This window comes from Ictidomys tridecemlineatus, chromosome 3 (genome assembly GCF_052094955.1).
Source record: "Ictidomys tridecemlineatus isolate mIctTri1 chromosome 3, mIctTri1.hap1, whole genome shotgun sequence".
In the NCBI taxonomy this organism is placed as follows: Eukaryota; Metazoa; Chordata; class Mammalia; order Rodentia; family Sciuridae; genus Ictidomys; species Ictidomys tridecemlineatus.
The window spans coordinates 19723441-20002635 of NC_135479.1; the positions used below are offsets into that span (position 1 = coordinate 19723441).

At 44.2% G+C, this 279195-nt stretch overlaps 14 protein-coding genes, 2 long non-coding RNA genes and 1 pseudogene across 53 annotated transcripts; 8 read left to right on the plus strand and 9 right to left on the minus strand.

Moving 5' to 3' along the window:
• The first annotated feature begins 356 nt into the window (after positions 1–356).
• On the plus strand, positions 357–41008 carry Ezh1 (enhancer of zeste 1 polycomb repressive complex 2 subunit). Of its 8 annotated transcripts, none has more exons than XM_040268755.2 (22): positions 5116–5188; positions 6873–7006; positions 15347–15438; positions 16123–16250; positions 16577–16705; positions 18302–18421; positions 19961–20081; positions 22077–22253; positions 23555–23657; positions 24286–24449; positions 24809–24900; positions 29730–29910; positions 30749–30945; positions 32281–32372; positions 33292–33332; positions 33914–34039; positions 35386–35564; positions 36150–36245; positions 36663–36744; positions 37661–37741; positions 38439–38523; positions 38753–41008. In XM_040268755.2, exons 4-22 carry the CDS (start codon positions 16134–16136, stop codon positions 38811–38813), a joined length of 2244 nt encoding a protein of 747 aa, XP_040124689.1. In that variant the 5' UTR covers positions 5116–5188; positions 6873–7006; positions 15347–15438; positions 16123–16133; the 3' UTR covers positions 38814–41008. The 8 variants fall into 8 exon arrangements, with proteins under 8 accessions (XP_077897147.1, XP_077897149.1, XP_013212540.1 ...); XM_040268756.2 differs by having other exon boundaries at positions 15347–15434; XM_078041021.1 differs by lacking the exons at positions 5116–5188; positions 6873–7006 and adding an exon at positions 357–515.
• Positions 27171–27279, minus strand: LOC120884705 (U5 spliceosomal RNA; annotated as a pseudogene).
• Positions 41009–41267: 259 nt separating the features above from the next.
• On the minus strand, positions 41268–60863 carry Cntnap1 (contactin associated protein 1). 4 transcript variants are annotated; one of them, XM_078041002.1, is made up of 24 exons: positions 60723–60863; positions 57434–57535; positions 57151–57344; positions 56560–56707; positions 56271–56474; positions 55592–55776; positions 54895–55038; positions 53931–54192; positions 53335–53484; positions 52899–53070; positions 52308–52414; positions 51975–52094; positions 51423–51626; positions 51077–51233; positions 50867–50994; positions 50383–50568; positions 49476–49697; positions 48884–49123; positions 47496–47849; positions 47214–47341; positions 44201–44294; positions 43777–44022; positions 43641–43688; positions 41268–42642 (listed from the first exon to the last, which is right to left on the minus strand). In XM_078041002.1, the coding sequence occupies exons 3-24, from the start codon at positions 57283–57285 to the stop codon at positions 42350–42352; spliced, it is 3927 nt and encodes a 1308-aa protein (XP_077897128.1). In that variant the 5' UTR covers positions 57286–57344; positions 57434–57535; positions 60723–60863; the 3' UTR covers positions 41268–42349. The 4 variants fall into 4 exon arrangements, with proteins under 4 accessions (XP_077897128.1, XP_077897127.1, XP_077897126.1 ...); XM_078041001.1 differs by lacking the exon at positions 60723–60863 and adding an exon at positions 60430–60571; XM_078041000.1 differs by lacking the exon at positions 60723–60863 and adding an exon at positions 58442–58677.
• Ccr10 (C-C motif chemokine receptor 10) lies at positions 58936–63449 on the plus strand. Its single transcript, XM_078040992.1, has 2 exons — positions 58936–58983; positions 60224–63449. Exons 1-2 carry the CDS (start codon positions 58936–58938, stop codon positions 61286–61288), a joined length of 1113 nt encoding a protein of 370 aa, XP_077897118.1. The 3' UTR covers positions 61289–63449.
• Positions 63450–63492: 43 nt separating this feature from the next.
• Positions 63493–72426, plus strand: Plekhh3 (pleckstrin homology, MyTH4 and FERM domain containing H3). 4 transcript variants are annotated; one of them, XR_257729.3, is made up of 13 exons: positions 63493–64131; positions 66105–66160; positions 66645–66724; positions 66816–67007; positions 67093–67250; positions 67356–67476; positions 68462–68768; positions 69316–69523; positions 69706–69842; positions 70122–70254; positions 70451–70887; positions 71187–71378; positions 72040–72180. XR_257729.3 is itself a non-coding variant. In XM_005321888.3 (13 exons), the coding sequence occupies exons 1-13, from the start codon at positions 63970–63972 to the stop codon at positions 72214–72216; spliced, it is 2385 nt and encodes a 794-aa protein (XP_005321945.2). In that variant the 5' UTR covers positions 63493–63969; the 3' UTR covers positions 72217–72426. The 4 variants fall into 4 exon arrangements, 3 of the variants coding, with proteins under 3 accessions (XP_005321945.2, XP_005321946.2, XP_040124692.2); XM_005321888.3 differs by having other exon boundaries at positions 70451–70912; positions 72040–72426; XM_005321889.5 differs by having other exon boundaries at positions 69706–69833; positions 70451–70912; positions 72040–72426.
• Positions 72427–73344: 918 nt separating this feature from the next.
• On the minus strand, positions 73345–78751 carry Tubg2 (tubulin gamma 2). The gene is made up of 11 exons (XM_005321887.4): positions 78466–78751; positions 78086–78198; positions 77723–77890; positions 77357–77425; positions 76867–76946; positions 76356–76482; positions 75078–75164; positions 74817–74966; positions 74255–74407; positions 74011–74172; positions 73345–73726 (listed from the first exon to the last, which is right to left on the minus strand). The coding sequence occupies exons 1-11, from the start codon at positions 78512–78514 to the stop codon at positions 73529–73531; spliced, it is 1356 nt and encodes a 451-aa protein (XP_005321944.1). The 5' UTR covers positions 78515–78751; the 3' UTR covers positions 73345–73528.
• Positions 78752–108352: 29601 nt separating this feature from the next.
• LOC101969275 (tubulin gamma-1 chain) lies at positions 108353–113627 on the minus strand. The gene is made up of 11 exons (XM_005321886.4): positions 113467–113627; positions 113033–113145; positions 112668–112835; positions 111348–111416; positions 110853–110932; positions 110323–110449; positions 109988–110074; positions 109727–109876; positions 109166–109318; positions 108922–109083; positions 108353–108747 (listed from the first exon to the last, which is right to left on the minus strand). The coding sequence occupies exons 1-11, from the start codon at positions 113513–113515 to the stop codon at positions 108550–108552; spliced, it is 1356 nt and encodes a 451-aa protein (XP_005321943.1). The 5' UTR covers positions 113516–113627; the 3' UTR covers positions 108353–108549.
• Positions 113628–113800: 173 nt separating this feature from the next.
• Positions 113801–136870, plus strand: Retreg3 (reticulophagy regulator family member 3). Of its 4 annotated transcripts, XM_078041996.1 has the most exons (10): positions 114002–114119; positions 124894–124989; positions 125823–125929; positions 129320–129350; positions 130286–130412; positions 131161–131245; positions 132359–132496; positions 133530–133612; positions 134248–134380; positions 134830–136870. In XM_078041996.1, exons 3-10 carry the CDS (start codon positions 125875–125877, stop codon positions 135285–135287), a joined length of 1110 nt encoding a protein of 369 aa, XP_077898122.1. In that variant the 5' UTR covers positions 114002–114119; positions 124894–124989; positions 125823–125874; the 3' UTR covers positions 135288–136870. The 4 variants fall into 4 exon arrangements, with proteins under 4 accessions (XP_005321942.1, XP_077898122.1, XP_077898123.1 ...); XM_005321885.5 differs by lacking the exon at positions 124894–124989 and having other exon boundaries at positions 113801–114119; XM_078041997.1 differs by lacking the exons at positions 114002–114119; positions 124894–124989; positions 129320–129350.
• A 697-nt stretch (positions 136871–137567) lies between these two features.
• Positions 137568–143193, plus strand: Psmc3ip (PSMC3 interacting protein). 4 transcript variants are annotated; one of them, XM_078042000.1, is made up of 8 exons: positions 137581–138277; positions 138364–138464; positions 138619–138708; positions 140899–141010; positions 141721–141866; positions 141971–142024; positions 142364–142423; positions 142504–143193. In XM_078042000.1, the coding sequence occupies exons 1-8, from the start codon at positions 138244–138246 to the stop codon at positions 142558–142560; spliced, it is 654 nt and encodes a 217-aa protein (XP_077898126.1). In that variant the 5' UTR covers positions 137581–138243; the 3' UTR covers positions 142561–143193. The 4 variants fall into 4 exon arrangements, with proteins under 4 accessions (XP_077898127.1, XP_077898126.1, XP_040124700.1 ...); XM_078042001.1 differs by lacking the exon at positions 142364–142423 and having other exon boundaries at positions 137568–138277; positions 142457–143193; XM_040268766.2 differs by lacking the exon at positions 137581–138277 and having other exon boundaries at positions 138365–138502.
• On the minus strand, positions 142812–148150 carry Mlx (MAX dimerization protein MLX). Of its 2 annotated transcripts, XM_005321883.5 has the most exons (8): positions 147362–148150; positions 146966–147002; positions 146414–146503; positions 146030–146136; positions 145659–145758; positions 145382–145481; positions 144804–145005; positions 142812–143894 (listed from the first exon to the last, which is right to left on the minus strand). In XM_005321883.5, exons 1-8 carry the CDS (start codon positions 147401–147403, stop codon positions 143838–143840), a joined length of 735 nt encoding a protein of 244 aa, XP_005321940.1. In that variant the 5' UTR covers positions 147404–148150; the 3' UTR covers positions 142812–143837. The 2 variants fall into 2 exon arrangements, with proteins under 2 accessions (XP_005321940.1, XP_005321941.1); XM_005321884.5 differs by lacking the exon at positions 146414–146503.
• A 154-nt stretch (positions 148151–148304) lies between these two features.
• Coasy (Coenzyme A synthase) lies at positions 148305–152474 on the minus strand. 4 transcript variants are annotated; one of them, XM_013357116.4, is made up of 10 exons: positions 152318–152474; positions 151608–151988; positions 150363–150577; positions 149998–150129; positions 149675–149864; positions 149526–149590; positions 149289–149373; positions 149019–149116; positions 148766–148912; positions 148305–148668 (listed from the first exon to the last, which is right to left on the minus strand). In XM_013357116.4, exons 1-10 carry the CDS (start codon positions 152406–152408, stop codon positions 148606–148608), a joined length of 1467 nt encoding a protein of 488 aa, XP_013212570.1. In that variant the 5' UTR covers positions 152409–152474; the 3' UTR covers positions 148305–148605. The 4 variants fall into 4 exon arrangements, with proteins under 4 accessions (XP_013212570.1, XP_005321937.1, XP_040124693.1 ...); XM_005321880.5 differs by having other exon boundaries at positions 151278–151988; XM_040268759.2 differs by lacking the exons at positions 148305–148668; positions 149019–149116 and having other exon boundaries at positions 148761–148956; positions 151278–151988.
• Positions 152475–152542: 68 nt separating this feature from the next.
• LOC110597802 (uncharacterized) lies at positions 152543–155201 on the plus strand. The gene is made up of 2 exons (XR_002483576.3): positions 152543–152684; positions 153329–155201. It is a non-coding gene; the product is annotated as an uncharacterized LOC110597802 (long non-coding RNA).
• A 1761-nt stretch (positions 155202–156962) lies between these two features.
• Positions 156963–159079, minus strand: Hsd17b1 (hydroxysteroid 17-beta dehydrogenase 1). Of its 3 annotated transcripts, none has more exons than XM_078041999.1 (6): positions 158634–159079; positions 158385–158552; positions 158062–158205; positions 157877–157970; positions 157286–157460; positions 156963–157201 (listed from the first exon to the last, which is right to left on the minus strand). In XM_078041999.1, exons 1-6 carry the CDS (start codon positions 158728–158730, stop codon positions 156983–156985), a joined length of 897 nt encoding a protein of 298 aa, XP_077898125.1. In that variant the 5' UTR covers positions 158731–159079; the 3' UTR covers positions 156963–156982. The 3 variants fall into 3 exon arrangements, with proteins under 3 accessions (XP_077898125.1, XP_005322048.1, XP_021579927.1); XM_005321991.5 differs by having other exon boundaries at positions 158062–158241; XM_021724252.3 differs by lacking the exon at positions 158634–159079 and having other exon boundaries at positions 158090–158523.
• Positions 159080–159216: 137 nt separating this feature from the next.
• On the minus strand, positions 159217–166036 carry Naglu (N-acetyl-alpha-glucosaminidase). Of its 3 annotated transcripts, XM_078041995.1 has the most exons (7): positions 165610–165747; positions 165199–165268; positions 164628–164775; positions 163880–164026; positions 163505–163590; positions 162265–162521; positions 159217–160732 (listed from the first exon to the last, which is right to left on the minus strand). In XM_078041995.1, exons 3-7 carry the CDS (start codon positions 164688–164690, stop codon positions 159447–159449), a joined length of 1839 nt encoding a protein of 612 aa, XP_077898121.1. In that variant the 5' UTR covers positions 164691–164775; positions 165199–165268; positions 165610–165747; the 3' UTR covers positions 159217–159446. The 3 variants fall into 3 exon arrangements, with proteins under 3 accessions (XP_077898121.1, XP_077898119.1, XP_005321936.1); XM_078041993.1 differs by lacking the exon at positions 165199–165268 and having other exon boundaries at positions 165610–166036; XM_005321879.5 differs by lacking the exon at positions 165199–165268 and having other exon boundaries at positions 159217–160657; positions 165610–166034.
• A 63-nt stretch (positions 166037–166099) lies between these two features.
• LOC120884085 (uncharacterized) lies at positions 166100–180640 on the plus strand. 3 transcript variants are annotated; one of them, XR_013436022.1, is made up of 3 exons: positions 166100–166241; positions 172365–172505; positions 180226–180640. It is a non-coding gene; the product is annotated as an uncharacterized LOC120884085 (long non-coding RNA). The 3 variants fall into 3 exon arrangements; XR_005726289.2 differs by lacking the exon at positions 180226–180640 and having other exon boundaries at positions 172365–172551; XR_013436020.1 differs by lacking the exons at positions 172365–172505; positions 180226–180640 and adding an exon at positions 166588–166716 and having other exon boundaries at positions 166120–166241.
• Atp6v0a1 (ATPase H+ transporting V0 subunit a1) lies at positions 174778–235017 on the minus strand. 9 transcript variants are annotated; one of them, XM_021724247.3, is made up of 23 exons: positions 234913–235017; positions 232644–232804; positions 222189–222267; positions 220333–220430; positions 219512–219640; positions 212926–213008; positions 212213–212339; positions 209826–209908; positions 208423–208516; positions 205525–205737; positions 204439–204589; positions 202355–202494; positions 201580–201737; positions 200908–200998; positions 197821–197939; positions 196304–196520; positions 195825–195932; positions 194815–194889; positions 190522–190629; positions 189352–189369; positions 183994–184111; positions 183458–183629; positions 174778–176378 (listed from the first exon to the last, which is right to left on the minus strand). In XM_021724247.3, exons 2-23 carry the CDS (start codon positions 232758–232760, stop codon positions 176285–176287), a joined length of 2592 nt encoding a protein of 863 aa, XP_021579922.2. In that variant the 5' UTR covers positions 232761–232804; positions 234913–235017; the 3' UTR covers positions 174778–176284. The 9 variants fall into 9 exon arrangements, with proteins under 9 accessions (XP_021579922.2, XP_021579920.2, XP_021579924.2 ...); XM_021724245.3 differs by having other exon boundaries at positions 212926–213029; XM_021724249.3 differs by lacking the exon at positions 194815–194889.
• A 22869-nt stretch (positions 235018–257886) lies between these two features.
• On the plus strand, positions 257887–273072 carry Cavin1 (caveolae associated protein 1). Its single transcript, XM_078042004.1, has 2 exons — positions 257887–258545; positions 270630–273072. Exons 1-2 carry the CDS (start codon positions 258072–258074, stop codon positions 271329–271331), a joined length of 1176 nt encoding a protein of 391 aa, XP_077898130.1. The 5' UTR covers positions 257887–258071; the 3' UTR covers positions 271332–273072.
• Positions 273073–279195: the final 6123 nt, after the last annotated feature.

Consider the following 279195-nt stretch of genomic DNA (forward strand, 5'->3'; position numbering starts at 1 on the left):
AGAATGGGCAGCACCACCCTTGCTGAGGGCTTGGAGCTTTTACAATATGTACCAAAAAAGGCATGAATCCCACCCAAGTAATCCCCAAAAGAGAAAGTTCCTTCCTGCTGGAATTATTTATTTTGTATTTAACAAAGGCTAAGGGAGCCCCACATAGTATTTTGGCTTGGAGGCTCAGAGTTTAAACTTATAACAAGCCCCGGACAAGGGTTTATTGTGGGCCTGTTCTTACTTCCTGAATTGAATTCATTATTATGATCCCTAAGCAACTAGGGGTCAGGAGCTAAGTACCTAAGGCAGAAAACGTGTTTTCTGAGATCAGAGGACAAAGTGTCCGGAATGGAAAGGTTTCAAAAATCGAGCTATGTTTCCAGGCTCCGTAATGTCCAGACCTCAACTTGCTTTGGAGTTGCCTTTGCCTCTAAGTATTCAGGGAGGGGTCTGGCACTTCAGCTAGCCCCACCAAGTCCTGGGCAGCAGCCCCAGTTTCTGGCGACCTTCGTGCAGACATTTAGGTTTGTGCTTTGCTTTGTTTTCTTGTTTGGTTCTTCACTGCAGGGTGGCCTTTCCCTGCTTCTGGGTGGGAACTGGGGGGAGGGAGGATGGTTTGCTCCCATCTCCACAGCTGTGTTTACACTTCTCTGTCAGGGACCAGTGTGGGGCCCAATCTTCCCTCAGTCCTCTGTGTCCCCTCTAAGAATTACTATTTAATATCTCTGTGGGCTTTACAAAGGAGGGGCAGAATGGGCCAAGGGGGCACCATTCAAAGGAGCTCAGGTTGTCAGGTTGGAAGGAAGGAATAGTGTAGAAAGCCCTGAGTCTGGGAAACATCTTCTCCATATATATATATATATATAAGTTGTAATTAGACACAATACTTTTATTTCACTTATTTTTGTTTATGTGGTGCTGAGGATCGAACCCAGGGTCTCACAAGTGCGAGGAGGCGAGCACTCTACCACTGAGCCACTACCCCAGCCCTTCTCCTTCCCTTTCTACCAGTGGCCTGAGGACCAGCAGAGGATGAAAGTACACTTAGAACTCGGACATCCCAGAAGGATTAGAACATGTGATATCTCATTTCTAATCACTAGGTTGAACAAAATCTTGCTTTGAGATGAGGATATGAGCACACAGAGATGGGAGTCTTCCCTCCAGCTTCATTATGGCCCATGGTCAGAGATAACAACATGTTAAAGCCAGTCAGAGTATGCTAAAACACAGCAAATTAAAAAGGATTTAAGAAAACAATCCAGTAAATAATGCTCTTCTCCAGGGAACAAGTTGAGCTGGTATTAATCAGTATACTAATGTTGCCGGACTCTCAGCCAAGCCCAAGAGAAGGGCTGCCAAGGCAAATCAGGCATTAGGTTTCAGAAATTAAACACATAATTTTATTTTTCCGCAATAGAGGACTTTCAAAAAAGGAACCAGCCCTATTAGACTACTCAGCACACTTTGTCCAGTTTCTTGCAGCCCCAGAGGCCTCCAATTTAAGAGCGAGATGAGCAAGGAGAAGCCAAGAGTGACACAGTTATTCCTTTCTTCCATTAACTGCCTGGGGGTGGAGCTGGGAGGAGTGGGGCAGAGGTGATGGTACTGTTTTTTAGAGGTCCTGTTGCTGACCACTTGCCAACAGCTTTTTCTACGAATTTATAGGACAAAGACCTGAAGGATTGGAAAGAAAAAGAGATGCAGAGCAAAAGCTTGCCAAACAAACGTTGGCTGATAGTGCCTCATGGAACAGAGTCAGCTGAGAAAGAGCCTGGTCTCCCTGCAAAATGAGAGGAAATTAACTGGCAAACAAAACTTCCCTCAAAAACCCCATACCTAGCCAGGCTTAGTGGCATGGGCCTGTAGTCCTAGCATTCGAGAGGCTGAGGCAGGACGATCTCTTGAATGCAAGAGTTTGAGGCCAACCTAGATAACATAGTGAGACCTGTTTCAGAAACAAAAACAAAAACAAAACCCACACTCACTGTGATGTAAAAGTTGTTTTTATAATTCTTCAGTGAATGAGGATTACTGAATTCTGTTTAATCCTATGCCACATATTATGGTGGATATGAAATAGGTAGAATGCGTGGCAGTAAGCATAAAGTAGAACTGGAGTTAAAGCCTTAGGAAGGACCATGAGGGCAAGACTGCTGGACCAGCAGGTGGGACTTGAGGTAGGCTACATCCTTGACTTTGGTCAAAATCCCTTCAGTTTCCATCTCAAAATATTTCTGTAACTGGGCTGCAGTTGTGGCTTAGTGGTAGAGCACTAGCCTAGCACATGTGAGGCACTAGGTTCTATCCTAGCACCATAAAAAATAAACAAATAAAATAAAGGTATTGTGTCCACTTAAAAAAAATTCTGTAACCATACTTTCTTTGTTATCTTAAAAGTTCTCTGTACCTCTGCTCTCTTTTCTTGGCACAGTCTCCCAAAGTAATAGAGTACTCCTGTGGTTTCAGTTACTATTAATATATTGATGGTACTCAAATCTCTCACTAATCTCTCTCCTGACTTTCAGATTTTCTAGACTCTCCTTAGAAAACCCACATTCTTCTAACAATTATTAATGCAGTGAAACAGTATCAAACTTGGCTACATGCTATAATCACTTGGAATGTTTATGTAATTCTTGAAACCTAGGCAATACCCGGGATCAAATAATAATTAATCAGACTTTCTGGATATGGGAAGCAGGCCTCGGTAGTTATTAGAGCTCTGTAGGTGATTTCAATGTGATCCTAGTTTGAGAATCACTTATCTAGGCAGTGGAAATGGAAAGGAACATCATTGCAAATTACAAGTACAATATAAAGGAGTAATTGTTTTGACTGGTAGTTAAATAAATAGATGCAAGGAGGATAGTAGCAAAATCAAAGATTTGGATATACTGACAAGGATAGTATATCTGGAATCCAGAGATTTGAGTATAAGACCTGACAGGGCAATTTTTTCAACTGTGTAAGGCACATCATTTAACTCCCTTTTTGCCCACATAGCCTGCTATGTAAAACTGAAATTTGCCCTACCTACTTCTTAAAATTTTCATAAAAATTATTTGAAAAAAAAAGAAAATCATAAATTTTTATAATTATACACTTTGGAACAAAATCAAGGTAGTTTTGTTTTGTATTTATTTATTTATTTATTTTCAGTATTTAGGTCTGAACACAGGGATGCTCTGTCACTAAACTACACCCTCAGTTCTTTTTCTTGTCTTTTTTTTTTTTTTTTTTTTTTTTTTTTTGGTACCAGGAATTGAACTCATGGGCACTTGACCACTGAGCCACATCCCAGCCGTATTTTGTATTTTATTTAGAAACAGGCTCTCATTGAGTTGCTTAGTGCCTTGCTTTTGCTAAGGCTGGCTTTGAACTTGGATCCTCCTGCTTCAGTCTTCTGAGCTCCTCAGTTCCTTTTACTTTTTTTTAATATTTATTTTTTAGTTTTAGGTAGACACAATATCTTTATTTTATTTTTATGTGGTGCTGAGAATCAAATCCAGTCCCTCACGCATGCTAGGCAAGCACGCTACCACTTGAGCCACATCTCCAACCCTCCTTTTACTTTTTTGAGACAGGGCCCCTCTGAGTTGCTGAGGCTAACCTCAAACTTGGGATCCTCCTGTCTCAGCCTTCTGAGTCGCTGGGAACACAGGCATGTACCACTGTGCCCAGATTAATTTCAAAATTTAACTTCATATATACACATGTATGCATATATGTGTGTGTGTGTGTGTATATATATATATATAAAATGTATAAATACATATTTTTTGTGTGTGTGTTTGTGTGTGGTGTTCTGCCACTGAGCTACATCCCCAGCTTTTTTTATTTTTTATCTTGAGAAATAAAAATAAGTTTCACTAAGTTGCCCAGGCTGGCCTCAAACTTGTTATCCTCCTGTCTCAGTCTCCCTAGGAGCTGGGATTACAAGAATGTGCTACGGAACCGAGCTTAATATTATTTTTTGAAATAATTTTCACATTTACAAAATAATTAGAAAAAAGGGACAGTAATCCTGTATATTTTTCACCTAACTTCCTTACATAAATGATCCAAATGAGGAATTAAAACTGATTTTAAAAACCCTATTAATCTAGAGGCCTAATTCTAACTTCATCAAACTATCCCTCTCATGTCCTTTTTTTTTTTTCCTTTTCCTGTAGTTGTAAATGGACAGCATGCCTTTATTTACTTATTTTTGTATGCAATGCTAAGGTTGGAACCCAGTGCCTCACACATGCTAGGCAAGTGCTCTACCACTGATCCACAACCCCAGCCCAATCTTGGTACTTTCGAAGACACTGGTCAATTATTTTGTAGATTGTTTCTCATTTTGAATTTGTCTGATGTTTCTGCGTTAAACTCAGCTCTCACTTTTTATTTGCTTATTTTTTTGTTTGTGGCCCTAAGGATCGAACCCAGTACCTCACGCATGCTAGGCAAGTGCTCTGCCTCAGCCCCTCCGCTTTTACATTTTTGTCAAGAATACCGTGGGATGATTTTGTACTTTCCTCATTGCACTGTATTGAGAATCTGCTAAGAAATTTCCCATCACCTGTGATATTAACTTTGATCACTTGGTCAAAGTAGTGTCTGACAGATTTCTGTAAAGTTATAAAATTTCCCTTAGTAACTAGTAAGTATCTTGCGAGGAAATACTTTGATACAGGGCTATACTTTTGATTTTAAGTGACTGGGAGAACTATTGGCAGAAACAGGGAAATAAAGCGTAAATAGAGCAAGAACTTAGAGCACATAAGTTTGCAGAATTGGTAGGTGTGTGGCATCTGTTTGAGGGGCTTCTAGCTTGCCTTCAAACGTCGAAGTTAGATGCGGCTAGTCCCCAGCAGGGCTGGATGAGATCTTCGAGAGATGTTATTAGTGGCTGTGGAAAGCTGACACAAAGCCCTTCCTCTCCACTGACAGCGCCACCTTAGAAATCGTCAGGTTTGGGCTGCACCACCAGGCCCTCCTGAGCCCTAGCAACCTGAGACCAAATAGAAGTTTTCCTTCTCCGGATCTCTCAGCTTAAGATCAAAGGAGGAGGACCAGGTGGGCCTCCGGAGCTGCACTGGCGGCTCCACGCGCTTGCGCCTAAGAGGGCGCGGGGCGGGGCCGCGGCGCGGAGGCGGGGCCGCGGCGCGCAGGCGTCTTAGCGGCGGGTCCCTGTGGCTCGGGATGGAGGGTGAGTGAGTAAACAAGCCCGGGCCGGGTGGTGGGGCCCGGCCTCCGCACACCGCCGTCGCCGGGTCAGGAGGGAGGGAAAGGCGAAGTGATCTGGGAATCGGGAGGAACCCGAGGGATACACTACCTGCCTGGCCGCGGGTAGCAGGGCGCCCCTTCCCGTACCGTGGTCTAGGGGACCGGGGGCGACAGAGTGAGAGAGCCCCCGGCGTGGACTGCGTCTGAGACTGGATGGGCTGTGTGTCCCGAAGGGGGAGCGGCGGGGGCGGGCCCTGAGACTGGCAATCCCGTTGGAAGGAGGGGTGGGCCGGTGGGCGGGAGCCCCAGCGCTGAGTGGGCCCGGGTGGGTGGTGGCACCTGCGGGGTCCCTTAGCGAGGTGGACTCCTGGGGATCTGGGGCTGTGCACCGGAAAGCCCAGAGACCTGGGCTGATCTTGCGATGGCTTTGGGGGATGTTGAGGAAGGGATGGCAGTAAAAACAGGGCCGGAACTACAGCGAGGTGAGTGAGGCTAAAGAGCAAAGTGTAAGGGGGCAGTGACTCTCAGCATACTGCAAGTGCAGAGAGAACCCTTCCTTACATTTTGCCTTCCAGGAGCTTCTCTGGCCTCATCTGCCTTATTCCAAACCCAGCCCTGAATAAGCTTCCTAACCTCCAGACTTAGGCTGGCACCAATTGCGACCACCCATAGGCTTCTCCCGAGGATCAAATGATATAAGTGAAAGTGCCTTGGAGCAGAGTAAAGCTGTCATATTTGGGACAAGCCCGTTAGAAAATGTAGGCCAAACTTTTATTTCCATAAAAAGTGACTACTGAGAAATTGTTTGGGGGACCGGGAGGAGAAGTGGTGTGAAAGGATGACGCCATTGGAATATGGAGAGTGGACCTTTGATGTGTAAAATACAAGATTATAAGCAGAGTAGCCTAGATCTGAAGCCTAGGGCTTGGCGGGGAAAGATGAGAGAAAAGGGTCATGGACAGGAACAACTCGGTGGGCGCAAGGATGGAGTTGAAAGTGTGAGTCTTTCTCTACGTTTTCTACTCTGAATAGAAAAATGCTCCACTCAGTGATCTTAAGATAAGGAAACCAGTATTGAATTAAGTTTCCAGCCTGAGAAAACTCTAATTCTAAGGTTTCTGTAAGAGCTTGTCTTTTTTTTAAAAAGCCCTGCGATTCTGTGTGGCATTCAGGAAAGAGATGACAGACTTACATAGAAGAGAGTGTGAGTAAGGAAATAAGTACTTAAAAACAAATAAAGACAGAATAAGGGGCTGTGGGAAGCCATTCTTGCACGTGATTGGGCGCCTCCCTGATTGGGTGTGAGGCATTCTGGCTAAACTGTGTGGGAACTAATCCCCACCCTTTCCAGGTGCCAGAGCCCATTGTATGGGGGTGTGACTGACCATTGACCCTGAGACCAATCACTGACCCTGACCTTGGAATGCTGTCCCCCTCGACCTTCATTGGATGGAATTTTCCCCTGAATTTCTTGTTCCCCAATAGAAGGCCAGGGATGCTCTCTCTCTCTCTCCTGCTAGTCTATGTAAACCTTGCTGCCCCACCTGGTGGCTGGAGGCAGGAGCCAGAGGGGAGAGCCCTCTCAGACCTGGTCAAAGAAAAAGGTAAATTGAGTTTGTGTGTTTATTTTGATCTCACTAGTTAACTTCTATGCTTCGAACTTCTAGTATGAAGCCAGCTTGCTGGTCCCAGTGGTGGAAGGGGCCATCCATAATACTATTATGGGCAAGATTCATGTGTGGCCAGGTGCAGGAGGGAGGCTGAGGCAGGAGGATCCCGTTCAAAGCCAGCCTCAGCAAAGGTGAGGCGCTAAACAACTCAGTGAGACCCTGTCTCTAATAAAATACAGGGACTGGGGTTGTAGCTCAGTGGTTGAGCTCTTGCCTGGCAAGGGTGGAGTACTGGGTTTGATCCTCAGCACCACATTAAAAAAATAAAATAAAATAAAGATATTGTGTCTATCTACAACTTAAAAAATATTTAAATAAAATAAAATACAAAATAGGGCTGGGGATGTGGTCCAGTGCCTCTGAGTTTAATCTGTGCCCCCCCCCCCCAAAAAAAAGAAGATTCATGAATGGTGTATCACAGTGTGAATCAGTTCTGCAAAAAGCAAGAATGTTTGACTGTTTTATTCATTGATGTACACCCAACCACCTAAATAGTGCCTGGTGTGTAGTTAATAAGTGCTTAGTATATATTTGTGGAATAAATAATAGTAATAACATTTTTGGGACTGGAACTCAAGAGATAATGGATCCTAGTTCTGCCACGAACAGAGTATATGTGGCCATTCCTGGAAGTTGATGCTAAAGCACAGCTTAAAAATTCTGAAGTGTAAACCTGGTGCAATGGCACTTGCCTACTTGGGAGGTTGAGGCAGGAGGATTGTAAATTGAAGGACAACCTCTGCAACTTAGTAAGACCCTGTCTCAAAAAAATGAAATGCGGGGCTGGGGATGTGGCTCAAGCGGTAGCGCGCTCGCCTGGCATGCGTGCGGCCCAGGTTCGATCCTCAGCACCACATACCAACAAAGATGTTGTGTCCGCCGAGAACTAAAAAATAAATATTAAAAAAATATTAAAAAAAACTAATCAAAAAAAAAAAAATGAAATGCGCTGGGGATGTAGCTCAGTGGTTAAGCTCAGTGGTAGAGTGTTCCTAAGTTCAATCTTCAATACAAAACAACAACAAACTGTGAGGCAGGGGATGGACATATGGAGAAATGTGAAGATAATTATACCTGATAAGTGAAAAAGGAAGAACTGTGCTCTTAGGGAATACCTCCATACAGGAACATTCCAGCTTATTTTGTTTGTGTTCTTTCGTCCACACTGTGTTCTGGGTTCTTTCCTACCTTTATAGCCCATCAGTGACCATCATTTGGGACTTCAGTGCTCCAAATCCTAAAGTCAAAAGTTACTTAGTAAGTAGTTGGCTTTTAGTGCTTATAATGTTATATTCCCTGACTCATTTATCCTAATAATTTGATTCAAATTGACTGAAGAGTCTTGATTTTATTTATTTTATTTTATTTTTTAGAGAGAACTTTTTAATATTTATTTTTTAATTTTCAGTGGACACAACATCTTTATTTTTTATTTGTATATGGTGCTGAGGATCGAACCCAGTGCCCCGCACATGCCAGGGGAGTGTGCTACCCCTTGAGCCACATCCCCAGCCCTTGCTTTTATTTTTTAATGTTTATTTTTTATTTACTTCTTTGATAACACTAGGGATTAAACAAAAGGCCTTGCAGTTGCTAGGCAAGCACTATGCCACTGAGGTACATCCCCAGCCCCACTCTGTTTTTATTGAATGAAAATGAACAGTCACTAAATATTAAGCTTTGTGTGCTGGTGTAGTACAGCCAAGGTAGGGCTCTCACATGAGATTGCTTTAACTTCTCTAAATCAGCACTGTACACCCCAAGAGCTAACATTTTCCTCTGGGTCTCCAAAAACTAATCTTACTTTGAGTTTTCTCATCACTATCTCCAGTGCAAATGACCTGATTCTCCTAATGAAACAACTCTAGGGAATATTAATGTTATTATTTGATTTTAAGTTAGAATTCAGGGTCACAGTTTCCTATTAGTAAGGTTCTTTATGTGTGTATAGTGCCCAGAAGCTCAAACTAATGACAAATGTAAATATCTTGCAGAATTGGGAGAGTATAAATTTAAAAAATGCTTAATAGCTCCTAATTGAGGGACCTATCCAGCTGTGTACCTTGTTGCCATTATTTAATAGGAATGTTGATGAAATTGATGATCATCATAATGACACAGTTATGTCACTAGAGCTCTTTGCCGAGGTACCACTGAGCTATATCCCTAACCCAGTATATAGCTTATGGATGATTTTTTTTGTTCCCCTGAGAATAGTACTTTTGAGATGTGTTGTGCATGTAATAGGAATTGTTTATCCTTTTTAATTGCTGAGTAGTATTTCACTCTGTGTGTGTGTGTGTGTGTGTGTGTACATATATATTCCATCTTGTATCCATTAGCCAATGTATTCATCTTTGTGTTTACCTACTTTTGGCTATTTTAAATAAAGAGGCTTGAACATTTGAGTATAGATCTTTGCAAGGATGTATACTTTCATTTCTCTCAGATAATTGGAAATGTTATATTTAATCTTATATTTAGCTTTACTTTATTATTTTTTTGTGAAACTAGGGATTGAACCCAGGGGCATTCTACCACTGAGCCCTACATCCTAGCCCTTTTTATTTTTTGTTTTGAGATGGTCTTGCTAACTTGCTGAAGCAGGTCTCAAACTTGAAATCCTGCTGCCTCAACCTCCCACTGTGTCCAGCTTTAATTTTATTTTAGAAATAAAAACTGGGAGACCGTTTTGCATAATGGCTATGCCATTTTGCTTTTCCACCAGCAATGTATGAGGATTCCACTTGCTCCAGCATTTTTGCTGTTGTGACTAAAGGACCCAGCCAGCACAATTATAGAGGAGAAAAGGTTTATTTGAGGGCTCACCGTTTCAGAGGTCTTAGTCCATAGAAGGCTGGCTTTATTTCTCGGGGCTCCAGGTGAGGCTGAACGTCATGGCGGGAGAGTGTGGCAGAGGAAAGCAGCTCACATCATCAAGAAGCAGAACAAGAATTCCACTTGCCAGATACAAATATATACCCCAAAGCCTAATTCCCACCTTCTCCAGCCACACCCTTCCACTTCAGTTACCACTCAGTAAATCCCTATCAGGGGATTAATTCACTGAGTGGGTTAAGACTCTCACAATCGAGTAATTTCTCCCCTGAACTTTCTTGCATTGAGTTTTTGGGTGACACCTTACATACAAACCATAACAATGTTCCCACCCACAACTGGTATTATCAGTCTTTTCTATTTTTGCAAATTTAATTTGCTTTTCTCTAATGGCTAATGATGTTGAACATCTTTTTGTGTTCTTATTTGCCATTTCTGTCTTTTTTTTGTTGTTGTTTTAATTTTTTGTACTTGTACTGGGTTTTGGACTCAGAGGCACTTTACCATGAGCCACATCCCCAGCCCTTTTTATTTTATTTTATTTTTTAGTTGTAGATGGACATAATATCTTTTTATTTAATTTTATGTGGTGCGGTGCTGAGGGTCAAACCCATTGCCTCACACATGCTAGGCAAGCACTCTACCACCGAGCCACAACCCAGGCCCTATTTTTTATTTATTTATTTAATTTTTAAATTTTTTTAAAGATGGACACAATATCTTTATTTATTTAATGAATTTATTTTTTTATGTGGTGCTAAGGATGAAATGCAGTGCCTCACATGTGCGAAGGCAAGTGCTCTACCGTGAGCCACAGCCCCAGCCCCCCTGAGCCCTTTTTATTTTTTATTTTGAGACAGGGTCTTGCTAAGTTGCTGAGGCAGGCCTTGAATTTATGATCCTCCTGCATCAGCCTCCCAAGTCACTGCAATTGCCTCTGCACTTGGCATTCCTAATTTTTTTTGGAAAAGTATCTGTTCAATGTTTCCCTGTTGGGGATTGGGGATGTGGCTCAAGTGGTAGAGCACTCACCTGGCATGTGTGAGGCACTGGGTTTGATCCTTGGCACCACATAAAAATAAAATAAGGATATTGTGTCCACCTAAAACTAAAAAATAAATATTAAAAAAAAAGATCAACAATGTTTCCCTGTTGGGCTATTTATCTTACTCTTGTTATTAGAATTGGTAATATAAAGATTCATGGGGGGGGCTGGGGTTGTGGCTCAGCAGTAGAGCACTCGCCTAGCATGTGCAGGGCTCTGGGTTCGATCCTCAGCACCACATAAAAATAAATAAATACATAAAATAGAGGTATTGTGTACAAAGCAAAAAAAAAAAAAAAAAAAGACTCATGCCCCAAACAGCATGTTTTGGTGTTTTGTCTTCAATGTACAAATGAATATAATGAAAGGCTCATCAGTACTTAACTGGAATATAAGTGCTGTTTTGCATGTTTAAATAACTAAAAACTAGTTCTAATAGAAATATGAAGTGTTTTTATGTGTGTTCTATTCCCTTTGCCCAAGATGGATGACCCCATTTGTCTCCGGAGTGTTCTAGTGAATGTTGATTTTTTTTATTTGCCTTTTTTTTTTTTTACTTTGATATGATAGTTGTTGGTTAGGATCCAGCTGCTGTGACATCTTATGGCTGTGTTTATTTTAATCATATCCATCTGTTCCCTACAGTATATTTCATCTTCCTCAAACACCCTGTGGGGACTGACCAACTGCCAAATAAACTTTTAGAGACATTGAAGACTCATTAAAAAGCCAAGTGAAATAAATATTGACTCATGGACACAAAACATTCAAATATTGCTTTAATTGTAAAAGGAGGAAGTATGGCTTATTTTACAATGTGACTGGTTAAAACTTAATGGCATTTTAGTGTATGTATATATTCCTCTGGCCAAATAAAACACTTGAGAGAAATTAGAATTGGTTGCATTTAATTGTTGGACTATTATGATGTATTTGCTGTCATCTATATTGTAGGAGATCACATTTCAGTTATAACTCCTTTCTTTAATAAAAGTATTGATATTTTCCTTTGGCCATTTCCTTTATTTATTTATTTATTTATTTATTTATTTTTTTTAAAGAGAGAGTGAGAGAGGAGAGAGAGAACTTTTAATATTTATTTTTTAGTTCTCGGCAGACACAACATCTTTGTTGGTATGTGGTGCTGGGGATTGAACCCGGGCCGCACGCATGCCAGGCGAGCCCGCTACCGCTTGAGCCACATCCCCAGCCCTTTGGCTATTTCCTTTAAGAAATCTACACATACACCCAGCAGCTATGGATAGAATAAGTTCATTTCTTACTTGATCTCCAGTTTTAAATGGATGGAGCACTCTGCTCTAAGTTTGCTGTTTTAAAAAGAGAAATCAGTCCAAAAGGACTGACTGAGAGAGGGATTGTAGTTCAAAATAATTTTTGTGTTTTTCTGGGTGGGGGAACCCAGGATTGAACTCAAGGACACTTGACCACTGAGTCACATTCTCAGCCCTATTTTTTGTATTTTATTTAGAGACAGGATATCAGTGAGTTGTTTAGCTCCTCACTTTTGCTGAGGCTGGTTTTGAACTTATGATCCTCCTGATTACAGACGTGCACCATCCAGTCTGGCTCTCAAAACCATTTCTTAAAGGAGGTTGTGTTGTTTCTGTGAGTTATAATTTATAACAATTGGGTCATTTGGGTCTTAGGTAAAGTAATACAAGACTTCTTTCTTTTCTTTTTTCCCCTCACAGTAATGGGGATTGCTACTGAGCTACATCCCCAATTCTTTTTATTTTTTAATTTTGAGACAGAGTCTGGATAAACTGCTAAGGCTAGCCTCAAATTTATGAATCTCCTGCCTCAGCCTCCAAATTGCTGAGATTATAGGCCTGCAGCTATAATCTGTTATCCAGTTAGCCTAAGATTTCTGAGACAGCTAGTTTTATCCTTAATTTGAAACATATTTCATTTCCTGTATCAGACTACTAGTAAGTTTTTGAGGGCAGAAGTTATGTGAACAATCACTTAATATTACCTGTGATTTTGAGGTATGGCCTTTTCCTGTGTGTATTGGCACCAAGGATTGAATTTGAGCCTTGTACATGCTAGCCAAGGGCTCCAGCACTGAGTACCATCCCTGGACCCTATTTATTTATTTATTTATTTGGTACTGGGTATTAAAACTAGAGGTGCTTAACCAGTGAGCGACATCCCCAGCCCTTTTTTCATATTTTTATTTAGAGACAGGGTCTTGCTAAGTTAGGTTAGGGCCTTGCTAAATTGCTGAGGCTGGCTTTGAACTTTAATCCTCCTGCCTTAACCTCCCAAGCTGCTGGGATGACAGGGTGTTGCTGTGTTATCACCCAGGGTGGTCAGGAACTTCTGAGCTCAAGTGATCCCTCTGCCTCAGCCTCCTCAGTAGCTGGGAATACAGGCATGCACCAATGACTACACTGGCAGGGATTCAAATTCTTAGATTTTGTTGTTATTTCATTCCCTTCCCCAGAAAGATAATATTTAACTCAGGGGAATTCTGTTTTTTGTTTTTTTGTTTTTCTTTTTTGTGGTATTGGGGAATGAGCCCAGGGGTGCTCTACCACTGAGATATATCACCCACCCTTTTTATTTTGAGATAGGGTTCTGCTGTGTTGCCCAGGCTGGCCACAGACTTGGCAATCCTCCTGCCTCAGGCTGCTTAGTTGCTGTTATTATAGACCTATGTCTCCATACCTGACTGGACTGTTTTAAATCACTTGGTTTGAGTTAGTAGGAAACAGAAAATCTCTCTGCTTCTTTACTATTCTTTCTTCTTTTTCCTTTACATTAATTAATTAATTTCAATATTGGAGGTTGAACCCAGGGTCACTTTACCACTGAGCTACATCCCAACCCCTTTTATTTTTATTTTTTTAATATTTATTTTTTTAGTTATAGGTGAACACACAATATCTTTATTTTATTTTATTTTTTTATGTGGTGCTGAGGATCAAATCCAGTGGTAGGTGAGCGCTGTACCTCTGAGCCACAACCCCAGCCCCACAACCCCTTGTTTATTTATTTATTTGTTTGTTTGTTTGTTTATTTTGTGTGGTGCTGGGGATTGAACCCAGGGCTTTGTGCATTCAAGGCAAGCATTCTACCAACTGAGCTATATCTCCAGCCCCCTTTTATTTTTTATTTTGAGAAGAGTGGTCTCTAACTTGTGATCCTCCTGCCTTAGCCTCCTGAGTAGCTGGGATTATAGGAGTAGGCTGCAAGGCCTTGGGTTTGTCCCACTACTACAAAACAAAACAAAAAAACCTGGATGTGGTGGCATTTGCCTCTTTGCCTAAAGTCCCAGTTACTAAAGATGCTGAGGCAGGAGAATTGCTTATGTCAACAAGTTTGAGGCCAGACTGGGCAACATAGTAAGACCCCATCTCAAAAAACAAACAGGGGCTAGGGCTGTAGCTCAGTGGCAGAGTGCTTGCCTAGCACATGTGAAGCACTGGGTTTGATCCTCCATGCTAGGTAAAAGTAAATAAAATAAAGGCATGCTGTCCATCTACAACTACAAAAAAATAAAAAATAAAAACAAACAAAATCCAAAAACAACTATCAGTTTCCTCTAATATTGAATTAGGTGACTTCATTTGTTTTCAAATAAAACATTCGGATATACTCTTAAAATCCACCTGCATGGGGCTGGGGGCATAGCTCAGTAGTAGCACAAGGATCTAGCATGTAGAAGGCCTGGGTTTTATCCCCAGCAACACACACACACACACACACACACACACACACACACACAAATGTAACAAAAACATTTTTTTTTAAAAATCTATGTACAGAAATATTATAATCATGATCTGATTGTGACATATGTGTGGTGGTAGATTAACTTTTATTGTTTGTGCTAATCATTTCTTATAGGCAGTGTAACAGGTAATTTTTAAATGTTTCTTTAGAAGAAATTTAAGAATATACTCTGAAGAAAAAAAGTATCTTCTAGGAAATTTTTAAAAACACAGTCTGGGGGCTGGGAATGTGGCTCAGGCGGTAGCGCCGCTCGCCTGGCATGCGGGTGGCCTGGGTTCGATCCTCAACACCACATACCAACAAAGATGTGTCCGCCGAGAACTAAGAAATAAATATTAAAAATTCTCTCTCTCTCTCCTCTCTCACACTCTTTAAAAAAAAAAAACACAGTCTGAAACTTTAGTTTCTATTTCAAATTTTGGCTCCTCATAATTCCTCTTAATATTTTTGGGGAATTTAAAATGTTAGGTGAAATGGATAAACTAGTTCTCTAAGAAACTTAACTAGTGAATATAGAGTTATAACATTATCTTGTACATCTTATTGAATTTTTACATGTGTTTAATGTTTGTTGGGCCTGCTGGCTAAGCCTAGAAATGGGTCCAGGAAAGCATTTATGAACTTTATAATTGTGAGAATATACTTATACATGTGAATGGAAGGATAAAATAACATCAAGTATTATTGAGACCTGACTTGCATCTAAAAGCAATGGTAGTAGATACCTTCAAGACTTCCTAGTTTGGGGGAAACATCCTACTTAAGGGCATCAGGGTCTAAATCCACTACAGTGATTTAATAAAATCACTATCTGTTTTCTTTTGCAAAGCTGAATGCTTGTTTTGCCTTTTTGTCTGGCCATTCCTTTGAAGAACAGAGACACATAAAATCCAGAAGTTCTCCTGGTATTCTACAAAGTAGGTAAAGTATGTTACAGTATGTCCTTTAAAATTTTGAACCTTAATTTCAGTATTTAAAAATGTGACTTTCAGTGTTATCAATTTCTATATGTCTTGCTGCTGATGGGAGATAAGATTATGTTGTTGTCATAATCTACTTTTATTACTAGACAAACATGGAGTAGATTTAGGTAATTTAATAGGTAACAGTTTTGTAGTGGGTGGGTCTTTCTGTAAAGCTCTTGGATATGAACTTTGCTCTGTTAGTCAAAGCAGTGAATAGTTTTCCCTATGTCCAAGAAATCTAACTTCCTAATATCTCCAGGAGAACTCTGTGTGTGTGTGTGTGTGTGTGTGTATGTGTGTGTGTGTGGTCTTAGGGATCCAACCCAGGGACTCACATGTGCTAAGCGCAGAGTTCTTGCCACTGAGCTATTCTCCAGCTTGAAAGCTTAATTTAAAATGAGTCACACACAGGACAGAAACTAAGCATTTTGACAATTGGACAGGGAATTGCTGATTTGAAAATTGATACTTTTATTAGACTAGTGTATTTAAGTTCTTTAAATGTTATGTTTTAATGAATAAGTTTAGTGGGAATGAAAGCATAATTTGCTATATTTATGCAAATTTGAGGAATGCTTCATTTCAGGGCATAAAATGCTATTTTTTTTTAATAAAATGCTATTCTTATCTCTCTCTTTAGAGTATAGCAAAATGGATATACCAAATCCTCCAACTTCCAAATGTATCACTTACTGGAAAAGAAAAGTGAAATCTGAATATATGCGACTTCGACAACTTAAACGACTTCAGGCAAATATGGGTGCAAAGGTAAAAAACCATTCTCAAGTGGGTGTGGTGGCAACATGCCTATAATCTGGGATACTCAGGAGGCTGAGACAGGAAGTTGGAAAGATTGAGGCCAGCCTGGGCAATTTAGGGAGACCCTGGCTCAAAAGGAAAGGTAGTGAGCTGACAGACTGAGGATTTGCAAGACCCTAGTAGGTTCAATCCCCAGTATTAATAAATAAATAAATACATAAATAAATAGCTTCCAAGTGAAAGATTGCAGATTTCATTGTGTTTCTTCAGTGTTGAGGATTTGAAATTTTTTCACTTGTGCTTTGATATCTTAATCTTTTTCTTGGCTTTGCTAGGCTCTATATGTGGCAAATTTTGCAAAGGTTCAAGAAAAAACCCAAATTCTCAATGAAGAGTGGAAGAAGCTTCGTGTCCAACCTGTTCAGTCAATGAAGCCTGTGAGTGGGCATCCTTTTCTCAAAAAGGTACTACAGGGGTCAAAACCTGGTCTTTCCCTCTTTCTTGGGCATAAAGTTTTTTTTTCTGTTAGAAAATAAATAAACAAAATAGACACAGCTATTATAGTCAACCTTGAGCAATTAGGAGAGTAAATCAGTAAAGAGTAATTTTGTCACCTTTTTTCTCTTCAATTGATAATCATGGGGGCTGGGGTTGTAGCTCAATGGTAGAGTGCTTGCCTAGCAAGTGTGAGGCCCTGGGTTCAATCCTCAGTACCACATAAAAAATAAATAAATGTATTGTGTCCATTTACAACTAAAACTATTTTTTAAAATAATAATAATTGTGATTTTTTTTTAGTTAAAAAACAAAGATATTTAAGGGCTGGGATTGTGGCTCAGTGGTAGAGCATTTGCCTAGCACATAAGGTACTGGGTTTGATCCTTAGCACCACATAAAAATAGATAAGTAAAATAAAGATATTGTGTCCATCTATAACTAAAAATTAAAATATTTTAAAAAAAGACATTTATTGTCTGCTTCCCTGGACTCTGTATCCAAGCTCTAAATCAACTCTATGACTTGATCAACTCCTAAAGTACTTTTATATTGGGAAATGAATGCTCTGGGTAATGGACAGGAGTATATTGATACCTTATTGTAAATTTATTTATTAGATTGAATTATCATCATAAAAATAATTCTAGTTTCTCTAGATTTGTGTGTATTTGGGGGGGGGTATAGAACTCAGGGCCTTTTGCATGCGAGGCAAGCACTCTACCAACTGAGCTACATCCCCAGCCCAATGTTTTTTATAAATAAATGAATTTTATTTGTTTGTTTATTTTAATTTGTTGTTGCTGTTGTAGATAGACACAATACCTTCACTTTATTTATTATTTTTATGTGGTGCTGAGAATTGAACCTAGTGCCTCCCTCACATGTGCTAGGCCAGCGCTCTATCACTGAGCCACAACCCTAGTCCTATAATTTCAGTATCACTTTGTTTTCCTGGGTACTGTCCCTATCAGCTAGGTCTTAAAGTTTATGTCCTTAGGAAAACTTCCTCATCTTCATCTCATCCTTTAGAACTTTCAGAGGCCATTTACTATTGTGTACACTCCAAGGAGACCAACAGTTTTAATTGAAATCAACATCAGTGGAGTATGGCAATCACTGGGATGGACTCTGTAGAGTATGCAAATATAAATAAGAGACAGTTCCTGCTCTCCACAGGAGCAATGCTAAAAAAAAACACTCAATATATTAATTTGTAAGAATTATAAGAACATGACCAGGTGTAATGACCAGGCACATACCTGTAATTCCAGTTACACAGGAGGCTGAGGCAGGAGGATCACAAGTTCAAGGCTAGCCTGGGTAACTTAGGGAGACTCTGTTTCAAAGCAATATAAAAAGTGCTGGGGATGTAGCTCAGTGGGAGAGTGCTTGCCTATACTCTGAGTTCAACCCAGCAACACACACGCACACACAAATAAATAAAAAATAAAAAAGAATGAGAATAGTATAAGAACACTGGGGACTTTTGGAAGGAAACTACATAATTCTCTCTTGGGTTTTGTTCCTGCCTTTCTCTGTCTATGTCATTTCTCGTTCTTTAGTGTACAATAGAGAGCATTTTCCCAGGATTTGCAAGCCAACATATGTTAATGAGGTCTCTGAACACTGTTGCATTGGTTCCCATCATGTATTCCTGGTCCCCTCTTCAGCAGAACTTTATGGTATGTATTAAAAGCAGTTGTTTAATCTGTATGATTTACTTATATTGATATGTGGAAGCTCCTCTTAGGAGAATACTTACCAAAGCTTGAATATACAGCATGGTACATTTTTGTAATTTACTTACTCTAAAAAATAGTAAGTTTTTCTAATGTGTTAGATTTTAGTGCTTTCTAAAATATACTTCTGAATTGATTTTTTTTTCCTTTAAATGAATGAGGTTGGGCAAAGCTCCAATTTTCTCTTTCTACTTGGATCCAATTTTGTAACATTATATGCAGTCTAAATCAGATACTTGAGGCTTAAAAGCAGGTTGTCAACCCCCTGCTGATGGAGTAATTCTGTCTGAATCCTCTAAAGGCAAGATAATATGAAAGCAACTGAGATAACAGAGGTGCACATGGTTACACAGTCCTTTCATCCAGGGCTTTATGCTGACTCTTGCTAGGATTATTTATTGTTCTGATGATCAGTCCTCTTTAAATACTGCTATTGCTTATCATCTGTCTGGTGACAGGTAGCCATACTGCTGATCAGAACAGGATATAGGGCTATAGAAAAGAGTAATCTCTTTAAGTAAAACCTCAGAGTAATTATTCTTGGAACTTGGGGATTTAAGAATGACTATGTTGGGGCTGGAATTGCAGTTCAGTGGTAGAGTGTGCTTGCTGTGTAAAGCCTAGGGTTCACTCTCCAGCACCTCCCAACCAAAAAAAAAAAAAAAGAATAGCTATGTGTTCTGTATTCTCAGATGAATATCTTGCCCCACTCTACTCCTCCTTGAGTATTATTTCCTTGATTTTTTTTTTTTTTAATGGTGCTAGGAATTGAACTCAAGGCCTTGTGTGTACAAAGCAAGCACTCTACCAACTGAGCTATATCCCCGGGCCTCCTTGAGTATTATTTATCTCCAGAAGATATCCATAGCCTATTCTGCGATTGCCTTTAGGTTCAGATTGAGTATGATAGGCATGAGTTATCATAATTTTTTATTATTGCAGAGTAATTTTGCTTCATAGCATATCCCAAAATTTTATGATTGCTCTGGTGCTTGTGTAGTTCTATTGTAAATCATACCTGTGGAGGCCTTCCTTTTTATTTATCTATTTACTCATGAAAGCCACTAGAATAAAAATATAATAAAGAAAAAAGAAAAAGAAAACCATTGGAATTGGAGACTTTTGACTGTTTTTTAGGTGACATTCATAACTATATCACAAAGAAGTGTAGTGGATACAAGGAGAAAATAGATGGAAGTACTGTGAAAAATAAATGGGCTGTCAAATTCTAGGTGTTGGCGGAAATACCATAGTCAATATCAACCAGACTGACTTTTATCTCTCTAAGAGTAGCATCACCCTTTCTTTGTGAGATTTTAATTGACTAGTCTTTAAAGTGCAGAAAACTCTATGATTAAAGGAATTTTCAGGAGACTCAGAAACAAACAAACAAACAAAAAAAACTAAGCAAAGATTCCACTAAATAGAAAAGAGGAGATGCATAGTGCCTCGTGGAATGAATTATATCTGGTTTAATTTCAGGTAGAAGATGAGACAGTTTTGTGCAATATCCCCTACATGGGAGATGAAGTGAAAGAAGAAGATGAAACTTTCATTGAAGAGCTGATCAATAACTATGATGGGAAAGTCCATGGTGAAGAAGGTAGTGGTGCTGAGTTCTTTAGGAGAAAACTATTTTTAGAATAGTGCCTTTTCTACTAGGTGCAGTGGTACATGCCTGTAATTCCAGTGACTCAGGAGTCTGAGGCACAATGATCACAGGTTTGAGGCCAGCCTCAGCAACTCAGCCAGGCCCTAAGCAATTTAGTAAAACCCTGTCTCAACATAAAAAGGACCTGGGATGTGGCTCAATGGTAAGTAAGATGCCCCTGTGTTTAAGCACCAGGACCAAAAAAAAAAAAAAAAAAAAAAAAAAATCACAGTTAAATTTTAAAAGGAGATGAGACACAAAAGAATTATTAGTAATCAGTGGCTAGAAATAAAGTTCATTATACAGATTTCTTAGAAGTCCATCCAAGGCCATTTTGTGCTTCATTTTCCATTCTTTCAGAATGGCAATGAACAGCCGGATGTGGGGGCGCATGCCTGTAATCCCAGCGGTGCAGGAGTTTGAGGCAGGAGGATTATGAGTTCAAAGCCAGCCTCAGCAAAAGTGAGGCACTAAGCAACTCAGTGTGACCCTGTTTCTAAATAAAATACAAAATAGGGCTGGGGATGTGGCTCAGTGGTCAAGTGCCCCTGAGAATTTAATCCCTGATAACCCCCCCACACACATACACACACACACAAAAGAATGGCAATAAGCATAACTTCTGTTCATACTACTTTGATCCATGTATCCTCTGAATTTCTACAAAATTGGCTTAAATGTCTTTGGTTTTCTAAAAATAATCGTTTGGACTTGTTTGTAATTCTAGAAAAGGTTGTCAGTATATAAGGTAATAAGAGGCAGAGAGACTTCCTAGGTGTTTGCCAACCAGTAGCCCCACATACTCTTTTGACAGTTGTGGGTACTGTTATAATGCTTTTCAAATACATTGTTTATCCACAGCACCCCCTAGTGTTCAAGGACTTTCTTCCAAGTTGAAGTATAACCCCATAAAGTATGATTTTAGGAAAAAATGCTGTCTTTTGATTTAGAGAAGTTCCTATCCATCTATCTGCAGAAAAACCAAGAGAATTTTCATTTGATTATCTTTTCTCTGTGCTGTGTGTGACTATTGGTATACTCTTTTGAGATTTTGAACCATAAATATTGAATTGACCTTTGACTAAGGAAGTAAAATATCCCAATAAAAATGAAACCTGGAGGGCTGGGATTGTGACTCAGTGGCAGAGTGCTTGCCTAGCATGTATGAGGCACTAGGTTCAATTCTCAGCACTACATATAAATAAATAAAATAAAGGCCCATTGACAACTAAAAAAATTTTAAAAAAAGAAAAAAGAATGAATCCTGGGGGGCTGGGGTTGTGGCTCAGCTTCAGAGCACTTACCTAGCACGTGTGAGGTCCTGGGTTCATGGGTTCGGTACTCAGCATCACATAAAAATCAATAAATAAAAACAAAGGTATTATGTGCAATTATAACTAAAAAATAATTTAAAAAAAAAAAGAATGAAACCTGGGTAGAGGATGTAGCTTAGTGGTCGAGTACTTGCCCACCATGTATAAAGCCCTAGGTTTGATCCCTAGCACTGAAAAGAAAAAAAAAAGAAAGAAAGAAAGAAAAATAAAAGAAAGAAGCTTATAGATGTTTTCATGCTCACGAAGCTAAACTGTTGCAATTAAGAGTCAGTCAGATGAGCTGGGCACGGTGGCGCCCACCTGTAATCCCAGCGGCTCAGGAGGCTGAGGCAGGAGGATCATGAGTTGAAAGCTAACCTCAGCAACAGCAAAGCTCTAAGCAACTCAGTGAGACTCTGTCTCTAAATAAATTACAAAATGGGGCTGAGAATGTGACTCAGTGGTCCAGTGCCCCTGATTTCAATCCCTGGTACCCCCCCCCAAAAAATGATTGCAGTACCCTGATTGTTCATATGAAACATATGAGCCTTAGGAGTGAGTACAAAAAACCTGCCCAGGAGGACGAATGGAATGTGAAACAACCACTGCTTATCCTTCCAATCTTGTGTTTTAGAGATGATTCCTGGATCTGTCTTGATTAGTGATGCTGTTTTCCTGGAGTTGGTAGATGCCCTGAATCAATATTCAGATGAGGAGGAGGAAGGACACAATGACACCTCAGATGGAAAGCAAGAAGATAGCAAAGAAGATCTGCCAGTAACAAGAAAGAGAAAACGACACTCCATTGAAGGTACATAGCATTGCTTCCACATTCCATTTTGAAAATGACAGAGATACAGAAGAAGGGAAACCTGAAACGGTATATTGCTTATTAAAGATGGTTGGTGCTTCTCTTGATCCATTTAGAAGTTAAATATGGCAGGCTGTTGTGGCATATGCCTATAATCCTAACAACTCAGGAGGCTGAGGCAGGAGGAGTGCAAGTTCGAGGCCAACCTCAGCAATTTAGCAAGGCCCTAAGCAACTTAGCAAGACCTTTTCCCAAAAAAATAAAAGGGACTGAAGAGGTCTGGGGTTGTAGCTCAGTGGTAGAGCGCTTGCCTTGCATGTGTGAGGCCCTGGGTTTAATCCTCAGCACCACATAAAAATAAATAAATAAAAAGATATTGTATCCATCTACAACTTAAAACTTTTTTAAAAAGGTGGGGGGACTGAAGATGTGGCTCAGTGATTAAGCATCCCTGGGTTCAATTCCTAGTACTCCCCCCAAAAAAGCTAAACGTGATCATTAACTAATAGCTTAAGTTGGCTATAGCCTAGCTGAAGAAGAAAGTAGAATTTACGAATAATCATCATTCATTTCTAAATATGTGAGTAATGTGATTGTAAAACTTAGACAATATAAAGAAGAAAACAAAATGACACTATAATCCTGCTTTGTAGAAATAACCAGATTAATATTTCCTTCTAAACTTAAAAAATGTATTCATGTAGGGCTGGGGTTAATGCTCAGAGGTAGAGTGCTCACCTAGTATGCATAAGGTGCTGGGTTCCATCCTCAGCACAACATATATTGTGTCCACCTACAACTAAAAAATGAATATTTTCTTAAAAAAATGTATTCATGTAAATCAACATGTTTATATTATGCCAAATTTGAATGAACTCTGTATAAAATTTTAACTTTTTTGTTTAATTGATTATATCAGCATTTTTCCATGTCACTAATATTTATTTAATCAATCCAATATTTAATCACTTAATTATACTGTATGTTACTTAATTATACTGTATATCTAGGGACATAGTATCTCTCTGCTATAAAATAGTTATAGTATCCATCTTGTTTTTAAGCATTAACATTATTATCATAATTCAGATTCTTCTATTTTCAGGTCTCTTCATGGAGACTCCTTTTTACCTCCAGATTCTAACAGGGACTGTGGATTTTGTTATCCATATGTAGTCTGTGGTTAAGGTCAACAAACCAGCACTTATCAAAATGCTAAGACAAAGAGGGAAAAGGTCAAACAGCTTTGTTAGCATGCTTTGATAAAAGCACTCAGGAGTTTTTTGTCATTTCAAATTCAGGCAACAAAAAGAGTTCCAAGAAACAGTTCCCAAATGACATGATCTTCAGTGCCATTGCCTCGATGTTCCCTGAGAATGGCGTCCCAGATGACATGAAGGAGAGGTAGGGAAAGCTGTTTGGCTTAGGCCATACACAGAATATGGCCATACACAGACAAAATATTTATTCAAGTCTATTTTTTGGTTAATAAAAAGCTTGTTTATGGTAAGTGTATTAAAGTTGCCTGCACTTGATGATTTCTTGCTTCCTTCTTTTTTTAAAAATACATTTTTAGTTGTTGATAAGCCTTTTATTTTATTTATTTATTTATATGTGGTGCTGAGAATCAAACCCAGTGCCTCACACTTTCTAAGCAAGTGCTCTCCCACTGAGCCACAACCCCAACCCTCTTGCTTACTTAAATGCCCTCTTGATATATTAAAAATCACTATGCGAGCTTTTGAGTGAATCTGGGCAAGGAACTTTTACTCTGCCATTTTGGGGAGAGTTACTCCAGCACTATGCTGATCAAATCCTTCTCTCCTCTTACTTTTAGACATATGTCTGGCCCTGTGTAATTACAGTGGTGTACCCACTTAGTTATTCACCATCCCCTCATCCACGAGACCCATAAAACACACAGCCTCCCTCGACAGACCAGAACCGAGTGACTGTTGATACCCAATCCACATTTTCTCGGTGGAGACATTCCCTTGGAGGAACTCAGAGTTCTCTCTTTTTTCTTAAATAGATATCGCGAACTAACAGAGATGTCAGACCCCAATGCACTTCCTCCTCAGTGCACACCCAACATCGATGGCCCCAATGCCAAGTCTGTGCAGCGGGAGCAATCTCTGCACTCCTTCCACACACTTTTTTGCCGACGCTGCTTTAAATACGACTGCTTCCTTCACCGTGAGTGCGGCTACTGTTTTACATCCTCTCCTCTTTCCCATCCCTGCCACCATTCCCTTCTTTCCGTTTGTTCTGGATTTGTCATATGTATAAGTTCCTAGCCTCTGATCTGATGAAGGTTTCACAAAAGGACAGTTGTTTTCACTTGTTCAGTTTCGTCTGTCTGATAGAGATAGACAAATCAGCAACCTAATTTTCCCTCAACACCTCTTAACTTGGGAAGAATTGTGTTGATATAGAAAATGGCTAAATTTTGTGTACCTTGATGGGTACTGTTTATATCAAATTCCAACTCCCACAATAGCTCCCTAACTCAGTTTTGTTAGACCACTGGAAACATTATGGTTTTTCTTTTCCAGCTTTTCATGCCACTCCTAATGTATATAAACGCAAGAACAAAGAAATCAAGATTGAACCAGAACCATGTGGCGCAGACTGCTTCCTTTTGCTGGTAGGCTCTTAAGCTGTTCTGGCATTGTTGAGTCTGTTTAAAATCAGGCAGGAAATGGTCCTTGGGCTTTCTGTCTCTGGGAACACAAGCCAAGTGAGGCAGTACGCAGCGTTCCCAGGATCATAAAACATGGCTTCTGCTCTTAAGGAGCTCTCTAGAAACAGTTGTTCTGATAGAGTGAAATTTGAAAAACATTAAAGGCTTACTTGCTCTAAATATCTACTTAGATTTCAGAGTCTAAAATTTATTGTTAGAATTGAAACAAAGAAGTCTGGGTGTGAGGTCAGTATTAGAGCACTTGCCTAGGATAATCAAGGTACTGGGTTTGATCCCCAGCACCACAAATAAAACAGAACAAAAGAGTTAGAGCAAAGAGTAGGGAATGGTTGTAATCACTTTATTTTCTTTTCTGTCTTCCTTTATTTATTTTTAAAATATTTTTAGACACAATACCTTTATTTATTTATTTATTTTTATGTGGTGCTGAGGATTGAACCGAGTACCTCACATGTGCAAGGCAAGTACTCTATCTCTGAGTCACAACCCCAGCCCTTGGCCACATTTCTTGATGGGAGATGCAAGGTCTCCTTGGAGAGGGCATGTGAGGTGGGAGGTATTGTTACAGCCATCTGTGGAAAGCACAGTTTACCTAGCATGATTGTTTATAGTCTGTCTGTCCTCTCCCTGGATCCCACTAGAATACAGGAGGAATTCATAAGGGCAGATATCTCTGTCCTGCCCATTGATCTATCCCAAACTTCTAACATTAGTATCTGGCATGTAAGAGCTGCTCAACAAATATTTATTGAGTGAATTAATAAATGAAGAGAAACAGAAATGAATGGAACCTGACTATACATTTGATCCTCCTGACTCAGCCTCCCAAGTAGCTGGGATTACAGGTGTGTCCCACTGTGCCCAGCTTGGAATATTTTTATTTATTTAATTTTATTTTGTATTTTTGGAATTTTTAAAAATATAACACAAAGGAAAGAAAGTCTAGCTCTGTGGTTTGTGGGGTATGTGGAATCTGCACTGGTGGGTTGACCTAGGACTGCTCTCTCCATCTATAATCCCAGCAGTTCAGGAGGGGTCTGGATGTCGGACAGAGGGGACTGTTACACTATCTTTCTACTTTTTTTTTTTTTTTTCAGTTGTAGATAGATACAATACCTTTGTTTTATTTATTTATTTTTATGTGGCATTGAGGATCGAACCCAGTGCCTCACACGTGCTAGGCAAGCGCTCCTCTACTGCACTATACCACTGTGCTTCAACCCCAGCCCCTTCTGTCTTCCTTTAAATGCATGTAACCGTAGAGGGAAGAACACATGAAGGCACTGATGTCTTACTGCATCAATCAGATGGACCCTCTGTGATAGACAGACCTTATGTGACTGTGTAAATTGTCCTGCTTATCTAGGGGAAGGCAGTATACTGAAAACCAGAAGAAAATAGATCAGTTGAATTTTCTTAAGTTTTTGGCTTTCTACACAATAGGTTGAACTAGGTACTATTTGTTATTTATCAGAAAAATACACCATACATGTAATATCAAAAGAATAAATCAACTTTATCTTATTTATTTTTTCCCTAGTATGTATTGACTCCTTTCTATGTGCAAAGTACCATGTTAAGCCCCTAACATACATTGTCTTACTTTTAACCTTACAACAGTTCTCTGAGGTGGAAGGGACTATGGATTATAGAAGTTACATATTATGCCCAGAGTTTGTTAGTAAGTCAGTCATGTGGCAGCAATGAGACTCAAGCCCTGGTCTGACTCACACTCCATCCTTTTTAAATTACTCCATGCTTTTTTTTCTTATTTATTTTTTTATAGTTGTAGATGGACATAATGCCTTTATTTTATTTATTTTTATGTGATGGTAAGGATCAAACCCAGTGCCTCACACGTGCTAGGCAAGTGCTCGACCACTGAGCTACAGCCTCAGCCCCACTCCATGCTTTTTTTATTATACTATGTTACATGAACTTGCCAACATTTATGTAACCTGAAAGGGCATTGTCCTTCTCTCAGTTGTCACTCTGGAAACCTGTACATGTATTATAAAGATGTTACCAGTAGCCAGAGTGTATGTACGTGCGTGTGTGTGTTATGTGTATAACTTACAGATATACATAATATGCACATCTTTTCTTTTATTACTTTTTAGATATGAGTACATATTTAATTATAGTGCAGGACTAGTTTTCCTCAGCTTGTGTTTTTTCTGAAGGATAATGTCTTTAATTACAACAAGATGACTAGCCATGCCAGAGCAATGCCTCCAAAAATTAGCTAGAAACTGAGTTGTTCCTCTCCACAGAAATCTTTAGTAAAAAGCAAAGATTTATTCAGTGAAGAGAAACCAGAGAATTTCCCAACTTTTATAGCACTTTCTTTTAATTAAATAACTTAATTATTCTAATTTGTTATACAAGGTGGCAGAATGCAATTAATTTCATATTACACATACAGAGCCCAATTTTCAAGGCACTGATTGTACACAAAGTATTTTCACACCATTCATGTCTTATACATGTACTTAGGATAATGATGTCTAACTCATTCCACCATCATTCCTACCCCCTTGTCCCCCCCTTTCCCTCCCTCCCCTTTGCCCTATGTAAAGTTCCTCCATTTCTCCCATGCTCCCCGCCCCATCACCATTATGAGTCAGCATCCTCATATCAAAGAAAACATTCGGCCTTTGGTTTTTTTGATTGGCTTACTTCACTTAGCATTATATTCTCCAACTCCATCCATTTACCTGCAAATGCCATGATTTTATTCTCTTTTAATGCTGAGTAGTGTTCCATTGTGTATATACACCAGTTTCCCCATCCATTCATCTACTGAAGGACATCTGGGTTGGTTCCACAATTTAGCTGTTGTGAATTGGGCTGCTATAAACATTGATATGGCTGTGTCCCTCTAATATGCTGTTTTTAAGTCCTTTGGGTATAAGACACGCAGTGGAATAATTGGGTCAAATGGTGGTTCCATTCCCAGGCATCTTTTCCTAGGCATCTCCATACTGCTTTCCAGATTGGCTGCACCAATTTGTAGTCTCACCAGCAATAGCATTTTCAATAGTACAAAGAAGTCGAAAGATGTCTTCTTCCTGGATTTGAGATATGTTTTCCATATTTACCTTATTTATATATTTGGGGTTTTATTTTGTTTTGTTTTTGTTTGGAGGTGGTGATACTGGGGGGAACCCAGGGCCTTGTACATGGTTGGCATGTGCTCTGCCACTGAGCTACACCCTCAGCCCCATCCATTTATTTGTATTTGTGTACTTTTGCTGAATCATTTGAAAACAATATTGTGATGTTTCTTTGTTAAATATTTCCAAATGCATCTCCTAAAAATAAAGACATTCTCTTACATAATCATGCTATTACAGTTAAGATTAGTAAGAATTTTATAATATCAACTATTATGCAGTCTATTTTCATTTTTTCAACTATTGCTGTTTGGGTTTTTATTTTCAAACTAGAACATCACATATAGTTATTATGTATTTCTAGTGTTGTTTTTTGTTATTGTTTTTTTTTTTTTTTTTTTTTTGATACCAGGGATTGAACCCAGGGACGCTTAACCACTGAGTAACATCCCCAGGCCTTTTTATTTTTTTATTTTGAGACAGGGTCTCGCTAAGTTGCTGAGGCTGGCCTCAAACTTGTGATCCTCCTGCCTCAGCCTCCTGAGTTGCTGGGATTACAGGTATGTGCCACCCTGCCCGGCTGTATTTTTGTTCTTGATCTCAAATAATTCCACTACTTTTTTTTTTTTTCTTTTTGAAAGTTTCAGGTTGATTGTCTTGTAGGATGACTCACATTCTAGATTTGTCTGTTATTTTCTCAGAGTGTGACTTAACTGTTCCTCTGAAGGCTTGATTTTATTTGTTTAACCATTTTGATAAAAAATACTTTATAAATGGGGGCTGGGGATGTAACTCATATGTGAGGCCCTGGGTTCAATCCCCAGTGCCATAAAAATAATAATAATAATAATAATAATTCTGAGGATTTCAAATTGTAGCATAGATATGTGCTATCTGATTCAACCAATCTCAAAATATCTTTCTTTGAATTTCCTTTAGGACCTACATATATTATTCCAAATATCCTTTGTGATGATTAACCTTTATCCTTTACAACTGTATTTAGTTTTTAGAAACAACTAGAAGTCTTTGGAAAACAAACCTAATTAGAAATGATCAAGCTGAATTATTTGATCTAAAAAAAGCATAATGAAGAGGAGTGGAACAGTATTATGAATTTCAATGCAGCTTAGGGGCTTTCAAAATTAAGTAGTAATAGTGTACAGCTTGAAGGATTACACATTTATTATTGAAACAGAAGCAGCAGTGTGTAGATTGTAAATAGCAGTGGCATGGTACCTACTCTGACTCTTGTACCTACTTTGGAGCAATAATCTGTATATTTTCAAGCAGGTATCTTTTCCTCTCTGAACCTCATTTCCTCATCAGGAGAATGTGATCTCAAATTCCAAACATGTGAATTAATTTCAGATATCTTTCTGGAAAGTTGAAGATGCATAGATATATAGGTTACATCTTTTTTTAAGATTATAGGACAACCCTTTTGTGAAAAGGCATAAGTTTGTAAGTCTTAAAATGTTTGTGAAGCCGCTAGCTGTCCCATTATAATATGGTCACACTTATATGGTACAGATGAAGAAAAAGACAGTAACATTGCGTAGATGTTGATGGAGATAAAGGTTTATATAATGGATGGCATCAATATAGTGAATCTGAGCCTGTTCCTATTTCATACCTGTAATGCATCCGCTACAGGAAGGAGCAAAAGAGTATGCGATGCTCCATAATCCTCGCTCCAAGTGCTCTGGGCGTCGGCGGCGAAGGCACCATGTGGTCAGTGCTTCCTGCTCCAACACTTCAGCCTCAGCTGTGGCTGAGACTAAAGAAGGGGACAGTGACAGGGACACAGGCAATGACTGGGCCTCCAGTTCATCAGGTACAGTGAAAAAAAATGAAGATTATTTTCTTTACATTGCAATGACTCTGGTAAACCCAGGATTACTACCTGAATTTTTTTTTTTTTTTTTGGAGGGAGATTGGCACTAGTGATTGAACCCAAGGAATGAACCACATCCCCAATCTGTTTTTTGTTTTTGTTTTAGTTTTAGTTTTAGGGTTTTTTTTTTCTTTTTTCTTTTCTTTTTAATAATTATTTTTTATTTGTAGTTGGACACAATACCTTTATTTTATTCATTTTTATATGGTCCTGAGGATCGAACCCAGGGTCTCACACATGCTAGGTGATCACTCTACCATTGAGCCACAAGCCCAGCCCAGCCCCAACCTGTTTTATATTTTTATTTTTGAGACAGGGTCTCACTAAGTTGCCAAGGCTGGCAACTTAGACTCAAAAAAGAGACTCTTCAGCCCCAGTCCACTCCACAGGCTCTGAGGCTGGCTTTGAATTTGTGGTACTCATGCCTCAGCCTCTGGAATGGCTAGAATTACACATACATGTCATCATACCTGGCCACTGCCTTCCTCTTAAAACTTCTTTGAGGTTTTGTGTTTTGGTTTGTATTTGGTGCTGGGAATCAAAGCTGGGGTCTGGCATGTGCCAGGCAAGCACTTCACCACTGAGCTATGTCCCAACCCTGACTCTAAATCTCTAATTGTTAATTATCTCCATAGTATACCAGAAAGCAGTGGAGATGGGGAATATTTTCATCCTTAACATTTCTGCCTTTTAAAGTACAACAAAGTACTTCTGAGTGTGTGACAAGTTTCTAATGACAACTGCATTCCACTTCTGTTTCTCTTTCTTCCTTGCTTAGAGGCTAACTCTCGCTGTCAGACCCCCACAAAACAGAAGGCCAGTCCAGCCCCACCTCAGCTCTGTGTAGTGGAAGCCCCTTCGGAGCCTGTGGAGTGGACTGGGGCTGAAGAGTCTCTTTTTCGAGTCTTCCATGGCACCTACTTCAACAACTTCTGTTCAATAGCCAGGCTTCTGGGGACAAAGACATGCAAGCAGGTACCGCCTGAGAGTAGCAGAACAAACGTGGGTCCTCCTTTCATCCATTGCTTTGTTATTTTTTTGCTACCTGATGTCACGTGTCTGGAGAGAAATTGTCTTAGGTTCAGTCTCTTGTGAGCCAATGCTTCTGGGTCATGAAGTAGGTTCCCAAATTTGGGTCCTTCTGTAAATACCAGGCCTCACAATGCTTAGGGATCTATTCTCCTCTTTGCCAAATTCTTTTCTATGTCTAGCCACTATGTAAATCTTTTGGGTGGTCCGACTTCCTTTAAGCTGCTTTTAGTGATTCCCAACCACCTTTCTAAACATGTACCCCATATCTAGAGGGAACTTCTGGTCTTCTGTGTGTATTCTTAGCAGCACACTCTGGCTGCTGCCACTGCCACTCCCTCCCTCCCCTCATCCTTTATTCTCCAGATTTTTAAATTACCAGCTCCAATAACTGGGCCTAGAACTCAGCCTTTTCACTCACGCCATCATTGGAAAGGCAGTTGATACAGCCACTAATGCACTGAAAGCAGGAAAAGACTGTGGTGAGAAGACAGTGAAGAATAGAGACGGGAGTCAGGTGTTTAGACCAGTCTTTCAAGCAGTGCTGGATCTCTGTTCACATGGCTCCCTAACTTCTGGAGGTGTCTTGTGGTCTCTTCTTCACACCTCTTTTAGTTAGAACAGTTAATATAATCATAGGTTTAAGTACCCTGTTGTTTTCATTTTGGAGCTCATCCCTATTTCCTTCAGGCAAAAAAATTTTGTGTATTTTCTGGACAATATTTACAGTTTCGCAGAATCCCATGTAGCCAAGAAAAAGAAGAAGGAAAAAAGCTAAAAATGAGTGATATCAGGGAGAAAGGTTAAAGGAGAACCATCCTTCCTCAGACACTGCCCTGCTGAAATAGTCAAGGCTCTGGCATCTTTCTGCCAACAGAGGGAGCTAGTGTTAAGCCCAGTCCAAGGGCTCCCATCAGGCCTTACACTCAGTTACACAATGCACACAGGCAGCTGTCCTTCCTTTCCTAAAAGAGGTAGACACGCATGGTAAGGAGCATGGTGGCTTGGTGGAAAGAGTGGGGATGAAAGCTGTTGCTCATGGAAGGCATTACTGTGTTCAGTATATCTATCTCCCTTCCTGAGTTAGGGTGAGTGATATAGTTAACTTCAGAGCCAGGACCCCACATCCAATGGGACTCTTGTCTATCCCTGACTGAAAAGATGCCTAATCATCTGTCTGTAAATTCTCGAGAACTCTCAGAAGCCCAACATGTTACTGAACATTTACCTGACCACCTAGCTCCAAAAGGTGTAACGAGCCCTGCCGGATTTCTCTTTCAGGTCTTTCAGTTTGCAGTGAAAGAATCACTTATCCTGAAGCTTCCAACAGATGAGCTCATGAACCCCTCACAGAAGAAGAAAAGAAAGCACAGGCAAGGGTTGGACGAAGAACCTTTTATGGGAAGGCTGTTCTCTGTGCTCTGACCTCCCATTGGGCTTCCCACCTGCCTCCCTCTAGGCCACTGAACAGGGCTGAGTGAGCCCATCTGCTCACCATCACATGGCTGAGGGCCAGAATTCTCACTGCCACCTGAGTGCCTGTGCCTGGGACCGGTCCTGTCCCCTGCCCCTACATGCTGCAGACTGGACCTGAGATAGCTCTCTGGTTTTCCATTTAAACTTCTGGCCAATAGGCCCATGGCTTTACCCTGAGGCCATTTCTCCTTGTTGGGACATTAGTTACCACCTTCCTTATTTCTCAATTCTGATCAGAGTTTATTCCTTTTCTTTGTTTTTAGCACATGTTGTTTATCTAATAATACTGTCATGCAGACAATCTTTATTTAGGGGTAGAAATTTGTTTTTGTTTTATTCAGCATTCTACCTAGCTCAGTAACCTAACAACTATCACTGAAGGAAGGAGCTGATGCCAGTTCTAGATACTGAAGCCCCTGTGACTCCTCCCTTTCCATTCCTTCACTCAAGAGAAGATTCCTAAAAGGCTTTTTCACCTCTTGTCTTAGAACTCCCCTACATCTCGTCTTCCACAAAGCAAGGGAAAGAGAAAGTGGAGAGAGAGGAACAGTAACATTATAATAGATATATACACTTGAGTTTTTGTTTTTTTCTTTTATAAGTTTATTTGGGAGAGATTTAAATCTTACAGCATAGTCCAGCTGGATTTAAGATGGGTCCTAGCTTCTGTGTACCAAAATAGAGGGCCTCCTGTTAAGGGATTTTGAAAGGATATTCCACAATTATCAGAGTCCTTTAGAGCAGGTCACTAGGTCATTTGCCTGCAACAGCAGAGCTCCCAAAATCTGTGACCCAGAACCATCTCTTCTCTTTCAGATTATGGGCTGCACACTGCAGGAAAATTCAGCTGAAGAAAGGTAAGTTCCAGGCTGGAGGCATAGCTCAATGGTAGATAGAACAACATGCTTGGTAGCGTGGAGAAGCCCTGGGTTCCATCCCCAGCATTGGGGGAGGGGGTGAGAAATGTTAGTTCCCCCTGGGCGGTCTTCAGCAGTTCAGCCTGTGGCCATCACTCTGCCCCACCTACAGCTGCACTTGTTGACCCTGGCTGCTTCCGCAGATTGCAGATTTCTGTGCAGAGCTAAGAACAGCTGAGCTTCTTACTGCAGCTAAGCAGACCTTTTATGAAGTATAGTTAAAGGCCTTGTGGTCTCTGAGTTTCCTAGAGTGACATTTGCCAAGTTCCAGTTCTTTTTTAATGTTCAGAGTAGCTACCCTGCTATCTTAGACCATCTCCACACCCTGCCCACAAAACAGGTCACCCCGCTATAGCTCGGTGCACTATGGTCATCTGTTTTATCTTTCTACTCCAGGTGCTGTGTGTGTGTGTGCAAGGTGATGGTTGAAACAAGCCTGCTTTGACTCAGGGCAGTGGGAGGGGAGGGCAGCAAGGGAACCGAGTCACAGGAGAGTCCTGTTTGATTCTTCTCTTTTCTAGATAACTCTTCCACACAAGTATACAACTATCAGCCCTGCGACCACCCAGATCGTCCCTGTGACAGCACTTGCCCCTGCATCATGACTCAGAATTTCTGTGAGAAGTTCTGCCAGTGCAACCCAGACTGTAAGAGCACTGTGCTTTCCGTTAGAGTCCACCAGAATGGCCAGCTTCAGAGTGCCCAGGATCCCTTCCTCTTCCACCCCCTTTGCTGCCTTCTGGAATTCCCTTTGCTGTGCCTTAGACATTCTAGAGGGAAAGTAAGATGCTAGAGATATGGAAAAGGATTTTTTTTTTAAGAGATAGGGACTTGGGGCTAGGAATATAGCTTAGTGATATAGTACTTGCCTGGCACTTGCAAAGCCCTGGGTTTCATCCCTAGCACCCACCTCTTTAAAAAGAGAGACAGGTTTCGTTATATTGTTCAGGCTGGTGAAGAACTCCAAGAGTCAAGCAACCCTCCTGCCTCAGCTTCCCAAGTAGTTGGGACTACAGGCCATACCATTGTTCCTACCTGAGAAGGCTATTTTGAAAAGCTCTTAGGATCTTGATTCCAAAAGCAGCAAATAGGAAGAGGAATGCCTTCCCAACTTTCCCTTCCAAGAGAGAAGTAAAAAAGGAATCTTTTTCCTCAAGGTTCAGCAACAGTCTCTTTTTAAAAATATTGTCTTTAAAATGTTTAGTCCAGGGGCTGTGGTACATGCTTATAATCCCAGCATTTGGGAAGCTGAGACAGAAGGATCTCTTGAGCCCAGGAGTTCGAGGTCTGCCTAGACAAATAGCAAGACCTTGTCTGAAAAAAAAATTTTTTATTAAAAAATTTATAGGTCACAATTCTATCTATGTCTGTTTTCATTTACTAGCTGGAGTTTTAATATCACGTAGGAGATACAGGCCTGGACATCAGCAAAGGCTAAAAGTGGTTCTTTCACGTCTTATCCTGCCATGCCCTTGCTTAGGTGGGGCTGAGCAGTTGGTAGCAGCCCCCAACTTGCAGAAGGGCTTGCCCCCAGGCAGTTGTGCTATAACTATTTCCTAACAAAGAGAAGATACTGATCTAGCCACAGCAGAAAGATGTTGATGCTGGGGAGGGCTGTGGGTGGAGGAGGATGGTGTAGAACGGATGCATTCTGTTCTCAAAATGATGCTTGTTTTGATGATGAGAATTTACCAGTGAAAAGAACTGATTTCATTTTCTCTGGGTTCTCTTCACCTTCCTTCTAAATTCTGCCTTCAGGGATGGGGGTAGGGATAGGGTAGGGACGACTGTTGGGAATTACTTCTCAGTGGTTACACCTGCTTTTTTTGACTCTCAGGCTTTAGTGTTGGGAGGCACTTTGTTTTCTAAGGAAAATACTCCATTGTATGATCACAGGGAAGGAACCTTCTGTCCTGTTTCACCAAACACTCTTGAACACATGCTGTCCCTGAGTTCAACCAATGCTCCAACATTGACCTGCTCTTCTCTCTAGGTCAGAATCGTTTCCCAGGCTGTCGCTGTAAGACCCAGTGCAATACCAAGCAGTGTCCTTGTTATCTGGCAGTGCGAGAGTGTGATCCTGACCTGTGCCTCACCTGTGGGGCCTCAGAGCACTGGGACTGCAAGGTGGTCTCCTGTAAGAACTGCAGCATCCAGCGTGGCCTCAAGAAGGTGAGGCCTTTTTGCAGATCGAGATAATTGAGTAGGAGAGACACAATAGTCTTAGACTTTCTCTTTCCCTAACTCCTTAGAGAGTGCTTGATAAGTCCTAATGGACACACATTGCCAAATTAATGAAGTTTCTATTCTAATGAAGAGTCAGAAAAGTGACCCCTCAAACAAAGGCAAATGTGTCATTAATGTTGTCCTTTTTTTTTTTTTTTCTTTTTTCCTTTTGTGGTACTGGGGATCAAACCCAGGACCCTGCACATGCTAGGCAAATGGTCTAATGCTAAGCTATGTCCCTAGCCCTCATGTTATCCATTTTGACTTCCCATGAAGCAGTGAATACCCTTGGACTCAAGCCCAGGAGATCCCCAGGGGAGAGGAAGATGAGTCCTGTTTCCTTTCACCACCTCTCCTCCTTACTTCTCCCCCACCAGAACAGAATAGCTTGGACCATTTTTCTGTTCTCAGATCCTCTTCACAGTTGCTAAGTTCTTTCCACTGGCCCTCATAACACACGTGCACATTCAGCATGCTCATCTACTTGCTCACACATGCCCTGTCATCTGAGTTTTGACTCCCTCTCCTCAGCATCTGCTGCTGGCCCCCTCTGATGTGGCCGGATGGGGCACCTTCATTAAGGAGTCTGTGCAGAAGAACGAATTCATTTCTGAATATTGCGGTGAGGTGAGTGCTATGGGTTTGGCCCACGTCCTTGCTGGGGAGATGCTGATGAGAAACTCTGATTTTCTGTGGGCCAGCCTTCTGTGAATTCATCTCTAAATAACTCAGCCGAGTTCTCATGTGGCCTCTCGGGGGATCCCACAGAACTGTTTGCAGTCCTGAAACAAACCACTGTTCTTCAGTTTTTTGTCATCTCAGGCCACATGGGGGAGTGGGGGCAGAGAGGGGCTCTCTTTGGCCTGAATGCTGTTCAGCCTGAGTGGCAGTGGGAACAACATGGCCTGGGTACCCTGTCCTACAATTCTCATGATCCTCGGCACCTATAGGTGACACTGCCTTTTCTCAGCCCTTTCTGAGGGCAGGGTTCCATGCCTGAGCAGACAGCCTGACACCCTATTTGTTCCTTTTCTGTTTGTCCAGCTTATCTCTCAGGATGAGGCTGATCGACGAGGGAAAGTCTATGACAAATACATGTCCAGCTTCCTCTTCAACCTCAACAATGGTATACTACTTGGTGTCTTTTTTGTCCTCCCAAGGTGGTTTTATGCAGGTCTTTCTTTTGGAGGAGGGCATTAGGTATTGAACCCAGAGGTGCTTTACCACTGAGCTGCATCCCCAGACCTTTTTATTTTTTATTTTAAGACAGGGTCTCACTAATTTGCTAGGTTGCTGAGGCTGGCCTCAACCTTGCAATCCTTCTGTCTCAGCCTTCTGAACCACTGGGATTACAGGTGTGTTCCATTATGCCTGGCTTCTGCAAGTCTTCCTACCAAGTTGTGCTGTAGTTCAAGTTCAGATCACCTCCAACAGATGCAATAGAGCCTGGTCAAACTCAAGAGACCCTGCAGGCTATGGTTCACTTGATTTGGGAGGATCTCCATTTTGGGTTTTTTTGGAATAGGAACATTGAGCACTCACATCTCCGAAACCTCCCTACCCATCATGGCACTATGGCATATACCTGTAATCCCAGCTACATAGGAGGCTGAGGCAGGAGGATCACAAGTTGAGGCTAGCCTGGGCAACTTAGTAAGGTCTGTCTCAAAATTTAAAAAGAGCTGGGGATATAGTTCAGTGATTGCCTAGCGTGTACAAGGCCCTGGGTTTAATCCCAGTACCAAAAGACCAAAAACAAAACAACAATAACAACAACAAAAAAAAACTTCCCTACCAAATAGATGGATGGGAAGACATTAGTAATTCAAACCAAGATGGGGAACCTAAAGAGAGAGTGCCCACATGAAGCAGAATTTTCAGATTTTGGTGCTTTACACATATCCTATTATCACATCAGGCTTCAAATTTCTGTTGCACTAAATTGTTTCTGTTACCAGTTAGTTAACTGATTTTAAATTCAGGCTAAAGAAGTGTGGAGTTTCCTGGTGCCCTCAAGGTCTTCTTTGATTTATATCATACAGATTTTGTAGTGGATGCAACCCGGAAAGGAAACAAAATTCGATTTGCAAACCATTCGGTGAACCCCAACTGCTATGCCAAAGGTGAGTCCTCAGTGACCTTGGAGGTGGGGTCAGGGTGGACACTTTGTTTACTATGATTTATATTTATGTTCAGTAGTCATAGCTACTTTTTGATCTAAAGATAATCATGATTAATATCTGGTATCATTTTAGGCCCCCTTCTCTCTCCTCTTTCTTCCTCCCTTCCTCTGCCTTATCTTCTCCCTCCCTCTGCCCCATCTTCTCCCTTTCTGTATTATAATTTTTTTACACTGACTATAAAAAACACTTCCCACAAACGTGATTTATAGGTAATTCTTATGAAGGCCTGGTTCATCCCCAGAGCTTAAAAAAAAAAAAAAAAAAAAAGGCTGAGTACAGTGGTACACATCTGTAATCCCAGCCACTTGGGAGGCCAAGGCAGGAGGATCACAAGTTCAAAGCCAGCCTCAGCAAGTTAGTGAGACCCTGTCATTAAATAAAAAATAAAAAGGATTGGGATGTGGCTCAGTAGTTGAGAACTGGGTTCAATCTCTGGAACTAAAAACAAAGGTAATTCTTTCCATGTATCACTAGCCAGAATAATAGCTCCAAAAGCATAGAGAATGAACTACTTTCATTGACTACTTGTTAATTCCATCTGATTCCACTGAGAATGTAGAGAAAGTTAGCCCAGAATCCTCCTGAATATTTACTTGCATTGATTAGAAACCTAGCCTTGGGTTTCTCCTATTTGCAGTGGTCATGGTGAATGGAGATCATCGGATTGGGATCTTTGCCAAGAGGGCAATTCAGGCTGGTGAAGAGCTCTTCTTTGATTATAGGTAAGAAGGTCAGCAGTGATCCTTGGGAGATGGCCCTGGAGGCAGAAGAGGTGGCTGTGGGAATTGATTTGGGGGGCTTTCTATGGGTACAACAGATGAAGGAGAGGGTCTGAACACCTCAGAAAAATATTGTTGAAAACTGCTATTAGGAAGCAGGAGGGGAAGTGAAACGGGAGGGGACCCCATCTTGTAAATAATTTTTTCTTTTCTCCTTTCTACTCTGGGACAGGTACAGTCAAGCGGATGCCCTCAAGTACGTGGGGATAGAGAGGGAGACCGACGTCCTTTAGCCTTGCTGGCGCTGTCATAGCAGCACTGTCTTTGCTTTCATGCACACACCACTGCTGCTTGAGTTCCTGCACTGTGTGTCTTCCACGCCGAGAACCCCACCCACTCCCTCTGTAGCGAGGCCTCAGCTGTGTCCCACAGGCACAAAACCATCTCAGTGAGAGGGGAGCCAGGCAGCTAGGGTTTGGTCTCCTAGGAGAGAGTTGCAGAAGTGGGAGGCTGTTTCTCAGGCCTCAAAGGAGGGCACGGGCCAGGGCAAATGACTGCTTGATTTTTCCTCAGCTTCCCAAGCTGCAGGCCTCAGGAATCAACTTAGGCAGTTCTGAACAGGCTCTGTCTTTTAGCTTTCCCAGCCAATGGTCCTTATGAAATTGGGTGCCAGGCATAGCTGAGTGAAATCTGGTCTCTGGAGCCTACAAGTGCTCTGGGTTAGAGGTGAGCCTGGCAGGCAGCACACACTGAATTCAGAGGGAGATGGGTCACTTTCCTACCTCTTTCCTCTGGCAGGGTCCAAACCAAAAGGGTGTGGGTTCTAAGCACAGGGATTCAAGGCTAGAAGAGGGAAAGCTAAGTGCCACCCTCCCATGGTCAAGGGGAGAGCCAGCTTGATGACAGCAGTTAAATTGCCAAGCGTGGTCCAACAGATTTTGAGAAAGCCTTCCTTGTATACTCTGGAGGTGAATGGGTAACTGTTTTCAGATTCCTGGGAGCAGGTGCCAGTATTCCTTCCAGAATTCTAGCTCAGCAACTGCAGGCAGGCATTGTGCTGCTACTGACCAAACGTGGGAGGCATGTCTGGCAAGAGAGAGCACTCTGGTCTGCTGGATCTGCAGTTCTTTTTAGGCCTCTGTGTTCAGAGAGGCCAGAGTTGCTTATCTCCTCAGGGTAGAGGGGCCCAAGTAGATAGACTAGAGGGAAAGGTTGTTGGTGTGATTTACTTCCTGTCTGTGGCACCTGCTGTTTAGAAAAGTGGGCTGGCAGTATGTGTTTGCGGGTGGGTGAGGGGCACAATTGCACATGTAGGATGGCAGCACAGAGCAGGGCAGACTGGCAGAGGGTATTGCAGTGTTGAGAAGAAGCAGGCAGACCACCTGTCCCAGTCTATGGTGTCATTCTCTCTGGGATTCATGCAGAGCAAAGCACTTTATTTCTTTAGAAGTTCTGTAGATTGGGGTTGAGTTTAAGCCAAGGCCTCTGGGGTCCATGCCCAAATCCAACTTCTCAAGAGAGGGGAAGAAAGGGGTAGAAGAATCTCCAGTCTGTCTTATTTTCTAGGGGAGGCAGGAGGAGCTGGCGTGGCACAGAAAATTTATTAAACTGGAGCTAGCAAGAACTGCCCCATGTCTGTGGCTGGCGTGCTGAGCTGGCTGAGCTTTGTGCTGGGTAGAAAGGACTCAGGTGGGCAGGTACAGACTGGCCTAGGGAGTGTTAGGATGGGGAGCGGGCATCCCCTCTTCTTCCTGGGGAATCCAAGCCACTCTTCCCTGTCTGTGCTGCCCACTCCCTTACTCCCACCCCAGTAGTTGTCCCGTGGAAGAAGTGAGGCTGTCTCTGGCCAAGTTGCCTCTTAGGGATTTGTGTAGAATGTGCATACACACACACACACACACACTCACTCACACTCACATAATCTCACCACAGTAGTGGGCACTGCACTCAGCACACACCCAGCCAGCTCCCAACGGCAGCCTCTCCCGCCTGGTTGGGGCAGCCCTCACCATGATTCCGAAGTGTACACCTGCTAGTGGTTTGTTGTAGTCATTGTATTGGGGATACCCTCAAGCTGAATTACTCATTATTGGGGAAAACCAGAGACATATAAAGAAGGAGTCAGGTCTATTTGAAATGTCAGGGGCTGGTGGTAAGGAATAGATGACAAAAATTTATTTCCAGATTTTGAGTTAGACTGACCCCCACCTTTCCTTCAGCAAGCAGAATCACTGGTCAATCCCCTTCTTCCCCAGCTGCAGACCACTAATACTTATATTCCTCCAGCATTCCCATCCTTTGTCCCTGCTGTCCCCTACCTTTAATGACGGGTCTCAGCTTCTCCCCCCCCCACACCTAAGAATTGACTGTGCAAGGTGATGGGACTTGGGGGAAGGCTGGTGTACATGTGGCTTTATTGCCAGTGAATTTCACGCACTTTAAAGTCCTGTGGCTTGTGACCTCTTATCTAATAAAGTGTTAGAATCCATGTTGGCAAGTTGTGTAGTGTGTGCTTTGGGACTTGGAAGGACCCAGGGATGGTGGGCTTCAGCATTCTGATCCCCAGTATCCACAGAGATCAAAGGGGGAAAGTGGGTGGTCATCATGTAAGAGCCAGTCAGGCCCCTGGCAGGTGGTGCAAAGATTCTGAGAACTCTGCCTAAAAATTCCTGAGCCCTCAGATTAGTTCCTTACAATCACCCCATTTATCCCCTAACCACGACGACAGCCACCACACACACACACACTGGGGCTCTGCCACTCTGCTTTATTGGACTGGCACGTAGTCAAGGGCACAGCTGGCTCCGCCCTGCTTCAGAGTGGAGGCCAGAGAGCGGCCTGTGAGTGACCAGCCGCACTCATGAGACATCTGACACAGGAGACGCTCACTACGAACTGTGGGCACAGCACAGCACAGGACAGGACAGCCGACTGAATTTTTCTTTTATATATAAACAGATAATTTTAAAAAATTAGAATAATATAGAGTTCCTCTAGAGAGAGACTTTGCAACAAAAAATATATATAAAGAATATGACCTCCTGGGCAAACAAAGAAGCATCTTTGAGCGAAGGAAAGAGGGCTCCTCATGCATTGGAGAGGGGGCCGAGCCGTGGACAGGCACCAAGGCTATTGCATATCTTGGAAAAGGATAGAAAAGCAGAGAACTGGGTAGGCAGGGTGTCTGCATTATTTTCTCTACATTGACTGCAAGGGTTTTTATGGCTTTGGCTAAAGCATGTGAAGCAGCGGAGGTACTAAGGTGCTAAACTGAGGCCTCTTGGTCTCTGTGTAAAAACAAAAAGAGGGGTGGAGGACGGCAGTGAAGCCCTCCTCACCCCCAGCTGAGAGGAAGCAGATGGAAGACTTTCTGCAGGGCAGGGGGCAGGCTGGGGGATGTTGTAGCAGCCTCCTTCCCCCCCCCTCGTGCCCTGTACAGCCCTGTGATTCTACACATCTGTCCCTGCTGATAATGTACATGGATGGGAGGCCGCTAATCTCCCCTACACTCTGTTGTTAATCCCTGGCAAGGGCTGGGACAGAAATGGCAGGAAGGGCCTATCTCAACCCCATGAGGCTTCTCTTTTGGAGCAAGCAAACACCAGGGACCTGGGGAAACAAATGAGCAGGGCATTGGTTTAGGCAGTGAGGCTTGGCCACTCCCTTTGGTCCCATATGTAGCTCTGCCCACCAAACTTGGCAGGAGGGGTATCCTCTGGATGAGCAGAGCCAGCTAAGAGGAGCCAAATGTCCCTGATAGGGTGGGGGAGAGACAGGAATTGGGGAATCCAGAGGAGTTGGACTTGGCCCCTGAAGCCCTTCTCCTGATTCATTCAGATCTGGATTCTTCCAAGATCTGGGGTAGGTTCTGGTCCCGGGGGCCTGGACCAGAGGCAGGGGCAGGGGCAGGGGCAGGGGCAGGGGCTGGAACTTGGGTGGGAGCTGGTGTGGGGGTGGGAGCCTGGGCAGGGCCCGAAGTAGGGAGGGGAGGTTTGCTGCCAGAATGGTAATCATGGGTGGCCTTGGGCTCATTGGTGTGATAGGAGCCCTTGTAGCGATGATTTTGCAGATAGAAGAGCACCAACATTCCCACCAGCCCCAGCAGCAGGAAAGCCACCAAAACTGAATGAAAGAAAAGAAACATGGGGAAAGACCTTTGGGGTTCAGCTGTACATCACATACAGACACATACTTTTAGCCAAAAGCATTCATGTAAGACTATACAACCACAATAAGCTGTTAGATAGGTTGAGTTCTTGGTTTATCCTCTGCCAACTTCTATTTCTGATATTCTCTTTTCACATCCCTGGTATTACCCCAATTTCTAATCTCTCTAGATGTATACCCCTATTTATTTCCTCAACCTTTAGCTATGGCTGCATTTTAATATTTCAATTAAAATTCTATGGTGGGCTGGTTGCGGTGGTACATTCCTGTAATCCTAGCAGCTCAGGAGGCTGAGGCAGGAGAATTGTGAGTTCAAAGCCAGCTCATCAACTTAACAAGGCCCTAAGCAACTTAGCTAGATCCTGTCTCTAACTAAAATATAAAAAAGGGCCGGGGATGTGCTCAGTGGTTAAGCACCTCAGTACCAAAAAAAAAAAAAAAGCCCAAAAACCACCATGGCCTGGGGTTGTAGCTCAGTGGTTGAGCGCTTGCCTTGCATGCGGGAGGCACTGGATTTGATCCGGAGCACCACATAAAAAAACAAATAAATAAAACAAAGCTAGCAGGCTCGATTGATATTTCTTAAAAAAAAAAAAAAAAAACATACAAAGAAAACTCTGTGCTGAGGCTGGGATTGTGGCTCAGTGGTAGAGCACTTGCCTAGCATGTGTGAGGCACTGGGTTCGATTCTCAGCACCACATAAAAATAAATCAATAAAATAAAGGTATTTTGTCATCTACAACTTAAAAAAGAAACTGTATGACATGCTCAAACATTAAAAAATCTCTAGCACAATCATATACTATCTTCAGCATGGCCTGTCTCATCCTTCTTTGTACCATCACCCCTCTAACTCCTTTGCCACCCCTCAGCATTGGGGACAGGGGCAAGGAGGGAATGCTGACAGTCAGGGTAGTTTGGGGAGGTGCAATTAAGTGGTCACTGTACTTACAGCCTAAAAGTATGGCGACCCATCCATCATCATGGTAGTACGGGAAGTCTACAGAGGAGAAAGCACCAGTTATGAGATACTTCCTATGTTTCTCTTCCCTGTCATCCCTCCCTTCTGTGTCCAAGAGATGATGTACCTGGGGGCAGATACCAGGGATCAAGCTCAGGTGGCACCTCTGAGACAAGGCGTGGCATAGCTCCACAGTTAGATTCGGACAGTTCTCCCTGAACTCGAAGGGCCTCTGCTAGCTCAGCGGTCATGGGCCGAGGAGCTCGGAAATGGGTCTTGAGTGGAGCCACATTGTTGAATCGAACACCAGACAGGCAGCCTGAGAAACCTGGGGTGTTGTAACGCTGGATCTCTGGGTCAATTACACCCGTCTCTAAGGGAGAAGGCCCAGAAGAAGAAGGGTTTGAATCACTTGGAAGCCTCTTGTCATCAATCCTTCTGTTCTCATCACCCACGTATTCTCCTCGCCACCCTCACTGCCATTCCCAGGTCCTCCCACTCCTTGAGGCTCCAGGGACTTCCCCCATAGCTCATCCTCACCCACAGCTTACCCATCACACGTCCTAGATACAAGGCTTTAGGCGAGTCCAGCTGGCTGTCTACCAGCAGAGAGAACTTCTGTTCTGTCAGCGGGAAGTAGTCCACCTGAGGCAGGGATGGGGACAGTGAGGGAGGGAGGACCTTGCAGGCACAGCCAAGACCACAAGGGAACTCTTGTTCTATCCAAACCTGACCTGTTAGCAGGTGAGTCCCTGCTCAATCTGAAGTGGGCAACCCCTAGGCCCAGATGTAGGATTTGGTACCTGATATGGTTTGACTAGAGGTGTTCTCCAAAAGCTCCTCTGATGGCACAGTTATTCAGATGAAATGATTAAATTATGAAGGCTTATAACCTAATTTGTCATTCCAGTTTGAATGGACTAACTGGGTGGTAGCTGTAGGCAGGCAGGGTACCACTAGAAAAGGTGGTCACTAGGGGCATGCCCTTGAAGGGTTCATCTGCCCCATGGCCCCTTCCCCTCTCTCTCTGCTTCCTGGCCAGCTGTAAGTGGAGCAGCACTCCTTACAACACCCTTCTGCCATGATGTCCTACCTTGCCTTGGGCCCAGAGAAATGGAATTGGTCCACCAAGGACTGAATCTCTGGAATTTTCCCTCCTCTAAATAGTTCTTATTGTTCTTTGTTGCAACACAAACCTGACTAAAACAGAAATTGATATGGAGAAGTGGGGTCATTGCTGTGGCCATGCAACTAGTTCAGAAGCCTTTGGAACTGGTTTGTGGGAAGCATTTGGAAAAGTTTAGAGATGGAGGCTGGAGAAGTCTTAGAATGTTGTAAGCAGAGGTAAATGAGTGATTCTGGTGGGAGCTCAAAAGACCAAATGCCAATAGGAATGCAAACTGTGCTCATGAGGTTTCAGAGGGAATGAGGACTATTGGGAGGGATTTGGAGTAGAGGCCATTTGGGTTATCATCTGGCAAAGAACTTTTCATCATTTTGCCCATGTCCTGAGACTTTGAGACTGAAGTTAAAAGTAATGGACAAATTAGTCTGATGAAGGAAATTTCATTTCACAGCATTCATTCAGTGGCAAAGATATTGCTGGAAGCTTTTAGCCAGGCTTACTATGAGAATTAGGAGCAAAAAGAAGAGCTCACAGACCAGAAAGTGCATTTAAAACTGGGGCCCAAAAAAAGTTACACTTGTTGAATAGATTATAGCCCCTAAAGAGATGCTAGGTACTTTGTACAAAGACAATAGGAAAGATGGTTTGAGGACATCTCCAGGATTTGCAAGACTATACTCATTGCAGGCTCAAGGATATGTAAAGGAAAATTCCCCCGAGAAGAGATCATGGGGATCTCTTCTCACCTGAGCAAGAGTTCACCCTTGCACAAGGGGAGCTAGGAATTTGTTTCACTGGGTTTAGCTGCCCAAGCACTCAGAAGCCACTGCAACCATTATTCCAGAGGACTCAGACCCTGCACAAGCTGGTAGCCAACTTTGGCATCATTCATGAAGTGCTGGTTCTGCAGGAATGCAGGATCCTAGAATTAAGGAGTCATGAGGGTTTCCACTGAGATTTCAAAGGAAGGTCTAAAAGGCCAGGCAAAATGCGGCAGGGTCAGAGTCCCTGCAGGCTGCCTCTAAAAGGGTGATGCATGAAGCTGTGAAGGTGAAACCAAAGCTGGAGTGGAGACCCTAAAAATTCACAGATGTCATAATGTGGCCTGTCTACCAAGAAAAGGTGCTGGCTGCAGAGAGTCAGGCTAAAAGAGAGCCCACATGTGCTGCAACTGGCAAGGCCAAAAGGATGGGACTGCCCAAGTTCTTTGGAGAGAACATCTCCAAACCACCACGTATCCTAGATGTTATACGAGGAGTTATAAGCAGAATTATGGGACCTGTTGGCCTGCCTGGGTTTCAGTCTGTTTTGGTCTCATGCCTTCTTTTGATGCCCCTATTCCTCCCTTTTGAAATGGGAATGTTTATTCTGTTCCACTGAATACTGGACATATGTAACTTGCTTTTTGATTTTTACCAGGCTCACAGCCAAAAGTTTGCCTTGTGTCTCAGTAGAGACTTTGGACTTGGATTTTTGGGCAATGGTGGAACTGTCTTGGAGATGGACTAAATGCATTTCACATTGTGAAATGGACATGAATTTTGCAGGGCCAGGAACAAAATGTTGATTTGGATAAGAGGTGTCCCCCATAAGCTCCTATGTTAATGCAGCAATATTCAGAGGTGACATGATTGGATCATGAGAGTTGTTACCCAATCCATTCTGGCTTGAATGGACGAACTGGGTAGTAACTGTAGGCAGGTGGGCATGGCTGGAGGAGGTGAGCCACTGGTGTACTGGAATGGTTCATCTTTCCTATGGTCCTTTTCCCCTTCTCTGCTTCTTGACTGCCATGAATGGAGCAGTACTTTTCTACCTCACCCTTCTGCCATGATGTTCTGCCTCATCTTGGGCCCAGAGCAAGGAGTCAGCCATCTATGGACTGAGACCTCTGAAACCGTGAGCTTCTGATAAACTCTCCCTTCTCTAAGTTGTTCTTGTTGGATATTTTGGTCATAGCAACAAAAAGCTGACTAACTCATTGTGTGTTTTTTTTTTTTAAATTGATTTTGAGCTCTATTTTTGCAACTTACTAGTGGTTCGACTTTGAGAAAATCACTTTATACTTCATGAGCCCGTTTACAGATTTGTAAAACAAAGATAAGGACACCAGGCAACTTAATCTACTTCGAGAATCTGCTGTGAGGGTCACTTGAGGTGACACACATAAAATTCTCTGTACAATGAAATATGTTTGACACATGTTAAGATTTGATATTTTGAGGCCGGGGTTGTAGCTCAGTGGTAGAGTGCCTGCCTGACATGTGTGAGGTGCTGGGTTCAACCATTAGCACCACTAAAAAATAAATAAATGAAATAAAAATGTTGTGTCCATCTACAACTAAAAAAAATTTTTTTTAAAGATTTGACATTTTCTTGGGTGCCACATTGAGATCATGAGGTTGTGACTGGACCCATCTACCCCCTCACACACATACCTGGATGAAGAGGTTGCGGTAGACCCGGGTAATATTGACACTGTGGGGCTGGCCATCAGTAACTGGCCGGGTGGTTAGCTGGTAAACATAGGGACTAGTGCCCAGTTGATATCTCAGCTGCAGGGTCCCTGTGGAGTGAGAAGAAAAAACATGGGGTCTTCTCTCAGATCTCACAACCTGTCTTCGCAGAACACTTGGGTCCTATATAGTGAATCAGTTGTTATGTGAATTAACAGTACCTTGGGGAAGTGAGGGTCTAGGCAGAGATCCTGTGGGGCTTACCATCTTCCTTGATGAGCACAGCCATGTAGTCACGCACAAAGGAGCTGACGTAAAGCAGGACTGCAGGGGCAGAGTCAGTGCTGAAGCTGAAGGAGACCTCCTCCCCTGTGACGTTGTAGACAGGCCCCCGGTAACCTGGCACAGGCCGGCCAGGCCTGGGGTAGTCAGGCAGGCGGTACCCAGGGCCATGGTAGCCGGGCACATAACCGGGAGTGTCATAACCAGGGATATAGCCAGGCTCATAGCCTGGCACTGGCCGGCTCAGCATGTGGGAAAATTCCCGGGCTGCAGAGCGCAGAGCTGACTGTAGGTTATAGCGCATCCAGGTGCCTGGCTCAAAGAAACCGCCGATGTCTGAAGACAGAGGTAGTGAAGTCAAATCAGGGTCCTCAGTCCTCATTCACAGGGTTTAAAGTTCATCCTCCATACACCCTGAATTCACTTCAATTTCTGCCACTATCATAACTCTCTGTTAAAGGTCCTCTCAAGGCCCTCTGGCATAGAATGGAATCTTAAAGCCATGAGAAACTTTTGAGAGATATCTAATCTGACCCCTGAATATTACAAACAGAGAAACTGAGACTCAGATATGGGTAGTGACTTGCCCAAGGACACAGAGTAAGTGGAGAGCCAGGCTTAGAACTGAGATATCCTGAATCCATCTAGTAAATATATCACTGCTCATACTTCCAAACCAAGACCAGAAGTTTTTAGTTGGTCCTACATCCCTGCCTCTTCCCCTTTTTTTTTAAGTTGTAGATGAACACAATATCTTTATTTGTTTATTTTTATATTTATGTGGTGCTGAGATTTGAATCTAGTGCCTCGCACATCCTAGGCAAGTGCTCTGCCACTGAGCTACAACCCCGGTCCCCCTGCATCTCCCTTGTTTAACAGACTCCTCCCACCAGTAACCCACCTACTCACACATCCCCCTAGGCCAACCTTAGGAAGGATGCAGTCTGGGTATCTGAACAGAATCTTGCTATGCTGAATGTCAAGGTTCACCTTAACAGAGAACCAGGTAATAAACTGGGAATTCAGCAATTGTCAAACAGGAAATAGCAAAGGACATTATGCAACCAAACTAAATATGCATGCAAAGGGGAATCTGTGTTACCTTAGTGACAGTGGGACGATGAGGAAGTTACATGCTGATGTTTTTGAGCTTTTATGACCTGCTAGCTTTACCATCCCTTCCATGTTCCCCTTTATGACTTTGAAATCATTCAGAATCTTCAACTGCCTGACTCCCCCCAAATCAGAGCTCAGGAACCCAGTGACAACTCTAGTTTCCCCAAAGGCTGACTTTGCACCCTCTTTCCTGCCTTCCCTACGTCCCATTGTGCTATGTGGCTCCCTGTCCCCCCATAATCAGCAGCACTGACCGTGGTTGCAATATGGCCCATCAAAAGCTGTGAGGTCACAGTCACATGTGTAATAGCTGTAGCGCTCCACACAGCGGCCTCCATGGAAACAGGGGAACCGAGGGTGGGCGCAGTGGCCTGTGCAGTTGGGAGAAGTACCCTCAGAGGCATTAGCACGGCCCTCCAGGTTCAGAGTCACTCCATTCAGACGCATGGCCCTCAAGCAGCCCACAAAGGGGCGCCTCTTAAGTTCCGCAGATCCTGGTCAAGAAATGAATGGAGAGGCTGGGAGTATGGCTCAGCGGCAGAGCATGTACTCAGCACCTATAAGGCCCTGGGTTCCACCCCTGCCCCCCCACAAAAAAAATAAAAATAAAAAAATAAAAACTGTAGAGCTTGAGACAGAAGTAAGTTTGTGGCTGGGAAGTGAAGGGAGACAAGGGGGCAAAAAAGATGGAGTAGGATACCAGGGACTGGTGGGAAAGGTGGGACCTTGGCTTAATCTGAAGCTGAGGAGGCTGGAACCAAAACATGGGGCTCCTGGAAATTCAGAGTGCCTTGAGCGGTGGAAAGGTCAAGAAGGCTCTCACCCTGCCTCGGGGTTGCTGCTCACCAACATAGAGGGGCTGGTCATACTCCAGCCAGATGTAGGTCTGCAGTGGCATGGGCCGCACCACCCAGGGCCGGTGATCCACTCGAAGCCGGGCCTGCTTCACGTTGATTTCAGCCCGGACCAGGTGCCATTCATCATCATTAAACTCAAAGTCATCCGAGTGTACCGTCAAGTTCTCATCCCCATTCCCCACATCAAAGGCGAAGACCACATCCCGGGATGCTGGACAATGTGACAGGAAGTAGTGAGGAGAAAAGGGCTCGAACCTCCAAGATCCCTCACAAGTGCCTTGCTTGGTTCAACCTCTCTTCCTCAACCCTTCAGAGCTCCTGAATATCACTCCAATTTGTCCATAGGTTTTTTGGAGATTTTTTGTATTGGGAATTGAACCAAGGGGTGCTGCATCACCAAGCTACACCCCAGCCTTTTTAATTTTGAGACAGGGTCTTCCTAATTTGCCCAGGCTAACCTTGAACTTTTAATCCTCCTGCCTTAGCCTCCTGAGTGGCTGGGATTACAGGAGTATGCCACCATGCCTCGGTAGCCATAGGTTCTAACCTATAAACTGCTTGAAACTTCATACCCTTGGCTTCTCACAAAATTGAAGATCACTTCAGCTTTTCTGGCCCCACCTCCCAGACTTGAAGCGTAACTAGTCAGAAGTGGGAAAGACCCTCAGGAGTCTAGCTCCTTCTTCACAAGCAAAGGGCATAAGGCCCAGAGAGGCAAAGCCAGTTCCCAAGGTCACATAGTCAGGGATCAAGACAGAGATAAACCTGGAACCAGAGTCATCTAAGCCCCTTTCCTTACTGCCTGTCAGAAGGACATATGACCTGGTTTCCTACCCCAGCTTCCCCAGAGAGCTCCTTCATCCACCCCACATCCCCCCCAGACTCTGCCTGCTCACTGTTGAGTTCCACCCGCACGTAAGGTCGACGCCACTGGCAATAACGGCCCCCCATATTCTCTAGGAAAACTCCTGAGGGAGCCGAGGTCCTGAAGTAGAAGGAGACGTCGAGACTGTGGTTGGCACGGATTGGGGGGAAGCGTAGTGCAGCCCCCGTGTGGAAGGAAATGGTGTTCCAGGAGTTTCCTAAAAAACCAGAGGGAAGAGGCTTTGTCATGGAGGTTGGGGGGTGCAGGGGCAATGGAGCCTCAAGAAGGCGGTGGGGAGGGAGATAAAAGGGGGAGGGTGAGAGGTAGTCATGGGGAGACTGAGAACAGAACAAAAAGAGGAGTAAGGTGCAGAGGAGCAATAAAGATGAGGATCAGATCACAGCAGGAGTGTCTGTCAGTATGGCCTAGAGACCCCCCAGTGGGTTAGGTGGCCTAGATTTGGGAAACTGGAAGACTGACTCTGGAAAGGCACACAAAAGGGGTCTGCCACTCACGGTCGCCATAGCAACGCAGAGGCCTCAGGAAGAACTGGGCCTCTGAACTGGAGCGGTTCGTATCCCCCACCACCACCTGAGTGACAGGCAGATGGTCCACAAAAGTCAGCAGCCCCTTGTCAGTTCTCCTGTGGGGACAAAATGTGGTGAACAGCCTTACTGCTAGGCTTCCCCTAAAGTCCTCTAAACTCTGTCCCTCTGCCTCCTCACCACTGGGGCTGGTCAGCATCACAATTGCAGTGCAGGGCAGGGTCCACACAGCTCCGGTCCAATCCACAGGCACAGCGCTGGATCCCAGGCTGCGAGCCTCCCCAGTAGAAGTGCTGCTCCTCATTTCGGCCAATCCAAAAGCTGTAGGGGTAGCCTCCTGGGGAAGAGGTGCAGGCAGCTGCCAGGCCCTACCCCTCCATTAGCCTCTGGGCTCCCTGGGTTGCCCTTCCAACTGGCCCAGACCTTGCTTAACTCCTTGGTCAAACTTTCAGGCTTTATTCTCCCAGCCCCTCTACCCTGTCTCTCTCCAGCTCCTCCACCTGCCTTCCCTGACCCCAGCCCAAACCTGCAGTGTTGAGCAGCCGGGAATTATAGCAGGAGAACTCGATCCACTGCTCACAGTGCTGGGAAGCGTTGGCTAAAGCGCTGACTTCCTCCCATGATGCATTCCAGTACTGGACAGCCCCTAGGAAGGGCCGCTCCATGCTGGAACCTGTTACCCGAGTTGTCCACAGCCTGTCATGTCGCACAACTGTCCATGCTCGGTTCTCTGGGAAGACGGAGGGGACAGAGCTTTTGCTGGACATGGGCATTCTCTACCCATCTCCCTGCCTACCTCTACCAAGACAACTTCTGAGCCAATTAATGGCCAGCAGCTCTGTTCCAGCTAGACCCTGGGTCCTCCACATTGGAGATCAGAGACAGCTAGAATGGATCAGGAATTTATCTACAAGGCTAGATTACAAAGTGTCCCCCTTCCTTTCCCCTCTATCCTCCTTTACTCTCACCACAGTTTAATCTTAATGGCTCCCATCCCACTTTGTGCCTTCCTGTTCCCCCCATATTTCCCTTTATTATCTGGTCAGCTGCCACCTCACCACCCATCAGAGCCATTTACCTCGGATATCACAGTACACTACAAAAGGCTTCAGGGGGCCACTGCCATCAGGATCAATGGTGAAGTTTCCAGAAGTTTTTCCACTGAGTCGATAAGCCTCACAGGATTCCTTATACAATGCTAGATGGTATCATGGAAAAAACACAACTTAGGGTTAGAGGGCTAGAAAATGAACCCCAGCTTAAACTGTAGATCAGTGGTAGAGCTCATGTCTAGCATGTACAAGGCCTTGGGTTCAATCTCCTACACCATAAAAAAAAAAACAACAATGCTGGGGGGAGCCCAATCCTATCCCTGACAGCCTTGTGATCCTCCCCACCCCATTTGGCTTACGTTGGTGACAGGTCTCCCCTTTGTAGCCAGTCAGTTCACAGTAGCATATGAAGTCATCCCAAGACTGGTAGCAGCGTCCATCATGTTCACACATGTTAGGGCTACACCTGGGGAATGGGTAGGCACCAAGGGAAGGGGCCTTACTGGGAGCTTGAGAGGGAATCTGATCCCTATAAGCTGCACTCCCAGTTCCCAGAGAACCAGGACCCAGTGACATACCACACACCTAACTAGTCAGGTATGTGCCCAGACACAGGGCATCTAGTCAGTCTTTGGGGTTCAAATACTACTGTTCCCCCCTTCCACAAAAGAGCAGAAATGTCTTATTCCACCCCATCCCCTGCCAAGAAAAAAAAAAAAAAAAAAACCTAAGACCAAAAGTAGATGCATAGTTTACATTTTGAGCATGTGTCACTTTAAGAGAAAAACAGGAGGTGAAATGTCAAGGAGGAATCCTTCCCCAGGTTGGGGGACTAAGGAGCTGAGACAAGGAGAAGGGACATTATTGAGAAAGGCCACTCCCACAGGGAGAGCATGGAAAAGGGCTTTGAAAGGGGTCACCTCTTGTTAGGGACAGGGGTTTCTGGATACCTATCGGTGATGCCACATGTGTCAAAGAGGACCTCAGCAAAATATCCAAGCCGCCGAAACTCCACCAGAGTCAGGTTGACCAGTTGACCATCCACCTTCAGCAGCTCCATGCAGCCATGGAATGCCGTCTGGTTGGAGTGGCAGCCCCATCGACTGGCTGGTTTGGGACAACCTGGAGCAACCACCCCTGTGAGGCCCTCCCCAGGGAAGACCCCAGAGACCCTCCCCCAGGGAAATGTTAAGAGGGAGCCAGACATAAAGAAAGAAGAGATTAGAACCAAAGTGTAGACTACGTCAATGACTTTCCACGCCCCAAGTTCCCAGAGGTGAAATGGCTTAATTCCTATAAAACTCTCCATGCGGCCTCATCTGAGTGAATTTAGACGAGGCTTTCCCACCCAGAGACAGGAGTCTGGCCAGGTGTGCCCCTACTTACCTCCAAAGAAGTACGAAGTCCCTGTACGGATCAGCAGGGGGGATGAGACTCTGACCTCTGCCCCCTCCACATCATCAATACTGATGACTGCATGGTTTTCCTGTGCCACAAAATTCACCTCGTGCCAGAAGCCATCATTTAGGCGATACCCTGGACAAGAAAGAAGAATGGTGTGGGTAGGGGAAGTAGTAATAGAATAAGAGAAAAAGATGTAGAGTGGGGAAGCAGCAGCCCCACTCCTCATCCCAACAGCAGTCTATGTACACACCATTATTACACTTCTCATACTGAGCAGTGACATCTCTCTTCACTATCCATAACCCCAGTTATGGATGCAAAGTCTGCAAAGTTAGAAATGAGTAATAAACATCACAGAGACAGACCCCCTAATCCTATAGAACATCAGGACCCTCAGCCTTCTGTTTCTCCCAGAACCTTTAGCCCCTCTATCTGCCTTCAGTCACTTTTCCCAGTACCCTGTTGCCTTCATTCCCTCTCCTCTCTCCATTATGCAAAGGTCTCAGTCCACCCTACCACCCTCCTGGACCTCCTCTACCTTTCTTTAGTTCAATTGTGCTTCTCCCAGACTTCCTCACCAGCAGCAAACTGAAGCTTCTTGCGGCCGGTCTGTGCAATGGACACGTTGACCTGCCCTTCGCTAAGCATCAGCTCCACATGGCCCAGTCCGTCGCCCAGGCGGGAGAAAAGCAGCAGCCCTGTGAGGTCCCAGGTGCGGAAGCGGAAGGAGACTGCAAGGCGGCCTCGGCGCGGGAAACCTGGCACTTGGACAAAGTTGTGAGGACCTCCAAAGTTAATGGGGTGCGGAACTGGATCCAGGCAACGGAATGCCACCTTACCCTAGGAGAAGTAAGGACACATCAGCACCCGTGAGCCCGTACTCCCACATGTACCTCTGTTAGTAACTGAATTTTCACATTGATCTAAGACTCTACCTCGATACTTTCTCTCTAATGTTAGCGAGGTTAAGACATCAAAACCATGACCCTTTGCTCAAATATATCCATCTGTGGAGGGGGTCCCAAACAAGTCTGCCCGCGGGACTCTCCACTTGCTGCTTGCTCTCCATCGCTGATCTACTCTTTCTAGAAGGCGACAGCTTCTTTCTCTTCCCTCCAGTGTGAGAAGCAATTTCTCGCCCCAAGTCGGGCTCCAGACCCTTGGCTTACCAGCAGCCGTGCATGCGTATGTGCAGAGTTGAACACCAGTGCGGAGAAGATTTAAAAAGGACTTTCGATTCCAGTCCTTACTCAGTAGTTGTGCAAATTAGGACCCCTGGGAAAGTCATTCCCTGTCTCTGCGCCTCATTTTCCTCAGCTGTTAATTACAGAGGTAACTGGACTCAACTACAACTTCTTGTCTAGTAGGGGATGCATGGTGTTGGCACTGTGAGTGCGCAATATAACCCCAACTTGAGAATCTGGCCAAGGAGAGAGGAGTCCTCGGCTTCTATCCGATTCCCAAGATCTCTTCCCACGCCACCACTTTGTTTTCCTGAGCATCTTTGGTGTCCCATCCTCCCATATCCCCTTGCCCACTGGCCTCGAAAGTGATCCGGGAATGACGCCGAACGGCCAAGTCTGCGATGTTGACCCGGTTGAAGATGACGTTTTCCATGCAGCCACGGAAGTTATGCCGATACGCTAGATTCTTCTGCGCGGCACCCACCAGACCCCCAATGAACATCTGCAGAAAGGGTGGGAGAAAAGGTTATCTGGACACAGGAGTGTTCGTGCCTGTCTCACACACCCCTTGTCTTAAGTTTTCCCAGTGCCAGAAATTTTATAATTATAAAGATTTGAAACACGCATGTCCACCGGGTCGATACCAAAATTCATTGGCCTTCCAAGCCTTAGGTTTGAGCTCTGAATCTCCCATAAAGTGGCTGCAAGCCTTGAGCAAGTCTATTAACCTGTTTAAACTTCTTTATCTGAATATTGGAGTTAGGGTCTTATTAACTCTATAGAATTGTGGGAGAATCCAAAGAGACAATTTTCCTACCTTGCCTGATCTGTAAAATCTGAATTCTAGATCCCATGTCAGTAGTTATGGGGTGGGAGTGTGTGCTAATAGCAACAACATCGGGGGAAAAAAAAACCAGGCCTTTCTGGTGGGCAGCAAATTTGCAAAGAGCTGCCAGCACTTTCAAGAAACAAAGTCTTACCTCTGAGAGAGTACTGTCCCTTACCCACTCTCCCAGCACCCTACCCAACCAAATGTTGCCTTCTCCATTGCTCACCTCTGTGTCCAGATTCAGCCTCTCAAAGTCACCATTGAGCACGAAGCGCTGTACATAGCCATCTAGGGTGAGATTTGCTTCTCGCCCATATCGATCCACTCGCACATAGTGCCAGTGCTGGTCGTTCAGGACACCGCCAGCGCTCACCGTGGTGTGACCAGGCCTTGGCTGGATGGGGCTGCTGCCTGAGGGTGAGGGGGGACAAAGTGAGAACCTGAGCAAAAAGAGAACCTGAGCAAGCCCTAAGTCCCCAGGCAAGCAGCAGCTGAGGCCCAGTGCAAGTTTGGAGCCTGGGGCGAAGCGGCCCATTGGCCAGTGCGTAGCTGAAAGTAAGCCAAGTAACCTCTATTGGTCTCTTTTCCTGTCTGGAAAACTCGGGGTACGATAGCTTTTTCTATTTCATTACACATATGCTATGCTATGAAAACTACATGAAATACAAAATAATAACCCGTTTGTGTGTGTTTCCAATAAGCAAACTGAGGCTTGGGGAAGTGACTTCTCCAAGGTCACACAGCTGGTAAAAGGTAAAGCTGAGTCTAGAATCCAGTTCTCCTGACTTTGATTCCAGAATCTTGCTAGCACCAAATGTTAAGAAAAGGGCCTTTAGGTCAAGATAGTAAAGAAGGGCAGATCTGGCCGGGGCGTGGGCAGAGAGCTTAGCGAGTACCGCACTCACCCAGGCTCATGTGCAGTAGCAGGTGCGCCCCCTGCAGCTCAAGCGTCACGTAGTCGCCCTGGGCGCCCTCAGCGTGCAGTAGTAGCCCATCTTTCTCCTCCGTCTTGAAACTGAAAGCAAATACGTCCCACAGACTTCGGCTGACTCCTCTTGGGAAGCGGTAGGAGATGGCATCGTCGCCGTCGAAGTAGAGTATGTCTGACTCTGCATGAAGTACAATAGGTGGGCCCGAGACCAGGGAGACTCTGCTTCCCCGGCACCCTCCGCTACCTCCGCGTGGTTCTCTTACTGTAGGGGCAGCCATAGAGACCGAGTCGCAGGCCGATCTTGCCTCGCGGGTTCCAAGCCAGGGGTACGATGCGGATGTAGCGCGCGGTGAAGTGGTAGTGCAGGTCATGGCGCACCACTGCCGACTCATTCACATTACCAAAGAAGGTCTGCGGGGGGGGGGGGGGGGGGGGAGAGTAGTAACCACATCCCTACCCGTTGCTTTGTTTCTCCATAGCCTCCCAGCCTATGATGGCTTTCACACCTTGCCAATCTTGACTTTTGGAAAGCAAATTCCTTCCTTGCCTGTGTAGCTGTGCAGTTTCCCTAACCCAAAGTGTCCTCCCCCACCATCCTATTGTTCCCTTAAAACTCAAACAAAATGCCACGTCCTTCGGAAAACTCTCTTAGATTTATTCTAATGTATGCTAAGCTCCATGAGCCAAGTGTCTTTCATGCATGGTGAGTTGACAGTACCTCTGGACTTAATCCCCAGAGTGGAATCTTGGGTCCTTATCTGAGCCCTCACCACTGCCTCCCTTCCCCGTCAGGCTAGTGCCCCACCCAGGCCCCAGAATAGAGGAGGCTCCCCAAGTGTGCACATCTGGCGTACTGCGTTGTGTCCTTGCTGGTAGAACGGAGTCCAGCTGTCTACACGGTCGCCATAGAGTAGCATGTAACGTGTGACCCAGTCCCAAGAATTAAAGGAGCCTTGTGTGGCCACAGCTCGGATCCGGTGCTTCTTCATTAAATCTATCTGGAGCCAGGGATTTGGATCCCCAATCCGGGGTGACCATCCACTGATGCCTACAGAAGAAGCAAGTGCTTTTACCACCCACTACCCTTCTCCCCTGAGCCCTCTGGAGTCCCATCCCTCCGACATGCAAGAAGCTCACCATGCAACCTGGCAAAGCGGGCTGTGGTGAAGAGCCCATAGTAGGAGGAGGCACCCAGGGAGCGTGCATACAAGGGACCCACCAGCTCTTCATCGCAGCCATCTGGAATCGGGGAAATTAACTTGTTAATTATTTATGGCCCTTCTCAGGCCCTTTCAAAGTCTGGGCCCACAGGGTGCCCAAAGCTTCCTCTTCTATGCCCCCCAGTGGAAGACCCAGCCCTACCTTAAAGACATCCATTCAACCTGGGCTGCAGCTAGGGCTGCATGTTCAGGGGAGGCTGCCTTCTCCCAGGGAAACACTTATGGAGGGATAGAACTCCCTAGCCCAGTATTTGTCCTGGCTTAGTACTCCCCCCAAACACAATCTCAAACCTCAGTATCTTCCATAATCTACATCAGTAGGACACTCATCCAACCCGAAGTCCTCAGCATCAGTTTCATTTATGAGCTCGCCAAAACTGTACCAACCCCAAATCCAGGTCTTGCTCCTAACTCAGCAACCCCAGTCCTAATATCATTACTAGATCCTTGTCCAGTCTTAGTCTCAATCAGGGGCACCAACTCCTGTTTGGATCACAGCCATAAATACCCAGCCCCAGCCACAAAAACCAGCTCCAGCCACAAACTCTAGCCCCTGGGCCAGCTCCAAAGTCCAACCCCAGTCTTTGGCAAAACCTTAACCCTACCCTGTGTCACTAGTCCCACATTTATGCCCAACCCTAACCTCAAACCCAGGCACCGGCTCCCGCTTGGATTCCAGCCCCGAATTCCCCAAATGGGCTGACTCCATCTTCGGCTCTGAGCCCAGCCTCGGCCCCGGGAGCGCGCAGCAGCCTCGGAGCTGCATTGCGGAGCGCGGGGGAGAGGCAAGAAAAGATGAGAGTGAGCAGGCGCGCGCCGGCGGGGATAGACCGACGACCACCCAGCCGCAATGCGGTGTGGGACCCGCCCTGCAGGCTCTGGATTCCTGGGCCCAACCCCACCTATCTCCGACCCCAACACTCACAGTAGCCCCAGCCCCGAGTTCCAGAGACCGCGGTGGCTAGCAAAATGCAGAAGAGCTGGAGACGCATCTTGTAGGGCTGACCGCCCCCGGCGGCCGCCTCCCGGTACCCGACTCCCGGCTAGGGCTCCAGTTCTGGCTCAAGCTCCAAGCTCTCTCCTCCTGGGATTCGCAGCACACCGCTGACTCTTATTATCCACCCCTTCCCCTCTCCTCTTCCCTCTCTCTCTCTCTCTCTCTCTCTCTCTCTCTCTCTCTCTCTCTCTCTCTCTCGTTCCTGGGTTTCTGCTCTCCTCTCCTTTCCACCCTCTCTCCTCTCACCTCCCCCCCGGTCCCCAACCTCTCTCTCCTGGCACGCGCGTTTTCCCGACCCCGCGCAAGCGCGCGCCTCAGAGCTGCTGTGAAAGGGCGGGGTAGAAAATCTTCAGTCGCCGGGAAATACCCCGAGAAATCCGAGGCTTGCAGGGTCTGGGGCACAGGAATGGTAAAAAGGAGGCATGGACAGGGAGGATCCTGAAAAATCCAAGAAAAAGGAGGAGGGAGAGGTGCCTAGAGATGCGCTGAAGGATAAGTAAAAGAATACATCATTTTCTGAAGGCAATTAATTCTTCAGACTTGGGGTTGGGCACTCTCGAACACTGTGAATTCAGCATTTTGACCTTACTTCACTTTTCAGATGAAAAACCTTAGGCTTCAAGAAGTCAAAAAACATACTCAAGACTACACAGCTACCTAGCAAATGATGATGATCCCAAAAGCCATTCTTTTTCCAATGACAGGGTTAAGAGATCCTTTCAGGGAAGATGGAATGAGAAAAGGGAGACCCTAACCCCACCTCTCCCCACCCCTTCCTTCCTGTCTCATTAGTTATTTAACCTCTACCCCCCTGTGGCTACACCTCAGAAACCTTTGTAGCCAGAGATGGGGACGGAGCCCACAGAGCAGGTGGGAGTGGGGGAAGGGAGGGGGTGAAGGGTTACACCGCGGGTGGGGAAGGGGAAAGGATGGGATTCTCCATTTGTCATCAGGCCTCTGCCATCCTGACTTGTGCTGGAGCCCCAAAATCTGAATCCCAACCCTTGAGGCCCCTTTTACATGAGTGGTGCTTATACTTAAGGTAGTGGCGGGGAGGAGGCTAGAGAAAAGAAAGAAGATGGAAATCCATTCCAAACCAAGCTTTTGGGTTCAGGGTCTAGGTCTGAGGCAATGTCTGCATCTGGTCGACCTTCCAGAAGAGGGCGCTGCAAAGGGAACGGCAAGATTCCTACCCTCACACAAATCTATACTGGGGATTGAACCCAGGGCCTAGACAGGGGCTCAATAAATTGCCCAGACTGGCCTCGAATTTCTCCTGCCTTCAGCCTCCAGAGTAGCTGGGATTACAGGTGTGCGCCATCATGAGGCAAGATTTATTAATAATACAAACGCTTGATCTATGAAGAGCTAGATGCTTTACAACCATTATCTTCCATACTTCAAATGGGTCTCAATTAAAACATTGCCAGGTGGGCTAGACAGGACTTCTAATTTCTGCTATATATATTAAGTACTGAGGTTCAGAATGAGCAAGAGGTTTGCTCAAGGTCACCCAGGAAGCAAGAAACAGACGCAAAAGGGATGCAAGCGAAGTGAGAGCCTTTTAGGTTGTGCAAGAAGAGTCTAGAGGAGTTTCCATATACTGTTATTCCTGGTCTCACCGGGGTTTCCTGCGTGGAAGGCGTGGGGCGGGAGAGAGATGCAGGCAAGTATTTCATACCGTCCCTCCTCTCATTTTGACCTCCCCAGGTTTCCTGGGGTCCCTACTCAGGGGATGGTGATGAAGTGTACTCTGCTGAGCCATTGCCAGAGATCTGCTACAAGGCGGATGTCCAGGCCTTCAGTCGGGCCTTCCAACCCAGCATCTCTCTGACGGTGGCTGCTCTAGGTTTGGCCGGCAATGGCCTGGTCCTAGCCACTCATCTAGCGGCCCGACGCACTGCCCGCTCACCCACCTCGGCCCACCTGCTCCAGCTGGCCCTGGCCGATCTCCTATTGGCCCTGACCCTGCCCTTTGCCGCAGCAGGAGCTCTCCAGGGCTGGAGTCTAGGAAGTGCCACCTGCCGTGCCATCTCGGGCCTCTACTCGGCCTCCTTCCATGCCGGTTTCCTCTTCCTAGCCTGTATCAGTGCCGACCGCTACGTGGCCATCGCTCGGGCGCTCCCAGCTGGGCAGCGGCCCTCCACGCCCAGCCGCACACACTTGGTCTCAGTCTTAGTGTGGTTGCTGTCATTGCTCCTGGCGCTACCTGCGCTCCTCTTCAGCCGGGACGGGCAACGCGAAGGTCAGCGACGCTGTCGCCTTATCTTCCCCGAGGGCCTCACGCAGACCGTGAAAGGGGCAAGCGCCGTGGCGCAGGTGGTCCTGGGCTTCGCGCTGCCGCTGGGCGTCATGGCAGTCTGCTACGCTCTGCTGGGCCGCACGCTGCTGGCCGCTAGGGGGCCGGAGCGCCGGCGCGCTTTGCGCGTTGTGGTGGCCCTGGTGGCAGCCTTCGTGGTGCTGCAACTGCCGTACAGCCTCGCCCTGCTCCTGGATACCGCTGATCTACTGGCAGCCCGTGAGCGAAGCTGCCCTGCCAGCAAGCGCAAGGATCTGGCACTGCTAGTGACCGGCGGATTGGCCCTGGCCCGCTGCGGCCTCAATCCCGTGCTCTATGCCTTTCTGGGCCTGCGCTTCCGCCAGGACCTGCGGAGGCTGCTACGGGGTGGGAGCTGCAGTCCAAGGTTTCAACCCCGCGGCCGCTGCCCCCGCCGGCCCCGCCTTTCTTCTTGTTCAGCTCCCACGGAGACACACAGTCTCTCCTGGGACAATTAGGGCTGCGAATCCAGAGGAGGGGGTGGGTTGCGGAAACAATTCCAGGGAGGGTAAGGGAAAAAGGGTGTAGGTGGGGAAACACTGAGAACGAGATAGGAACCTAAAAGGATTACTTCTGTGTTTGCTACATTAAATTGATAACATGGAAATGAGATGCAACTCAACAACTGTTACTATTTTTGAATCACCGACTTGGAAGTGATTTGTAGCAGGGCAGACAGTGGGTTACACCCCCTCCCTCCTCACCCCCGTGCTTGGGTCTGAGTGGGAGGTGCTAAGAGCCTGGGGCGGGAGAGGGGGTGCTGCTGAGTCTGCTAAAGCTCTAGGCACTGACACCCCCTCCACATTTACCAAGTCTCTGCCAACAGAGGTGAAGTGGGAAAAGTGCCAGAAGAGGAGGGGCAGGGGTTCCTCTTGAAATAGCGTAAGAAAGAGCTTTCTAACAACCAGAGTGCAATCCAGTAATGGCTGCCTTAGCAAGTACTGAGTTCCTGGCCTCTGGAATGTGTAAACTGAGGCTGTCCCGGACTGTGTGAGCCTGTGTATGGTACCGAGGTAGGGGGTGGGGACAGGAGATTCTCGTTTTGAACAGGCGTTTGGATTAGATTAACATAGTATAATCCCGTCTAAAGTTTCTGCAATGGAAAGAAAAAAAGTAATTTAAAAGTTGAATTGGAGTTTTTCCACCTTGCAGAAAAAAACTAGAAGGGAATTGCAATGCAAATCACCAAAGAGGAGTTATCAGGGGTGTGGTGTGTGTATGTGTGTGCGAGGGGAGGGAGGGGGTTACTTGCAGTTCTCCAACTTCCCCGGGGATATGCTCAGAGGGAATGCACTGAGTTTGCCGAGAAGGAGGAAGGTTAGACCACGAAAGAACTCCCCTGCAGGCAAGGGCCTAGGATCCAGACAGGGAAGAGAGCTATGGTTGTGTTGTGGTTGTGTTATGTGTTATGGTTGTCTCTTAGCCTAGATAATTTCAGTACAGAGCTCTGTGGCGAAGGCACAGCCTGGATGGACTCTTGAGTGGATGGCATTGATTCTTGGTCTTTGTTTTGCACAATCACAACAGACAGGAGAGTGTTCACGTGCGACAATTCTCTCAGTTTAATATCCTGTCAGCAAAGCTGTACCCAGCACTCCAGCCGAAGCTAGGGGCGAGAAGGGCGTGGCGTGGGGAGGAGGTCTCAGGGGAGGCGCTGGCTTGAAGTCTCCGCCTTGTCCCGCCCGCCAAGCCCGGACTAGCCAAGCTTCCAAGAGCCTTAGCTAGAAAGCCTTGGCCTCTAAGGATCAGGATCCAGGGAAGTCCTGGAGACTGTGCGGATCCTCAAGGGGTCTCACAGCTAGCCTTTGGAGTCCGACACAGAATCCTCCTCGGGAGACTTAGGGAATCGCCGCTGAGTCAGCAACGCGCGCACACTCGCGCGCGCCCGCTTTCTCCTGCTGTTGCCAAGCCCTCCCCTGGCCGCCCAAAGCCTTGGTTAACCCCTCCTTGCTCGGAACTGCAGAATATTCGCCCTGGAGGGCCTCCGCTCTATTTGGAGACCATAGAATTCCCTAGAATGCGAAACCACTCTCTCTACTCGAGTTCGGTGAACAGCACTCTAAATTCGATTTTATTGCCGGCTAGGTCTGCGCCTTCCCTCCTTAGCTGCTTCACCTCAAAAATGAGATGACTCAGATCTAGGAACTGGACTTCTTAACTCCAGGGGTGCAGGGTCGTCTTCAGAGCTGGGTCTGGTTCAGGTCTGGAAACCCTCACGGTAGTTAAAGTTCTTCCGTTTCCCAGGGACCCTGAGAGGAAATAGAGCGCAGCAGTCGAGCTTCCCTTCAACTCCATGCCCTTCATTCTCCAGAGCTCCTCAAGAGGGTTTTTAATTTGGCTGGCTGGTGAACTAAGAGTTAAAACAAGAACTTGAAGGCGGACTCTCGTGATGTCACTGGCACCCCGCTGCCGACCTCAGAAGCTGGGGCGTGGTTAACATCGTTCCGCCCCCTCCCTCCCTGTTTTCCCCGCCCCTCCCAGCTGGCTCCCAGCCAAAGGCACATGATGCAACCCAAAGCAGTTGCAAGCTTGTGATTGGTGGCTAAGCCCGGCTCCAGGCACAGGGATTGGGCGGAGGAGACTGTGACGAAACGTGGACCCTGCCCTGTAAAGAAGGGAGGAGAGAAAGAGGAGGGAAGGGGGGGCTCAAGGGGGAGGGGGCTGGGGAGGCGGGGTCCGGGAGCTGTGCTCGCGCCCCCAGCGCGCCAGTCCCGGGGCTGCAGGGAGCGCAGCGCGCGCCGCCGGGGCCCCGGCCACCGGACGCCCTACCGGACACGACCCTCCCTGGAGCTTGGACAACTGCCCACCTCGACACTGCACCGGACACTGCCCCCCACAGGGCTGGACACTACAACGGACACTACTTCCCAGCTCCGGACATTGCTCCCTGTTCCCCCCAGGCCCTGGACTCCTTTCCCCCCTCCCCCTACAGGGGCCCAGACGTTGAGCCCATCGCAGGCTCTAGCCTGCGTCCCCTAGCACCCTAGCCCTAGACATTGCCTCCTCCCTGTCCCCTCTCTCCCACCTCCTCCTCCCGCCTCATCTTTCTCCCGTTTGGGTCGGAGCCCCGCCAGTTTCTCCGATCCCCTGCTGCTTGGCCTCGGCTGCCTGGGCCCCCATCCCCCGTCTGCTCGCCCGGATGCCTCTCCCGGGGGGGTTGTGGTGGCTCCTCTGCTGCCGTCGAGGCTTCACTCTTCTGCACCGGGACTATGGTGACGGCGAGCTTAGCGGGGACGGGGACGAGGACGAAGACGAGGAGACCTTTGAGCTACGGACCCCGAGTCCAGCGGGCGGCGGGAGGGTAAGTCCCGGGGGGATTTAGAGTCTTGTCTCAATCACTCTCACTACAACCGGCAGTCACGCCTGATCCCACTCCAGACTCCAGCCAAACGCTGCCGCACTCTTAGCAAACTGGGGATGTGGGAGAGATTGTTGCTTGGAGCCCAGAGCCCCCAGGAGCTCAAGGAGCAGCCCGACTTGGGATGTGCCTGTGGGCCTAGCGCCGCACACTGGGCGCTGTCCACCTGCTGGGCGCCCTGAGGCAGGGGAGGCGTCACGCGTGGCGCGACCTGGCCTTGCCTCTGCCTCTCCCTTCCCTGTCGGGCTCGCGTCCCATCCCGTCTCCTTCCGCCTCCGCCAGCGCCAAAGAATGTGGCGAGGCCGGCTGGGCGGCTCGAACGCCTGGGTCCCCTCTGCTCCAAGTTGGTGAGCACTGGGGCCAGATGCGGGAGCTTCCTCCACCGGGATCTGGGCGAGGGGGAGAAGGCATCCTAGGATTGGGGTCCGCGGTGAGGACCGCACGGACAGAGAGCTGGGGGCTGTGGCCCTTTGAGGACCTCTCGTCATTACCCTGCCACTCAGGACAGAACTTTCGGCCTTCCCTGGTGAGGCTCCTGGGAAGTCCCTGAGGGGACAGTCGGGAACACTTGGTTGCTGGGTTTTTTCAGATCTCCCCTTTGGGTACCTGAGGCACGATTGATGTGGCAGACCTCCATCCCTGATGTCGTGCCCTTTCCCATGCTTCTATACTCTGGCAATCAGACTCTTATGTGCTGTGGCCTGGGTCAGGCTCCCATCCCCCCTCAGGGGTCCCCAGCAGGCTCTGTGGCTCAGTGCCCGGGTGGGGCGGGGTGCTAGTGGAGCCTGCGCCAGCACCTGGCGAGGCAGAGGGCAGATAAATATAGAGGGGGGGAGGGAAGCAGGGGACTGCGATTACCAGGGTTGGTCTAAAAGGGTGATTAGTACCTGCCCCTCTGGTGCTGTGGCTGAAAGCTCTGCTCAGACCCTCCAGAAAATAGGTGAATGTGTTTCCAGGGAAGGGAGAGTACTCAGGCGACCCGCAAGCTTCCAACCTGGGCAGGGTCTGCTCTGTCAACCAAGCCATTGCCTCCTTCATGCTTTACCTCCACCCCCTCCTCCTCGAAGCTTGGGGACAGGTGTCCCTTGTCTCCCTTCCCCTCCTCCCCACTCCTGGCTGTCTAGCAGTCTGGGCACAGTGGGACTATGGCACAGTTCCTGCCTGGCTTGGCTTTGGGTTGGGTTTGAGGCTCTCTCAGAACCCAGTCTACACTTGAAGTTCCAGGAGGCTCTCTCAGACCCCAGTCTATACTTGAAGTTCCAATAGGGATGTAGTGAGAGAAGGACAAAATCTCAAACCACACCTGGCCTGGAAAGTGTGCGCTATTTTTCAGCCTGGCCTGCCTTTCTGAACCCCAGCAAAGAGGTAGGGTCTCTGCTGTCCCCTGAATCTCAGGAGTGTTTTTGCGGGTGAATGTACCAAGCTTTTAAATTCCCTACATTCATCTCCGTGCCCACCACATGCCTTCCCCTGGCCAGCAAGGTAGAAGGGGTGAAGGAAAAATGAGGAGGAAGGAGTGCCTTCCAGGCTGCCAAAGGGAGAAGGGACTTGGTCCACTTCTGGTGTTTCAAAGATGAGGAAATGTGTGCACAGAGAGGGAAGCGGACTTGACACAGTGAGTTAGTGATCCAGCCACTATTAGATCCCAGGTCTCCTGACTCCCTGCCCAGGACTCTTTCCACCCTATCAGACCTCTTTGCATCTTCAAAGGGTAAGGGGAAAGGCCGAAGCTTTGGCTTCTTAGCTCTGGGCTGGTCTGTAGAGTTTGTTTGCAAAGACACCCCGGGTAGAGCAGCTCCTGGTCATTCAGCTCAGTCACTACCTAACTCCTTGACTTCTTCCTCCACCCCCTGAGCGCTGTCTTAGAATTGGGCAGGGAGGGCTCTGATGCTGAGTTTCCTTGCCTATCTCCCCAGAGTCCCCTGGATGTAACACTGACTCAGCCTGTGAGGAGCGCTGCAGTCTCTGACAGGTGAGTTTCACCTCTTCATTCTTGGTTGTTGTTGTTGTTTCTTCTTAACTTTATTTTATTTATTACGAGGTGCTGAGGATTGAACCCAGTGCTTCACACGTGCTAGGCAAGCACTCTACCACTAAGCCACAATCCCGGCCCCATTCTTAGTTTTGAGACCCCAGCTGGTTCCTGGGACCCGCATCCTTGTGGTCTTCCCTCACGGGGTTGTGCAATAAGGGAGAGGCCCAATGCTGCCGGACGCTGTGGTTTGGCCGGGGTCCCGGGGGCGGTCCAGTCTGGGGGCGTGGGGAGGAAGGTGGGGGGGGGTCCTGGCTATTTCTGGTGCAAGGTCAGAACGGCCCTGCGGTTCCCACAGCCTGGAGGAGGGGTGCCCAGTTTAGGAGCAAGCACCCAGCGCAGCCTGGGGAGCCCCTACAGAGAAGCCCCCTAGAGGCGGAGTGGAGGTCTCGCAGCTTCACTCAACTTTTCCTTTCTGACCCAGGCTGCAGAGCTGGGAGGAGACTTGGAGCCTCATTCCCGAAAAGGGTCTGCCGGAGGATGACCCTGACATCGTTGTGAAAGGTGGGGACTCCCTCAGGGCACTCCGGAGGCCCCCAGTTGTAGAGGATAATGTCTCCTTGGACTGGCGCCTCATCCTCCTTTGTCTTCCCAGGTTGGCTGTATCGCGAGCCCCGCGGAGGAGGGGCACGGCCATGGCTGCCCCCTCGCCGAGCCTGGTTCGTGCTCACTCGAGATTCTCTGGACCACTTCAGCAGCAATGGGAAGGGTGCTCGGCGCCTCGGGAGCCTTGTACTCACCAGCCTGTGCTCAGTCACTGGCCCAGAGCGCAGGCCCAAGGAGACTGGTGAGACCTCTTGGGAACCCTCCTACCTTCCTGGCAGGGGTGACAACTGGCCCTGATTGCCCGCCATGGTCTCACTTTCCAACAGGTCTGTGGTCAGTGACTGTGTCTGGCCGGAAACACAGCGTCCGCCTCTGCTCCCCCCGCCAGGCAGAGGCTGAGCGCTGGGGGGTAGCCTTGCGCGAAGTGATCTCCTCAAAGGCTCCGCTAGAGACCCCCACCCAGCTATTGCTCAGGGACATACAGGTGAGAGAGGGGACTCAACTAAGAGCCTGGAGGGTGGTTAACTTAAAGCTTTCTTGGCACAGGGAACTCCCTTCCCCATCAGGTGACCCTCTTCCTGGTATCTAGGAGAGTTGCGGGGATCCAGAGGCGGTGGCCCTCATCTACCGTCGGAACCCGATTCTGAGGCATACCAGTGGAGCCTTGTATGCCCCACTTCTGCCCCTGCCCTATGGAGTCAGTGCCCCAGGTGAGTGGTCCTACGGCCCAGCTTTTTTGGATGGGATGAGGTAGATCACAAATAAGAATCTGAATGCCTTAATTGGCAGGGACTTAAGTCTTCAAGGGCTCTACCGAGATCTACACTTTTCAAAGGATGAAGGTGAAACTAAGCTGATAAGAGTGGAAGGGAGGGAAAGCAGAACAGGAAAAAAAATGGTCGTGAGTGACTATTTCTCTAAAAGATCTCATTCTAACCATTAATGTTCCTTCTGGGATTTTTATCCTTTCTCTTCTATTTTTAAAATCATGGTCTTGATCTGGAGTTGTGGCTCAGTAGTAGAGCGCTTGCCTAGCATGTGTGAGGCACTGGGCTCAATTCTCAGCACCACATATAAGCAAATAAATAAAGGTCCATTAATAACTAATTAAATTAAAAAAAACATGGTCTTAATAACATGTCATATTACCTTATTGCGTGGTAGAAAAAAACACCTTTTGGGGAGAATGTGCTTGCCTCATCCAGCTATATCTCTCCCCAAAAGGGTGTAGTGACTAGTCTGGGTACTAAAGCTAGAGGTTTAGGGGAGCTGGGATTCTGAAGAACTCTGGTTTTCTAACTCCCAGATCAGCCTGTTCTATCCCAGTTACAGAATCTGGGGTTTAAACCTACTTCCCTTAGTCTTTCTCTCTACCATACTGGTGAGACCTCTTGGGAACCCTCCTACCTTCCTGGCAGGGGTAACAACTGGCCCTGATTGCCTGCTATGGTCTCACTTTCCAACAGGTCCAGGTTTAGGAGGATAAGGAGAGAGGATTCCTGGGAGGCAAGGGTTGAAAGTTTGGCTTTGTGGGACCATTGCTTTCCCTTCACTCTTCCTGTCATTCGTACCCTCCCCTTCTTGCCACCCCCGTTCCCATTATACTCCTGACCTTTCCCTGGTTTGCACCTTCCTCCCAGGGTGCACCTCTGTGTCCCCTCTCCAAACCGTCCCTCCACCCCCACCCTCCCACAGGTCCTGGCTATGCACCCTTGAGAGAGGAGGCGGTAAGGCTGTTCCTTGCGCTCCAGGCACTGGAGGGGGCAAGGCGCCCTGGGCCCCTGATGCAGGGTGTGCTCCAAACCTGTCGGGACCTGCCTGCACTCCGGGATGAACTCTTCCTGCAGCTGGCTAAGCAGACCTCAGGCCCTGCAGGTCCTCCTGGGCTCCCTGCTACCCAAGACCCTGCAACCCTGCGGTACTGGCAGCTCCTCACCTGCATGAGCTGCACCTTCCGGCCTGGGGGAGCTGTTCGGGGGCACCTCCTAGGGCATTTGGAGAGGTGAGAAGAAAGAAAAATGTGTAAGGCCAAGGCAAAGGAGTTTCAGGGCTGGGAGAGAACTAAAGGCCTTTGCAAGGCCTTTGCAACAGATGGAGAACCTAGATGCAGAGAAGGGATAAATCCCGTGCTTTTGTAGGAATTGCAAGATCATAAACCATTGGTGAGCAAATGAATTACAATAAGGCACCCCCTTTGGGCAGAGGAATTATAAAAAGTCTACTTTTCTTCAGTTATGCAGACCAGTACCAGGGCTTAGGAAAGCACAGTAATGTGGTTCAATTTTGGATTTCAGCGGGGAAGATCAGGAGATTTTCGGAAGTGGGTGGGGACAGTTGGGAGAAAGCTGCCAGAAGACATCCGAAAGTAATTTAATTTAGCTCCATGCAAAGGCCCGGAAATAGGCTGCCTTCAAGAAACTTGAATTGGAGGGAAAGAGTTTTACTAGTTGAAATAAAATATTAATACAAGAAGGGAAGAGGGTGGGAGGAGGAATAAGAGGAGGAGGAAAGCCCTTGGAGCACTGATCCTGTGATTCCTCCTAATACAGGACTGAGCAGGCACTGCCGGACTCGGAACTAGCGGAATATGCGCGCTTCATCAGGAAAGCTCTGGGCCGGACGCGAGGCAGAGAGCTGGTGCCATCGCTGGCAGAGATTTCCGCACTGAGCCAACGACAGGAGCTGTTGTGCACGGTGCACTGTCCAGGGGCTGGTGCCTGCTCTGTGGCCATTGACTCTCACACAACAGCAGGGGAGGTGAGGCCAAAGGTCCAGGGTATCCCCAACCCTTCCTTCTAAGTTCTCATACCTGCTTCTCCTGAACCCTGGGTTGGTCCTAGTCTCTGATTCCTTATTTCTATAAGTGGGATAATGGTGGTGTCAGTTGGATCCGTATGCCTGAGGATCCAGACAAGACCCTCTTCCTCTCTTCCTTCTAGGTGGCTCGAGAGCTGGTGGGGCGGCTGGGTTTGGCCCGGAGCCGCAACGTCTTTGCGTTGTACGAACAGCGCGGCGCCCAGGAACGAGCGCTGGCTGGGGGGACCCTCGTGGCCGACGTGCTCACCAGGTTTGAGAAGTAAATGTCCAGCCCAGAACTGTTCTATTAACCCGTCTCCCCAGCTTAAATCACTAAGCAAACATTTATTGAGCACTTAGCATTTGTTCTAAGTTACAGACAGACTCCCTATCCGCAGTGTGTGTAATCTGACTTATAAACTCACCTCTGCGGGCCACTCTTGGCCCTCCCCCAAAACATATGGCCACGCCCCCACACTTGCCCTGCCCCTTTCCCAAGTCGCCAGCATTCTGCTGGGCCCTGCTTCCCCATTGCCTCGTGTTCTTTTTTCTTCTGCAGTTTAGCCTCAGAGGAAGCCGGACTGGAAGACTCGCTGGACTCTGGGTGGAGACTGTGTCTGCGTCTTCACGGACCTCTGCATCCTGAGGGACTATCCCCAGACGGTCACGAACTGCCTTTCCTCTTTGAGCAGGTGAGGATCTCCGACATTCACGCCTCGGAATATACCATCTATGCCTGATCTCTTTCTAGGCCATTTCAATTAAACGTTCTGGTAACCCCACGGTAGACTGTCCCCAAACCCTTAACTTCTCAGGCTCCGCCCTCCGAGGTGTATTCGCGACAGTATAGTTGCCACTGCTGGCTGACGCCCGGTGCCTTCCTTGCAGGCTCACGCTCTGCTGTTGCGCGGCCGGCCGCCACCGCCCGACGACACGCTGCGCGCCCTGGCGGCGCTGCGCCTGCAGAGCCTGCACCGAGACTTCTCCCCGCGGGTGCCCCTGCCTCGCCTAGACCGCCTGCTGCCGCCCCCCATCCCGCCGTGCGAAGTTCAGCCCCGCCCAACTCCCAGGCCGCCGCCCTCAGCCGCCCTGCTGGCCGGGGCACTCTGGAGCCCCAGCCTGGCCAAGAGGCGGGCGGAGCGGGCTCGACGCAGTGGGGCCTGCCGCACAGCGGGAAGCGCAGCCCCGGAGGGAGGAGGCGGAGGCGCCCGCACCGCTGCTGCTGTGCTGGGCGGCTGGAAGCGGTTACGGGGCATGGGCCGAGCTGAGGCCATGGCTGCCTACCTGGCTCTGGCGGCGCAGTGTCCGGGGTTCGGCGCTGCTCGGTATGACGTTCTGGAGCTGAGCACGGTGAGGGGGAGAAGGGAGAAGGGGACTCTGGAGGCCCAAGCCCCACACCTTTGCCCCAGAGCCATAGGCCCCCACTGTGGGTCACTTCACTTCCTACTTCCAAATCCCAGGAGACACCAGCCCTAGAGGGCTTGCACCTCCTGGACTCTAGCCCCCTTCATACTTCACTGTGTATCATAGAGGGATCAGGGAACTCCCTGCTCACAACCGTTTTCCCCTACCAAAAAGAATGCTGTCCTCTCCTTCCCCCCTGACTCTGCCTATCTGTCTGCAGGAACCTGGTGGAGGTGCTCCACAGAAGCTATGCCTGGGTCTGGGAGCCAAGACCATGTCCCTCTCCCGGCCTGGTGAGACAGAACCCATCCACAGTGTCAGCTATGGTCATGTGGCCGCCTGCCAGCTAATGGGTCCCCAAACCCTAGCATTGAGGGTAGGCGAGAGTCAGCTCCTCCTGCAGAGTCCCCAGGTGAGTAGGAAGAGGCAAGCATAGAACAATCTATGGACCATCAATCATGGGTACAGCTCTAGGCACTGGGAAGCCAGCTATGATCAAAGACAAGCTCCTAGGAGCTTAGAGTGTGGGAATCAGACAATCAACAAGTAATCAAAGATCATTAAGCTAGAAGGAAAGAGTAGTATGATGGGAAGTAACTGTAGGGGCCAAGCATTAGGTAGTCAGAGCCAGATTCTCAAAGAGGATGACATAAGTTAGCCATAGGAAAATCTAGGGGAATAGCATTCCAGATAAAGGGAATTGTAAGTACAAAAGCCAAGAGAGGAAAGTATACTTGGCATGATAGAGGAGCAGAAAGAAACAAGAATGATTTGGGCACAGGGGTGCACACTTGTAATCCCAGAGACTCCGGAGGCTGAGACAGGAGGATCATTAGTTTGAGGCCAGCCTCAGCAATTTAGTGATGCCCTATCTCAAAAACTTAAGGGGTGGGGATATAGCTTAGTGGTAAAACTCCCCTGGGCTCAATTCCTAGTAGGATGGTGAGGATGGGTAAGGTTGTCAGGAGCCAGAACCTGAAGGACTCTGGTAGAGAAGCTGGAGTCCTAGAGCCTGAATTGAAAGAAGAGAACCTAGTGGCTCCTGTTGTGCATTGACCTCTGCTCTCTCTTAGGTGGAAGAGATCATGCAGCTGGTGAATGCCTACTTGGCCAACCCCTCCCCCGAGAGGCCCTGCGGCAGCTCTGCTCCTCCATGCCAAGACCTGCCAGACACCTCCCCTCCCAGCCAGCACCAAGGCCTGGATGAGCCCCAGGGACAGTCTGGCTTCTTGGGGCAGCTGCAGGACTGAGCCTGCCAAGAGGTCATGACTCCCCTCTTCCCTCCAGCCTGGGCCAGGACTACTCTGAGATTTGAGGAGACCATGGACCCTTTTGGCCCTGCAGGGACAGGGCATAGACCCCACACCCAAGGTCTGAAATGGGTGTGGACAATTTTATAGTTTGTTTCTTAATTTATTTGTAGAAGAGAAGCAAAAAAAAAAAATCCTTATTTACACAAACCCTTCTTGTGGGAGTGTTTTCAATGGGACAAGTTGGAGCTCCATAGCTCACAGCTCCACCCCTGGGGACACCCACACTCTGGGGGTTTTACCAGACACTGAAGGGAGTCTGGACACCATAGAGCTCCACCCTCCTTGACCTTCTGGATTTAACCTTCTCTTAGCCAGTTTGCTGCTATAGAGTAATGGGCGGGGCAGGCAAGAAGACAGAATTGGAAGCTGGCAATTACTCACCCTCTCTTCTCTATCCAGTGGCAAAGGGGTGGCCCCATGGTATCCCTGAAGCTGGAGGGCAGTGAGTCATTAAGACTGTCTCTGCCCATATTCTACCCTGGTGTCCAGCTTCTGATCCTGTTTGGTTTCATCTTTGTTCTGCTTATTGCTTTGGGCTTGAAATAGAGAGAAGCTTGAGGCAGGATATAGACCCAAACATTCCTCTGGCACAGAAAAAGAACTCAGGATGAGTACAGCCTACTCCTAAGTTCTGTCCTGCTTATCACATTGGGTTGAACTGGGTTGAGTTCCTGAGATTCTGATGGCCCTGGGCATCCAGAGTTCCAGCTTTTCTGACCTGCTCAGAATGAAATAGGCCCTACTTTCATAGATCCCCACATCCTCTTTGCTGAATGGAGGAGACTGGATCAGCATTGATTCAACCTGAAGCAGGAACTTACACACTAAGGAGACAGCAGACCTCATTAACCCTCTCTACTTGAAAGGTGGTTGGGCTCCAGGGGATGAAGTTGGCCAACTTCAGTATAACAGCCTGGTTCAAGGCAAGGAACCTCAATAGAAACAGACATACTAAGACCTGGACTAGGTAGGAAGAAGTTAGAGGAAATGAAGGCAACCTTACCAAGACTCACCAGAAAACTGAAGATCCCATCCCCCATAGTGACAGATCTAGCCCTGACTATATTCATCTCCAAGCTTTATAACTTTATTTGAACTGAACAAGCATATCAAGGGTCAGGAATGGAAGGGAGGAAGTTGAACCAGTTTCTGGGGAGGAGAGGAATCCAGTAAGGTAAAGTTGGATCAGAGGGACCAGTCATGGTGGTGGCTGTGCTTCCTGTACATGGGGGAAGAGCAGAGAGGAAAATCACTGCTCCTGGGTGCCCCAGGAGATATAGTCTGGCCGTGTGGCTGCATGGTACTCATCAATGAGCTCCTGAACAACCTCCCTGGACCTGTCCATCTCATCAAAATTGTCCTTGAAGATGTCCTCTTTGCGGAACTGCTCCAGGAAGGCCCCCCGTTTCCATAGCTTGTCATACTGCTGGCAGGAACTTTCAAAGAGCTGAAAAAGAAGGAAATCTTCAGAATGGGTGCTAGTATAAGATTGAAATAGGAACAGACTGGGGAGCTAGGTACAGTGTCACATGCATATAATCCCAGCTACTTGGGAGGCTGTAGACAGGAGGACCACAGATTCAAGGCCAGCCAGGGCAACTTAGTGAGACCCTGTCTCAAAAATAAAAAGTAGTTCAAATCTAGGTACTGCCAAAAGGAAAAACAAAAAGGAAAGGACTGGAAGAATTTGATGAAGGTAGATAGACACTGGTAAGAAGTGACTGGACTCACCGAGGAGATACTGGTGTGGTTGGCCATCATGAGCCCACTGACCCGGTGGGCTGAGGGCAGGTAGGGAGACTTCCTCGACAGGGCCACCTGGATGCTGGCTGGGCCCCAGGGGATAAAGTTGGCCAACTTCCGTTCACGGATTCTCTGCAGGCTCTTGTGGACCTGAGGTGGGTATGGGAGCGGTGATGGTGGCCACTCCTCTACCCTGTGGGTTCAGGGGTCAGGGCAAAGAGGCCTCACTTACCTGGGTGGGGTCCACCTCTCCCTGGATGATGTTGAGGATGGCGATGTAGCAGTGGTTGGTCTGGCGGTCCCGGCCTGTGGACACCATCACGTTCTTGGGCTGCAGCAGCCGCCTCATGACATCCAGGACTGTGGTCTTCCTCACACTGGCCACCTGAGGGGAAAGTGGGTCACAGAGACCAGGCTGGCATTTAAGGCATAGTCCAAAAGAGGAGCCAACACATGTCCCCATCCAACTCAGGATACTGTGATATATCTGTGAACAATGTCTCTAAGTTCAGATCTACCCCGAGACTCTGAGGCAGGAGTAGGCTCTTAGCAAACTCATGCCCCTGTGCAGGAGCAGAAGCCAACCCCATTCATTCCCATGCCCGCAGGAGCCAAGACTGAGGGAAGGGGGACACAAGTCAGTAGGCAAGTGGCCTGCTTCCTGCCAGTCTCTGAGCAAGAGCCTTGGGGGGCTGCAAAGGGTAATTTTGGGGCAGAGGGGAGAAAAGAAAGTCAAAGTTCAGTGTCTCTGGGCCCAGGCCAACCCTGCCTGGGACACTGAAGGCTGCTCTTACTGACTGGTCTGTAGTGAGGGGGGTGTAACCGGTCATGAGGAAGTGGAGCCGTGGTGTGGGAATGAGCGAGGCGATGAGGCCGATGAGGTCGTTGTTCATGTAGCCGGGGTAGCGCAGGGTGGTGGTGCTGGCCGACATGATGGTGGACACCTGGGGATGGGGGTGTGCACCATGGGTTTTGGCCCATGTGGGACCTCCCTTCCCAGATGGCCTTCTAGCAATGAGGGTTTCTGGTCCAATGGAGTCTAGGATGGGGCTCACCAGCTGGTTGATCTGGGAGAAGGATGGGTTCTGGATGTGGAGGCGGTCTGTGGCTATCCGATTAAGGGCTGTATTGTCCAGCACCACCTGGAAGCGTAGAAGGGAATCACAGCATCTTTTTGAGGAGAAAAGCGTTATAGAAATAAGGTATAGCTCAGCCATTACTAAACTCCAAAACCAGGAAGTAACTTTTTCTAATTTAAAAGGAAAGTATTTTCTTTGTGGCATCATCATGTACTTTTGGACCATGCAGGACAGTTAACAAATATGTGAGTTCACCTAGGTATTACTCACAGTGCTTGGCTCTAGAGATACCAGAGAGAAAAAAACAGGCATGGTCTTTGTGTCATTGGGCTTATAGTCCAATGGGACAGGTATTAATTTTTTCTTTTGTACTGGGAATTTTTTTTAAATTTTTTTTGTAGTTGTAAATGGACAGAATGACTTAATTTTTTTTGAGAATTTTTAATATTTATTTTTTAGTTCTCGGCGGACACAACATCGTTGTTTGTATGTGGTGCTGAGGATCGAACCCGGGCCGCACACATGCCAGTCGAGCCACATCCCCAGCCCTGTACTGGGAATTTAACTCAGAGGTGCTTAACCATTGAACCACATCTCCAGCCCTTTTTATTTCTTATTCCCGGGCCCAGAGACATGGATCTTGCCTTTCCCTTCTCCCCTCTGCCCCCAAAAATTAAGTCTTGCTAAATTGCTCAGGACCTTGCAATTGCTGAGGCTGGCTTTGAAATTGCAGTCCTCCTGCCTCAACCTCCTTGTTGCTGGGATTACAGGTGTGCACCACCATGCCTGGCCTAGACAGAAATTAGGTATAAAACAACGAGCTGGGGGTGTAGGCAGAGTGAGCATGTGCTTATCATGCATAAGGCCCTGGGTTCAATCTTCAGCACCAAAAAACAACATTTGTCTGTTTCATTTATTTAACACCCAAAATATGCACAAAGAAACCTGACCTTTACTGGGCAGTTGCTGAAGCTTTTGCTAATGAAGTGATCCTTGAGTTAAGAGTTCAAACATGAGTAGTAACTGAGTGGGCAAAATAAGGGTAGGTACTCTCACTTTGTTGAGAGCCTTGCTGCCTAAAAGGACTGAAACCAACCTGGAATTTGGGACCTTACTGCACAATTTGGCCCACATATTGTGACTTTGTTGATATCTGTTTTCTGTAAGAGCAGGGACTTGGAAAAGGCAAGGTGCAGGTGACTGACTGGCCTACAGAGGTAGGCCAATGCTCCCAACTTGCTCTCCTTTGCTCACCACGCAGTCTGCATTCTGGGTCAGCCTCTTAAGTGTGAGGAGTGAGTTGTAGGGCTGGACCACCACATCACTCATCTCATCCTGACTGGGGAACACTGAGTATGTCTGTACCAGCTTCTTGGGATACCTGGGGGCAAGGAAGAGGGAAAAGGGGAGGGTAGATAGTGAAGTGGATGAACCCCACGACTACCACTCTCAATCTCCTCTAGGGACAATAATGACCATTCATTTGCCATTGAGTTCTTATACAAAAGGAGTAAGAGTAGAACTAGCCTCCCCCAAAATCCCAAAATAAGCCACAAGTATCAAACCCTGTAGGCTCCCTCCCCTTCCTTTTAACCTCCTCTTCCCCCAGTTATTGCTTCCAAAGTATTCCCTAGGTGGGTTTGTCCCTATTACTCAAAGCAGAGAGGGTCCTAGCAGACCTAGCAACTCATGAGAAAAAAAGTGAAAACATGAAAATATAGTACCTAAGGAACTAGGGATAATGTTTTCTCAAATACAGGTTTACCTGTCATTCAGTCGCTCCAGAAGGTAGGAGCCTAGGCCAGAACCTGTACCTCCAGCAATGGAATGGCACAGCACAAAGCCCTGCAAGGGGAGAGGTGGAGAGGCTTCATGCTTGGCTCATTCCCTACTTCCAACACACTGTGTCTCAAGGTTTCTTCTGTGTTCATCCAGGGTGAGGCTCCTTGGGAAGGTTTAGAGCCTGAACAGGTTGAATCAATTCCATGCACAAGGAGCTGATGTCACCCAGGTTATGACTTCCTTGAGAACAAGGACTGTATCTTATTTTCTTCAATGCCCCAATATCTGATGCCAACCCCGCTGCCCCAGTTGCTGGGGATCAAACCCAGGGCTTCCCTCAGGCTAGGCAAGTGCTCTATCACTGAACTACATTCCCAGTCCCCAAAATGGTCTTGAATTGTCCCCTTTGTATTAACTTGTTCAGGTCACCTCCTCACCTTTCCCCCAGCCCTCTTCAGTGGGGAGGCCCTCACCTCTAGACTGTCACTTCCATCTGCTTCTCGGTCTATGATATCAAAGATGTCTTCATGGATTTTCTCACCCTGTGTAGAGACATGGGAAGGGAGGGTCAGGCTGAAGATTCTCTTGTCAATATAAAGAACTCTACTCTGGAACTTTGTTCCCACCCCCGAAGCAAAGCCTCAGTGTAGTACTTAACCCAGAAAAGCTAGTTTTCAAATGATTTGCACAAAATTTGCATAAACCTTTCCCAGCTTTCTGTCATGTCAGGGTATCCATTTGTCTCTTATTTATTGTCAGTCTAGTCTGGTCAAATTCCCAAGTGGCTTGATCCTGCCTTGCCCCAGGATGGGAATATCAAGGGTCTCCGGGATGGACACCTGGGAGAATCCCCTGGCCCAGTTGTTGCCAGCTCCTCCTCCATGTTCTGACAAGTAGATGTTCTCTGGGTTATAGAGCTTGGCATATGGAGAGTTGAGGATGGAATGGATCACCCGGGGCTCCAGGTCCAGCAGCACTGCCCGTGGGATGTAATGCTCATCGTCAGCCTGTCATGGAGAATCCAGGAAGGGCTCAATGAGCTAGCGTGAACCAAGTTCTCCCATCTCTGGCTCCACTGACCCTCCCTCCTCAAGCCAGCCACCCTGGCTACTCTGCCCACCAGGTTTCCCAGTACCAGGCCATTGCCCTTCCCTTCAGGCCCCTTGGGCCACTGTGGGCTTTGGCCAAGTCGCTGGGGGCACCTGGTAGAAAAAGACGTCCTTGCGGTCAGTGCCCTCGGTGGCGAACTCCTCCACGATGCCCTCGGGGCTGATACCATGCTCCGCGCACAGCTGTTTCCAGAACTCGAACCCAACTGAGGGAGGGGGGAAGACGCCCGGGTCTGCGAGAGCCATAAGGCCTGAGGAGCCCAGCGTTAGGCTCAGAGGCAGTCACACTCAGAGAGGGTGGACCCAAGACGCCTGGGCCTGGGAGCCATCACAGCTCAGGGCTGGAGGCGCAGTTCTTGGTCTAGGTTATCATGCGCAGTAGGGCAGGGGGTTCATGGAAGGGAAAGAGGGACTGGTGGGTGCCAGATGGGGCAGAACCAGAGACTGTCGGGGCCCGGCGCTCGCTTGCTCACTCTGGTTGCCGCATTGGCCCAGCTGCAGAGTGATGATCTCCCGGGGCATCGCTGCTCAGACGTGGGCGCGCCTGCCCTGGCCCGGCGGGAGTCACCGCTGAGACGAATGCCTGGCAGCCTGGCGGGCGGGACGTGGGGAGCGCACGCTCTCCTCGCCTTTTGACGCGGGTACTGTGTCTGCGCGTGTGCAGTGTGGGCCTCTCCTCAGCCGGCGGGCCAAGGAGCCGAACCTGGGCATCATCTTCTCCCCTAGCAGTCGCAGCTGGATTTCGGCACAGGCGCAGACAGAGGCCACGCCTCCTTCTGTCCACCGTTCCGCGCCTGCGCGGCGAGACTTTGGGGGGCCGGGTGGGTCACCAGTTGGGTGTGGAGGAGGGGGAGGGAGGAGCGGCTGGACAGATGCTGCTGTCCAGGAGTATGGAGTTCCCTACCCCCGTGTATGCAGATGAACTCTGCCGGCTCTGCTAGGTCGAGGGACTGAATTCAAGACAACTCTCCTATTTTAAATTTCTTTTTCTAATGCTGTTACAATACTATACACAACATAAAATTCACCATTTTAACCATTCGTAAGTATCCAGTTCTGTGGCCTTAAGTAGATTCACATTGTTCCGTGAACATGACCATCATCTAGTTTTCACTTCTTCACTTTCCCAAACTAAAGCTCTGTACTTTCTATTCCCTTCTCCCTGCAGCCCCCCGGCAATCACCATTCTACTTTCTATGAATTTGATTCCTCTACGTACCTAAAATGAATCATACAGGATTTGTCCTTTTGTATCTGGCTTTTTTCACTTAGCATAATGCTCCAAGATTCCTCCATTTTATAGTTTGCATCAGAATTTCTTTCCTTTTTAAGGCTGAATAATATTCCATTGTAACATTGTATGCATTAATCATATTTTATTTATCCATACCCCCAATAAACCCTTGGGTTGCTTTCTACTTTTTCCACATTGTGAATGATGCTGCTTTAAATGTGGATGAGCAAATATCTGCTCAACTCTCTACTTTCGGTTCTTTTGGCTGTATACCCAGAAGTAGAATGCTGGATCATATGATAATTCTGATTTTTTGAGGAATTGTCACTATTTTCCACAGCTGCTGCACAATTTTTGCATTCCCACAGCGATGCAGAAAGGTTCCAGTTTCATCACCCACCAACACTTGCAGCTTTCTGTATTTTTGTTAATAGTCATCCTTATGATTGTGAAGTAGTATCTCATTGTAATTTCTGCTTTATTTTAAGTGACAGAAAAGTTGAAACATACAAGTATGATTTTGTATTTTATTATTTTTTTTGTTTTGAAATTTTATACAAGTATATCAGATATAATATCAGAGAAAGTAGACTGCTTTTTTTTTTTTAATCCTCCATTAGGGTTTTTGTGATTTAGCTATGTTTAAACAAGTAGATTTATTTCATTCTTTTCTTTTGTGTTACTGGGGATTGAACCCAAGTCACTCTACCACTGAACTATACCCCCAGGCCTTTTTATTTTTGAGACAGGATCTTGGTAAGATGCCCAGGCTGTCCTTGAACTTGCAATTGTCCTGCCTTAGCCTCCTAAGTCACCAGGTTTATAGGTGTGTGCCACCACAGTCAGCCATTTTTTTCTTTTGAATGGGTTTGTGTGTGGCTCTAGGGGTTGATCTTAGGGCCTCATACATGCTAAACATGTGCTTTACCACTGAATTACATCCAGTCCTGCTTCATTCCTTTTAACTGTTTTATAGTATATTATCAGATGAGTGAAACCAATTTATTCTTCTATAAGCAAAGGAATTGTCTGTTAGTGAATGCCTCTACAGGGGATTGTGAGGTTCATCTGTACTAGGCTTTGCACTTTTTCTCCTAGGGGTTCTGATTAGCAATAGACTTTGACTCCCTATACTCATATCTACATTTGGGTTGCTAGATGACAATTTTTTTTTTCAATTTCATGGATCTGGGTGGGATTTCATGGTTGAAATTTCCAGTTATGATCACAAGTAAAACTGATTCACTTTTCTTTTGTTGCTGACTGGGGATTCTTCTGTGAATTACCTGTTGATATCCTTGGCTCAGGGCTGGGGTGTAGCTCAATGGTAATACCTGTGTTTTGTAAACCCAAGGCCCTGTATCCAATTATTTGCACCAAAAAACAACAACCACCAAAAAAAAAAAAAAAAAAAAAAACCCACAAAAGTTCACATAATCTTTGCCCATTTTGGGGGGGTGGGAGGGTGGGAGTAAGGGTTATTTATTTTAGACATTTTAAGATATTCTACACTTATTTTCATTGTAGTCTATGGCTTGTCTTTACATGTTGCACATTGTGTTTTTCATCATAGACAAGATTTCAATTTTTTTCCCCCCAGTGCTGGGGATCAAACCTAGGGCCTTGGACATGAAAAGCAAGTGCTCTGCCACCAAGGTATAGCCCCAGCCCATGATTTTAATTTTAATATACATAAAGTTATCCATCTTTGCCTTTATGTTTTGCACATAAAGCTTCTCTAAAGAGCTCTTCCCTCTCTAAATATTATACAGCTATCCTTCTATGTTTTCTTCCCAAATCTCCATAATAGCTTTGCTTGTTCCCTGTAGGTCTTTAGTTCATCTGGAATTTATTTGGAGGCCTGCTGTGAGATAGGGATCTACTTTATTTTTTCCATATGGATGGCCAATTGTCTCCCAACCAATTATTGAGGAGTCAGTGCAGCCTCCGCCACCCCCAGGAACATTCCATGTCCCTGCTCCAACGTGGGCCGGCTTCTGGCCTCTCTTCTGCGCCCTCGGTCTGTCTGGCTGTCCTTGTCTGGCGGCGAGCTTTCTCTGGGAGACGCTGCAGAACTGGCGAAAGCACTAGGGCCAAGAGTCATGCTCAGACAAGGCTTTTTGTTTTCATTTCTTTCTCTTTTTAAAAGAGAACTCGGCCGCCTTCCAGGCCCTGCTGCTCAGAATTGTCTAGGCTTCTTTAAAAGGCTCTGGCTCTCCCCTTGATGGACCCGTCCCAGGCCTCAGCTTTTTGTCTCCTCTCACGCCACCTGGCCTTTAGGCTCCTCTTCCTGCTCTGGCCAGGAAGATCTGAAGCATCCCCCAAGAGGACCCTGTGGTGTTGCCTTTTCAGGGAGAGACTGGATGCTCCCTTTGAAGTTGAAGGGTGGAGTCAGAGCTCCTTCCTTAGCCTTGAGGCTCCCTTCCCCCATGGAGCTGCTCCCTAAGGGCAGGCTATCTTCAGAGGCTTTGCCAGGATCTCTCCTCTGCCCAGGTGACTTCAGAGATGAGAGTACACTGGTCCCCTCACCATGGGAGTCTCCTAGGGCTCATTTTACTGCCTGTAAAATAATAAGCTGTAAACAGTTTATAAAGACTTGGGAAACACTAGAGTTAAATTTCACCCTTTCTTGTGATTAACAACAGTTCCTTACTCCAACTTCTAGTCTGCCAGAAGTGGGAACATTTTCTGCAAATCCTCATTTATAGGGAAGCAGGTTAGAACGTGTGGACTTATCAGAGTTGGAGACGTTTTAGTGTAAGTTTTCTCCAAGAAGCTACCTCTGGCAAGCTGGAGGCGCCTCTCCCCACAGCCTCATAGAAATGGGTTGAAAACTGAGAGGGTTATGTGCATTAGCAGAACTGACCGTAAATCCTTCCAATTATTAGCAGGATAAGCTTTCTCCATTTATTCTGAGAACTGACCAATCGATATCAGTTAAATGAGTTGATGTATGAGCACTTAGCATATGTCCGACTCACAGTAAACCCTCAACAAACATTAGCTGCTGTTATTATTGTCACAAGACGCAATTAGAACTAAAGGATAGCTTGGTTGCTGCTACAGATGAAAGATCTTATTTGGGGTAAAAATAAAATGGTTACTTTAAATAAATTTTATTTAAAATCCAGGTATTTATGATCTTACAGAGTATTGAGGTTGACCAGAAGTCCCAGGTTCATGGTCCTTTTCATGGGTTTTGGATCCAGAGTCTCAAGCTCATTTACCCATGGCTTGATTGTTGAGTGTTGACTTTAATTTACTTGGCTCCAAGTTTTCTGATCCAGGTTATGATAATGTACTGGAATGTGGTGTTCCTTTGTCTGAGGGCTTGGTCTACCTTTGATAATAAATGTAGCATTTGTAAACTAACAAGTGTATTACATGTCCGGAGGCTTTATTGGACATCTCAGGTTGAATAAAATATGTTTTGGGATGCACCTTAATTTCTGGCCTTTCCCAGACACCTGGCCTGCAATATGTCCGGAACTCAGGTATCTTGCAGAGGTGAAGAAGTAAAGTTGTTTCTCAGGGATTGGGTGGAACTTGATAAGTGGTGTGCTTATCAAGCAAAAACAGCTAATTAAAGCTGCTGCTAGTTTTGAGACTGGGATCCTGTGACCCAGGGAGTTTAACTTCCAAAATTAAAGGAAAGGAAAAATTAAAACAATGGAGGCAAAGAGCCCAAGTTCTTTATGTAAATGGAGTTGTGCTAAATTCATATTTTAGTTAGGAAGTGAACAAAATAAGCTAGGTTTTTTTTTCTGTGCTTTTTCAAGGAATGAGGAAAAGGAAATAAGTTGAAAAGTAATCTTGTTTGTGGATCATTTGCTCAGTTTTTTTTCTTTTTAATTGATGCATATTAATTATACAAAATGGTGAATTTCATTGTGGCAAGTTCATACATGCTTATAATGTAGTTGATCAAAGTCATTCCTGTTACCATCCCTTAACCTTCCATCTCTTTCCCCCTCTTTCATTCATTTATTATGCACCTATACTATGTGGACCACACTATTTTGAGCTGGGAAAATAGAGAGAACAGACTAAAATGCTCATGATCTCATGTAGGAAATAAACATGCATTAAGGTTAGCACTAAGTGCAGAATAGGGGACTGAACTTGGTGAAGGGGGAAGGACGGTACAAGGAGAGGCCAAAGATTTAGGATATTTTTTGGAGGCAGGGTGCACCTGCCCAGATCTGGAAGGCCTGATAGGAGTTCACCAAGTGCAGAAAACAGAGGAATATACAAATCAACAAGAAGAAAACCCTCAGAAACAAGGAGAAAACACTCAGAACAAAAATGGGTAAAGGGAATAAACAGGTCATGATAAATGCAAAAATATATATAAAAAGAGGTTCAGTCTCACTAATCAGAAAAATACAAATTTAAGGCAAAAAGATGAACACATATTCAAAAAACTGATAATCTCCAGTGCTAAAGAAGCTACATCTATATACTATTTTTCTTTTTTTTTTTTTTTGTGGAACTGAGGATTGATCCCAGGGGTTCTCTACCACTGAGCTGTATCTCCAGACCTTTTTAATTTTTGTTTTGATCCAGTAATTCCACTTTGAGAAATCTATCCTACATAAATTCTAGGACATGCATAGATATATATACAAGGATATCTGTTGCAGTTGGTGTTTATAATGGTGAAAAATAACCTATAGGTTTATGTGCCCATTAGTAAAGGTGTAATCAAATATATCACATCATCCCTATGAAGAAAATCAAAATAGCCATTTGTTAAAAAATATAAGAGCGGGGCTGGGGATGTGGCTCAAGCGGTAGCGCGCTCGCCTGGCATGCATGCGGCCCGGGTTCGATCCTCAGCACCACATACCAACAAAGATATTGTGTCCGCCAAAAAGTAAATAAATAAATTAATTTAAAAAAATATATATATAAGAGCACTTGCCTAGCATGCTTAAGGCCCTGGGTTCAATTCCCAGCACAAGAAAGAGAGAAAGAAAGAAAGAAAGAAAGAAAGAAAGAAAGAAAGAAAGAAAGAAAGAAAGAAAGGAAGGAAGGAAGGAAGGAAGGAAGGAAGGAAGGAAGGAAGGAAGGAAGGGAAAAAGAAAAGAAACAAACAGGAAAAAGGGAGGGAGGGAGGGGGAGGGGAAAGGGAAAAAGAAAGAAAAAGTAGAGGTATCACTGGCATAGCATATGGTAGGGGACAAAAACAAGTTACAGAGCCATAGGCATGATTCATGATTGCATGTGGAAAAGAAGGTGTGTAAGTATGCATCATGCTTTTGGGGGAGCTGTGTGCAAGCTAAATGTGGGAGATGGCATGCTGAGTTTAGGATGAACATGGAAAGTGTCAAGTAGTGAACTAGAGGAGTTGGCAGGGACCAGTCCCAGATGTGCCCCTTGGAATAAGAAGACACTGAAGGATCTTCCAGGACTGGGCCAGAATCAGACTTGCATTGCAGAAAGAGCCCCCAAACAAGAAGGCTTGGGTGGAACAGGAACACAAGAGGAAAGGCAAGATCACCAGTCAGGTCATTTAGTAATTCAGGTATGAAATGAAAAGGGCCCTTCCTCAGGACAAAGAGCATAAAGTGTCTGCAAGTACTGAGTGAAAGAATCTACAGAGTTCAAGGTGGTTGAACAGGTAGTAGGAGTGGGGGAGAGGGGGAGTCTGAGCTAATTTCAATTTTGGTACACTGGGTGAAGGTAGGACCACTGACCGACACAGGGAATTTAGGAGGACAGTGTTTGCACAAGTTGACTTTGAAAGGCCTGAGACATGTCCAGTACAGTTAGAAGGGTCCAAATAGGCAACAGAGAACACGCAATCCTCAGCTAAAGAGTAAGATAAATTAAAGGCCTGGAACTGTGTCGCATGCCTGTAATCCCAGCGGCTGGGGAGGCTGAGACAGAATGATCGGGAGTTCAAAGCCAGCCTCAGCAATGGAGAGGTGCTAGGCAACTCAGTGAGACCCTGTCTCTAAATAAAATACAATATAAGGCTGGGGATGTGGCTCAGTAGCAGAGTGTCCCTGAGTTCAATCCCGGGTACCAAAACAACAACAACAACAACAACAAAGATATAGGTAGAGAGCCATCTGCACCCAGGTTAAAGCCATAGGCATGAATATAGTCTCCCAGGAAGAATGCATGGTGTGGGATGATCCTAGGTTGGAAGAGGACTGGAATAGAACCTAATATAATACTTAAGAGGAAAGAAATAAAACTATGCAAAAAAAAAATAAATAAATAAAGGAGCATACAAAAAAGCAGGATACAGCGTGTATTAGTAATATTTGATTGCTTATCTTCTTCATGACTGACAGAGTCTTGTTTGGGTTTTTGTTTGTTTTTGTGTTTGTGTTTGTTTTTGTGGTACCGAGAACTGTACCCAGGGGCACTCTGCCACTGAGCTACATCCCCAGACATTTTTATTTTTTTATCCTGAGACAGGATCTTGCTAAATTTCCTGGGCTAGCCTTGAACTTGTGATCCTTCTGCCTCAGCCTTCCAAGTTGCTGAGATTATAAATGTGGATCATCAGGCCAGGCAGAGCCCTGGTTTTGTTTTGCATTTCACAATTCATCCAAATTGTTCAGTGGTAAATCCTGATTAATGCAGGCCAATCATTATGGTATAAAAATTTCCTTGTTAGGGACTGATTTGGGAAGGGACATATGATATAATTCAGGCCAGTGAGATGTGAAGAAAGACTTCTGGAGAAGAGCTCTCTGGTTAAAAATAAAGATACTTCTGGGAAGAGACACACTCTTCTTCAGCTGCTTGTTGTCATATTTGGATATGGCATCTTGAACTGCTTATATTTATCTTCTCCAGATAAAAAGAACCAATATGATACAGATATAGATGATAAACATATAAGTGAGATAATATATAGACGTATACATATGAAAATAAATTTATAGAAATGAATTCACGGTTGACTTAGTTCATTTTCTGTTACTATAACAGAATACTTGAGACTGGATTATTTATAAAAAACAGAGGTTTATTTGGGTTCACGTTCCAAAGGCTGGGAAGTCCAAGGGCATAGCAGCAAGGACATTATAACATGGTAGAAGGTGAAAGGGTCAGGGAGTGCAAGCCAAAAAGACAAAACATAAAGGACAACCTCACTTTATAGCAACCTTTCCAATAGATCTATATTTATAATTTAGAAGGAGGACCATGAACTTTCTTTTTCTTTTTCTTTTTTTTGAGAGAGAGAGAGAATTTTTTAACATTTATTTTATAGTTTTCGGCGGACACAACATCTTTGTTTATATGTGGTGCTGAGTATTGAACCCGGGCTGCACGCATGCCAGGCGACCTTGCTACCAGTTGAGCCACATCCCCAGCCCAGGACCATGAACTTTCATGGTGGTAAAATACATCTTGATTTTTTTTTTTTTTTTACAGTACTGGGGATTGAACTCAGGGGTGCTTTACCACTGAGCTATATAACAAGTCTTTTTAAATTTATTTTGATTCATGATTTTACTAAATTGCTCAGGCTGGACTTAAGTTTTATCTTCCTGCCTCTCAGCCTCCTCAGTAACTGGGATTACTGATGTGCATCATCACACCTGGCTACATCTTGATTTTTACTTGCCTCTTAACTAAAATGTAGCCTTTATTTTAGTTTTGAATGTAGGTATCACATTTCAGAAGTCTTAACCTTTATCTTTGCCACCTGTAGAAATTACAGTTATTTTAGTATATTACAGTTGATGTTGATGCTGCAAAATATTGCTTATAATTATTGCTACTTTGCAGATACAGGAATTATTAGATCTACTTCAAGATCTTGTACTGGGCTGGAGTTGTGGCTCAGTGGTAGAGCACTTGCCTAGCATGTGTGAGGCCCTGGGTTTGATTCTCAGCACCACATATAAATAAATGAATAAAATAAAGGTCCATTAACATCTAAAAAAAATTTAAAAAATAAAGATCTTGTACTTTGCTAGGCACTGTGGTGCACACCTGTGATCCCAGCAGCTTGGAAAGCTGAGGCTGGAGGATGGAGGGTTCAAAGCCAGTCTCAGTGAGGATGAGGTGCTAAACAACTCAGTGAGAACCAGTCTCTAAATAAAATACAAAATAAGAAATGTGGAAATGTGGCTCAGTAGTTGAGTGCCTCTGAATTCAATCCCTGTCACACATACACACACACACACACACAAAAAAAAAAAAAAAAAAAAAAACTTGCACTTTTCTTTGGGGTGGGAATACTGAGGATTGAAACCAGGGAAGTTTTACCATCATTACACTTGGCATAAAATAAAATTTAAAAAGCACATTATCCACTAAACCGCCAAAAGTTATCTTTGGTTTGAAAAGGTTAAGAACCCATATTCTAAAGGAAAGGAGAGATGGGGGACTTGTACAGAAGAAATGGGAATATAGTGTCTGGAGAATCTGGCTTTTTAGAACATGGGAGAGGCTTCCATGTTGAAATCCTACAGGGAAGGAGAAGGGATTTGAGAGCTAAGTTTTCTGAGGAGGCTAGAACTATTGGGATGCAGGGCTCAGGTGGAGAGATTAACCACAGGAAGGAAACTTTTCCCACAATAAGAGGGAGGAAAGGATGAATGTGGATAAAAATAAATGTTTCAGTAGGGTAGGAATGGGGAGGGCAGGAAGTTGAGGGGGCTTCTGCCTGATGGGCTTCTATTTTCACCTCCAAGTAGGAGTGAGTTATCTGCAGAGAGTGAGAAAGACAGGGGAGGTAGATGAAGGTAGGAAAGAGAAGAGAGCGCTGATAGGGATGGCCCAGAAAGTCTCCCAGTCCAGAGGGTGATGATGGTCAGAGACCACTGTGTTGTCATGGCAACTGTCTGCTTGGGCATGCACTGTCTTGATGAGCGCTCAGCTACCAAGTGTAGGAGTGAGAGGGCAGAGAGTCAGCTAGAGCCAGGCCTGGGGTTTCACCAAGAGATTGAGGTGAAGATCAAAGAAATAAAGGAGGTATGGGTCAGGACATCCAGGCTGCATGGAGAAAATGTAAAGCTAGGAAAGGGCCGAGAGCATAGGAGAGTGAAATTGACATTGGAAAGAATGAGACAATGAGAATAAGGAAATGAAGGTGTAGGAAGTGGTGGTACAAGAATGAGCCATCAAGGGGCTGGGGATGTAGCTCAGTCACTAGAGTGCTTGCCTCACATGCACAAGGTCCTTGGTTCAATCTCCAGCACCGCAAAAAAAAAAAAAAAAAAAAAAAAAGCCATCAAATATAAGGTTAAGGAGTAGTATGTGGAATGATAAAGTGCTGGGATCCAGCCATTGTGTGAGTAACTGAAGTAGAGAAGAGATAAAGGGTATTGACGGTGAGGTCAAGGAACAGCCTGTCCATCCAGAACCATCCCATATGGATATAGAAACCCCTAGGATGAAGGCAAGACTTGGTGTGGAGAAGAAAGACAGGTGAATATGCAGGAATACAGGATATTTAGAAGTAGGTATATCATTGGAACAAGTAGTAGAGTGGAAGAGTTGGATAGCATGTGCTTCAACAAGGTAAAATAATAATGGTTTAAAAATAGCAATAAGGAAACCAGGTGTGGTGACCCATACCTGTAATTTCAGTGACTCAGGTGCTAAGGTAGGAGGGTTCAAGTTCAGGGCCAGCCTCAGCAACTTATTGAGGCCCTAAGAAATTTAGAAAGACCCTATTTCAAAATTTAAAAAAGGCTGGGGATGTGGTTCAGTAGTTAAGCTCCTGTGTTCAATCCCCAGTATAAGAGAGAGAGAAATGGAGAGAGAAACAGAGAGAGAGAGAGAGAGAGAGAGAGAGAGAGAGAGAGAGAGAGAGAGACAGAGGGAAAGGGGAAGGGAGGTGGGAAGAGGGATAAAGAATGTCTTACTACTCTGGGCTGAAGAGTGCAACCATATTCTTCTTGTATATCTAGGGCTTTAAAAAATAACTAGCCTTCCAAATGTTATCTGTTAATAATTTTAAGAGTTTTCAGTGCAAAGTAAGGGTGTCACAAGTGTATATGTATATAACTGTGTGTTTATACAAGGGCATGCACAAGTGTTTCTGCTTTGTACATGTTTTCATTTATGTTCCTGCTTCTATTTGCACATGTATACCTATGCCTATGTGAGTAAAGCTATGTTTTCATGGAAGTGAACACATAAATATAAAGGTATCAATCCAAAAAAGAAAAATAACTAGCCTTTATTTGAGAGGCCATAGAGAACTGAACAATTTTGGATCTGAAATGATCTAACACAGTGGTTTGCCACCCAAGAAAATAGTTCTTTTCATAACCCACGCCAGCAGAGGCCTTTTCATTTTATCATGCTGATGAAGGTGGGTAGTACTGTCATTTGGTACTTAGAGGGTAGAGATGATAAAAGCCCTCTGTTACACAGGATGGCTCCACCCAGTGATGAATAGTCTTACCCCAAATGCCAGTAGCACATATCATACGTTTTGTGGATAAGGAGACAGGGGTCTAAGAGACCTGAGATGTATACTTACTTTGGGGAGCTTCTGTTGTCTTGATAGTATTTTAAAATCTACATCTATGTCTGAGGTTACTGTGGCAGATGATATTGGTCAATCTAACCCCTTCTCCCTAGTCACCTCCAATGACTGGTCTACTATTCCCATAGTTCTAGCCAATGAGATATTAGGCAGAAATCATGGAGTGGTACTCCTGGATAAACACTTTCAAATAGGCAAGTGTAACTGAATGCCCCTTCCTTCTTTGATCTGCTCCCTTCTTTCTGTTTTGCACTTTCTTTAACAGCCATCATGTTCCCATGACTGACCACAAAAGTCACACTAGTAATGGTGGAGCAAAAGACAGAATGACCATATGTGAGTCAGCTTTCTGTCCCTATAAAAAATACTTGAGATAATTAACTTATTAAGTGAAAAGGCTTATTCTGGCTCACATTTTTTGGAATTCCAATCCTTGATCAATTGGCCTCATTGCTTTGGGCCTGTGGGAAGATAGCATTGGCAATAGTGGGTGGTAGAAGAAAACCACTCATGCCCAGGAAGCAAAACAAGAAGCTGCCAGGGTCCCACAATCCCTTTCAAAGACATGAAGCTAATTACCTTAGGACCTCCAACCAAGCCCCACCTCTTAAAGGCTCCACCATCTCATAACACTAAATAGAGTTTTAACACATGGGCTTAAACGCATGGATCTTTTCAGGGCATTCACGATTCAAACTACAGCAGACTCCATGTTCTTGCTGACTTCCTAAGAGGTATCTCAGCCTTGAACTACCTGTATCTGGACTTGTGAGGTAAGAAAAACAAACTACTGTGTGCTATTTGTTTAAGCTACTGTTAAGTGGATATTCTGTTCATTGCAGCTAAATGCATTCCTATCTATTCAAGTCATAGGGCCAGCTAGTAACAGAGCTGAGACTAAATCCAGGTTTTCACTCTCACAGCCTCACATGCTTTAAAAAAAAAAAAAAAACTTTATTTTTTAGTTATAGGTGGACACAAATCTTTATTTTACTTTTTTTTATGTGGTGCTGAGGATCAAACTCAGTGCCTGGTGCCTGGTGCGTGCTAGGGGAGTGCTCTACCTCTGAGCCATAACCCCATCCCCAGACATTTTGTGTGTGTGTGTGGTGCTGGGGATTGAACTCACGACCCTGTACATGCAAGGAAAGCACTCTACCAACTGAACTATATTCCCAGCCCTCGCTTGCTTTTCTTAACAGCAGTGGTTCTCAAAGTGTGGCCCCAGGCAGGCAGCATAAGCCTCACTCGTTAGAAATGGAGAATTTCAGTGGCTGGGGTTGTAGCTTAGTGGTTGAGTGCTTGCCTGGAATTCATGAGGCACTGGGTTCTATCCTCAGCACCACATTAAAAAGTAAATAAGTAAAAAAAAAAAAAAAAAGATATTGTGTCCACCTACAATTAAAAAGAAATTTAAAAAAAAAAGAATAATAGAAAGAAAGAAATGGAGAATTTCATACCTTACCCTAGACCTTTGAATTCAGGAAGGCCGGGGTGGAACCCAATAACCTGGTTTAAAGATACCCACAAGTGATTCTCAAGCACCTGAAGATAAGAACCACTGTTCTATAGCCACCCTCCTCACTAGGGTTCTGGAGCACAGCAGTATCACCTGGGGGCTTATTGAAATTATCCCATTTTAGAGCCAGACACCATGGCACATATCCATAATCCCAGTGTCTCCAGAGACTGAGGTAGGAAGATCTCAAGTTTGAGGCCAATTTCAGCAATTTAGGAGACCTACTGCAACTTAGGGACACCCTGTCTCAAAAAAAAAAAAAAAAAAAATCCCATCTCAGGTCCCAACGCAGACCTACTGAATCTGAATCTGCATTTTTAGAAGATCCTTAGATTATTTGTGTGCACATTATAGTTAAAAGATTATTTAATATGCTTAACTGATTCTTTTTATTTCTCAGAATATGCTTGACTGAGTCTTTTATTTCTCTTATTGGAAGAAGAGTACTGGAAAGATAAAACTCACCAGGCTGAAATTATATATTCAGGATTCAGCTATGTATCTCACTCCCTATAGCAAAATCGAAACATTTTAAACTTAAAAAGATATAATCCTCATTGAACTTTCAAACATTCATTTTCTTTTTTTGGTACTGGGGATGAACTCAGGAACGCTTTACCACTGAACCACATTCCCAGCCTTTTAAACTTTTTTTATTTTGAGATAGGGTCTTGCTAAGTCGCTTAGAGTCTCATTAAGTTGCTAAGGCTGGCTTCAAACTTATGATCCTCCTGCCTCAGCCTCCAGAGTTGCTGGGATTACATGCATGCTCCACCAAGCCCAGAATAAAGAATTATTTTTTTAGAAAAGGTAACAAGAATAGTATAATTGTACCCTGTCTACTTCCCAACTGATGTTCAAATGAAAACCTTACCCCAAGTATAAATTTGAGAATATTCTTGGGAATAATTTGAATGGTAAGGTAAATTTATATGTGCCGCCAGTGCCTTTGCAAAAGAAATAATTCCATATTTTTAGAATAAAGAAATTTCAATTCCCAGAGCCACACGCAAAAATTGTGTTTTGATAGCTTTATATCCACTAGAGAATAAATAGGGGTGCATTTAATTTTTTTGAGCCCAGCTAGATGCGGTGGTACATGCCTGTAGTCTTAGCAATTTGGGAAGTTGAGACAGGAGACTTGCCAATTTGAGGCCAGCCTGCGCAAGTTAGGGAGACCCTGTCTCAAAATAAAAACTAAAAAAAGGCTGGGGAGGGCTGGGGTTGTGGCTCAGTGGTAGAGCACTTGCCTAGCACATGTGAGGCACTGAGTTTAATCCTCAGCACCACATTAAAAAATAAAATAAAATAGAGTTTTAAAAAAAAGAATTAGAAAAAGGGCTGGGGACTGACTGGGGACCTGACTCAGTGGTAATAGAGCACCCTTGGGTTCAGTCCAATGTACTGGGGGAAAAAAAACCAAAAACTTTTGCCGTGATTTTAGTTTCCTGCTCTTTGTTATTTGGTTTGTTAAATCAATTCCACAGAGTTCTAAGAATAGTTTTAGTCATTTAGCAATCTAATTGGAAATGGGAAGATTCAGCCTTTTTTTTTTTAAAGAGAGAGAGAGAGAGAGAGAGAGAGAGAGAGAGAGAGAGAGAAGAGAGATAATTTTTTAATATTTATTTTTCAGTTTTAGGTGGACACAACATCTTTATTTTATTTTATGTGGTTCTGAGGACGAACCCAGTGCCCCGCGCATGCCAGGTGAGCATATTACCGCTTGAGCCACATCCCCAGTCCCAAGATTCAGCCTTTTTAATACTTTTAAGGCCTCTGAAATCCTTTTAGCACTTTTTATTAATGCCTTTGGTTTGTTTGTTCTGGAACCTGGTTTCCCAGTCATGCCCTTCTTTGCCTCTCTAGCCTCTGACTATTTGGCTATTGACCTTGGAGCTCTATCAGGGTGTTTTGATAGCTTTATATCTACTAGAGAATAAATAGGGGTGCATTTTTCTGTTATTTTTCTGAAGATTCCCAAGTGAGAAGTATTAGGGTCCCCTCCTTTGCTTGTGTTCACCCCATCTGTAAATTAGTGATGAAACAAGCCAGCTAGCCAGTTTTCTGGGTCGACCAAGATCAAACAGGTTGAAACAATGCTCCCTGGTTGAATCACCCTGCACTCAAGAAGGAGCTGATAAATCAAAGAACCCTGGAAACAAACCTGTGTGCACTTTCCTGCTTCCTTTTGCCACTCTTCCTCCGAGGCTCAGGAGTGACACATGGCTTGGGGTGTTTTTCTCTTAGTCACATGTTAAAGCCAAGTGTTCTCAAGTGTTGAATCAAAGTGATTTTAATCTTATCTTCTCTAATCTCAGTTGACATCTATGCAACATGGTCCCTCCTTCAGATCCTACTTAGAAGCATTTGAAGGTAAAGAAAAAGGGTTTATTCTCTGGTGGCCTTTGCTTTGCTAATGTAGAGATGAAGGAAGAAATAAAACTTGTTATTTATAAAATACATAATTGTACACAGGAAATTCTAAGGCATATTTAGAAAGTTACAAAACTAATAAGTGAGTTTGGAAAGGTTATGGGATATAAGATCCACATGTATAAGTTCATTGCACTTTTTAATTTCTTGGTCCTGGGGATTGAACCCAGAGGCACTTGACTACTGAGTCATATCTCCAGGCCTTTTTATTTTATTTTTTTTAATTTTAAGACAGGGTCTTGCTATGTTGCTTGGGGACTTGCTAATTTGCTGAGGTTGGCCTCAAACTTGCAATCCTCTTGCCTCAGCCTCCCAAGTTACTGTGATTACAAGTGTGTGCCACCACATCAGACTAAATTTTTTAATTTAAAAAGCGTAATGCCAGGAGCAGTGGCACACGCCTGTAATCCCAGCAGTTCTGTAGCCTGAGACTAGGAGTATCGAGAGTTCAAAGCCAGTCTCAGCATCGGGGAGATGCAAAGCAACTTAGACTCTGTCTCTAAATAAAAATACAAAATAGGAATGGGGATGTGGTCAGTAGTCAAGTGCCCTTGAGTTCAATCCCTGGTACCCCCCCAAAAAAACGTGTAATTGCTAGGTGCAGTGATGCATATCTATAATCCCAGCGATTTAGGAGCCAAAGGCAAGAGGATTGAAAGTTTGAGGCCAACCACAGCACTTAGTCGAACTGCATGTATACTTACATACAGTTACATTCAGATTGTGCTACCATTGAGGTTGTTTTTTTTTTTTTTTTTTTTGCACTGGCTCATTAGGTGGCTTAGGGCCTCATAAAGTTGCTGAGGCTGGCTTCGAACTCGCCATGCTCCTGCCTCAGGCTCCCAAGTTTCTGAAATTACAGGTACATGCCCTAGCAACCCGCCATTGGATTATCTTCTAACGCATAGAATTATATATTTTATATATATAAATACATACACACATATATATGTACATATGTATGTACATATATATAAATACATATATACACTTATATATATATGTCATATATATAAAGACAAGAAAATGATTAATGCTTTAATAGGGGAATATACATTTTATTTAGGTAAAATAATGACCTCTATCAAGTTTTAAATATTGGGGCTGGGGAGGTGGCTCAAGTGGTAGCGCGCTCGCCTAGCATGCGTGCGGCCCGGGTTCGATCCTCAGCAGCACCATATACCAACAAAGATGTTGTGTCCGCCGAGAACTAAGAAAAAATAAATAAATGTTAAAATTCTCTCTCTCTCTCTCTCTCTCTCTGTCCCTCTCTCTCACTCTCTCTTTAAAAAAAAAAAAAAAAAAAAAAAAAAAAAGTTTTAAATATTACAACATTAAAGTATATTTATTGTAATAAGTATAGAAAACATAAGTAAAAAATATGTGGAAAAATGAAATAACAACTTGGGATGATTCATAGTGACCTTTAAGGTAACTGTGTTCCTGTCAGTACTTAAGGATTTAAATAGTATTAGTTTTTTTGAGTTAATCATAAACTACAGTTAGCAGTCTTTAGTTCAATAGCATTTCACGGTGAATATTGAGTTCCTGGCAGTAACAGATAGATGAGACTGTATTTCTGGTTTTATTATTTTTTTTTAAAAACCCATGAGGGATTCATTTTGTGTGTCTGGGTTTGATCCTTCTCTACCCCCACTGCAAACGATGTGTTTGGCTTATCCATTGGTTAAGTATCTGCATTGCTCAAGTTCATAATGTGTTTCTGACATTGAGTTTGAATTGGAAGAGATTTGGTTTTAACAAGTGTTATTTATGCTCCTTGGGGGATCATTAGAATTGGATAATGTAAAAAGTCTGAAAATCAGTCTCTGGCTTCTGTTCAACTTGAAAGAGAGGTGGTGATGCCTAATGGTACACTGCCAATGGTCAACTCCTCATCTGCACTCGTGGAGGGCTGGTGTTACACAGTTTTCCTGAAACAGAATGTCCAAATGACCTCTGTGTCCTTTTGGAGTTCATCATGATTTTATAATGACAGACTCTTCTAGAAATTGCACCCTTTATTTTACAGACTTCATCCCCCTAATCAGGTGGAGTTGTTCCCCTCCCAGTTTTCCTCTAGTGTCTTGTCCAGCCTCCATCAGTGTCCTAATCACACAGGAACATGATGAGATATTTACATTAACACATAAACAATAGAGTGAGAAATTCTTCAGCTGGTCTGTATCTTGCTCATCTTTGTTGTCTTCAGCATTTAGCACTGTTCCTAGAACCTACTAGCTTCTCAATAAATATTTGTTGAGTGAAGGAATGATGAAACCAAAGCCCAGGGACAGGAAGTTACCTGCCCAAAATTCCAAGTCCAGTTAGTAACAACATTCTAGCCGAGTGCAGTGGTGCACACCTGTAATCACAGCAGCTCAGGAGGCTGAGGCAGGAGGATCTAGAGTTCAAAGCCAACATCAGCAAAAGCGAGGTGCTAAGCAACTCAGTGAGATCCTGTCTCTAAATAAAACACAAAATCAGGGCTGGGGATGTGGTTCAGGGGTTGAGTGCCCCTGAGATCAATCCCCAGTACCCCCTCCGAAAAAAAACCCACAAAATTCTGAGAGGTAGGATATGACAACATTTTAATTAAATTGCATTATTTGAAAATACATAGTTAAGAGGCTAGAATTGGAGGCTGGGGTTCTGGCTCAGTGGTAGAGCATTTGCCTAGCATGTGTGAAGCACTAGGTTCAAGTCTCAGCACCACATATAAATAAATAAAATAAAGATCCATTGACAACGAAATAATATATTTTTTTAAAAAGAGACTAGAATTGGATTTGATCTTGGAATCAAATTTCTCTGTCAGATTATTCATAGAATCAGAAATTTAAGTGAGAGTCCACAGCATCAAAAATAGACAATGGGGTCTACTTTAAGAGTTTGAGAGGAGGGTTATTTGTTTCTTTGTTGTTTTTCCTTAGAGTTTTGCTTTTCTTGTTAATATTCTACCTGTAGGAATGGTAGGTGGGTTCATATTTGTGGGAGAAGTCACTTTGATTGGCTTTCCCATAGTTGGAAAAGCAAGAATGGAATAAGTCTCTATTCTAGGCAGAAAGATCTTTCCCCATCTCTGGAATCCATAGGCCCTTGCTTATGTTCAAGGTAAGTCTTTGTGAGAAATAACTACAGTAGATGCCACTTATCCATGGGAAATATCCTTCAAGAACCCCCCACAAATAGTACCAAACCCTAAATATACTATGTTTTTTCCCATACATTACTTATAATAATTTAACTTATAAATTGAGTACAAAAGAGATTAACCACAATACCTAATCATAAAATAGAACAATTTGTCGGGGCTGGGGTTGAGGCTCAGTGGTAGAACGCTTGCCTAGCGCGTACAAAGCCCTGGGTTCCATCCTCAGCCACACATAAACATAAATAAATAAAATAAAGGTATTGTGTCCAACTACAAGTAAAAAAATAAATATTAAAAAATAAGAAAATAGAACAATTTATAACAGTAGACTGCAAAAAAAGTTGTTTAAAATGAATGAATTGTTTATTTCTGGAATTTTCCACCCAATACTTTTGGACCACAGGTAACTGAAACACTGAAAGTGAAACCTCAGATAAAGAGGTACTGCTGTAATCCTTTTTGGCATAGGTTGCGGGAAGCTGGAGGTAACCCTGTGTGTGTGTAATGAGCCCTGAGGCTTGTGCCAGAATCAAGGCTGTTTTTCTTTTGCTGAGACAGAGAAGGTTGGAATAGGATATCAGCGTGAGAGAATACCTGTGGTTGTGGCCTTTGAGGAGGTCAGAGTGACCCAGGAAATGTAATCTGGCCAGTGGCCAGGTGGCAGTCATTACTGAGCTCCACAGTCTTCCCTGAAGATGTCTCCAGAAAATCCTATCCAGGAGTCCTTGAGACGCTTTTCTGTGGATAGCTGGAGTGTAAGAGAGACAGACACAGAGAAACAGATAAAAGGGAGAAGAAGAAAACACAAAAAAAGGTGTGGCCCAGCAGACCTAAAGAAATCCTTCACCTACTGTTTCAAGGTAACAAAATGAGCACCCGAGTCACCTGGCTGGCACCAGTGGCCATAGGGAAAGGTGTTTAAGGTCTGGGCTAGCTGGATAGTGGGAGTGTACAGGTGCAGGTCAGCTTTAGAGTAGAGTTGTGATGAGCCTGCTACCTGAACTCAGTGGACATGTGACAATGGCACTTGGCCTAGACCTCAGGGATTAAGTTGGCCAACATTTTTTTTCTCCCAGCCAGGGTCAAAACAATAACAACAACAAAAATTCTCTTCAGGCTTTATGCATATGGAGAATAAATAAGGAAGAATTAGAATTAGGTTTTTTTTAATCTTCTGTTACCAAGTGTTGCTTGGTTTGGTGGCACATGCGCTAAAGGAGGAGGATTGCAAGTTCAAAGACAACCTCAGCAACTTAGTGAGAACGTGTCTCAAAATAAGAAAGGCTGAGATGCAAAGCACCTCTGGGTTCAATTCCAGGTACCAAAAAAAAAAAAAAAAAAAAAAAAGTGTCCTCATTTCCTACCATCAGGAATTGTTACCATTGAGTTGGGATCTGAAGGAGAATGTTATAAGTCAAGAATGTCTTGAAATTGCTTGCAAATCCACATGTATTTTTTTTTCCCTGGGAGAATCATGATTCAGAAAAGGTCAAGAACTATTGGGGCTGTGTATGGTGGCACTTACTGTAACCCCAGCAGCTTGGGAGGCTGAGGCAGAAAGATGGAGAGTTCAAAGCCAGCCTCAGCAATTTAGCAAGGCTTTCAGCAACTCAGTGCGACCCTGTCTCTAAATAAAATATGAAAAGGGCTCATTGGTTAAGAGCCCTGGGTTCATTCCCTGGTACCAAAAAATAATAATAATAATAATAATGATAAATAAATAAAAATTAAAAAATAAAAATCTATTGGGGTAAGGCAAGACAGAACACATGCATTTATAGAGATTTGTTGTTCAGATGGCAGGACTTAAAATGAATGGAGTAAGGGAGTGTAATAATACTCAGTTGGTAGCCCAGGGACTGTGAATTAACAGCTGGTCACCCAATGACCGTAGTTACCTTAAGGCATACACACACATACGGATAATAGGTTGGGAAGTTGCTGAATGAGTGCAATGCATACAGAGGAATAAACACCACATATTCAAAGGAACATAGTAGGAATAGAACAGTCACTGTAAGGAGATCACTAAATACAATTGGATGCCAGGGTGGAAAGAGTACTCGATTATTCTCAGGCCTGATTCAGTAGATATTTCACAAGAGGGCTAGGTCTCAGGGATTTTCAGGGGCTATACTTGTCTTCAATTTAAGGTTGTCCCATTTCTGAGTGGGAGGCCCTCTTGAGTTGTATTGCCTACGATAGTGCCTTAGAAACAAAAGTGTAGTCTTATTCTTCTTTGGTTCCTTGACCTAAACCCTATTTCATCCATCTCTACTTCATCTTTTTCCTGACTCTTGGGGAACTGGTATTTTCTTATACTATCCCTATGACCAGTGCTCTGAAATTCATTCCCATCCTTGGGGTCCAAGCTAATGGGATACTGGGGTAGAACGGTTTGCAGAACTGATTTTTTTTTTCTAGTACTGGAGATTGAACCCAGGGGTACTCTACCACTGAGTGGCATTGCCAGCCCTTTTTATATTTTTTTAAGATAGGGTCTCACTAAGTTATTTAGGGCCTCACTAAGTTTCTGAGGCTGGCCTTGAACTTGCAATCCTCCTGCTTCAGTCTCCTGAGTCACTGGGATTATAGGTGTGTGCCACTGTACCCAGTTCAGAAATGGAAATCTAAGTGGGCAAAAGAGAAAAGTTTCAGGACATTACTTTCTCAAAGTTCAGAAATCTTAAAGAAGGATGAGACAGACAGAGAATGGGAGTTCTCAGGGAGAACTTTGAGTCAGAGGAAGGAAGACAGATCATTTTTAAGTCTTTAGTCAAGATCCACAGCTGTTTGATCCAATGTTTTCCACACTGGTCCAGTTGTTAGTTGATAATCTGAGGATCTCTTTCCCTTATTGCCCCCTTCTTCTGGCCTGCACTTGACCTTGGCTGTGTTCCTTTGCCATTGAAAATTTGTCTTAGGGGGCTGGGGCTCAGTGGTAGAGTGCTCGCCTAGCACATATGAGGTACTGGGTTCAAGCCTCAGCACCACGTAAAAATAAAAAATAAAATATTGTGTCCATCTACAACTAAAAAAAATTTAAAACAAAGAAAAGAAAAGTTGTCTTAGAGGAGCACATCCAATTGGTGACTTTTATTCTGTAGGTGACTTTGCAGCTGTGCCAATTCTGACTGTCCTCTTTGCCCAACTGACTGCAGGTCATCAGGCCTTGGAACTTGCCATACCTTCCACTGATAATCTGCTTTGTGCAGCTGTCTACAGATCCAGTTCAAGATCCATGACTATTATTTGATCTCATAGGAAGCAAAATACTTGTAGTCACTGGTTTGTTTCTACTAGGGTAATAGTATCTTGTATAATGTATCCATTGGGAAAATTTCCAAAGGATCAAATATCAGAAATTCAACTACATCAAGACATTTGGTTCCTGATACAATAAACTATTCAGTGTAAGCATTTTGGGATATCTTTACTTATATCATTCACAGGAGGAAATTTTAAAAAAGTTCTACTTGCAGAAATTATACATTTTTCCTCCTTTTCCAACTTCTCTCTGAAAACTGTCCAGTATTAAAGTCAGATTATAGCTGGATGCACAGTTCAAGGCCTGAGTTTGATCCCTAGCAACACACACACACAATCATAATATTCCTGAGCTATAGGTAAACATGATAAACATATGAATTTGTCCTGAGGATATACATTTTTTTGATTGTGTGGCAAATCTTTTTTTTAAATTTTTTTTGGTTGTAGATAGACACAATACCTTTATTTTATTTATTTATTTTTATGTGGTGTTGAGGATCAATCCCAGTGTCTCACACATGCTAGGCAAGCGCTCTACCACTGTGCCACAACCACAGCCCATTATGTGGCATCTCTAATGTTTTCTTTTTATGTGTGCCCATTTATTTATTTGTTTTATGGAATTGGCTTATGCAATTATGGAGTCAGGCAAGTCACAAGATCTGCAGAGTAATGTGGGAAGCTGTAAACCGGAAGGACTGATGATTTAATTCTAATCCAAATCAGAAGGCCTGAGGTCCAGGAAAACCAATGGTATAATCCTCATTCAAAGACTGAAAAGCTCAAAATCAAGAAGAGTTGATATTTCAGTTCAAATTTGGGTTCACACTTTCAGAGATTTCAGTCCATGGTTGATTGTCTCTATGGCCAGATGAGAGAGAAGATCATGGCAGAAGTGTGTGGTGGAGGAAGCTGGGTGGCTCATGGCAACCAGCAAAGAGAGAGGGAGTAGAGGGAGAGAGCCTTTGAATGTTTTCTTGTTAAAGGAAAGGTGAGGAATAAAAAGTATGGCTTTGGGGCTGGGGATGTGGCTCAAGCGGTAGCACGCTCGCCTGGCATGCGTTCGACCCGGTTTCGATCCTCAGCACCACATACTAACAAAGATGTGTCCGCCGAGAACTAAAAAATAAATATTAAAATATTAAAATTCTCTCTCTCTCTCTCTCTCTCTCTCTCTCTCCCTCTCTCAAAAAAAAAAAAAGTATGGCTTTGACATCATACTTCCATTTGTTCAACAAGTGTTTGTTGAATAGTTACAATGTACAGGTTCTGTGGTAGATACCAGTAAACAGAAATGAAAGACACTATCACAGTCCATAAGAAACTCATAAACCAATGGGGAAATCCAGGAAGTGAATAATTTATTACAATATGGTGGGAGGGAGGGGTAATTGTCCTGAGAGTGGTCAACAGGTGCCAGTAGCCCTGAGAAGGTCACTGCTTCTTGCAGTGGAAAAGCAGTAGCCCTCATTGTGTTTTTTTTTTTTTAATATTTATTTTTAGTTGTAGTTGGACACAATACCTTTATTTTATTGATTTATATGTGGTGCTGAGGATCAAACCCAGGGTCTCCCATGTGCTAGGCAAGCGCTTTACTGCTAAGCGACAACCCCAGCCCAACCCTCATTGTTTTAGCCCTTCATTTTTATCAAGGAACAACAAAAAAAGATTTTCCACATAGATAAGTCACTTGAAATGTTTTCCAGATAACTAGGCTTATCTGTCTAGGTCCATGCTTTTAAACATTTAAGCATGATTTTCCCTGGGAATATTTGCAAAGTGTCTTCTTGACTCTTTTCTATTTATTTTCCTCCCCTCTCAGTCTACCTCCCACCGCCATGCACACACTTTTGAGACAGGTTCTTGCTGTACTGTTCAGTCTGGTCTTGGATTCACATTCCTCCTGCCTTAGCCTCCCAAATACTTGGGATTACAGGCACATGCCACTATACCCAACTTTCCCCTTTTCTTAAATGCAAAATACTATATAAAATTAATTCTTTTCCAATTGAATAAAGACATGTACCATGAACTCTAGCTTTTTTTTTTTTTTTTTTCTGGGCTGTGCACAAGATCCTTTGGAGGCATGTTTGCCTCTAAACCAAATGGCCCTTATTGTTGTTTTCCAGTTTGGGGGATTGAACCCAAGGCCTCACACGTGCTGTGTAAGTGTTCTACCACTAAGCTACATCTCCAGCCCCACCACCTTATTGTTGTTGTTGTTTTTTTAATATTTACTTTTTAAGTTTAAGTGGACACAATATCTTTATTTTACATTTATGTGGTACTTAGGATCTAACCCAGTGCCTCATGCACACTAGCGAGCACTCTACCACTGAGCCACAACCCCATCCTCAACCTTATTGTTTTTTGTAATTTTTCTATCTCTTCTCTCCTCATCAGGATGAGAATGTTGATCTAACTGCTTTTTACTTTTAGGTCCTCTCCTTTCTCTTTTCAAATGTGTGTTGGTTTAGGAATTCTTACATCTAAACAGGTTAGAATTTTGAATAAGAAAAGGGTAAGTAGACTATGAATCAAAACTTGACAGGCACACACCTCTAATTCCAGCAGCTCTGAAGGTTAAAGCAGAAGAATCCAAAGTTCGAGGTCAGCCTCAGTAATTTAGTGAGGCTCTAAGTAATTTAGGGAAACCCTGTCTCTAAAAACCCTGTCTCTAAACCCTGTCTCTAAACCCTGTCTCCAAATAAGTAAATAGAGCTGAGGATTTAGCTCAGTGGAAAAATGCACCTGGATTCAATCCCTAGTACCAAATAAAACAAAACAAATTGCTGGGTGTGGTGGCCCTTGCCTCCAGGGCTGGGAGGCTGAGGCAGGAGAATCAAAATTCGAGGCTAGCCTCAGCAATTTAATGAGGCCCTAACTAAGTGAGATTCTAACTTAAAATAAAAAAATAAAAAGGACTGGGGATGTAGCTCAGGGCCTCACTAAATTGCTGAGGCTGGCTTTGAACTGGGGATCCTCCTGCCTCAGCTTCCTGAGCTGCTGGGATTATAGGCATGCATCACTGCGCCCAGTTTTGGTATTAATATATAGTTCTAAAATTGAACCAAATATATCCATTTGTTTTTTAATAACCTAAACTCTCATCTGTCATAGTTTGTAGATAGAGTAAAAATCTGTGTTAAATAAAAAAACGTATTGGTTTTCACCTCCAATAAGTTAGGTCCCTCTTCTGTTATTGGCATATAGTTTTTATATCTTATTGTTATCATTCACTTGTGGGCTTTTATTTTATTACTTTTTTAACATGTGGTCTCACTATATTGCCCAGACTGACCTGGAATTCCTAGGCTCAAGGGATTCTCCAGTTTCAGTCTCTTGAGTATCTGGGACAACAGGTATATGCACTGTGCCAGGAGTTTGGTTTTCTTCCTTCCTTCCTTCCTTCCTTCCTTCCTTCCTTCCTTCCTTCCTTCCTTCCTTCCTTCCTTCCTTCCTCCCTTCCTCCCTCCCTCCCTCCCTCCCAAGGACATTTACCAGTGAGCTACCTCCTCTGGTTCTTTTAAAAAATTTTTATTTTATTTTATTGGTTTGTTTTAGTTACACGCGACAATAGAATCCATTTTGACATAATTATACAAGCATGGAATATATCTTATTCTAATTCTGACCCCAGTACCTCTCTTTCTCATAAAATTTCTTATTTTGAGACAGAGTCTTATTAAGTTGCCCAGACTGACCTTGAACTTGCAATCCTCCTCTCTAAACATCCTGAGTAGCTGGAAGATGGCTCCTGGATCTCCATTTTAATAAATGCTTGCTCCATTCATGAACAAATGTCCACCAGGCCTTGATTCAACCCTGATCATTCAAACATACTGCTGAGAGATTTTCTTTCTTTTTTTAATATTTATTTTTAAGTTTTAGGTGGACACAATATCTTTATTTTACATTTATGTGGTGCTGAGGATGGAACCCAGTGTCTCGTGCATGCTAGGTGAGCACTCTACCACTGAGCTAAAACCCCAGCCCCTGCTTTGAGATTTTCTAGTCATTCTCTGGGCTGTCCATTAATCTATGGTGACCAACTGTCTGAGTTCTCTTAGGATTGAAAGAATGTGGGAACTTTAGTTTTAAAATAAAGTTGGAGAGGATTCTTGGGATTTTAATTTTTCAGTGCTAAACCAGGATGAATTGGTCACTCTATTAATAATTCAGTGATGGATTTGAAGGTTGGGAGAAGTGTGGCCTACCTCTGGCTTCTGCAGCTATGGTCATGAATGTGATACTACCAGAATGAGATAGGAGGAGGGTATTTCCAGCTGGGTCTCTTGGAGGTATTAGGCCCTGACTGAGAAGGTCTGCAGCTTGCAAGAATCTTAAATCTATTCATGCAGCAGTAACCAGGCCCCAGGGAATCTAAAGTTTACAAGAGATGGATTAGTAAACCAGAGTGTCAGTTTAATAAGTGTCTGTTACTTTTGTAGAAGTGGCTCCTTCCCTGTTTAAGATACTTGATAAAATGGAAAGGGAAAATGTTGAAGCCAGGTATTACTGGAGTTTTGTATTGTATGTAGGATTTTAACTGACTTTCCACTGAGGACATCTAAGATAACTGCAATTGGTGGACACCATGGGTGAGGCCCAACAGACTCACCAACTATGTCCAGTGCCTGTGCCCACCATGAGCTCCCTGACACTGTGCTCATCTTTGCCTCATTTCAACACACTTTCCAGTTATGGTCCCTGAGTTTCAATTCATTTCACAACTATTTTGGGGTATGTACTTCCTGCTCTAGATCTCCATCTGATTCATGTTTGAGGGGAGCCTGGGGTTAAAGGACCCTGGAGTGTTTTGGGAACATTATCTTTAAAGTGGCTAATTTTCTCTTATTTGTTTAGTCAAAAAGATGTTCCTGTTCTAGGCTTTGGCATTCTGCTTTCTTTACAACATTTTCACAGTGGCTCTTGTCTCTAAACGGAGACAGTTACTTTTATGGTTTGCAAGCCCTCTGACCACAGGGACTTTTCACTACCAGCTCCACCTGCTGCCCTGATTCCCAGAGGCCTCCCTCCCTCTCCACCTGGCCTCCCTAATGCCCTCTGGTTGACATACTTTGGAGTTTGCTGCTGGCTAAGAACAGGGAGAGGCTGTCTTGGTGTGGGGTGATGGTGATCTGGAAATAGCCTTGGGGGAGGGGCTTGGCCTTGAGGCTGTGTTGAAGTGCTGTCTATGCTCCTAATACTTGGTACTCAGCAGCCAGAAAAAGAAGGCATCTTGGCAGACAGGCTGGCTTCTTGCTCTCAGGGTATTTATTTATCCACCTGAGCTAGTGACTATACTGCTATCCAAAGGTAATGTTTTTTACTCTGGGCTACCTAGGTGTTTCCTCCTGCCTTGGTCTCCACATTTGATCCTGCAAAGGAGGGCCCTGGGATTGCTTGTGGATTGGAGGTGAGCCAGCAGGCCACTCACTTATAGCAGCCTCAATACATTGGCAGGCACTCAGTATTAGCCACTCGAGCAGATGTTCCAAGTGAGGAAAGGTTGGTCATCAGAAGCAGGGGCAGTAAAAGGGTGGACTGAGGCAAGGCCCCCAGAGGTACCAGAAGTAGGAGGGGGAGCTGAGCAGGGACCAGGTGTACCCTGATTTTCACTGAAGTTATCTTCCTTCCCACTGGGAGAGCAGGCAGCTGGTTAACACTGTCCAGTCTAGCTGTCCCTGAGTCATCCCCCTGAAAATCCTGACAACTGATAGTGACAGGCTGGCTGCTGCATAGTGGTGACAGGCTTGTGGCCTCCTTGCCTGTCCTGAGACAGCCTGGATCATGGCTTCTGAATGCCTGTTCTTTCCCATCAGTCCTACATGGACCTGTTCATAGGGGTCTGGGTGATATATTGCTCTCCCACACAGAGTTTTACCTAAGATAAACAGGTTTATGGGTAGAATTGTGTTACCAGGCCATAGCCCTGCTTCTCCTTTCCCCCCTACCCCTTCTGTTTTTTCAGTACTGGGGATTAAACCCAGGGGCACTCTACCACTGAGCCCTTTTTGAGACAGAGTCTTGCTAAGTTGCTAAGGCCAGTGAATAAGCTTTCTAATATAAAAAAAAGGAAAAAAATCTTAATTTGCCCCAAGTTCCTTGGTTCTCTTCAGTCTTGAAAAATGGCAGAAAATGTACTGGGCCAGTGTTTCACTCTTATGCTGTACTCTGCCAGCCCCCATCCTTCTGATCCCATAGGCCTACCGGCTAGCTTTGGTCCCAGACATCCTGAAGGCAGGTTCAGTTCACCAGTCTCCCTGCCCTGGGTGATGGACTTTTTGCAATTAAAGCCTATATTCCCCACTTCAGAAATTAAACTTGCCCTCTCTGTACATGCATTCAAAGTCCTCACATCCTCTGATGACCATGGGCTTATTGAATGGCTTCAAAAAACCTGAGATGGGTGTGGTGATGTATGCCTATAATATCAGTGACTACAGAGGCTGAGGCAGGAGAATCACAAGTTGGAGACCAGCCTTAGTTACTTAGCAAGGCCCTAAGCAACTTGCTGAGACCCTATCTCAAAATTTTAAAAAAGGCAGTGAGGGGCGGCAGGGCAGGGTGTGCCTGTAGATGTGGGTCAATTGTTCAATCCCCAGTTCTGAAAAAAAAATTAAAAAGATGTCAAGAGATTCTACAACAGCCTATAAGATACCACAAAAGGTAGCAGTGCAATGGTTAGAAACATAGATGCTAACTGGGCGTGGAGGCACATGCTTGTAACCCTAGTGACAGGAGACTAAGGCAGTAAGATTGCAAGTTCAAGGGCAGTCTTTACAACCTAGTGAGATTCTGTCTCAAAAAAAATTAAAAGGGGGGCTGGGAATGTGGCTCAGGCGGTAGCACGCTTGTCTGGCATGTGTGCGGCCAGGGTTCGATCCTCAGCACCATATACCAACAAAGATGTTGTGTCCTCAGAGAACTAAAAAAAAAAAATATTAAAAAAAAAAAAAATTAAAAGGGCTGGGAATGTAGCTCAGTGGTAGAGCGCCCCTGTGTTCAGTCTTCAGTACTGCAATTAAAAAAAAAAAAAAAGGTGCTGATCAAACCAAGGTTTAAATCCAATTCTGCCATTTACTAGCTGGGTGACTTGAGAAATTGACCACTTTAGTTTCATTTATAAAATGAGATCAAGAATAATACCTACCACTTCATAGTGTTATGAGGATTAAACAAAATAATTACTTATGCATACATGTTCACTATTACTACAGTCCTCACCTGTGGGGTATATAAGAGTTAATGGGGGCTTAACAGTCACCACAGTCTAGGGAGAACTGATTTTACCCTTTTGATTTTCAAGATTCAAGTATCTATTAATTCACTATTTCTCTGCAATCTTCCACCAAAAGTGGAAGGCACTGGCCCTTTAAATAACTGGAGAAACCAGTTGCTGTAATCCCAGAAATTTGGGAGGCTGAGGCAGAAGAATCTCAAATTGGAGACCAGTCTCAGTAATTTAGCAAGGCCCTAAGCTACTCAGTGATACAATGTCTCAAAATAAAAAATAAATCCCCAGTATGAAAAACAAAAAACAAAATTGGAAACAGCCTGAGAGCAAAATTATGGAACTTACTTATGGAACCACTTTTGGTTCTACTTTAGTAGACACTTTGGATTTGGATTCTGGATTTTTTGTTGTGGTACTGGGGTTGAAACCCTAGGATGCTCTACCACTGAGCTACTTTTTTTTTTTTTAAATTTTGTGATAGGATCTTGCTAGGTTGTCTGCACTGGGCTCAAACTTGGGATACTCCTACCTCAGCCTTTTGAGTACCTAGGATTATAGTGCCACTGTGCCTGGCATGGACTTGATCTTTTGACTTAACGTTCCTGGGCTCTAGATGCCTAGACCAGTGGCTCTCCCAGACTGGCTCTGTAGCACTGCTTTGCTGGCAAGAAACAGAAAGGCACTTAGGCTGACTCTTGCTTGCATAGGGCCTAGTAGTAGGATGGTGGTCCCAGGCCTGTGGCTGTGATGATGAGAACACTCTGATGTGAGCATATAAACAAGGTGCAATATTCCACACTGGCTATAGTGGGAGGGAACTGCAACAAGTTTCAGGGAACAAGACCATATCTGTGGGTGTTCTTACCCTGGAAAGGAATTAAGTGGGTCAAACCCCACCTGTGCTCTCTAAAACTAGGCTGAAGGAAAAGCCTGTTCTCTGAGTTGAAGATGCTAGAAGTGGGGGTAGGGGGATGGGCTTCTCAGTGATGAACAGGCATCCCTCTTCCCCAGTGCTGAAGCCTTTGAAGAGACCAGTGACTTGATTTATATCCAGTGTTTTATTAAAGATAAATAGTCTCATAAGAGGAGAAGTAAACGTGTCCCCAGGCCAACAGAGAGTGCGTATACGTGTGTATATGGGATATTTATGAGGTCCCTGATCTGTGCTGAGGGGTGGTCAGTCAGGCAGGGCCTGGGCCAACCAGTAAGGCAGATGAGGGTCCCTGTCCTGGGGACTCATTGTTCCTGGGTACCCCAGGAGATATAGTCTGGCCGTGTGGCTGCATGGTACTCATCGATGAGCTGCTGCACTATTTCTCTGGACGTGTCCATCTCATCAAAGTTGTCCTTGAAGATGTCCTCTTTGCGGAACTGCTCCATGAAGGCCTCCCGCTTCCGCAGTTTGTCAAACTGGCGACAGGTCCGCTCAAAGAGCTTGGGGCATGTATAAAGCAGGAGTCACAAAGAAATTAAGGAGCATTATGGCCCAGAGAGCCAGGAAACCCAGGCTGAGTTATCCCCACAAAAAATGCAGCAGTAGGGGGAGCAGGGATGCAGAGTGGAGGGCACAGTCAGGAAACTGACTTGGAGAGAAATATGCAAACTCACCGAGGAGATACTGGTGTGGTTGGCCATCATGAGCCCACTGACCCGGTGGGCTGAGGGCAGGTAGGGAGACTTCCTCGACAGGGCCACCTGGATGCTGGCTGGGCCCCAGGGGATGAAGTTGGCCAACTTCCGTTCACGGATCCTCTGCAGGCTCTTGTGGACCTGAGGTGGGTATGGGAGCGGTGATGGTAGCCACTCCTCTACCCTGTGGGTTCAGGGGACAGGGCAAAGAGGCCTCACTTACCTGGGTGGGGTCCACCTCTCCCTGGATGATGTTGAGGATGGCGATGTAGCAGTGGTTGGTCTGGCGGTCCCGGCCTGTGGACACCATCACGTTCTTGGGCTGCAGCAGCCGCCTCATGACATCCAGGACTGTGGTCTTCCTCACGCTGGCCACCTGAGGGGAAAGTGGGTCACAGAGACCAGGCTGGCATTTAAGGCATAGTCGAAAAGAGGAGCCAACACATGTTCCCATCCAACTCAGGATACTGTGATATATCTGCGAACAATGTCTCTAAGTTCAGATCTACCCCGAGACTCTGAGGCAGGAGTAGGCTCTTAGCAAACTCATGCCCCTGTGCAGGAGCAGAGCCAACCCCATTCATCCCCATGCCCGCAGGAGCCAAGGCGGAGGGAAGGTGGACACAAGTCAGTAGGCAAGTGGCCTGCTTCCTGCCAGTCTCTGAGCAAGAGCCTTGGGGGGCTGCAAAGGGTAATTTGGGGGCAGAGGGGAGAAAAGAAAGTCAAAGTTTAGTGTCTCTGGGCCCAGGCCAACCCTGCCTGGGACACTGAAGGCTGCTCTTACTGACTGGTCTGTAGTGAGGGGGGTGTAACCGGTCATGAGGAAGTGGAGCCGTGGTGTGGGAATGAGAGAGGCGATGAGGCCGATGAGGTCGTTGTTCATGTAGCCGGGGTAGCGCAGGGTGGTGGTGCTGGCCGACATGATGGTGGACACCTGGGGATGGGGGTGTGCATCATGGGTTTTGGCCCATGTGGGACCTCCCTTCCCAGATGGCCTTCTAGCAATGAGGATTTCTGGTCCAATGGAGTCTAGGATGGGGCTCACCAGCTGGTTGATCTGGGAGAAGGATGGGTTCTGGATGTGGAGGCGGTCTGTGGCAATCAGGTTCAAGGCTGTATTGTCTAGCACCACCTGGGGGACAGAAGAGAGTGGCAGATTTTATGGAGGCAGGAATATCAGAAGCTCTGCCTGAGCCTAGGCTCTGAAGCTCTGAGTCTCATAGCTAGATTTTTCAAACTGGCGACAGGTGCTTTCTTACCCCAAAGGAATTTTCCCAGGGCTATGGCATAGGAGGACCCTAAACAGACTTCCTGAATGCATGAAAATGATTAAATAGACAAGGGCATCAGGAATGGGGACAGACAGAATCTCAGACTCACCACGCAGTCTGCGTTCTGGGTCAGCCTCTTGAGCGTGAGAAGTGAGTTGTATGGCTGGACCACCACATCACTCATTTCATCCTGGTTGGGGAACACTGAGTATGTCTGCACCAACTTCTTGGGGTACCTAGTAAGTTTGGGAGAAGAGGAAGAGAGCAACAGCTTAGAGGCTGGGTGAACATGGGCTTCCTCAGTTATTTGGAAACAGCTAAATCTAGATAGGGAAATTATAGAGTCCATATCCACAAAGGAGGAAGAGCCAATACATATCACAAAATCTAGGATTCCAACTCCAAACTTGGCCGACATTCCCTGCACCTTCAATCAGAGGCCAGATTCTAGGCTCTGGTTCTGACCAATTGAAATGTGAAATGGTTCTCCATCACAACTTCACTTTCCCCATTATAGGAGGCAATAGAAGGGCTTTTTCTTTCTCATGTAAGTAAGGTGATATGTCTGCTGGGCCTCCCAGTCACTTAAGAAGTCAACCTTAAGTTCATGTCTCTCCTAGCCCCCAAACAGAGACTTACCTGTCATTCAGTCGCTCTAAGAGGTAAGAGCCCAGGCCAGAGCCTGTCCCCCCAGCAATGGAGTGACAAAGCACAAAGCCCTGCATGAGAAATTGACAGTCAGTGTCTATGTATATAATAGCAGGATTTCTTTTCTTTTTTTTTTAGTTTTTGGCGGACACAACATCTTTGTTTGTATGTGGTGCTGAGGATCGAACCTGGGCCACACGCATGCCAGGCGAGTGCGCTACCGCTTGAGCCACATCCCCAGCTCCATAGCAGGATTTCAAACCAGATCCATCTCACAATTTTTTGGACTCCCTGTCTTCCTTATGTTCTTCTTTCTCTTCCTGTCCCCTCACACATACAGCTTAGGAGACCCTACCTTGTCTTCAAAAAGGCTAGTAACAGTGCAAGGGGTAAATGGATTAATCTCATGCCTAACAGGTGGATTCTACAGGGGTGTTGCCAAGTCTTCCATGTGTATAGCCCCACTAGCATTCCTGATATACTTACCTCTAGACTGTCACTGCCATCTGCCTCCCGGTCTATGATGTCAAAAATGTCCTCATGAATCTTCTCTCCCTGAACAGACATGGAGAGGATCAGTGTGGAACAGGACTATGAGACAAAAACTCTGAACTAAGAATACCCTTAATTTTCCTTATAGTACTTGTGGAGCACAGCTGCTTCGCTTTTTATTTGCCGTGGTTATAAGCAAGCTTGGTGGTTCTAAGGATGGAACCTGGGGCCTCATGAATATTAGTTCTATCATTGTATATTTAGTTCTATAGAGCTGAGTGACTCTGGACAGATTACTTAATCTTTTTATGCCTCAGTTTTCTCATCTGCATAATGAAGGTAATAATACAGATCTATATTCCCTTATCTAAAACTCTTGGGGCCAGTTTTGTTTTGGAGCTCAAAAGATTTTAATTAATTGATACTGGGATTGAACCCAGAGGCATTTTATCTCTGAGCTATATCCCAGCCCTTTTTGATTAATTTTGTTTTGAGACAGGGTCTTACTAAATTGCTCAGCCTGGCCTCAAACTTTTTTTCTTTCTTTCTTTCTTTTTTTTTTTTTGCTATCAGGGATTGAACCCAGAGGTAGTGAAACACTGAATCATATCCCCAGCCCTTTTACATTTTATTTAGATATAGAGTCTTACTAAGTTGCTTATGGCTTCACTAAGTTGCTGAGGCTAGCTTTGAACCCACTATCCCTGTTTAGCCTCCTAGTAAACCACACCTGGCATGGCCTCAAACTTTCAATCCTCCTGCCTCAGGAAGATAGCAAGCCATCTGAGTAGCTGGGATTAACAGGAGTGTGCTCCTATGGCTGGCAACATATCAGATTTTAGGCAGTTTGAGACATATAATGTATATTAAATAAAACCTCATAGGGGTCTGAGGTGCATTAATCAAATACCTTAATATTTCAGCAATGATAAGTTTGGGTAATGTCATTAAGTTGGATAGAAAATATAAAATATCCTGTCTCCACTGAAATTTGGTTTTACTGCTAAATACATCATGAAATGTCTTTTAGCTTCAGAACTTTTTGGAAGGGCAGGTAATAGACTGGTGACCTGTAGTATCTATCTCTAGGGTTGAGAGGTTTAAATAAGTTAATATATGTAAAGCACTTAGAATGGCCTGGTACACAACACTAGCTATTGCAGGTTCTTAACAATATTATAAATTTAACTCTAGGCAAGCACACATCTCTCTCCAGCATTCACATCACTGATCTGGTTTAATCTCTCTCTAGGAAGTCACAGGCCCTGTCCCCACACAGAGAGTTGTGGGCCCAGCCAGGGAATAGCAAATGACCTGGGAGAATCCACTCGCCCAGTTGTTGCCAGCTCCTCCTCCATGCTCCGATAGGTAGATGTTCTCTGGGTTGTAAAGCTTGGCATAGGAGGAGTTGAGGATGGAATGGATCACCCGGGGCTCCAGATCCAGCAGCACTGCTCGCGGGATGTAATGTTCATCATCTGCCTATCAAGGGGAATCCAGGCTCAATTAGCTAGGTGGGCCAAGTCCTGAGTTCTCCCAATCACTGGCTCTGCTAATCCTCCCTCCTCAAGCCAGCCGCCCTGGCTATTCTGTCCACAGGGTTTCCCAGTACCAAGACACTGCCCTTCCCTTCAGGCCCCCTGGGCCACTGTTGGCGTTGACCGAGTCTCCAGGGGCACCTGGTAGAAAAAGACGTCCTTGCGGTCAGTGCCTTCGGTGGCGAACTCTTCCACGATGCCCTCAGGACTGATACCATGCTCGGCGCATAGTTGTTTCCAGAACTCGAACCCAACTGGGGGAGGAGGCAGGCGGGGTAAGAAAAAGGATATCTGGGTCTGGGCAAGATCCAATTAGCAGAAAGGAGACTGAGCTCGGGGGTTCAGGGAAAAGAAGTGAAGGTTTAGGTCTCACTAGTGTGTGAGGAAAGGGCTGCATGCCAGTAATTGGGTAGGGGAGGGTCCCTTCGGGTTGGACAACTGGACACTGGGTCAGGGATGTCCCGCCTTTCGGACAACTACGATTCTAGGAAGGACCGATGGAGCCTAGGATCCCACAGTGAGATCCCATCGAGTCTAAAGAACCTGGGTAGCCTAGAGGCCGGAGGTTCGCTCACTCTGATTGCCGCACTGGCCCAACTGTAGGGTGATGATTTCCCTCGGCATCGCTCCTCAGGCACCAGCGTTGCAGCCGCTCCCGCCAGCAACGCCGCCGCTCGCCTGCCCGCTCGCCGCAAGACGCAGGCGCCAAACGACCCGCTCCACCCACGAACTTTCTCCTTTCCAATGAGAATGGAGTTCTGGAGATGGTATTTCCTTATTCATTTGGCTTCAGTGGTGTGGATTGCGCGTGCGTGGTTTCGGATTGGATTCGGCGCCACGGCACTGGAGACGTACTTTGACGCATTCTTCGCCTTATTTTCTATGCGCATGCGCGCTGCGGCGAGAGGCTGGCTGATTACGCATCTGCGCAGTTGGTGTTATTGTGACTATCGAGCCGCGGCCCCGGATGTTGTGGCTGCCGGGGGGAGATGGCGGAGGCTGAGGGGGTGGCCGCGACCCCAGGCCCAGTTTCAGGGTCGGCTTTCAGGGGTCGCCGAACTATGTCAGACTCCTGGGAGCGCGACCAACAAGTTGAGGCGGCGCAGCGGGCCCTGGTGGAGGTCCTGGGGCCTTACGAGCCTCTGCTGAGCCGGGTGCAGGCAGCCCTGGTGTGGGAGCGGCCAGCCAGGAGCGCCCTGTGGTGCCTGGGGCTGAACGCGGCTTTCTGGTGAGAGAATTGGACCCTCAGAAATCCTCCAAGGCGCGAATTAGGTTTCTCTAGGGTTGTACCTCTCGCCTGCCCTATTTTCTTCGCTGCAATGGCTCCTTCCTGTACCTGCCTAATTTTGCCTCACCTCCTTCCACTCCATCTCGCCTCCAGGCTTTGGTACCCTAGTTCTTCCCAGGACCTTCTAGCTATCTTCTCTGCTTTATATGCGCCTGCACTCGCCCCACACTTCTGGCAGGAGATTTGGTAACATCTTGAACTGCTCGCAGTGAGCGAGGGCGCTTCTTGTTAGCCAGGGAACGCTGTTTCTCTTTAACGTCTCTTCTCCTGCCTGCTCAAGTGTGGCTTGAAGATTCTCTCCAGAGATTTTAGTAGCTCTTATGAGAGTAGAGGCTTAAGGTGTTAGCCATAGGTGTGATAAGAAAACAAGCTTGAGCGGTTAGCATGATTTAGCCTGTTACATATTCTCTCACCAGTGAAGAAGGTTGAAGTCTAAGCGTCAGTGTGAGTCTCCAGAAAATTATAAGTTTTTAAGTAACAGTTATGAAATAGTGATTGTGAGATTTCAACAATTTTAAAAGCACTTTGATTGCAACTCCTCCCTGTTCAAAAGAATTAGAAAGGCATCCTTAGCCACGGTTTATAAGCAAGGAAATTGACGTTGTCTAATAGTGTGAGTCTTCCTGAGCTTGACAAGTGACTCTATAAATATACTTTTAAGTGTCTGTATGTGTCATGCTCTGGGAAGGTGGAATTGCTGCCCCTTTCCTAAATTGTCATAACCTAAAGTGGATTAGGGCTTCATAGAATCTACCAAGCACACTTTGGGTTTATTATTAATTAGTGAAATATTATTGATGAAATTCCAAGGGAACTGACATTTAGGGGGACTTCTACAGGGCTGAATGAAATAAAACTATCTTGTATGCCTCAAAACAACAACTTATGTTTAAAATTTTCTTTTGCTAGAAATATACTTCTTTTTAAAATTATTGGCTTTGAAATCAAAACATCCTCATCTGAAAAAGTTTTCAGTGAGCTGGAACAGAATAAATAGTTCCATTTTCTTTGGAAGCCTCAGTGTCCAACTACTAAGTCATTTCCTTCCAGTTTGAAAAGGACCTATGTTGAAGATGTCACAACAGTCTCTGGTATTTCTTGATTCCAGAGTCTTTAGTAAAGAAGGCAAAATTTTCCTACCACATACATGACCCATTTTTGGTAATGCTTTTCTTTGACACCTAGGTACCAACTTTCTTCCCATTGCTCACTGTGCGAACCCTTACCATAGCACCTCATTCAAGAGCATTTATCTAGTCAAACTTTGTTTCCCACAATAGGTTTAGTTCACCCTAGGAAGAAAGTTGGTCCTCATTAAACCAGTTCATAGAATATGGGGGTGAGGTCTGCATATGAGGAGCTCCTTTAACCCAGACACATCTTTAAATGCCACAGTGAGCTTTAATTTGCTGGGCCTTAACAGTATTTACTTAAGTTTATTAATATGCCATGTTTAGAATCTCAGTGAGAGCTCCTGTTTTGTACTCTGGGTCTCTTAAAGCTTTGTTGTATTTGGTCTTTATCTCTGGCATTTCCTGGTAGCTTGCCTGCTGTGTATCCAGAACAGTTACTCTTGTTATATTCCCATCACACTCTAGGAAGGTGGGGGAAAGATATAGCAAAATGGAGGTGTGACTTGAGACTGAAAGAACAGTTGGGTATGCCATTTATAGTGAGTATGCATACATGTGAAGGATACACAGATAGTGTTGAGGTCCTAGAGACTCCTGTAGCTGTCATAGATTGTTTAGGGGAAATGAGCTTCCTTGGAAAGTATAGTTTGAAGTTTAAACTGAATGTTAGACTTTGCATACTAAAAAATAGTTTCATATTGAGTAAGAACGCTAACATTTCAGCTAGGAATGTGGAAAAGTGACTGTTTAGTTCTCAGACATTTTAAATATTTAGGAAAAGGAGGATCATTAACTTAGATCAGAAATACTTTGTTTTGTTCTGAATGATGGCACATCATTAACATTTTCTGCATTTTGAGGTATTAGGAAATTGGATAGAGGAACAAAATATCATTAAAATTCAGGTAGATAGCTCTTAACTTTCAGTGTTCTGTATTCTCAGTTATGATTTTTCTGTACCTGTGACTATGCCTTTTTTTAATTAATTTTTTATTTGTTTTAATTAGTTATACATGACAGTAGAATGCACTTATATACTTTGATATACATAGATAGGATATAATTCCTGAGTATATATATATATTTTAGAATCATATTGGTCATACGGTCACATATCTACATAAAGTCATAAAGTCTCTTTCATTCTACTGTCTTTCTTATCCCCACAACCCCTGTCTTCCCCGTGACTATGCCTTTTTACATCCTAAAAATAAATAGATTATTTATTTATTTATTTATTTTTTTAGAGAGAGAGAATTTTAATATTTATTTTTTAGTTTTCGGCAGACACAACATGTTTATTTTTATGTGGTGTAGAGGATCGAACCCAGGCCGCACACATGCCAGGCGAGCGTGCTACAGCTTGAGCTACATCCCCAGCCCAATAAATAGATTATTAAATAAAGTAAAACAGATTCATGTAGGTTCCTTGTTACCATAGTATTCTGAGACTTTCAGTGTTTTGTTTTTGTTTTGTTTTTAGATTTCAGAACTAATATAGTGGCTGTATCAGAGATCAGAGATGTTCAATCCTAAATTACTTCTGGACACTGATCTGTTATCTATACAATAATAATAGAAATGTCAAGCCTTTCCCTCTAATAGCTTGTATTTTCATTAGCCTCAGCCCCATCTATTTCAAATGAGTGATATCAAATCAAATGAGTGATTTGAAGGAAGAATATGAGTATTTCCTGTCAGCATCAAAAAAAGAACAGGTTTAGGGGGCTGGGGATATAGCTCAGTTGGTAGAGTGCCTGCCTCACATGTACAAGGCCCTGGGTTCAATCCCCAGCACCACCACCAAAAAAAAAAAAAAAAAAAAGAATAGGTTTAATAACTTTTTGGTTTGCTTTTTAGGAGATAAGTGGGATGGTGGGTAAATAAGTACTGAAAATGTATAGCAACTTCAAATCCCTCCTCTGACTTCCACAAAGCACACGGTTCAAGGAGGTCTGGATAACTGTAGACCTCCTTTCCAATTTTTAACGTTCTATGAATCTAGATACTCTCTGAATTAGGGAGATTGATTAAGCTTAATCCACAAATTGTTTTCCTGTTGGGATTTGCTTTTGGTCTTTTGTCTGAGACAACCATATTATATTTGGGGGTCATTATGGAATCTCTTGTTTAAACAAATGAAAACAGATAAGTAGGGCTGGGAGATATATATATATAAAAGTAAAAGTTAATATTTGGTTTGCCTTCTTCCCAAAACAATAAAAATATTTATGAGAAATGATTAAGAGTATAAAATAATTCTGATTTAAAAGGTTAGAATTTGAGTTAAAAAATAATAGGATCAGGAAATGGAAGGGAGGGCCCATTTCAGTAGACATTTGTTATGTAGGGGGAAAAAAATCTATTATCTAAATCAAATGTGGTGGTTGAGGCAAGAGGATTGAAATTTGAAGCTAGCTTAGGTAATTTGCCTTCTCCCAAAATAAATTTAAAAATTTTAAATGACCTGAGAAATGATGAAGAGTATAAAGCAATTATGATTTAGAAGGTTAAATAACCATGTGTGAGGCTCTTGAGTTCTAGTCCTAGTACCATGAAAATAAATAAAATTTTCATGGGGCATGGTGGCACACACTAGTAATAATCCTATCTATTTTCAGCTACTTGGGAAACTGAGGCAGGAGCATCGAAGTTCCAGGCCAGCTTCTACAACTTACCAGGACCCTGTCTCAAAATAAAAAGTAGAAAAGGCTGAGGATGTAGCTCAGTGGAAGAGCACTTTCCTAGCATATGTAAGGCCCCAGGTTCTATCCTCAGTACTGCAGACAAAACACAAAAGCTATTGAACTTTATATGAACTCAGTGCTTCTGGTGGTAGTCTTTGGAGGGGGATTCTTTCTGCTTTTAGTAGCCAAGAGTCTCAAGAATGTTTTTGTTAACATTTCCTCTCTTCATTCAGTTTTTACATGTCCAAATTGTAAGGTTGGGTGCTTTCTCTCCATAAATATATGGGTAGGTTATTGGCAGCTAGTTAGTTTCCTTTCTGTTTTTATGCAAGAAACAACTACAATTAGGTGACATAGATTAGATCATTTTTTTTCCTTTTAATTTTTCAGTGGCTGGCTCATTAACCAGACAGTCACAAGTGCTGTACACAAATGAGCTTACTGTCTATAGGATGGGATGCTTTGTTCTGAAGTGCCATTGAGACAAGCTTACTTTTTTTTTTTTTTGAGAGAGAGAGAGAATTTCAATATTTATTTTCTAGTTATCAGTGGATACAACATCTTTGTTGGTATGTGGTGCTGGGGATTGAACCTGGGCCGCACGCAAGCAGGGTGGGTGCGCTACCGCTTGAGCCACATCCCCAGCCCCAAGACAAGCTTACTTTATAATAATAAAGAAACCTAGGAATAGTATCTTCTTTGGTTAAAAATAGTTGAGGGGCTGGGGTTGTGGCTCAGTGGTCTAGAGTGCTTTGCGTAGTATGTGTGAAGCACTGGCTTGGATTCTTGGCACCGTAAATAAATAAATAAGTAAATAAATGTCTATTGACAACTAAAAAAATGTTTAAAAAAGTAGTTGAGTAGTCATTATTTATTATTATAACAAAATTCTAACTTAACCTAATAATAAGGATCCACAGTTAATTGTTTATTTTTATAATTTTTTAAGCTCTTTCTGGAGACCAGATTGCTATTCTAAGGGGCATTTTATTTAGACTGACAATTTAATTGGATTTTACCTCTGACAAAATGAAGGGACACAAAAGAAAAACTGTGAATAAAATTTCACTTTCATAGACATTAGAAAATTCAAATACAGTGACATTGAATTACTAATTTCTGCTTATTAAATTTTAAAAGAAGATAATATTTAATTCTGGGAAATATGAAGGAAAACAGACATATGACTAATGGCAACATAAATTGGAAAGCTTTTCTCTAAAGTAGTTTGGCAAGATATTTAAAATGTTCATATCTTTTCCAAAGGTGAGGGAAGTAGGAAATTATTGCTGATGGGCATGGATTTCTTTTGGGGCGAGGAAAATGCTCTAAAATTAGATAATGGTGATAGTTGCTCAGCTTTGTGAAGATACTAAAAACCACGGAATCAGACAGTTTGCAAGATTGAATTTTATGATATACAAACCATATCTCAAAATAAGTTATTTTTAAAAATTGTTAATGCTAATGGGTATTGTGGCCCAGGCTTAAAATCCCAGTGATTTAGGAGGTTCAGGATGTTTCAAGTTTGAGGCCAGGCTGCGTGATTTAGTGAAACTGTCTCAAAATTAAAAATAATAATAATTTTAAAAGGGATTGTGCATGTAGCTCAGTGGTAAAACTCCTCTAAACCCAGTCACCTATTAGAGGAGGGGGAAGTTAATGCCTTTTGACCTACTAGTCCACTTAAAATATTAATCATAGGTAAGGGCAGAGATTTATGTTTAGTGTTTGTAGTGTTTAGTTTTTATTTATTACATCAAAATCGGGAATACTTTGATTAGAGAAAGGAGTTTTTTGTTTGTTTGTTTATATATATATATTTTTTGAGATCGGGTCTTGCTAGTTGCCTAGGTAGGCCTCAAACTTGCAATCCTCCTGCCTCAGCTTCCCAGTTGCTGGGATTACAAGTATTTAGACAACATGTCTGGCTAATTAGAGAAAGTTTTAAAGGACAAATGGTATATATGTATAATGTAATCATTTTAAAAGTTTTTGATATTTTTCTGGTGATATGGAAAAACCACATCTATGTACTTCATTTATTTTTGGTAGTGCTGGGTCTATGTACCATTAAGTGAAAAAGAAGGTTGTTAAACCAGATATGCCATGTACTTTCATAGTATTTCAGTATTTTTTAAAAAATATTTTTTAGTTGTTGATGTACCTTTATTTTTTATTTTTTTATATGTGGTGCTGAGGATCATGCTTCTCACATGCTAGGCAAGTGCTCTGCCACTGAGCCACAACACCAGCCCCTTCACAGTATTTTTATATGTGAATATAAAATACCAATTCTTTCTGTAAGTAATTTGTCCTGATTTCAACTTTTTTTATTCAATGGACTATACCCTAAACCTTAAAGCATTGGGAGCAATAGCAACTGTGCAGGTGCAAATCTCTCTAAATCAAAAAAAAAAAACGGTTTCACATTGGTGTGTAACCATTGCCATGTGCTAAAAATCTTCCACATTAGTGGAAAAAAAAAAGATTAAAATCAAGATTTCTCTTGGTTTCTAAAATAGATTTACATCTTTATTTCTAAAATAGATTTACATATTTTTTGAGAATAATCTTCATGTTTTATGGAATGTGTGGATGACAGATCATTTTGTAAACTTTTTTTTTTGGCATGACTGGGAATTGAACCCAGAGCTTCCCACATGCTAGGCAGGCATTCTACCACTGAGCTACATTTCCAGTCTTTTTAATTTTATTTTGAGATAGTGTTTTGCTAAACTGCCCAAGCAGGCCTTGAACTTGTGATCCTCTTGTGTCAGTCTCCCTAGTAGCTGGGATTATAGGCTTGTGTCACTTCATCCAGCTTTAAAACTTTTATTATTAATAATTTAAAACATATGTTTAAGTAGACAGAATAATATATACCACCGTGTATTCAGCTTTAAGTTTTTCAATTCATTGCCAATTTTGTATTTTTATATTATAATTCTTTTCTACCTCTTTCTTTTTATTTTATTTTTTTATGTTTATTTACTTTTTATTTTATTTATTTCCTAGGGATTGATCCCAGGGTGCATTACCACCGAGCTACATCTCTAGCTCTTTTATTTTTATTTTGAGATAGGATCTCACTAAGTTGCTTAAGCTTTCACTAAGATAACTGAGGCAGGTCCCAAACGTGTGATCCTCCTGTCTCAGCCTCTTGAATTGCTGGGTTTCTTGTCATTTACCACCACACCTGGCTCCTCCTCATTGTTTTGAGGCAAATCATGAATGTAATGTAATTAATCTTTAGATATTTCAGTATGTCTGAAAAATAGACTTACAAAGTACCATTCATGTAAAATTCAGTCAGTGTTCAAATGACCAATTTTCTCATAAATGATACTTTGGCTTTAAAAAAAAAACAAAAACACAACTTTCTGGGTTAAGAGTCACATGATGTCCACATATTGTGACTAGTCTGTTTTGCTGAAGAAGTCCTTCGGTCCTATAAAGTATCCTAGAGACTAGATTTTACTGACTGCATCCCTGTGGCTTAACATGGCCCCTGTGTTCTATATTTCCTATAAAAAGGTAGTTGAATCTAGAGGCTTCATCAGATTCATGTTCACTTTTTTGGGGGGGTGATGCTTCAAGGAAATTTTTTTTTTTTTTGGTAAGACTATTTCATAGATAGGGATTTACTAATTTCATTTTTATTTTCTTTAATTACATTTTCTAAACTTTTCTCAATAAACATACTGTCTTTAGAAATAACACAAAACATGCCAGGTACAGTGGCAAATGTCTGTAAATCCCAGTGGCTTGGATGGCTGAGGCAGGAGGATTGTGTGTTCAAAGCCAGCCTCCGCAAAAGCGAGGTGCTAAGCAATTCAGTGAGACCCTATCTCTAAATAAAGTACCTAATAGGGTGGGGGATATGGTTCCATGGTAGATTGCCCCTGAGTTAAATCCCCTGTTACCCACCCCCCAAAAAAAGAAATAACAAAAAATAAATACCAGTAAGAAAAAATAGATTGTGAGCCCACAATGAGTGGAAGGAGTAACGGGGTATGACAGTCCCTAATTGAGTAATTCACACGTGAACGCCCAGCATTGGCTATATTTACATTGTTAAGTTGGAAAGTATATTTACATTGTTTTTGCTAAGTTGGAAGGTTCTCCTGCTGATTAAAGTTGGACAATATTTTGCATGTTGCCTTATCAAATTTCTGCACTGTTATATATGCTTGTGAATGATTGGCCTACAGAAATCAACATTGCAGGTCTAAACTAACGCAGAGGAACCCTCCCTTCTTTTTCCACTTGAATCACTCTTTCTTCCCCCAACACTGGGGATTGACTCCAGGGCCTCACATATGCTAGGCAAGTATTCCTACCACTGAGCTAGGTCCCTAGTCCTTTTTCCTTCCTTCTTTTCATCCCTCACACTTTACCTATTTCAGTCTCCTAAGTACCATATCTTTAGTTATGTCTTGCCCTTGTACATAGTTGCAGAATTGGATGTTTTGAATTTTTACTTCTAACCTCCTAGTTTGCTTCTATAAAATTACAAGCATAATATGACCTCATTTTAACCCAATCCTGAGATATAATCAATCTGAGATTAATATTTTCTGCATCTAGGAATTTTGCATTTAGGGCTGGAAGGAAAGAAAGAACAAACACTTATCCACAGGCCCCTGAGAGAATATTAATACTAATTATCTAGTTATCTTGGAAGGGTAAATTCTAGTTCTTTTTTTTTTTTTGGTAACAGGGATTGATCTCAGGGGCACTTGACCACTGAGCCACAGGGTCTCGCTGAGTTGCTTAGCACCTTGCTTTTTTCAGAGGCTGGCTTTGAACTTGGGATCCTCCTGTTTCAGTCTCCTGAGCCGCTGGGATTACAGGCATTCGCCATCGCACTGGGCCAATTCTATTTTGAGTGTGTGTGTGTGTGTGTGGTGGTGGTAGTGCTGGGGATTGAACCCAGGGTCTGTTCTGTGAGGCAAGCACTCTACCAAGTGAGCTATATCCCCAGCCCCTAATTCTAGTTCTTTAAGGTAATCTTTTTATTGAATTTTGGTCTGTTTAAAAGAAGCTATTTTCCTAAGGAATACTTTTTTTAGTTATACATGGACACAATATCTTTATTTATTCTATGTGGTGCCGGGAATTGACCCCAATGCCTCATGTGAGGAAGGCAAGTGCTCTACCACTGAGCCAAAACCACAGACCAGGAATATTATTTTATACCACACAGAAAAACTCTTCTTCCTCTGAAGTTCCTACAGTAGTTTGTTCAAGAAAAGGATATATCTAGGGGCTGGGGATGTGGCTCAAGCGGTAGCGCGCTCGCCTGGCATACGTGCGGCCCAGGTTCGATCCTCAGCACCACATACAAAGATGTTGTGTCCGCCGAAAACTAAAAAATAAATATTTTTTTAAAAAAAGAAAAGGATATATCTAGGCCTGAAATTGACGTTATGGACCAGGATTAATCTTGTTCAGGAAAATGCTCAATGCACATAGCCTATGTGACCCAGAAAATACACTCTTTATGAGATTGGCTGTCACCTGTAGGATAAAACCCCAGTACACTTTGTCATAAAAGGCCCTTCATGATCTGACTCCTGCCTTTCTCCTCATTCTGATCCCTACCCTCTGTTCTTTGTTCAGTCATACTGTTGGTAATTCCTTTAATACATTTTGCTAGTTAAATCTTCTCCCATTCTGAATGTCCTTTCTTTCCCATATCATTTTGCCCTGTTTTCTTACCAATCATCTTTTACCCAGCTTGGAAGCCAGGATGCAGTGGTGCACACCTATGATCCCAGCAATTTAGGGGCTGATGTAGAAGGATTAAAAGTTCAAAGTCAGGCGTAGCAACTTAGTGAGACCATAAGCAACTTAGCAAGACCCTATCTCAAAATAAGAAGGGTTGATAATGTGGCTAAGTAGTTAAGTGCCCCTGGGTTCAATCCCCAGTCGTACCTCCACCCCCTGCAAAAAAAAATCCCAGCTTAGATATTGGTTCTTATTACTTTGTCATGTTATATTGTAAATACATGCAAATATACTTGAGAGTAAGGTTCAAGTTTTACTTTTCTGTAAATGGACTGCTTACCACAAGGCCTTGGCAAATAGCACTCAATAAATGTTTGTTTAGTTGAATTGAAACATAGTTTATGTGACTAGTAAGTGGGGGCTATAACAAGCTACTAAAATAATATAGATTGCTGGACATAGTGGCTTATGAGTATAATCTCAGCAACTCAGGAGGCTAAGGCCAATCTCGGCAGTTTAGCAAGACCCTTAGCAAAAGGACTAGGGATGCAGTACGGTGGTAAAGTACCCTTGGGTTCCATCCCCAACACCAAAGAATATAGTATAGGTCTTAGAGAAAAAGTATTTTTATTGCTGTTATCTTTGGAAAACCACCCTCTTTGGAAAAGTTTAGCATCTTTTCCTTATTCCAATTTCTATTTGTTAGTAATCATACTCAAGGAAGGGAAGATTGCAGACAGTCTGGATTGCCTTCCTGAAGAACTCCTTCAAGCAATCTGGAGAGAACAGTGGGTGCTAGAGTAAGAAATTCTAGAGCCTTTATCTTTGACCTTGTTAAATTTGCTTATTTGTTAGGATAATACACTAGCTTTGGAGAGAAGAGTAATGCCTTCGGCAGTTCTAGAGGCTTATTTTTGCTAAGATGCTTTCATTCTATAATCTCATAGGTAATTATGGTACCATTTAAGTGGTGAGGTAGAAAAAATTGAAATAGGGTTGTCAATGGTGGCTAAATTCCTGATTCTCCTTTATTTCTTTTCTTCCCTCATTTTTGTATAATTTTAAATCCTTTTTTTTTTTTTTTGTACTGAGAATTGAACCCAGGGATGCTTAACCATTGAACTAAGTTCCTAACCCTTTTTTATTTTTATTTTGAGACAGGATCTCCTAAGTTGCTTAGGGTCTTGCCAAATTGCTGAGGCTGGCCTCGAACTTGCCATCCTCCTGCTTCAGCCTCCTGAATTGCTGGGATTACAGGTGTGTGCCACCATGCCTGGCTTAAATGCTGTTTTTGTTTTTTTAAGTATTTATTTTTTAGTTGTAGGTAGACCCAATACTTTTATTTTATTTTATTTTATTTTATGTGGTGCTTAGATCAAACTCAGTGTGTCACGAGTGCTGGGTGAGCGCCCTACCACTGAGCCACAACCCCAGCCCAAATGCTGTTTTTAAAGATTATTCAACTAACATGCTTTTATGTTTATTGAAAAAGAAAACCACAAGTGTGTATAGAGAAAGAATTTAAAGTTCTTCTGCCAATCCCTGAATATTCACGTGTAATAATATATCCACTCAATCCCAGCAATTCAGGATGCTAAACCAGGAGGATTGCAAGTTCAAGGCCAGCCTCAGCAACTTAGCAAGACCCTGACTAAAAAAAATACAAAGAATTGGGGATGTAATTTGCTGAAGTGCCCCTGGGTTCAAACGTCAGTACCAAAAAAGAAAAACCAAAAACCAACAATAAAAAAGAGGTTATTTGGGCTGGGGATATAGCTTAGTTGGTAGAGTGCTTGCCTCGCATGCACAAGACCCTGGGTTTGATCCTCAGCACCACCACCAAAAAAAAAAAAAATTATTTGATTTACTCCTCTGCCTTTAGAGAAGCAAATTATATCTGTTCATAGGTAAGATAGCTGAGGTCTAGAATATTTTCCTAAGGTGTATAACTAGTTAGTATCAGAACAGCAACAACAATAAAAGCACTAGAACTCAAGGTCGTTTACTACAAATCCTGTAGTGCATGCATTTTATTTTCTGAAATTAATTTGTTTGTTAATGATCTTCCTCCTGTTTTTCCATCTCTGTAGGTTCTTTGCACTGACATCCCTACGTCTTGTATTTTTACTTGCATTTGGCTTGATGATCATTGTCTGTATTGATCAATGGAAGAACAAAATCTGGCCTGAGATAAAAGGTGAGTTTGGTAACATCTAGAAAAATTTCAACTGGAAATGGTCTTTTCTGTGATTTTTGCCTCTAGTTTTGAGTTTTTTTTGAGGGTCATGTGGAGCTGAGGACCAACTTTTGAAGTCTGAATTATTGCTTTAGGAGACACTTGAAAGGCATGTTCCCCATCTATGGTTTCTTAAACCTGGGTTCTGCCTTTGTTGTTGTGTTGTTATTAAGTTCAGGAAATACATATCTACCACCTGATATATTATTGTCTAAATGATTGGCCTGAGGAATAAGTAGTCTTTAAAGATTTTTAAAAATAAATCTCCTTATTGAATATACATCTTTACTGAGGCAGCATCAATTTATCTCTCAAGATTTCTTTTAAATTGCTTATTTGCAAGGCAATAAGATAGGAATTATGACTTACAGAAAGTACCTTACGATGGTTTGTTTTTTCAATAATTATACATAAACGTTATAATTATAGAATAATATCAAAGCTGTCACAATACAGACTGATTGATATATTCATGTGTTTTTGCCCTAGCCAAGCCTTGAATGAAGAAAAACATTGGGCCAGCTGGAGAGAAAAGTGTGTTTCTAGACAGTCCAATAGCTTGGTTAATTTAGGAAACCACAAGCTAGCCAGGCAAGGTGGCACATGCCTATAATCCCAGCAATTTGGGACGCTGAGGTGTGAGGTACTAGAATGGCAAATTAGAGGCCATCCTCTGCAATTTAGTGAGGCTCTGTCTCAAAATAAAAAAAGGGCTAGGGATATGTCTTAGTGGTAAAGCACCCCGGGTTCAATTCCCAGTACCAGGAAGCAGGGGGTGCAGGGGAGAATACAAAAACAAAATCATAAGCTGCAAAGTATGTCCTAAGAACAGAGAATTGAGCATTTGGCCCAGAATGAAGAATGCATTAAAGGGAGTGCTAGGAGGTAAGATTCAAAGTATGCTGGAATTAGATTAGGATTTTTATTTTGGGGGTCATACTGGGGATTGAACCCATTGAAATGTATCCCAGCCCTTTTTATTTTACTTTGAGACAGGGTCTCACTAAGTTGTCCAGGTTGACCTTGAACTTGAAATCTTCCTGCCACAGCTACCATTGTTTCTGGGAATATAGGTGTGTGCCACCACCACACTTGGCTCGGCTCCTCAGCCTTTTTTTTTTTTTTTTTTTTTTTTTGCAGGGCAAGGGTGGTACTGGGGATTGAACCTAGGGGTGGTTTATTACTGAGCTACATCCCTAGTCCCTTTTTTTTTTTTTTTTTTTTTTGAGAGAGAATTTTTAAATTTTTATTTTTCAGTTTTCAGTGATACAACATCTTTATTTTATTTTTATTTGGTGCTGAGAATCAAACCCAGCGCCCTGTGCATGCCAGGCGAGCGTATTACCTCTTGAGCCACATCCTCAACCCAAGTCCTTTTTATTTTTTATTTTGAGATAGGGTCTTTTAAGTTGTTTAGTTTCTTAATAACTTGTTGAGGCAGACCTCAAACTTGTGTTCCTTTTGCCTCAGCCTCCCAAGTTGATAGAATTATAAGCTTATATCACTGTACCCAACTCACAGCCCTTTTAAAAATTATTTTGAGACAGTTTCTTATAAATTGCCCAGGCTGCTCTTGAATGTAATTGTCCTGCCTCAGCCTCTTGAGTAGGTAGGAGTCCAGGTTTGCACCACCATACCCAGTTAAGGATTAGATTTTATAAGCCCTTAAAGTTAGGCTTAGAAGTTTAGATTTTATCCTATATGTAGTGAGTGTCATTGAAGATTTTTGAGTTACAACTATATACTGAGGTGATAGTAAAGATTAATTTGGTAGCATTTTAAAAGAGAGAAAAAGAAATGAGAAGACCTATTAGGAGATTATAGTAGTGTCTTTGTGGGAAGTAGTCAGAATGACGTCCATGAAAACAAATCGTGGATGGCTTAGAGAGTTGTAAAGAAGGGAAGATACATCAAGACTAATAAGTAGTTGGATATGGGTTAAAAGAGTAAATGATAAACCGGGCGTGGTGATGCATGTCTGTAATCCCAGTGGTTTGGGAGGTTGAGGCAGGATTGCAAATTCAAGGTCAGACTCAGCAATTTAGCGAGGTTCTAAACTTGGTGAGACCCTGTCTCAAAAAATATAAAAAGGGGGCTGGGGTTGTGGCTCGGCGGTAGAGTGCTCGCCTAGCACGTTCGAGGACCTGGGTTCGATCCTCAGCACCACATAAAAATAAACCAAATAAAACTATTTAAAATATATATATATATATATATATATATATATATATATATATAAAGGTCTGGAGATGTGACTCAGTGATCCTGGGTTCAATCCCTAATACCAAAAAGAAAATAGTGAGAAAAGCCAATTTTAGGGCCAGACATGGTGGCATACTCCTGTAATCCCAGAGAGGCTGAGGCAGGAGGATAGCAAGTTCAAGACCATCTTCTGCAACTTAGTGAGACCCTGTCTCAAAATTTAGAAAAAGGCCTGGGCATGTAGCTCAGAGGTAGAACCCTCCTGGCTTCAATTCATAGTATCACCACCACCACAACAAATCCAACTTTGGCATTTTAAAAGTAGAAGAGTAGGAGAATGACACATTTGCAGATATTGCCAAAGGCATTCAGGGAAGTCTGTTTAGGTGGAGGTGTGAATGACGAAAATTGATAGTTTGGGGGTTTTTGTGTTTTGTTTTTTTTTTTCCCCTTCCCCTTAGCAAAGTTTATTGAAAAGAAAAAAGGGGAGGAAAATATCCTCAAGGGAGAGAGTGGATCTTCTCAGGAGAGAGACTTGATATAGGTTTTGGACATGTTAATGTTGAAGTGTTGGCAGGACATTCGAACTAAGTTATACAACTTTTAAATACATTCCCATCCTGTTTTATAGAGACTTTAAGGAATCGTGTAGTTTGTCTGCTGGTTTCATAACTAATGAATGTCAAAAGACTTTACATCATTTGGGGTAAATAATGGGTGTCTTTTTGAAGAGAATAGGTAGATTTCTAGGGTTGGAGTAGTTATAACATGCTTCTATAGCCTGGCACACAATTGATGTGTAAGAGCAATCCAGACACACTCGAGATGGGATGGACCGTTTTTCTTGTGTAGGTAATTATAAAGGGTCTCTAGTGGTCCATTTGGACCATGCTTCCTTTATCCCCACAAAATGAGACAGGCATAAGCCTTATTTCCTTATTTGAACAGGCATAGCAGTTATCCCTTGTCCCACACTTGTCCTACAGCTCCCTAACTCTGGCAATATAACATGGTGTCTCCTTTTTATTGGCTATTACTGTTTTCTTTTCCCTGAACCTATTAAAACTTGAGCTGTCAGACCAACAGCCTAACATTTTCATGTTTAGTTTTCCCTACCAACTAATGCTGGTGTTTGTTTTAATATTGTAGTGCCAAGACCCGACGCATTAGACAATGAGAGGTATGGAACACTAATTAAATCCCTTTTTGTTGCTCTGATTTATTCTCTTGTAATATTCTGGTTACATGTTGTTAACCTCATGTTCTGGACACACAATGTAACTGAGAAACCTAGTCTTTTCCAAATAATCATTTTAACAAATCCTAAAGTTTAGATACCAATATGTTGAGATGGCCAATGTTTGCTGATCTTCATAAGAGAAGTTTCTGAAAAAGCAGCATTACAGAGCCCCATAACCTAACATGCCAGGGAATTAGCTGTGATATGCAGCCCCAGTGTGAAAAATTAAAGGCAACTAATATCATTTGTCTCCTGGCTTTTATACCAGGTTATTTCGTGTTTTCTGTGACCTCTGGCTATTTAAAGTTCCTGATCAGAAAACACATTGGTTCCTGGCATCAACAAGCCAATGCCAAAGATTCCTCTTGTGTCTTACAGCTCCTGCTTCATTTCTCAGTTCATCCACCCCATATGTTTTGTCCAAGGAATTTTCTCTGCTGTGGTTTATTTTGGTTTTGCTTTATTTATTTTGAGGGGCACATCCACCATTGCCGTCCCTCTAGCAGCAGTGGTGTCAGTCAGACTGTGCTTTACTTATATCTCTGAATTGCAATCATAGTGAATTGCAATTATCTGAGTGTGGGGGAAAAAATGTTTCTAAACACAAAGGGCCTTGGAGCTGGTGGCAGGTTTATACACGTGGATTGGGCCGCTTGCTCATAGGGTGGAGTTGTCAGAACAAGTTTGCCCTCCTAGTCCCTAAATTCAAGTTTCAACCTGATGAGCCAAGAAGAAAGTCATGCTTCACCTCCAATGCACCTGGGACTAGCCACTCCCCATCCCCTGTTTAAACCGGAAGCACTGATTGCCTGCACAGCAAGATGGGGGGACCTTTAACACCCTCCTTTCACAGCTCCCCCTTCTCTCTCCCATAGCTGGGGCTTTGTGCACCCTCGGTTGCTCAGCGTGCCCGAGCTCTGCCACCATGTAGCTGAAGTCTGGGTTAGTGGGACCATTTTCATAAGGAATCTTTTGCTTTTCAAAAAGCAAAACCCAGGCAAGGTAAGATTCTCCCCTTTTTCACTTTCATCTGTAGCTTCTCAGTTCAATTTATGCTAAATTGAAACAGTTCCTTTACTGTATATCTTCATTCAATAAAGAAAAGACTGCTGTAGTTGTAGAAACAGAGGGAAATTGTAGGATGGTACTTCTGACTGACATTAGGACTAAGGAAAGAGATTGATGACTTGGTTGGTGTGCTAGTCACCTAGAGTAGGCCATTTTCTTTTTTTTTCTTTTTTTGTGGTGCTGGGGATCAAACCCCAGGCCTCATGCATGCTAGGCAAGCACTTTACCACTGAGCTGCACTCCTAATCCCCATAGAGTAAGCTATTTTCTTGCCCTAAGACAGGAAAGAAAGCTTGCTTCTGTGCATTCTGTGTCATACTAAACATGTGGTAGGTTGTTGGGTTTTATTTATTTTTTTATTTCTTGTCTTCTGCTTTGTTATTTTGACTTAAAAATCCCACCCACCAGCACTTGCTTTCAGAGAGAATTTTTGGCTAAGTCCTATTCAAACCAGTTTCCCGGCATGAAAGGTATTGCTATATGGGGTTAGCCAAGTAAAAGGAATTTGAATAGAAGGAAATATCCTTCTTTTCCTCCTGAACAGAATTATCTTTGGATGCAAGAGTAGCTACATCTTTTATTCTGACATGTCTATGTTTGGCTCTAGAACATAAAGAATCTTCAGTCACATTTCCTCTGTAATTCCCCATCCATGCCGAATTTTGTTTCTTAACTTTCCCAGTTCTGCTTGCTGAGCTGTGGGATACTGACGTTTATGGCTGTCTTGGGTCGCTACATCCCTGGGCTTTTGCTATCCTACTTGATGCGTAAGTATGGTATATACCTCCCCTTTAAGCAGTACCTTGCTCATAGCTTTTGCAACCAACAGTTTACCCTGGATTGAGGGAGAGAAGTTTTATATCTTGGATCTCTAGAAAGTGACCTTCCTGTATGTATATTACCTGTTTAGAGTCATGAAAACGTCTTTTCACCTGTAGCAGGGTCTCCACATATAAAGTCATTTCATTTCTCTATGGTGCTGGGAATCAAACCCAGGGCCTCATACATTGCTGGGCAGGTGCTCTATCACTGAACTATAGCCTCAGCTCATATCCATTTCTTACTAAGTCAGTTTTAGAAATTGATAAGGGTGTATGGATATGGTGGCATACTCCTATAATCTGAGTTACTCAGAAGGCTGAAGCAGGAGGATTGCAAGTTCAAGGCCAGCCTGGCAACTTAGCAAGACCTTGTCTCAAAATAAAAAGAGCAAGGCTCTACCACTGTAGCTCAATCGTAGAGTGCCCTTGGGTTCAACCCCCAGTATTGGGGGGGGGGGAATAATGAGGTTCCATTAACATATGTGAATATATGATGCATCCTACTATAAAGGATTGTCTGTCTCTGTAAAGGAGGGAGTGTATAAAACATTATTCTTAGAGTTCCTCTATTAGGATCTGTTTACCCTGGACCACTCTTTTCCTCCTTAGAGTACATTTTATTTATATCAATTTAGTTGTTTCCTCTTGGCATGTATTCTGCTTAGAACTGAAAGAACTGAGTAGTTCCAGCTGTGGCTATTATACATCAGAACTTCACATGATTGATTATGTAGTTTCTGAGGCATTGTTACCATTTGGCCTTGTTTATGGTTCAGTGACACCCCTCTGCAAGTGACCATACTACCAGGTTCTGTCCTTGGGCTGTCAGCAGTATACTGTACTGTGCATAGCTCTGTACTAGACCTTGTGGGTGGCTACAGAAATCCCTGCCTCAAACTTCCCACGGGAGACTCGAGAAGATGACCAGCAGAATTAAGCATATTTATTCCATACTAAATGTTCAAGCCCTAAGGACATAACAGACACAAAGAACAAGAGTTAGGATTTCTTCTAGTAGCCCTTTCTTCATTTTGCTACTGTTCCCGCTCCTACTCTCAGTTGTCACTGTCATGATGTGGCCCCTTGCTGTGTACCATCGACTGTGGGATCGAGCCTATGTGCGGCTGAAGCCAGCTCTGCAGCGGCTGGATTTCAGTGTCCGCGGCTACATGATGTCCAAGCAGAGAGATAGACAATGTAAGTGTCATGGGGAGGTTTCTTTCCACTTTGGAAGTGTGGGAAAGAGAACAAAAAGCCTATAGGTCTAACATATGGGTTAGGTGGGAGAAGTGGGAGAAGCTGGAAATGGCTTGTGGGGGTGGAGAGTGGTAAATAAAATCAATATTCTATTCCAGGGAAATCTATGCAGGTTTGCCAGCTTTCCTCATTTGGAGTCCCAGACTTGCCCTTTAATCTGAGAAAAATTCTCACCAGTTGAATGAAAGAAATTTGAAGATGTCCCTAATATTATCTGCCATTTATGAAGCATTTCCCTTGGCTATTCATGGCTCTTCATTCATTTTATTTAACCATTTACAACCTTGAGAAGTGGGTGGTTTTATTCTCTTTCATTTGAGGAAATTGAGGCTCACAGTTAGTAAATGTCAGTACAGGTCTTTCCAAATCAACCTGGCCTCTCATCACTACCAAAAGCTGCTTTCAAATGAGATTAAAAACTGCCACCTTACAGGCTGGAGGTGTACCAGCTTGAGATCCATCCAAAACATTCGTTATAGAGGAGCAAACTTTTCATTCTCTTAGGTCTTGTCAGGTTGAGTGTTTCATTAAGCCCTGGCCTTCATAGAGCCCTACATGTGGTCATCAAGACCCAGCTTATCCTGGGCCAGCCAGTTGAATACTATCAGTCCTCAAAAGCCTAATTTAACCAAAGTTGGTATCTCCATTTGCCCTTTATTATAGTTTCTACTTGCTACCTTAACATTAAGTCTGCCCTAGCTGATCCTGAGGTGTTTATCAGCCTTGTAGTAACTGACTAGAACAGAAACATGGGGGTTGGTAGAAGGAAGATATTGGAAGAGAGATTTCTCTCTTGTGTTATCAACTCATCTTGCCACTTAGGCTCAGCAGCCTCACCCTCATTTACTGTTATATAGGCATAAGGGTCATATTCAGAGGATCTCTTTTATGTTCTGATTTTATGCCTTTTAAGTCCAAAGAGGGTTTTTTCCCCCTCAAGTGAAGGCATCAAGGCTCTGTTCTTTCCACATAGTGCGTCGCAGAGCTCTATACCCAGAACGTACCATGGACAACCATAGTGACAGTGAAGAGGAGCTTGCTGCCTTCTGTCCTCAGGTAACTTGAATGTGGGAGTACTCCACTGGCCAGTTTTTGTTTTTAGGTTCCCTTTTATACATGTGGCAGCTTACATTTAGGCAGTAACCAGATTTCAAGACCCCAGAATCCCCTTGCTCCTGAGAGCAGTGACAAGGAGCGAAATAAGTGTTACATTGGGACTTTGTATCCAGATTTCAACTTGAGCCTGGTGACCAGCACACTCCCTCCCACATCTCCTTTTGCCCTACCATCATGGAGAATTTCTGGAGCTGGTATGATCATTTTTTAAACACCTAGCCCACCTTTAGGTTCTGGCAGAATGTCTCTTCCCAGTCACCTGTGAAAAGTAATCTCATAGTCAGTTACATTTGTGTGTGTTGCAGGTGTGGGGTGTCAGTTCTTAAGAATAAGTAGCTAATTGATTCCCAAGATTGCTTTTCTTTCTATGTTTAAAAGATGGACAATTAAGAGCATTTTCTTTGGGTGTGAATAACCTAAAAGGAGTCAAGATTTTGAATAAAGTCCCCATCTTTCCCTGGTTACACTGATGGCCTTTGGGGGTAGCCTCAAAATTAGTAGAGCTATAACTAGGAACTGCTTCTGATTCTAATGGCATCATCTCTTCAGATTTATTGGTCTTTTCTTTTTCTAAGCTGGATGATTCTGCTGTTGCCAGGGAATTGGCTATCACTGACTCAGAACACTCAGATGCTGAGGTCTCCTGTACAGACAATGGCACATTCAATCTTTCCAGGGGCCAAACACCTCTAACAGAAGGTTCTGAAGGTGAGGAGAACCTCTGACCTGGGTTGATAGTGGCTCTGACTATTGCTTCTCAACTTCCCTGGACAGAGGGGATACAGGCACACACCCACCATCCCCCCACCAACCCCCCGCCCCCCATGTGCACTTGTCTCCTATGCTGTGGCAGAGCAGCCTAAGGGGTGTGGGTACATCCAGGATGGCAGTGCTACTCTCATTGAAGACCTCAGTCCCTTAGTAGACTTAGCCTCAACCTCATGGGCACAGAAGAGGAACAGGGGGCGGGAATTCTCTGGCTAGTAGCAATCATAACCATCTATGAGTAGAGAAGAGCTAACTAGTCCCATGGGTTTTGCATCATCATGAGATACCCAGAGTGAGAAAAATATGATTATGTGGCTTGACATTTTGTGAGTCTGGAGCACTGGAGGACCAGGTAATTGCTGTGTCTAATATACCCTGTATTCTCTCAGACCTAGATGGTCATAGTGATCCAGAGGAATCCTTTGCCCGAGACCTTCCAGACTTCCCTTCCATTAATGTGGATCCTGCTGGCCTGGATGATGAGGATGATACCAGCATTGGGATGCCCAGCTTGATGTACCGTTCTGCACCAGGAGCTGAGGATCCCCAGGTTCTCCCTTCCAGCCGGGATGAGGCTGCACTGCCAGAGCTCCTGCTTGGTGCCCTGCCTGTAGGATCCAACCTCACCAGCAACCTTGCCAGCCTGGTCTCCCAGGGTATGATCCAGCTGGCCATGTCAGGAGCCTCCCAATCAGGCCCTTCTGGCCCACCTCCCCGGAGAGCAACAAGAGGCTTCCTCAGAGCCCCTAGTTCAGACCTGGACACTGATGCTGAGGGAGATGACTTTGAACTTCTGGACCAGTCAGAGCTGAATCAGCTGGACCCTGCCAGTTCCAGGAGCCAATGAGGAGACAGACTCCTTTTAGGGGGTCATTGTGGTTTAGGTTTTTTTTTTTTTTTCCCTCCACTTAGGGTGATGGGGCAGGGGAAGAACCCAGGTCCCATCTCCTGAATGATATTTGTATGCTGGGTGGCCTGACTGATGCTCAGAGGCCTGTTTAGAGAGGATACTCCTTACCCTACTGCCAGCTAGACATCCATTTCTGTGCTTAGGCATTGAACTAAGAGTGTGCTCTCCCAAAGGAGGCTTCTCTCCATCAGGATGGTACTTTGGGGAACAAAGTCAGGGATATTGATTCCTTTTTGAGAAGTGCTGCTGTTTGCTTTTAGGTCTGGGTGCTCAGGGGCCCTCAATGATAGAAGAGTCCCTTTCTTTCCTTCCCTTGCCTCCCTAAAACCCCCCAAAATCAGGCAGCAGCTGGAAGCGTTGTCATCTTCTGTCAGACTATGCTTTGATGTGTTTTTTCAAAGCACGCTGTCCTTTGGTTCTGCAATGCAGACCCGTTCCCTCTTCCTTTAGCTTGTCCTCATTTCTTGAGGGCTGACTCCCAGTGTTCCAAAATAAGGCTTGTGAAATTTAAGAAATGTGAACATGATGTAGGGATGGGAGTCTTCTACATTACCTTGGGCCAATAGGGGTCAGCTGGCTGGGAGGGTTTGTGAGCGCTTCTGTCTTGAGGTCTCACTGAATCTTCCGAAGCTGTGTGGTTGTCTTTGGTGCTGCTAACCCCTGGCTCTATTTGACCAACACTCTGAGCAGTGAGCAAAGCAATACCATACTCAATTATATATTCTCTTCCTTCCTCTGCTCCTCCTCTGGAGAAGCAATAATTCCATGGGGGATGGCAAAGTAGCACTTTACAAATGGCTCTGTGGCATTCATCCTAGGAGCCACAGCTCTTCTTGCACCAGCTCCTTTACTGTTTTTTGTTTTTTTTTTTCAATTGCTTCCCAATTTGGCAGGACTTCTTTAAGGATGAGCCCAGATAGCAAGAATTATGTCCATGCAGCAGAGACCCCTCTAAGGGTATCTGTTCTGCAGCCCCTAATAATATAATGCAAGACAAAAAACCCAAAAATATTTGGTTCTAAACCTGTGCCAGCCTACTCCCTCTCTGCGTCCATAATCAGAGCTCAAGTCAAACTCTGCTATCCTCTTTCCCTCTTGTATTAATCCTTTGCCGATCCTCAGGGACTACTCCCCCGACACCCCCATTCTTGAGTGAGGATGTTGGACAGAGCCCATTTTCATGTGCTGCAGGTGGGGGGTATACTAACATGTTTGCTCTTGGTTGATGGACAAAGTACAGAGGCCAGGGAGTGAAAACGGTTAACAGTGAAAAGGGGAAGAGCTAGGTGCCTGTTTCATAGTCACTTATGTGTGAAGGTTAGGGGCATTTCCTCACTTTAGGTTCTCAAACAATTTGGATGTCATCGCTCTTTCCAGAGTCCAGATGTCTTACAGATGAGCTCTGATGTGGAAAAAAATGGGAGGTGTGGGAAAGGAGTGGGATTTTGTGGTTTTGCATGAGTGTGTGTAGCTTCAGGCCTTGGGAGTTGGCAAGAGGGAGGGAAGGAAGAAGAGCAAAACATTTGGAAAGTCTTTTACTGGGGGATCCTGCTCTGAATCTCCTTAAATCCTCCACTGTGAATTGAGGGTGGGTGGGTGGGTGAGTGCTGGGGAATAAATCTTGTATGAGAACAATCTCTCAGAGACTGATGTTGAATGGTGTCCTTCCTTGATAGATTAGCAAAAGGAGACCTAATCTGAGTTTTGGTTAATTTGAGGTGACAGCCTCAGAAAAGGAACCCCAGGTGTGAGGAACCCACCCATCCCTGTTTTTCCTTTGTGATGGCCAGAACAATCACCACAGTATGAGGCCACTTCCTCTCCTGGTAGAGAGCCCAGACATGAGTATAACTGACCTCCCGACTGGTATTTAGCCAGCAGTTCCATCATTTCTAGTACCTAATTTTTGCCCCCTAAACATAGACAAGCACAAGTTTTAAATAAAGGCTAATAAAGTTTGGGGTAGAAGGAGGCTTCAAAAGTAGCATCATGCTCCTTTAGAATCTTTGAGCCTCAAGGACAGCTGCACTTCGGCCTTCAGCTGACCTCAGAAACTAGAAAGACTTATTTCAGGCTCTGTCCTGCTGGCCACTGTGGTTCGGAGTGGAAAGCACCTGCCAGGTGTTACCGTGAGACAGCTTGAGCTAACGCTTTTCTACGAGCTTTGTGGCTTAAGACTACCCCCCCCCCGCCCCCACCCAGGGCCCCCAGCCCTCGCTTTCCTCAGGTCTCAAACCATAGTAGGTGTCGAGCGCCCCCTCTGGGTGAAGCTCGGTAATGAGCAAATAAATAGTGTGGCTGAGGCTCGAACCCAGTGCCTCGTGCATGCTAGGTGAGCGCTCTACCACTGAACCCCAGCCCCAGCCCCCAGAGTGTGGTTTTCAAAACTCCTCTCCTTCAAGTACCTATCGGTCTTATTTTTCAAGTGATAAAGCTGCCGAAAGTGCACTGGACCGTGGGATCAGGACACGTTCATGAAGGTAACTAGCTCTGTGTGTGACCTTGAACTAGTCATTTGCCCAGTGCGGGAGTTGAAACCTGAAATTTCTTCCCGTTTCAACTCTGGGAACAGGAAGACCTCAAGGTCGCGAGTGCTCAGCTGCGGCTAGAAGCAGATCTCAAAACTTGCAGGCGCTGTTTACTATAGCTTTCGTTTCAGGGTCGTGGGGTGCCTGTCGCCGCCTCCTCACACCCGGGTCGTGGAAGGGTCGAGTTTTGGTGCGCAAGCTCCCGGCTGAACTGAACTACGGCGTCCGGGCTGGGCCGCGGAGTTCCGCGGAAATCCTTCCCCTTCAGCCAATCACTGCTTGAGGCCCTCCCGCGTTGCCGGAAAGAGCTGTAGCCCCGAGCAACTACGACGTCTGGCTTTCTGAATTTGGCGGCGGGAAAGGCCATGAGTAAATCCCGGGCAGAAGCTGCGGCGGGAGGTAACGGAGGTGCTAGCGCGATTCGGGAGGGAAGCGGGAGAGACCGGCCTAGTGACACGGTCTCACCGTCTCGACTCTCTCCGCAGCCCCAGGCCTCCTCCTGAAGTACCTGCAGGAGCAGAACCGGCCCTATAGCGCCCAGGATGTATTCGGGAACCTGCAGAAGGAACACGGTCTGGGCAAGGCGGTGAGGACCTTTGAGGATTCCCTCCCAGCGGAGCCCCTGTAATCAGGCTGGGTTCCTGACCTCCCGGGGCTTCCGCCCTCTCCCATTACTGGCTGAAATCTCCCCTGCCTGGGCCCAAAGACTCCTCTTATTGCCCTCCCTTCCCTTCTGCCAGGCGGTGGTGAAGGCGCTGGAGCATTTGGCCCAACAAGGCAAGATCAAAGAGAAGATGTACGGCAAGCAGAAGATCTATTTTGCGGATCAGGTGAGGAAAGCCTGCGCACATTATCACCTATATCAGATCCCAACACTGAATCAACTAGTATCAACTCTTTGGCACCCCACCAGCGCTCTACTACTGAGTCACAACCCTGCCCTGGGATTTGTATTCTTTAGCCTAGACCTTCACTTGTATGTCTCTGACTTCATATCAGAATCAATCCTGCAAAAGAAGAATGCCTTCCTAACTGGCTCCTCCCTAGCATTTTCCTCCCTTAATGGAATCACTTTTCACCCAAACCAGAGACTTGAGAGTAATTCCTGACTTTTTCCCTGAAATGTCTGGTCCATCAAGTAGAGCTGATTTTTTTCTTCTTGAGTCCAATTTTCTTTCCCTCTGCTATCACTGCTCTAGTCCAGGCCTTGTCTACTAATGTCCCCCCCAAAAGATCTCACCTCCTTGAACATATCTTGAACACTACAGCCAGAATCATCTATCTAAATGCAAATATGATCATGTACCATCCCCTACATAAAACTCTTCAATGCTTCATGGGTGCTCCATAGAACAGGTAAAAAGGCACCTGAAGACTTGCTGCAGCCAGCCTCTGGCTTCACCTGCCCTTATTATTTCTCCATCAATACTAAAAAATTTAGGTATGTTTTATTCCTCTGTCCCTTGCTTTTCCTCCTCCTGCCTCTGCCCACTTAAATCTTATTCAGTTCTTTGAGATTTCACTCAGTCCCCACTCTCTCTAGAAGCCCAGAAATGATCTCCAGAAGGAGGAGCCAACTTCTCCTTTTTCAGGCTCTTATGCCTTTTGAGTCATGAGGTATATAATTTTCTTTCTACTTGTCTCCCTCACTAAACTAAGGTTCTTCTGGGCAGACCTCATTTTTTGTTCATCTTTGTTGACTCATTACCCCAGTATCTAACATCTAAAAGACATTACTCGTTTAACTGAAGTAAAGTATAACAAATTACTACTCTGTTGAGAATTACCTAAAAGAGGAGTTGGCAAACTTCTGTAAAGGGCTTCACAGTATTTTTAGCTTTGCAGGTTCTATGGTCTTTTTCAAAAACATGCAGAATTTACTTTGCTGTTTGCAGGTCCTTTGCCAAATGCCAATGTCTCGGCTTGGCACAGAATCACGAGCCACCACACAGCTTTGTAGGTTCAAACAGCAATTCTTTATTCCCAATCTCACACCGCCTCCACACAGGTTCAGGGGCAATTCCAATCTCCCGGACAACACGCCCTAAATACTTTTTCTCAGGCAGCAGGCACGCCCTACTCCCAGCAGCAATAATCTTCAACCTCCAACTTCCCTAAAACTCCTATTGTCATGCCCTAAACCCAAGGACGGGGATATTTCCTGTAGGATACACCCTAATCCTGGATCCACCCTGGTCATTGAGCAGGGTCACCTTTCGCAAACACACAAGCAAGGTCAACAGCGAAATCCATTTAACATGGGGTACGCTGGCAAGGAAATTTTGAAGTGTCATTCCTACTTGACAATGGCCCTCAGCAGTCCTTGCTGTAAACATTTATCTTGCCTATGCATAAAGTCTAAACTGCCCAAGCTGGCATTCCCATCCTTGCTAGACTGGGTCCTATTCCCAGGTGATGTGACTCTCACTGATCTGCAGTGGGTTTTGTTTTGTTTTTTTATGATGCTGAGGACTGAACGCAGGGCCTTACTATGCTAGATAAATCCTCTACCAACTGAACTCCACTAGGGTAATCATTTTCTAGCAGCCTCTCATGAGAGGGGCTCCTTAGACTTCCACTAGAATCCCTTATCTAAATAGAGCCTGTTGTGCTTCTTCACTTGTAAGACTTCCCCCTACTCCCGCTAGGCAAGGTTGAAACCCAGGATTTTGCATGTGCTAGGCAAGCACTTTGCCACTGAGCTACATCCCCAACTCCATTAGATTCTACCTATTGCTGAAACTCATGATCTAGGTGTCCCCACCTTGGTAAGAATGTTTCTTTACTCCTTTAGTCCAGTGAGTAGGTTTTATCACTAATGGAAAGATGTTTCTATCCTATTTATTATCCTGCCAACCTGGACGCTCTTTGAGGTTACGCATTAGGTTTCGACTTTTTTACACATTTTCATTGGGATCAGTATTCAAATGAATGACTTGTTACTGCCTTCCTGATACTTTTTTTTCCTTTTTATGCCTCACATTAATTAATTCATTTGTACTTTTTCTCGTCTCTGGCAGAACCAGTTTGAAATGGTGAGTGATTCTGACCTTCACAGCCTGGATGCCAAAATCGTGGCCCTCACTGCCAAGGTGCAGAGCTTGCAGCAGAGTTGCCGCCACATGGAGGCTGGTAGGACTGGGGAGTCCTTGCAAGGTGCCCATAGGGCCAAGTTCAGTGTGGAGGTCAGGAACTGCTAAGTGAATGGCTCACTGATTACAGTGTCTTATTGCAGAGAAGACCACTTTGCTGGGCTGCCTCAGGCATTACATTAAAAGAAATGTAGAGCTAAGCGCAGTGGTGCACACCTATAATCCCAGTGGCTTGGGAGGCTGAGACAGGAAGATGGCAAGTTCAGTGCCATCCTGAGCAAAAATCAAGATGCTAAGCAACTCAATGAGACTCTGTGTCTAAATAAAACACAAAATAGTTCTGGGCATATGGCTCAGTGGTTATATGTCCCTGAGTTCAATCTCCCGTACCAAAAAAGAAAAATGTAGAATCACTAATGGCTTTTGTGTACAAATGGGCAAGACATGCATTTGCTTCCTCTGCCATGATCTTCAGCACACTGCCCCCACGTTTTCCTCTATTCCTGCTTTAACTTGCTACACATTAGTCTGCTCAACCTCATAGCCCACTACTTGTAGCTGGAAGACAAAGAAAAATAGAATGAACTGGTGACTCTGTAAGCCTTATTTTCCTGAATGTGGGGTCTTATTCTAGTAGATCTCAGAGCAAGGTAGAATTCACATTCCTACTTCAAAGAGTACCCCCTGACTGGGAAAAACAGAACCTCTCTGTCAGGGGTGGCAAGTGACCTCAGGAGGATGTGGTTTCAGAGCTGAAGGAGTTAACTAGTGCCCTGACTACTCCGGAGATGCAGAAAGAGATCCAGGAGTTAAAGAAGGAATGTGCTGGCTACCTAGAGAGATTGAAGAACATCAAAGCTGCCACCAACCATGTCACTCCAGAGGAGAAAGAGCAGGTGAGCTGGGAGGAAGGCTAGAGTTGTTTGTGCAGGATTGAGGACAAGGGTTGATCCAACTGTGGGCCTGAGGGATTTAGAGTAACCTGTTTTCTTCCTTCTAGGTATACAGAGAGAGGCAGAAATACTGTAAGGAGTGGAGGAAGCGGAAGAGAATGGTGAGTTGGAGCTTTAAAAAATGGCAGCCACAGAGAAATTGCTGCCCAATGTCATGGTCTGACAGTTAGTGTCCAGTGTTGCCCACCCAAAAAGGGGTGGTTTTCCCGGGCATGGTGGCACATGCCTGTAATCCCAGTGACTCTCTGGAGGCTAAGGCAGGAAGATTGTGGAGTTCAAAGTCAGCCCTCAGCAAAAGTGAGGTGCTAAGCAACTCAGTGAGACCCTGACTCTAAATATAAAATACAAAATAGTCCTGGGGATGTAGCTCAGTGGCTGAGTGCCCCCGAGTCCAATCCCTGGTACTCCCAAAATAAAAAGAGGTGGTTTTGTTTCATCAGGCAACAGAGCTATCCGATGCAATCCTTGAAGGCTACCCTAAGAGCAAGAAGCAATTCTTTGTAAGTGTGGACCTTTCTCCCTTCCTCCCCTAGGGCCATCACCCTGGGATGTCTCATTCACTTCTGTCTCTGTCCTACAGGAGGAAGTTGGGATAGAGACAGATGAAGATTATAAAGTCACACTCCCAGATCCCTGAGGGGGCCCTCTGTGAAAACTTGAGGATGGAAACAGAGATGCTAGGACTGGCCACTTTTGTTTAGAATGGCTTTTTTTTGTTGGTTCCTGCTGCTCTTCACCTTGGAGAATAGTGAGAAGAGAAGGCACTAGCCCAGTGCATTGGGAAGAGGGAGGGCTGGTGGCCAGGAAAGGATGGTCACACTCATTTCATTTTCCACATTTTAACAACTTGGACTTAACATGCACGCTTAGAATGAAGCTAAAAAGAAAGCATTTTATAATATTTATTGTGATATAATTTGATATAAAAATATTTAATGTCCTCTGAATATTCAAACCTCCCAGACATCAAACCTGAAGAAAGCAGCAGGGAGTTTGGGAAATAAGGTACAGAGAGGCTGCTATACCTCAGCATTTGAGGAGCCTAAGACATCCCCCAGTACTTTCATCCCAGGACACATTTTGATTATTTCCTGTACCCATTCCCCCCCACTCCTAAGTCCTGGGAGAAGTGCAGACAGCACTGGGTGATGATAGAGAGACTGGACAGAAAGACTGAGGTGGTTTTGAGGCCCAGAAAATTTTCCAAGATTGTAACTGTAGTGAAGTTGCATTGTTGATATTTAGAAAAATAAAAAATTTCAAGTTTGTAGTGCTGTGTCTCATCTGCCTTTGCTGTGCAGGACTACTGCTGGGGAACAGGGCAAGGATGGATAGGGAGGAAGGAGGTGATGGAACATAAGGCAAAAATAGAAACCCAGTAGCCCTGCCCTCAGCTGGCCAGAAAGCCCCAGTCTCATCTTAAGACTAACCAGGCAGCCCTGGTCTAAGCCTTTCAACCTTCATGGCTGTGGGACTATTTCCTCTGACTCCTTTTCTCTCACAACTACTTCTAAAACATCCATACTTGAGTCATGTTACCCAAGAAACCAAACAGGCAGTTTCCATGTACACACAAATCATGAACAGAAATCCGAGGTTTAGAGAAAGAGCTGAAAGGCCAGGAGTTCTTTGGGATACTCAGAACACAGAACAGACTCCTGTCCTGAGGACTTACAAGAAGAAGACTGGGTAGGTTTGACTTTATGGTCAGTATAATAAATTAATCAGAAGCTTTCACAAAACAAGACCCCCAACTCCACTGAAGATAAAGTGAAGCTGGGAAGACCAAACACCAAGTAGAAACCAGCTGACTGGTGTGAGGTGTCACAGTCCAATCTCAGGCCCAGCAGTCCCAAGACCAAATAGGAAACTCAAAAATCTCTTGCTGGCCATTCTGCATGTTTCCAAGAGCCATCAGTAAAGTTGATTTTTCAATTGATGCAGGACGCCAATCACGATCTCCCGCAGGGTCTGGTGAAGGCAGCAGAAAACAAAGTTCAGGAAGGTACAGAGCTACCTATTGACATGCTCTTTAAGAAAAGTGCATTGAAGAGCTAGGGGTGTAGTTCAGTGGTAGAATACTTGCCTGGGGAATTCTATCCCCAGCATGGCAAAAAATAACAAAACTGCATGGAAAGAGGTGTATGATAAAGCAAGTACAATAAAATGTTACTGGTAGAAGGCAGTTAACTTTTTTTTAAATATTTTTTTTGGTTGTAGGTGGACACAATGCCTTTATTTTTAATTTATTCATATGTGGTGCTGAGGATTGAACCCAGCGCCCCATATGCACTAGGCAGGCATTCTACCGCTGAGCCACAACCCCAGTCCCAGCAGTTAATTATTCTAAAATTCAATGTTGCAGTATGTTTAAAGCATTTCACAATTATAATGTTGGGAAACAAATAAGTCTCGAATACAAGTTCAAGCCTTGAGAAAAAGCAGCCAGGTTTTAGAAGCAGAAGATAGTTCAATACCATTAATATATCTCTCTTACAAATAAACAATCAAAAGCTCTTGGGGCAACTATTTTAGTGGGCCTGGGAGTGAGGGCCTGAAATCTGCGTGTTTCCAAAAACTGTAGGTAACTGCTGCAGGTGATCAGGGCTTCCACACAAGGCAGCCAAAGAATGATACATGAGGCAGCAGTAGTGTAACATGGGTTAAACAAAAGCCAAGAGAGGGCTCTGGCATTGAGTGCTCACACCATACTTGCCAATGAGACCTTAATGTGAAAATCTCGGCTGGAAGCACGGAAGGTAATAGAATACTGAAAGTTGAAAGACACTAAGTGGCTATCCTACTTTTCTGAACAAAAAGTGGCTTTATTCACTATATCTGAGGATAGCATTAGAACCCCAGATCATTTCTGTCCCATACCTGAGGCTTACAGTGCTCCTCAATCCAGCTGAAAACACAAGCTGATAGCTCTTGGAAGCTGGCCACAGAGATGGAGGCATTGAAGGACTCAAACAGGGAGTCCATGACACCTTGAAACACATTAAACTTGTCCTGGTCAGAGACCTGGTCCTCTCCCTCATGGGGGTTGTCCTGATGTGCCTTCACAATCTGCTCATAGTTTCTGAAAGCAAATAGGCATAGATGAGGTGCTACAGCAGCTCCCCACCACCCAGGAAAAATGATGAGGTTGCTCTGTGCACTTGCCCACCCCCCTCCTTTCCTTGGAGTTTTGGGGATGTATTCAGTATTACTATATACTACTACCAGATCAGAAATGGTGTCTCCAGCTGTCCTTCATTAACTGACAGGCATTTTCTGAGTGCCATATATAAGGTGCTATCTGGGATACAGTCTTGCTTCACAGTAGCTGACTCAGGTAGTGCGAATATTATCTACACGTATTACCTGGTGTAGCCTTTGGACAAGGTAAAGGTGTGCACTGCAGTCAGCCTCAGTCCCATCAGAAGCTAATTTCCCCAGTTCAGCACCCCTCTTACACTTTCATTATCTTTAGGGCTGTGACATCCTTGCGTAGTGTAGACACCTCCTCTTCCTGCTTTTTCTTCTCCTTGTGTAAAAACTGGATGTAGTCGATGGCTGGGGTGGAAGCAGAGGAAATCTCAACCAGGAGAACAAAACAATTTGATTTCCCTCCTCCACACCCATTATCTCATTACAACCACCACACCAGGGACAGGCCAGGGATGGATATGTAGTGCTGCCCTGGACACAGCCCCTGTTGGCTCCACCCCTCAGTTCTCTCCCTGTCCATACTCTTCTGTAGAACGATGGCTTTGCTGAGCTTTTGAGAGCCAATGGAGAAGTCCTGCTGCTGGCAGGTGGGGACGATGGTCTGAAGGTCATCATAGCCTCTCTGTGGAAACAACATGAGAAAGGGGATCCTTAACCCTGAGGGATTAAGTCAAGATGGCACAAAGCTTCCATGACATCAGTTCCATTCTCACAAACTGGGGGGTGGGGTGGGGTGGAGGGGTGGAAAGATGTTCATGCCCAGGGACTAGATCATGCACAGCTCCTGGAAAGAAGCCCAGGGACTAGATCAGCTCACCCCTAAGGCTATCTGGAGCTGTTTGAGGAGGTCTAGGCAAAGAAAATCTAAAATACATAGCACCCCCCCCAATCACCTTGATGGCGTCCCTCCTCTTCTGCTCCGACTGGGTATGTGCTCGCCGCCTGCGGTCTTTGTAGGATTCCTTGTAGGACTCCTGGTGGTAATCACTGTCCTCATCATCTATGCTCAGAGTTGGGGGCAGGGAGAGGTCACCTTAGGGCCCAGTGGGGCCCAGCTAGCCCACCTTTCCCTGATGGGAAGAACCCAGTGCCCAGAGATGGCAGATGGGCAAAGAATCAGTCAAATATCCTGGATGAGGTAAAAGACACACTCTGTGTCTGGCACTCAAGACTCCAACACCCCATGTGGTCAGCTGGAGCTTCCCTATCTAGGAAAGATACTAGAATGATGGCATAACTGAGTCCCCCCAGGTGGGCAGGAGGGTGTTGCTGCCTACCTGTGTTGGGGACAGAGGAGGCACTGGTGGAACCGATGCTATTAGCTCTGGACACTACACTTCCCTTACGAGTGTTTTCTACAAAAAGCCCTGGAAAAGAGAGGTTCCAATCACTAAGGACTGGAATGCAGTGCATTGCCAGCCCTCATAGACAACTGTGGGCACAAAGGCTTCCTTAAATGACTGCCAGCCATCCTGAGCCACCCACTTCCTGCCATACCATGCTGCAAAGCTCCTGTCTCCCATATCTACACTGCTCCATAGGCCTGCAGTCAAACCCTCTGGCTCAGAAAGGGACATCTGAACATTTGAGAACGAGTGAACAGCTGTCACTATTTCCATCACTTCCTGGTCCAGAGCAGAGGAATCAGGTGTCACCCATGGTTGCTTCCTGCCCATTCTCCAGTTCCTTTTTCATGTCTCAAGCCAGGACCTTGGCTCAGAGACAGTGGACTGTGCTCAGGTGTGGCTAGCAAGGCCACAAGAATTTATACAGCTGAAAGAGGAGTATCATTCCCAAAGCCCAAGACAATAGGGGAGGCACTCACTCACCAGGGTCCAGGCTGTTGTCACTGTAGGCATACTCCACCTGCAGCACCAAGCAAGGGAGAAGCCCATCAGACACACACAAGTGTGCGGACAGCGGAAAGGTTCCCCGAACGCAAAGCTGGGATAGGCCGTGAGAGCGCCGCCCCTCTGCGTGATCCTTTCCGCCCCACTCATCCTCCGGCCCCCAGCCCCCTCGTTCCCTCGCGCTCGCGCGCACACGCCTCATTTGTCTCTACACCTTGGCAGCCGCGGGGTAAAAACTGTCTATCTGCAGCCCCGGGTCGGAGAACAGGGGAGACTCTGGGGACAGGAAGGAAGCCCCTAATCTTCTCAACCCCCTGTGTGCACAAGCCCAACCCGCCCTTCCCTGGAGCCGGCGCACGCGCCCACGGGGCTTGCCTTGACCCAGGGGTCCTCGGGAGAAGCGCCTGGCTCCGTCATCTTGGACCTATCGAACCGGAAACAACCAAGCGGGTGGGCCCCCTGCTGCGAGGAAGCGGAGAGGCGCGTCCACGTGACTAGAGTTCACCAATCCACGACGGAGAGGCAGGGATGAGGCGAGAGTGCTGCGCACGCGCGTCTCAAGACTTTAAAACTGAGCGGAGGTGGTTCTCCTTGGCGTGGAACCTACAAGTGGTCGGTGATAGGGATTTGCTCCTCGCCTGTCCCTGCCTTTCTGCAGTTTAGGGTCTAGAATGGCGGCCACATGAAGCACCTTCTATGAAATGGGATCCCTTCAAAAGGCTTTTGTGAAGGGCTGGGGGTATGTGTGTATGTGTATATATATATATTAGTTCGATGTAGAGCCAGTGCTTCTCATGTGAGGGACCATGGGTTCCATCCTCAGCACTACCCAAGGGGGAAAAGGTTTTCTAAATATTGTTGCAGATCCTGTGCGCATGCGCACTCACCTGCACCTGCAGACCTTGTCCCTAGGTTAGAAACTGGGCGGAGCACTCCTGCTTCACATCTTCTGACCCCATCAAGCTGCAAGTTCTGAGGGCAGAGCCACTACCCAGCATAGATCTTCCAAAACCCAGCCCAGTAGCTGGCAGGGTGCTTGTGGAATTAAATAATCCTTGCAAAAAGTTTGTTAGTTGTTTTGCTGCTTTATAGTGAGGAATTAGAAGTACCTAAAAAGTCTCTCACTCAAAAGTCTCTCTCACAGCTAGTAAGTGGGAAGAACGAGGATGACATCAGTCTGGCTAACTTCAAAGGCCATATACTTAACCACTGTAATCCTGATTTCTGGCTCAGGTCTGGACCCTGAACTTGTGGCATAAGAGTCCAAAGACACTTTAGAGACGCTGGAGCAGGAAGCAGACACCATACAGGCAGCACCTGTAGACATTCACCTTTAATTCTGTTAGAAATTCCAGTGTTTGCCCTGACCCCAGTCAGTGGTGGGCATCAGACATTTGTGGGCAAGAATAGGGATGGAACTCCTCGATAAGCCACATCTTTACTGTTGATTAAACGTCAGCATGCTGCATAGGATTCCTACCAGGCCCAGCCATGTCCTGCACAGCTTAGCTTGAAGCCCTCTAGGTCTGAGACTGGAAGAGCATCAAGGTACCCATTCCTCCACACCACTGGTTCCCATCTACTCCAGAGGCCACTGTGGTCCCACAGAGAATTCATTATCAGTCATGGGCCTGAGGAGTTTTGGCTATGCGCTTCTGCAGGAGATTCCAGGCTTTTTCCACCTTCCGACAGTCCAGGATATTGGAAGAAAGGACAACGTCAGGCAAACACCCACTGGACATTCCCTCCCCACAACCCTTTCTTTCCCTGGGCATCAACCTGGAGTTGGGTGACATGCGGCTCCCACAAGGTGCTCAGCACCACGTGGCTCTGGTCCACAAGCTGCTGCCCACTCATCTGGCTCTGTAGCCTGCTTTGAGCGGCAGCTTCACTTAGGCCATCCCTCTCCACAATGCGTCGTACAGCCTGGGCACAGACGAGGCATTTGTCAGGAAGGATCCCAGCTCAGCCTGCTGGATCAGAGCAGGATACCATCTGCAGTAGGGATGGGGTAAGGGTGGGGTCCAGATACCTCTGTCTCAGGGATGACAACGGTCCACACCTCATGTACCATGTTCTGCCAGCCGGCTTCAAGCAGCATGGCGGCATCAATCACACACACATCCTTTCCTGTGGGGAGACCCCAGTCACTGCCAGCAGCACTCTAATGCTGACTATCAATCAGAGGCCCACAAAAACAAGTCCCAGGAAAAGTGGATAGCCATGCTGGGGGCAGGGAAGCTCTCGGGAAGAATCTGCTCAACACTCCCCTTCAACTGTTCCCATCATCCCTCCCACTCACCCTCAGCCACAGCTAGATCCATCTCCTCTCGGGCCAGCTTTGCAATAACTGGCCACACAATGTCCGTGAGTATCTTCATCTGCTTCTGGGGAAGGGATAGAGGAAGTAGGCAGAGATTACTTTCCCTGAGTGATGGAGCCAGCCCAGGAGGTGGGAGTTGGGAACAAATGAGTAGAAATCCAAATTCTGGGTCAGAATTTAGGAGGAGCTAAAGAGCCCTGAGAGGTGTGTGTTTACCTTGTTTCCAAACACCCGACTGCCTAGGATCTTCCTATTGATGATGCCATCTTTATGGAGAATATCTGAGTGACAGAGAAGGAGGACTAAGCAAAGAGACCAAGCCATCTCCTCATTTCAAGCCACCTCTAGCCCTCCCCAGTTGTTACCTGTTCCAAAGGCCTCCACCACAGGTTGGTATGCAGGGCCACTCGGGGCGTAGGCCCGATGGCCCAAGTGGTCACTGTCGATGACAAATGCCCCCAGGCCTTTCAGCCGCTGAGCTATTGAGCTCTTCCCAGAGCCACTGATGCCAGTCAGCCCAATCACGTAGAGACCTGAAGGGAGCTCTGGCCTCTTCTGGGGTAGATGAGAAGGAACCCCATAGTTACTAGGGCCCTTAGGTTCATGCTTGAGGCTGAACCCCTCAAATTTTACTCTCCAGCATTTCCAGCACGCCCAAACACAAGTGAAAGAGGAAAGGTAGGCTTACATTTGGAGGCCGAAGCAGCTTTCCCAGCAGTCTTTGGCGGGCGTTGGAGGAACTGACTTTTTCTTCTTCATGTTGCTCGTGGCTTTCATCCTTCACCAGCTGGATCTGATACAAGGCAAGCTCCTCCAAGTCCTGGGGTAAAGGGGGAAGGAGGAGAAGAGTGAGAGGAGGAAGGAAGAACCCAGATCCCCTTTATCCTCTTCTACCTACCCAAGGAAGGGAAGCTGGGAACCAGTTTCTTCCTGCTTCTTCCCACCACCCTGACCCCTCTCTTCCCTCCTCTGGAACCATGGTACTTCCAACAGCACCCCATAAAGGTTTTCCCCCTTCCCCTCCACACCCTCTGCCAGTCTCCCAGGGGTTACATTCTCAAGGCGGAAGCGGTTGGCGGCCATCCCCCCACGATAGGTCTCCTCGCTGACCACCAGGAACTCCAAGGAGGGGTCAGAGCCAGCAGGCCCATAGGGGTCCAGTAGGGGGATGACATCAAAAGTCAGGGAGGGCTTGATGTCCACCAGGAACTCACTCAGATGTTCCACACGTTCTGCATAAGGCTGGAGCAGCTCAGGGAGCAACTTGCCTGGGGAAGGAGCCCAGAAAAACAGTGAGGCTTTTTTACTGGGGAAGAAGAGTGTGGGCCTGTTTGGGGAAGAGTGTCCCTAGGCCCTGTATCTCCAGAGGAGGGTGACAGGAAGAAAGTATTAAACTGGGAGTCTGTTGCAGGGGAGGGACATGAAGGGGAGAAAATGGATGAGCACCATAGTCTCTGCAAGGGCTGGCATGAGTCCAGAGAACAAGCCACCGAGAGATTACTCCAGAGAACTATGCTAAAGGGCATCAGAGTTAGAGAATCCCAAGAGCCATGCCATCCTTGAGTTCATTCTTACTGTCTGTAGCACTACTACCTTACAATTCATTTATCTGTTTATTCCCAGTGTCTCAAATTTTACAGTTGATCACCTGGAGAATCTTAAAAGTAGATTCCTTAGTTCCATATTTGGGAGGTCTAATTGGTGATTGAACCACAAACTAAGAAAGCTTCCTCAATACAATGAACCAAAATGCATTCTGCTGTCATATATATATATCTAATTAAAATTAATTAATTAATTAACTTAAAAAAGAAAGCTTCCTCAGCACCAACTGTCAAGCACTGTGACATTTGGAATGGGTGTGAACTTATAGCCCTACCTTTCTTGATCTTGGCATTAACGGTGGTGGTTGGGGGAGGAAATTTGGGGAATCCTCCACTACCCTAATGCAGGGTCCCTCTCACTCACTCTTTAACAGATCTTTGTCTGCTACTCCCACCACAAGCTGCTCCTGGGCCAGGATGCATGCAACACTGAGCAACACCTTGTGAGCATTGTGCAAGCGGTCAAACGTGCCACCCACAGCCCCACGGTGGTAACCACGCACAGGCTGCTTTGGAGACCTAGCCACAGGGGAAGCTGGCCTAATGGTGGAGGATAAGGGTACATCCAGGGACTCCACAAGCAGCATTCCGGTCCCATAATCCGGGTACAGCAGCACTGAAGACAGTTGTGGACAACAGCTGTAACAGCTGGTGGCATAACGTTCTAGCTGTTGCTTAACTGGATTGTACTGACTTCCATCCAGGGTCTGGAAGTCAGTCAGCACTACTTCTGGCGGGTGGGCCAAATTCTGGACTGAGCTGGGCAGTGGAGGGAGAAAGGCGCTCTTGGTTTGGATGTTGGTCAGTAGAATTCTGACGTCCAGGTGCCTGTGGAAGTTGGCGCCAGCGTAAAGGTGCGCGATGAAATCGAGAACCTCAAACGTGGCCTGCACCGGGCTGGACTGGGGCTGGGCAGGGCCCTCCAGGCTCATGCCCGGCTGCAGGTGTACATAGAGTGTGTGATTCACCAGGCGGGCAGCTGAGGTCAGGATAGGAGCGAGGCGAGGGGCCAGGGAGGCCAGTGGCGTCGTCAGCACCAGGAGGCCCGACTGGAATACAGCCATGCTGCCTAGGCCTACGGACAGTCAGGGAGAGGAAATGAGGATGGCTAGGGGGCTAATGGTTGAAGCCGAGACCTGCACTGGACCTTGGACCCAGAAGGAGACCTGGAGCCGGGAGAAGGCCTGGCCGATCGCGCAATGACTTCTCTGAAGTAAACCAAAATCCTGGGAAGGGGGAACTGGAGAGGAATCCCTGCGTCATAGGACTGGGGATCCAGGAACTGGGCCCTCTTACTAAACTGCACTGGGTCTTCAAGAAATCGAAGGAGGGGCCTAAAGGGGGACGCTGAAGTTTAGGTTGGTTCCCTACTAGCTGAACCCCCCAGGCTTTGGTTCCACTTACACCAGCCACGAAGGCTTCCCGAGCGGCGGCCCGGAAGCACTGCCTTTGGAACCACAACTCCGAGGTACGGATACCGAGAGAGGCCAAACATCTCAACTTCGGAACTCAAATCTCACGGAACTCTCGTGAGGTTTCTTGTGGAATGGAGCTTGTTCTGTTGATGAGGCGGAGCTGAGCGCGGAGGTTGTGAGACTGATTAAGTCTTGGCTCCAGATCCATCCGGACTGGGCAGAAAAGGGCAGGCAGGCTTGAAAGCCCAGATGGCGGATTTCCTTCAGCCCTGGAGAAGAGAGATTGGTTTCAACTAGGTTAACCAAAAGGCAACCAGAACTAATATCGACTTGCCTCCTTAATTCCAGTGATAGAGGTAGGGGTCACAAAATTGCACTTGCACTAGGAGAGGCGTTCCTAGAGCCTCCTGGTCCTCCACTCCCAGCCCGAGGATTTTCATTTGGTAGATTACTGGGCAACTTTACCCAAGTCCCATTTCGCACATGGGATGTATGGGACCCTGAATGTTCCAGGGGTACTTAGAGGCCGGTTCTCATGGCTTCTATAGGATGCTCGCCGCACCACGCACCTTAGTGCGCCTGCTTGCAAGAGAGGAGAAGGAGCTCTGTGTGTGAGCTCAGTAGAGCTGCCAGGGTATCTAAACAGGAGAAAAGTGGGCTAGGGCGTGAGACCTAGTGGTAAAGATTTACCTCGAAGTTAATGAGGGCTGATTAGACTGGAGTTTGGAGCGGTGTGGGGAGAAAGCCAGGTTGCTATTAGAAGACTTTTCAGGTAAATTGTCCACGGAAATCTGAAAAGGGAAAGCAATCAATCCTCAAGATTCCAGTAATAGGGGCTGGGGATGTGGCTCAAGCGGTAGCGCGCTCGCCTGGCATGCGTGCGGCCCGGGTTCGATCCTCAGCACCACATACAAACAAAGATGTTGTGTCCGCTGAGAACTTAAATAAATAAACAAATTCTCTCTCTCTCTCTCCCCCCTCTCTCCTCTCTCTTAAAAAGATTCCAGTAATAAAGCCGGGCACTATGGCGCACACCTATAATCCCAGCCGCTCAGGAGGCTGAGACAGGGGGATGGAGAGTTCAAAACCAGTCTCAGCAACGGCGAGGGACTAACCAAATCAGTGAGACCATCTCTAAATAAAATACAAAATAGGGATAGGGGATGTGACTAGGGGTTGAGTGCCCCTGAGTTCAATTCCCGGTACCCTCCCAAAAAAGAGAATTAACCTTTATTTTATTTATTTGTTTTTATGTGGTGCTGAGGATTGAACCCATTGCCTCATCCTTGGTAGGCAAACGCTCCACCACTGAGCTACAGCCCTAGCCTGTCGTATTCTTAAAGCCTCTAAAAGTGTATAATCCCTCAGCCCCACAAATCTGCCTTTGTAGTCAAGGAATGCACAATTGTGAAGCCACAAAGGCATTAAAGGACCAGGATGCTTGCAAGTGACATCTTAAATTGGATTTTAAAGAGAAAACTTGATTTGAAGAAGCAAAGACTGTCTGAGAATGTCCCAAAACATCTGGACAGTCTCATCTGGCACACAACACAGAGTTATTTTTTTCCAGCAAGTGTGTTATTTAGCCCCTCCCATGTTCAGGTGGGGTTCTAAGCACAAGGGATAGAGAGTGAGCAAAAATAACAAAGTGTCTGCTCTCCTGGAGTTTAGATTCCTGTGTGTCTTGGGATGGGGTGGTGAAGTAAACAATTTTTAAAATTTTGTAATATATCTACTGGTGATGAAGGCTATGAAGAATAATAAAGCAGAGTAAGGGGACCATACTGGAGGGAAAGGAATGCTGTTTTAGATAGGGTGTTCCAGGGAAACAGCAAACATCTGAGGGAAGAGAGAGAATGAGAGATCAGGGAAAAAGCAAACCAGACAGAGGAGATGGCAAGTGCAAAGACCCTGAGACAGGATCCAGGGGGACCAAAGAGAATGGATATGAAGAGTGGTGGGAGATGAGATCAGAAGAACATAGGGGTCAGATCACAGCAGTTCTTGTAAATATTGGCTTTTACTGAAATGGAAAGCAACAGAAGGTATTTTGATGAGAAGAATTTCATCTAAAAAAAAAAAAGAATCATTCTGTCTATACTGTGGAAAATTTTACTGTTGGAGGGCAAGAGCAAAATCAAGAAAATCACCTGGGAGGCTACTACATAGGCAAGAGAGATGATAGTGTGAGGAACAGGATGATTTCCCAATATGCTTTGAAGATTGAAGATATAGGGTGGAGTTGTCAGTATTTGCTGAAAGACTGATTGAAAGATGAGGGGAGCTGGGTGTGGTGGCGAACGTGTGTAATCCCAGCAGCTCAGAAGGCTGAGACAGTAGAACTGCAAGTATAAAGCCAACCTCAGCAATTTAGCCAGACCCATCTCAAAATAAAAACTAGCTGGGCACAGTGGCACACGTATTAATCACAGCAGCTCGGGAGGCTGAGGCAGGAGGATTTCGAGTTAAAAACCAGCCTCCAATTCAGTGAGACCCTGTCTCTAAATAAACTACAAGACAGGAGGGGTTGGGGATGTAGCTCAGTTGATAGAGAGCTTGCCTCACATGCACAAGGCCATGGGTTCAATCTCCCCAGCACCAAAAAAAAAAAGGGCTGGGGATGTGGCTTCCTTGGTAAGTACCTCTAGGTTCACTTCATAGTGTTAAAAAAAAAATGGGGTTGGCTGCAATTAAGTAATAATTCAAGGTTTTTGAATTGAGCATCTGGACAAATGGAGTTGTCATCACACACTGAAATGAGGAAGACTGAAGGAGGAGGAAGTATTCCCCAATCATCGAACACGTTATGATTACTAGATATCATGTGACATTGAGTAGGCAGCTGGAAATATAAACCTGGTGTTTGCAGGAAACGATGAGGTTGGAGATATGTACATTTTTGGGGTGTTGTGGGGGGCATTAACATCTAAATGGTATTTGAAATCATTCCACAATGTAGATTATTGAGAATGTGGATATATGAAATATAGAGGGGTCACACTTAGACTCTCTTACCACCTGTATGTTTGCTTGTTCACTCTCACAGAAGTGCAAAGGAGAAGCCTGGGGTGGGGGCAGGCTCTAAGAGCAGATCCCATGCCTCAGAAATTCATACCACCTTGGCCCTCTGCCCTTCCCAAGGACTTCCTGGATGCTGTAAGGACAGCAGATTCATCTGGGCCTGCAGAGCAGGGAGACCAACAGGGGCAGGGTAGCTGAGACTCCTTCCTCCAAGTTGCAGAGGCAACCAGCAGTCCAGTGGGCCAGAGAAAATCCTTATCTGGAGGACAGGTCAGAATGTACTGCCACCTTCCCCTGATGTCCCACACAGAGGCCCAAGAACCACGGTAGGTTTCTCTACTGGTCCTTCACTTCCTCTAAGACATGACCCCCCAACCTAGTCCCTACCTCAGTACCACCCCCTTCTGGGACACTCCTGCCCCTTTCCCCTGCCTGTCATCTCCTCTCCTCACTTATACCTGTTCTCTTCGGCTCCCTACCTCTGCCCGTCCCCCATCAGACCTCCACAGAAGTTAGGAGATTGGCTTCTATGGTTCCTGCCATGGAGCGCCCCTCTATAGGATCAGGAAGTATAGACCACTGAACACACTAGCCAGGACTGAAGCCCCAGCTGTACCTCCTGGGAAGAGGCAGCCTTGGGGCTGGTGGGGACCTCTCTGCTGAAGAGTTCAGTTTGAGGCAGGGGAACAAAGAGGTACTCAGTGGGGTGTCCCTTTTGCTTTATTTAGCATAGTGGGGGTCTAGCTCAGTAGTAGAGTGCTGGCCTAAGTCAGCACTGGGTTCCATCCCCAGCACTGTAAACAAAACAAAACCCTCCACACTAGCACTTCACAGCTATTATCTCACTTGGTCTTCAACCCATGAGAGAGATATTGAACTCATTTTACAGATAAGAACAGATTCAGGGCTGGAGTTGTGGCTCAGTGGCAGAGTGCTCACATGTGGGAGGGACGGGGTTTGATCCTCAGTATCACATAAAAATAAATAAACAAAACAAAGATATTAAAAAAGAAAGAGGGCAAGCTGGGGATGTGGCTCAAGCGGTAGCGCTCGCCTAGCGTGCGTGTGTTAAAATTCTCTCTCTCTCTCTCTCTGTCCCCCTCTCTTAAAAAAAAAATAAATAAAAAAGAAAGAGGGGCTAGGATTGTGGCTCAGTGGTAGAGCATTTGCCTAGCAGGGGTGGGACCCAGGTTCCTCAGCACCACATAAAAATAAAGGCCTTGTGTTGTGTCCATCTACACCTAAAATAAATATTTTAAAAAGAAAGAAAGAAAAGTAAACAGATTCAGGGTAGGTAAGGGCATTGCCTGGGATTCCCTTGAGTAATAAAGGCCAGGTCACAACCGGGCTTTCTCCAAACTTGAGTCCACCTAATTTCCACTACTGCAGACTTCCCTTGGGCATCCAGAGACAGTTCTAGTATGCAGGCAGTCCCCTGGATTTGAGGCGTGACCCCGTGTTATCTCCCTCTGCTGGATATCTGTCTCCACATAGGTAGAACTGGGGCTCCGAGAATTTGTCCTGATCATTCACCCGCTGCGCACCGGCGCAATGCAGCTGCCACCCCTGCGCAATCCCCTTCACATCCTGGGAGGCAAAGGAGGGCGCGAGGAGACAGTAACAGACAAAGCCTTTATTTCGGGGCTGCAGGAGACGCACCGAGCTCAGGGTCCCCCGGTTCTCTGGTCCCAGCTGCCTCGGCAGGCTGGTCAGCGAACACAGCATGGTGCATGGCAGTCACGTAGCTGCAGCCACTGGGGTCCTCGAGGCGCAGCCGGGACAGGGGCAGGAAGCGCTCGGTGCTGTAGTAGCGCAGGGATGGCTTTGGGGCACGCAGCGCAGTGAGGAAGACCTGCCGGGCCGGAATAGAAGCGTGGGCTTGGATCACGTTGTGCCTCCCTCTTCCCTGCCTCCCTGGGTCCCTGAGAGCACCCACCTCTGTCACCTCCTCTGGGTCCTGCGCCTCACGGATGATCTGCTCGCAGTGGCGCTGGTAGAGTGAGAAGAGGTGGCGGGTCTGGGCATCTGTGTGACTCAGCGTCCCTCCCGGGCCGCCCTCTAACTTTTCATAGAAGGCCGTGTGCACTGGACCGCACTCGATGAGGCTCACGCTGCGGACAAGAGCGGCGAGTTGGCGGAAGCGGACATCAGGGCTGGCCTGGGTCCGCGGAGAGGATAGCCGCTGCGCGCAGGCTGCTTTGCAAAACCGAAGTGTTTGCGAAGCGGCTGACTGCCCGAGAAGTGCTCCCGTGTCCACCTGAGGCTTCGAGGGAGACTTTAGCGATGGAATTTGAGTCTGGGTGGGTAACTAGAATGGTGTGACCTCTGTGGACCTGTACTTTTCCATCACAATACCGACACTTCAGTCGGCAAGTGAATGAGATCATGTGTGTCAAAGGCCCAGCACAGTGTCTGCCACACAACCACTGGAGTCTGGGAAGGAGGGCCGGGGACCCACCGGAGAGCGACCCCAACAAAAATCCCTGGGCTTGGGTTTCCAAGGGTTCAGAAGTTTCAGGTGACTTACTGGACTCCAAAGGGCAGCAGCAGAACCGCCAGACTCTCGCACAAACCCTCAAGCGCGAACTTGCTGGCGCAGTACACTGCGTTGAAGGGAAGCCCTTGGAAGAGAGGCGAGGTCGCTGAGTTCCGCAGCCCAGACCTGCGTCCAGGGAGAGAGCGGCTGGGGGAGGCCCCGCCCCTTCTACTCACCCATCAGGCCTCCCACGCTCCCAGTCACCATTATGCGGCCTGAGCAGCGCCGCTTCATGTCCGGCAAGAAGGCCTGCAGTGTTCGCACGGTCCCAACCACATTCACGTCCAGCACCGAGCCCACGGCGTCCAGCCCGTGGGACTCTAGGGGTCCAAGAAGACCCCGTCCCGCGTTGCACACTGTAAGAAGAGAGGCCCGCCCTAGGCGACCAACAGACCAGTGACAGCCCCAGATTATCCCCCAGGGTTCCCTGTGCTTGGGGCATTCTGGTTTGGGCTCTGGACAACGATGGCTCTTGTACACATTTCGGGGGGAGGCTCACCCAGCACATCCACACGGCCCTCGGTCACGCGTGCCCGGGCAGCAGCCACAGAATCTGAGTCCCTCACGTCCAATTCCAGCGTCTCCAGCGAGTCGGAAGGGCATCCCCGGGCCCGGGCTGCCTTCCACAGCTGGCCTTGAGCCCTCAGGTCCCTCATCGTGGCATACACTGAAGGTTTGGGAGAGGATGAAGATTTGAATGCCCTGCTTACCTCTAGGGGAAATCTATCCATGCTGGCCCCTCTTATACCTTTAAAGCTCTGGGACGGGTCTGAAGCCAGCCGAAGGGCCAGGTGCAGGCCGATGCCCGAGGAGCAGCCAGTGATGAGCACCACGGTGCGATCCATGGGGAGATTCTTGAGAAGCAGCTCAGGAGCAGCAGGTCAGGAGCAGCAGAGCCCTAGGCGCCGGTCTCTGGGCAGGATATCACCTGCTTCACCCCGCCCCTGCCTGCAGTGCCCCCACCCCTTGTTGTGTCTCAGAGGCAATCTCAAGGCTGAGAACTCCCCTAGTCCCTGACTGGCTCTCCCCACCCTGCTCTGGATCAAAGCAGAGAAAAGGCCACTGATTTAACACCAAATTTCCCTAGTTGCTGGTCAGAGGGAGGGCAAGCAGGAGGGCACTGAGCAGCACCATGGGTAGACTTCCTGGATATGTCTGTGCTGTAAAAGTAAATGCTGGGGGTGGGGGCATTCTCAGTACAAAGGCCAGGGGTTAGTATTAAGCATAGGGGGGCAAAAGCAAGGGAGGTGGGGGGAGAACTGGCCCCACACCAGGGTCCATGCTGTAGCCCAGACATCTTGGCAGTGACTTTTTCATTCTGACAGACCCAGGCTGATTCATGAGTTTATTACATTGACAGAAAACAGCACTTTAATCCCAATTTACGGATGGTGGTAAAGGGTAGTTCACTTCCCTCCAAGCTACCCATACCTGCCCTCAGGCAGGCCTTGACTCCTCCAATGGCTGGGGCTATCTTGTGACACGTATCTAGCTCCAGGCTCTAGAATCTGTCCCAGCCTGGAGTTTGGGAAGAACTGGGGCCCCAGGGATGGTCAGTCTGTCACAAAGAGCCATTCACCACCCTGGGGTAATATTTGAGGAAGACCTTCTTGGTTAGGTCCACAGTATCACCTTGAGGCTGACTGGAATACCTCTTTTTGCTCAGAACAAAGGACTTCTCCAGCTGGAAGACATTTTTGTCAAATTCCTTCTGTTTAAAAGGTACACTCTGAGCCAAGCTGCCTGCCAGTGTCTCTAGGAAGAGGCGCCAACGTGGAGCATAGTAATCTTCTACCAGTCCTGCCAATTGTTTGTTAGCATAATCTAGGATGTTGCCCTCTGGACCCCACAGTGTCAACTGATAGAGGCTATTCTGCTCATAGAATTGGGCCTCAGTCTCATTGACTGCCATTGTCCGGGCCTGCTCTAGCCAACTGCCCAGCAAGAAGCGTTTGTCAGTAGCCAGCACCTCATCCAGTACAGGCAGAAGTTCATAAGCTAGGATGCCTCCAGCCTGCAGTAGGAGAATCAGGTCCTTCTTCCTGTAGGAGATCTTCACCTCCTCATAGTACAAGCTGACCAACTCTTGGATTGCCTGGCGGGTGATGTCCACCAAGTCATAGCGGAAGGCCAAGCTGGTGGTTAGGTTGGGTGCTGCTTTCAACAACAGCCGCCAGGCCTCAAACACATCCGATCGGTTGTACCAGACAGTGGTATTTATCTTTAGGGAAGGCCGCTTGACCAGTGGGCTGCGATTGTGCCCAACACAGGCCTTACCAGAGCAGTTGTAGACACTTCTGAGCAGTAGCTTCCAGGCTTCCTTTGCATCTTCCTGAGACAACCCATACCGCCGGTCAGCAAAGCCGGTCACCCACGCCACCAAATCTGGCACTGGGTCCTTTCGCCAGCCCAGCTCAGTCATGAGGGTATAGACCACTTCATTCTGGCCAATGCCCTCAGGAGCTATGCCAGTGCCTACCATGGTGGAATTGGGGTAGAGGCGTGCAGCCTGAGGGCCTTGGTTCACAGCCTCCAGGGATCCAAATAGGCCATGGTTGCCCCCGAAATTATGCAGCATGCACCAGATGAAGGGCTGGCCATAGAAGGAGTCTGTGCGGCTATACACAGGCTGGTTCTCGGCAAACAGGTCCAGAACCAGGAGACGGCCCAGGGGCACAGCCCTCAGCACAGCCTTGACCTGGTCAGGCCCCCAGAACTTGGGCTGGTGCTGGAAAAGCCAGCCTTGGAGCAGCCACACGGCATCAGGATCCGCTGCAGTGGTGGGAGTGGGAAGGACAGACAAGAGGGGTGATGAGAGGAGACGGCCAGGGGAGTGCTGAGCCCATTCTATAAATGATGAAAATGGAGGTCCAGAGAAAGCAAATGACCCTGTCATAGGGGACACCTTCCCCCTCTGGCTGCCCCATGGGGAAATATATGGGGACACACCACTACATATTTCCTTCCTCATCCTGCCTCCCCCTAACTGGGAACTCCAGGATAGTGACGTCTTGCTTCACAGGCATTAAAATTGAGATGTTAAGACATAGACTCCTGGGCCCCAGCTTCTGAGCCTTGATTCAGAAGTTCTGGGTTGGGCCCTAAAAATGTGTATATCTGGGGCTGAGGTTGGGGCTCAGCGGCAGAGCACTCTCCTAGCACATGCAAGGCCCTGGTTTGATCCTCAGCACCACATAAAAACAAATAAAATAAAAGGTATTAAAAAAAATGTGGGGGGCTGGGGATATGGCCCAAGCGGTAGCATGCTCGCCTGGCATGCCTGCGGCCAGGGTTCGATCCTCAGCACCACATACAAACAAAGATGTTGTGTCCACCGAAAACAAACCGAGGAATAAATATTTTTAAAAAATTATCTCTCTCTCTCTCTCTCTTTCTCTTTAAAAAAAAAATGTGGGTATCTAGGCTGAAGTTGTGGCTCAGGGGTAGAGTGCTTGCCTAACATGTGTGAGGCATTGGGTTCGATCCCTGGCACCACATAAACATAAGATAAGGGTACTGTGTCTATCTACAACAACAACAAAAATTTTTTTTGAAATGTGCATATCTGATAGTGCTATGGTTTGGATATGTTTTGAGTATAACTCCCAAGGGTTTATGTTTTTTAAAATTTTATCCCCATTACAAGGTATTAAGAAGGTGCAAACTTAATCTCATTATGGTGTCTGCAGATGAGGCTTTGGGAGTAAGCCTTTGAGATTTCATTGCAGTAACTAAAAGTGGACCAATAAGATAGGCTCCAGAGTGGGGCTCATGCCACTGGTTCTAGACTACACTTGCAGCAGCTCTGCTCAAGGAAGACTGAGCCAACCTGCTCTCTTCCTGGATAACATGTAGACCTCCATTAAGCCACTCCTGCCTTGGGCCCCTTCTACCCATCCTTACAAGTGGCAGGAAGGAGCCTGGGGTTCACACTTGTGAAGCAAGATGGATACCTACTAGTTTGGGGTATAAGCCCTAACTCTGGCCTGCACTACCTGTTTTAGCAATGAGGGAAAGATCAAATCAAATCTTTTCAGTAGTTAGCACTTAGTGATTCTTTACAAGCCAGGCATCATGTATCTATGAATTAGTCCCGTTGTACAGATGAAACAACTGAGACACTGGGAGTAAGGTAATTTGTAAGTTACCAGAGACTATTAGTGTCAGGGTTTGTGCCCTAGTTATCTGGCACCAGAGCTCATCTCTCAACCACAATGGGATTAAATGAGATGGCATGTGTGCCTGGGAAACTGTAAAGGGCTGTGTATTACAGTGAGGGGTAGCCCCAGTCTTTCCTCCCATCCCTATTGACCTCTGCCATCCCCATCTACCTGAAGGTCCAGGGGGCTTCCCTTGCCCACCTCCCCAGGGCACCGTACCTGCGATCATGGCCTCATAGACAGCAGTGGTGATTGCAGCAAGGTAGGAGGGCTGTGAAGAAGGAGGTTGCATCTCATTGAAAGTGTCAGCCCCGTAGATGTGGTTGGTACCAAACTCTTTGCTCAGCTCCCATAGGAAGAGGCTCCCAATGAGGGGGAACATGGGGTCTTCTGGAGCCAGAAGGTAGGGGCAGGAGTAGGAGCAGTTGAAATGTCCCCAACTGCTCAATCGGGTGACATTCATCTGTGGGAACACCCTAGTGGAGAGCAAAAGCTCAGAGAATTACTGGAGGCTGACATAGTATTCCTCTTGGCCCATAATTCCTTCCTTACCAGTCTAATTTATCTCTAGTTCCTGGAGTGCATCTTGGTTTCTTGTGCTTCTTCACACACACTGCCCCCTGCCTGGGCATCTTTTTCTCTTCCCTCCTTGCTTATCCTCTTGGTTCTTCCCCACTATTCTTTTAAGTTTTACCTGTCTGGAAAGTTTTTGCTATCCCTCCACCTCCACTGGCTGAAATTTTAAACACATTCCTTGTTCAAGATAAGGCTCAGTACTGCTTCTGCCCTGAGCCCTTTCTGGCCCTCTTCCACAAGAGCCAGTGTACATTCCTGCCCTTATCACTGGGTCATACCCCTCTGCTAGCTTGTCTCTCTTCAAAGACAGAGCCCAGGGCACCTTCACCACTGTATCCCTAGGGCCCAGCAGACAGCACTGTCTGGCAGCCCTGCACAGCTGGACAAAAATCACAGAAGGAATGAGGTTCCTGCTATCACTCACAGTGCAAGGGAGGCCAGCAGTGTGAGTGGTGGGAACCAGGTGTTTGTGGGCACGAAGGAGGCCCCTGGGGGTGTTGGCAAGGCTTCCTGAATGAGGGGATGTTTCAGTACGGCCTTGAAGACTTTTCTAGCCACAGGAGAGGAGTGTATAGTACAGAGAAGAGGAAAAGAGACCAGTGTATCCCCTACTACCACTAATTAGAGCAGCTGCTAGCAAGCACTCTGCCAGGTCATATTCACACCCAAACCCTGATGGTAAAGGTGTTAAGGATCCCATTTACAAGTGAGGAAAATAAGGCACTGGGGAGTCATGGTAATCCGTCCAAGGTCACACAGTTCGTTGGTAACAGTGGCAGGAATCAAACCCAGGCCTGCATCCATAGCTTCAGTATTTAAGTCATGTTTTAACAGAAGAAAAAACTCCATTGTTGAGCTGCACAGGGAGAAGGGAAAGCCTCACCTGGTGAGAGCCTTGGGGACGTGCCCTGCGAATGCAGGTAACACGGGGATCATGCCAAACGAGCGCATCCGGTCCAGGATCCGATGCTGGGAGAAACAGGAGGGGGGCTGGTGAGCATGACCTCTGCAGCCCCATGGGGGTCCCTTACTCACTCAGGACACAGTCACTGTGATCTGGTCAAGAGCCCTGAGTCTGGTCAAAAACCACACCCTCCCTAGGTCTGTGACCTCAACACCAATTCTGCCCCTTTCATTTCCCATTCTTTTTTTTTTTTTTTTTTTGTGGTGCTGGGGATTGAACCTAGGGCCTGCTACATGCAAGTCAAGCACTCTACCAACTGAGCTATGTCTCCAGCCCCCTTTCCCATTCTTTTACCTGTAAATAAATCTGCTTGAGGTGCCAGAAGCGGGACAGGGGGCCACCCCAGGTGTGCAGATTGCCCATGCGCCCCCAGGCCAGGAAGGCAGGACCAGTGAAGTATTCATTGATTTCTGATTCAGTCAGGCCCAAGGCCAGGTACACCTGGGGAAGAGGGAGATCCCTACACATATAAATATATTCATTGACATTTGCCAACTGACTCATTCAACAAACATTCACTCATTGCTTCTCTGTGCTGGAAGCTACAGTACTAAGACAAAATTGGATCACAATCTAGGGAAAACAAATCTGAGTTCACTAAGCTGTCATCTTTGATGTATGGGTGAGGAGATGGGACACAAAGGGGTTTTCCCAAAAACCAGGAAGAAGTCTTAGAAGGGTTCATGGAGCAAAGTTCACCAGATGGAAGGGAAAAGAGCCAGAGCACTTGGAGGTTCCCTTGGAGGCAGATCGAGACTGCTAATATGGGAGAATCTACAGGATCAGGAGACTGGTCTGGGGCGGCAGGTGATAGGGGAGAGAAGCCCTGGGTTCATCAACTGTTTTAGCATGATGCTGGGGTCTAGCTCATCTCAGGAATGGAAGCCTCAATTTCTGAGGTCTGGATCCATTGTGCACTCCACAAACACTTCTGGAGCCCTTATTCTCTGTATGCCTGACACTGCTGGCCAGGGGCAGATGGACAACAAGTGGGGGACATGTGGTGGACAGTAGAGTGTGGAGGGGCTAGGTGGGCACGCACCCGCTGCCAGATGGCCTCCTGACCATTCCAGGCCAGTGCCAGGTTGATGCCATTCAGTGCCATCCAGTCAATCTCTTTCTCCCAGCGGGCCCAGTCCCACCACACGAAGGAGTAGCTTTGTGTGCACACATTCTGGTAATAGCGATACCTGCAGGTGGAGGCAGGAGTTGAGTAGGTTACTGGGGGCAGAGAAGATATTTCCTATCCCTGAGTGTCCATCACCTGGAAGAGCTCAGAGATAGTCTGGCTCTGGAATAACTCCCCTGGCACCCAGTGGAATTGGGGAAGAGTTCCAAATGTGGGCCCTCTTCTGTTTCTTTCTTGGATCCACCCCAGGTGGAGCTGAAGCTTGAATAGTTGAGTTTCTGAGGTGCCTGCCCACTAGTTCCCAATACTCTAGCCTGGCAGATATTTGTAGGAATATATTTCATTCCCATTCAACACTTTCAGAGCCCCAGCTATAGTGTCTATATGGCAAAGTTGGTCGTTGACTAGGAAGTGGAGGGTCCCAGTTTAGGAAGGGGGCTCCCTGCCCCACAATCTGAGGGGGAGGCAGATGTGAACACATCACCTTCATGCAGTGTAGCAAGTGCTAGAATAGAGGTCTGTGAGCAGGGTGGACGTCATTCCTCAGTCAGCATCTTCAAATAGAGTGTAGGGAAGGAATGAAATAAAACTTGCCCATCACAATTATGCACCATCATCGTGCAAACCCTCACAATCAACACTGCTCGGGGGACATCACTGTTTCCATTTTTCAGATGGGCCAGCTGAGGCTCTGAGAGGCTGACATAAGAACGCATGGCTGTTAAAGGTGAAGCTAGGATTTGAAAGCAGAATTATTGGACTCGAAGGCCACCAATTCCTTCTCAGGCTTTCAGTTTTCTGCAGCTCCAGCCAATTGTTGGAGTGAGGCGAAGGGTGGGCGTCCCCAGGGCTGGAGGCTGGAGGCAGCTGCCCCGGAAGCGGTCGGGACCCATACCTGTGGGGCGTGGTCTCAGCCAGCTCTTCCGGCACCACAGGCAGCGGCTGTGGCAGGTGCAGCTGAGAACCCGACCAGACCACCTGGCAGCCACAGAAGTCGCGCAGGTAGCGGTGCAGCCCGGCGGCGGCCGCCACGCCCGTGGAGCCGCGCACCTGCACGCGCGCTCCGCCGCCGCCGCTCAGGCGGTAGGTGTCCAAGCCCGACTCGGTCGCCAGGGCGCGCTCCACAGACACCGAGAAATCGGCCGCCGGCCCGGGCCCCAGCAGCCGGACCACCAGCGCCCGCACGACCGTCTCCTCCCGGGCCTCATCGACCGAAGAGCCCCCAACCCCTGCCAGAAGCAGGAACCCCAGAGCTGCGGCCACCGTAGCGGCCTCCATGGTCTCATCATGGCGGCGCCCAGCCAACAACCAATCCGGGCTCGGGACCAGGATAGCGGAACAGCGGGTGTCCAATCAGCTGTGGGCCTCCGGCCACGTGGAACTTAGGCTGGAACTGCGGTTTGCTGCCGGGAGACTCTGCTTCCGGGCCCAGACCCAACCCTGAGAGTGTCTTCTGACTACTTGCGCGTGACCCCATCAAACTCCCAGGGCGCCCGGGGTGCACTGCCCTTCCCAAATTGCCTTCAGGTACAGCGCGGGTTCGCCGGCAAGTCACTTCCCTTTCGTCCAGCCACCCACCCTTTAAAAGAAAAAATGGGGGTGGGGGACGTGTTCCGTGGCGCACTCCTGTAGTCCCAGCCACTCGAGAGGCAGAAGCAGGAGGATCGCAAGTTTAAGGCCAACCTGGGCAGTTTAGACTAAGTCTCAAAATAGATGAGAAAACTGGGGGCGGGGTAGAGTTGGGGAATGAATCTAGGGCTTCACGCTTGCTGACACGCAGGCGCTATTCCATTGAGATACATACCCAGTTCCCCTCCTACCCAATACATATGAATTTGGAGATTATTTTTTCTTTTTAAAAATTTATTTATAGGGCTGGGGATGTGGCTCAAGCGGTAGCGCGCTCACCTGGCATGCATGCGACCCGGGTTCGATCCTCAGCACCACATACCAACAAAGATGTTGTGTCCGCCGAGAACTAAAAAATAAATATTAAAAATTCTCTCTCTCTCTCTCTCTCTCCTCTCTCACTCTCTCTTTAAAAAAAAATAAAATAAAATAAAATAAAATTTATTTATACATTATCAGGGATAAATAAAACTCAGGGCGCTTAACCACTGATCCACGTCCCCAGCCCGTTTTTAAATTTTTTTGTTTTGAGACAAGGTCTCGCTAAATTGCTGAGACTGACTTTGAACTTTCGATCCTTCTCCTCCATCCTTCCGAGCCGCTGGGATTATAGGCTTGCGCCACCATGCCCAGCTGAAATTTATTTTGTATTAGGCACTGCCATAGCTACTAGGTACTAGCAAAATAATAATAGATGTCCCCACCGTCCTTACCTGGGGAGACCTGGATACAATATTTATGTTGGAATTTCCTTCATGGTTGTTATGCTGTAAAGAAGTGCAGGGGAACCTAGCCTAAGTCTTCCAAAAGGCAGCCACGTTTAATCTGAAACCCAAGCATGAGTAGAACTTGTCTAGGAGAAGAGGTAAAGAGGAATGCATAGAGAAAGCACAGGGAGTTAAAGAATGTGGTGATTTTTAAGGAACTGAAAGGTCAGGTGGTTAAAGGAAGGATGACCCATATGAACCCAGCCTGGCCTGCAGCAGGGAATGGTGGGCATAGGAGGGCACTCCATCGGGCCCTCAAAGGGCAGCAACAGCAGACACAGTGGCACACACATCTGTAATCCCAGCTACTCCAGTGGCTGAGGCAGGAGAATTGCAATTTAGTGAGTTCCTGTCTCAAAACATTAGAAGGGCTGGGTATGTAGCTCTGTGGTAAGTCACCCTTGGGTTTGATCCCCAGGACTGTAAAAAAAAAATTGGAAAGTGGCAGCAGCACAGACTTGCCTTCTTCATACAGATGGGAAACTGAGGGCCGAGGAAGTGACTTGAGCAAGATCCATAAGCAGTAGTAACAGGGAACAGACAGACATGAGTTGTGGGAACATGAGGTTAAGAGAATAGTTTTTAAAATGGGCCCCATCAGCCAGGCATGGTAGTGCACAGTGATTTGGAAGACAGAGGCAGGAGGATCACAAGTTCAAAACTAGCCTCAGCAACTTAGCCAGACCCTGTTTCAAAATAAAAAGGGCTGGGGCTGGGGCTCAGTGGTTAAGTGCCCCTGGGTTCAGTCTCTGGTTCAGGGTAGCGGGGAAAGGCCAACTGTGCTGACCTCCAAGTGATTTCACTTTTAAAAAACAATTTAGCTGGGTGTGGTGCTACCTGTTATCTGCAGGAGAAATGTAAGCCCGAAATAATGCTGTTAAGAGGAACACAAGTTACCCTCAAGTGGGGGACTTTTGTGACTTACACAGACAGGATTCCAGAATTTAGGGGAGATAAGGATAATTCCCTCAACCATAGAATCTGTTATGAACAGGTTCCAATTAGAATTTGTCAGCATGGGCCAAAGTGGGGACTTGAAAGTCAAGTGGGGACCTGAAAGTCAAGAGGTAGCCAGGTACAGTGGTACACGCCTGTAATCCCAGCAGCTGGGGAGGCTGAAGCAGGAGGGTCACAAATTCAAAGCAAGTTCAGCAAAAGTGAGGTGCTAAGCAATTCACTGAGACCCTGTCTCTAAATAAAATACAAAATAGGGCTGGGGATGTGGCTCAGTGGCCAAGTGCCATTGGGGTCAATCCATAGTACCCCCGCCCCCCAGAAAAAAAAATCAAGAAGTGTATCTAAACCTGGTGTGGTGGACCATACCTAATCCCAGCATCTCTGGAGGCAGAGGTAGGAGGATCACAAATTCAAGGCCAGCCTAGCAATTTAGCAAGGCCCTAAGCAACTTAGACCCTATCTCAAAATAAAAATAAAAAGGGCTGGGGATATGGCTAGTGATAAAGCCCCTCTCGGTTCAATCCCCAGTACCAAAAAAAAAGTGTGTCTAGGCAGGAGTCTTTGAAACTTTCCTGGGACCCCAATAAAACTAGAGGGCAGGAGGAACACATTATCCCTCTGCTCTCTTTGAGAGGTCCCACTCCCTTGAGAGTGTACCTTTTTCCCCTCTCCTGTTCCTTCTAATGAATTCATTCCTGTTACTCTGAATGACATGTCTGAAAACTTTCTGAACTGATTGCAAGAATCACGGTTTGAAGTGTGTGTGGGGGTCTCTGCTGCCTCAGTTTCCCAGCAGACCCCAGCCCTGTAACAGTAGCAGAACAGCTCTGGGACTAGAATTATTTGGAATTCCTGGTTCCTTGAGCAGGGTTCTGGCCACTACTCCCCAGACAGTGCCGCTTCTCAGACTGCCTGTCTGGACAGGGCGGGTTTAATGGCTGTGTGAGGCAGAGCGTGGCGGGCTCTTGGGAAAGTCTTCTGAATCCTTTGGAGGTATAGTTGATTTGGGGGGATCTCATCATATGAGTGGAGGAGTTTAGGGACAGGGAAGGGGTTTGAGCGGGGTTATATAGTGCAGAGGAACCTGAAAGAGGACATAAGAGCCCACTGAGTGTCTACTCCTCGCTGCAAACAAAGCTGCAATGCCCTACTCAGTCTGGCTCAGCAAGCAGCTGAGGTGTGGCCCCTCCTCCTACTCAGTTGCCAGAATATGGAAGTTTCTCAGTCTTCCCCAGGAAGAAGTTCCAAGACTACCCCTGAGCCTTCTCCCTGGGCCACCTTCTATTCCCCCCTCAAACCCCCCTTGGCTTCAGGTGAGATCTGTTAGACTCTCCTCCTTTGGGTTGTGTTTCACCAGCATTTCTGGATCTTAGGGAACATGTAGATGGTGGGATGAGGATTGGGCTGCTGGTCTCCTGTCAGACTAGTGCCTCTGTGTCAGGTCTGGATTCAGCCAGGTGGTTAGGGGGTTGGCTGGCAGGGACAGCAAATTGGGATTACCATCCAGGGGGCCTAAATCCATGGTTGCTGGATCAGGAGTGCCTCTTGTCACCACCCCCACCACCTCCAGAATGACACACACACACTCTTAGAGGCTGAGAACTCTTTTTTAGTAGAGGGCTGACTGCATAGATTAAGATACATCTCCAGGATAAAATATTAAGCATTCTCTTGGAAAAAAAAGGAATATGTTGCTGAGTATCAGAAAATGATACCCCCAAATATGCTGCTTTGGCGCACTGAGTGCTTTGATCTAAAGAACATTGGAAGGGCCTCAGAAGCACAGGCTCTTTTTCTTGTCTGTTTTTGCAATGCACAAAGTCTTTTTTCCTGATCTTCTGCCCTTCTCTCTCCTCCCCTTTTTCCACCAAGGCAGGGGAAACTCTTCCCCAAGGTGGGTTATAGAAACTGAAACCCATTGCCCCGGAAGCCAGCCATAAAACCTGGAACTATTACTCTTTCCCTTGACTTAATTTTTTCTTTCTTCCTCTTTTTTTTTTTTTGTGGTACTAGGGATTGAACCCAGGGGCACGTTATCATTGAACTACATCCAACCCTTTTTTTAAAAAAAATTGAGACAGGTTCTTGGTAAGTTGCTCAGGCTGAACTCAAACTTGTGATCCTCCTGCCTCAACTTTCAGAATCCCTGGGATTACAGGCAGGCACCACCATACCTGGTGGTCTTCCCTTGTTTTTCTTTATAAGAGCTAGCCATAGAAAAATTATCTACAGGGGCTGGGGATGTGGCTCAAGCGGTAGCACGCTCGCCTGGCATGCATGCGGCCCAGCTTCAATCCTCAGCACCACATACCAACAAAGATGTTGTGTCCTCCGAAAACTAAAAAATAAAATAAACAAAGGCAATCTGTCCATCTACAACTCTAAAAAATAAATAAACAAACAAACAAACAAGCTGGGCACAGTGGCACATGCCTGTAATCCCAGTAGCTCGGGAGGTTGAGCCAGAAGGATCATGAATTTAAAGCCAGTCTCGGCAAACTCGAGACAGTAAGCCATTCAGTGAGACCCTGTCTCTAAATAAAATACAAAATAGGGTTAGGGATGTAGCTCAGTGGTTGAGTGCCCCTGAGTTCAATCCAGGTGCCAAAATAAATAAATAAACAAAAAACTACTGTGAAAGTGCTGGAGTACTTGATCACTGAGAGTGGAAGACTTGCTTATTTATAATAGGCCCTTTTTACTGTTTCTTTTACCATGTGATGCATTTTATTACTCTTTCAGTTAATGTGTGAAACAAGCTGCCTGGGGGCCCTGCTTGCTCTCCATCTCATCTGTCTTTTGTCCCTGGCCAGCCTGTTGTTCTGCCCACACATCCCAGAATAGTCTCAGGAGTGCTTCTTCCTCTGCCCTACCAATCCAGTTACTTGCCCATCAAGTCCAGCTAGGAGCCCAGCCCACTTGGCCTGAAGAATGAGTTCTCCCCTGTCTGGCCATTAGGGGGCAGCCTAAACCCAGGACCTGCCTTGTGGTCGCTGGAAGCTGTTGGGGGAGCAGGGGGCACTCCCTGAATTGAAGGGCAGAGACTGCCAGAAAGCTTTGCATACCCATGCCATATGCCTTATACCCAGAGCTCCTGGAAAGTAAAATGTGCAGTCCCATCCAGTAAAGGTGGTGATGGAATTGTCCCTTATCTATGATGGCTGGGACTCCCCAAGACTAGGAGGCCCATGTGACCCTACCCTACACTGATTCTAAGGCCTCAGATGGGGGGTATTTCCTGAACAAAAGTACAGACTAACTCATACGTCTGAGGTTCGGGGATTCTACAGGAAAAGGTGTATCCTTAAAAACAGGAGCAGTGGGGGCTGGGTTTAGCGGTTGAGGGCTTGCCTAGCATCCACGAGGCTCTGGATTCAGTCCCCAGTACCACAAAAAAATTCAGGAGCAATAGAACCATCCTGTTCCTTACCCCCACCCAGTATTCTAGGACTTTCTGCAGACTCCAGCTCAGCCCATGGTCAGTCCATCTTTAGCTGGCTGTGCTGCAAACAGTCCAAGGCCACTATATTCTGAGAACTCATACCAAGGACCAATGGGGTATGCTTTCCCTAAGTTCTTATCAGCCAGACAAAAGAGGAATTTCTTTCCAGGGAAATGCTGGGCCTCTCTGTCTTCCACTTTGTTGAGATTACATGCAAAAAACTTTACCAATTTAAAATATACAGTGAAGTGGTTTTAGAATTGTGCAACCATCATCTTAAGGCTAACTATATTTTCCTCATCCTCCAGAAGAGACTCCTCCCTCAATTGCAGTCTCCCCGTCGCTTTTTTTTTTTTTTTTGGTGGCACTAGGGATTGAACCATGAGTGTTCTACCATTGAGCTATATCCATGGTCCTTTATTTTTTTATTATTAATTTTTTAGTTGTAGATGGACACAATACCTTCATTTATTCATTTTTATGAGGTGCTGAGGATCCAACTCAGTGCCTCACACATGCTTGGCAGTGCTTTACCACTGAGCTACAACCCAGCTCTCTTTCCTTTATTTTCTAAGACAGGATCTTGCTAAATTGCCCAAGCAGTTCTCTTGCCTCATCCTCCGGAGTTGCTGGGATTACAGGTGTATGCTACAGGTCTGTTTAGCATTTAACTGCCAGACTGCTTTCCAAAGTAGCTGTTCCATTCAGCAGTGAGCTAGGGTTTCAACTTCTCACAAACACTTGGAATTGTCTCTCTTTTTTTTTTTTTTTTAAAGAGAGAGTGAGAGAGGGGGACAGAGAGAGAGAGAGAGAGAGAGAGAGAAAGAATTTTAACATTTATTTATTTTTTCTTAGTTCTTGGCGGACACAACATCTTTGTTGGTATGTGGTGCTGCTGAGGATCGAACCCAGGCCGCACGCATGCCAGGCGAGCGCGCTACCGCTTGAGCCACATCCCCAGCCCCGGAATTGTCTCTCTTCAGTGGATGTGCTATGGTATCTCATTTTGATTTGCAATAAACCTGTGAAAAGATGTTGAGCATCTTTTGACCATTGAAACAGCTTATTTGGGGGGCTGGGGATGTGGCTCAAGTGGTAGCATGCTCACTTAGCATTCGTGAGGCACTTGGTTCGATTCTCAGCACCACATAAATGTAAAATATATTGTGTCCACCTTAAAAAAAAACTAAAAAAAAAAGTATTAAAAAAAGAAACAGCTTATTGAAGAAATGTCTAATGCTTTGCCTGTTTTAAAAAATTGTCTTTAAACTGAGTACAGTGGTACATGATTGTAATCCCATCTAATTGGGTGGGTGAGACAGGAAGATCACCAAGTTTGAGATTTGAAGCCAGCCTGGGCATGACCCTGTCTCAAAAATAAATAAGGGCTGGGGTTTTAGCTCAGAAGCAGAGCACTTGCGTGAGGCATGTGTGAGGCATTGGGTTCAATCCTCAGCACCACATAAAAGTAAATAAATAAAATAAAGGTATTGTGCCCATCTACAACTAAAATTTTTTTTTAAATAAGTAGAGAAAAATTTAAAAAGTAATAAAAAGGGCTGAGGATATAGCTCAGTTGGTAGACTGTTGGCTCACATGTACAAGGGCCTGGGTTCAACCCCCAGCACCACAAAAAATAAAAAGTAAAAAGGGGTAGAGATGTAACTCAGTGGTAAAGCTCCCTTGGATTCAATCCCCCTACAGCCAGGGAGGGAAAAGTCTTTATTCTTGGTTTGGAGAGTTATTTATATCTTTATTTTTATGTGGTGCTGAGGATTGAGGAAGAGTTATTTATATATTCTAAGTCCCTTACCATATGTATGATTTGCTGCAAATACTTTATTTTCTTTTCTCATACAAGTGGTCGAACCCAGGCCCTTGCACATGCTAGGTGAGTGTTCTACCACAATGCCCCCTCTCTACCCCCTTTTAAAAAAGTGTGTCTTTATTTTTGAGAAAGGTTTTGCTAAACTGCCGAGGCTGGCCTCAAACTTGGAATCCTGCCTCAGCCTCCTGGAATTATTAGAGGTGTTTACCACCATACAAAGTGTTCTTTCCATTTTCTTGATTTCTGACCTTTAAAGCACATCTTATCTACATTTTTATCTTGTTACTTGTGCTTTGAGTGTCATATCTAAAAATCAGTGCCTAACTCAGGGTCACCGATGATTTCATAGGTATCCTATGATTTCCTCTCAGGGCATTTTGGTTTTAACTCTTACATGAACTCTTATTTTGAGTTCATTTTTGTACAGTATGAGGTAGCAGTGCAATTTGTTCCTTTGTATGTGGATACCCAGTATTAGCACCATTTGTTTAAAAAAAAAGTTGGTTCCTCACCAAAATACCTCGGTCCCTCTGTCAAGTCACCTGACCATAAACGTTGAGATTTATTCCTGGACTCTCAATTCTATTTCATTGATTTTAAATGTCTATTCTGATTAGGCCTTTTTGAGGCAGTGACAGAGCACAGGCGAAAAGAGCTCATTGACCAGAATTTTCATCCTAACCCTTTTATCTGAGGAGCCTGGGGGTGGGTGTACTTCAGAGGCAGATGCACTGCTATTGGGGAGTAAAGGTTGAGGCTAGAGTGAGATAAGGACCAAAAAGTGAACAGGGTGTCCTGGTTCCTCCCACCGATCCCTGAGCAGCAGATGTCAGACTGCACTTTTTGTGCGGCTCCAGCCCTGGAGGAATGAGAGAGAATGTGTAAACCTCACAGGACAAGTTAGGAGGGGAGAAGGGCCCTTCTTGCACAGCAGGCTCCCTGCAAGGTCCTGCTGGCTCTTTGGCCTGCTGCCTGCCTACCTCAGCATTTCACATTCCCCAGCTTCCCTGAGGAACCCACGCAGAACCTCCACTTACACCAAGACCAATTACTCCAGGGCTCAAAACAGCCAGGCCCCTGAGCCCAGAGAGCACACTTGGAGAAGGGAGAGGTCAGATGCCCAAACCCCCTCCTCCCCTTCCTGTTAGAATATACAGTGAGGGAAGAAAAATTGAAGCTGGGCTTCCCTGTCCCCTTCATGCCACTTTGTAGTGTTTGCAAAGCTGCCTTGGCTCATCTGAGCGAGCAGGCACCTGGGAAACTTGAGATAAGGTCAAAATTTCACAAACTGCCCAGTCAGGGCCATGGCAGCTGTGGCCTCTGATTGGAAATAAAAGCAAAAAAGCTGGCAGGATGCAGAGTGTGTGGGGCACCATATGGACTCAAGGGCTGAACCCAGAGCGACACAGGGGCTGTGAGCACAGACATAGGCAGCTTCAATGGAGAGTCAAACACATTTTATTCAGCACAGGAATGTCTAAAGAGAGGGGCCTTGGGTAGGGTTCCTGACCAAGAACTCTGCTTCAAATCCCACTGTACACAGAATAAAGATCACCACGTGAACCAGGGCACAAGAGATGTGGGGCTCTGTACAAGATCTGTGTCAGGTCAGAATAGGCCAGCACACAGTGAAGCAGGGGCAGGGTGGTCCATGTCCAGGACCAGCCCAGCCTAGAAGAGCGTGTGAACAGCTCTCTGTAGCTCACTCAGAAACACCAGGGTGGGAGGAGGGCATGGGTATGGCTGCTTCAGGGTATTACCTCCACCTCGAAGGTTATGGGGATGAATTTAGCTAGAGCAGCTTGGGATGCTGCGCCAGCACATGATTTGAAGGCCCCAGCCCAAGGGCGTGCAGAGGTGATGGGTGTGGTTCCTTGGCAGGGCTATGCAACTCTTACTGGAAGCTCTGCCAGTCACCTCCGATCAGCAAACCTTAAATGATGTTGACCTTCCCTGCCTAGGCCTCCCCTCCTGAGACCAGAGGTCAGTGTGGAAGTGGGAGAGCACTACTGGACAGAGCAAAGTGGCCTGCAGGCAGAACCAGCCTTGATGACTGTAGTCCTGTACTCAAGACATCATGATCAAGGGGTAGGGAAGGTCTCAGGTTCTCCACCAGGAAAGAGCTTGAATCTGAGCTCTCTGCCCTGAGGGTATGCTATGGGCAGGGCCTGAGCAAGGCCTGGGCAGTAGCCAATCCAAGGGAGGGAAGCCTGTTGGTGTGCCAACTAGGACCTCTGTTCTGTGCACTCCCAGCTGTCCTATGTTGTACTGGGTGCAAATGGGGGTGGGGTGGGGTGGGAGTGTAGCATGGAGGTTAGGAAGATGCTGCTTGGTATCTTGAGACCCTTGAGGATAACAAAGAGAAGTCACTCAAAATGGCCAGTTAGGTCTAGCTGAATTCCTGATTAAAAAGCATTGGAGGGGGGGAGGCAAAGAACAAAACATTTTCCTGGATCCATCCCTGCTAATCTGAGTAGGTCTTCTTAGAGCATTCTCCCTGGAAGAGAGCTATCTGCTCCGCTCCAGTACCCAGCCAGTAACTCCAGTAGCAGGAGTGGAGGACTCAAAAGTGTAGATGCCAGGGGCATGGCTGCTCCTTCCTTCCATCAGGAAGCCCAGGGCTCAGAGCATGGCATGCCTGCACAAATTAATTCACCACCAGGGGGCGAGGAGAGCCATCTCTGGCTGGATGGAGGCTGGGAGGTAAATGCTGGTGCCCAGTTGGTATAAGTGCCAGCCAGAACCCAATGTCTCTAAAAAAATTCATACCCAACACACAAAGCTGGATGGTGAGAAGCCAGCTCCTAATGATTTGGCTGGAGAAGGGGGTGTGGGTGACACAAATGCCCTGGTGTCCAGGAATCACAACCAATAGGCAAAAGGAGCACAGCTAATCAGTGTGGAAGGAGGCAGGGAGGGGACCTGGGTGCATGGCCCCACCAGGGGCTTATTCCTCAAACTTCCCTTCCCGAATGTGTTCAAAGGAGAAGGGTAGGAACTTGAAACCGGTCCCACTGTAGAATTTATTCTGGAACTCGACCCTGGAAAGAGGGAAAAGAACAAATGTCATCCCACAGAAACTTCTGTTTGTTTTTGAGAAAATATCTTGCTATAGTGCCCAGGTTGGCCTCCAGCTCCTGGGCTCAAGCAATCCTTTTACCTCAGCCTCCCCAGTAACTGGGATAACAGGGATACGTCATAATGCCTGGCCCATAGAAACTCTTGAAGCTTTTTGGGACTTCCCAGGAGACTCAAAAAGATGTGCTGTGCCTACCTTCCTCCAGGCCTCACATTCGTGGGTGCACTTGTGAAAACTCTGTTCTCAGTCCACTTCCCATAGTGCGGAAACCACTTTTAAAGCCCAGATCTGCCCTCAACAAGAACTCAATATAGGATGAGTGGACAGGGAGTTCCTCAGTTCCTGTTCTTGCGTTTTCCAGAGGGTGTTTATGCAGAACTCTTTGTAGAGAGCCACATGCAAAAAGCATCAAGTTGGCTTGAGTCTCTAACAGCAATGAAGTTCATGAAGAAGGGTCCCCCATGGGCCTTCCTGGAAAGGGCTTACATAAACCACCTCTAAGGGAAGCCCCTTCAAGGGTCCCTGGGCCAACACCACTGTTCTTGTTTGTTCCTTTTCTTCAGAGGAGGAAGGAGAAGGGGGGCTTGCGAGTGAATGCTGAAGGCTTTCAGTTTGAGGGCGGAAATTCCCAGGAAAGGGGGGAAGTTAGGAGGGGAAGTCTTCTCAAAGCAATGGCAAAAATATTCTCCAACCACAAAAACATCTGAGAAAAAATTCTTCTCTGGGGACCAAAAGGAAAGACAGGGTCTTAACTCCCTTCCCAGGCAGTGAGGCAACCATTCCTGCAGCTCTCCTTGGGGCCCTTTCTAACTCAGGGGCAGGAAGAAGCTTGGGAGCAGGGCTGCCTGGATCGCTTCCTCCCCCACTCGCCCTGGAGGGCTGCCCAGCAGCCAAAGCACCACCAAATATGGGCAGAAAAATGCATGATTCAGATGATAAAAAAGCCAAGGAGAGCTGCCCTGAGGCACAGTTTCCACTTGGTACTTTGTGACTCTTGGGGCACCACAACCCTGCAAGAACAGGCAGGTGTGGGGACTGTGAGGAGACAGGTGACGGGAGGGTGCAGGGCAAAGGCTTCAGGAAACTTTAAGACTTCAAGAATCCTTTAGTTCCCTAGCTTATCCTCTGGCCTCAGCTATGGCTTGCCCTCCAAGCCAAGGCGGCAAGAATTAAACAGGGAGTGGGAAATGGCCAGTGACACTGGGGGTTCCCAGAGGTCCTTTGGCCTTGGGTTACTGGCTGAGGACACCAAGTGGCAGCTGTCAGCTCCACCCCCTGGGAGAAGAGTGAAGCAGGATTTTCTGTGTGGGAGTGAGAGTACTGCTTTGTCCCTCCACTCCCACATTCCGCAGGAGCTGGGCCAAGGTCCCAAAGCCTCCCTTCCCTGGATACTTCCCATTTGAGATAGTCCACTCCTCCTGGGAAACAGGATCCAGGAGGGAATGGAATGGTCCTTCAAAGTGAAGTCAGTCACAGGGTTGCTCCAAGAGCAGTTCCAAACCAGGACCTGGGTCACCCCACGTTCAATGCCCTAAAAATTCCTCCTTCAGGTTCCAGCTACTGAGGCTGCCTCTGCAGCCACATGCTGGGGAACAGGGGTAGCTTCTGCTTCTCTCTTCTGTTGGGTCTAAATGCTTTGTGTGTGTGTTGCTGGGAATGGAACCCAGGGGTTCCTCACCTCTGAACCACATCCCCTGCACTTTTTAATTTATTTTGAGCCGGGCGCAGTGGCGCACATCTATAATTTCAGCAGCTGGGGAGGCTGAGGCAGGAGGATGAGTTCAAAGCCAGCCTCAGCAAAAGCTAGGTGCTAAGCAACTCAGTGAGACTCTGTCTCTAAATAAAATACAAAATAGGGCTGGGGATGTGGCTCAGTGGTAGAACCCCAGAGTTCAATCCCGGTACCCCCCAAAAAAGAAAAAAATTTATTTTGAGACAGTCTGGTCTCAAACTTGCCATCCTCCTGCCTCAGTCTCCAGAGTCACTGACTTAGCAACAGATTTATATATACTCTCTTCATTCTACAATTGATAGCCAGACAGTGAACAAGCCACACTACAGGGTCCAGCTCAAGACCTAGGGGAAACTGTCCGCATTGGTGGAGTATATTGCCCCTGAATTCTAGTGAGGCAGTCAGAATTTTGACCCCCCTGGCTGGCTAATCACACAATCCTAATTTCTAAACAAGGCAAATGGAGTAAGTGCTATGCGTTCAGATGGCCATGGGGGTACCACCCTTCTCTTGGTTCCCTTCTGCTTACCATGTGGGCCCACTGGGGTCTAAAAGGGGACACATATCTGGGATGAGACAATAAATTCTGCTGTGTGGGCAGACAGAAGATCCCTTTCACACCACCTGATACTGTCCCTCCCACCAGCTACTACTTGAGGCTGGAGATTTAGGGTGGCCACAACCACAGACATCTTTTGTTTTTTCCATATTGCTGGGGATCAAACACAAGGCCCCACACATGCTAGCCAAGCAGTCAACCACTGAACTACATTCTCAGCTCAACATCTTATGCCTACCTAGGTTCATCTGACTTAACCTGTCTCCCCAGTCAGTGGTCCTTACCCCAAGCTCCCAGCACAAAACTGGAAAGCAATTTCCCTGTCAGTCTCCCCACCCTCCTCCCCTGAACCAAGGAAACATGCACTTCCTGAAAAAGTATAGACATAAAAGTCCTCTGTGCTGGGACAAGGACGGCCTCCTGGACACTCTGAAAGCTCTTTTTCTTTATGGGTCACTGCACTGCTCTGCTCAGGGAGTCTCCCTGGCTCTGCCATGCCCAAGCCACTAAAATGCACCTCTAGAATCCAAACCGCTATGAGGAGAACCTTGTGAAGGATGACAGGTTTCTCTATCGTGGCTTCCAGGTCCCACAGGTGGCAAAGGACACCCAGTGACCCATAGAGACTAAATGGGAGACCAAAAGAGATCACTCCTACCATGGAAAGAAAACCATTTTTCTTGACTAGGTGAAGAAGGAAGGGGTTCTGGGACCCCTTCCTTTTCTGGAGAGCTGTGACTGAGGCAGTTTTGGAAACTCAGTCTGGATTGAACTGCTTTTCTGGCTCTTTCTTCTCTCTCTGAGCAGTTCTGATGTCCTATCTGATGGTCCAAATGTCAGTCAATGATGTCAGCCTAGAGCCACATTCCAGGGGTTCTTATTTCTCCTGGGGCTGCCTTATCTCAAACACTCCATGTTGTCAGACTGTGGCAACACTGCATTCCTTATGACAAAGTGCTTCCTATTTATGCCCAATTAACCATCAACAAATTTGTGATTGCACAAGTGTGAACATTCAGATACATGTAGAATCTGCTAGATAAGAAGGAATCGGGCTGGGGATGTGGCTCAAGCGGTAGAGCGCTCGCCTGGCATGCGTGCGGCCCGGGTTCGATCCTCAGCACCACATACAAAGATGTTGTGTCCACCAAAGATTTAAAATAAATAAATAAATATTTAAAAAAAAAAAAAGAAGGAATCAGGTTCCTTGGAAGGGAGGCCACGGGCAATAGTCTTTCTACAAAAACATCAGCTGTAACTACAATCAGATCCCTGCCTTATTCCTTCTCTGAGGAAGAAATATCTAACTATGGTGGGCAAGAAAACCAAGCATACAATGCATGGTAGGCAGGAGGAAAAGAGAGATACAACTCAGAAGACAGACAGACTTGGCAGATTAGTACTTAACCTATTATGTTTCAAAATATGTCACCCACCTTCTTATAACAAGTCATGATTTTAGACTATTGCTGTATATGTTATCAAGTCAAATATTTTTTCCTCTTGTTCTCACTCAAGAGACTTGAGAACTTTGTGCAATGGAGTGGCCCTGGAATTGGGAAACACCACAGATAAAATAAGAAGCATGAGGATGCCTGTGTTGGATGCCTGGACAACCAGCAGGGATAATATCCCTGTGGCCATCTTCCATTGGACCAGCTGTTCCTACTTCTGAGCAGTGACCACAACTCTGAGCTCCTCCTGCTGCTCTGGACAACTGTTAAGACCCAAGAACCTTTAGCGACATGCACATTCAGCCAGGAGAGGGCGCACAAGCACCAATTTTATTCACTTTTTGGGAGTGGCCCCAAAAGTGCCATTGGTGACACTCCTCCAAAGAAGGGATTCTGAAAGTTCAGAAAGGAGTTTTTCACTGTTTTTTTTCTCTTCTGCCAATATTAACTAGTAAACAGAAATAAAACTATGACGTGCAGCAGGCGTATTCCTTGCAAACTGTATCTGAAGAGCATTCAGATGGTATCACATGCTTCCTTTTGGGATGTCTCTTTTCCAAAGAGGCCAAAAACCCTAGCCAGATGCCCTCTCTCCCAGGCATCCCACTATTCAGCAGGATAGCCACAATCTGTACCTGAACACCTGTTTAAAGGATATGCCAGAGCACTGTGACGGACACTTGGTGTGTGCGTTATTTCCTGTTTGCTCCCAGTAACCTTATCACATGGATATTGTCCTCTCTCTCCATGTGAGAGAAAGGCAGGTTCAGAGAGGTGGTGCTCTGCTCTGTGCCACATGCTCAGTATAGTAGGGTGGAGATCCAAACTCAAGTCAGCCTGACTTGGAAGCCTGTTCTCCTGTCACTCACCCACCTCCTCAGACTCCTTCCAGAGAACATGGGAAGACACTTTCACTCAAAGGCCACGTGAGCCTGAGGAAGAAGTAATTCTTTTTTGGGTACTGGTGACTGAACCCAGGGGTTCTCTACTACTGAGCTAAAACCCAAGTCCTTTTTAATTTTTATTTTGAGACAGGGTCTTACTAACTTGCCCAAGCTGACCTCAAACTTGTAATCCCCCTGCCTCTACCTCCAGAGTCACTTGGATTATAGGCATGTGCCATCACACCTTGCAAGAAGTAATTCTAGCAATGAAGCATGGCATCACTCTGGAGATGAGGCCCAAGTGTAGGCAGCCTTCCTCATGACCCAGCCTGCCTGCCTTGGCCATCTTTTCAATGGCTCTGTTCCAGCGCCTTGATGGCTCCTCACCCTACCTAGGGAGGAGGTAATGAGCCTTCATGTGGGCTGGAATCAAGGTGGGGTAGTCACTGTTCCCTCAGCTCAGGGCTCAGGAGACAGAGACATGAACAAGAAAGAAAGAAGGCCAAGAGGGCAGGCAAGAAAAAAATGAGTCATCACAGGCTGGTTACGCAGACGCTCCCTCACCGGGAGTGGCTGAGGAAGTGTGGTGGGGAGGTTCACTGATAAGCTGAGAACAGGGAGCCAAGCCAGCGGTCTGAAACAGGCAGACTCCTAACCTCCCGGCTCCAAGTAAACAAGGCACTGGGTAGGGAGGAGACAGCCAGGAGGGGAAGGGCCAAGCCAGAGAAAGCATCTACTGACAGGGCGGCAGTCTCTCAGAGCAGCTTTTGAGGGAAGAGTAGTCCCAGCCAAAGCTTTGCTGCTTCCCCCATAACTGAGCATAACCAACTATGAGGAGGTTGGGCTGTAATCCAGTCAGGAGAAAAGTCAAAGAAAAAGGAGAGCGAGAAGAGCTTGCCTCTCAGCAAGTGCTGCTAGATTTCCTCAGGTCTGGAGAACATGACAGACATTCAAAATCCTCTTCTGGCCTTAAGACCACCAAGACATCACTGAGGCAGTTTCAGTGAGTTTATGACCCCTCCACCTGTAACAGTGGGGGTGAGGGGTGAGTGTTCCTCTGGGGACGGGATCCAGGGCTTCCAGAAACTCTGGATTTTGAGACTCCAAAAAGGAGGGAGAATCATAACATAAAGAAGGAAATGGAGCCCAGTGTGGTGGCGCCTGTAATCCCAGCAACTCAGGAGGCTGAGGCAGAGGATCATGAGTTCAAAGCCAGCCTCAGCAACTAAGCAACTCAGTGAGACCCTGTCTCTAAATAAAATACAAAATAGGGATGGGGATGTGGCTCAGGGGTGAGTACCCCTGAGTTCAATACTAGTACCCCCCGTCAACCCCCCCCCAAAAGAAGGAAATAGAGACCTAAAGGGTTGCCCAGTGTTTAGTATTAGTATGTCCCATGCATATTGAGAAATACTCATACTAAAAATTATTCACTGTTTAAAATTCAAATTTAACTCAGTGTCCTATTTTTTATTTGCTAAATCTTGTCACCCGTCACAACCAAGTTTTCCCACTCCTGAGCTCACTCTCTCCAGGCAGAGCCATTAAGAGTCACACAGTACCTTAAAGAGAACAAGCAAGCAAACAAGAAAACCCAAAGTTGTCTTTCCGAAGCAGCTGCTTTAGTATACCCGGCTGTATGATGTAGCCAGGAACCCCTAGGCACAATGAAGCCGTTAAGCTACTGTCCTGCCCAAACAAGGATAAACCTGGGATGCAGTGTGCTCTAGCCCTTTCCTGGACCAAGACTCTATAGTGCTTTTACTGCTCTAAAGATATGAGAGAAAAAAACAAGAACAAAATAATCTCAAAAAGAGAACACCAACTCCAGCAATGTGGTTTTGGTTTTTTTTTGGGGGGGGTGAGCAGGTGGTGGTACTGGGGTTTTAACCCACGGGCACTTTACCACTGAGCTCTATCCCCAGCCCTTTTTATTTTCAGATAGATAGGGTTTTGCTAAATTGCTGAGGCTGGGGGTGTAGCTCAGGCCTAGCTGCAAGAGGCCTTGGGTTCGTTCAATCCCCAGTATTGCCACAAACTAACAAAACAATAAATTGCTGAGGCTGCTCTCAAACTTGTGATCCTTCTACCTCAGCCTCCCAAGTCACTGGGATTATAGTTAAATGCCACCACCTAGCTTCAAGAGAATTAGAGAACGCTAAGGGCAGGGGATGGGAACTTGATGACACTTACCAGGGAACCCTCCCTGAAACCCATGAAAAGATAAGCTAGGCTTTTTTGTGGTCTGTTTCCAAAGCTCAGTGCCAACACAGGCACTAGGGTAATGCCATGACAGCCAGCAAAGGGATAGCTCCCACCTCCTAGAAGATAGACCCTTGATTTTATGCAGAAGGAGAGCCGTGCACTCCCTGCAGGCAAAGAGGTATCCCACCCCTATCTCCTGCTCCTCACCAGTGTAACCGCAGCGCGTGAAGGAAGGCTGAGAGGCCCTCCATGATCAGCAGGATGGCCACGGTCAGTGTGGCAAAAGCGGCAAAGATGAAAAACAGCGCCAGCCCTCCAGCTAAGCTCTTCACACTCAGGCCGATGTGGATCACCATGGTCCAAAGCACCTCAGAGAGTTCTGGGAAATGGGGAGACACAAAGTCTGATTCAGTCTAACAAGAGGTGGCTGTGGACCTTGTATTTATCTCTGGCATCCTTCCCTGGGGGGTTCCTCGCCCTGTGGATTCCCACGGTTAGGTGGGTTCACCATGCACAGCTAAACTAGCATAAGTGGTAATCAAAGAAAAAGGATAGCGAGAAGAGGCCCCTCAGCAACTGCTGCTGGATTTCCTCAAGTCTGGAGAACATGTACTCATTCTGCTTGGATTCAGGTGCCAGAATAATTCTAGAACCTTCACATGCTGGATAAACCTTCACGCAATTGAGGGTGTGCCCAGAGAAAGGAAAAGCCACGGCTCTGGGTGGGAGGGAAACATACTCACGTGCATGAGCAAGGCTGAGTGCCCAGAGCCGCAGGTAGGAGGCGGTGTTGGAGATGCAGCCCAGGCAGTACTCAATGGTGTGGATGGCCTGGTGGACCATGGTGTCCCCAAAGTCAAACTGTTGTGGGAGGTAATCAGAGAGATGGTATCAGGCCAGTAGGGAGTGCAGGAGTACTGAGTTGTTTCCTAGTACTTTTGAGCCCAGGCCAGTTCAGGGGACTACACTTCTTAAGTCTGGCACCTCACCTTTGGAGGGGCTGGGAACACCCAGTGCTGTACTCAGGTACTTAGTACAGAGATGCCTTCTCCAGAAATCCTGCCTGGCTTGACTCTCAACTGGGAAACCCTACCCCTTCAATATACTATACTGCATCAATTTCCCTGCAAGTATTGGAGAGTGAACCAGGGGTGCTTTACGACTTCAGTCCTATATATTATGACACAGGGTCTAAGTTGTTCAGGTTGACACTGAACTTGTGATCTTCCTGCCTCAGCCTCCCCTCCTAAGTGGCTGGTTAATGAGATTCTTCTCAACATGTTTGTTTTCTCTCCCTGCTGGGCTTTGAACTCAAGTCAGGTATGTGCTGTGTCTGGTACTCAGTTGGGAGGAAGACTGGGCTTGGGATCATAAGGACTTGTCAGTGGACTGAGCCCAGCTGATTCCCACCTTCTGCTGATGCCCACCAGGGAGCCCTGCTGGGAATCTGGCAGCACTCTCAAGCATGCAGAAGACTAAGCCTCTATGACATCTTTACTTATTCTTTTATAGCCTTTTGGGATCAAAATCACCTTTTTCTTCTGCGACTTCTGAAAACATTACCAGGAAAATTTTGACAGTCTTACCAATTCCCACATGGATAGCTGCTTAAGGCCAAACAGCTTGCCTTGGGTTTTTGTTTTCCTCATGCTCCCTTTCTTCCAGCTTTCCTTTCAACATCAAGAATTATTTCTAAAAGAAAGAGGTGGGCTAGAACAGGCTCTGAGGAGTCCACTTTAAGGACTGCTCCAAGAACAACTGGGGGAAATACAGGTTTTTGAGTAGTATATTCTAGAAGCCCCAGGTAGAATAATCAATAGCCCATGAAAGACCACAGGACATTCTCCTTCTTGGGTCTCCTCCCTAGAGCCCAGCCTAGGAGTCTCATGGACCTCAGGACTCCTGTGGCTCAGCCATTGCCTGGCCCTCAGGTCAGTGTCTATATTTCACCCCAGTTTCTAAACTGTATTTAGGGACTAGGCTGGTAAAGCCAAAGTGCAGTGGGGCCAGTTCCAGCACGCCACCTCTCATGAATGCCTCACTCTGTTTCACCTCTGACTATGCCCTGCCTTATTTCTGGACTTTTCTCATGGAATAGGCTCTTTGAATCTCTTACCTACCCTGAAAACACAGTAACCCTAGTTTCCCTGAGGTACCTTAACCCTAGCAAGGCTGTGAGCAGCTTTTTCCCATTACTGCTGTCTGTGCTGAGGGGAAGTCAAGTCCACAGCTCTAAGACGCCCAGGGGCTCCCTGAGAAGCTGCCCTTTTTATCATTTTTATTCCCCTCAGGATTCTCCCATTGAAAAAGGAAAGGGAGGGGGGGAAGCTACCCTTCCAGGCATTATCCTCACTTTCTCCTCTCCTTCACTCCCATCTTCCTGCTTGGTCATAGTTTCTGAGGTGATGTGAGAAGTGAGTGAAAAATCTAGCCCAGCATTTGGAGGCAATGTCACTCAGCACTGGCCCCACAGAAGTCAACATGGACGGAACCATGAGTCAAGGAGCACTCCCCATCTGCAGGCTTATCTCAGCTTCCCCTGGCTCCATTCATTCCATATCTTGGTTTCTGCCTTCTTCTGAGGAAGGTGGCCACCTTACCTCCCCATGGTTAAATACTATGTCCTTAACTGTGTTTCTGTCACTTACTCCTTCTTGAGACACTTGCTTTCCCTTGGACTTTATTATTCTAACTTTCTGAACATTCTTTATTCAATCTCCACCACAGTTCTTCCTTAAACACTGAGGTTCCCTGGAGTTCCAACCTCAGCCTTTTAGGTCTTTCCTGTGGGACTGCCACTCAGGGCCTCAACAATCCCAAATGAACATCTCCATCTCCCTGTTGCCTATTTTCAATTAGCTGTGCTATGTGTTGCTGTGCTGCACTTTCTGGTACACCACAGGCCTTGATTCAAACCACCTGAACAAAATTAATTAGCTGCTCCCCTCTGCCTCCAAAAAGACCTATTTCCGTTCCATGTCCAATCCTGGCAGTACTTGCACCCTCTATATTCACTAAGGCACTGGGACCTTAGCTTTTGAAGCCAGGGGTGCTTCACCACAGCACTATATCCCCAACTCTTTTTAGTTTTATTTATTTATTTATTGGGTCCCAGGGATTGAACTCAGGGGCACTCAACCACTGAACCACATCCCCAGCCCTATTTTGTATTTTATTTAGAGACAGGGTCTCACTGAGTTTCTTAGTACCTTGCCATTGCTGAGGCTGACTTTGAATTCATGATCCTCCTGTCTCAGCCTCCTGAGCTGCTGGGATTACAGGTGCCTTTTTATTTTTTGAGACAGGATCTAAGTTGCTGAGGCTGGCCTTCAACTTCTGATCCTCCTGCGTTAGCTTTCCAAGTTGCTGGGATTATAGGTGTGCACCACCACACCTAGCTTCAGCAGCTTTTACTTTGGGTATTTTTGTTGTTGTTTATTTGATTTATTTTTAGTTGTGGTTGAACACAATACCCTTATTTTATTTATTTTTATGTGGTGCTGAGGATCGAACCCAGGGCCTCGTACATGCTAGGTGAGCAGTCTACTGCTGAGCCACAACCCCAGCCCAGCTTTTACTTTCTTTTTTTCTTTTTTTTTTTTTAAAGAGAATTTTTGATATTTATTTTTCAGTTTTTGGCGGACACAACATCTTTGTATGTGGTGCTGAGAATCGAACCCGGGCTGCCGCCTGAGCCACATCCCCAGCCCAGCTTTTACTTTCTTAATGTCTCATATTGGCCCCTTCATTTCCAACTCCTCCTATAAATGCCTTACTTCACTTCAGGCTGCCCAATTCTTTCCTGAATCACATCAGACTAGATGGTGTCCCTGTCTTCAGACTGTGCCCCGCCCCCCAACAACCCCTACAACTCTAACCCTGGAGCTAGTTCAGCAATGCACATGTGCCTGTGTTGCTCCAGCTTTTCCACTCTTTGATGGCTCCTGTTGCCCCAAGGAGGCAAAAACTACTATGGCATGTTTCTGCCAAACCTCTAGTCTCATCTCCCACCAGTCCTCCAACTCCTGACTCTGCTCCAGCCAAGCTGAACACCTGCTCATCTCCACCCCCAAAAACCCCTGCTTGGCCAGGCTATGCTCAGGAATAATTCCTTGAGGGAATCCTTTTCTGAATTCTTCCCAACCTCATCCCAGTGTTTCTCAATGCCTTATCTGTGCTCCCACAGCATCCTGAGCAGTGCCCATCATGGCATCCGCCACCCAGACTGTCTCCCCACTTTGGGAGATGCTTAAAGGCAAGAACTATGGGCTTTTTTCCCTTGGTCTCTACAGCACTAAACATATGGCTTGACACACAGAAGGTGAATGAATGACTAGATGGGTTGGTGAGTGTTTAGACAGGTGGGTGAGTGTGGGGATGAGTTGGTGAATCACCTCATGAGAAGCCAGTGGGGAGGGGGCTGCTGACCCTTGCTGAGTGGTTACAACTTTTTTAAAAAAATATATTTATTTATTTTTATTTGTAATTGGACACAATACCTCTATTTCACTTATTTACTTTTATGTGGTGCTGAGGATCAAACCCAGGGTCTCAAATGTGTGGGGTGTGCTCTCTACTGCTGAGCCACAACCCCAGCCCCTAGTTACAACTTTTGAGACTATCAAGTGTCTTGGTCCTTATTTGTAACTAAAATGAGTCCTCCCAGGGAGAGAACAATGTCCTACATGGAACACACAAGGGTTTGCATCCAAGCAAAATTCTAGAAGCAGGCTGGACTTTTTAAGGGAATTTTCTTTGTTTAGTATCATTATGTAACTGATATAGTTACCTAAATTTGGCTGAAGAGTATCAGTGCCTGATAAAGATACAATGTTATGACTATTAAGGAAGCACAGTGAACTAAATCTCTGAGTTGGGTGGTCAAAGACTGGGAAGGCTGAATTAGAGTCTATCTTCTTTGACTATCCAACCCAAAGGACATGGCTACAAACAAGGACATTGATAAAAGATGGCTGGCTGACCCATTCTGACTAAGACCATGCATTGTGTGCTTGATGAGGACAACATTTACAATTTAATACTGTGGGAGGTGGTGATACAGGGAGAAGGTTGGGTTCCTTGCTAACGTAGAACACAGTCTCCCCAATCATGCCAGGCAGCTCAGCCAATGACTGCACAGAACAAAGAAAATCCTTGATGCCAGCAAAGGAGCCTCTCCAAATGTCAGGAAGACAAGCACTGCCTGTTTTACACAGGACAGTGAGGTTTTCCATTCCCATTCCACTGCCCTTAGAGAGGACCAGGAGAGCCAGGAAAGGAAGGGTCTAGGCATTTTAAAGAAGTTTTGTTTTGTTTTTCGCGGGTGGGAGGGTAGGGGAAAGATGTAAACAGTGCAGCAAGGCCTTTTAAACACCCAATTCAGAATATGTGTTGCCAAATGAAGTATTGCTGAGCTAGAAGGCCTTCCACTCTAGACGTGGCCTGCATATTTAGCCAAACTTCTTTTCATTCTGTTGCTCTTAACATTTGTCTGATATATAAATTCTTCATCAGACAGATTACTCTTCCTGGGATGCATCCGAGAGGCAAAGCCTCCTAAAAGTTGTCTCCCTCTCCACTGGGTCACATGGAGGTAGAGCTGACCCCAAGCAAGGGTCTAGTGGTTCTAAGGGGAAGCATCAAGCTGATGAGGGCAGCAGGATGTGGCTGGCTGCATCTCAGACAGGGAGGAAGGGTAAGCTATGCTCATAGGCACTCAGAGGAGCAGGGCGCACAGCTACCCCCAGTGGGAGAGCAACGACATCACAGGAGAGGAACATGAAGACCCAATGGGATTTAGCCCCCAAGGGAAGTCACTTCAAGAATGCCAGTGCAGACATTACTTGCAGCTCCTTCAAAGCCACTCTTAGAGGTATTAGATCTGCAAAGTCAATGACACAAAGACAGAGGTGATCAACATGAGATGCAGTTAATGGAGATGAGCTTTTTCAGAACATAGGCTCACAAACTGGTTAGAAATGGCCAGTGAGATGCAGGATGCACAGTGTCATGTGTGTGGCCCCAGGGTGTTGCAGGGTCAGAGTGATCACAAGGATGGGAAAAGAGAAGCCCCCAAATAAACATGAAGGCTTTTGTCTTACCACTTCGTCCTCGGTAGGCTTGAAAACACAAATTTACACTTAGTGGGAATGCACGCCACACACAGGGTCATAGGTTATGAGCACATACTACTGCCTGCTTCTTGGGGAGGACTGTCAATGAACGTTACATGGACTAATAAATTAGTCTACACACGCAAAATGAGAATAGCAGGAACTGAGAACAGTAAGATAAATATTTTTAAAGGCATCCCAATGCTTGCAATTAAAAAAAAAAATCATATACACAGTTGAAAGCAGTCAGACAGACTGAAAAGTTCAATCTAGGTCCTCTACTCATTTATACTTTAAAAATGAACATTTTGTCAAGGGAAGAGGAGCCCAAGATCGGGACCAGACTGGGAAATATAGCAAAACTCTGTCTCAAAAAAACAAAAGCACACAAAACAATGGGGAAAAAAAAAACCCAAACAAACAAACAAAAAGAACATTCTGTTTTAATAAATAAAATGAATAGTTAATATTTAATAGTTCAATTCAGAGACTTTATGCTATGAATGGTCAGGTAATGACCTATAAAAAAAAAAAGGCAAATAAAAAGTAATAATAAAGGGGCTGGGGCTCAGAGCTAGAGCACTTGCCTAGCATGTGCAAGGCCCTGGGTTCGATCCTCAGCACCTAATAAAAATAAATAAATAAAATAAAGATATTGTGTCCAACTACAACTAAAAAAATATTTAAATAATAATAATAACAAAAACAAAATATCTACAACAAGAACACATCAGTAGCATAGGACTTAAAAAGTACCACTGATTGATTATACTCTGTTAACAATGTAGACAGAACAACCATCAGAAGGATCAAGGGACAAAGAAGCCATCCTGAGTAGTCTGTTTCTGGTAACAAGAACTGAAATGCTGGGTGCTGCTTGGGCTGAGGAGAGCAGTTAGCAGCTGAGACTGTGTGCAGAGTACTGCATGCACCATGGAATTCAAGAAGAGCAGAGCAAAGCTGCTGTGGGCTCTATAGGCAACACTGGAGTTAGAGCAAAAGCCCACAGAAAAAGCTGTGGTACCCTAAGCAGCCCAGAGGGCAAGCTGACTGTTAGTATTTTTACTTTTCAAGAAGACTGGAGTGAGCTTCTTAGGAAAACAAGACTAGGACTGACCCAAGGTGGAAGGAGAGGAAGCCCACACCACTGGATCTTACCTCTTCTGCGTCCTCTGAATGGGTGGAGAGCTGGTCATGCTGAATAATCTCAGCATCCTCCTCTGTCGGTCCGTTGCCCACCCTGATCCCACCAAAGTTGAGAGTTCCCTACACAGATGAACAGAAAGAGTAGAATTTGCCTGGGCTTTAATGTGACATTCTGTGAGGTGAGGAAGGGCGATGGTTAGTACATACAAACCTCAGAAGAGCATATATCCTAACAACAAGGGCAAAATTCACTAATTGAACAGCTAAGTAAAAATGAACAACTGTTCCCACCCCAACCACCACTGCCCCAGACCCTACAGGTGGTAACCTGAATTTACCACCTCAGCCAGCTGCACCAAGAGGCATCAACCTAGCCTTGATCGATGCCGAGAACCCTGCTTGAATGAAAACTGAATACAAACACACTCTTTTAACAAGTGCACCTCTATCAGTAAAGGCTGCAAGGGCTTAAATTTTGTTGGAAATAAAGATTAGGCTTTCTAAGAGGGAGAAAAGCCAAGAGACATAGTGAGTGCATGCTAGTCTGATAAGCTTTCAACAGGAGCCCAGGAGTTCCAGCAATCTCTCCCAGAAATGTGCAGGATCTCTGCCCAGGACCAAAGGACTGCCTAGATTAGGGAAGTAAAAAAAATTAATGTACATTCACTTAATGTACATTTATTTGTGGCTAGAGAATACTGAGTTAAAAAATAACAACAGATCAAAGAGGTGCTTCGGAGAGTTTTGGAGTGTTAAAATGACTGTTACAGGGCAGAAACTGACTTGGCGTTTGTTCCTTCTGTCTTCACAAGTACAGTCTTCAGCAGAAGGGTGTACAAGTTTGGATAGAATTTTAAAGTCAACTTGAGAAGCAGCCCTAGAACCACTTCATAAGTCTCTCTCCAGGAAAGAGGTGGAGGGCTATCCTCCTACCAAATGGCCTATGGGGCAGCAGCACAATGTGCAAGAAGGTTTGGCCAACTACCTTGTGGTTCTTCTCCTTAGCTTCACCTTTTGGGGTACCCCTTTTACCACAGTTCACTGGCTAGCTCAGACCCCAATGTTTGCACAGATTCTCCCTTTTTTTTCTTCTGAGTGGGGGTACTTGGGATTAAACTCAAGTATTTAAACCGTGTTCAAATACTTAGGCCTTACCCCTAAGCCATATCACTAGCTCTCTTTTTTATTTTGAAATGGGTCCTTGCTAAGTTACTGAGACTGGCCTCAAACTCACAATCCTCCTGCCTCAGTCTCCCAAGTTGTTGAGATTATAGGCATGTGGTCCCATACTCAATTAGAGTCTCCCTCTTTTTCTAACAGTGGTCCTCATATGCTGGTCAAAAAAACAGCAGCATTATAATCATCTTAGAAGCTATACTTTTAAAAAAACTTTCAAATACTATCTCCAGAAATTATAAATATGGTAGATCTAAGGTGGGGAACAGTAAATCCATATTTAAAAAATATTCTCCCACGTAGAAATTACCTAATCATTGTGAAGAGTCTATAAAAATGTATAACACATGTACCATTTGGGATAGAGCAATCCCATTGTGTGACATGCTTGCAAAATTGTAATAAGCTATACAAAGATATTCCCCAAATTGTTTATAATGGCAAAGAATTGGGAATAACCAACACATCCATCAATGAGAAAGTGATTATGTAATTTTGGCATATCCAACAATATTCTCTGGAATGCCAAGCTACCTAGAGAGTAGGCATCACTATGAAATAACTAATAATACACATTCAATCTTAAATAAATAAATAAATAATAAATAAGGGGCAAAAGAGCCACAGTTTAAAACCCAACTCTTAATGTGTTTCCCCGCACCCACATACACATACACATACACACACACACACACACAAATTGTATCCAAAGATGACAGATATATGCTAGAGGCAAAGCCCCTCCCTATTAATAATACCCTGGAGGAGGAGGAAAACTGCAGTGGGAACCAATGTTTTCTTCTTAGTTATTACTATGCACACTCTCCAGCCAAGTGTACCTACTATTTATTTTTCAAAGTGTCAACAGGGGATTGTCTGGACCATAGATAACTTTTATTTCTTCTTCCATTTATCTATTTTGTTTTAATACCCTAAGAAACCAACCCAAAGTTTATGGGTGATTCTGATATGTAGTCATATTTGGGAACCACTGAAACCTGTGTACCTCCAGATAAGGCACAAAAGATATCTTACCACTCTCAAAACAAGGACTAAAAATGTTAAAAAAAAAAAAAAAAGCACAAAAGTTGGGAGCAGTGGTACAGCCCTGTAATCTCAGTGACTGGGAGACTCAGGTAGGAGAATTGCAAACTTGAGGCCAGCCTCCACAAATTAGTGTGACCCTGTCTCAAAATTAAAAATAGGCATAGTGGTACATGCCTGTAATCCCAGTGGCTCCTGAGCCTGAGGCAGGAGGATCGCAAGTTCCAAACCAGCCTCAGCAACTTGGCAAGGCGCTAAGCAATTCAGTGAGTCCCTGTCTCTAAATAAAAATACAAACAGGGCTGGGGATATGGCTTAGTGGTCAAGTGCCCCTGAGTTCAATCCCCAATACCCCCCCCCCACAAAAAAAATAATAATAACAACAACAAAAGGCCGGGTATGTCTGTAGCTCAGTGATAGAGCATCCCTGGGTTATATCCTCAGTGCCCCCCTCCCCAAATAGGGGCACAAGAGGGAACTCCAGTGTGTCCTTAGCTGGGTTATAGGCTTCAGGATGATTTCAGAATTCAAAGCTACCAAAGCAAAAGGCTTTTCTGCTTTTCCAACCAGCAGATAAAGTGAGGACAGACAGGTTAAACCTCCCAGCCAGACAATAACAAGTACCTCCTCAGAATGCAGAGAATAAGAGTTATGGATAGGGGGATGAAAGACATACATCAGCACAAAAACGGAAATTAAAACTGTGATACACCACTCACAGACAACTAAGAGGACAAAAACCAAATCCGTGTTCAAATACTCAGCCCTCTGGCATTAAGAATCTAGAGCCCTTCTTGTAGAGTGGTCATCCTGAAGCCATTGAATGGGCTGCTCCCCAGAAGCAGATGTTTGGTTAAAGAACCACTGAGATAAGAAGACACTAAGAATGTGAAGGGCTCCAGACTGGGATTTTTGACTTGGAATTTATCGTAAAAGTCACTGCCAGGTTTAAAAGCATCAAGACCTTCTCAGAAGTACTTTATGATGCTAAGACTAGCAGAAATAAAAGTGCACGGAAAGAACATTAATAATGGGCTGTATGTGTTTTAAGGGTTTTATTTCTTACAGGAAAAAGAAAGTAAGCCCCTACACTTGATTAAAATTTCTTTTGACCCCAAATACCAGCCCCTTTAGAGTAGTTCTAGTAGGAGGGCTAAGCATTTTTCCAAAAGGATCAGGAACACCTATTGGAGGAAATGGTTATCCATCTAAGTACTTCATTTTCTTTAAAGGAGTATATGCTACTAGAACATGCAAGTACATGAATAATCACCATAATCATCACTAGGGAGATTCTTTTTTAAATCTTGTAGATTCATAATCTAGAATATACTGAGCTAATTTGATATTAGTGCATTATGGAGATTGTGGTTAAAAGATGTTTTTTTAAGGACAAATACTCAAATGCTAACATTCAAAGTATTATTACTGAATCACAACTTAGTATCAGAAGAGGGGAAAATCAAGACAGAAGATGACTTTGGTTACTACACTGGATATACAGTAGGCACAAGACACATGGGAAAGTGGAGGTCTCACTGAAACAGCTGAGGACATAAGGGTTTCTGAGTCTTTCACAAAAAGGAAACATGTACACATTCTCACTTTAAAGAGCATTAAATAATTTTGCTAAAAAGAACCCAAAGTCTAAGAATCATTCTGAAGCAGAACTCTAAAGTACAGGAAAATCAATTTAAGAATCACAGAGATGTTTTTGCCTCCCTGTTGAAAAATCATCCAATACATGGTCACAAAATACAGACACAAAATTAGATGAGTCCAAGAGTTGCCATTTTGGTTTAAGATGATGGGACTCGGAGAGAGTACAACAGCCACTTCACTCCCATGGATAGAACTGTACTTACATATTTGAATAGAAACTTAGTAGATCAAGTAAAGATGATACCAGAATCTATTCTTAAGAGATGGAAAACTCTTCTGTCATCATCTCAATGAGGAACAAGGACATACTTCCCAAGAGTGCACATGTCCCATGCTCTCAACCGTGTTAAAAAAAAAAATTCTGCTGCACTGTTTGCCACCTCCTTAACAAAATGTTTGGTTTGCTGGATTTAATTCACTCACTGTTGCAGCCGGTGCTGCCTCTAGTCCCTGTTGGCTCGGGGTTGGGCTGACTGGGGCCTCCACAGGTTGCCCTTCCTGATAGTGAATGGAAGAAAAGAAGAAGGGAGAAGAAAACAAAAGAGGGAGAAAGGGAAAGGGGAGACGAATGGAGGGTACATGGAAGGATGAAGATGGTCAGAAAAGGGAGAAGGGTCTTGTAATTCAACTGCTCTCCAATAGGAGGGAAAATCTCACAGCTACATGAGAGTCATGCAACAAGATCTTTTGGGTTTTCTCAGGCAGTGCAATATGTAAGCATTACTGGATAGCCAGAAATTACACACAACACTGAACGTTTGGCAATTCTAACTTTGTGTGTGTGTGTGTGTGTGTGTGTAGAATTCATATGCACATATACATTAAGCAAACATACATATATGTTGCTTTGGGGGGAAAAAACATGCTTTAAACCAAACCTTTTGACCAGATGTGTTGGTTGGTTGAAGTATAATTAAAAAAAAAAAAAAAAAAGTCTCAGCGTCATTCCTGTGGTCACCCAGGCAAATCACATGAGTGGGTTCACCTGTCTGTAGCTTTTGCAACCTTGTTTTGGCTGATGCTGCATCTAGACAGGTTCAGGCCTGGATTCTGATGAGCACAGCATGAATAAAGCATGACCAGGAAAGGTAAAACTTATGATTTGTTCTAACTCAGCTACTAAAGCTGAATCCATATGTTTGAGCAGCAAGTAAATAATTCTGACTTTGGCAGGCCTAGTTCTCATGCTGGGATATAACATGAATGTGTTTTAAGAGTGTTCATATTTGTGCACAGCTAATTATATCATCTGAGAAATCATCTTGTTATTTACTTATTTATTTGTTTATTTCTTTTTGCAGTACTGGGGATTGGACTTATGGCCTCACATATGCTAGGCAAGTACTCTACAACTGAGCTACATCCCCAGTCTTATTACCTAGATCTTAAAAAAAAAAAAGTCTAGTAATTTTTAATAGTAGATATACACTTACCAAATGCTTCCTCCTCAAATATTGATGGCGAAGAACCAGTGGCTTAAACAGTAGCATCCAAGGTACACACAGTAGAGCAACCACTACCAGGAAACACTGAATTCCTTTCTGCAAAATAAGGACAGGGCACATCACTTTAAAGTACATTATGTACAGTTTCTAAATCCAGCACAAATTTCCTCCAAACAGTTCTTTCTTACTGATATATTAATAACACTGTCTAGTGTCTTCATATTACTTAACAGATGCTGTGGCAAACTCGAGAATTGTTCCATAAGAGGATAGTTCTAAATTTCATCTTTTCTGGATATAGAAATGACAGTGAACCCTCCAAGACAAGACAAATGGTGTCAATTTATATCTGGGTGTATGGGCCTAAAACTAAATATTACAGAAAGGTATTTTAGGGTTTTTTTTAGGGTCAGAGAAACATGTGGCTTCCTGATGACCAATGAGAGCCACCCTCTGGGTTGACACACCTGTCCAGAATACAGCATGGAAATACCAGAATCCGGATAGGAAAAGAGGAACATGTTGATGAAATGGATCAGAAGGCTAGGTGCGTTCTCAGAAGAATGAGCATCATAGGCTGTCCATTTGTAAAAAATTAGGATAACCAAGTAGCCAAACAAAGAGGACATGAAGATCACTTCAGGAATAAATCCAAAGTAAATATTCAGGGGCTTCTTGAAATAGCTAAAAAGGAAAAGAGGAAAAAAAATGAAGATTATGGCTCAATAGACCAGGGCCACTCCTTCACTGAATATAATATTCACTACATTTTTCACCCAGGAGCACTTTTATGTTATGGGGGACTGAATCCACAGCTTCCCTCATGCCAGGCAAGCAATGAGTTACTTCCCTGCCCTTTTTGAGAGAGGGTCTTGCTAAGTCGCCCAGTCTGTATCACTTTAAACAACAGCAGCACCCAGAAGCACTGGAAGCAACAGAGACAATGTAGAATTAACTACCACTTTCAAATTTCTGGGTCTTGAATGGCTTCAGAACCATGCCTACCATTCTCTCCATGAGAAAGAGACTAAAAAATTTAGTGTACTTTGGGACTACAGTTTATAACTTTGAGTTTCACATTAAGGAAGAAAAATAATTCACTCAATTTGATGAAAATTGCCTACTAATTTGCTTTCAAAGATTTTTACTGCTGGGCTGGGGTTGTGGTTCAGTGGTAGAGCACTTGCCTAGCATGTGTGAGACACTGGGTTCGATTCTCAGCACTGCATATAAATAAAGCCCATTAACAACTAAAAAACCTAAAAAAAAAAAAAAAATTTACTGCTGTTGCAAACTGCTAAGGGACTACAATTTAGCTTCATTTAAGACCATAAGATTTTTGAAAAATTAATTCTCTAATACAGTCAGGTTCTGAGTTATTAATGCCTCCCCAAATATGATATGATGTCTTTAGGCAAAAGCATTATCTGAATAATTCATTTTTTTTTTTTTTTTGTACTGGGGATGGAATCCAGGGGTTGCTTAACCAATAAGCCACATCCCCAGCACTTTTTATTTTGAGACAGGGTCTCACTAAGTTGCTTAGAGCCTTGCTAAGTTGCTAACGCTGGTTTTAAACTTGTAATCCTTGGATAGGTGGATATAGAAATGACAGTGAACCCTCCAAGGGTTATTATAGGTAGCAAATGCCTATAATCCCAGCAGCTCAGGAGGCTGAGACAGGAGGATCTCAAGTTGAAAGCCAGCCTCAGCAATGGCAAGGCACTAAGCAACTCAGTGAGACTCTGTCTTAAGTAAAATACAAAAAAAAAAAAAAAAATAGGGCTCAGGATGTGACTCAATGGTTGAGTGGCCCTGAATTCAATTCTCAGTAAACCACCCCTTCTCCCCCCCCAACCCCCCCTCCCCAAAAGATTTGCAATCCTCCTGCCTTGGCTTCCCAAATCTCTGTGATTACAGGTGTGTGTCACCACATCCCAGCGACTATGCACACTCTTATGAATATAGGAACAGAGCAACTCACATATGGTTGAAAAGGCTCAGACTGACTCCAAACATCATATGGATGATACCAAGAATAACAGACATCTTCATCTTAAAGGAGTTGAGGAAGGTCAGCTTATTGGTAGCAATGTTCCAAATCTGTCACAACCCAATAAAACAAACAGGTATTACACAAAGAATTCTCAAATGGGAAAATATTATTCATCTGATTAAAACATTTTTTTGTTTGTTTTGTTTATTAAACCCGGGGCTTTCCTCATGTTAGGCAAGCAATGGACTACATCCCCAGCCCTTTATATTTTTACTTTGAGATAGAATCTTGGTAAATTGCCCAGTCTGGCTTTGAATTTGCAAGCCTACTGATTTAGCTTCCTAAGTATCTGGGATTATAAGCATGCATTACCATATTCAACTAAGGGTTGTTTGTTTGTTTTTTAAATGGAACATTCTAAACCTATATTTAAACAGAATAATAAACTGCTGTATCAGTCAACTTCAACAATTCTATCAATTTATGGATTCATACCCATATATTTCATCATGCCCACTTCCCACTTTTATATTATTTTGAAGCAAAGTCTAGATATCAGATCATTTTACCTGTAAATATTTTAGTATGGATCTCTAAAAGGTAAGAAGTTTTGTGTGGTGCTGGTAACCTTACACATGCTAGGGAAGTAAGCTACATCCCCATCCCTTTAAATTTTGATACTTGGAATTGAATCTGGGGGTGCTTTATCATTGAGTCATATCCCCAGTGTTTTTTTTTTTTAAGTTATTTATTTATTTATTTTTAAAGACAGAGAAAGAGAGAGAGAGAGAGAGAGAGAGAGAGAGAGAGAGAGAGAGAGAATTTTTAGTTTTCGGCAGACACAACATCTTTGTTTCTTTTAGTGCTGAGGATCGAACCTGGGCCGCACGCATGCCAGGCGAGCAGGCTACCGCTTGAGCCACATCCCCAGCCCTCTCCAGTGCTTTTTTGATTTTGTTTTTGATACTAGGAATTGAACCCAGAGTACTTTATCACTAAGCTATATCCCTTGTCCTTTTTATTTTTTATTTTAAGGCAGGGTCTCACTAAGTAGCTTAGGGCCTCACTAAATTGCTGAGACTGACTTGTAATCCTCCTGCCTCAGCCTCCCGAATCACTGGGATTACAAGCATGTTCCACTGTACCCAGCCCCAGCCCTTTTAATTTTTACAGACAAGGTCTTGCTAAGTTGCCAAAGCTGGCCTCAAACATGTACCCTCTTCCTGCCTCAGCCACTCTACTTGTTGGTTGGGATCATAGGCATATGCCATCATGCCCAGATAAGGATTCTTTTTTTAAAAAATATCCATAATACAGTCACCACACCAAAAAGCATTATCCTTTGTGTGTGTGTGTGTGTGTGTGTGTGTGCTGGGGATTGAACTCAGGGCTCTGCTAAGCATATGTTCTATCAATGAGCTAGCACCCAACCCTAATAATGATTCTTTAATATCATAAAACATTCAACAATCAAATTTCTCTGATTTTGTCCAGACTATTTTTTGGAATTCATTTATTTAACGCAAAGTCCAATTAAGGTCTTTCACTATGATAGCTAATTTAGTTTTTAAGTCTCTAATCTATAGGTTCTCCTTCTATTTTTCCTTTTTTGTTCCCTACAAAATATAAATATTTTTTTAAGAAACCGGGTTATTTATCTTGCAGATTACCCCACACCTGTTTTGCTGATCATATTCCTTGATGAAGTTGTTCCACCTATCTGTGTGTGCACACGCAAGCAGTGCTGGAGACAAAACACAGGCCTGGAACATTTTAGGCAAGTACTCTACAACTGAGCTACACCCCCAGATTTCATATATCTTTTTTTTTCTTCAGTAATGAGGATTGAACCCAGAGGTGTTCTACCACTGAACTATTCTCCCCTTTTTATTTATTTTTAAATTTTGAAACAGGTTCTTTCCAAATTGCCTCAATTGGCCTTGAACTTGCAATTCTCCTGCTTCAGCCTCCCAAGTAGCTAGAATTACAGGTTGTAGAAGTGGGTGCTACCATGCCCAGCCTCCTTTATCTTTCACTATCAACTTCTGTAGCTCCTATTACCTAAGGCTTGAATGCTTGTTAGTACTGTCTGACAGTTTTATCTGCCTCCGTTGGGCCATCTGTTCATGCTGCCTAAACCATGGCTCTCATCTAATCATCCTCCCGTGCCAAAACCCTCCCTGAATCCCCACGGTCATCTTAAGGCAAAAGTGCAAGCTCTGCAGCCTAAGACAGAGCTTGTACCTCCTAGCTCAGCATCTTTTCTATTTGACCTGTCCTGTCCAAAAAGAGTTCATCTGCCGGGTGCAGTGGTACATTCCTGTAATACTAGCAGCTCAGAGGTTGAGGCAGGATGATTGCAAATTCAAAGCCAGCCTCAGCAAAAGTGAGACACTAAGCAATTCAGTGAGACCCTGCCTCTAAATAAAATACAAAACAGGGCTGGGGATGTGGCTCAGTGGTTGAGTGCCCCTGAGTTCAATCTCTGGTACTTGCCCACCCCCCAAATTGATTGATCATATTTTATTTGCCAAAGTATTTGAAAAAAAAAAACTCTAAGATAATTTTTTTTTTAAGTTTGCAACTTTAGCAAAGAAAAAAAAAGTCTGAAATCCATAGGAAAGAACTATTTCAGCTTTGTTAAACCTTCTGCTAAAAATACTGGGAAGGGATCTTTAAAAATCAGCCTTCCCAGAGTCAATATTAGCCACCTCAGAAATAAGTAATCTGGGCATGGTAGCATACTCCTGTAATTTCAGTGACTTGGGAGGCTGAGGCAGGAGGATTGCAAGTTTGAGGTCAGGCTCAGTAACTTAGCAAGAACCTGTCTCAAAATAAAAAAATAAAAAGAACTGGGGATATAACTCCATTGTTAAGTGCCCCTGGGTTAAATAACCAGTACCGCAAAAAAGAAATAAACAAGAAGTGAGTCTCTCCTGACTTTGAAGTACTCTGAACAAATAAATCAAGGTTTTCTAAAAATGTGTCAACTAAAAAGAAAGTAACTATCTTCACTTTAATTCTCTCATTTCAGGGTTACAAGTGAAAATAGCATATGAGAAAGAATACTCTTACCGGATCAATACCAAAAGGGTATGGCCCACCAAAAACTCCAGGGACAGTTGGGTTCAGCTGAAGAACGGGGTTTCCCCGAAGAGTCTCCTCCCTATCGTATTAGAAGAAAAACCTATTTATTTTTGATCAAGAAGGGAAACTACTAGGGTTCATAAAATAACCCCAAAAGAAACAACCACAGCAATCTTGTCTCTTTTATTAAAGATGGACTAGTAGTCAAGAATAACACACACAAAAATTTAAAAATATATAACTAAGTAGGGAATTTTTTAAAAATATTTGTTTTTTAGGTGTAGATGGACACAACATAATGCCTTTATTTTTATGTGGTACTGGGGATCGAACCCGGGTCCCACCTGTGCGAGGCGAGCGCTCTACCACTGAGCCACAATCCCAGCCCATAAGTAGGGAATTTGAGGAATCTGCTTTTTAATTTTGCCTCCACCTCCTCAAAATGCACTTAATTTATAGTCTTGGTTCCTTGATACTTGGAGAACAAATCACAAAGCGCTTCACAAGTTGGAGTATAAACAAGACAAAATACTGCATTCTTCTGAAATAGGGATATCGTCAACCACTTCCTAACAGGGTATTAATTTATTCCTTGTCTTACAAATCAGAGCTGAACATGAAAGGATTATGTTTTGACTTTTAGCTTCTTCCGTAACTTACGTCCAATTATATTTGGTGAACATTGGTCGCACACTCCAGGATGACCCAAAAATATTAAGAGACTTGGAAAAGCAGTCATTGTAGATGAGGCCAGTATAAATGGAGAAAACTCCCATCAACAGAATAATGTATCGACCACTGAACACAGTGCTAAACATCTGGGAATCAGAAGAAAGAAGTAATGAGAATGCACTCACTGCAGCTAATGCAGTGACAGTGTTATTTAGAATACACTAGCTTCTGGTGCTACTTTACTCCATCCTGGTTCAGAGAGCTTGAAGTATAGATCAAATACAATGTTAAGAGAAATTTGCTTGTACAGCACATGGTCTCTCTAGTAAAAAATGAACTTTTTTATCCCCTTTTGATAAATTTATGCATAAAAGACTTTGTGACCATAATTTTTTTTTATACTTGATATTTTATTTTTGTTTAAATTCTTAACGATCATTTTTAAAGTACCATTTCCTTTCTTTTTTTCTTTTCTTTTTTTTTTTATTGGTTGTTCACAACATTACAAAGCTCTTGACATATCATACTTCGAACAATAGTTTCAAGTGAGTTATGAACTCCCATTTTTACCCCAAATACAGATTGCAGAATCACATAGGTTACACATTCACAATTTTACATAATGCCATACTAGTGACTGATGTATTCTGCTACCTTTCCTAACCTCTACTATCCCCCTCCCCCCCTGTGACCATAATTTCATAATGAATGCCTAAGAAATCATAAACACTTCAGTCAAATACAGATATAACTTAAACATTACCTCATTCTCATTCTTCTGGGAGAGGATCCGGCTCTCCCTTAACACCATCCACACAGCAAAAAGGGTCATCAAAATGCCATGGCCAAAATCTCCAAACATCACAGCAAATAGAAAAGGGAAAGTGATGATGGTATATGGAGCTACAAAGAAACCAAAGAAAGAAAATCACCAAGTACATTAAAGAAAGCACAAGCTGGGCATGGTGGTGCCTGCCTATTGTTCCAGCAGTTTGGGAGGCTGAGGAAGGAAGATCACTCATTCAAAGCCAGCCTCAGCAACTTAGTGAGACCCTAAGCAACCCAGTGAGACCCTGTCTCTAAATACAAAAGAAGGACTGGAGACATGGCTCAGTGGTTGAGTGCCCCTGGGTTCAATCTCTAGCACCAAAAATAAATAAATAAATAAATAATAAAAGAAAGCACAATTCCCCAAATATCATATTCTTCTCCATGTTTTAATTAACATCAGTATAAGGTGGATTAGGTTGTTGAACAGATGAACTCTCAGGGAAAATCTTTCATGGCAGGAACTCTACACCCTCACAAAGCAGCTAATGAAATAATGTGCTACTGTTAACATTTTAAACCAAGAACACAGGAAATGAAAAGGAAGCTTTGGTAGCACTGTGGTTTGTCCCATTACCTTCTTTCAACCTCTAGGACATTGTTCCTAGAAAATGCCAGCTGTCTTCTCTTTGTAAGCAACCAATTTCTGAGCAGAATGAAGCTACCTACCATCTAAGCAATGAGGAAAGAGCCTAGAAGCCGAACAAAGATCCTGCAGAAGGCTACATCTGAAACAAACCCTCAAACTCTTTTTTTTTTTTTTTTTTTTTTTTAGCAGTGCTGAAGATTGAATCTGGGGCCTCATATATGCTAGAAAAGCACTTTGAGCCACATTCCCTGCTCCTCAGACTCTTGATTAATAATTACCTCTCCAAACAGAGGAGAGAAATGATTTTTGCTGATAATGGTCAATAACTGCTATATTTTGTTTTTCTAACCTTGGAAAAGGGAAGACAAGAGGAAGCCATTTTTTAATATAAGACATCTTAGAGAAATATTTTTCTTTTGTGTGTATGTCTTTTTTTTTTTTTTTTTCTGTACTGGAAATTGAACCCAGGGTGCTTTATCACCAAGTTACAACCCCAGTCCTTTTTAAATTTTTTTGAGGAAAAAGTCTGACTAAGTTGTCCTTTAACTTGCAATCTTCCTGCCTCAGCCTCCAAAGTCACTGGGATTATAGGCATGTGCCACCATGCCTGGCTAGGAAAAAACATTTTTTTTAAGGCAGCTGCCATAAATGGGTATTTTATGGCTGTGAAGGCACGTGCAAGAGTCCAATCCATGCTGGGCATGGTGGCACATGCCTATAATTCCAGTGGCTTAGGAGGCTTAGGCAGGAAGATCACAAGTTCAAAGCCCACCTCAGCAACTAAGCGAGGTTCTAAGCAACTTAGTGAGACTTTCAAAATAAAATATAAAAAGGGCTGGAGGGCTAGGGATGTGGCTCAGTGGTTGATCAACCCTAGATTCAATCCTGGTTCAAAAAAAAAAAAATTCAATCCAATAAGCTCTTAAAGAAGTACCACCTGGCTGGGCACATTGGTGCATTCCTGTAATCTCATCGAGGCAGGAGGATCACAAATTCAAAGCCAGCCTTAGCAAGGCCCTAGGGAACTGAGACCCTGTCTCAAAATAAAAAGGACTGGGGATGTGGCTCATTGGTTAAGTGCCCCTGGGTTCAATCCCTTGTACCACAATAACAACCAAAAAAACCCAAAACAATAAAAAAGAGCTATGAGATGATAAAAGATGTTTTATATTTAAAATGGCTTCCTTCTATCTTCCCTTTTCCAAGGTTAGAAAAAGAAAATATAGCAGTTATTGACCATTATCAGCACAAACGGCTTACGTCAAATGGGCACCCCTTCACAGGTATTACACACGAGCTGAGGTCTTAACAGCATCTTTAGTTTTAAGCCAGTTGTTCAAAAGTATTTAAAGTGAAGTGTTAAAAGACTCAAACAAACAAAAACTTCTAGAGGAAAACGATTCAGACATTTTACCTTTCAGACATTTTACCTGGGTTTATCTCTCGGTAAGTCCCAATTCCATAAGCATCTACTATGTTTTGAAAGCCGTATGTGAACTTGTTGGTTTTGTTGTAGGTTGGAGGAGTCTGGTTTGTCTGCATCCTGTTCAGAATGGAGGGCACAGTGGAACCACTATGTTCCTGGGAAACATCAGCACAGGTATCAAAATTAGATTATACGCCTACTTGTGGTGGCTATCTGTGTGTGTGTGTATATATATATATATATATATATCAAAACTCAAGTTGTACGCATAAAATCTATGTATTATCTCTTGTATAAATTATATATCAATAAAACTAATGAATAAATAAGACTATAGGCTATTTTTCCCAATCCTTGGAGAAACTGGAACTAAGTGTAAATTTATAATGAAAGTTCAACTAAGTATGGGAATGTATATCCTTCTTGTGAAAAAAAATTTTAACTTTAAGCGGAATACAATGGCATGTATCTGTAGTCTAAGCATTTGGTAAGCTGAGGCAGGTGGAACACTTGAACACAGAAGTTGAGACTGGCCTGGGCAACATAGATGAACATAAATAAACTCTAAAATGTGTAACCAATGAAAACACGGAACCTCCTTCACATCTGCCTTTCTATGAGTACTGCTGTTTTCTCCTCCTTCTCTGAAGAAAGCAATGCACTCTGCCTCTCGTCCACTACCTTCTCCTCCCTCCCTTACCCCTGTAGTCTGGCCCAGCAGGCTCCTTCAAGGTGCTTGGCTCATCAGCAGACGCAAAGGCCCTCTCTGCCATGTGCAGGCCCAACACTGAAACTCCTCCTCTTCTCTCCAGTACAAATTTCGTTTCCTTAGCAGTCCCCTCCTGCTCACTAACCACTACTCCCTTTTTTGCTGGCCTTCTCACTTCACCTTACTTACTGACCTGCAATTTCCACATTTCTAAAACAATAGCATTCTAGGCTACATATAACATGTATTGTCAGGATCCAAAAAGAATATGTTAAAGAACTCTGAAAGTTAAAATGCCATAAAAACGAAATCAGTTAGTGTTACTAGTGATGGGACCCTCTCTTCCTAGGTGAAAGCTTCATGCTAGCTTTGGGAACTCACCGTGCCCCTTCTAAGTGCAAACTGGATGGAATCGAGGTCAGTGACTGGGCACCAGACCTCTGCAATCAGGCACTTCTGGGTCACATCTATGTTGCACAGGTTTAGGGTATGGTAGATGGCCTTCATCTTCCGCACTTTGATGAACCAGACCCGGATATTCTTAGCAGCTGCCTGCAGAACTCTCTGGCGGTGATCCTCTGTTTGATTCAGAACCTTTTAGCAGAGACAGGAACAGAAGAGGGATCCTTCATACACCAGCCTTAGATCTCAGGATATGAATGGCAAAAAAGCACAGTCTCCAAAAACAGGTTTCCAGGAACTATTTTATTCTTCCTCTAGCTAATTTTTTTGGTGGAGGGAGGGTAGGGGGAGAGGTAATCAAATTATAAAAAATATTAGGTGTTACTAATATTCATTTTCACTTAGCATAAAGCTGAAGAGATACCTGAGGAAATGTTGGATAGCTTTTCTCTCAATATTCAATCTTACCACCAGTCCAGGGCATAATAAACGCAGGTCTCTGGTCTTGACTCATTTTTGCATGTTAAAGAACAGTGACTTTCCACATAGAGCCTGAACTCGGCAGCACAGGTACAAATTAAAAACCAGACATTTAAGAACAGCAAGCTGCAGATTGCCCTACACATGCAACAGTATCAGGGAACATGGGAAAGAGGCAGTGCTGACCACATGCCTATGTTGGAAATGTTAGCCAGAAGGCACTGTAACATCAGGAGCACCCACAGTCCCCAGATGAGTTTGGGCTGCCATATACCATTGCCATCGAGGGGCCACTGCCATCAAGGGGCCAAGAGGCTTTATTTATCTTTTAGATAGGATTCTGGGAGGAAAATAGTTTCTGTGTTGATCCTTTAGAAATTAGTAGATTTCTCTCAGAGGAAAATGCAGGGACATTTTAAATTCCATTGCCTTCAAATATTTAAGATTTCAGTAGCAGAAGAGAGGCTAAGCCCACTGCTACTACTAGAAGGAACTGAGTAAACAATCCACTCTCCACACTTCTGTATGAGAATCCATATTAAGTCTCCACATTTCTTTGAAGAGGGAATAGCTCCATACAAACCATATTAAGGCTCTTCAAATTAATTCAGAACAAAGCAGCAACTATTCCTTGAAAAACTATCTTGCACAGAGGAAGGTGACTTTCACAGAGAGGTTTCAAAAAAAAAAAAACCACGTATGCTCAGGAAACTTATGTTACTTTAGGATAGTCACTATCTTTCCTTGTTGTTGACTATTTCACAAACACTACTCAAACTTCTGAAAGGATAGTAAATAAACTTACAATCAATGTTCTATTGACTTTTTTTTTTCCCCATCCTACTCCTGGGTGTTCAATTTCTTTCCAAGGTTTCAGTTCCTACAGCTGGATGTTTTTTGAGGGGGCAGGGGTACAGGGCATTAAACATAGGAGCTCTTCACCACTGAGCCACATCCCCATCCCTTTTTATTTTTTATTTAGAGACAGGGTCTCACTAAGTTGCTGAGGCTGGCTTTGAATTTGTAATCTTTTTGCCTCAGCCTTCCAAGTTATTGAGATTTCAGGAATGTGCCACCATACCTGGCTACAACTAAATTTTTTAAAAATCAAATTTTAGGGCTGGAAATGTAGCTAAGTTGTAGAAAATTTGTCTGGCATTTTTCAAAGCCCTGGGATTAACCCCCAGTATGGAAAAAAAAAAAAGTCAAATTCTAGTAATTTAGGGAAGGGAACAGTGGCTCACACCTGTAATCCCAGCAGCTGGGGAGGCTGAGACAGGAGGATTGGCAAGTTCAAAGCAAAGCCAGCCTCAGCAAAAGCAAGGTGCTAAGCAACTCAGTGAGATTTTGTCTCTAAATAAAATACAAAATGGGGCTGGGATGTGGCTCAGTGGCCAAGTGCCCCTGAGTTCAATCCCTGGTACCAAAAAAAAAAAAAAAATTCTAGTAATTTATAATAACTACTGTCCATGCTCTTAATTTACCCACAAACCTTGAAAGAGATAAAAAAAAAAAGCCCCAGAATGTGTTAACACTGACTATCATCAACCAGCAGTTCTAAAAACACTGTTCCTCTAGTTGCAGAGACAAGTTTAACTCAAAAGAGCTCATTAATGCTAAATTACTGACAAGATGGTGGGTCATATAAAATGGGGTTGAAGGGGAAGATCAGAAAGGGAATTATTAATATATCTTTGATAATTTTGTCATTGCTAAAAGGAACTGCCTTTGGAATGAGACATGAGTCAAAGGAAGCAATCATCACATTTCTTCTTTCAAGAGGGAAGCCCCAGTGGCTTGCTCTTTCCTTCTATAAACTACTATACATAAACTGCTCCCTTGGAGCACTGTAGTGACCGTGATGTCCATAAACCACCCACACTGTGATTTGGTAAAAATCTAACTCAATCACTTCTTGGTTTAAGAGGCACACTAGGGGTCTTTAGATGAATGGACTGTGTAATTAGATTAAAGGTGACCAGAGGATAGCCATGCTGTTCAGAGTAGCTGCCAGAGGAGTAGAGTGAGGGCAAAACTGGCTTTATGTATACTTCTGGAGCATTGCATGTTTTGTTTTGTTTTGTTTTTCTTAAGTAAGCATACTTTTTATTACAAAAAAAAAAAATCTCAGACTCATGAGGGAGAAAGGAATTGAATAAGTAACAAGGATTCCAGATATACAGCATTCCTGTCTTGTTTGCAGATGACTAATGCTATTTTTAACAGTCATTCCCAGAGACTTTTCCCAGCCCCAAGGGATTAGTACCCAAAGACATTTCTTTTTTTGGTATCCAGAACTGCTATAGGTATCTAATAAACTGTCAGTTTTGAAGAAAGAGAATGGTCCTCTACTGAAGTTAATTCATATGAACAAATTCCCTCTGACCCTCTGTGTACCATTTGGAGATCGTCAATCCTGGTATTGACTCCAGAAGCCATTTCTTTCCTTTCCTGTGGCGTCTCAGGACAGGGATAGAGTGAGGCTCGGAATCTGGAATGTACAGACACAGCCTTAGAAACATCAAATTTGTAAACATATTCAGTTTAAATAATCTCAGAAAGTAATCCTAAATTACTAGTAGGCTCAACACAGGATTAAAACAGACTGATGAGTTAACCAACACTAATTATTTCTATTAAGTGACCAGTAGGAAGAACAATATCATTTGAACTCTTTGTGTATGGTGAGGATGGGGCAGGTACAGGGGATTGAACCCAGGGGTACCCTATCATTTTGGCACATCCCTGGACCTTTTTTTCCCCCTTTCTTTGAGACTGGGTCTTGCTAAATTTCCCAGTCTGGCCTCAAACGTGATCCTCCTGCCTCAGCCTCATGTAGCTGGGATTACAGGTGTGTACCACCATACCCAGCAATATTTGAATTATTTTGACATTCTCTGCAGCTATGAAATTTCTCTAAGACTTAAAAAAAATTAAATACTATATTGTAAATTACTGGAGAAAAATGGAATGGAAAAAAATTCTGCTTATAAGGCAAAATTTTAGAAAACCTAAGGGCACAAGTGTCTGTAGTACTATAGAGGTCTGTAGATCCACTGTCCGCCCAAAAAAGAAAACTGGTTTTTGTTTTGTGGTGCTGGGGATTAAACCCAAGGCCTTGTGCTTACACTCTACATTCTACCACTGAGCCATGCAACCAAGGAAATCATGGGGTTTTGTTAAGTACTGTGGATTGAACCCAGAGGTATTTTATCACTAAGCTGTATTCCCAGCCCTATTTATTTTGAGACAGGATCTTTGCTAAGTTGCTAAGGCTGGTCCCCAGCTTGCGATCCTGTGGCCTCAGCCTCCTAAACTGCTGGGATTACAGGCATGTACCACTGTACCCAGCTGAAATTGTGGTTTTGGTGGTACTTCAATAAATTTAAGCTTTTTTTTTTTTTTTTTTTTTGGCAGTTCTAGGGATTAAACCCAGGGTCTTGCACATAGCTGTACAACTATAAGCTCTTTTTTTTGTGTGTGGTGCTGGGGATTGAACCCAGGGCCTTGTGCATGCAAGGCAAACTCTCTACCAACTGAGCTATATCCCCAGCCCACAATTGATCAGCTCTTTTTATTTTGAGACAAGTATTACTAAACTACTAAGGCTGGCCTCAAATTTGTGATCCTCCCACCTCAGCTTCCTGAGCAGGTAGGATTACAGGCATGAACCACCTCTCCCAGTTTGAACTACTCCTAATGGTTTAAAATACAATCCGCACTTCACTACTTTGAATATTAAGACTCAACAGTTAAGTAACACTGCTGCGATATCTTGGGGGGAGGCAAGTATTTCTTACCCTTCACAGATTTTCTTGACTCGGTTTTTCAGCTGATCGCCTTGGAAGAAAATGATAAACACAGACTTGTGCACGTAGTCACCCTAGGCTCCAGAAGCAAAAACCAAGAGTTCAGACCTCTAAATCTAGATGAAAATATTTTAAACAAGTAACTTTCTGTATGATAAAGGAACAATAGGAATCCTTTAAGCATGTGGTCAGCCTGTATTTTAACCAATACCCTCACTCCATTTCTTCAGCTTCATCAAGAGAATAGCTGTCTTATAATCTCTTAATTCACATTTCTCTATTTGTTTTTAAACATAACCAGAAACTTGATAGAAAAGCTAAGGTGATATTTCTCTTAGTACAACTTAGTTTATTTTCCAATGCAATTTTAAATCTTATATGGCCTGAATGACAAAAGTGTAGAGGGAAGGAAAGAGAAGGAAGCCAGAGGTATTTGGAGGCTTATCTGTTCTGGGGCTTGGAAAGGGAGCTGAATAACTATAAGGAACTGAGTCACCAGGGAGAATGTTGATGAAGAATCTCATGATTGATTCATGTTAATTTATACCTAGTGGGAAAGGGAGATAAGCAATCAATTCCAAATACCAAGTTTACACCTAGAATATGATGCAAGGACTAGAAGGAAAGATTAGAAAAAATAAAGTATATGGGACTGTCTAGTTGGCTCTAGTTTCTCATACTCAGAGTATGTACTGCTTTTACAATAACAAACTTTAGAAGGACAAAAGAAAAACCAAAGAAAGTTAGGCTCAAGAGCCTTAAATTCAGGGTTGGGGATATAGCTCAGTGGTACACTTCCCTAGCATGCGTGAGGCCTTGGGTTCAATTCCTAGCACTGTAGAAGAAAAAAAGTCTTATTCTCCAGGCTACAATGGGGTCAATTCTTTGTGCAGCTGCTCTATTATACATATTAGCCCCCCCCCTTTCCTGAATTTGTTGATAATATAATCTTTCTATTGCCAAAAGGAAACTTGACTGAATACTGCAGAGAACAGCTCCATATCAGTTGTGACTGCAGACTATGTTTCCACAAGAGTCTTTAGTAAGACTCAAACCTTACCCCAAGGTAAAGTGATTCACCTTAAATATCACCACATTCCTACTTAGTACAGGGGATAAAAGTCACAATATAGCTATACCATCAACCCAATCTGAGAAGATTCACAATTCAGTCTCTCTTCTTAGAATAAAGAATACTAATTTAAGAAATTCCTAAGATAATCTAGAACAGAAAAACCAACTCTAGATTTCTAAATAAAAAGAAATAAAATTTTTGCAATAAATTTAGCCTTTGCTTGTAATCCCTGAAATCAGGACCCATGTGCTCATATAGATTTAGGTTATGAACTCTGTCCCGTTTGTCAAAATGCCAAGATGTTAGGCTGTTCCTACTTCCCAAAGCACTAGATGGGAAAGATCATCCTACCTTATACTATATAGATATTTACACATATATATGTGTGTGTGTGTGTATGTGTGTGTGTGAGTGTGTGTGTGTAATTTTTTTTTTTTTAAGAGACAGGTCTCCCTAAATTGCTTAGAACCTCACTAAGTTGCTGAGATTGGCTTTGAACTTGCAATCCTCCTGCCTCAGCCTCTCTAGCTGCTGGGATTACAGGTGTGTGCCACCATGCCAGGCCATTATATATATATAATGTAAGTATGTGTATATATACATACACACACACACATATGTATATATATATAATTTTTTTCGGTACTGGGGATTGATCTCAGGGGCACTCAACCACTGGGCCACATGCCCAGTCCTTTTTTGAATTTTATTTAGAGGCAGAGTCTCACTGAGTTGTTTATTGCCTCGACATTGCAGAGGCTGGCTTTGAACTTGCAATCCTCCTGCCTCAGCCTCCCGAGTCACTGGGATTACAGACATGCTATAATAAATATTTTTGAACTAAGTTTCTGATTTTCCTAACAAACAATAATAAAATCATACCAAGTAAAATTTCATAAGATTTACAAAGATCATATTTATGCATAAATATGACCAAATTTGTAACCAGATGACTTGCTTTAATTTTAATATAAGGCAAATTTTCTTTCAGTCCCAGACCAGTAACAGGAAATATGTAAAACTAAAGTTTAAAGTGATTGGAAAAAAGCATATTTCCAATCAAAATAATACCTATGTGGGTAAAGGTTGAAAATAATGTGTATGTCATGTGTATATCAGATACACACATGGTGAGAGTTACATCAGAGGAAAGGAGCAGTCCTTCAAGTTCTCAGATCAAAGCAGGGGTAAACAGGGATGCTCTGTGGAAAGGTGGGATTCAGATGACAGACACCATGTTATACTACGGCTCTGGGTGCCCTTTACAAGACCTATTCCACAGGATGCAATTTCCTTGTCTTACAGTCACAGGATCCTCCAGGGGGTTCTCGATTTCAGCCTGTCTCAGGAACACATTCCCTCGGCATACTCGCCAAAGCATGCGTTCAAAAGTAGGGATACGCTCCCGGTTAATCACACCAGCCACAAATCTGTGGGCAGGAAAAAAAAACAACAAAAAAAACAGATTAGGAATTCTGTTTCATGTCAAGGGATGGAAGGTTTTAAGACAAAGAAGGAAAGTGGGAGAAAGGCAAAGGTTAAACACGGGAGACTATCTTTTGTCATGTCAAATGGGCTGCCAGAGTCTTATTCCTGACTACTTCCAGCACCAGAAGAGGTTTGACAGACGACTCAGGAACTGAATTCAAAAACACTCAGAAACACCTCTGAACAGGATCAGGAGAGAACACACCCTTGTAGCAAATGAATCCCCAGCCTCACTGCTCTTTTTTTTTTTTTTTTTTTTTTTTAGAGAGAATGAGAGGAGAGAGAGAGAGAGAGAGAGAGAGAGAGAGAGAGAGAGAGAGAGAGAGAATTTTTTAATATTTATTTTTTAGCTCTCGGCGGACACAACATCTTTGTTGGTATGTGGTGCTGAGGATCGAACCCGGGCCGCACGCATGCCAGGCGAGCGCGCTACCGCTTGAGCCACATCCCCAGCCCCACTCACTGCTCTTTTGAACAGCAAAGATGAACATGATCCCACTGAGAGGGTAAGGCTGAGGTGGTACTTACCCAAGTCTTAAAGGCGTGCCTCTTCCCATCTCACTTGGCTCCAACAGGGACGAAGACTCTTCCAACAGGTCTGGATCCGCCATCTGCTGATGATGCAATTCAGCCTGAATTCACAAATCAATTAATATCTAATGAAAATAGTTAGTGGCATGCAGGGAAGAGGAACCAGGAGACTTTTAGAAAATAAAGATGGGAGAAGGGACACCAAAGATAAGACACACCCAAAAAAAAAAAAAAAAAAGAGAGAGAGAGAGAGAACAAGGGAAGAAAATAAACATGAGGTAAAGAAAGCATAATTGCCCCAGGAAAGCATCTGGGCAAATGGTTTCAGAAATAAGGAATAAAAGAAAAACATTAAGTGATGGTGACATGTATAAATCTGTTACTTGGTGGAAACCATTTTCTCTCTGATGTTTCCCTGAATGAACCATGAAAGTTCCAAGAAATAGCTTTACATGTAGACAAAAAGCTGAGATCTCTCTCCTTTTTGAACAAAAGTGTGGCACACACTACTAAATATTTAATTTCTAGGCAGCTACAAATTAGAACTTGCCCCATGTGACAAAGTGGAAGGTGAAGAGTCTCTTTCCAAGTGAGAAACAAGGTACTGTCACTGTCTTGAATATGGTGCGATCTGGAGAAAGAAAGAAGGAGTATCTCCAAGATGTCTAAGCTTTCCAGACTCTTAGAAATTCAGAATATGAAAACTTTCAGCACAGCCACATATGGAAACCCCAAAGCATGGGACTTAAACCCGGGCAGGCCAGTGCCTTCATTGCATATTTCAAGGTCCTGTTTTCTGACTAGGAATCCAGCAATATTTTTAAGTTCATATAGGCTTTACAGTGGAAGGATTCTTGGAGAACATAGCTCAAGAATCAAGTGAAATGATGGCACACACCTGTAAACCCAACTACTCAGGAGGCTGAGGCAGAAGGTTCACAAGTTCCAGCCTAGCTTTGGCAACTCAGCAAGACCATGTTTCAAAAATAAAAAGGGGTAGTGATGCAGCTCAGTGGTAGAGCAACCCTGGGTTCAATCACTAGTACCATTACAAAAATAAAAAAGTAAAGTTCAGAAAAAGTAACAGGTAATAACCTAATCTAGAGCTCCTGGGCTGGTTTAATTGGTTAGATTTAAAATGAGTTCCACCATGACAGTTTATACAATGCAATGAAAGAGGAGAAGGATCTTCCCACACAGAGGTGTCTATCTCCTTACCTCTCTATCTACCTCATCCTGACAGCCCCTTTACTCCCATCAGAAAGGAGAAGCTGCCCCAAAAAATAAAGTCCAATCAACTTCTCCACTGCTTAATCTCCCTAACTTTAACTTCCATATTGCTTGACCAAAGGACTAGAATTAGCCAGAACAATCTTTCAAAAGCAAAACAAAACAAAAAGGAAAAATTTTCTCTATCATTTTAATTCCAAATTTCAATTTGACTCTACTCCTTCAACATTATCAAAAAATGTCATATGCCACTTTATCACTTAATAAAGTTATATGACCACAAATACAACAAGGAGGGAGATATATTAAGTATAAACCAGATAAAACTAAAAGTCTGAAAAAGTGAAAGCAACTGTTTTGGGAAGTAAGGATCAAGGCTAATCCACAAAAAAGAAAAAAAAAAAAAAAGGTGGACACCAGAGATTAGAAACTTAGAGATAGTAGGAACAACTGGTTCCATCACAAGGAAGTAGAGGGGATTCTTTTGTTTCTATTCCAAATAGGCTGACTACAGCTTTTTTAAAGGATCAGATGACAACATTTCAACTTGTTCTTGGTCTATCCTTTGGCAAAAAACAGTGAAACAGACTGCAACTCTCAAGACTCCCTCCTATATGCCTGTTGGTTCACAGGACCTGGTTTAAGTAAACCCTAAACATCAGACACAGTACAAACACATGTACCCTAAAGATGACAAATGAGAGAACAGCAAATAGCATTTAGCAGCCAGACTACCTCAAAGACTATATCTGAGGCTCCAAGAATAAAAACAACAAAATTAAAATTAAGCAGAAACTTCAATATTCTAAACACTAATTTCACTACTTCATATTTAAGAATACCGAGCCTCAGAAAGTTTAAAATTCATAAATAAAATTATGCCTGATGGGAAACTAGGATAATGAGACCACTAACTAAGGGCATTTTAAATAATATCTGAAAGCATGTTGTTAGACATCAAAACTTAAATCATAGAGAACCTAATGACAATAATAATATTACCAATGTTTCTCTAAATTATTTGCTATGTTCTACTGAGTAACTCTTTCCCCATTTAGAATGCTGAAAACCATGTCTTAAAACAAGTAGCAGAACAAACTTTAGTTCTGTTTCTATAGCATTTAAGCATAAGCAGCACATCCAGACAAGCTACATCAATTACTAAGAGCAAACACTTTTACCTTCCATCTAAGAGCAAACACTTTTACCTTCCATCACCCAAGCCCCAAAGGAGATGGCAGATGGTTAAGGAAAATAAAGAAAGCAGATGGATGGAAAACTCAGAAGGAAAGGAAGACGGGGATCTGCATGCCATTAACCATTACTTTTCCAGTCTTCTTTACGTTCTCATATGTTATGGTGCTTATGGTAAAAGATGCAGAGAAATCTCTCCAGCTCTTACAGCTCTTCATAAGCAAGAAGACTGAGAAAAGGATAATCATTAACAAGTCATTTTAAATGCTCTGGATAAGAAATGGCTAAGTTGAATTTGTAATCAACTTAAATAATAAGACTATTCAATATATATTTACTTTTCCTCTCTAAACACCTTGCCAATTATAACCCATATGTCTAAATATGAAAAGAATCACTCTGATTTAGCCATTTTCTGCTAACTCAATATGGTAAATTATTAATTCCACATTCACCAAATTATTAAAAAGAAGAGGAGTATATAATTAGTAGTGTTTTAGGCCATTTGCAAACACTGCAATTTCAGGCACAGAAGAAAATCTCATGAAATCTCAGTTTTCAATATTTGAGGATCCCAAGTTTGCTCACCTTTTGCATTTTTTAATGTGCACTTGCATGCACAGATGTAACACCATGTGAGGCCTGGCAGCAGCAGGGCAAAGTCTATGGAAAGGGATCTGACTGAGGCTGCAAAATAGTAGTAAGAATGGGCAAGGTGCTGACGGTGCACTGGGAGAGAAAAGGCAGATTTTTGCCAAAAGCCTTCCTGCATTGCTTCAAGGGTGCTCGGAATGAAAGGGGAACTGATGGCAAAGGTGGGGGAGAAGCTCTCATGGCCAAGGCCTTGGGCTCAAAGTACTTTCAGAGATGGGAGGGAAAGAATTTTATATATACAGGAAAGAGAAACAAACTCACCATGGAAAGGAAAGGTCAAGAAGGTCATGAGGGTCAATAAATCTGCTTTCTCAGGATGGGCATTTAATGTTCAGATTTAGTTAGCACAAAATAAATTCCTAAACCCCTAACTTAGAATTTTTAAATTGTGTGTCATCTTTCCTAGTGGTTCTCTTGGTTTATTTTTATTTTTTTAAAAAATGAGTCATTTAGGGCTGGGGATGTGGCTCAAGCGGTAGCGCGCTCGCCTGGCATGCGTGCGGCCCGGGTTCGATCCTCAGCACCACATACCAACAAAGATGTTGTGTCTGCCGAGAACTAAACAATAAAACATTAAAAATTTTCTCTCTCTCTCTCTCTCTCTCTCTCTCCTCTCTCTTTAAAAAAAAAAAGAGTCATTTAGCCAGGTATGACACACATTTGTAATCTCAGCTATTCCAAAGGCTAGGGCAGGAGGATCACAAGTTCAAGCCAGCCTCAGCAACTTTGTGAGACCATGTCTCAAAATTAAAAAATAAAAAGGGCTGAGGATGTGACTCAGTGGTTAAGCACCCTTGGGTTCAATTCCCCAAAAATAAATAATTAAGTTAAATTTAAAAAAAGAAAAACGGCTGGGGATGTAACTCAGTGCTACAGTGCTTGTCTAGAATGTGTGAGGCCCTGGGTTCAATTCCCAGTAGTGAAAAACAATTAATAGTTTAAAAAACTACTTCCCTTAAGGGAGCTCATTTGTCCAGTTGTGAGTTTTTACTCAGAATTTCTCTCAAAATGAACCAGAATGAGCTGGGGATACAGTTCAGTTGGTAGAGCACTTGCCTCACATGCACAAGTCCCTGGGTTCAATCCTCAGCACCACAAAAAATTAAAAAACTAAAAAAAAAAAAAAAAAAAAACCAGAATAAGAAGCTTCCTTCAATCCTTAAACTCTGGAGGTCATGAAAGATATTTTCATACATCACAACAATATCCCAAAAGTGAAGTAAAGGTCCTACAAGAAGGGGGTAGATAACCTGAAGGTGAAAGAAATAAGCTCAAAATGATGTTCAAAGTAGTTGGGGTTTGACCACGAGGCTAGATATACACTAGATTTGTGGACAGCCACTTGGACATGTTTAGAAACGCACCCATCTGTGAGCACAGTGAGCACTAGCTCAGGGATGTTTCATAAAATGACTAATTATACTTCACAAAGATTAATTAAGTGCTCATTATAGGCTCAGAGATTTAATGAATAAGAACATAATAATGTTTAGGTGGTGAGCATACTGGAATTCCACATAATTTGTTCATTAATACACATGCCTGTTGCAAAAGATCTTAAACACTTGAAAAGAGTAAATCACACAGTCCCACACCCTCTAATTCAATGATATTGGAGACTAGGGGAAGACATTACACGAGTCTCAAAATTCTCAACATGGTGAGCAGACTGAAAATTCTCACAAAACCTCTATTGATATATAGCCAGATTCTGATTTTTGAAGGACCAGGCAATTAAATTCACATGAGCTTTTCCACCATTCTTTGCCTCCACAGATCTTTTCAATTAGAATAGCTTCTCTGAGTAAAATCCTTGGTTACTGAGGAATGTATCACATCCTTGGCATATTTGCTCTAGACTAATGGTTTTCAAACTAGTATGCTTCAGAATCACCTTATTAAAAAGGATGGCTAGGCCCCACCCCAAGGTTTCTAACTCTACAGGTCTGGGTTTGACTGATCATTTATGTTTTTGTTTTCTTTCTTTCTTTTGTACTGGGATTTAACCAGAAGCACTTTACCATGAGCTACATCTTCCCAGCCCATTTTATTTTTTGAGACAGAGCCTTGCTAAATTGCTGAGGTTGGTCTTGAATCTGCAATTGTCCTGCCTCAGCCACCTGTGTTGCTGGGATTACAGTGTATTTCTGACAAAATCCTAGGTAAGGCTGTTACTGCTGGTTGGAGAACCCTTGCTTCAATCTAGAGAACTACAGAGAATTGTCCCTCCTCAAAAGACAGAAATTAAAGATAAAGCTGAGCACTTTGGTGCACACCTATAATCCCAGCTACTCAAGAGTCTGGTGCATGAGGATCCAAGTTTGAGGCCAGCCTTGGCAATTTAAGAGACCCTGTCTGAATATTAAAAATAAAAATGGTTGAAGATTTAACTTAGTATTACAAAACTCCTGTGTTCAATCCCCTGCAAAAAACAATTTAAAGTAAAGCTGAGGGGCTGGAGTTATGGCTCAGTGGTAAGAGCACTTGCCTAGCATGTATTAGGCCCTGGGTTCAATTCTCAGCACTGCATATAAATAAATGAATAAAATAAAGGTCCATCAACATCTAATAATCTTATGGCAAAGACACTTGTCAAAAAGAGAGTTACCAATATTTTAGTCTATCAAAAAAAAACATATTCAGGTTGAGAGCAACTAAGACTCCTCCCTAGGTTTAACTGAAGAAGGAAACTTTCTACAAGCCTGACTTCAAGTCCTTTCATGGGAGTCCCCTTGTCAAGCTGTCATCTGGCAATTTACTCATTTACATATTTAAAAAAAATTTTTTTTTTAGTTGTAGATGGACACAATACCTTTATTTACTTATTTTTATGTGGTGTGGAGGATCGAACCCAGTGCCTCAAACATGCTAAGCAGGTGCTCTATTGCTGAGCTACAACCCCAGACCTGTCATCTACATATTTAACCCAGGAACTTATTTTTTTTCCCTCATAATATAATGAAATTGCATTTATATGAAAAGCCAAGCAAGCATCCTACCAATATTTTCATATATCACATGAAAAATTTGAAAAGTCAGTGTGACATGTTATCTAAAGCACTAAAAACCTGTGCCAAACAGTTGATAAAAGTAAAAAAAAAAATTTTTTTTTTTGCTAACAAAAGTTTAATCTCTAAATCTTTTGTCATCATTTTGTCTGTAACCAAATATTTATTTCTTCAAGTTAAATCTTAAGTATATACTTACCTTATGATATATAAATATAATGCCAAATTTCAATTATGTGTATACATGATTTTAGAGATCCTTTCCCCATCTTGAAGATGAAAAATTGCAAAAATATGAAAATATACAAAACCATGGTTGGCTGTGTACTGCATGAAAAATGGAACATAATCTGACATTTCTTCAACTAAAACAGGATGCAAAAATGATATTGCTTCCAAACTAGCAAATTAAAATAATTACTGGAATAAAAATATGGCCCACTTGTGCAGCTATATAATATCAGCTTCTCAAATACTAAAAGAAACAATAGTCTGACCTCATCAAAAAACTGCTGAGTTTTGCGAAGTATAAATTTTAATTCAGTCAGTTCCAGGAAGTTTCTCTTCAGAGCTTCCTGGTTTGTGTTGATTTCCTTTAGTTCATTTTCAATCTTCTCAAAATTGGCCTAGAGGGAAAAAAGAAAACTATTAACCCAAACTAAGTTTAATATACTACTCTAAAAGACATTAAATGAATTTATCTCAAAGAACTATTGCCACACCAATAGGTCAAAGATACATTATACTGGACTGGGATTGTGGCTCAGTGATAGAGTGCTCGCCTAGCATGTGCAAGGCCCTGGGTTTGATCCTCAGCACTACATAAAAATAAATAAGGTAAAGGTATTGTGTCCAATTACAACTAAAAAATAAATATTTTTTTAAAAAGATGTATTATACCTACCAAGCAAATGCTGATTTACATTTTCTTTTTGCAAATTTTTGCTTACAAGTCTTTCTTTATCTATATAGTCTATGGTACACTCAGTAAATTTCTTGGTTAATTGAGATGGATAATATATTACAAAAAAAACCCCAGTGGCAATTCATTTAGTCTATGAGGTTAATAAGCCACAAGACAAGTTGACATTAATCCAATAAGTGTTCAAGAAACCAATGAACATTTCATTAGTAGCATATGATGCTGTCTGAAATACTATTTGATATCATAAAAAAGAGAATTCACTTCAATCTCATCTTCAGGAAACTTAAAATCCATAGACAATGCTCACAAGGTTAGCAAGAATTACCAACTCAGGAAATTAATTTTGGCATTTAAGTAGAAAGAAACTTATCTGGCTTTCTTAGAATTGTTTACCTCTAAGTCAATCATGTCCCGGGGAAAGGGCACTTCTGGATTTTCGCCAGTGTCCATAATTGGGATGTTAGCTTTTCTTATCTCTTTCTCAACAAATCCTAAAATGATAGTCAAAAAAAAAAAAAAATTCATGTCCAGCTGCATGCCTGGAATTGCCACTACTGGGGGTGGGAGGGCCTTCTTCTTAGAATTTCATTCTTCAAAGAATTTCATTCTAAGAAGAAGAAACCTTCATATAAAGAAACACCTTTTTTCTCCATATCCCTCTCTTATACTTCACATTCTCCAACACCACCCCAAAAAGGATGGTTAGTTCACAACTGCTTTCTTTCCTCCTTTGAATCTTAAAAACTGGAATTAACCAACTTTGACTCTCTACACTATGCAACTGTATCTCCAAGTATGGTGGTTCTGTTTCAGATTTTATAATAGGCCAAGGAGAGCTCCAGAAGAAGAGTACAACTAAGTATTTGATAACACACTACAGTGAAATAACTCTAGATCAAAAGGGTTTTTTAAAGGGCTGGGGCTGTAGTTCAAAGGTGGAGCACTTACCTGGCACATGTGAGGCACTGGGTTCAATCCTCAGCACCACATAAAAATAAATAATAAAAATGAAGGTATTGTGTCCATCTACAACTAAAATAAATAAATAAATAAATGTGTGTGTGTGTGTGTGTGATTTGTTTAAAATAATCAGGCCAGTTTTAAGCATAAAAATAAAAATAAAACGTAAAAGACTTAAAACACCAAAAGAGGGCTGGGGTTGTAGCTCAGTGGTAGAGCACTTGCCTAGCGTGTATGAGGCCCTGGATTCGATCCTTGGCACCACATAAAAATAAATAATATAAAGGTATGTGTCCAACTACAACTAAAAAATAAATATTTAAAAACAAAACAAAAAAACACCATAAGAGAAAAGAATATTTCAGTGAATAATTACCAACTTTTTTTTTTTTTTTTTAAAGTGGGAACCAAATTCCCCCTATCGGTTAACTATAATCTGATTTGGTAAAATGGCAAGAACCTGGGTAACAACCTGGTTTAAAATACTGATTCCATCACAACTACTTATGTTCTTGGGCAAGTCACTAAACCACTCTGATCTTTAGTCTCCTCAATTATTACATGAGGTAACACCTATATTGAAGGAATGTAGTACGAAATGAATGAAACAATGTATTTATTCATTCATTCATTAATACCCTAGCCCTCAACAGGAACTTAATGTTAGTTTCCTTTCTCATAAATAGTTCACCTTAAAAAGTAGCTCTTCTGATACCTAAAATTGATGATGCTGAGTCTTACCGCTCAGAATACTGTAATGTAGTTATGTTATTAAAATCCCACAATAGGGGCTGGAGTTGTGGCTCAGTGGTAGAGCACTTGCCTGGCATGTGTGAGGCCCTGGGTTCAATCCTCAGCCCCACATATAAATAAATAAATTAAATAAAAGGGCTGGAGTTGTAGCTCAGTGGTAGAGCACTTGTCTTGCAAGTATGAGGCACTGAGTTCAATCCTAGCACCACATTAAATAAATAAATAAATAAATAAATAAATAAAAATTAAAAGTTCAATTTACAACTAAAGAAATGTTTAAAAAAAAAAAATCCCACAACAATCACAGTGTTTTGGCTTGCAGCCTGTCATTAGAACAGGTTTCCAGTAAGCACTACCTAGCCCAAACTCCACATAATCTGTATGCATAAAAGATTCATCTTAAAACATGATCACAAATTTTTTTCTCTTATTTTTCTTCCATAGTATTTTCATTCTTTTATTCAGAGGACTAATATCTCTAATTTAAGATAAATGATTCATTAAAAGAACATCATACAAGACCAATAGGTACATACGAAGTTTTCGATCCATTTCTTCACATCTTCTAACTTCATTCACAAATTTCCGCTGGAAAACATTCACATCTGGATTCAACTGAGAAATAAGAACAAAATTCCAAACATTCAAATACTGCATCTATTTCCTCTGTTCACAAGTAACATACTACAAATTGAGAACCTAACTTTGTGTCACTGTATAACACAACACTAATCAAAACTACCCATATTCACACACACAAAAAATTGCCTTATGACCAGTCACACCAGCTAAAGCTGGAATGGAGGTAAAATGGGCAAAGAAGCCAGGCACAATGACACACGTCTATAATCCCAATAACTCCAGAGGCTGAAAACAGGAGGATCACAGGTTTGAAGTCAGCCTCAGGAACTTAGTGAGACCCTGTCTCAAAATAAAAAATAAAGAGGGCTAGGGATGTTGAACAAGTTCCCCTGAGTTCAATCCCCAGGGGAAAAAAAAAATTATACGTGTGTGTTGTGTGTGTGTATATATATATATATGTATATATGTGTGTGTGTGTGTGTGTGTGTGTGTGTATATATATATATGCACATATACACATATATACATATATACGCATGCATATATACATACTTAGATAGAAAGATAGATAGATGGATAGATAGATGTAGGTAGACAGATAATCCCCTTAAATTCAGGAATAAGATAGGAATGACACATGGCATTTTGCCCTACTTTCTTATGAACAAAAATCTCAGAAGCCAGGTGTAGTGGACACACATGTAATCCCAGTGGCTTGGGAGGCTGAGACAGGAGGACTACAAATTCAAGGCTAGCCTCAGCAATTTGGCAAGGCCTTAAGCAACTTAGAAAGACCCTGTCCCAAAATAAAAAATTAAAAATTAAAAAATTAAAAGGACTGGTGATGTGTCTCAGTGGTTAAGCACACCTAGTTTCAATCCTCAGTACCAAAAATAAATAAAATTGTTATGGAAGAGCACAGGGGCCAGAATAGCCAAGAAAATTACGATAGATAAGGTAGGAAAACTTGTATCCTATACAATATCAAACCTTAGTATTAAGCTATGGCAATGAAATTATTGCTTTATAAGCATAGAAATAAACAAAACAAGCCAACTGACCAGAGGAAAACCCAAAACAGATGCAAATATGTATGAAACTTAATATTTTAGAGAAGAGATCACAAGCAATAAAATAACACACTATTCAAAAAGTTCTGAGATAACTGATTTTTTACATGGGAAAATAATAAATCAGATCCCTACTTCACTCAATACAAAAAAATAATAAAGTCCAAATAGATCACTACATAAACAAATACATTTTAAATAAATTTTGCAAGAAAATATAGAAAAGTATACTGCAAAAAGAAAAAAAAGAACAGAAAATAATAGAATAAAATAAAATAAAGTCATTTTTGTAAGTACCAATATAATCACTAATACAAGACAGGTTTGGTCAAGGGATACAAAAACTATTTAAAGATTAAAAAGGTTTTGGAGAATAGTAGTATATTCAGTCTCAAAGTATCACCCCATTTTATTTCTTAATCACAAAGGGAATAAGAAACCTTTACAATGAAGAAATCTAGCAAACAATACCTAAATCAAGTGATCAAATTTATCTTCACTAAACAGAAAGACATTGTGTGCCTTCTAACATATTGAAAAGGGCACTCATGTATGTAGTGTTCTTGCCAAAAAATGTTTAACTTTTAAAACAAATACTGTGGAAACACTTAGACAACTCCAAAATGAGGGGCTGTCTCTAAAATAAATGGACTGGACTCCTCAAAAATATTAATGCTGTAAAAGACCAAACCCCAAACTATAATTGTGTAGAATGTGAGAAGTAGACTGGATTTCTCTTTGGCTATTCCTCACCAGTCCTTTTAGTGGTTCTTTTTTTAATTGATTTTATGTTTTTTAAGTACACAATAGCTGAATGCATTACAATTCTTATTACACATATAGAGCACAAATTTTCATATCTTTTATATAAAGTACATTCGCGCCAATTCATGTCTTATACATGTACTTTGTAGGAGTTTTTTTGCATTACACTTCTTATTACACATATATACCACAATTTTTCATATCTCTGTTTGTATATAAAGTAGGTTGACACCTAATTTGTGTGTACTTTTGGTTATGATGTCCATCACATTCCACCACCCTTGCTAATCCCCTGCCTCCTCTCTTTCCCTCGCTCTCCTCTTCCTTATCTAGAATTCATCTATTCCTCCCATGAGCCCCCTCCCTACCCAACTATGAGTCAGCCTCCTTATATCAGAGAAAACATTGTCATTTGTTTTGGGGGAATTGGCTAACTTCACTTGGCATTATCTTCTCAAACACCATCCATTTATCTGCAAATGCCATGATTTTATTCTCTTTTATTGCTGAGTAATATTCCATTGTTATATATGCCACATTTTTTTTTATCCATTCATCCACTGAAGGGCATCTAGGTTGGCTCCACAGTTTAGCTAGTGTGAACTATGCTATTATAAACATTGATGTGGCTATGTCCCTGTAAGTGGTTCTTTACTAATAATTCCACCATTTGTTTCTCACTCCTTCCTCATTCCACCAACACAGGTCTAAAAACAAAAATCACAACAAGCACCTTGAACCTAGCTTCACAGGGCATTATTTGGAACAACTGGGGCAATCAGAATGACTGCACATTAGGAAACTGCATTAACATTAAATTTCCTTAATGTGATCATTGGACTGTGGCTATCAAAAAAATGTAGAGCCAGGCATGGTGGCACACTCCTGTAATTCCCAGTGACTTGGGAGACTAAGGCAGGAGGATCACAAGTTTGAGGCCAGTCTCACAACTTAGAAAGGGCCTAAGCAATTTAGCAAGTAACTGTCTCAAAAAAAAAAAAAAAGGACTAGGGATGAGGCTCAGTGAAAGAGCACCCCTGGGTTAAATTCCTGGTATAAAAAAAAAAATCTCTGAATGTCCAAAGCCAAAGTCAGTGCATCTATAAGCCCAACAACTCAGGAGGTTTGAGGCAGGAGGATTTTAAAATCGAGGCCAGCCTTGGCAACTTAGTGTGACCCTGTCCCAAAATTAAAAATTAAAAAGGGCTAGGAATGTAGCTCAGTAGTAAAGTTCCCCTGAGTTCAGTCCTCAGTACCAAAATACAAAAAATAAACAAATAAATAAAGGAAAAAGAAAAGTAAAGTCACAGCCTGGAAGAAATTAGGAGAAAAGAATTCAGAATACATGAAAAACTTGTTTTTACAAATCCCAAAAGTCAATAAGCAAAAGTCAAGCAATTCAACTAAAAAACAAGCAGACGAAGCCAGACACAGTAGTGCACACCTATAATCCCAGCGACGTCAAGAGGACTGCGAATACAAACTCAGTCTCAGCAATTTAGCAAAGCACTTAGCAACTCAGTAAAATTCTGTCTCTAAAAAAGAACTGGGGATGTGGCTCAGTGGTTAACCATCCCTGGGTTCAATTTGTGGTACCAATAAAATACAAAAACAGGGCTAAGAGGGAGCTGGAGTTGTGGCTCAGTGGTAGTGCACTTGCCTTGCATGTGTGAGGAACTGGGTTCGATCCTCAGCACCACATAAAAAAAATAAATAAATAAACAAAATAAATTTATTAAAAAAAAAAAAAAGGGCCAAGAGCCAAGCGCAGGGCTGGGTACGTGGCTCAAGTGGTAGCACGCTCGCCTGGCATGCTTGCAGCCCGGGTTCGATCCTCAGCACCACATACAAAAAAAAATGTGTCCACCAAGAACTAAAAAAAATAAATATTATCTCTCTCTCTCTAAAAAAAAAGAGCCAAGCACAGTGGTAATCAGCTGTAATCCCAGCTCAGGAGGCTGAGGCAGGAGGATTAAAGAGTTCAAAGCCAGCCTGAGCAAAAAGCAAGGTGCTAATAAGCAACTCAGTGAGACTGTCTAAATAAAATACAAAATAGGGCTGAGGATGTGGCTCAGTGGTTGAGTGCCCCTGAGTTCAATCCCCAGTACCAAAAATTAAAAATAAATAAATAAATAAGTGCTAAGGATGTGGCTCAGTGGTAAAGCGCCCGTGGGGGCTCAATCCCTGGTATATATATACACACACACACACATACACACACACAAAACCCAAACAGATGATATGAACACATATTTCATACAAGAGGAAGCCCATATGTCAAACAAACAGATAAAAAGATATCAACTGTATCAATGCAGAAAATGCAAATTAAAAGCTACAAGATACCATTTTATACCCATCACATTGGAATTTTTTTTTTAAAGAAACAGTGAGAGAGAGAGAAAGAGAGAGAGAGAGAGAATTTTTTTTTTAATATTTATTTTTTAGTTCTCGGCGGACACATCTTTGTTTGTATGTGGTGCTGAGGATCGAACCCGAGCCACACGCATGCCAGGCAAGCGCGCTACCGCTTGAGCCACATCCCCAGCCCCACATTGGAAAATTTAAGACTAAACATAAAAGTTTTGACATAATTGTGGAATGACAGCATAAAAGAAATGTGTCCAGGAAGATACTTCCATTGGGAAATACACTATGACAACATCTAACAAAGATGCACACAATACTCAGCAATGCCCTTTCTTAATTATAAGCCCTAGAGCAGCACAAAGATAATACAAAGACATCATTCTCATTTTTTCATGAGTATTCAGTGAAATTTTCTTTTATTTATTTTGCAGTGCTGGAGATTGAACCCAGAACCTTGAGCACGCTAGGCAAACACTACCAATGAACTACATCCCCAGCCCTTCAGTGCAGTTTTGCAGAGGCTCATGATGCACACACCACAATAGAATGAATGATGAAGTAGATATGAAATCTATACATCTTCTATTAATTCAGACAAAAAAGAAAATGTAAAAACAGGGCTGGGTGTAGCTCAGAATCAAATAAAAGAAAGAAACAAAGAAAAATCCACGCCACTCTTCTTAACCACTGGGCCACATCCCCAGTGCTTTTTTATTTTTTATTTTGAGACAGGATCTCACTAAGTTGCCTAGGGTCTTGCTAATTTGCTGAGGCTGGCCTCGACTTGCAATCCTCATCTCAGCCTCCCAAGTTGCTGGGATTGCAGACATGTGCCACCATGCCTGGCTCATAAAAACATTATCTGATAGTATGTAGTCAGTTTATTATTCCAATTTGCTGTTGTAGGTGCTGGAGATGAAACCCAGGGCTTCTCACACACTAGGCAAACACTCTTTCATTGAGCTATATCCCCACACTCTTTCATTGAGCTATATCCCCAGCCCTTTCAAAATTTATTTGAGACAGAATTGAAGATGTAGATCTATGGTAGATCTCTTGCCTAGCACACTGGGGGCCTTGGGTTCACCTTCTATTATGAAAAAACATTGTTTCTGAAATGTGATCATGTTTGATATAAGTAGCTCTAGTTCACTCCTTTAAACTCCTGTATAGTTATTTTAAGCATATACACAGTTTATCAATAGTTTTTCCTGCTCATGAACATTTAGATTGATTCTAATTTTTTTTAAGAGAGAGTGAGAGGAGAGAGAGGGAGAGAGAGAGAGAGAGAGAGAGAGAGAGAGAGAGAGAGAGAATTTTTAATTTTTTTTTTTTTTTTTTTTAGTTCTCGGCTGACACAACATCTTTGTTGGTATGTGGTGCTGAGGATCGAACCCGGGCAGCACGCATGCCAGGCGAGCGCGCTACCGCTTGAGCCACATCCCCAGCCCTAGATTGATTCTAATTCTCAGTTTTATAGAGTAGATTCTTACATATTCTTCAGGTATACCTATGTGGTAGTTTCTCTAGGACAATGGTTCTCAAACTTTTTGGTCTCAGGATCTTTTAGACTCTTAAAAATTATTAAAGGGGTCATGTATAACTAATTAGAATAAAAAAGAACTAGTAAATATACATATATATATATTTTTTTTTTTTTTAAAGGGGTTGGGGTTATAAGCCCAGTGGTAGAGCACTTGCTTAGAATGTGTGAGACAGGGGGCTGGGGATGTGGCTCAAGCGGTAGCGCGCTCGCCTAGCATGCTTGCGGCCCGGGTTCGATCCTCAGCAGCACCACATACCAACAAAGATGTTGTGTCCGCCGAGAACTAAGAAAAAATAAATAAATGTTAAAATTCTCTCTCTCTCTCTCTGTCCCCCTCTCTCTCACTCTCTCTTTAAAAAAAAAAAAAAAAAAAAAGAATGTGTGAGACACTGGGTTCAGTTCTCAGCACCACATATAAATAAAGGTCCACTGACAACTAGAATAAAATATATATTAAAAAAATTATTTAAGACCCCAAAGAGGGTTGGGGTTGTGGCCCAGTGGTAGAACACTAGCCTAACATATGTGGAACACAGTGCACCACATAAAAATAAATAAATAAAATAAAGGTATCATGTCCATCCACAACTAAAAAAACAAATCCACAAATTTTTTTAAAATTTTTAAAAAATTATTGTTTAGTTGTAGTTGGACATAACACCTTTATTTCACTAGTTTATTTTTTTATGTGGTGCTGAGGATCGAACCCAGGGTCTCGCACATGCAAGGCGAGCGCTCTACCACTGAGCCACAACCCCAGCCCCAAACCTGCAAATTAAAAAAAAAAGACCCCCAAAGAGCTTTTGCTTATGTCAATTATAGCTAACAAATTTTGCTGAATTGGAAATTAAAATTGAAAAATGTTTAAAATACTTATTTATTAAATAATTTTTTAAATTACAAACCAGGCACAGTGCTATATATCTGCAACCCCAACGATTTGGGGGGCTAAGGAAGGAGGATTGCAAATTCTCAATCTCAAAACAAAAAATAAAATGTGCCAGGGATGTAGCTCAGTAGTAGAGCATTTCTGGGTTCAATCTCCAGCATTGGAAAAAAGAAAGTTTTTGCTGAAGGATAGATACAGTAGGATAGCACTTGCCTAGCATGTGTGAAACTCTAGGTTCAATCCCTCATATCATAAATAAATCAAATTATACTACATGTTATTTAGTTATAAATATGTAGCAAAATTTAAAAAGACATGACAAAGATATAAGAAAAAATGACTGTACAGATTACCTCAGGGGAAGAAGAGAGAGAAATGGTATAGAAGAAGGATCTGTAGGAGGTTTCATTTATGTCTGAAATGTTTACCTCTTAAGTAGATAGTAGAATCATAAGTGTTCATTATATTATTACCTATACTTTTTTTTTTTAATACCAGGAATTGAACCCAGGGGGGCTTTTCCACAGAGCTACATCTCCAGTCCTTTTTATTTTGAGACAGGGTCTGACTAAATTGCCCAGGTTGGCCTTAAACTTGCAATCCTCCTGTCTCAACCTCTGAAACTGTTGAGATTACAGGCATGCACCAACATGCCTGGTTCTATACTTTCTTTGTATGACTGAAATACAATTTAAGTAAAAGATAAGAAGATAATAGATAATAGAAAATAATAGAAAGGAGCTAGGCATGGCGGTGCACGCCTGTAATCCCAATGGCTCCTCAGGCTGATGCAGGAGGATCTAGAGTTCAAAGTCAGCCTTAGCCAAGGTGAGTAGCTAAGCTACTCAGTGAGATCCTGTCTCTAAATAAAATACAAAATAGGGCTCGGGATGTGGCTCAGTGGTTGAGTGCCCCTGAGTTCAATCCCCAGTACCACCCCTACGAAAAAATTTTTAAAAAGAAAGGAGACACAAAAGAACTAGAGAAAATATGCAAATTAAGTATAAAACAGGTTTCACTTATGTTCCAAGTCTAGAAAACTTGAAGAAGGGCTGGGGTTGTGGCTCAGTGATAAAGGGCCTGCCTAGCATGTGTGAGGCACTGGGTTGGATCCTCAGCACCACATAAAAATAAATAAGTAAATAGAAGTTATTGAGTCCATCTACAACTAAAAAAAGATTTATAAAAGAAGAAATCAGAGCTGAAGATATTGCTCAGTTTGTAGAGCATTTTCTAGCATGCACAAGGCCCTGGGTTCAATCCCCAGCATAACATGCACACATACAAAATTGACAAATCTTACTGTGTATTAATTGTACCTCAATAAAATTTACACAAAAATTGTTGTTAATGAATATACATTAAAAGAAGAAGAAGAAAACAAAACTTGAAAAAATACTGAACATAGAAAGTCATGATACTGGGCTGGGTATGTGGCTCAAGCAGTAGTGTTCGATCCTCAGCACCATATACAAACAAAGATGTTGTTTTTGCTGAGAACTAAAAAAGAAATAAATATTAAAAAAAAATTCTCTCTCTTTCTCTCTCTCTCTCTCTCTTTAAAAAAAAATTTGTTTTAAAAAAAAAGAAAGAAAGTCATGATACTGAAATAGTTTGTGAAAAAGTAAGATACTGAGGGCTGAGGATGTGGCTCAAGGGGTAGCATGCTCGCCTGGCATGCGTGGGGCGCCGGGTTCAATCTTCAACACCACATAAAAATAAAATAAAGATATTGTGTCCACCTAAAACTAAAAAATAAATATTTTTTTTTAAATTATTAAAAAAAAAAAAAGTAAGGTACTAAGAATTAGACCTAGTGATCTTGAGAAACAGAATTACAGGAGGACAATAATCTTGGAGCGTTGTAAAAGCAGGGATGGAGTCTGGGAACTAAGGGCCAGAGATATAGATTCTGGTACTCACTGAATAAAGATGAAATATTTAAGACTAGAGAGATCACCAAAAGTAATAAAGGAAGTTTGGGGGTCAGAGACGCTTACCCAGAGACAGCAGAGATCTTGGGGAACACTGACACCTATTGTAGGGACAGGGAGGATTAAAGAAAGGCTAGAAGATAAAAAGTCCATCAGAAAAGTAAGAAAAGGAATCAATCAAGGAGAACAGTTAAAGAGAAATGGTTCAAAATGCTTCAAAGAAATAAAGAATGAAGTCACTGGATTATATTTGTCCAATTTCAGCTCAGATTGAGAATTTGAAAGCTTGCTAATTCCAGGAAGTCTATATTGATTTCTTCCATCCCTTTGTGATCAGTGTTCTTTCATTCATCCATTTGTCTCAACAAATATTGATTGTACCTTGGATACAGCCATCAAAGATAAGAATGAGAGCTGGGGTTGTGGCTCAGTATCAGAGCGCTTGCCTCACACAGGTGAGGCACTGGGTTCAATCCTCAGCACCACACAAAAATAAACAAAAATAAATAAATAAAGATATTATGTCCACGTATAACTAAAAAAATATTTTTTTAAAAAAGATAATAATGAGCTGGGCATGGTGGTACATGCCTTTAATCCCAGCAATCTGGGAAGGTAAGGCAGGAAGGATTGCAAATGTGAGACTAACCTTAGTAATTTAGTGAAGTCATAAGCAACTTAGCAAGACCCTGTCTCAAAATAAAAAATAAAAAGTGCTGAGCATGTGGCTCAATGGTTAAGCACCCCAGTATAAAATAAAATACCCTAATGAACAAAAGGAATGCCCCTGTCTTCATGGTGCTTAGATAATAGAAGAAAAAGACTTAAATTTTTTAAAAAAAATTTTTTTAAGACTTAAATCACCCACTCCCACTGATAAATATAAAATCATGACCACAATAAATATTATGAAAGAGAGTTACATGGAGCTTTGAGACCAGTGTAACAGGAGGATCAGAGTCTGGGAGTACTGAATTATTAACTTCTCCCTCCTTTTAGCGGTATTATGTCTTCCTTATCAGATTATAAGGCCCTTGGGGCATACATTTTTTACTCTTAGACTGTCCGTTTTGTGTGTGTTTGTTTGCTGGGGATAGAACCCAGGGCTTCACACATGCTAGGCAAGTGTTCTCTTTACTAATAAGTTATATCCCCAAGCCTGTCCATTTTCTTTTGATATCATCTCCAAGTACTCAAAATAATGGATTATCGGTATGTGCTTAGCTATACCCTTATATCTGATGCCTCTGATTTTTTTTATTTAAAGAAGTCCTATTGTAAAAAAGAATGACAACAATTTTTTAAAAAAATATCTTGCTATGTGTATTAAAGAGCCCAAAAGCAAAGTGAAAACCTTGAAAATGCTAGAACAGGCTAGTAGGTATACTCTTCTGGCATCCCAACAATTACTTTGAGAGTGTTTAGGACACTTCTCAAAAGAGGAACTAGCAAAAGCATGGAAGGATTGGCCCAAAACATTCTCATCTCTGAAAAGACAACTTGAAGCACACATTCTACCAGTAAGGCGGTTCTGTTTTTTGGTGGGGAGGGAGTACTAGGAATTGAACCCAGGGTCTACCACTGAGCTATATCCACAGCCTTCTGTATTCTTTTATTTTGAGGCAGGGTCACTAAATTGCCCAGACTGGCCTCAAACTTGAAATCCTCTTGCCTCAGCCTCCCAAATAGCTGGATCTGCAGACGTGCACCATTTTACCCAGCCTAAAATGATAATTTGAAAATAAAAAAACAAATCACTCATGATAAGAGTTATTGGCTATGACAAGAAAAATTGAATACAGTAGTAATCAAGAAGCAGCCCCACAACTACTTACATCACGAAACTGAACCTTTCCAAGTTCTCCTAATTCACTGACACAACAATAAGCAGCTTCTGACTGTAGAAATAGCTGGGCGAGCGTCATCTCCTCACTCCGGAAAAGCTCCCCCATGGTTGCAGAAAGTAATCAACTGAGTCTCTGGCTTCTGTTCCAACCTGAGGGAAGAGAGAAAATGATATGACTTTGGAAATCACCTAAAAACAATACCCAGGAGATGCTCTTTTGTTTTGAATTTTTTTTCTTTCAGCAGGTGCTGACAGGTTTTTAACAACTGTTTTGATATCTTACTCAGAAAGATGGAAAAGAGAAGCCTGGTATGGTGGCTGAGGCAGGAAGATAGAGAAAGTTTAAGACCAGCCTCAGCAACTTGCCCGAACCTATCTCAAAAAATAAAAAGCACTGGGGAAGTAGCTCAATGGAAAAACACCCTTAAATTCTAGTACTGTAAAAAAAAAAAAAAAAAAAAAAAGGAAAATTGCAAAAGCAGTTACTGAATCTGACATCTGCAGTGTCAGATGTAAAGTCACATCCTCTGCGGTCAACATCAAGATTAAATGACAATATTTTGGGCAACCTAATACATAAGAATGCATTCGGATTAAAGACAGGAACTGGGAACTCCAAACAGCTCTTTAAATATCCTGGATATAGTATGAGGCAGTGACATTTCACACTGCTCAGTTTTTGTTTTGTTGCACATGCTACGCAAATACTCTACCACTGAGCCATACACCCAACCCTTGATTGCCCTCTTATAAAAGATGTCTGTATTGTGACAAGTTTTCTCCCCTCTACTGACAATGCCCATTAGGCCAAAGCTCCATCATTATCCTAAAGTTAGAGCTATATAAGGGGTTTAACCTTCCAAACTCCTCTGAAAATACCATTCCCCCACTATGGAATCCAATTAACTATTATCTAACAAAGAGAGACTGCATATTAAGCTCATCAAATCAAGCATAACAGGAACACATCTGCAATGACAAAGCAATTTTAACAAGCCACAGAGAAAAAGCTTTCCACCTCTGCAGCTTTCTATTTCTCATCTCCATCTTCGAGATAATTACATTCTTCCAGTCAAATTTTCTCACACAAAAGCCAATAAATGTTTCCTTTTGGGGAAAACACTTGCCGGGTATGAAAGACAATTGGCGCTATCAGTGGTCCTGAAAGTGAAATTATTTACTCTCAATCTGCTTACGTGAAGCACTGGACTCTACAGTATCTAACCGCAGCAAAACATACTCTATTTTTAGTACCATAAGGTCATCGTATTCCCTATTGATAAGTGAGACTGACATCAAAGGAAGATTCACTATTCTGGAAGGCTAGGAGACATTTTGAGAAACTGAAGGACAAAACCCTTTCTGCATTTGATATTCAAGGCAGCAAACTCGCACGCCCGCACGCGCACGCACGCACACACAAACACACACACACACACACACTCTCCAACATAAGCAAGGATTTCTCAAGAGACTATGTGGGTTGATTTTAAGACTGTGTGTACCTGAATCATCCAAATCAGCTGTTGCCAGCCCCACCCCATCCCGCTTAATAAGGATATATTCCCACAACCTCGAAACACATAAAACTATGCCTGCTCAGTATATAATTCAGGGGCTGTCATTAACGATAGCCTCCAATGAGTGTCCTTCCTCTTCTTGTTCTTTAATGAATACAAGTCTCCCTAGAATCTCTATCCCTCTAGAGTCAAACAGAAAACGAATTAGGCCCAAGTGGTTTCTTTGGGTCGCAAAATGAAATATGGAGAGCAATTCTGCAAAAGATAATAAGGCGACCCTCGTGCCCTGCCTCCAAGGAACTCACGGCAGTCATCCAGTCCTGGCTTCCACCAAGGTATTATTCACCTGCTTCATTTCCTTTTCCTACCCAGTGAGAAAGGAGGAATTCTCTGGACCCAGGCACACCTATCTCCCGGGTAAGGGAGAAAAAGGGCAGGAATCCCCAAACTAGGGGACCCTTCATCAAGCACCCCCCACAATTCTTCTGGCTACCCCCAAAACCTTCAGTCCCTCTACCTCCTTAAATCGGGGAAGTAATTCAGGTCTTTGAAAAGACAGTGAATCTCTGGTCCCTTTGCCCATAGGAGGGGTGCCCAAGGTGAGGAATGATTCCCAGTTTTCTCTCAGAGCCCCAAGATCCCTGCTAATTCCTTCCACAAGGAAGCGGATATTAGAAGGATTTCCTGCGTTCCTCGAAGGCCGCTCCCGGACGCACTATACTTATGACCCCCGCTCACCTTCGGCTGCCGGCCCAGCCGCCGCCGCATCCAAGAAAGCTCACAGCCTCCGCGGCTCCGGGCAGCAGCACCTCGACGTGCGTGCGTCAGAAGACCCCGCCCCTGCGCCCCCGCCAGCCCCCGCCTCCACGATGACTTCATCGCTATTGACCAATAGGGTGCCGCCTAGCTGGGGCTGCCGCAGTGCGGAGTCGCTGGGGTGCGAACGAGCCTCAGCCTGGTGGCGCCATCTTGGTCCCTGCGCTGTGATTCCTAGCAGTGAAGATCGGCGGGGGCAAAGCTGGCAGCGCGGGTGGTGTGGGGTCGGGGGCGCTGGGTACTAGGAGGGCTAGCGGTGCGTGTGCTCGGAGCCCTGGGTTTCTGAGCCCTTCAGAGTCCATTCTCCCTAATCCTTATCCTTCAGACAAGCTGACTGCCCTTTTTTTATTTTGCAGACGATTGATTCACACCTTTTTCCTCCTTGAGGGAAGTAGCATGAAGGAAAGGGAGACATGATTTAAGAACTTTTGGGGGGCTTGGGTTGTAGCTCATTCGTAGAGCGCTTGCCTAGCACTGATGAGTGAGGCACTGGATTCGATCCTCAGTACCACATAAAAAAGCAAACAAGGGCTGGGATTGTGGCTCAGTGGTAGAGCGCTTGCCTCCTGGGTTCAATCCTCAGCAACTCACAAAAATAAATAAATAAAGGTATTGTGTCCATCTATTATTTATATATATATTTTTTTTAAAGAAGCAAACAGTTGTTTTTTTTTAGAACTTTTTGTGCCCCATACTGGGGTGACTTGCTTATTGTAGATTTTTTAGTAGAGCGTTAAGAGTCTCAGTGTATTTAAATATGGAAAGTACACGTCTAGACTGGGAATGCAGCTCAGTGGTGGAGTCCGTGTCCACTACTATGTGAAGCCCTAGGTTCAAATCCTAGCACCACTAAAACAAAACAAACAAACAAACAACAACAAAAAAACATGGTTCATTTGTTCCAGCAACCACCCAGGGTTTATTTTTCTCAAAGTAATTGAAAAAAACACCAGAAGACCATATGTTGTGAAAGTTATTTCTTCAATCACTTTGACCGCTTAGGGATTTTCAGTTCCTCAAATTTGTTAGAATTATGTTCTTTAATATAAAATGATGCCTATTATTTTTTTAAAACGCCTTTTTCAAAGGTCAATAATTTTTACCTTTTTTGCCTTTCTTTTAAAAAGAAGTAGGGATCTCAGGTAGTTAGTTTGCCAATAACCAGAATCCTATCAGGAAGAAACCGGAAAACCGGTTATTCAATTCTCCCGTGGGTGGGTGATGGAATCCTATGGAGACTGAAGTATAATGAGGGAGATATCTTAGATTAAAAACTGGTGCTGATAATTTTGTATGCCTGGCAAAAGCATCATCAATCCTGCTTTACTAGCCTAAACAAAATAATGAAGGGCAAAAATGCAAATTTTATGTCTCATAAGAGAAGACACAACTTAACTTCATTACAATTTTCTTGAGAAGCAGTGTCTTGGAGAGATCCCCACCACCTTCTCTTTCCTCTGCTTCCTATTTTTCTCAGCTTTCCTGGCAAGACAGATAGAGACCCATATTTGAAAGCCTGTCATGTTTTAGAAGACTATTACACAATGACTGTCACATCCTTCCTCTAAGGCAAAAAATTAACTTCAGTCAGCTGTTTGCTAATCACAAGTTTCTCATACTCCATCTTTAAGACAGCCTTTCCTCTGGATTCACTTCAATTTCCTTGAACTCTTGTCTTCCTTGAAAGTACATCCTCTCAGAGCTTCTTTCCTGTTTTTTTTTTTTTCAATCTCCTGCCATTGATCTTTCCCCATTGTTGAATTTCTTTCCCCTCTGTTCCTCAATGTCTTATCTAGTGCCAGGCTTAAATATCTGTGTGTGGGATTGATATCTATTTTTCTGTCCACCTCTCTTCTCCAAGGCTCAGATATGGAATATCTAAGTGCATGCTGGGTTATGCTTTTTTTTTTTTTTTTTTTTTTAGTTGTAGATGAGTACAATACTTCTTTTATTTTGTTTATTTATATGTGGTGCTGAGGATCAAACCCAGTGCCTCACATGTGCTGGACAAGCGCTCTACCGCTGAGCCACAACCTCAGTCCACTCCTAATGCTTTTTAGGCAACAGATGCTTGCTGAGGACCTACTATGTGCCAGACACAGTACTAGATTGTAGGGATAGGAAAATGAAACAAACACACTTCCTACTCTAGAGGGGTTTTCAGTTCCCTGAGAAGTTAAGTTCCAATATTTACAAAAGGGAGAGATGAGTACAATGATAGTTCTAGTATGTGCTGGGCACTTTTCTAAGTGCTTTGTGAATATGAATTCATTTAATCCTCAAAAATAACCCTAAGAGGTAGATAGAACCATTTAAGGGAGGATATGGTGACACTGAGATCAGTGTCCAAAAGCATCAAATTTCAAATGCTTTTCAGTCTGGGGTGTAACTCATAGGTAAAGAACATACTGACATGAGCAAGGTCCTGGGTTCAATTCCAGCACAGAAAAAAAAAAAATGCTCTTAGGCCAGGAGCTGCTGGCTCCTGCAGTTCTAGCTACTCCAGAGTTTGAGGTGGGAATATTGCTTGAGCCCAGGGATTCATAAGCCAACCTCGGCAGCATAGTAAGAAACAATTTCATAGAAAATGATGAATAAATAATAAAATGATATGCTGCTGACCACAAACAGCCTTAGTTTTTTTTTAACTTTTTTTTTTCATCGTCAATGGACCTTTATTTTATTTATTTATTTATGTGCAGTGCTGAGATTCGAACCCAGTGCCTCACACATGCTAGGCAAGAGCTCTGCCACTGAGTCACAGCTCCTGCCAGCCTTAGTTTGTTTTTTGTTTTTTGTTTTTGGGGTTTTTTTTTGTGTTTTTTGTTTGGGTTTTTGTTTTTGTTTTTTTTTTTAGTGCTGAGGATTGAACCCAGTACCTTGTTCAACTGAGCTGTATCCCCAGCTCCCACCTATATTCTTAGAAGATGTGAGCAGTTTCATATAATGCTTAGCCAATAATACTGCATCTAAAGGGAAACTATTTCTCTTCTGTGTGCTGGAGATCTAAACCTAGAGCCTCATATATGCTAAGCAAGTACCACTGAGCTACATCCCCAGACATTTTATTCATTCATTTATTTGTTTATTTTTGGTACTGAGTATTGAACCCCGGAGGGCTCTACCATCACTGAACTACAGCCCCAGCTCTTTTTATTTCATTTATTTATTGGTACTAGGGATTGAACACCCAGTGGTGCTTTACCACTGAGCTACATCCCCAATGCTTTTTATTATTTATTTATTTTTGTTTATTTTGTTTTGCTGGGGATTGAACCTAGGACCTTGAAACAAACACATTTCCTACTCTAGAGGAGTTTTCAGTTCCCTGAGAAGTTAAGTTCCAATATTTACAAAAGGGAGAGATGAGTGCAATGATAGTTCTAGTATGTGCTCAGCGCTTTTCTAAGTGCTTTGTGAATATGAATTCATTTAATCCTCAAAAATAACCCTAAGAGGTAGATAGAACCATTTAAGGTAAGTGCTAGGCAAGTGCTCTAACACAGAGCCACATCCCCAGCCCTTTATTTTTCTGGCTAAATTTTCTGGCTAAATTGCTGGGGGTAGGGCTGGGGATGTGGCTCAAGTGGTAGCACACGTGCGGCCAGGGTTCGATCCTCAGCACTGCATACAAACAAAAATGTTGTGTCCGCAGAAAACTAAAAAAAATAAATATTAAAATTCTCTCTCTCGGGTCTGGGGATGTGGCTCAGCGGTAGCGCGCTCGCCTGGCATGCGTGCGGCCTGGGTTCGATCCTCAGCACCACATACCAACAAAGATGTTGTGTCCGACGAGAACTAAAAAATAAATATTAAAAAAAAAAAATCCTGCAAACTGCTTTAAAAAAAAAAAAAATTCTCTCTCTCTCTCTCGTCTCTCTCTCTTAAAAAAAATAAAAAATAAAAACATAAATTGCTGGGAGTCTCACTAAATTGCTGATGGTGGCCTTGAACTTTTTTTTTTTCCTTTTCTTTTGGTACTGGATATTGAATCCAGGGGCTCAGGGGAGATTTACCACGAAGCTACATCCCAGCCCTTTTTATTTAAATTTTGAGACAGGGTCTTGCTAAATTACTGAGGGTTCATTAAATTATTGAGGCTGGCCTCAAACTTGCAATCCTCCTGCTTAGCCTCTTGAGTCACTGGGATTATAAATGTGTACCACCATGCCTAATTCCTATTTATTTTTGTGATAGGGTAAGACTGAGTTGCCCAGGCTAGTCTCAAACTTTTGGACAATCATCCTGCTTCAACCTCCTCCTGAGTAGCTGGAATTACAGATGTGCACCACCACACCCAATTTAAACTCTAATTCTTAAACTCTTCTATCAAGAATCTGAATGTTAGATAATTCTACTACAACCTTTAGGTGACCTGTGATAAACTTTCATCATTGTTCTTGAAATGTTGTTTTATAGTCTGTTTCCGTAGAAGTATTCCTTTTTATGATTTCACTGAGTTCCTCAAAATAACACTTCTGCTTTTACTTTCAAAACCTATTTATATTTAAGATAAAGATATTTTAGTAATAAATAAGTACTTCTTATTAGTAGATTTTGAGGCTTCCTTTGAAGTTAAAAGAAGGCCAATTTTCTTTAGCTCTGCTAGTGATTATATGGACAAGGAAATATGAACGTTTCCAAGCCATGTGACATTTTATTCAACCCTCATGATTCCTGTGACAAGCACATGAGGCAGAGAACCCTTTAACTTGTAGGAATTGGGAATGCTATGTGAAGAGGCTTCTTTTTTTTTTTTTTTTTTTTTTTTTTTTAATTTTTAATATTTATTTTTTAGTTCTCGGTGAACACAACATCTTTGTTGGTACGTGGTGCTGAGGATCGAACCCGGGCCGCAAGCACTCCAGGCAAGCGCGCTACCAGTTGAGCCACATCCCCAGCCCAAGAGGCTTCTTAAAGAAGTGAAATTTAAAATATACAAGAAGGCTGGGGTTGCGCCTCAGTGGTAGAGGGCTTGCCTAGCACGTGTGAGGCCCTGGGTTCAAACCTCAGCACCACATAAAATAAATAAATAAATAAATAAAGGTATTATGTCCAACTACAATTAAAAAATAAATAAATAGGGCTGGGGATGTGGCTCAAGCAGTAGCGCACTTGCCTGGCATGCATGCGGCCCGGGTTCGATCCTCAGCAGCACCACATACAAACAAAGATGTTGTGTCCGCCGAAAACTAAAAATAAATATTTAAAAAACTAAATAAATAAAATAAAGGTACTGGGTTCATCTACAACTAAAACTATCTAAAGTAAAATAAAATACACACACACACACAAAAAAACTTGAGATATAATCCCAGCAGCTCGGGAGGCTGAGGCAAGAGAATTATGAGTTCAAAGCCAACCTCAGCAATTTAGCGAGGCCCTAAGTAACTTAGCAAGAATATCTCTCTAAATATAAAAAAGGGCTGATCATGGGGGCTGGGGATGTGGCTCAAGCGGTAGTGCGCTCGCCTGGCATGCGTGCGGCCCGGGTTCGATCCTCAGCACCACATACCAACAAAGATGTTGTGTCCGCGGAGAACTAAAAAACTAAAAAATAAATATTAAAAATTCTCTCTCTCTCTCTCTCTCTCTCTCTCTCTCTCTCTCTCTCTCTCTCCTCTCTCACTCTCTCTTTAAAAAAAAAGTTACATTTGATTTAAAAAAAAAAAGAAAAGGGCTGATCATGTGGCTCAGTCATCAAGCGCCCTTGGATTTAATCCTAGTTAAAAAAAAAAAAAAAAAGATTTCTGAACTGAACAATGTGGCAAGTATATCTGTATCGGGTAAGTCACATGGAAAGAGACCTAGAGTGAAGAAATGCATTGGGAAACTTCAAAAGAAAAGATCTAGTTAATTCAATGGTGGAAGGAGAGATCTGAAGTATATTAGCTCCAAGAGGGGAAGGAACCCTATCTAACTTATTGACTGCTATATTTCTATTGCCTGTCATTCAGCATGTATTTAATAAATATTTTTGAAAGAGAGGTTGGGGTTGTAGTTCAGTGGTAGAACACTTTCCTAGCTTGTGTGAGGCACTGGGTTCGATCCTCAGCACCACATAAAAATAAAGGTATTATGTCCCTCTACAACTAAAAAAGTTTTTAAAAATTATTTTTGAAAGAAAGAAAATAAAACTGGGAATGTAGTTTCTTAACTTGTGGCAAACTGATGTGGGTTGTTTGTATTTGCAGTGATATAGTTGAGTTTTACTTACGGCTTAGTTGTTTGATGTTACATGAGCACTATTCTACTGACATACATTCTCAGACTGGCTTTTTAAAAAAGAAAAAAAAGGACTTCTGCTGGGCACAATGGTGCATGCCTGCAAACCGAGCAAGAGACTGAGGCAGGAGGATCACACATTCAAACCCAGCCTCATTAATTTTTCAAGGCCCTAAGCAACTTAGCAAGACCCTGACCCTGTTTTAAAAATAAAAAAGGTTGGGAGTGTAGCTTAGTGGTAAAGCACCTTTAGGTTCAATCCCCAGTACCAAAAAAAAAAAAAAAAAAAAAAAAAAAAAAAAAAAAAAAAAATTTTTCTTTTTATATTTTTTAAATTGTAGATGGATACAATGCCTTTATCTTATTTATTTATTTTATGTGGTGCTGAGGATCAGAACCCAGTGCCTCACACATGTTAGGCAAGCACACTTCCACTGAGCCACAATCCCAGCCACTCCTTTTTAAATTTTGAGACAGGGTCTCAATAGACTGCTAAGGCTGGCCTGGAAGTCCTGATCCTTCTGTCTTAGCCTCTCAAATGGCTGGGATTACAGGTATGTGCCACTGCACCATCAGGCATAGTTTAAACATTTCAAAAGTAAAACCTCTTTTTTTTTCTCAGATAATCTCTTCCCAAATCAGGCATGGTGGTGCACACTTGTAATCCGAGCAACTCCTGGCTGAGGAAAGAGTCTCACAAGTTTGAGGCCATCCTTAGCAATTTAGCATGACCCTTTCTCAAAACTAAAAATAAATAAATATTTAAAAGGGGGCTAGGGGGGCTGGGGTTGTGGCTCAGTGGCGGAGCGCTTGCCTCGCACATGATGAGGTACTGAGTTCGATCCTCAGCACCACATGAAAATGAATAAACAAAATAAAGATATTACATCCATCTATAACTAAAAAAATATTTTTCAAAAAAGGGAGGCTAGGGATATAGATTGGTGGTAGAGTATCCCTGCATTCAAGTTCCCAGTACCATACACCAAAAAAAAAAAAAAAAAAAAAGAAAAGAAAAAAGATAGTCATTTCCCCATTTTAATTAGTCTTATTCTGGAGCTGGTAAATATTAACTGATCTATTTTATAATCACTTATATCTGATACCATTGTTTGGGAATCCTTCTACTTCTTGCTTATCTTTTTTATTCCCTGAGATTATTAGTCACCTGAAGGACAGATTATGCTTCTATTTCTTTCATATGCCCTTGTTTATAATAACAAGTGGTTATTAAGTAGCCACTGTGTGTGTTTGTGTGTGTGTGGGTGTGTGTGTGTGTGTGTTTTGTTTTTTATTTTCTGGTACCAAGGATTGAACCCAAAGGTACTTAATCACTGAGCTGTATCCCCAACTCCTTTTATTTTTTATTTTGAGACAAGATCTTGCTAAAGTAACATGGTCTCCCTAAATTGCTGAGGCTGGCTTTGAACTTGAAGTCCTCCTGCCTCAGACCCTGGAGTTGATGGGATTTCCAGGTATGTACCACCACACCTCAAAAGCAGCCACTCTTAACCACTTGTAAACACCACAGGGCTTAGAGCATGAATTATCTGAATAGCTCAGTTGCCTCTTTCAATTTGAGCCCATGAAAAAACATTCAAATTTTCTTTCAAGTCATATGATAGATTCAGGAACAGAGTCTGTACTGATGGTTCTTTCACACCAATCAGGGCCCCTGGGATTCATAGAAAAATGTGTCTTTTGGACATATGAGTCATTCCACCAACGCACAGCTGGACTCTCACCCACAAAGCACAATGGAAATGTGGAAATCTGAGTGAAGTACAAGGAATCTATATCTGAACCAGAGTTCACACTCTTCCTGTTCTGTTACACTGTGAAATGGAAACACTGTTTCCTGGGAAAAGGGCCAAATTCCACAAATGAAATAGTTTTGCTTTAAATGTGCACAGCTGCTAAACACTGACTGTGCTTATGCAGAGTGGTTTGTTTTGAAGATCTGGTATTGATTCCAGATAGAAAGTTGAGCTGGGCTTGTAACTCAGTGGTAGAATGTGTAAAGTCCTTGGTTCAATCCCTAGTACTTCAGGGGCAGGGGGTGGGGTGGGGGATGGTGGTCAGAGAGTTGATCTGTTCTACCAAATAGAAAGTTGCAAGGAAGGGGACTCCTCTTACCTACAACAGAATAGGTGTAACAGAATCAGTCTTGGAAGCTGGGCACGTCTGTCAGTGGCAGAGAGACTGCCAAGATTGTGTAAGGCACTGGATTTTACAGCCAGCACTGCACAAAAAAACTCAGTCTGGAACACAAATTCTTGACTGGTTCAAGTGAAAGAAAGGGAATAGGGTCATGAACTTTTCTTGCCAACAACTGTTCTGACTTGTCCCTTCACTGATAAGATCATATTTCATCCTTAGAACATCTTTTGTATGCGCATATATCTATATATCTATGTATATTTTTATGGGAAGCTTATAATATAGACAAAAGTAGAGAGAACAATACAATGTGTACCTATAACCTTGCTTCAACTGTGATCGACTTATGGCCAAATTTGTTTTATCATATTCCATCTTCTTCCCCCAGAACTATTTTCAAATTGTTGATGGAATATATAATCTATAAATACTTCAATTTACATTTCTAAAATAGAAGGATAATTTTATTTTTAAAATTACTTTTTCTTACAGGGGAGGTACCAGGAATTAAACTTAGGGGCACTCAACAACTGAGCCGCATCCCCAGCCCTATTTTGTATTTTATTTTTTTTTCTTTTTTTTTTTTTCTTTTTTTTTTTTTTTTTAGAGAGAGTGAGAGACAGAGGGGGACAGAGAGAGAGAATTTTAACATTTATTTATTTTTTCTTAGTTCTTGGCGGACACAACATCCTTGTTGGTATGTGGTGCTGCTGAGGATCGAACCCGGGCCGCACGCATGCCAGGCAAGCGCGCTACCACTTGAGCCACATCCCCAGCCCCTTATTTTGTATTTTATTTAGAGTCAGGGTCTCACTGAGTTGCTTAGGCCTCACTGTTGCTAAGGCTGGCTTGGAACTCTTGATCCTCCTGCCTCAGCCTCCTGAGCTGCTGGGATTACAAGCATGTGCCACAGAACCTGACTAAAATTTTACTATTTTTTGAGACTCAAGTCTCGCTACATTGCTTTGAACTACCGGGCTCAAGCAATTCTCCTGCTTTAGTCTACTGAGTAGCACCAAGCTCCACGATTTTTTTGGAGGGAATACCTGTGATTGAACTCAGGAGCACTTGACCACTGAGCCACATCCCCAACCAGACAGGGTCTCGCTGAGTTGCTTAGCTCCTTGCCTTGGCTGAGGCTGACTTTAAACTCAAGATCCTCCTGACTCAGCCTCTCGAACCACTGGGATTACAGGTGTGCACCTCCACGCCAGGCCCATGATGTTTTTAAAAAACAAAACATACCCACAATGCTGCTCTCATATCTCGCCCCACCCAGTACTGGGGATCAAATCTAGGGCTTCACATATACTAGGCAAGCACTCTTATCACTGAGCTACATCCCCAGCCCTTTTTTATTTTGAGACAGAAACTTACTAAATTGCCCCTGTTGGGGCTCAGGCTATAGCTCAATGGCAGAGGGGGTGCCTGACACATGTGAGGACCTGAGTTCAATCCTCAGCACCACATAAAAATAAACTTTAAAAATAAAGGTATTGCGTCCATTTACAACTAAATTTTTTTAAATATTTATTTCTTTTAGTTATATACAATACCTTTGTTTTATTTATTTATTTATTTGTTTATTTATTTATTTATTTTATGTGGTGCTGAAGATCGAACCCAGAGCCTCGAATGCGCTAGGCAAGCATTGTATGGCTGAGCCACAATCCCAGCCCCATAAAAGAATTTAAAAAATAAAAATAAAAAAAAATTGCCCAGGCTGGCCTCAAACCGAGCAGCTAGTATTATAGGCAGGCAATACCACACCCAGCTGCCTATGTATCAACCCCCTACCCTCCCCCTACCAAGGATTAAGCCTGTTTGTTTAACTATTGAGATAAATCTCCAGCCCTTTTTATTCTGAGTCAGGGTCTAGCTGAATTGCTTGGGCCTCACTAAATTGATGAGGCTGGCCTTGAACTTCCAATCCTCTTGTGTCGGCCTCCCCAGCCACTGGGATTACAGATGTGCGCCACTTTTTTTTTTTTTTTTTTAATTTTTATATATGACAGTGGAATGCATTACAATTCTTATCACACATATAGAGCACAATTTTTCATATCTCTCTATCACACTTCTTTTTAATAGAGGAATTTATGCTCAATATTACAAGTAAGCAAATGAATTGTTTTCACTTCAAATTCCACTTATCTGTTTATCATAGGAGGAGTAAGTCTACTAGGAAAATTTTTCAATAAAAAGCAACCATATACAACAAGGAAATAACAAAGTTGAATTTCTTTTAAATATTGGGGCTAGGAATATGACTCAGTGGTAGAGCACTTGCCTAGTTTGTGTGATGGCCTGAGTTTAATCCCAGCAACACACAGAGGGAAAAAAAAAAATGTTTACGAAGCTCAGCGATAGAGAACATGCTTAGCATGCATGAGGCCCTGAATTAGATCCCCAGCACTACAAAAATAAATTATTTATTGTTTTGCAATTTAAACTTCATTAATTCATTTTCTAAAATGATTGACATTGAATCAAGTTTCCATTTATTTACTCCACCTCTTTGAGTATATCAAAGGTCATATACAATCTTGTAAGAACATATATCTTGTGATATATGATCACACAGTAGAGTCTCTTACTGTGTAATTCATTGATTTCAAGACATAATTCTAATTGAATGCCTTTTAAATATATCTAATTGTGCTAAGTAGTAGATAGGTCGCAAAGAAGTCCTATCCTATAGGAGCTTAGTTCAAAGAGCAAACATACATACAGAAAAACGTAATAACAAATGCCAGCGATGTCAAGGAGGTTGATGCTTATAGAATATCTTTGGAACAGGATCCCTCAGAGAAATTGGAATAGCAGAAATTTAATGTAAAAGAACAGGATAAGGGGCTGGGATGTGGCTCAAGCGGTAGCGCGCTCGCCTAGCATGCGTGTGGCCCGGGTTCGATCCTCAGCAGTACCACATACCAACAAAGATGTTGTGTCCGCCGAGAACTAAGAAAAAATAAATAAATGTTAAAATTCTCTTTCTCTCTCTCTCTCTCTGTCCCCCTCTCTCACTCTCTCTTTAAAAAAAAAAAAGAACAGGATAAGTTAATAATAATAATAATCAATATGTATTAAGAAGTAGGTGTCAGGCAAAACTTGGCACTTGACCACTGAGCCACATCCCCATCCAGAGAGTCTCATTGAGTTGCTTAGCTTCTTGCCTTGGCTGAGTCTAAAGACTCATACATTTCTGCTCTATTGAGTAAGTAAGGTAAAGCCCCAGAAGGATTTTTCATTGAGAGAAAACAATGATCCAAGTCACATTTTCCGAAGATTGACTGGCAGTGCTGCATATGAAGGATGAATTGGAGGGAAGAGGTTAGAGACACAGAGAGAGACAAACTAGGAAAGTCCAGGAACAATGTAGGCATTAATAGGGAACAACAGGACAGAGAGATGGCCACAGGAATGGGAATGACTGGAGAACAATAATGGGGGCAGGACGGCAGGATTTGAGATTTAACTTGGCTTAGGAAGTAAGGAAGAGAAAACAGTTAATGATAACTCCAAAGTTGGAATTTGTGGTAATTTGAGAGGATGATGATGTCATTAACATAAATAAGAAAGGGAGTCTGGTTTTGGAGGAAAGATATTTAGTTTATATGTGTTGAGTTGTAGTGATGTAGGGTAGCCTATGAGGGCCATAAGGAGTGGGAAAGGAGAACGTGGCAACTGGGAGATTGGTTAGAACCCAAAGCTGAATGCTAAAAATACAAAAATGTTGGGTGTTTATTAAGAGACTAAAATTCTGCTTTAGCACTATTTTTCTTTTTTTGGGGGGGGGGCTTTATTTTTATTTATTTATAGGCGGTGCTGAGAATCAAACCCAGTGTCTCATACATGCTAGGCAAGCTTTCTACCACTGAACCACAATCCCAGCCTTCCTGCTTTAACACTATTGACAATAGCATCTATTCTGATGAGCTGATGTCCTGTGCCACTTGGCTTTAAATATATTTTTTTTATTGGTTGTTCAAAACATTACAAAGCTCTTGACATATCATATTTCATACATTAGATTCAAGTGGATTATGAACTCCTATTTTTACCCCAAATACAGATTGCAGAATCACATCGGTTACACATCCACATTTTTACATAATGCCATCTTAGTAACTGTTGTATTCTGCTACCTTTCCTATCCTCTACTATCCCCCCTCCCCTCCCCTCCCATCTTCTCTCTCTACCCCATCTACTGTAATTCATTTCTCTCCTTGTTTATTTTCCCATTCCCCTCACAACCTCTTATATGTAATTTTGTATAACAATGAGGGTCTCCCTCCATTTCCATGCAATTTCCCTTTTCTCTCCCTTTCCCTCCAGCTTTAAATATTAATATCTCTGTGGGGAGTGTGGCTCAGTGGTAGAGCACTTGCCTTGAATGTATGAGGCACTGGGTTCAATCCTCAGCATCACATAAAAATAAATAATTAAAATAAAGATATATATATATATATATATATATTAAAAAAAGATTTCAGAGTCTCCAAAAAATTAATATCTCCTTATTGTAGGGCCAGAGATACCTATTTAATTCATTAAGTTTTTGTAGTATTGGGGATTGAACCCAGGGCCTCTTTACCACCAAGCTACATCTCTAGCCCTATTTTGGTTGACTTTTATGTTGGTGTGACCAAAATACCAGACAAGAGCAACTTAGAGGAGGGAAAGTTTATTTGGGCCTCAAGGTTTCAGAGATCTCAGTCCACAGACAGTCGACTCCATAGCTCTGGGCCCAAGGTTAGCCAGCACATCATGTTGGAAGGCTCAAGAGAGGAAGGCTGCTCTCTCATGGCAGGCAGAGAGAACAGGAGGATGGGCCACAGGGAAGATTCACTCCTCCAGGGCAGAACTCCAGTGACCCACCTTCAGCCACTCCACACCTGCCCATAGTTACTACCCAGTTAGTTCATTCAAACTAGAATGGACCAATTAGGTCACAGCTCTCATAATCTAATCATTTCACTCAAAACACTCCTGCATTAATACAAATGCTTTCAGAAGAACACCTCACATCCAAACCATAACAAGCCCTTTTTGTTTTCTAGTTTGAGAGAAGGTCTCAATAAATTGCCCAGGCTGGCCTACAACTTGCAATCCCTCTACCTCCCCAGTTACTGGGATTACAGTCATGTGCCTCATACCTGGCTGTTTTATTTTATTTTATTTTTTGTGGTATTGAGGATTGAGCCCAGGGGTGCTTTACCACTATATCTCCATCCCTTTTTAAAATTTTGAGGGAGAGACTCACTAAATTGTCTAGACTGACTTCAAAATTACGATCCTCCTACCTTGGCCTTCAAATGGGATTACAGTGCATACCACCACACCCAGCAGAGATACCTACTTTATTTATTTAATTATTAATTTTTGGTATCAGGGATTGAACCAAGGGGGCTTAACCACTGAATCACATCCACAGCTCTTTTTATCTTTTGAGATAGAGTCTAAGTTGCTTAGGGCCTTACTAAGTAGCTAAGGCTGCCTTTGAACTCATGATCCTCCTGCCTCAGCCTCCTGAGCTGCTGGAATTACAGGCATGCATCACCATGCCAGCCAAGATATCTATTTTAGCATCAGAGTAAAGAGGATGCCAGAAGAGAAGATGAAAAGGAAACAGAGAAGGTGATGGAAACAAGATCAAAGGGCTGGAGACAGAACCTACCTTAAATTAAGAAAACAGCATAAAGCTGAGTACAGAGGCACTCCTCTGTAATCCCAGGTACTTGGGAGGCTGAGGCAAGAGAATCACAAGTTTAAGTTCAGCCTGGGCAATTTAGCAAGACCCTGTCTCAAAATAAAAATAATAATAATAATAAGTAATAATAGGGGCTAGGGTTGTGGCTCAGTGATAGAATGCACTTGCCTAGCACATGAGAGACGCTGGGTTCCATCCTCAGCACCACATAAAAATACATAAATAAAATATAGGTATTGTGTCCAACTACAATTAGAAAATATTTAAAAAATGATAATAAAATGGCCTGGGGATGTTATATCCCTAGTACCACACAAGGTTCAATCCCTAGTACCACACAAAAAAGAAAAGAAGAACTGCATGCATGAAACAACATTTATTTATTTATTTAGTAAGTACTGGAGATTGAACTCAGATCAGAGATGCTTTCATACTAAGCCACATCCACAGTGCTTTTTATTTTTTAATTTGAGACAGGCTCTTACTAAGTTGGTTAGGGCCTTGTTAAATTGCTGAAGCTGGCCACAAACTTGCAATCCTCCTGGAATTACAGGCATGTGCCACAGTGCCCACTTTTTAAATTTTTTGAAACTTTGAGACAAGGTCTTGCTAAATTGCCTACTCTAGCCTTGAACTTGTGATCCTCCTGCTTTAGCTTCTCAAGTTGCTGGTAGTCAGGCATGGTACCGCACCCCTGTGATTCCAGAGGTTCAGGAAGATCACAAGTTCAAAACCAGCGTCAGTCAAGGCGAGACATTAAGCAACTCAGTGAGACCCTGTCTCTAAATAAAATACAAAATAGGGCTGGAGATGTGGCTCGGTGGTCGAGTGCCCCTGAGTTCAATCTCTGTACAAAAAAAAAAAAAAAAAATTGCTGGGGCTGGGGATGTGGCTCAAGCGGTAGAGCGCTAGCCTAGCGTTCGGCCCAGGTTCGATCCTCAGCACCACATACAAAGATGTGTGTCTGCTGAAAACTGAAAAATAAATATTGAAATTCTCTCTCTCTTAAAAAAAAATTGCTGCATTTACAGGCAAGTACCACCACACTCAGCCGGAGTTATTCTGAATAGCTGAAATGGAAACGACTCAAATGTCCACCAATTTATGAATGAATAAACACAATGTGGCATAATTGTACAATGGAATACTATTAGCCATAAAGAGGGATGAAGTTTTGATACCTGCTATGACCTGTAGCATGAAAACACTGTGCTAGCTGGGCAAGGTGACACACGCCTGTGATCCCAGCGGCTGGGGAGGTTGAGGCAGAAAGATTGAGAGTACAAAGCCAGCCTCAGCAATGGTGAGGTGCTAAGCAACTCAGTGAGATCCTGTCTCTAAATAAAACACAGCAGAGGGCTGGAGATGTGGCTCAGTGGTGGAGTGCCCCTGAGTTCAATCTCTGGTACCCCACCAGCCCCCGCCAAAAAAAAAAAAAAAAGAAAAGAAAACATTGTGCAAAGTAAAAGAGACCAGATACAACAGGCCACTGGAATTTTATGATTCCACCTATATGAAATGTTTGGAATAGGAAAATCTGTAGAGATAGAATAGATTATGCAATATTTAAATAAATTAGAGCCAGGTACAGTGGTTCATGCCTGTAATCCCAGTGGCTCCAGAGGCTGAGGCAGGAGGATTGCAAATTCAAAGCCAGCCTCAACAATCTAGTGATACCCTAAACAACTTAGTGAGACCCCATCTCAAAACAAAAAATAAAATAGGCTAGGAATGTGGCTCAGTGGTTAAGCACCTCTGGGTTCAATCACTGGTACACATACATACATACCCCCCCCCCAAAAAAAAGGATATAATTGGTGGAATATATATTTTCTTAATGATTTTTTTTTTGGTTTTTGTATTCCTTTTGAGTCAGGATGTTCCTTAGTATGGTCTTCAACTCCTGGGCTCAAATGATTCTCCTGCCTCAGCCTCCCAAGTCTCGTTACCACAGGTGCAAGCCACTGCACTTGGCTCTTAGGGACTTTTAAGTACCCTTGTAGCAGAGAAGAAGCCACCTTTTCAGATGAACTATAGAAGTTTCAGGACTGAATTGCAGGCAATTGACCACAGCAGCTGTGGAAGATGATAAAGACTGAACAGAAGAGAAAACAGGGTGATCCAACTTGAGCAGACAGGAGGGTAAAACTCATGAAGACTTGAAGTTTTAGCTGGCATGGTGACAGTTGCCTGTAAATCCAGAGACTGGGAGGTTGAGCCAGGAGGATAGTAAATTCAGTATGGACAATTCATCAAGACCCTGTCTCAAAATAAGAAAAGGAGGGCTGGGGTGGTAGGTATGTTGGTAGAACCTTTGTACGAGGCACTGGGTTCAATCCTTAGCACCACAGTAAAAACAAATAAAATAAAGGTATAATGTCTGTCTACAACTAAATATATATTTAAAAAAAAAGAAAGAAAGAAAGAAGGGGGTTTTGTAGCTCAGTGAAAAAGCACCTCTGAATTCAATCCCCAGTTCTTAAAAAAAAAAAAAAAAAAAAGACTGGAGTTTGTGGATCCCCTGCCAGTGCTGGGGACTAAATCCAGGGGCTCTCTACGACTGAGCTGCAGCTCCAGCCTTTTCTTTCTTTTTAAAAAATATTTATTTTGGGGGGGCTGGGAATGTGGCTCAAGTGGTAGCACGCTTGCGTGGCATGCGCGTAAGGCCCTGGGTTCAATTCTCAGCACCACATAAAAATAAAAATAAAAATAAAATAAAGATATTGTGTCTACCTAAAACTAAAAAAATAAATAAATAAAAATATTTTTAAAAAATATTTATTTTTTAGTTGTAGGAGGATACAATACCTTTATTTATTTTTATGTGGTGCTGAGGATTGAACCCAGTGCCTCACACGTGCTAGGTAAGCGCTCTACCTCTAAGCCACAACCCAGCCCCCTCCAGCCCTTTCTTTTATATACTTTTTTAATTTTTTGGTACCAAAATTGAACCCAGGAGCCGGGCACAGTGGTGCATGCCTATAATCCCAGAGGCTCAGGAGGCTGAGATGGGAGGATAATGAGTTCAAAGCCAGCCCCAGCAAAAGCAAGGCGCTAAGCAACTCAGTGAGACCTTGTCTCTTAATAAAATACAAAACAGGGGGCTGGTGATATGGCTCAAGCGGTAGCGCACTAGCCTGGCATGCGTGCGGCCCAGGTTCGATCCTCAACACCACATACCAACAAAGATGTTGTGTCCGCCCAGAACTAAAAAATAAATATTAAAAAAATTCTCTCTCACTCTCTCTTTAAAAAAAAAAAAATACAAAACAGGGCTGGAGATGTGGCTTAGTGGTCAAGTGCCCTAAGTGCAATCCCCAGTACCAACCAATCAATCAATCAATAAAACTGAACCCAGAGGCACTTAACTACAGAGTCACGTTGCAGACATTTTTTTTTTTTTTAATGGTACTGGGGATTGAACCTCTGCTTAACCTCTGAGCCACATCTCCAGTCATTTTTTTGTATTTTATTTAGAGACAGAGTTTGAACTTGCCATTTTCTTACCTCAGCCTCCCAAACTGCTGGGATCATGCCCTGCTATCCTCAGCCATTTATTTATTTATTTATTTATTTATTTATTTATTTATTTAGTACTGGGGATTGAATCTAGGGGTGCTTTACCACTGAGCTATATTCCCAGTCCTTTTTATTTTTGAAACAAGTACTCACTAAATTGCTGAGGATGGCCTTGGACTTGCAATACTCCTGCCTCAGCTTTCTGAGTTGCTGGGATTATAGGCCTATACCACTGTGCCTGGCTTATGTTTTTGTTTTTAGGATAAAAAGATTATGTGCATATAGAGAAAAGCTTTTTTTTTTTTTTTCCCCTCAGTACTGGTGATTGAATGCAAAGGTGGCACATGTTAGCCAAGCACTTTACCATTGGGCCACTTTCCCAGCCCAAGACAAGAAAAGGTTTGATGTTGTTTCTAACATGTTTCCTTGATATTTTCTGTTAACCTGAATTACTGCTTCCCTGACACTTAAACTCCCACCCCATAGCAAATGCATTATTGAGCCACTTGGCCAGCATCAAATTATGCTTAAATTAGCACTTAATAAACAATTTTGATCATTTTCTGGTATAGAAAAGTTGCCCAATATATTAAGGCTTAAAGAGAAGATGAAAGAATTTTTGTTTTTATTTGTTGTTGTTGTTGTTTTAAATTTTGTTTTAGTTGTTGATGGATTTTTATTTTATTTATTATTTTTTTTAATATTTATTTTTTAGTTTTCGGCAGACACAATATCTTTGTTTGTATGTGGTGCTGAGGATCCAACCCGGGCCGCATGCATGCCAGGCAAGCGTGCTACCGCTTGAGCCACATCCCCAGCCCGGATTTTTATTTTATTTATTGATATGCGGTGCTGAGAATTGAACCCAGTGCACACATGCTAGGCAAGCACTCTATCACTGAGCCACGAGCCCAGCCCATGAAAGAATTTTTGAGAAAGAGAAATATACAAATAGTATAGGCACCTTTTGGATATAGCAGAGAGACAAGAATAGTGCCTATACCGCTGGCAAAAAAACATGTCACTGCTGTTTGTGGCAGCTGGGAGCCAGCTGCTGAGGATTGGTCTTGGTTTTTCTGATGTGAGGACCCATCATCCATCCCAACTGTTTATTACTAACAAAACACACCATCTCCCTGGGAGCTCTCCCAGAACAGATCCCAAACTAACTGGAACATATCACACTTTTTACTGATTCCCTTAAATGTAAACCAACAAGACTGAGATAAGACTAAGGGAGAACAAGATAAGAGGAGATGAGCGAGGCCTGGCACTTTCTCGAGGCCTGGCACTTTCTCGCACCCCATGTTGTTACTGATGTTGGGGAGGTGTCTTCCTTTACACCTGGAGACCCTCCCCCACCCTAGGAACCCTTCCCCACTCCCTTAGGAGTAGTGACCACCTTCCCTAACATTCCACATTGCATTAGAAACTACCTATGTTTCCCTTGCTACACTGTGAGCTTTTCAATGGAAGGGACTGGACTTTATTCATCCTTATTGAGTCCCTAGCCAGGAGCTGGCTCACGGCAAGTAATCACACTTTATTAAACAAATGCCTGGATGGAAGATTATGATAGAGCACTGTGAGATTCTAGCTGCTGACTTGCATCCTGGTGAGGGTTTTTTTTTTTTTTTTTTTTGTGTGTGTGTGTGTGTGTGTGTGTGTGTTTGTTTTTTTCCCTGGGCCAAAGGAGTTTGCTTTTAATCTCACTATGCCATAATTTATGGACTCTTTCTCAGTGGCAGAAAGTACACAATGAAACAGTGTGCCTCTCAGCAAATAGAGTGAGCAACGGAAAATTGGAGCAAAGGATCAACCCGGAATGCAAGCAATGGCATGCTAACTGCAATTAATTACAAATAAAGAGAAACTGCTTGTTTTCAATGTAATGGCGTGAAATGCTCTGGAAAGGATTATTCTGTTTCATGTCGGTCTGCGCTAGTAAACCTAGTGCACGAGGAGGCTCAGGATGCCCCCTGTTGGATTTAGCTGATATTTGGTAAGAAGAGGTATAGTGAGAGAAAGATGGATGCAGACATTTCTTCAACATAGCTATGCAAGGGTAGGGCCCTTTCACACACACACACACACACACACACACACACACACACACACACACACACACAAATGTTGTTAAGGAGGCATTAAATGAGTCAAAGGTATAGTCATTAGACTATCCCTGGAACATAAGTTGACTCATCCACAATACTGACATTCCTTTTTGAAGAATTAGAATAGAAATGCTTTCCTGACAGGAAAGCCAGAATGGTATGAACTTATTAACTTTTAGCAAGCATGTAAACACACAAGCACACACACACACACACACACACACACACAGAATCAACCACTAAAATATCTCTTTGGGGGCTGGGGTTGTGGCTCAGTAGTAGAGCGCTTGTCTAGCATGTGTGAGGTACTGGGTTCTATCCTCAGCATCACATAAAAATAAATAAAATAAAGGCATTAAAAAAAAGTTTAAAAAATACCTCCCCACTCCAGGGAGGTTTGACTTGTAATCTGTGAATGTCCATTTATAGGAAACTAGTTAAATAACTATAGTACATCCATCCATTGGAAAAAAGGCAATTCTACATGGAATAATCTCTAACGTATTAATAGCTAAGATATATGAGTAACTGAAAAAAAAAGTGAAGAAATTTTCTATAAAAGATTCCACAAGAAAATGGTAACAATGGTTTCCTAGGGAAGAAATAAACAAGTTGCTGGAGTGGGAGTAGAAATAAAACTTCATGATGTATTTCTTCCTGTCCTATATGCAATTGTATCTTGCAAATCACCTGTTAAATAATCTAATCAATATAGGAACATTAGAAAGGTTCAATAAAGCCCTCTGTGTCACTCTTTCCTCAAAGTTTTATCAGTCCACAATAGAAGGAATTTAAATTGTGATAGTACACTTCTCTTAAAAAATTTTTTTGAGAACAAAATAACAAGATCAATTAGAGTAATAGAAAGAAAGCAGAGCTCCCAAAAGAAAAGGGGTCCCTCAAATTGAGGGATACCCCATTTCTCTTAAATTCTTTTTTTTTTAAGAGAGAGGAGAGAGAGAGAGAGAGAATTTTTAATATTTATTTTTTAGTTCTCGGCGGACACAACATCTTTGTTGGTATGTGGTGCTGAGGATCGAACCCGGGCCGCACGCATGCCAGGCAAGCGCGCTACTGCTTGAGCCACATCCCCAGCCCTCTATTAAGTTTTTGTTTTTGTTTTTTTTTTAATATTTATTCCTAAGTTTTAGGTGGACACAATATCTTTATTTTACATTTATATGGTGCTGAGGATTGAACCCAGTGCTATACCACCTCTCTGTACTTGAACTTCACATGAGAAAGCCACTTGTTGCTGAGGAAACAATTGTTGAAGTGTTGAGGAAAGTATTTTACTCAGTAGTTTTTTAAATACTATCCCAGACACAGAGCTCCTTTCTGGGATTGGGGTGTTCTCTGACTAGATTGATGACCCCTAGGGTCCCCACAAAGCAGTTTTTCACTCTTCCTAATGATAATGGATGCCAGGCTAGGAGTGACCTTTTGCTGAGTCCATTATCCATCCAGCTGGAGAAACCCAAGCCTGGTTTCCTAAGCAGGGAAAAGGTTTTCAGCATTTCTGTGGAAAAGGGAGCTGAAGCCATTCCAGGGATTCAGTGTGATCAGGCTGTGCTGAAGGGCCAGAAGCAGCAGGAGGGCAGCCTCTATCTGGACCTTCTTGCTAAGGACCTTTCTTGGGCCTCTTTAGAACTACCTGCTCCTTTCTCCCAGCATGGATGAAACTAGGCTTCAGTTAATCCTCAGGCCAGCAGATTGAGGGGAGTGCCCATGGTTGCCGGTTTCCCAGTCCTAATAAAGGATTCAGAGTGCTAAGGCATAGAGAACAAGGGAGCAGGAGTCTAGAGACCAGGGTTCAAGGGCTAATGACAAGGATGGAGGTATGGCTCAGTGATAGAGTGCTTCCCTAGCATCCTTAAAGCCCTGTTCCATTCCAGACCACACAAACATACACTCACTCTCTCACACACACACCAAACAAACAACAACAACAAACACCTCTACCAATTGCTAATGCAAACTTGCAAAGAGATCTCTACTAAGGCACCTCTCTTCTCTTGGCTCTCTTTTTTCCTATGGGAGGTGGGAATAGATTATCACCCCCAATTACTTACTGGGTCTCTGGGATCTAGAGAAATCAATTGACTTCTAGATCTTGCTCTCTGAGGTTGGTGTCAGCTAGATCTCTGGCAGAGAGGGACATAGGGGAAGGTGATTTTGGTGAGAGGTAAAAGGCTTTAAAAGACTTTCCTGTTTTATTGCTCTCTGTGTGTGTATGTTTTCCTGGGAATCAAATCCAGGGCCTTACACATGGTAGGCAAGTGCTCCATCGCTAAGCTATACCTCTAGTCTTTTATTGTCCATCTTAATCCTATACTACTAGGACAATTCTAAGAATCTAGGGGAGTTCTGCAGGACTTCCACTACTATGGAGACCTTTAGTTCTCTCTTCCCTCTTTTTGAAAGGGCAAGGATCCTTTCACTCTTAAAAACTAGGTACAGGGGCTGGGGTGGTGGCTCAGTGGTAGAACGATCGCCTAGCATGTGTAAGGCCCTGGGTGAGGCACTGGGTTTGATTCTCAACACCAAATATAAATAAATAAAATAAAGGTCTATCGACAACTAAATATGTATAAACTAGGGTTGGGGTTGTGGTTCAGCGGGTGAGCGCTCGCCCACCACGGGCGAGGCCCTGGACTTGATCCTCCGCTCCACATAAAAATAAATAAATTAATTGAAGATATTGTATCCAACTACAACTAAAAAATAAATTTTAAAAAATTAACAAACATATACATATAAACTAGCTACAGGAAAATACAATAGTATGTGTATACATAACTCCAGGATCTCAGGGTCCACCTGACTTCCAGCTCTAGATCTCAAAAGTGTAAAGTGGATATTTGCGGTTGAGGTAGGGGAAAAAAAAAAAAAAAGCCAGAGGAAAAGTAGAGCACACTCTCAGGACCTGATTCTTTTCTCCAGCTCACATTCACATTCCTCCGCCCCAGTCCCGCTCCCGCCGCCTCTGTTGCCAGCGGGGGCCCTAGTCTCCCGCTCCAACTATTCCAACCATCCTGGGCAGGGTGGGGCGCTTGGCTCTTGGGTCCCCCTCCGCCATCCCCCCCTCCCCACATCGGTCTCCCCTTCTGCCCCGTCCCTCCCCTTCTGGGGTGGGGCCAGCCAATGGGCGACTCCAGGGTTTGGCCTGCAAGCGGGCAGTGCGCGGATCCCCCGCCCCACAGTTCTGGCCGTGGTCCCGGTGCGCACGGACGTGGCTCGAGTTTCCCCAGCTTTCCACTCTCGTTCGCTTTCCCCTCTCCGGCTCTTCCTTCTCTCCCGCTCTCCCGCTCCAGCTTGACCCGGCCAGCACCTCACGGCTCCGGGTAGCCATGGAGGACATCACGCTCCAGATCGTCGAGCGGCCGTTTTCCAGTTTCCCCGACGCCTCCGAGGCCGCGGAGCCCTCATCCGTAGGGGCGCCGGCAACTGAGGAGCGGTCGGGAGCTGGCTCTGAAGAGCTGATCAAGTCAGACCAGGTGAACGGCGTACTGGTGCTGAGCCTTCTGGACAAAATCATCGGTGCAGTCGACCAGATCCAGCTGACCCAAGCCCAGCTGGAGGAGCGGCAGGCGGAGATGGAAGGCGCCGTGCAGAGCATCCAGGGTGAGCTGAGCAAGTTGGGTAAGGCACATGCCACCACAAGTAACACTGTGAGCAAGTTGCTGGAGAAGGTGCGCAAGGTCAGCGTCAACGTGAAGACGGTGCGCGGCAGCCTGGAGCGCCAGGCTGGCCAGATTAAGAAGCTGGAGGTCAACGAGGCCGAACTGCTGCGGCGCCGCAACTTTAAAGTCATGATCTACCAGGTGAGCCCGCGAGGCGGACCGCGCCCAGAACTTCCCCACCCAGCCCATGTCTCCGGTCCTAGGTTTGGGGTAGGGAGACCGGTACGCGGCGCGGCTCTGCAGCCAGCCTGACCCCGGAGCTCAGGAGATCCACCCTTCTTCCGGCGATCCCGGCTGGTGGGGGGAGGGGTGCAAACTCTTAGGGCGCTCTGAGGGGCGCGCTCTGCACCCAGTGCCTCCCTTCCAGGCCCCTCCCTCTGGGCTCCAACTTGCAGCGGAAATGTTTGAGGGCCGGACTCCGGAACGCCATCCCTGGCAGGGTTTTCCCAACTGACTCTGTCAAACGTCATCCTACTTGGGGAAAGTTGCGGGGAACGTCAGGGGTCCCTGGCGGCCGTTGGGGCCCGCTGTAAGTGGACACTGGTGGCGGGGCCCGGGTCTAGGGCCTCCGGCGCTGCGGGCCCGATATAGCGGGTGATTCAGGGCTCAGGCACGCACCGGCAGGGGCTGCGCCAGGCGAGGGATGCAGCCGCCAGCCCCCCTCACAGTTCCCCGCGCCCCCGCATCAGCTTCCGCTGCCCACTCCACCCTGATCCACTCACTACGATCTGCTCCTGGCTCCAGAGACTTTTCAGGGCCCTGGGGACACCCTAGCCTGAGGCATGCGGGCGCCCTTCGCCTCCTGAAAACAAGTGGGGCGGGGTTGAGTGGGCGTTTGGAGTGCTAGAGGGGCTGCTGGTGGCCGCGGGTGGACTGACCCTCCACCCGCCTCCGCAGAGTCCTCGGGTCTGGGCGCGATGAATCACCCCGTACGCCTGTGGGGGCTGCAGCTGGGAGCGGCAGAAGAGTGGGCGGGAGGTGCCCTCTTGTTGCTTCCTTTACACTTCTCTCCATTCCTCCTTCCTGGGTATAAATGTAGTTTTTGCATCATAATCCCAAATAAAACTGGGAATCTCAGTGTTGCCGCTCCTTTCCATGCCCTCTCCCCAACCCCTTAGAGGTGAGTCTGAGCTAAGGACTTGTAGATCTTGGGCTGGCAGGAATGTGCCCAGGCCGGAGTCCCACAGCCTGGTGGATGCTCCAACCCCAAGCAGTCAGTCATGGAGGCTGTAGGGGTTAGTTTATGCTCTCTCTTCCCCCATCCTCTTCCTGACCAAGAGAAATGAAAAGGAAGGCTAGAGGGGAGGTGAAGGCCTTGCCTTTGTCTCTCTAGGGACAATTAGATATGCAGACTGGGAGTAGATTTGAGGAGAACAGAGAAACTGAGATGGTATGCCAGCATCCCTCTGAGGATGTGGTGGTGGGACAGAAGCAAACATGGTACTGGTCCCCTTCCACTGGCTCTCTTAAGAGCATTTTCTTGGCTTTTTTCCCCCCTTTTGTACTGAGGATTGAACTCAGGGGCACCCGACTATTGAACCACATCGTCAGCCCTATTTTGTATTTTATTTAGAGACAGAGTCTCGCTTTTGCTGAGGCTGGCTTTGAGCTTTGAACTCAGGATCCTCCTGTCTCAGCCTCCCAAGCCACTGGGATTATAGGCGTGCTGGCTTTTTTTTTTTTTTTTTTTTTTTGCTTTTGAAAAGTGTTGCTCCCCCAATTACAGGATAGTCTGGTAGAAAAGTGTTTTCCTAGAACTGTTGCCACTTAATCTAACTGCTTGAGGGCAGTGGAGTGGGGAGGGGGTTGTGAAGGTTCTTTTGTTGTTGTTTTTGTTTTGAGACCTGACTAGCCCTGGGTGGCATCTAGGAAAAGGGAACAAGGGGTCTGGGGCAGAAAACCAGCTAAATAGCTGAGTCTGGCTTTGAACTTGTGATTCCCCTTGCCTCAGCCTCCAAGGTTGCTGGGATTACAGGCATGTGCCACCATACCCAGCCAGCTTTATCTTTTCTCCAGAGCCTAGTATGGTAGAGAGTTGCCATGAAGAGCTTGGATGGGTGACATTCTGACTCCAAATGTCCCAGACTGTGGAACCTGGGAAAGTTCTATGCTAAAAAGATGGAGAGTCTGAGAGAAAAAGACAGGTATGGAGGTATAGAAGGAGGAAGACTTCTGTACAGAAGCCAGGGGCCTCCCTTGAAATGCTCTTCCTGGCATTTAGCATGATCCATGATAGTGTGTGTGTGTGTGTGTGTGTGTGTGTGTGGAGGAGGGGGGGCGGTTTCCTGTCACAGTGTGGCTTTGACTGCATCTGTATTAAGCCAGGACCAGTGGAGGCAGAGAGTTGAGGCAGAGCTTGGGTTGTTGGCTTAGGTTGAGCCCCAAACCCACATAGATAACTAAGAACAAAATGTTCCCAACCCTGGGAGAAGCTCTGAGGTGTGGAAAAAATTCCAGGAACAGGGGTGGGTCTCCGGATGTAAAATTTCTCTGAGCTATGGCAAGGCTATCCCAGGTGGGGGTGAAGGGGTGGGGCCTCCACTGCTGGAGGAAAGCTGAGGCCTCTCCTCCCAGGTCTGTGGAGGTCTGTGGCCTGAGAAGAGAATGTAGTAAAAATAGTTGTGTGTCTTGGCAGACCTAATAGGGAAGGCTGGGGGCAGCAGTGTTTATGGGAAAGTCAGACTGAGGAGATATGATTGCTTGGGTGGCCAGGCAAGAAGAGAGATTTGGAAAAGCAGCTCCTCTGATGGTGTGGGTTTTTTGGAGTGGGTGTAAGGAGGAGAGACTATATTTCCCATGGCAGATGTGGGAAATGATGATGTGGCAGTGGGGGCTGGGCAGAGGAGTGTCCCAAAGGATAGGAAGCGCCCAGTTGTGAGATCAGGACATCTGGCCACCCACACCCCATTTTCAGGGAGGAAAGGAGGGAATCCCTTGTGCATCCACAACCAAACTCAGTAGTTTGGCATCCCATCCTATCTGGTGACATTTAGCTAGGCCACAGCTAATGAATGAGAGAAGGGAATTCTACTCATAACAGAAGTTAGTGGACTGAGGGCTGCTTGGAGGATTAGGCCAGGGTATGCATATGGAGGCCGTTGCTCTAGAACACCATGCATCCTGGGTGAAGCTGTGATTGTTACAGAGCAATGATTTGGATTTTCTTTTTTCCTTGAAGTACTGGAGATTGAACCCAGGGGTGCTTTACCAGCAAGCTGCATCACCATCTCCAGCACTTTTTATTTTGAGATATGTTCTCCCTAAATTGCGGAGACTGGCCTGCAGTTTGCAATCCTCCTGCCTCAGCTTCCTATGTCTCAGGGATTACAGATTTGTACCATTGCTCCCTGAATCATGTTTTGTTTTCAGACAAATTCTCACTAAATTGTCCCGGCATTTACATAAGGATCAAACTTTGCTCCTTTTGCCTTTTGCCTCCCTAGTCCCTGGGATTACAAACTTGCGCCACTGCACCCAGCTGGATAATTTTTAGAGTTACTTTAGAATTCAGAAAGGAAATAGAATGAAGATAAATGTTTTCTGGATTTTTTTTTTTTTTTTTTTTTTGTACCAGGGATCTAACCCAGGAGTGCCCCAGCCCTTTATTTATTTATTTATTTATTTATTTATTTATTTATTTTTGAGAGAGAGAGAGAGAATTTTAATATTTATTTTTTAGTTATCGGCAGACACTACATCTTTGTTGGTATGCGGTGCTGAGGATCGAACCCGGGCCGCACGCATGCCAGACGAGCACGCTACTGCTTGAGCCATATCCCCAGCCCTATTTATTTATTTTTAAATATTTATTTATTTATTTGTTTGTTTTTTTAGTTTTCGGCGGACACAACATCTTTGTTTGTATGTGGTGCTGAGGATCAAACCCAGGCTGCACACATGTCAGGCGAGCGCGCTACTGCTTGAGCCACATCCCCAGCCCCCTTTATTTTTTATTTAGAGACAGGGTCTCTCTAGGTTGCTTACAGCCTTGATAAATTCCTGAGGCTGGCTTGGAATTTGTAATCCTCCTGTCTCAGCCTCCCGAGCCTCTGGGATTACAGGGAAGCGCCACCACTCCTGCCACCATGCCCTGCCATCATGCCCGGCTTCAAACCTGCTCTGAATTCTTTGGGATAGGGCTGGGAAGCATTTAAGGAATTATTTGGCTCATGGGCACTAACTGGGAGGCCAGCAGCACAAGACTATAATCAGAGCAGATGGGGAGACTGAGACAGGAGAACCGCAAGTTCAAAGCCAGCCTTAGCAATTTGAGGAGTCCCTAAGCAACTTAGCAAGACCCTTTCTCTAAAAAATGAAAAGGGCTAGGGATGTAGCTTAATAGTAAAGTGCCCTGGGTTCAATTCCCAGTACCCCCCAAAACAAAACAAAAACGGAAAGACACACATTTGCTAAAAGAAAAAAAGGAAAAGTAGTGAGGACAGCAGACTGAAATGAGGGCTTCCTAGCCTCTGACCCCCAAATCCTAACCTGATCTTTAACTCCTTCCTTCCTGGGTTCAAGGTAAATCGAGGCTACCTTGCTCTAGAAGAACCCCAAACCTTTTGTCCAGAAATGCTCCTAGCTTGGGGCTCTGGTTCCCTTCACCCTCTAAGCCTAGCAACCCTGGGGGAGTGTGGCTGCCGCCCCTGTCCTCCAAAAGGCTGAGTTTGGGTGGTAGTTGTTGTTGCTTTGGTCGCTGAGCCCAAATCAGGAAGGGTATTTTGGGGGTATGAAAAAAATCTCAGCGGCCTGCTCTTCTCTTCATTCAAGTAAAATCTAACTATTATAAAGGTCAAAGTAAAAAAAGGTGAGGTGGTGGCATATATTGGACAAAGAATAGCAAGAGGGGAGGGGATTTATTGCTAAGCAACAGTCTTGCAGATGAGCCGCGGTGTGTGCTGTTTTTTTGAACCATACCATTGTGAATATTTCATCATTCTGTCATTATGGACCTTTTGTCACCTCTTTCATTGTGGAACTTGGGAAGCTGGAGATTAGAGAGTTGAAACTGGGACCAGAACCCAAGTATATTCTTCCTCCTGCTACATTCACTGCTCCCACCCGCTCCTCCTGTTCCTGGGCTCTGCACCAGAAACCAGGGTGGAGGGTGGCCCTGGCCTAGGGTTGGCTCTGCATCCTTTATTCTCTGAGAGCAAGAGTTCTGCTATCCCCACACCAGAATTGCTGTGTGGATGAGCACAATGCCAGGCAGCCTACAACACTGGTGGCTCTTAGCTGCTCAGCTTTCATGAGTACTGAATTAGGAGCAAGGTGTCACCTGGTCCAATGGCAATGGAAAGGAAGGGGGGAAGGGTCTAAGGATTGAGCTCCTGCCCAGGCATGGGTATGCCCTGGCATGGACTGTGTATTTGCCTAGGTGAGGGCCATTGTAACTCCCTCTCTCTTTAGCCTTCCTACCACTCCCACTTCTTCCCTTCATCCCACAAGACAAGTTGGGACCTGCTGCTTTGGGTTTTTGTGACTACAGGCCTTACTGAACACTTCTATTATGTGGATCTGGTCGTGTCACCCACCAACTGTCCCTCTCTCATAACTTCTGATTGCCCAAAGCAAGAGTGGCAGTTCAGCTCCACTTCCAGGAGGGAGAATTGGAAGCTGTTGCTGCCACGTCCCAGGACATAGGCCCACCTGCCTACACGGTCATAGCTTGGTTTTGATCCTGATTTCTCTGCATTTTGGTGTCTCATTTTCCAAATACTGGGTAGAGGGAGAAGGGTGGCATGGGAGACAGGAGGTGGGATGTAGCCAAAAGGAAGTCGCCAGGATGTCCCTCTTCCATGCCCATTCCTCTTCTTGTTCCTGGGCGGCACCCAGTACCCACCCTGCCTCTGGGAGTAACAAGAGCTGGATTAGCTACGCCTGCCTCTGAGGACAGAGAAGTGTGGACCTTCTCTTTTACTCCTCTGAACCTCCCCATTAAAGTCTATCAACGGGCCTGTCTTAGAAAATTTCATGCCCTACCACTTTGGCCCCCCAGTAGCCATGATTATCCCACAGCTGTGGCTCCATAAAGGGAGAAGTTGGGAGCCCTAGGATAGAAGGGGGAGGAAGAAGTTTCTGTTTCAACTGTTTATTAATTCATGGGCTTGGATTTGTCACACCCCTTTCGGCCTGGGGCCCTCTTGATGAAGCATTTCAAATGTGGTTTCTTTTCACCCTGATAATTTATGTGCCTCCTCCTGCCCCAACTCTGCATGCCACAGAGGACTCCGCACCCATCCCAAGTCCCATTTAAACCCCTTTTCCTCATCTTAGCCCAAGAAGAAGCCGATTGCACCCTCTGAGCTGACCACACCCAAGATCGTGCCTTTTGACCTTCTGCCTGAGACTGAGCCCTTTGACCTGAAGCCTGAGACAGTACCTGAGCTCCCAGACTTTGAGCAGACACCTAGGACACTGCCCTATTATCCAGAGCCTGGGCCTCGGCCCATCCCAGAGGAGCCGACAGCTGGTGGGGGTATTTAGGGTCTCCTGGTCCACTGGGGCCTGTGGTCTGGGGTGTCTCTCCAGGCTGTCAGCTCACCGGTCATGGTCAGTGCCAGGATGGCCAACCCTTCCAAGTTACTGTCCCCTTTGTGGTTGGGTCATAAGCACTGGGAAGACACTCTCCAGTTATGCAGAGTTCAGATGAATGTGGTGTGTGCAGGGGGTGGGGTGGGAGGCAAAGGGAAGGGGCTTCCCCTTGTTCTTAGTATCTGTTTAGATTTTTTTTGTCTCTTTCTTTCTTTTTTTTTTTCAATGCTAGGGATAAAACCCAGGGCCTCATGCCTGCTAGACAACCACTGTACCACTGAACTATACCCCCAGCCCTGGGTTTCTGCTTTAATAGGAGACATTCCCAGCACCAGGCTGCCCAAAGGCTGCCTTGCATGAAACTGCATGAAACTGTGCATGACTTCTGATCCTCTCTTCCCTTCCCCCTGCCACCGACTCCTCAGGGACAGGCCAGTTTGGCACAAAGCTTCTTTAGAGGGGGCCCTCATGAGGCCTAGGCCTGGGGTTTGTTCTGTGCCTTCTCCACCCCCCACCCTGTAGCTGAGGAAAATATTTACACTTATTTTTTCCAGTTTTTTTTTTTTTTCAAAGTTTTGCAAAGAGATCCCTTATGTTTGCTAGATCCTGTGTTGGGTGGGGCACCCAAAAGCGGCCAACTCGGAGAAGAGGCAGAAGAGGGACATTTTAACTGGCTCTGGTTTGGATCCTCTGCTGCCCTATACCACACAATTTCTCAACTTATTTTTTTTTTTTTTCCTGATAATCTCCCGAAGGGGTCGTTTTACATACTTTCCCCCTTAATTTCCATCTCCCCCATGACATTTTTTTTTTTTTTTTAATATATGGCTTGGGGGTTAAACCCAGGGCCTCACATATAAAAGACAAGGGCTTTAACATTGAGCTACGTCATCATCCCTTTTAAATTTTTATTAATTATTATTATTATTTTTGTTACTAGGGATTGAACCCAGGGGTGCTTTACCGCTGAGCTACATCCCCAGCCTTTTTTATTTTTATTTTTATTTTTTTATTTTGAGACAGGGTCTCATTAATGTGCTGAGGCTGGACTTGAACTCAAGATCCTTCTGCCTCAGCCTTCAGAGTTGCTGGAATTATAGCATACCCCACTGTGCCCAGCTCCTCCATGGATTTTTTTAATTAAGAAAATCTTTTTTTAGTTGTCAATGAACTTTCTCTTATTTATTTATATGTGGTGCTGAGAATTGAATTGAGTGACTCACATGCTAGGCAAGCGCTCCACCACTGAGCTACTACCCCAGCCCCATCCTCCATGAAATTTTAATGTAATGAATATACCATATGTCTGTTTGTGTACAGTAGGCTCTTTGCAGCACCACAAACAATCGTGCTATCTAAGTCTCCCTTACTGCCAAAAATCAATTTGTACCCTCCTAGGGGCAATATTATCCCTGTCTGAGAATGCAGACAGAAGGAAGGACCCTTCTGCATTTGATGTCTATCATCTCCCTATCTTGGCAACCTAAAGGGGAGGTCTTGGGGTTTTTTGTTTTGTTTTTAGGATGTTTTTTTTAATTTAATTTTTTTTTTTTAAGTTGTTAGTTGTTGACAGACCTTTCTTTTATTTATTTATATGCGGTGCTGAGGATTGAACCCAGGGCCTCACACATGCCAGGCAAGCACTCTACCACTGAGCCACAACTCCAGCCCAGGTTCTGGGTTTTTAAGATTCCCCCTTCATTTTTCTTCCATTATACATTCTCTTCACAATAAACAGACGTTGGGTCTCTGAATGATCTTTCCAGTGTCTTCCCCAGCAATGACTGGGACATATTAGTTAACACTAAGTAGGGAGGCTCCTACCCAGATCCCTGTGACACTTGTCCCTTCTTCCTAACAAATGTAAGTTGCTTGTCCAAGGGCCAGGTACACAGTAGGTGCTCACGTATATTATAATTTTATAAAGATCTTCTTAAGCCATAAGATTGTAAGTTTCTATGGAGGGTTTAGAGGTGGTGGAAAAGACTGGGAACCTCCTTGGGTCTTCTCTATATCCATTATGGACTCATGCCTGCTGAGCTGTGTGTGCTTGCCAGGGGTTAGGGGAAGTTGTGCATGCTTTTGTTCGGACCTGGTCATTAAAGGTACCTCTGGAAACCAAGCCTGTTGGGAGTGGTGGTTTTGTTTAATAAAAATGGGAAAACAGAACAAGCAGAGGTGGCTGGCCTTGCCACCCCTGAGGCCCCTCCATTGGCTTAGGAGCTCTGCCAGGGAAGTAGGGGTGGGACAAAGGTGCCTGGCCTGTGTGCCCAGGCTTGGGGGAGGTGCTTTTGGATTGTGTTGATGGTCGTTGTAGCAACAGACCAACTGGGTGGGCCTAAGACTGCACTCCAAGGTTGTGAGTCATCAGGGAAACCTGACTTGGAAAAGGGAGAAAAGATAAACCCATTAATGGAGGGGAAAAGTTAGTGGTAGTATATGCTCCCCAGGGCCAGCCTACTGGACATTGTCCAGGGATTCAGGTCAAATTGTTTCTTCCCATCTCCTGACCCTCCACCAACAAGGCAGCTCCTCTTAGGAGGCCCACAATGAGTGAGGTTATATCTTCTAGGAACCTTTTCCCCTCTGGGGAGATTCCCCCAAATCCATAAATAAAGCCCCCTCATAGGGATTCTCCCCGTTATTGTAGTTTGAAGCCTTTCACTGAACAGTACTCCACTGGGAAGATGGGATTGGCTAGGGGGAGCCTACAGCTCTCTCCTTGGCACTTGTTTCTAAGTTCAGCTGGCAAAGACTTTATCTAGAAAGCCAGAGGCCAAGAAAATCAGCCTGCTTAGGGCCTTTAGGGGTTAGGGTGGAGCAGTGGGGAGAAGTGGGGAGGGGTGCAGGAGACAATATGGATTTGTTTGCCAGCAGCTGGGACTGTTTCCTGACTATTCCCTGCTGTCGTCCTTAATCCCTCCCCAGCACATCCACATTGTTTCAGCTTAGTGAAAGGAGGGGCTCTTCTCCACTGTGGTGGGATGTGGGTGGGTTTTTAGTCCTGAAGATTGTGAAGAAGAGATCAGAGCTGAAAATGTTTTGATCTTGGGGCTACAGAAACATTCTGGGTGGAAATGGGCAAGGTGGATGGAAGCAGATACTTTAGGTCTTAGTCCTAAATATGATGTGTAAGTTCTTCCTAGTGACATACATCCTGATTTAAGTCTCCAGTAGCAGGTTGGGAGAGGGTGACTGCAGGAGACCCCAAAGGGTACAACTGAAATCAGAAGGAATGCAGACAGAGATTGAGACCTCCCTGCTCAGAACCGGAAGAGGACCCCTTCAGTGCCTCAGTGAATAAGAGGCAGAGTGATGGACAGAATGCCCTAGAGATACAGGGATTGGCAGAATGCCTTAGGATGCCTGGGATAGCACTAAGCCACCCATGGCAGGTGGAGACTACAAATCCCAGCATGCCCTGTGTCCAGGTCACCTTGCCTGCTGGGAGGTGTAGTAGGATAACAGAACTGGAGGTGGCTTGGTGCCCAGCAGAGCTGGTGCCCAGTTGGGAGAAGAGGTGGAGTCAGCATTCCCTCTTTGTCCCTGCTAATGCTATTGACAGAGAGGGAAGGAAGTTGGGAGGAGGTGTTCCTAGTTTCAGTATAAACCAGGAAACTCGGGGGGGGGGGGGGATGTGGATTGGAGGGAAGAGGGGGGGGGGACAAATTTCTGTAGCAGGTGGTGCAAGAGATTCCAAATAGCCTGCATATAATGTGTATGTGTTCTCTACAAAAGGGGGTCAGTTCATGTTACCTCATCTTCTCAGGAGATGAGATTTTCTTACAACTTTAGGAAATTATCTCACAAAACCTTTAGGAAAAACTACTGTCTTACCAAGCTTGGTGGCATGGTACACACCAGTAATCACAGCTACTCAGACGCTTGAGAAGGAAGGATTGCAAATTTGAGGCCAGCCCGGGCAACTTATTGAGACACTGTCTCAAAATGAAAAAAGGGCTGGGGATGTAGCTCAGTGGTAGAGTGCCCCTGAGTTCAATCCCCGGTACCTAAAAAAAGAAACAACATCACTCATTTCTTTTTCTTTTTTATTTTTTAAATAAGTTTATTTATTTTTATGCGGTGTTGAGGATCAAACCCAGTGTCTCACACGTGCCAGGCAAGCACTAAGCCACAACCCCCAGCCCTAACATCTCTCATTTCTTTGTTTGAAGTACCTGTGGAGAGTCTGGGCTAAATAAGAGCTCCTGTTTACAAAAAAAATTCTGGATTGTCCTCTTTCCCTTTCTGTGCTCAGTGTCCTCTACTTTTTGGTGGTGCTGGTGGTGCTGGTGGTGGTAGGTTGGGGGTGATGCCTAAGTGATGATCCAGAATCAGGATCTTGGAAAATATTCTTAGAATGGAAAAACAGGTAGTGCTAGGTATTCCACGGGGAAGAGGAAAAAGCCAAGGGCTGGCTTAGCCCCAGCATCATGAGCAATCTGGAACTACCATCCTACCCCTCCCTGATTCTTTGAGTTCAGACCTGGGGTAAGCAAGAATAGTTAAAGCAGTCCCTTGCCTGGGTCATGGTGCAAGCCTGCAATCCCAGCTACTCAGGACACTGAGGGTAGACAGAAAGTTCAAGGCCAGCCTGAGAAACTTAGGGAGACCCTGTGTCAAAATTTAAAAATAAGGGGCTGAGGTTATGGCTCAGCTGTAGAGTGCTCGCCTCGCACTTGCAAGGGCCTGGGTTCAATCCTCAGCACCACATATAAAAAAAAATAAAGATATATAAATATATATAAACACTTACCAAAAAATAAATTTTAAAAATTTTAAAAATTATATATATAAAAATAAAGCTATATATTATATATATAAACACTTATCAAAAAATAAATGAAAAAATAAAAAATTTACAAAGGGCTATATAGATGTAGCTCAGTGGTAGAGCACCCCGAGTTCAATCCCACTAATGAAGAAAACAAAAGAAAAAAAGCAAACCCTCCCTCCCATGACAAATCAGGGAAGTCGGAAGAAATGTCAAGGCTAGGGAAAAAAACATGTCCTTGGCTTCCAGCCAGCGTCTTCCTCTTTCCTCCATCACTTTCCACGTGGGAGATGGATGATGACCACTGGTGGAGCTCAACAGTATGAGGGGGTCAAAGGAGGAGGGACGGGAAGGGGCAAGCTCTTCTTCCCCAAGGCTGGTTTTGAAATGGTTCAACTCGAGGAAACTCACTCCCTTAACTTTTATTTTCAAGCTACCCTACTTGGGGGCCGCGTGAGACTGGCTGTGAGCTCATCCTCCATCCCCTATCAACCTAAAGAGACTCTCGCAACCCCCCTTGCTCTATGGCCTCATTTGGGCAGTGTGTGACTTAGAGCACTAGAGGGCGCTGTGTCACTTCGTAAGTTAGAGCGCTCGGGCAGGGTGGAGCGCAGCAGAGATATTCAAAGTGTAATTGTAATGCAGGTCGATTTCTGACCAGAAGCTCTGTTCCGTCCTTGTGCAGTCTGTATAATGACAATTCATTCAGTGTACGTGTATGTAGTACCCACGATGTGCCCAGCTCTGTGCCAGGTGCTAGGGATACAAAGGTGACTAAATCAGACCGATTTCACGGCTACCTAGGTCTCTCTCTCCGATTGCCACCGTCTCACCTCCAGTTAGCCCAGCGTTCCCCCAGCCTTCACCCTGCCTTCTTCCTTGGCCCCACTCTCATCTCCCCTTTCCTCTCCCCCTAGGATGAAGTGAAACTGCCGGCCAAACTGAGTGTCAGCAAGTCGCTGAAAGAGTCCGAGGCGCTGCCGGAGAAGGAGGGCGATGAGCTGGGAGAAGGAGAGCGGCCCGAGGAGGACACGGCAGCAGTTGAGCTGTCCTCGGATGAGGCGGTGGAGGTAGAGGAGGTCATTGAAGAGTCGCGTGCTGAGCGCATCAAGCGCAGCGGCCTGCGTCGCGTGGATGACTTCAAGAAGGCCTTCTCCAAGGAGAAGATGGAGAAGACCAAGGTGCGCACCCGTGAGAACCTGGAGAAGACCCGTCTCAAGACCAAGGAGAACCTGGAGAAGACTCGGCACACCCTGGAGAAGCGCATGAACAAGCTGGGCACGCGCCTGGTCCCAGCCGAGCGACGCGAGAAGCTCAAGACCTCTCGCGACAAGCTGCGCAAGTCCTTCACACCTGACCACGTGGTGTACGCGCGCTCCAAGACCGCCGTGTACAAGGTGCCGCCCTTCACCTTCCACGTCAAGAAGATCCGAGAGGGCGAGGTGGAGGTGCTGAAGGCCACTGAGATGGTGGAGGTGGGCCCGGACGACGAGGAGGTCGGCGCTGAGCGAGGTGAGGCCACCGACCTGCTTCGCGGGAGCAGCCCCGATGTGCACACGCTGCTGGAGATCACCGAGGAGTCGGATGCAGTGCTGGTGGACAAGAGCGACAGCGACTGAGCAGGACGCAAGACCGGCGCCTCGCCCTGCCGCTCCCCACCCCTGACACCACCCCACTCCTTTCCCTTTTCAAACTTTCTCTTTCGCATTCTCTCTCAGCCCTGACCTGGTTGAGATTTTTCTAAGTTGAAAACACCTCCTCTCAAGGAACACCCCTCTAAGTCACAGCTGTTAGACTGGAGGGGGAGGCAGCCCCCCCACCATGGACACCCCCAATTTGGACATAATAGGAATGGAAATGGGAAGAAAAGCCATCTGTGCCCTGTTTGTCCAATTTAGGGGATTCTAGAGGCAATTGCTAATTCCACGGTTGGGCCCCATGGCGGGGGTTGCCTGCCCCTCCGCACAGCACCCACTCCCAGCTGCATCATTCCTGCTCACTAAGCTCTTCCCCTTCCTTCTTATCCTCAACCCCAGAGGCTCCAAAACCACAATTACCAAGAGGAAAGCTCGAGCCTTAAAGAGGACCTTTGCCCACATGGAAGGGAGGTCTCCTACCAGAAGACCTGAGGGTGTTTGGGGGAGGACCCTCAGGAGTGAGGAAGAAAGGCAGAGTGAGCCTTGGATGAGGGTCCAGCACAGGCTGTATCCACAAAGAGCCCCAACAAGGAAGCCTGGAAGCAAGCAGAACCTGGGGCCAGAGGGCTGTGGAGATGTGGAGAGCACATAGCCGAGGGGGAGGGGCACGCTTACTTGTCTATGCATCTGCATGCAGGAGCACTTGGCTATGGCTTTGGGAAGAAGAATGGAAAATTAGGAGAAGTGAAAAGAGAAGTGGTCTCTTTAGCGTCCTGAGAAAACAGGACACGAATCCCATATTACTGGGGTTTTCAGGATAGCAGGACTATTTTCAGGAGCTGGAAGGGGGACAGTGAGAAACAGATAATCCAAAGAGGAGAGAGGTATGTTTTGCCTGATCCCTCAATTAGGGTCTGGGTGCTACCCTCAGAGGAAGCCTAGGTCTTAAAGCAGAGAAGATTCAGGTCCCAGAAGGGGGCAGCAGCAGGCTGTGGAGAGCTGGGAGTTAGGAGGAAGTCAGGCTGAAAATAGCCAGGTGCTAATGGCCAGGCCTGGAACAGAGAGCCAGAGGTGGAAGCCCGGGTGCCCAGTGCAGAGCAGCCAGCCCCAGCCCCAATCTTCTACAGGAGACCCCTCCCTAGAGCTGTAGAACTCTCCTAGACCTTGCTGGGTCCCTTGCCTTTAGGGGTGCCTTTCCTAAAACCGTGGGGACAAGGGAGTGCAGCTTCCAGTCTGAGGCCTGATTTCTGTAGTGCATTGCCTAGGTATCAGCAGCTTCAGTTCTTCTATTCCTTTCCAGAAGCAAGGACAACTCCTCCCCATAAGTCAAAGCCCCAAGGAAGGGCAGGAGGCTTCCCTTCTTTTCCTCCAACCTCCACCACCCCCTCCTTATCTTCCCAGCTTTGCTTTTTAGAATTTCAGCTAATTGTTTTAAGGGGTGGGGGTGGGGAGCCTGGGAACACAAACCTTTTATATAATACAAAGCTTTGCTTCCCCCCTAACCCCCACCTTTTCCTTTTCTTGGTTCCCTTCTCTCCTCTGAATGGTTGGAGACACATCAGCTGAGGGAGGATGGGGATTGTGAGATAAGGTCCCTTGGTGCTGATGAAATGAAGGGGTCTGAGTTGTGGGCAGATGCAGTTTCTCACGGGCTCTGGGGAGCCCCTCATGTTGCTGTATCCTGGTGAGCAGCCCGACCAATAAACCTGCTTTTCTAAAATGATTTGTGCTAGGTTGTGTTCTCCAAGGCAGTTGCTTGGGATGAACTAAAGAGAACAGAAGGGAGCCAAACAGGGAAGGCTGGAGAGAGAAATGGAGGAGGAACTGTTTTTTGTTTTTTTTTTAAGAGACAGAACTATTTAATTTTTTTTTTTTTCAGTTTTCGGTGGACACAACATCTTTATTTTTATGTGGTGCTGAGGATCGAACCCAGCGCCCCGCTCATGCGGCACTTGACCACTGAGTCACATCTCAAGCCCTTTTTAGTTTTTATTTTGAGACAAAGTCTCACTAAGTTGCTTAGGGCCTTGCAAAGTTGAGGCTGGCCTCAAACTGGCAATCCTCTTGCCTTGGCCTCCTTAGTCTCTGGAATTGCAGTCATGAGCCACCATACCCAGCTGTTTGGGGCCTTTAGACTCTGCCAAGACTGGTTCTAAGCACTTTGGCATGGACTTGCTTATTTAATCAGACTATACTCCTATGAGGTAGAGTCTATCATTATTATCTCCATTTGGAAGAAGAGGAAAGAGTGACTTGTCTAAGATTACATAGCTGGTAAGTGGCAGAGCTGGGATTCAAAGACAAGCAGCTTGGCTCCACAGTCTGTTTGAGGGTTACAGTCTATAACCCAAAATTTGTTGGAGTCATTCCCAGTCATCAGGGTGTTCATCCTCAGACATGCCCCCTCTTCCCAGTCTGAGCTTCTCACAAAAACTGCCCTAGAATCCAGTCTGGAGGAGGCATCCTGAGGAGGTGGACGCTGCAAGAGCTGCCTCAGGGGGCTTGATATCAGAGGAAAGGACATCAGTGGATCCACACGGCATATTTCATTCTCCCCACACCCCTGGGGTGGGCACCTTTTCCTGTACGGCAGCCTCTCTTCCCTGTGAGCAGGTTGCCTACAGGTAATGAATTTCCTAGAGCAGCGGACTCCAATCATCATGTGGGTGTGCATCAGAATCACCTGAGGAAGGGCGTCCCTAATAAAAATGTCATCTCCTAGACCGTACCCCAGCCTCCTGCCATTACCTCAAACAGGACGAATATTCCTTATGACCATACACCTCCAGGAGAGTACAGTGTTTTGACTTCTCACCAAAGGAAATGGACACTGATGCCGAAAATTCAGAGCCTGGGAGTCAGTGAACTTCTGCTGCCAGGAGAGACACACTAAGGATCTTATACTAGAACCTAGACAAGCAGCTGAGAAAAGCAGGGAATAATGGGAGGACTCCAGGGCCAGAGTAATGCTCTTCCCTGGGCTCAAGCCATACCTGGATTCTCCCCGCAGGCTTCTTCCATGAGCTACTCCACCCCGCACTCCCAACCCCCCAGCCAGTCTATTTGCCACTGATTCAATATCCATGAGTCACTTTGCTCTACTGTCCTTGTTACCAATTTCAGAGACAAAGTGGGTGCTTTTTCCCTCCCAGAATCATGGAACCACTAACAAAATTGAGCAGTGATCATGTAGTGAAGGAAAATTTATTCTTGGGCCAGAGAATATAAAAAAACTGAAAGAAAGAACTCTCAGATTGGCTTCCACCTGAACCAAAGATGAGGGTCTCTATGAGCCCCGCATGGTGGTGCACACCTGTAATCCCAGCAATTTGGAAGTCTGAGGCAGGAAGATTGCAAGTTAAAGTCTAGCCTGGGCAATTTAGCAAGGTCCTGTCTCAAAATAGAAAGGACTGAGAATTTAGTTTAGTGGTAAGGCACTCCTGAGTTCACTCCTCAGCACTTAAAGCAAAACAAAAACGAAACAGTTAGCAAAAAAGATGGCTTCTCAGGATTAAGGTATTTTTGCCTGGTGATGTCCTCACCCAGTTCTATTATGGCCACCACTTTATTAAGAATGGTCCTTATTCTTTGAACAGCCATTTTCCTGGGGACCCTGACACCCCATGGCCTGCTTTCTTTATTTCCCAGTGCTGGTTGCTGCTCCAGAACCCCTAGAGGAAATTCTAGTGTCTGAGGCAGGGATCCTAGTGGCAGGCACTGGGAAAACAGTCAACTGGCTGCCAGTAGGAGTTGATAGGCGTTCCAAGGCCCACATCCACACAGCGTCTTCCACCAACCAGTCCACCCTTCATTAGCATTATTTCCAGGGTTACAATCAGACAATAAAGTAGGGGTATTGTCTCCCAAATGATCCTGGGACCTGTAGAAGTCCCTCTATATTTGGGACCTATGGAAGTTCCTTTACAGCTTCAAGTCAAGTTATCAGGTCTCTAAGATCTAAGTCCAAGGTAACTCTCCTTGGTCCAGGAAAAGACAGCAGCAGCCCTCTTGGACTAGTTGAGTTTCTCATCTGCTCTCACCTGAAGCATGTCAACTGACTTTAGATTCCCTTTCCAATGTATTCCCCACCTTACTGCCAGAGATATGCACCAACAGTCCCCCACATACAGTGGTTTGACTTTATGACTGTTCAAATTTAAGATAGTAAAACAATATGCCCTCAGTAGAACCTGTACTTTGAATTTTAATCTTTTCACAGGTTACCTGTATGTAATCTAATACTCTCAAGCAAAGGAAAACAACTGATACTCTACAGTGTACTTATACAGTGTATTGTATTCAGTAAATTACATAAGATATTGAGCATTTTTTTTTAAAGAGAGAGAACTTTTTTTTTAATATTTATTTTTTAGTTTTTGGCGGACACAACATCTTTGTTTATATGTGGTGCTGAGGATCGAACCCGGGCCGCACGCATGCCAGGCCAGCGCGCTACCGCTTGAGCCACATCCCCAGCCCAGATATTGAGCATTATTATAAAACAGGCATTGTATTGTGCTAGATGATTTCATTCCACTGCAGGCTAACACAAATGTTCTAAACACATTTAAGGCAGGCTACTCAGTGGGCTGGGTGTATGAAATGTATTTTTTACTTATTTTCAATTTATGATGGGTTTATCTGGATGTAACCCCACTATAAGTCAAGAAACATCTTAATTTTCTTCCTTTTTTTTTTTTTTTTTTTTTTGGTGTTGGAGACTGAACCCAGGGCTGTATGCATGCCAGGCAAGCACTCTACCAACTGAGCTATATCCGCAGCCCCTGAATTTTCTTTTTTTAAAAAAACATGAATTGTGGTTTGAATACTTCCATTGACCAAAGAATTAAACTCCATGGCATGGCTCAGAAGGTCCTCTAAGAATCTGGTCCTTATCCCAGGTATTTCTGTTCCTCAACATGGTTTTTTTTTTTTTTTTTTTCCTTTCTTGGTATCAGTAATTGAACCGAGGAGCACTTAAGCTCGGAGCCACAACCCCAGCCCTTTTTGTTTTATTCTGAGACAGGGTCTCAATAAATTGCTTAGGGCCTTGCTAAACTGCTGAAGCTGGCCTTGAATTTGCAATCCTCCTGCCTCAGCCTCCCAAATCAGTGGGATTACAGGCCTATAGGCTTTTGCTCAGGTTGTTCCCCCACTCTGGAATGGCCTCCCCATTTCTACTTCTCAGTTTATTTTATTTTTTTATTTTTCGCCATGCTGGGGATCAAGCCCAAGGCCTCACATATGCTAGGCAGGTGTTTTACCACTGAGCTCCACCTGGGGGTCACATATCTCTTAAATCACCTTCCTCCCCAGGCCCCACCCCTAGTCATGCTACTCATTCCCTTCTCAGTCTTCAGTAGGACTTTAGGTCAAGAAATACTTGTTGAATAACTGAACAAATTACAGGATTTTTTTTTTCCCCTGGCAAGTGTTATAAAGTCACCTCAAACTGGTTTCAGCAAAAACAAAGCAAAACACCGAAGTTGAAAACAAACACAGAGGGAATTTATATAATTGAAAAAGTCCCATGGCAGGAGTTATAGCACATATGAGGCCCTGGGTTTGATCCTCAGAACCACAAAAAAATAATAATAATAAAATAAAATTGGCAAATTTTATTTGAAAAAAAAATTTCCCAGAAATAAGTTCTAGGATCACTAGGAATCTCTCTCTTCTACCTTCTCTCTGTGTTTGTTACAAAGATTTGTGGCAAAGATAACCATGAATAGGTACAGACTTATGGCCTGACAGCTGAGCAGCCTCAGTAAACAGGAATTCTTTCCAAATCCTTCCAGCCAGACTCTCAGATATGATGGCCATTGACTCCAATAGGTCACATATCCAAATCACTGTGCCTCTGACAAAACAGAGGTCATGTGATCACTTGTAGAACTCACCTGAAACAATTAAGAATGAAGGGCTGGGGTTGTGGCACAGTGGTAGAGTGAGTGCCCACCTAGCCCGAGTGAGGCCCTGGGTTTGATCCTCAGCACCACACAAAATAAAATAAGGTGTGTGTCCAACTACAACTAAAAAATAAGTATTCAAGAAAAAAAAATGAAGAGGGCTGGGGATGTAGCTCAGTTGGTAGAGTGCTTGTCTCTCATGCACAAGCCCTGGGTTCAATCCCCAGCACCACAAAAATAAATAAATAAGTAAATAAATAAAATAAAGGCATGCTGTCCATCTATAACTACAAAAAAAATTTTTTTTTTAAATGAAGAAAGGAAAAGGGCTGGAGTTGTGGCTCAGTGGTAGAGTGCTTGCCTGACATGCGTGAAACACTGGATTTGATCCTCAGCACCACATGAAAATAAATTAAATAAAGGTATTGTGTCCGTCTAATATATGAAGAAAATAATGAAGAAAAAGCTGGGCAATTTTTCACCGCTTCTATTTAACACAGTCCTGGAAACTCTAGCCAGAGCAATTGGACAAACAAAAGAAATCAAAGGGATACGAATAGAAAAAGAAGAACTCAAACTATCATTATTTGCTGAAAACATGATTCTATATCTAGAGGATCCAAAAAATTCCACCAGAAAACTTCTGGAACTAATAAATGAATTCAGCGAAGTAGTAGGATATAAAAATCAACACCCATAAATCAAATACATTTCTGTATATCAGTGACAAATTTTCTGAAAGAGAAGTTGGGAATCTACCCCATTTACAAAAAATAAAATAAAATACTTGGGAATCAACCTAACAAAAGAGGTGAAAAACCTCTACAATGAAAAATACAGAACAGGGCTGGGGATGTGGCTCAAGCGGTAGCGCGCTTGCCTGCCATGCGTGCGGCCCGGGTTCGATCCTCAGCACCACATACCAACAAAGATGTTGTGTCCGCCGAGAACTAAAAAATAAAAAAATTTCTCTCTCTCTCTCTTTAAAAAAAAAAAAAAAAAAGAAAAATACAGAACACTAAAGAAAGATATTGAGGGGCTTGGGTTGTGGCTCAATAGTAGAGTGCTTGCCTCACATATATGAGGCCCTGGGTTCGATCCTTAGCACCACATAAAAATAAAATAAATGCATTGTGTCCAACTACAACTAAAAAAAAAAAGTATAAAAAAAGAAAGAAAGAAATTGAATAGGATCTTAGAAGATGAGAAGATCTCTCTTGCTCTTGGATAGGCAGAATTAATATTGTCAAAATAACCATACTACCAAAAGTGTTATACAGATTTAATGCAATTCCAATCAAAATCCCAATGACATTCCTCATAGAAATAGAAAAAGCAAAATGAAATTCATTTGGAAGAATAAGAGACCCAGAAGAGCCAAAGCAATTCTTAATAAGAAGAGTGAAGCAGGAGGCATCATAATACCAGAACTTAAACTGTACTACAGAAGTATAGTAACAAAAACAGCATGGTATTGGCACCAAAACAGACTTGTAGACCAGTGAACAATACAGAATAGAGGACATGGAGATAAACCCACATATATACAGTTATCTTGTACTAAACATACATTGGAGAAAAGATAGCATCTTCAAAAATGGTGCTGGGAAAACTGGAAATCCATATGCAGCAAAATGAAATTAAACCTCTATCTCTCACCATGCACAAAACTCAACTCAAATTGGATCAAGGACCTAGGAATTAGGCCAGAGACTCTGCACCTAATTGAAAAAAAAAAAAAAAAAAAGCAAGCCCAAATCTGCATCATGTTGGCTTAGGACCTGACTTTCTTAACAAGAGTCCTAAAGTGCAAGAAGTAAAATCAAGAATCAATAAATGGGACAAATTCAAACTAAAAAGTTTCTTTTTCAGCCAAAAAAAAAAAAATTAATGAAGTGAAGAGAGAACCTATAGATATAGAATGGGAGCAAATTTTT

Bases quoted from the DNA above. Each gene is read 5' to 3' on its own strand.
- Tubg2 (XM_005321887.4), bottom strand. From the start codon at position 78,514: ATGCCCCGGGAGATCATCACTCTGCAGCTGGGCCAATGCGGCAACCAG. The intron at 78,199-78,465 runs GTGAGCAAGCGA...CCCCTCCCTCAG, and splicing joins GGGCCAATGCGGCAACCAGA to TTGGGTTCGAGTTCTGGAAA. The intron at 77,891-78,085 runs GTGCCCCCAGCG...TCTCCATGACAG, and splicing joins AGGACGTCTTTTTCTACCAG to GCTGACGATGAGCATTACAT.
- Cavin1 (XM_078042004.1), top strand. From the start codon at position 258,072: ATGGAGGACATCACGCTCCAGATCGTCGAGCGGCCGTTTTCCAGTTTC. The intron at 258,546-270,629 runs GTGAGCCCGCGA...CTCTCCCCCTAG, and splicing joins TTAAAGTCATGATCTACCAG to GATGAAGTGAAACTGCCGGC.
- Cntnap1 (XM_078041000.1), bottom strand. From the start codon at position 58,508: ATGCGTCTCCAGCTCTTCTGCATTTTGCTAGCCACCGCGGTCTCTGGA. The intron at 55,777-56,270 runs GTGAGTGCGGTA...CCTCACCCTCAG, and splicing joins GCTACTGCACATGAGCCTGG to GCAGCAGCCCCATCCAGCCA. The intron at 47,850-48,883 runs GTCAGTGCTGCT...CTCTGTCTTCAG, and splicing joins TGGGCCATATTGCAACCACG to ACATCGGCGGTTTCTTTGAG.
- Ccr10 (XM_078040992.1), top strand. From the start codon at position 58,936: ATGGACAGGGAGGATCCTGAAAAATCCAAGAAAAAGGAGGAGGGAGAG. The intron at 58,984-60,223 runs GTGCCTAGAGAT...TGACCTCCCCAG, and splicing joins AGAAAAAGGAGGAGGGAGAG to GTTTCCTGGGGTCCCTACTC.
- Retreg3 (XM_005321885.5), top strand. From the start codon at position 113,881: ATGGCGGAGGCTGAGGGGGTGGCCGCGACCCCAGGCCCAGTTTCAGGG. The intron at 125,930-129,319 runs GTGAGTTTGGTA...TTAATATTGTAG, and splicing joins AATCTGGCCTGAGATAAAAG to TGCCAAGACCCGACGCATTA. The intron at 133,613-134,247 runs GTAACTTGAATG...TCTTTTTCTAAG, and splicing joins TTGCTGCCTTCTGTCCTCAG to CTGGATGATTCTGCTGTTGC.
- Coasy (XM_005321880.5), bottom strand. From the start codon at position 152,408: ATGTTTGGCCTCTCTCGGTATCCGTACCTCGGAGTTGTGGTTCCAAAG. The intron at 149,117-149,288 runs GTGAGTGGGAGG...GTCTCCCCACAG, and splicing joins GGATCTAGCTGTGGCTGAGG to GAAAGGATGTGTGTGTGATT. The intron at 148,913-149,018 runs GTATCTGGACCC...GTCTGTGCCCAG, and splicing joins TTGTCATCCCTGAGACAGAG to GCTGTACGACGCATTGTGGA.
- Atp6v0a1 (XM_021724245.3), bottom strand. From the start codon at position 232,760: ATGGGGGAGCTTTTCCGGAGTGAGGAGATGACGCTCGCCCAGCTATTT. The intron at 213,030-219,511 runs GTCAGACTATTG...TTGTGAATTCAG, and splicing joins CTCAGCAGTTTTTTGATGAG to GCTGAATTGCATCATCAGCA. The intron at 202,495-204,438 runs GTAAAATGTCTG...GTTTCTTTGTAG, and splicing joins TTACCGAGAGATAAACCCAG to CTCCATATACCATCATCACT.
- Ezh1 (XM_078041021.1), top strand. From the start codon at position 16,134: ATGGATATACCAAATCCTCCAACTTCCAAATGTATCACTTACTGGAAA. The intron at 23,658-24,285 runs GTAGGGAAAGCT...TTTCTTAAATAG, and splicing joins CCAGATGACATGAAGGAGAG to ATATCGCGAACTAACAGAGA. The intron at 30,946-32,280 runs GTACCGCCTGAG...TTTCTCTTTCAG, and splicing joins GGACAAAGACATGCAAGCAG to GTCTTTCAGTTTGCAGTGAA.
- LOC101969275 (XM_005321886.4), bottom strand. From the start codon at position 113,515: ATGCCGAGGGAAATCATCACCCTACAGTTGGGCCAGTGCGGCAATCAG. The intron at 109,877-109,987 runs GTGAGCCCCATC...CCCCATCCCCAG, and splicing joins TCTCCCAGATCAACCAGCTG to GTGTCCACCATCATGTCGGC. The intron at 109,084-109,165 runs GTAAGTGAGGCC...TACCCACCTCAG, and splicing joins GAGAGGTGGACCCCACCCAG to GTCCACAAGAGCCTGCAGAG.
- Mlx (XM_005321883.5), bottom strand. From the start codon at position 147,403: ATGACGGAGCCAGGCGCTTCTCCCGAGGACCCCTGGGTCAAG. The intron at 147,003-147,361 runs GCAAGCCCCGTG...TTGGTGCTGCAG, and splicing joins CCGAGGACCCCTGGGTCAAG to GTGGAGTATGCCTACAGTGA. The intron at 143,895-144,803 runs GTATGGGACAGA...TGCCTTCACCAG, and splicing joins AGGAGCACTGTAAGCCTCAG to ACCCTGCGGGAGATCGTGAT.
- Hsd17b1 (XM_005321991.5), bottom strand. From the start codon at position 158,730: ATGGATCGCACCGTGGTGCTCATCACTGGCTGCTCCTCGGGCATCGGC. The intron at 158,242-158,384 runs GTGAGCCTCCCC...CTCTTCTTACAG, and splicing joins GGGCCGTGTGGATGTGCTGG to TGTGCAACGCGGGACGGGGT. The intron at 157,202-157,285 runs GTGGGTGCTCTC...CCGGCCCGGCAG, and splicing joins ACCCAGAGGAGGTGACAGAG to GTCTTCCTCACTGCGCTGCG.
- Naglu (XM_078041993.1), bottom strand. From the start codon at position 165,992: ATGGAGGCCGCTACGGTGGCCGCAGCTCTGGGGTTCCTGCTTCTGGCA. The intron at 162,522-163,504 runs GTGAGGCTTTCC...GCTCTCCACTAG, and splicing joins GTCCCCAAGGCTCTCACCAG to GGTGTTCCCACAGATGAATG. The intron at 160,733-162,264 runs GTACGGTGCCCT...CATCATTTATAG, and splicing joins CTATGAGGCCATGATCGCAG to AATGGGCTCAGCACTCCCCT.
- Psmc3ip (XM_078042000.1), top strand. From the start codon at position 138,244: ATGAGTAAATCCCGGGCAGAAGCTGCGGCGGGAG. The intron at 138,278-138,363 runs GTAACGGAGGTG...CTCTCTCCGCAG, and splicing joins GGCAGAAGCTGCGGCGGGAG to CCCCAGGCCTCCTCCTGAAG. The intron at 142,424-142,503 runs GTAAGTGTGGAC...TCTGTCCTACAG, and splicing joins AGAGCAAGAAGCAATTCTTT to GAGGAAGTTGGGATAGAGAC.
- Plekhh3 (XM_005321888.3), top strand. From the start codon at position 63,970: ATGCCTCTCCCGGGGGGGTTGTGGTGGCTCCTCTGCTGCCGTCGAGGC. The intron at 69,524-69,705 runs GTGAGGCCAAAG...TCTTCCTTCTAG, and splicing joins CTCACACAACAGCAGGGGAG to GTGGCTCGAGAGCTGGTGGG. The intron at 69,843-70,121 runs GTAAATGTCCAG...TTTCTTCTGCAG, and splicing joins GTGCTCACCAGGTTTGAGAA to TTTAGCCTCAGAGGAAGCCG.